The 250,148-nt window shown below is 38.8% G+C and overlaps 1 protein-coding gene, 2 non-coding genes and 1 pseudogene across 3 annotated transcripts; all 4 read right to left on the bottom strand.

Annotated features, from left to right (window-relative positions):
* Nucleotides 1–25,217: 25,217 nt before the first annotated feature.
* On the bottom strand, nucleotides 25,218–25,321 carry LOC114679173 (small nucleolar RNA U13). The gene has a single exon (XR_003730848.2). It is a non-coding gene; the product is annotated as a small nucleolar RNA U13 (small nucleolar RNA).
* A 26,382-nt stretch (nucleotides 25,322–51,703) lies between these two features.
* On the bottom strand, nucleotides 51,704–234,155 carry MEGF10 (multiple EGF like domains 10). The gene is made up of 25 exons (XM_015140681.3): nucleotides 233,895–234,155; nucleotides 192,564–192,698; nucleotides 184,808–184,909; nucleotides 183,401–183,501; nucleotides 141,484–141,576; nucleotides 115,374–115,620; nucleotides 113,351–113,471; nucleotides 109,467–109,603; nucleotides 101,227–101,439; nucleotides 94,051–94,225; nucleotides 92,620–92,740; nucleotides 91,614–91,777; nucleotides 89,015–89,117; nucleotides 78,295–78,441; nucleotides 76,651–76,785; nucleotides 75,993–76,121; nucleotides 72,861–72,989; nucleotides 70,458–70,586; nucleotides 67,897–68,025; nucleotides 65,334–65,570; nucleotides 63,354–63,481; nucleotides 61,820–61,943; nucleotides 55,762–55,806; nucleotides 54,767–54,973; nucleotides 51,704–53,258 (listed from the first exon to the last, which is right to left on the bottom strand). The coding sequence occupies exons 2-25, from the start codon at nucleotides 192,677–192,679 to the stop codon at nucleotides 53,077–53,079; spliced, it is 3,414 nt and encodes a 1,137-aa protein (XP_014996167.3). The 5' UTR covers nucleotides 192,680–192,698; nucleotides 233,895–234,155; the 3' UTR covers nucleotides 51,704–53,076.
* On the bottom strand, nucleotides 168,118–168,224 carry LOC114679223 (U6 spliceosomal RNA). Its single transcript, XR_003730883.1, has one exon. It is a non-coding gene; the product is annotated as a U6 spliceosomal RNA (small nuclear RNA).
* On the bottom strand, nucleotides 222,452–223,314 carry LOC707090 (small ribosomal subunit protein uS5 pseudogene; annotated as a pseudogene).
* Nucleotides 234,156–250,148: the final 15,993 nt, after the last annotated feature.

Raw genomic sequence — 250,148 nt, 5'->3', positions numbered from 1 at the left:
AGAATTCTGATTGGCAGCAAGTTTTATTAATCAGAATAACACTTGGTTATGGAAGTGACTGATGCTGAAAAAAATTGATATTTTTATTAGATAATTTCTCAATTATAAACTGTCAACTTGCTCTAGTGTCTTATTACATTTTGTAAAATAGATATATATATACTTGTTTTTCCATTGTATGTAAATTGAAAGAAAAAGATGTACCATTTCTCTGTTGTATATTGGATTATGTAGGAAATGTTTGTGTACAATTCAAAAAAAGATGAAAAAAGTTCCTGTGGATGTTTTGTGTAGTATATTAACATTTGTAACGATTAAAATTCACTTGCAAATAAATAAAACACTCACGATGCTAGATTTGATATGTGCCCAATTTGAACAAGTGTTGATTGACACCTGTAAAATTTGTTGAAACGTTTCTCTTACAAGGAAATACAGTAATATTAAATTGTAAAAAAAAAAAAAGAAAAAAAAAGAGCAAACTTAATTATTTTTCTCAAATACATATTTATAAAAACATCTATGACTCCTTCTTGCTCACATGGTAAAATCTTAAAAACTCAACTTACTCTTGCTTTCCAGACTCTTCTCCTTTTCCTACATCCTGCTCCGTATTTCCCAGGCACGTATTTCCTTGCAGTGGCAAGAATCTGCCCTACCCAAGCCTGAAGCCATGCACCTTTGCCCCATCAGTCCTTTTACCTGAAGCATGTTTTTCTCTTTCCACCTTCTACTAATAGGTATTCTTCAGTTTTCAAGGACTTGCTCAAAGTTTTCTTCTACCATAAAATCTTTTTACATTGTAGTATTATTGGCTGTACATGCTTATATTCTCTATTCATTTGAGTTCCTTGATGGTAGTAACTTGGGGTTTAGAATACCACTACATTCAAATTTTTACATGAGTGAATACTACAAACATGTTTTGAATTGAGGTGAATTTTCTATTAAGATTCATGTGCAGTACACACATTGCAAAACATCCTCATAATCATCTTTTTTCTTCTCCAAATATGAGTTCACTAAAAATATTCTTGTAGGAGACAGAACAAATGTTTCTTTTGGAAAATTTGAAATTTCCTTTGAATAAGAAACCATGCCACTAAAATTAGTTCTCTGGCCAAGGAATCCCTGTTAATATGCAATAACATATTACAAAGTATTCTAATTATTTTCTAGAATTTTGTGTTTTTACAAAATTAAAAGTTGGCATAACTTCAAGCAATAACTCTAAATGCATGATAACTCCTAAATATTAATATCTGTAGTAGTGTTTCTCAAGACTTTTAATTTACAGAACATTCCACTTTTCCCTTTTAATTTTTATGATAGTTTAGAAAGGGAAACATAACACAATTGTTCCTACAGGCACCTTCATTTTCAAGCAATATTTAAAGCTCAGGGCCATGTGCTTTTTCTTTTGGCAATTCAGCATTTCTTTAACGCTTAGAAGTGAAATTTTGGCAAGAGAACCTGTGAGGTGAATGAGTCCAATTTATGTAACTCACCAATCAAACCAACTGCATGGGAACAGCCATTTGGTGTCCTTCTGCTTCCTATCTCATAGACCTGCTTCTAAGCAGGTCAGCAGGGTCAGGTGGAAAATATACTAGATTAGGAATCTAGCACAGCTTCTGCCACTAATTAACAAAGCAACTCTTGTCTGAGGGTTACCTTCTCTGAGCTTTAATTTCCTCCCCTGATGAGTGAGGGATAGTTAAATGATTTCTGTAGTGAGCGTTCATTATGGTTAGCTTCCTAACTAGACAAAAGAAAATAAGACATTCTTCCTTGTCAACATAGATTAAAAGGCTGACTCTGGGCACACTACCTCAGAGCTAGCCCTGCAAACAAAAAGAAAAGAAAAGAAAAGAAAAGAAAAGAAAAGAAAAATTCTAGATGAAATGTTAGAAAACTGAATTGGGGGATAGATGATAATGGTGATGACAATGATGACTGATGACACACATTGTGACTAAGTAGCGTTGTTTTCCCCCCAAGAATAGAAGGGTGGTCCCACTTCAGAAAAATGTATTGGTGATTTAACAAATTTATAAAGAAAAGGAATCTGATAATACTAGTAGATGCAGGTAAAAAATTTGATAAAATTGAACTCTTATTCATAACTCTTGTTAAACTAGGAATAGAAGCAATCATTAACCTGATAATGGACATGTAAAAAATAACATAGCCAACACACTTAAGTAGTGAGATAGAAGCCTTTCATTTGAAGTAACAATGTAAAAAGAGCTAAAAAAAATTTAAACATGGAAAAAACACAACTATCCTTATTTGTAGTAAAAATTCCTGTTGAAATGATCCAGTAGGTAGTACTTGTACTCCTTTTCAAGCTCCCAGTGATCTTCACCAGTCCACAGCCTTAAACAACACCTGTATGCTAATGACTTGCGTCTCTATATGTCCAACCATAACTTCTCTCCTAAACTCTGTAACTGTTTAATAGCTTCACTTTGGTGTCTAAGCAGAAGACTAATTAAAACTCTCAGTGTTTCCCCAAACTATCCTGCCCCTCTTGTACTCTTCCTACTCAGTAAATGGCAACTATACTTTTCCAGTTGCTCTGATAAAAAATACCTTGGCTCAAGTCCAACACCACCAGTAATAAGTCACGTTGAGAGAATGTTTCATTACTTTTGATAAAAAGTAATGAAAATGACACTTTTCCTCGGTGGTCTTCCTCCTTCAAAACCATAATCCCAGTGTAATCATGAGAATAGAGGGATTTTCTTTTTTTTTTTACTTAGTAAATTAACTTTCTTTTTTTTTTAAATTTATTTATTATTATTATACTTTAAGTTGTAGGGTACATGTGCATAACGTGCAGGTTTGTTACATATGTATACTTGTGCCATGTTGCTGTGCTGCACCCATCAACTCGTCATTTACATCAGGTATAACTCCCAATGCAATCCCTCCCCCCTCCCCCCTCCCCATGATGGGCCCCGGTGTGTGATGTTCCCCTTCCTGAGTCCGAGTGATCTCATTGTTCAGTTCCCACCTATGAGTGAGAACATGCGGTGTTTGGTTTTCTGTTCTTGTGATAGTTTGCTAAGAATGATGGATTCCAGCTGCATCCAAGTCCTATAGTATATCTGACCAGTATTCCTCAAAACTGTCATGGTCATCAAAAACAAGAGAAGCCTGAGAAACTCTCATAGCCAAGAGGAGCCTAAGGAGACAATGACAGCTAAATGTACTGTGCCATGGAAAGAAACAAAGAGTACCCAAATTAGAGCTAGAAGAGGCTATTTGGAGCTTGCTATGGCAGAGGAGTAGCCACCATCACTTGCATTTGGTGGAAACCCAAAGGCAGAGACTTAGAGCAGTGGAAAAGCTTCAGAGTGGGAAAAAGAGAAGCTTCAGATTGGAGGCTTTTATCATGGGGAAGCTGTAGGTGGGCCAAACGGAAGCAGGGTTAGGGATACATTCATTCATTCAACAGAGATTGGTCGACCACTCAAGTGCCTCCTAAGTACCTGGGACTTAAATGACTTTCTTTAGTTTTTCCTCGGTTGGAAGCTGCAGCAAAAATTAGGGAAGCTGTTTATTATTAGGTTCTGGCCATGTGGGGCCAATTGCTATAGGGCTTGTTGTTTAGCTTCCTAGACCGGTTGCTACAGGTTTTGGGTAAGAGCTCTGTTTTTATATATGGTCTGTCATTACCCACTGGATATTCAGTCTCTCTATGGTATCCTGCATGAGATCCTGGAACAGAAAAAGGCATTAGGTAAAAACTAAGGAAACTGAATACAAGTATGGGCTTTAGTTAATAGAAATATAGCAACATTGGCTCATTACTTGTAACAAATGTGCCATACTTATGTAAGATGTTATTAATAATAAGCAAACTGGGTATGGGGTATATGGGAACTCTGTACTATCCTTTCAATTCTTCTGTGAATCTGAAACTGTTCCAAACACAATTTTATTTTAAACACACACACACACACACCCCTCGGAGACCTCCTTGACTCCTCACTTTCTCTCTCACTCCACATCCAGTACTTTAATAAATTCTGTCAGTTCTACAGAGGAAACAGTGTTTGACCACTGCCCCCGCCATGCTCCTGCTCCCACCTAGCCCCAACTTCACCCACTGTCACTTGGAAATCTCACTAGCATTGTAATGGCCCACTTGCTCCACGTCTGCCTGTCTATGGTGCTTTTCTGCAGAGCTTTACCGTGGCCTGCAAGGCCCACATGACCCAATCCCTGGCCCCCACTCTGCCCTCACTTCCCACTGCCCTTTCCCTCACTCCCTCTATTCCATTGCCCTGGCCTAGTGCCGTTTCCAGCCCCTCACACCTTGGGCTCATTGCAGTTGCTCCCTCTTGCTGAATTGAGTTCTGTTTCCTCATATCAACCCTGCTTCATTTTTCTTCATAACACTGAGCACTTCCTGATATACAATATAAATCTATTTGTTTACTGTCCATCTTCCATAAATATAAGTTTATTAACTCAAGGGCAAGTTTGTCCGTTTCATTCACCACTGTATCCCCAATGTTAGCCCCAAGTACTTAGTAGGCACTCAGCCAATCTTTGTTAAATGAATAAATAAATGAATGCACCTAGAATCATAAAGTTTCATCAGTGCACTGCAGTTGCTGATGCTGCAGAGTGCTCTTACCATTCTTTTCCAAAAGGCTCATAATTTTGCTCCCATCATATCAAAAATATTATTCCAGAGATAATTTAGTTCTTCGTTTCCTTCACATACATAAAATTCATTTTACTTAGTGTGAGTCAATTAAACTTGACCTCCAAATATGATCTAAGATAGGAGCTAAGATTCCTTCCGTAATTTATATGCATAGGCATGTGGCATTGCCCACAGCTTAAATTTCTAGAAGCTACAGTTCCTGGAAATATTTCTAAGTGTTCACACAACCAACATTTATTGAGTAAAACACTATGCTAGAAGCCATAGACCAGAAATAACAGGACCTAATTCCTTCCCTAAAGGAGATTACAGGCAGCAGGAAATATATGTATCAAAACACAAAAAATGCAAGAATAAAAAATGCCAGATACTATACCAGAAGTACACAGAAAATGATGGGGAGAACACAAACTGTATGGCATAACTATACAGTGTTGTATGAAAAGAGAAGGGTAATTGGGAGAAGAGTCATTGTAGCTGGCAGTCAGGAAACAGATCTGTGTCGGTTTGTTCATACCGACATATATTTGTTCATACACTATTACTTTTTTTTGAGAAGGAGTCTCACTCTGTTACTCAGGCTGGAGTGCAGTAGCATGATCTCGGCTCACTGCAACCTCCGCCTCCTGGGTTCAAGGGATTCTCCTGCCTCAGCTTCCAGAGTAGCTGGGATTATAGATGCCTGTCACCACGCCTGGCTACTTTTTTGTATTTTTAGTAGAGACGGGGTTTCACCATGTTGGCCAGGCTAGTCTCAAACTCCTGACCTCAGGTGATCCACCCACCTCGGCCTCCCAAAGTGCTAGGATTACAGGGGTGAATCACCGCACCTGGCCTGGCTATTACTTTTATGGAAAAAAAGGCCATTCCTTTTCAAGACTCTCTCTTCCCCTGGGTTCTTGATGCTGCATTAATCTGTTCTCCAACTTCCTTTTAACTTCTGCTTATCTCTTCCAAAATTTATTTTATTTTAGGACTCCCTACTTTCTAATTTGAGAAATACTTATTTCACGTGGGTATCAGGCACTGGAATCATTTAACAAGGGATGGCTGTGTCACATTTTATTTCTGCTGTCCCCAGACGCACACTTATGAGAGCTAACACCAGGGCTTAACCCATGTTCCTCCGCACCAGTCTAGAATGGCAGGAACCAGTACATAGTCAACTAACTTTTAGCATTTGGCTCGCAAGAGATTATCACTAGCCACTACCACACTGCCCCCATCTATCTCCCTTCACCCCACCATTACATTAGACAGAAAGGGTCTGTATTCGTCAGTTTTCATGCCGCTGATAAAGACATACCTGAGACTGGGCAATTTACAAAAGAAAGAGGTTTAATGGACTCACAGTTCCATGTGCCTGGGGAGGCCTCACAGTCATGGCAGAAGGCAAAGGGCACATCTCACATGGCGGCAGACAAGAGAAGAGAATGAGAGCCAAGCAAAAAAAGGTTTCCTCTTATAAAACCATTAGATCTCATAAGACTTTTTCACTACCATGAGAACAGTATGGGGGAAACTGCCCCCCATGATTCAATTATCTCCCACTGGGTCCCTCCCACAACATGAGGGAACTATGGGAGCTACAATTCAAGATGAGATTTAGGTGGGGACACAGCCAAACCATATCACGGTCATACTCCTGGTATATCTCTTTACAAGATGGCAAAGCCAATTGTACATTCTCTGCTTATACACAAGAGAAAGAATCTACATTCAAAGCCTTAACAGAAACACTTGATTCTACATCTCCCTCTCTAATCTTTCTCTAGAATGCCAGTTCCAGTTTCTAACCACATAGAAAGCTCACTATCTTCTCAAATGCAATCAGCTGACAGATAAATTAATTACCTTATCCATGAAACTATTTTCAGATTTTGCCCTTTTAATTTTATTAATACTGTTATTATTATGCAGTAATTAGAAATAATACTCCACAGCTCTCCCTCCTCCACCAGCTACAGTCATCAAAATTCTGAAACTGTGAAGCTTTCTATGGCCTCGTGCATCCGTGGCTTTACTATCCTTACAGCTCTGGTGCCAATTTAAGGCCTGTGCTGGAACTCTTAACCCCAACTCAGATTTCTGCATACCACCACCAGGCTGACCACATGATACTTTCTTGAAAACTTTGATTTCCCTCACTTGACTACCGGATAAAGTCCAAATCCTTTAGCTTAGATTTCAGATTGTACTAACATGGTCCCATTCAACTTTCAACTCTACTACCTCTTTACCTAAACCTTCCATGGATAGAGTAGATTGCCAATTATTTAACTTGTATTAATTCTGAATATTTAGTTCATTTTAATCTTTTGCTAATCCCAGAAATGCTATATTGACTCTACTTAGATATGTCTCACTTTACACATGTGCAAGTATTATCTGTAGAATAAGTTCTTAAAAGTAGAGTTGTTTGATCAAATGATATGTGTCTTTGGAATTTCAGTGGATATTGCCAAATCATTCTGCATTCATGTCATACCAGTTTATACTCTCACCAGTGAAGTATGAGTGCCTGCTTCCCTACTTCTTCTCCAACTATAGTTTGTTATCAAAGATTTGAATCTTTGCTAATTTACAGGTGTATTTATCATATTAAGAGTAAAATTATTTGATGTGTTTAAGGTTATTTGTGCTTCTTTTTCTGTGATCTCCATCTTACATTATCTTATTGATTTTTAAAAATTAGTTTATGGGAGATCTTCACACCATAAGAAAATTAGACCTATATATGCAATGCATGTTGCAAATATTTTGCCTTCTTTGAGATATGAATTCTGTCTTTGTGTGTGTGTGGGCCTTCTTCATTTATGAATATCAGAACCCTTCTACCTGAATATAGGCAAGGTAAAGCTCTATATAACTAGAAACATCTATCAGAAAGAACAATAGACAGGAGTGGTGTGCTCACTGGAACGTATATAGATTAAACATGAATAAGGTGTTAGGACTGATTACCATTCCACTGCAGAGAGGAACAGTGCTTGAGGGAAGTAAAAAACAAATTTCTTACATTACTCACCAACAACTGGTTTTGGCTGGAAAAACACATCAAGCAGCCAAAGATGTAAGAATATGAAACTACAATATTAAGGGTAATTGTTCTGGTTTTCAGACATAAAAAGATCTTGGCAACTGTTGTAACTGCTCCTGCCAGACACTCCAATAGTCTGATTTTGCCATGAGATTTTATTCCTCCTTAAAGAATTAACTAAAAATCAGTAAAAAAAAAAAAAAAAAAAAAAAAAAAAAATCCTACTTGTACAAAATTCTAACATAAAACCTTGACTGTGTAAGCATTTTTAAAAGTCAAAACAAATTTAAAAAATGAAATTTTGCATCCATGTTATCTTTGGAAGAATAATGATCAAATCAAAACTTCAACTGTACCACCATGTTATTGTGATCATCAAATCCAAATTTGACAAAACGTTAAGCAATGTGAATTTAATTTCAGCAGTAGAAAATAGAAATTTTTTTCCTCAAAATGAAAAAAGTATTGACTGTTTCATGAGACTCCATATGCAGGTTCAATTCCTGTGTGCTTGGATGGTTGAGGGTGAGATTAGGTTGAAGGTTAGTAGGAAATTAACAAAGTGGGATTGGGCTGGCCCAGGGAAACCTGGAAACTTTATTATGAACACATGGTGTTGGGTTTTCTAGGAACCCCAGAAACAAAGCACAACCACTGCTGAAGCTACAGTTTTGTAAATTGTTAGTGCCTGAAGTATTGCTCCTTCCACTTTGCTTGTTCTTTTTTTTTAAATTACAGCTATAAGATGTACAGTTTGGGAGGCTGAGGCAGGAGAATGGCGTAAACCCGGGAGGCGGAGCTTGCAGTGAGCTGAGATCCGGCCACTGCACTCCAGCCTGGGTGACAGAGCGAGACTCCGTCTCAAAAAAAAAAAAAAAAAAAGATGTACAGTTGACATACAACTCATCCATTTAAAGTATACAATCCAATGGCTTTAGTATATTCAGAGTTGTGCATCCATCACTGTAATCAATTTTAGAACATTTTCACCACCCATAAAACGAATCCCTATTCCCCTTAGTCATCATTTGCCCATACCCCTAGCAGACCTCACCCCTAGTTCTAGGCAACTATTAATCTGCTTTCCATTGCTACAGATTTGCCTTTCCAATTTACCTATTTCAAATGAATGGAATCAGACAATACGGGGCCCTTTATGACTGGCATCTATCACTTAACATATTTTCAAAATTTATTCGTGTATCGGTACTTTATTTCTTATTATTGATGAAAAATATCCTATTGTATGAATGACACACATTTTACATATCCATTCATCAACTGATGGGCATTTGCGTTGTTTCTACTTTTTGGTTATTATGAATAAGGGTGTTGTGAACATTCATATACAAGTTTTTATGTGGACATGTGTTTTCATTTCTCTTGTGTATACACTTCAGAGTCTAATTGCTGGATCATAGAGTAACTCAATGTCAAATCTTTTTAGCAACTGTCGGTCTGTTTTCATAAATGGCTACAACGTTTTATGTTTCCACCAGCAATATGAGAGTTCCAATTACTCCAAATCCTTGTTAACACTTGTTATTATCTGTTCATAGTATTCCTTCATAATCCTTTTTATTTATGTAAGGTAATGTCCTCTGTTTCATTTCTGATTTTAGTAAGTTAAGTCTCCTCTTTTTTTCTTTGGTGAGTTTAGCTAAAGGTTTGTCAATGTTGTCTATTCTTTCAAAAAACAAAGTTCTGGTTTTGTTGATTTTCTTCATTGTTTTTCTGGGCCCTGTTTCATTAATTTCTGCTCTAATCCTAATTTTCTTCCATGTTTGCATTGCATTTAGTTTTCTTTTCTACTGTCTTAGGTGAAATGTTAAGTTGTTGATTTGAGGCCTTTCTTCTTTCTTAATATAAGTATTTACAGCTATACATTTCCTTCTAAGCACTGCTTTAGCTACATCCTGTGAGTTTCATTATGTTATGTCCTCATTTTCTTTCATGTCAAGTTATTTTCTGATTTTCCTTTCTATGTGCTTATCATTTTTTTGAAGACTGTCTAAACTGTCCAGTTTGACAGCTACCAGCCCCATATGACTACTTAAATTTAAATTAAAACATAATACAATAAAATAAATTTGTTATTCAGTCATACTAGCCACATTTCAAGTGCTAATTAGCTATGTTTGGTGAATGCCTGCTATATTGGACAGTGGACAAAAACCTTTCCACCATTTTACAACATTATGTTGGGCAGCACTACATAAGTATGCTCAGAGAGGGGAATATTCAAAGATGAAGTGTCAGTTCACAATGTACCTGCCTGCTGTTTTTCAAATGCCACATAGTGTATAAATGTCAATGCAGTTCAATGCCTCATTTGCTCAATATATTCTCTTGTTCACAGTAGTCTCTCGACAGGAATGTTTTTTGTGTTATGCAGCCCCAAGAGTTGATCTTGTTAGATCATCTCCGACATCTTCAACTACACTTTTGCTTCTGCTACTGCTCCTGGCGATTTCTTGCTCATCTTCTCCTACATTGTTTAGTAACTATCAAGCACTAATGTTCATAAAGAAAGGGAAAGCTGGAAGAGTTAATAAATGCTGAGTGTCTACCGTGTACCAGGCTCTCTCGGGAGCTTCTCATGTATTAGCTCACTCAAATCCAGAATAATTCTAGGAGGTAAATATTTTGATCTTTATTTTTTGATGAGAAAAAAAATCAATGTCTAAAATGTAAGGGCAGAAGCCCACACAAATTATAAATGACAGAATCAGGATTTGAATCTTTGTTAGGCTCCAAAACCCTCTCTCTCTTGCTTATTTAATTAATCATTTTTTTCAGACCCGTTTTAGGTTTACAGAAAAAATAGTCAGAAGATACAGAGGGTTTCTGTTTATCACCCCAATCACAGTTTCTCATATTATTAACATCTTGCATTAGTGTAGTAAATTTGTTACAATTAATGAACTAATGTTGATGCATTATTATTAACTAAAATACATAGTTTACATTAAGGTTCCCTCTGTGTGTTGTACAATTCTATGGGTTTTTGCAAAGATATGATTCATATATCCACCATTATAATATGGTACAAAATAGTTTCACTGCCCCCAAATTTCCCTATATTTCAACCATTCATTCCTCCTTCCCTCACCCTGAATGCCTGGAAACCACTGGTCTTTTTATTGTCTCCATAGTTTCGCCTTTTCCAGAATGTCGTATACTTGGCATTATACACTATGTAGTCTTTTCAGGCTGGTTTCCTTCACTTGGTAATATGCATTTCATGTTCCTCTATGTCTTTTCATGACATGATGGCTCGTTTTTTATATCACTGGAAAATAGTCCATTGCATAACTCTGTAACAGTTTGCTTATGCATTAGCCTATTGAAGGACATCTTGGTTGCTTCCAAGTTTTAACAATTATGAATAAAGCTGCTGTAAACATTAATTTACACGTTTTTGTGTATATAGAAGTATTCAGTTCCTCTGGGCAAATATCAAAGAGCATGACTGTTGGATTGAAAGGTAAGAGCATGTTTAGCTTTGGAAGAAACTACCCAACTGTCTTCCAAAGCAGTTGTGCCATTTTGCATTCTCACCAACTTTGAATGAGGGTTCCTGTTGCCCCCACATCCTTGCTGGCATTTGGTGTTGTCAATGTCGTGGATTTTAGCCATTCTGTAGGTGGTAGTGATATCTCAATATTGTTTTAGTTTGCAATTCCCTAATAACATATGATATTGAGCATCTTTTCAGATGTTTATTTGCCATCTATATATTTTCTTTGATGATGTGTCTGTTCAGACCTTTTGCCTATTTTTTAATTTGATTGTGTATTTTCTCATTGTTGAATCCTAAGAGTTACACTTTTAAGAAGTAGACTGTGTCTTTCAAGGAACTGGTCCATTTCATCTAGGTTATCCAATTTGTGGTCATAGAGTTGTTCCTAATATTCCTTTATTATCTTTTAATGCCCATGAAATCAGGAATGATGCCCTATCTTTCATTTCTGTATTAGTAATTTGTATCTTCTCTCATTTTTCCTTAGTTAGCCTGGCTAGAGCTTTATCATTCTATTGATCTTTTCAAAAAACAAGCTTTTAATTTCATCATTTTTCTTTATTGATTTCCCATTTTGAATTCCATTAATTTCTGCTCTTATGTTTATGATTTCTTTTCTTCTGCTTAATTTGGATTAAATTTGCCCTTCTTTTGCTACTTTCTTAAGGTGGAAGCCTTATATTGATTTTAGATCTTTCTTCTTTTCTGATGTTTGCATTCAATGCTACAAATTTCCTTTGAGCACTTCCTTTGCTGCATTCCCCAAATTTTTATAAGTTGTATTTTTATTTTATTTAGTTCAAAATATTTTCAGTATTCCTTAGGACTTCTGTGACCCTCATATTATTTAGAAGTATATTGTTTAATCTCAAGCATTTTGGGATTTTCTCAGTATTTTTCTGTTATTAATTTCTAATTTAATTCTATTGTGGTCTGAGAGTATACTTTTAATAACTTCTATTCTTCTAAATTTGTTAAGGTGTATTTTATGGCCCAGAATGTGGGTTTTCTTGGTAAACGTTCCATGTGAGCTTGAGAAGAATCTGTATTCTGCTGTTGCTGAAATATTCTATAAATGTCAATTTAGATTCAGTTGATTGATGGTGCTGTTCCATTCAACTATGTCCTTAATGATTTTCTGCTTGCTGGATCTGCCAATTACTAATAGAGGGACGTTGAAGTCTCTAATTGCAATAGTAGACTCATTTATTTCTCCTTGCAGTTCTGTCAGTTTTTGGCTCACACATTTTGATGTTGCGTTGTTAGGTGCATATACATTAAGAATTGTTATGTCTTCTTGGACATATGACCCCTTTATCATTATGTAATATATCTCTTTATCCCTGACAACATTTCTTGCTCTTAAAAATCTGCTTTGAATGACATTAATATAGCTACTTCGGCTTTCTTATGATTAGTATTAGCATGGTTATCTTTCCCGATTTCTTTATTTTTAATCTATCTGTGTCTTTAAGTAGGTTTCTTGTAGACAACATATAGTTGGGTCTTGTTTTTAATCTGTTGTGATACTCTGTAAATTAAATGGTTATTTATTTATTCATTCATTCATTTTTCCTCCCACATATTTTATTTGTTATTATTTGTGTGTGTGTGTGTGTGTGTGCGCGCGCGTGCAATAAGAACACTTAACATAATACAGTATTAACTATAGGCACTATATTATACAGTAGAAATCTAGGACTTAGTCATCTTGCATAACTGAAACTTGCATCCTTTAATGAATACCTCGCCAGACCCCAACCCCACCCCAAACCAGCCCCTGGCAACCATCATTCTACTTTTAGCTTCTATGAGTTGGACTATTTTAGATTCCTCATACAAGTAGGACCAAATGGTTTTTGTCTTTCTTCTTTCTTTCTTTTTCTGAGACGGAGTCTTGCTCTGTCGCCCAGGCTGGAGTGCAATGGTGCGATCTCGGCTCACTACAAGCTCCGCCTTCCGGGTTTATGCTATTCTCCTGCCTCAGCCTCCCGAGTAGCTGGTGCTATAGGCGCCTGCCACCGCACCTGACTAATTTTTTGTATTTTTAGTAGAGACGGAGTTTCACCATGGTCTTGATCTCCTGACCTTGTGATTCACCCGCCTCAGCCTCCCAAAGTGCTGGGATTACAGGCATGAGCCACCGCTCCCGGCCTGATTTTTGTGTTTCTAGCCAGCATATTTCTAAGTGATATATTTAGACAATGATGTTTCATATGGTTATTGGTATAATTGGATTAATATCTACCATAACAGTTACTGTTTTCTATTTGTTGCTCTTATTTTTTGTTAAGTGTTCTTATTTTTTGTTTCCTTTTTTTGTCTTCCACTCTTTTTCTGTCTTATGTGATTTTAGATAAACATTTTATACAATTCCATTTCTCTCCTGTCTTTGCAAATAAATTATGCTTTCTTTTTTATATTTTAGTGGTTGTCCTAGAGTTAACAATTTACAATTACAAGTAACCCATGTACACTTTCAAATAACACTACACCACTTCACAAGTAATGCAAATTCCCAATGTTTTCCTCCCATCCCTTACAACATTACTATTATTCATTTCCCTATCCCCAAACTGAGTACAATATTGCTGTTATTCTTTAGAATAAACTGTTATCTATTAAATCAACTAAGAAAATTAAAATATTTTATTTTGCTTTCATTTATTTCTTCTCTAATGCTCTTCCTTTCTTTATGTAAATTAGAGTTACTGACCTATATGATTTTCCTTCTTTCTGAAAGACTTTCAAAATATTTCGTGCTCAACAGGTCTACTGGATACAAATTCCCCATTTTTTAAATTTGTTGAGAAATTATTTATTTCTACTTCACTTTTGAAAGATAATTTTGCTGGGTACAGAATTCTAGGTTGGTTTTTCTTGTTTCAACACTTTAAATATTATGCACCACTGTCTTCTCACTTATGTGATTTCTCTTTCTTTCCTTCTTTCTTTCTTTATTTCTTTCTCCCTTCCCCCTCCCCTCCCCTCCCCTTCCCTCCCCCACTTCCTTCCATTCCTTTCCCTCTCCTCCCCTCCCCTCCCCTCCCTTCCCTTCTCCTTCCTTCCTTCCTTTCTTCCTTCCTTCTTCTCTTTCTCTCTCTCTCTTTTTCTCTCTCTTTCTTTCTTTCTTTCCTTCCTTCCTTCCTTCTTTCCTTCCTTCCTTCTTTCTTTCTTTCTTTCTTTCTTTCTTTCTTTCTTTCTTTCTTTCTTTCTGAAACAAGGTCTCCCTCTGTCACCCAGCTTGAAGTACAGTGACATGATCTCAGCTCGTTGCAACCTCTGCCTCCCAGGTTCAAGTGATTCTTGTGCTTCCCAGCTACCTGAGTAGCTGGGATTAAAGGTGTGTGCCACATCTGGCTAATTTTTGTATTTTCTGTAGAGATGGGGTTTCTCCATGTTGGCCAAGCTGGTCCTGAACTGAACTCAAGTGATCCTCTCATCTCAGCCTCCGAAAATGCTAGGATTACAGATGTGAGCCACCATGCTGGGCCCCACATGGTTTCTACCTAAAAGCCTGATGTAATTATCATTGTTCCTTCTCTATAAGTAAGGTGGGTTTCTTTTTCCTCTGGCTTCTTTTCCCTCTGGCTTATTTTTGTCTTTGCTTTTCTGTGGTTTAAATGTGATTTGCCTATGTGGAGATTTTGGGGGGATATTTATCCTGCTTTGTGTTCTCTGGGCTTCCTGAATCTGTGGTTACGTGTCTCTTATTAATTTGGAGAAAATTCTCTGTCATTATTGCTTCAAATGTTGCTTCTGTTTCTTTCTCTTTCTTCTCCTTCTGGTATTCTCATTATATGTATTTATACCTTTGGTAATTGTCCCACAATTTGGGGGTATTCTATTCTGTTTTTATTCATTATTTTTTCTCTTTGCTTTTCAGTTTGAGATGTTTTTACTGATATATTTTTAATTTTGCTGATTCTTTTCTCAGCCATGTCCATCTACTGATAAGTAATCAAAGGCATTCCTCCCTTCTATTGCAGGATTTTTAATTTGTGTAATAGCATTTCCTTTTGAGTCTTTCATAGAGTTTTCATGTTTGTATTTACACTACCCATCAATTTTTGCATGTTGTCCACTTTTTCCATTGGAACCCTTAGCATATCACTCAGAATTCTTTCAAATTCCCAGTCTGATAATTTTAAAATTTCTGCCATATATGAGTCTAGTTGCAAGGTCTGCTCTGTCTCTTCACACTGTGGTTTTCATCTTTTTTCATGCCTTGTAATTTTTTGATGAAAGCTAAGTATGAAGAACTGGGTAAAAAAAAAAAAACTGAGATAAACATGTCCTCAGTGTGAGGTTTTACGGTTTATATGTTTTATGTCTTTAGTGTGAGGTTTTATGTCTTTAGTGTGAGGTTTTATATGACTAGGAGTTTCACTGTGTTTCCTCTTTTCAGTAACTCTAAGTGTCAGAGGCTAAAGTTTCCTGTGGTGTCCTTGTTTTTGTCTCCTCTGTTGTCTTTGGATTTCCCTGGTGACTTCTTAAATCATTGCTGAGGTTTGCAGTTCTTTCCACTGTAATTCCTGTTGTTGTACGGAACCCTATTAAGGAGAAGGTAAGGTGTAGAGTGAAGGAAATTGTTCCATAGTCCTAAAATTTGCTTCAGTGTTTTGGTGAGCCTGTGCCCTGGACCGTGACACAGTCATAAGTTTGTTGTATTTCCTCTAGCACAAAATGACAGGTTAGACTAAATCATATCAGGAGCCTCAACAAGTGCTATCTAAATTCTCTGATTGCAATAATTTAATCTCTTAGTTTGGAAATATCTTTGTGTCATTTTTGTAAACATCCACCAGGTGGAGAGAAAATGAGTCTCTCGTCAGTAACAGGGTAACAGGTAGACAGGAAAGGACATTCCCACAGCAACATTTGGATATGCTCAGTTTTTCCCCACAATGAATGCTCTACTTAAAGTGAAACAGCAATCTCAACATTTCGAAGATGTTCTTAAAACATCTTTATTGGAGATTTATTACTTAATTGAAGTTGTCTTATTGCTTCTGGGAATTTTACCAGAGGCCATTAGAGGGAGCTCAAAGCTTTTAAAATAATATATATTTTTCTTTCTCTGCTTTCAGCACTTGATAGTTATTGCTAGCACTTTATTCTTAAGACCCTGAATTTTCCTCATTTTTTTTAAAGATCAATTGAAATGCAGGAAATTTACCCTAATATGTGTACCTGAGAATAAAAAGAGAATAAATTGCTTTTAATGAATTACTTACTTTAGTAATATAAATACGTCATTGCAGTATCGCAGTATTGGAGAATAGTCTGTTTTCATTTTAACCATGCGAAGAATAAGAAATTACTTTAGAGATCCTCATAAATTAAAATTTTTTAAAAGGAATGAATTGCTTTCTAAAAAGACACAAAGAATATACATGATCTAATACAACAAAATCTATAAGCAACATCTTACTGGCATTTAGGAAAGATTAAATCCTTACTCTATATAGGTAATTTTTTCCCTAACATATGTATTTATATTTTCCTTTAAATTAAATTTTAGGTCACAACTTTTGATCCATAGGGATTTTTTGGTAATTCTGTTCTAATTATTTTCTAATTTCCATTATCTTCTTTGATTTATGACTTATTTAAAACTGTTTTAAACTTCCAATTGCATGAGGATTTTATCCTTTTTTTGATTTCTAATTTTGTTACATTGAGATACAAGAATGGGTCTACATTATGTTGGGTTTTTTTAAGGTTCAAATTTTGGGTACAGGGGCGTGTATGTGTGCATGTGTGAGAGAAAGATACAAGATTTTAGCTGTGACTTTTTTGTTATCTCGATGTTTCAGCTAAATTCTCAGCTTGTCAATGTGCATTTTTGCTTGGCATTCTAAGATAATGTGAGACTGGGTTTACAAAACTTAAATCATCCTTCACTTCAAATGCTGTATGAAACCAGCCTAAAGAACTAGTTATGGGATGATAAAGAAGCAGAAAAGAAGTACAGTATTTCTTTAAAGAGAAAGTTGGAGAATCATGATGTTTCTTATCTCCATCTAGATGTGGTGCTAATGCTACTCTCACAGCCAGGGACACATATTGGCAGAAACAATCAAAGAGCAAGACAGATGCTCCCTGGAATTTGAGGACACAGTAATGGGTACGGGGTTCATGAATAAATACATTCTAAAAGTGAGAGCCAAAGTGATCTGCCTAGAAATGGACTGCACTTTCATAGTCTGTTAGGGCAAAAGTGAATGCATATTTCTCTCAAGATTTTATGGCTACTGAGGAGGAATGTACCACCCAAGAGTATTACTTAGGAGAATAGGTAGCCACAACAGTAAGGTGCGCTGCTAGAAGCTAGTATCTAAGCTTAGGATTTGTAAGCCGTATGCATAAGCAATACTACGGGCTCTTTCACAGTTTTTCACAAAACTGCCTTTAAAAGAAAGAGCACTGGAATACAAAGCAAAGCTTCATACCAGATTGTGACCCTGTGAGCCTGGAAAAATTGTTTTCTCCTTAACATCCCTTTTATATCCTTCCTTCTCTCCCCATTGACCAAAAGCACATCCAGGAAGTGAGAAGGGAGTGTACCAAAAAGGAGGAAAGAAGCCAACCACGTCCTGCTTTCTCATTGTAAGTTTTTGAGCACATATGAACTGAGCTGGGGATGGAGAATCATCTAAAATTGGGTGAGAATGTAGGGTTTATATTTGACTATGCTGTATTTTATTACATGAAAATGATTAGAAGAGCTATAAAACTTGTCAATATTTCATTCAGGAGCAAAGTCTTTAAAAGTTGAAAGATTACTTAGTTTCTCCTTGCACTTTGCAACAAGCTTGATAGTTCAATATACTATGTATAAAGATACAAACAAATAAATCCATATTCTTATCCATATCTATTCCTATATCTATGCTATGTACACACACACACACACACACACACACGTCCAAGATGGTTAATTATATTTTTTAAATGTGTTACATGTTTCCCAACATTTGACATTTTCTACTTTTTGTGGAAATCTTCAAATTTTCTTTACATAGTTTGAAGCTATCTTGTTCACATGGATTCAGAATTATGGCTTACAGGTAAACTGTTTATTTAGTCACATGTTAGAATTCAGTTATCCCTCATAAATCTTTTCCCTTATAGTCTATTTTGTTTGAAATTAATGTAATAGCAACAAACTTCTTTTGGTTAGTGTTTGCTTTTCCATCTTTGAAATTTCTATTATTCTGTGTCATTATGTTTAAGTATGTCTTTTTTTTTTTTTTTTTTTTTTTAAGATGGAGTCTTGCTCTGTCACCCAGGCTGGAGTGCAGTGGCACTATCTCAACTCACTGTAACCTCTGTCTCCTGGCATTTAGTAAAGGTTAAATCCTTACTCTATATAGGCAATTTTTTCCCTAACATATGTATTTATATTTTCCTTTCAATTAAATTTTATGTATGCAATTTTTGCATTTTTAGTAGAGACAGGGTTGCGCTTTATTGGCCAGGCTGGTCTCAAACTCCTGGCCTCAGGTGATCTGCCCGCCTCAGCCTCCCAAAGTGCTGGGATTACAGGTGTGAGCCATTGCACCTGGCCCTTTTAAGTACGTCTTTTAAATAGCACAGAGCTGGATTTTATTATTTTATACAATATAAAGCTCTTTGTCTTTTTTCTGGCAAGTTTAATTCATTTTATTATTATTTTTGTTTTAGATTTATTTCTATAATCTTATTTTGTGCTTTTGTCTCTACCAGTTTTCTATGCTTCTTTTTCCTTCTTTCTCATTCTCAATTGAATTAATCAAACTTTCTATATTTTCTTTTTGCACCTTCACTAATTCCACTCCACATTGATTTTATTTCTATATTTTATAGGTATACTTCACTGAATAAGTTAATTTTCATAAAGTCATACAAGAAGCTTAAAAATCAAAGCTTTCATGTGTAGGCTTATGAGGAAAAGAGGCAAGCCTAGCCTTTCTATTCTTAAATCCCACTCCCCAGAAGCAATCAGTTTAAATACCTTAGTTCTTTCTTCTAATAATTATCTTTATTGTCTCTAAATAATATTTTTTTCTGCTGCTTTTTGAATTTTTTATTTTAGACACTGTCTGTCGACTTGCTCCTATGGTTATTGTCCTGGGACTTTCTTTAATATTTTCCTGATATTTCTATATTGGATCCCGTGCTTCCTAGACCCCATGGCTTCTTGTTTCCTAGTCCACCAGCTCGTTTTGGCAAAACACATCCTTCTGTAGATTACTAAAAGTAGATGCCTGGTGGAGAATTCTTCTCAGAACTTACATATCTGAAAATATATTTATCCTACTCTCACACTTGATTATTAGTGAGGTATGAAGACATGAAATTTTAAATCAACAATCATTATCCCTTAGAATCTTAAAAGCATTTTTCTATTGCTTTATCCCTTCCAATATTCTGTTGACAAGCGCAATGTCATTCTCTATCTGGCTTTATTATTTCTCTGGGAAACTTTCAAGTTTATCTTTTAATTGCTCATGTTCTGATATTTCACAGTGATGTGCTTTGATAAGAGGCTTTCTTTTCCTTCATTGATTATGCTTTACACTCAGTGGAGCATCTCCAGTCTATAGTCTCATATCTTTAGGCCCTCAAATGGTTTGTACTGTGTTTTTGATACTTTCCTGTTCTGAGTTTTCTTTTTTTTCTTTCATTTATAAATTACCCAGTCTCGTGTATTTCTTCATAGCACCACAAACAAACACAAAACAAATTAGCAGATGAACAAGAAAGTAATGTAACTCCCCCATCTGTTAGGCCAGGAGTCCCCAATCCCAATCCCTAGATCGTAGATCTGTACTGGCCTGTGGCCTGTTAGGAACCAGGCTGCATAGCAAGAGGTAAGCAGTGGGCGGACAAGCCCTACCATCTGGGCTCCACCTCCTGTCAGATCAGCAGGCATTAGATTCTCATAGGAGTCAGAACCCTATTGTGAACTGCACATGGAAGGGATCTAGGCCATGCACTCCTTAAGAGAATCTAATGCCTGATGATCTGAGGTGGAACAGTTTAATCCCCAAACCATCCCCCATCCCCGTCCATGGTAAAATTGTCTTCCCTGAAACCAGTTCCTGGTGCTAAAAGGGTTGGGGACCGCTGTGTTGACTTATTAGATATCACTGGTCAAGCAAGTTTTTTCTTCTCCCCTTCAGCATTTTGGTCATGCTATCTGTGAAAGTACTCAATGAAATCAGTCAGTTGTATAAAATTAATATTTTTGAGAATGCATACCTTAGTGGTTAGGAACACAGGATCTGGAGTCAGACTGCCTGAACGTAAAGGCTGACTTCTCCACTTCCTAGTTTATGACCTTGGACAAATCTTTAGCCTCTGTTTTGTCACTTGTAAAATGAGGATAATAATAGTTCTTACCATTAATTCTCCTTGTTGTGAATATTCAATCAGTGAATCATGTAGAGCTTAGAACATTGACTGGCATGTATGCTGGTAGTTACGCAGCTATGCATAAACTACTGGCAAGGCGCTCGGTGAGGTATGGGGAATACCAAGCTGAACAGGGTTTTTATAGCAGGAAGACAGGAAATTGATCTTGAGCTAAATATTTGTCAGAAAGTATAGATTAATGATTGAGTGGGAACAGAAACCAAATAAACTTGGAAAAAACCTTGATATAAACCACTACCTTTGATTTACTTAAGGAAAAGTAGATTTAGCTCTTATTACCTGTATTAATGGGAAGAGCACTGGTGCCAATAATCACAAACAGAAGATGATCTGAAATTCATTTCCATTTGGCTTTGAAAAGCCTAACATTATTATTCAGGGGCCATTTGTCTTAGTATGTCTTACTGAAGTCAATATTAAAATGATTTTTCATTTTATGAAGACAACAGTCCATGGTAGAAGGAAATAGCACACATCTTGGCAGGGAAAAGCCAATTTGGATCATTAATCGGTTGCAGAGAATTCACAAGTTATATAAATACAGATAGAGAAAAATAAGCATTAGTAAAATCTCTCTAGTGAAACAGTAATTCAATATGAGTGTAAAATCATTTCAGTTGAAAAAGGGATTAAAATCTAAGAATTTATTATATCATTGTATTAAACTAAATTCTTAATGTGAATGAATTTAAAGTTTATCTTTGTTTCACACAGCTTAGATTACAATCTTTGCACTGTCATAATATATGCTCTCAGGAGGTAGTTGAAATTAAGATAAAATAATATTGCAACAATTTGATTTTTTTTAACATCATCTAAACTCTATCTGCTATGGAATACAGAAAAAGGTATAGTTTCATATTGAAATAGCTTTCTAATATTATGATAGGATGAAAGATCAATGACAGAACTAAACTATAGAATTTAAAAATTGTAAGTTATGATTTATCCTTTTTGTAACCTTCATTTAGGTGAAAATATTTTTGGAAATATAGAATGTAATGTTGATATAATTGTGATTTCCACTCAGAAGACTTGTGTATCTCTATTTATCCCAGCTATTTCATTTTAGTTTTGAGATGGAGTCTCACTCTGTCACCCAGGCTGGAGTGCAGTGGCACGATCTTGGCTCACTGAAAACTCTGCCTCCTGGGTTCAAGCAATTCTCTGCCTCAGCCTCCCGAGTAGCTGGGATTACAAGCGCCCACCACCACGCCCAGCTAATTTTTGTATTTTTAGTAGAGACGGGGTTTCACCATCTTGGCTAGGCTGGTCTTGAACTCCTGACCTTGTGATCCACCTGCCTCAGCCTCCCAACGTGCTGGGATTACAGGCGTGAGCCACCGCGCCTGGCCATATTTCTTTTTTCTTAGGCTTTTGTTGAAAATAGTGAAACATGATATGAATTTCCTGTTGTAGATATTTTCCACTTTTACCAAATAGAAATTTAAAGGGCCCACTGGAGAACTTGTCTAATAGATTTTTCTAATGGTTTTTTTCCTATTCATTTTGACTATATTAATTCATAGAATTATCTTTAGTAACAATAAACTCTAAATATAGATAGTAAATCCGTTTAAAATATTTATTGGTGATACTAAGTGGTAGACTGCAAGGAAAAAAGAGTAATGAGACGTGTAGTGCAAAATTCAATCAAGCATCTGTTTGTGATAGTGCAGGAATGCAATGATGTGGGAGTTGAAATGCATTTTATCATTAAAGGCATCAAATTCAACATGAGAGTTCTGAAACTTTTGAGGGAAATCCTGTCAAATGGGGGCCTGCTAACACAATACTTTCACCCTTAGAATAAGCTATTATGTTTCATACACTTAAACATTCCATTATTTTTTTCTGCCAGAAGCGTGGAATTCTGAACTCTAGCAGACAATGCACAGAAACCCAAAGATCAATGTGTTTCTAAAGGATTATATCGCTGTCAGTGCTTCCCAGGCTGTTTATTTATTGTGAGAAACTTAACTCCTTCAAGCTTTTCAGTAATTCACCCCTTTTGTCCATGTCAAGATGAAGTGATCTCTTGTTTCTAACAATGGACTATTTGATGATCACATCATCAAAGCCACTGGAAGTGCACAAAGCAAGGAGGCATGTCACACTGTGCAAATGGCCTTCAGCTTGACTGCCATGGCACCGCCACCATTGCACCATTGTGTCACCTAAGTGGCAAAGCCAGTGCCACAGAGGACACAGAGCCATCAGGACAGATCATCACCCAGGACAGGAGAATTCACTTAAAATACAGAGTCCATGACCATACTCATGGAACATATTTTACGTTCATTATTGATAGCAGCAAACCATGAACAGAATTTTCAACACTGCCTGAAAGATGACTCAAAATGAAAGGAGAGAATGGGAAAATATAATCAGAGAAGACTGTATTAAAGAACGATTCTTCCCCACAGGGAGAAGGCATATTTCATTTAGTAACAATTCCTCTTGGATTTTGCTTGCATTTGCTTCCTTTGTTCATGAGAATCTAGCAGTTCTAGGCACCATTGAATCCCATGTTTCAAGTTGGTAAATGAGGCCTGTTTTCTTAGAAAGTCGTATGCTAACAGTAAAAAAAGAAGGGTGGGGGGGGGCATTGTACAATACTTTCCCTCTCTTTTGTAAGAAAATCCCTATTACAATTAGGCATTTCCTCTGCACTTAATCTGTACAAAATCTATTTTATTTCTCATATTGTATTGTCATTTTCATGTAAATGTTTGTATCCTCCATTATCCTGTAAGTGCCTCGTGGGCACGTACAGTGTCTCTCTTATTGCTTGTTTACTTAAAAAAAATTTTGCAAATTTAATATTGGGACATGGTTAACAAAAATTAGTACAAAAGTATATACAATAAAGAGCAACTTTCCTTCCAACTACAGAATGACTGTCCTTTCGCCAGGAGCAACTACCATTGGTTTTCATGTGCATGTTCTTTGAGAAATGTTCTGTACATATACAAATGTTTGTAACATGGTGGTATGTTACATGATCTTTCCTGAACATTGTTTATTTCCCTTTAACAGTAATTTTTGCCTAACTTTTCACATGAGCCTATGATCTATGGATATGACATATTTATTTTACAAGTTTCTTGTGAATAAACATTTGGATGGTTTCCAGTTGCTTTTATTACAAACAAGACCTCAATAAACATACTAATTACATTTTTATGTACATACATGAGTATAACTGGATGTGAAATTTCTAAAATACAATTTCTATGTTAAAAAAGGCTATCACTTAAATTTTGTAAGATATTTCTGAACCTCACTAAATTTTACTTCTATCAACAGTGTATGATAGTCTCTTTTCCCCATGACTTTGACAATGCTGTATATCACCAAACATGATGACCTTTTCCAATCATGTAAGTGAAACATGACATCTTATCTAAATTTGTATGTTTTTTAAAGTAATGAATGAATTTGAGCATTTAAAAGCGTGTATATGTACTAGTTATATTTTATAAGGTATTTTGCAGTATAATGTGGTTAGTTTTAGAAAACATTACAAGGGTAGAATGCAAGGCGTATCCTCTGCCTTCAGAGTATAAAGTTCAATTCATCTAATTAAATTACTTTAAGTCCTTTCTATTCTCTTCTTTTCTGATCTGTTTGTCTACTTTGTCATGAACTGACTTTAGGAGTTAGAGTCTCTTACTATTATTACGTTTATCTTTTTTTCTTGTATTTCTTATTATTTTGATTTATAAATTCTGATGTTATTGAACCACTTATTGATATAAGTTGTCTTTTTGGTCTTATTTAATATTATCTACCTGAGTTTAGCAGTCTGATATTAACATTAAATTCCTGATTTTTGTAATATTTTCCAGGTATATTTTACTCACACCTTCACTTGTAACATTTCAAACACTTTATTGTTCATATGTATTTTGTATATCCAACATGGTTGTTTTATTTTTTATCTGTATGTTGTTTATATTACTTGTATACTATTTATACTGACATATTAATGTTTAAACTATTTACATTTATATGTGACATATGTATTTGATCATTTTTTTGCCATTTTGTTTTATGCCTTCTGTTTTCAATACTTTTTTAGATTTTAATATTTTGCTCTATGGATGTGTTTTGTTTACTTTTGTGTGTCCATGCTTTTCCTACCAATTTGGAAGTTTGATTTTTTTTCTCAGTGAATTTATAACTCGATGTAATTTACTTAAATTTTTATTCCTTTATCAACTTTAGACAGCATCTATAAGAATGTAAATTTCTACTGTAAAAATGAATAATTAATATACTGTTTCACATTTCCCACTGAGATGAGGAATTCACCAAACTGTACCATTGGAATTTTGGTGGCTATATTATTATTTGTAGTTATTCTCAATTATATCTTTAACTAATATATCATCTTCTCTTTCTTGAGCTATTCCCTTGAAATAATGTTTTATAACACCCACTATGAAAGATGTATCAACCAATAAACTTAAGATTGTTATATTTCACCTTTTCCTCCTCATTCCATCTATCTGTTTTGTTGCTGCTGTTGTTTATTTTTTTCTTGTCAGAAAGGTAATGTGCCAAAGTCATAACAAGATATGAGGGTGGCACATCTCACACTTGAGCATGAACACCCAATCATCATACTTACAGACTACAAAAGGATTGTGTTGTTGTTGATTTTGAGACAGGGTCTCCCTCTACTGCCCAGACTGAAGTACAGTGCCACAATCGTAGCTCACTGTAGCCTTGACCTTCCTGGGCTCAAGTGATTCTCCCATCTCAGCCTTCCGAGTAGCTGGAACTACAGGTGTGTGCCAACATTCTTGGCTAATATTTGTATTTTTTCTTTTTTTTTTTGGTAGAGATAGAGTCTCACTATGTTTCCTAGGCTGATCTCGAACTCCTGACTTCAAGTGATCCTCCTGCTTTGGCCTCCCAAAGTGCTGAGATTACAGGCATGAACCACTGCCTCTGATCATTAATCTCTTTTTGTCGGTCATCTAGTTACTTCTGTGTTGTTGTGGTTTATAACATTTATATTCTATTCAAAAACTTTAATTGCAACTTTTATTTAGTCTTTATTTTATTCTGAAGTCATTTTAATAATAATCAACTGTTTTTATCTTCATATTGAGTGGCTATATTTTGTTAAGTGCATTTTTCAAAAGAGTTTTTAGATATTATGAAATATCTTCTTAATATCTTCCTGAATTGTTGCATATTTGAGCATGTTTTAATTTTTATGTGATTAATTGATCTAGGTTATCTTCTTCAGAGCTGGAGGCTCACCTGCTTCTTGCAAACATAGCGTGTCTGAATGTGGCCACCTCACCTGCCCTTCAATTGTGTGAGTTGGATCCAGGATGCTCTGGCAGTTTCCATATACATTTAAATTAGTTGTGCTTTTCCAAACAACGGATTATGAATAGACTTCTTAGGAAGTTCAACCTATCTTTGGAGAACTCCAAGTTTTAGAGAACTCACTGCCTGAGATGATTAGAAGAAAAAAATACATCTTCTCGTGGCTTCCTCCCTTGACCATGTCCAATTTGCTCTGCCCTCAGCAACACTTCTCCATGGATAGAAGATCTGGGTTATGGCTGCTGTCTAAGTTCATCAAAAGTAATGAAGCACAAGGGATCAAATATAGCTTACCAAGTCAATTTATTTAAACTAGTCAATTTATTTGTCTACTCTTGGTGGCTAAAACAAAGTTAATTCTTAGTTCATATTTGTTAAATTAAGAACAAAAGACTTATCTGTAGAGATTCTGGAGCATATCCATACTGTAATGTATACTTTGCCAGTAAGTAATTCCTATACTTCCTTTTTTATTTTTATAGTAAATGTCAGTTACCTTGTACCTATGCTTCACAATGTTGTTTCTGAAATTATATATCATTCTTATATCTTTAAGATCAGAGTCAAAATTTGTGACAAATGAAATACTGTGGATTTGATAAAGAAGAGGGCTTCTCTTTGGTTAAGAAAGAAAGGAATAGGCTGGGCGCGGTGGCTCACGTCTGTAATCCCAGCACTTTGGGAGGCTGAGGTGGGCGGATCGCGAGATCAGGAGATATGAGACCATCCTGGCTAACACAGTGAAATCCCACCTCTACTAAAAATACAAAAAATTAGCCGGGTGTGGTGGCAGACGCCTGTAGTCCCAGTTACTCAGGAGGCTGAGGCAGGAGAATGGCTTGAACCTGGGAGGCGGAGCTGGCAGTGAACCAAGATAGTGCCACTGCACTCCAGCCTGGGAGACAGAGCGAGACTGTCAAAAAAAGAAAAGAGGAAGGAATAAATATAAGGAAATACATTTTTAAAAATAAATTACCTTTCACATTTGACCTTAGTCATCAACTAATATCATGGTTTATAACATCACAGTAATTCATGTTAACAACATTCACTTCTAAAATTGCAATAACATAGTTGCTATGGTTTGAATGTGTCCCCCAAAAAGCGTGTGTTGGAAACCTAATCCCCAGTGCAACAGTGTTGGGAGGTGTTTAGGTTATGAGGGCTCCGCCTTCATGAGGGAATTAATGCTGATTATAAAAAGGCTGGAGGTAGGGGGAACCAGGGGACAGAGAGAGATTTGTTAAAGGATACAATATTATCGGGAGGTAGGAGTAATCAGCTCTAGTGTTCCAGAGCACTATAGGATGACTATAGTTAACAGTAGTATACCTTGGCAAATAGCTAGAATAGAGGATATTGAAAGTTCCCAACCCAAAGAAGTGATACATGTTTGAGATTCTTTATTCCTTGATCAGATCAATACACATTGTATGTATCAAAACATCACTGTGTACCTTATAAATATGTACAATTAGTATGTGTCAATTAAACATTTAAAAAAATCTTTTGGGGGCAGGGATGGGGAGGTAGCTTATTAAAAATGCAGGTACTGGCACCATCCCTAGTGAGTCTGAGAGATTTCGTCGCTGGAGGACAGAGGAAATGGGCTGGAATAGTAGAACTGAGAGCAGAGGTGATTCTGGTTGTGAAAACAGGATTCACAGACTAGTGCCTAGGCCATAAAGGCATTGAAGAAGAAGGCAGGAAACAGAGAGGAGATAGGTTCTACACTCACATTAAGGAAGGAGGAATGTTAAGGAGGGTAGGTTTTTGTTTCTGGAGGAGTTTGCAGAACTAGGCATCCCTAAGTTATGTGAATATTTTTTCTACTCATACCTTTGAGGTAATATTTAATAAACTTAAACATTTCAATCTATAGGGTAGACCTAAGGTGACTTTGATCATGACACTCAAGAAATGAGATAGTTTTCACTCCAGATTTGTGGAGAAGTGATAGTTGTTACCCTCAAGCTCTAGTGCTGCTCCTGCAGCCAGTTATGATACTATGTGAGCCCCAGGTGTCAGAGCATCCTTCACCATATACTACAGCTTGGCCTCAGTTTTTACAATGAGAAAATGGGTATGTTAATTCGTTCCACTATAGTAACCATATATATGTATTTATGGATATACACATATATATGTAAGATTAATAAGATGAATGCACTCTGATATATATAAACACATATGTATGTATCTTATAATATCATCTTGTATATCTTAAATATACACAATAAAATTTATTTTTAAACAATGTTAATATAAACCAAAAATAAACTTCTAAAGCCCCCCAACCATCTGAATGGACTCCCTCCTTGGCCAGGCACTGTAAAATGCAACCTGAAAGACTGGTTCAGGCCGTGATAAAAAGCAGGGGTCGGATATGCCTCATTATACACCTCTAGCATTAGCATCAAACAGACTTAAGTCTGATAAGAAACATATACAGTCTATTCTCTCTGAAGCCTGATACCTGGAGGTAGCATGATAAAAGTTTTATCTCAAGGCTAAAACTTTGGTCACCACAACCTCTTTCAAATAATTGAAAATAGAAAAATTTTAAATCCACATATAACCTGGAAGTCCTCCCCACCTTTGAGTTGTCCCACCTCTTGGACTGACCCAATGTGTATCTTGTGTATTTTATTGATGTTTCATGTCTCCCTAAGTTGTATAAAATCAAGCTGTGCCTCGACCACCTTGGGCACATGTTCTCAGAGTCTCCTGAAGGCTGTATCATGGGCCAGGGTCACTCATATTTGGCTCAGAATAAATCTCTTAAAATATATTACAGAGTTTTACTCTTTTCATTGACATTAAATAAATTAATCAAATTGAAGGCTTAAGGCTGTGGCTGTGAATTTGATCTCTTGCTCTCTCTCGCCCTTTCTGCTTTTCTGCCAAGTTATGATGCGGCAAGATGGTCCTCACCAGATGCCAGTGCCTTGATTTTGGGCTCCCCAGCATCCAGAAGTGCGAGAAATCAAGTTCTATTATTTATGAGTTACCCAGTCTGGTGTGTTCTGTTATAGCAGCACAAAATGGACTAAGGCAACAGGGAACTCATTTAAAATATTTCTATCTGTTTTGTTGTTTTACAATTTAAACACAAAATGTTCACACTTCACACAACAATCTTCCACCCTCACCCTCCTATACACACATATACATACACACACACACACACACACACACATTTGTCTCTAATTATTTCTTTTCTTAATGCACTCAGTGTTTTAACCACAGGGATCTTCACAAAAGTAGGCTAGCAAAAGGGTCTGTGAGTCTGAAGGGCTTTATTGTTATTTTCCCAGTAGTTATTTTTACAATATATTTAACTAATAATCAAATAGAGGAGTCAAAGATAAGCAAAGTAGTCTCTTAAATCCTCTTTTCCAATGTTGGTCTTTCTGCCTGATGAAAGGGCCATATGTGAGTGCCCACTGTAATATGCAACCACTCTAATTTTCCTGCCCTAAACCTTGAATCAAATGCTTTTTTATTATTATTCTCCTTTTTGCCAATTAACACTCTCCCCCATCATGCCCCCATTAATTTCTTATGCTCATAGGCACCAACAAAATGCTTTGTAGGAGATTTTGCCTTAGGTATATTTGTCCCTCTAGTAAGAGAACCTGTCCTTATTCTGGGGACAGAGGATGGAGGGGAGAGACAGAAAAAAAGAAACATAAGAAAGAGAAAGAAACACATGAAAGATAAATTTTAAAAACTTTTTATTAAATGCATTGCCTACATGTTGATGTCTATTACCAGACATTTAAGTCTTCTCCACTCCATCTTGTATCAACTTCTGAAACTTTCAAACAAGAAAACTAGACCTTTGTTCATTGTATGGAATGGGAATCTACTAACAACTTGCTCCTCCTTCTTTTCTTTTTTCTTTTCTTTTCTTTCTTTTTTTTTTTTAAGAAGGTATTTCACTCTTGTTACCCAGGCTGGAGTGCCATGGTGCTATCTCGGCTCACTGCCAACTCTACCTCCTGGGTTTCAGTGATTTTTCTGCCTCAGCCTCCTGAGTAGCTGGGATTACAGGCACCCACCACTGTGCCTAGCTAATTTTTATATTTTTAGATGAGAAGGGGTTTCATCATGTTGGCCAGGTTGGTCTCAAACTCCTGATCCCCCCACCTTGGCCTCCCAAAGTGCTGGGATTACAGGCGTGAGCCATCTCACCCGTCCTGCTCTTTTCCTTTAAGATGAAAACATTTATAGATAGATTGGCACTAAATATTTCAGATAGTAATTTGGCTACAAGCGTCAGATACTTTAGACTTTTGTATGTTCCTTGAGCCATAAATGCCACTTTTAAACATTTTTCCTAAGGAGATAATTAAAGCTAAACAAATATGTTATGTATTGTCTTATTAGTACTGAAAAATTAGAAGCAACATAAACATCCAAAGAGACATCACTAAATAAATTATATGGTGAATATATAGAAGAGACTAATAAAAGCTATTACAAATATAGAATAATATTTAATAACATTTAATGATAAAGAAAAATGTTCAATGAGAAAAGATTTCAAGACAGAACACACAGTATGATCTTTGTGTTGTTTCTTTAAGGAGAACAAAATGTTATTTGTTGCTGTCTCTGGAAGGCAATTTTATTTTCCTTTATCTGGATTAAAATAATTCACCATGGACATGTACTCAATTGGTAAATAAAAATAATTATAAATAGTCATTGAAAAAAATAGCGAATAAGATGAATGCATTTGGGTTTATAACATATTCTAAGCACAGGTAAATAATTTTCTCTTATGTTTTAACCAGTTTGTCACCCCCAACAAATGTTTACTAGTCTTACAATTGATTTGACAGTACAGACTATCCCGTACTTACGATGGCTTGACTTAAGATTTTTCAACTTTTACGATGGTGCAAAAGCAACACACATTCAGTAGTAACTGTACTTTGAGTACTAATACAACCATTCTGTTTTTCACTTTCAGTACAATATTCAATGAATTACATGAGATATTCAACATTTTGTTATAAAAGCAACTTTGTGTTAGATTATTTTGCCCAACTCTAGGCTAATGTAAGTGTTCTGAGCACATTTAACGTAGGCAAGGCTATGCTATGATGTTTGGTAGGTTAGATGTATTAAAATGCATTTGTAACTTCTTATGATATTTTCAGCTTCCAATGCATTTATCAGGATGTAACTCCACCATAAGTTGGGGAGCATCTTTATGTGCTCTAAATCATGAGTCCTATTAAGCCTTATCAGTCATAATGCTATCGGGATACAGAATCACTTTTATATAAATTCTTGGAAGCTGTTACCTCTCTCTCTCAATGACCTAGGGTTCCATGTCCATTCTTGACCCTGTAATTGCCTTCTTGAGCATTTAATTAAAATCTTTGTCAAGTCCATAAAATGAATATCCCTGAAACCCTTTTAGAGAACCTCCATTGAGGCCTACTGGGTTATTTCCCTGATGATGAGAATAGTTTAGTAGGTTTAAAGATAAACGTTAGCTTTTATATTCCCAATGACATACAATAAGACCAAAATTTGCACATCCAAATTTTGACCCTTGCTACTACAAAAGTAAGTATTTGAACCTTTTGATTGCCATTTATTAAGTTTGCAAAGATCACAATGCAAGACATCTAAGAACCTCTTCAAATTCAAGCATTTCTATACAAAGCATTCCACTTTAGGCATACATGCTTATAGCCAAGCCAAAAATCAAACTGTGCTCTTGGTATGAGGGCTAAGGCTCAACTCAAACGGCTGTTTCCCTCTCTGAGTGTTTTCTAACCTGGACATCCCCCAGATGGATCTCTGCTGGGTCAGAGAGCGCTCACCAGATGTTCATGGGATTCCTTTGCAAATAGTTATTAATCTCTACTGTTTTTCTGCTGATTGGACATAAGTCCATGGCAGGAGCTTAGGTTTTTCATTCCAGCCTTGAAGGATGTCTACTTCTTACTGAGTTTGTATTGAGGTAGAATTCCACTTTTGCATAACCCTTTTGGTTTCTGAGTGAAGCTTTGATATAGAAGAATTCAAAGCCCTGCAATGGAAAGTGCCAAGTTATCATGAGATTGGACTTTCTGCATTTCATATTGCTGTTTCACAAAACTTTTGTGATGCTAAGAAAAAAATAGCAGATACTTGGGGCATTATATCTGTGTGGACATGATAATGAATTACACTCTAATGTAAGCTTTTAGCTGTGGACTAACTAAAAAAAGTCTAGCCCCAACTGATTGATGCGCTAAAGGATTGTGAAAGAACCTTTAGCTTTCAAAAGTGATAAATGACCATACTCTGTTTTAATTTAAGCCATGGAAATACATTTTTTAAAAACTCAGTATAGATTACATGTGATTCTGAATTTGTCCAACACATTCTTTGATAGCAGAAGCAAAGATGATACCCTGTATTGAAAAGTAATAAGACCATTGAACAAGGTATCTGAAAATAATTGCAAAGAAATAAAAGGTTAACAGAGGTATCCAACCCTTGCTTCTCTTGGATTTGTCTTACTAATTTAAGCAACTATTCTGATGCCTTGATCAGAGATAAATGAAATCACATTGCTTAAAATAGAAGTGATTTATTGCCCAGCAGTGTCTTGACATAAAAGGATTCAGCCATTATTTCATATGTGTTTGGATGAGAAAAACAAGAAAAGATAGTATAGAATCACGCAGTTTGTATGCGTTTTAGACTCTTTCAAGAAAATAAAGCAGCCGTCTGACTTAAGCAGTATAAGAACATCTACTTACATTTATTTTAATGACAATTTTAATAAATATTGTGAACCTTATTCTTAGGCTGCATATTTTGCATTTTAATATTTTAGAACTTTTATTATATTGTATTCTGAGACCCGCAGGTACTGAGAAAAGATGAAGAACATTAACATTTTTCTCTTGGCTTTGCCGTCATACCCTAGGAAAAATGGCTGCTGTATAAAAGGAAGATAATTCACTTTAGACTGGAAGCTCCCAAAGGGTAAGGATAATTTTTTTACATACAATATGTCATATGGCACCATAAATATATATAATATATAAATATATTTACATATATTTATATATCAATATATTTACATATAATATATTTATATATTTATATGTTTATATTTTATATATTTATATAAAAATATATTTATATTTATATAAATCATTACATAAAATAATAAAAATTAAACTTTTCGATATGCAAATTTCTTCTATTATTAAAACAAAAGGAACAGCTGAAATGTTAATCACTACAAATTCCCAGTAATACAAAATGAGTTCTTTTAATTCTAGTATTGAACTAAGGAGCAAGGACTTTTGGCATATTCAAGAAAAAAGAGTGAATCCAGCATTTATTCTGCAAGGCAATTTCACATCCATGATTTGAGGAAGGCATAAAAGTCATTAGACATAGAATTTCTACTTTAGGCTCCCAGTTTCTGGTCTGGCACATAAGGAGCTTGTAAATCACCATTCCATCCTTAAAAGGGTAAAAAGCTAAACAAACTGAAAAACAACAACTGTTCTCAGATCTGTCAGAGAAGTGAGGCCACAGGGCAAACCACTGCTCCCAAAACTGGAGAGACAGACGGGGGATGCAGAGAATTACGATTTACTGAAGCAGAAACCCAGGAATAGAAACCTCTACAGGAACCAGTGTCAGGGTGGGAAAGCCTAAACTGTAACTGACAAATTGCTGGCGGCTCAGTGTGGACAAGTTTGAGAGCTGGAAACTCCAGGGCGGGGAGCCAGTCATGGGGATTCTCGGTGCTTCTGAGAGTTTTACCTGCAGGAGTTGGACCTGGTCCTCACAGTGAATATTACAGAAAAAAAAAAAAAAATCCATTTTTGCCAGAAGGAGAAAATATGGCCATTTTGAAATCTTCCAGAGCATTCTGTTCTGCTTTACAAGTCCTGCCTACAGGACAAACTATTTTATCAGAGCCTAACCTGCTGGAGTTTTATCACAGCTAAACTAATCTGGGGAAAGGAAATATCCAACTCCCGCCCCCTGTAGCCAGGATCCTGTCTCACCTAAGAGGGATGGGTATACTAAATAGCACCTGTGAAGTTCATAGCTCAAGGGTACAGGCTTACCAAAGGATGGAGACTAATACACACCAGGACTATAGAATGCTTCCCCTCCCCCCACACCTTACTACCACTTTACTAAAAGTTTATTTATTACATTTTCTTTACCCAGTACATCATGCCCACCTTTCAGTAAAAAATTACAAGGCATTTAAAAAGGAAAAATACAGTTTGAAGAGACTCAACAAGGACCAGAGCCAGAGCCAAATATGTAAGGAATGTTGGAATTATTAGACCAGGAACTTTTGAAAAACCTAATTAATATGCTAAAGCTTTTAGTGGAAAAAGTAGGTAACATGCATGAACAACTGGTTGATGTAAGCATTTGCTGCTGTTAACAATGCAAAATGGTGCAGCCACTTTGGAAGACAGTTTGACAGTTCTTACAAAACTAAACATACTCTTACCATATGATCCAACAATCATCCTAGTTGGTATTTACCCAAATGAGATGAAAACTCATGTCCATACAAAGACCTACACATGGATGTTTACAGCAGCTTTATTTATCATTACCAAAACTTGGAAATAATCAAGATGTCCTTTGCAGGTAAATGGATAAATAAACTGAGTACATGTAGACAATACAATATTATTCAACACTAAAAAGCAATGAGCTATCAAGTCATGAAAAACTTGGAAAAAACATAAATACACATTAGTAAGTGAATGAAGTCAATCTAAAGTGGATATATACTGTATGATTGCAACTACAAGACATTCTGGAAAAGGCAAAACTATGGAACCAGAGAAATGGTCAGTGGTTATCGGATGTGTGGGAGGAGGAAAAATACAGAGAATTTTTAGGCAGTAAAACTAGTCTGTGTGATACTACAGTTGTGGGCACATTTTATTTATACATTTGTCCAAACCTATAGAATGCACAACACCAAGAGTGAACCTTAATATAAATTATGGAATTTGAATAATGAAGGTGTGTCAATGTAGGTTCATTGATTGTAGCATGTGTACCATTGTGACAGGAAATATGGATAGCGGGGAAAGTTGTGCATGTATAGGGAGAGAAGGTAAATGGGAACTCCCTGTACTTTCCACTCAATTTTGCTGTGATCCTAAAACCTCTCAAAAATAAAGTTTATTATTATATTTAAATATGATATTTCACTTATATAACATCATCTCTGTATGAAAAATAACATTTATTGTTTTTATAGCAACATTTTCCAAAAAAGGTTGGAACCTTTCCAGAAATTATCTGATGGACAGTAAACTTTTCCATCCTTATTTCTTTAATGTGGTCAGCTTCTAGAAATGCCAGATGACACCCATAAGATGGAAGGTAAAGTTATTTAAACAGTGCTCCCCAGAAAGTTCATCTTAGAGCTGCATAGGTTAAATCAGGATTTGGGACTACTAATCTCAGCCTTTCCATGTTTACACCCATGACCCTATTCTGTAAGAATCTATTGCATGACATGTCAGCACAGCAATGTATTTTATTACATTTCGCTTTTTCTAGGGAATCACATTTATGTCTCTTCTTTCTTGATCCATCAAGAAAGATAAGTTTGGTAAATTCTAGCTTCAACAGATTATCTCAGTTATTCTTAAGCTATTTTATGTTATTTTCCAGCAGGTAGCACATTCACTTGGAGTTTCAAAACATTGTACACTGTACGTGCTATGACAATTCTATGAGGAAAAATCAAGTCAATATCTTTCCTTTTCAGGTCAATAAACTAGACTCACTGAGATGAATTACCTTGATCAAGATCACACAAGGTATCAAAACTGGAAATCTGTCAATAGTCAAGCCACTTTCACATTGCCTCTTGTTTCTATGTCGTTCTCAAACTGATTTACCAATTTAGAGTGCATTCCTTTCAATCCTGGAAAGAATTTGAGGTAGCCACAATAAAAGCCACTTCCACAGCACTGCAAACATAGACAATAAAGATAGTAAGGTACAGAGAGAAGGTAAGATAAATAAATATGGAGACTTAAATAATGACTGTGACTAACCATTAAGTTGAGATGAGAGTTCCTTAAACATAATGGCAAAATCTTCTGCGCATTATAAAGCAATGCTACTTGGAAGAGGTAGCATGGTTTGTGCATGGTGGGATGAGAGGAAAAGGAGAGCAGTTCAAGAGAGGATGGAGTGATCCTCTATATCCTAGGAGAGATAAGTCAAATCAACATCTTCAAGTTCTACTTAAGAATGAAGCAGGCTGCCTGTTCTAATCAGCAAAGAAGTGGTGATGTATAAGCATCCTTCTCCACTTCTACATGCTTCAAGTGGCAAGATGCTGAGAACAACTGTGAGTAAAAACATCAAGAAGAAATCCACCGCAGCCAGAGGATTTGGATACTGGCTGATCACACTCAAAAGGGCTGGGTTCACCAGCCAGCTCTGTCACTGGGTAAGGGGTCACTACATTTACTGCCTTTCTGAGTAGTTACTGATTGTCTCGGATTCCTCCGAGGTTTCCCTCGAATAACTTGCTTTCCCTCTGCCTCTGAACTGATTTCTAACAACGTAGAGCTCTGACTATAGAAGTGGTGAGTCTGGTTTTTAAAAATGAACAGCGAAGCAAATGTTTTCCTGGAAGGCATCACCTTGTGTAGTAACACCGTTATTCTAAGAGATGCTGTCTTGGCTTAAATCAGTCTGCCTTTAGAACCAGTAACAGCCACAAAGGAAATTTGTATTGCATTATGTAATATAGTAATACTTCATGTACGTTGCTTTATTGAGCTTCTCAGATACTGCATTGTTGTCGTTGTTTTATCTAACCGAAGGTCTGTGGTAATTCTGCATTGGGCAAGTCTATTGGTGCCATTTTCCAACAGCATGTACTCACTTTATAACTGTGTCACATTTTGGAAATTCTTGCAATATTTCAAATTTTTTATATAATTGTATCTATTATGGTGATCTGTGATCAGTGATCTTTGATATTATTATTGCAATTGTTTTGGGGCATCACAAACTATGCGGATAGATGATGAACTTATCAACGAATGTTACATGTGTTCAAACTGCTCTACCAACTGGCAGTTCCCTTGACTTCCTCCCTCTCCCTGAAACAATATCTAAATTAGGCCAATTAATAATCCCACAATGCTTGTAAGTGTTCAAGTGAAAGGAGGAGTTGCATATCTCTTGCTTTAAATTAAAAGCTAGAAATGATTAACCTTAGTGAGGAAGGTGTGTCAAAAGCCAAAATAGGCTGAAAGCTAGGCCTCTTATGACAAACAGTTAGCCAAGTTGGGAATGCAAAGGAAAATTCTTGAAGGAAATTAAACGTGCTACTCCAGTGAACACGAGTGACTGACAAAGCGAAAGAGTCTTATTGCTAGGAGAGAGAAAGTTTGAGTGGTCTGGGTAGAAAATCAAACCAGCTACAACATTCCTTTAAGCCAAAGCCTAATCCAGAGCAAGTCCCTAACTCTCTTCAGTTCTGTGAAGGCTGAGAGAGGCGAGAAAGCTGCAGACCAAAAAATGAAGCTAACAGCGGTCCGTTCATGAGGCTTAGAGGAAAGAAGCCTTCTCCATAACATATAAGGGCAGGGTGAAGCAAGAAGTGCTGATGTAGAAACTGCAGCAAGTTATCCAGAAGCTCTAGCTAAGATCACTAATGAAGGTGACCACACTAAACAACAGATTTTCAGGGTCCATGAAACAGACTTGTATTGAAAGAAGATGTATCTAGGACTTTTATAGCTAGAAAGGGAACATCAGTGTCTGGCTTCAAGTTTTCAAAGGACAGGCTGACTCTCTGGTTAGGGGCTAACGCAGCTGGTGACTTTAAGTTAAAGCCAATGCTCATCTACTGTTCTGCAAACCCTAGTACCTTTAAGAATTCTGCTAAATCTAGTCTTCCTGTGCTCTATAAATGTAACAGCAAAACCTGGATGATGGCATAGCTGTTTATAGTATGGTTTACTGAATATTTTAATTCCACCATTAAGACCTACTGCTCATAAAAAAAATATTCCTTTTAAAATATTACTGCTCACTGACAACGTACATAGTCACTCAAGAGTTCGGACAGAGATGTACAAGGATATTAATGTTGTTTTCATGTCTGCTAGCATAATAACCATTCTGTAGTCTATGGGTCAATGATCAAGTCCAACTTCAAGTCTTTTTATTTAAAAAATACATATTGTAGGGCTATAGCTGCCTGGAAAATATTCATCATTCTAGATGCCATGAAGAACAATTGTGATTCATGGGAGGAGGTCAAAATACTGACATTAATAGGAGTTTGGATGAAGTTGATTTCAGTCCTCATGGATGACTTTGAGAGGTTTCAGACTTCAGTGAAGGAAGTAGCTACAGATGTCACAGATTTAGCAAGAGAACTAGAATTAGAACTGAAGATGTCACTGAATTGCTGCAGTCTAATGATATAGCATATAAGGAGTTACTTTTTATGAATGAGCAAAGAATGTGATTTCTTGAGATGAAATGTACTCATAAAGATGCTGTGAACATTGTTGAAATGACAATAAAGGGTTTAGAATATTATATAAACTTATTCATAAAGAAGTGGAAGAGTTAGAGAGGATTGACTCCAATTTTTGAAACAAGTTCTACTATGGGTAAAATGTTATCAAGCAGCATCACATGCTACAGAGAAATCTTTCATGAAAGGAAGAGTTAATCAATGCAACAAATTTCATTGTTGTCTTATATTTAGAAATCACCTCAGCCACTTCAACCTTCAAAAACGAACACCTTGATAAGTCAGCTACCATCCACATTAAGGTAAGATCTTCCACTAGTGAAAAGATCATGATTTGTTGAAGGCTCAGCAGTTTTTAGCAATGAAGTACTTTTAATTATGTTCATTTTTAGATATAATGCTATAATGCACATAATGCACACTTAATAGACTATAGTATTGTATAAACATAACTTTAATATGCACTGGAAAATCAAAACATTTCTGTGACTCACTTTATTGTGATAGTATCTTCATTGCAGTGATCTGGGACCTGCAATATATGTGAAGTATACACATCACATACATTGTTTTTGCATGACAGTTGTTTGCATGACAGTGTTTTGCATGACAGTGTTTTGATAGATTGCATGACAGTGTTTTGATAGACTGCATGACAGTGTTGCATGACAGTGTTTTGATAGATTATGCCTAGTCTTTAAGCTTTCACTTAATGGCAATGTGGCTTCTTTTTTTAATATTTATGATACAAAATATTTATGATATTTAATACTGATTTTTGTCTTAAAAGTATCTACAACATGTAGTGAGTTACATTATGTTTTTATATTGGTTCACTCCATCAAAAACATTCAGTGAGAACCTATCTTATATGTACCATGAGCTGATCTCAAAGAAAAATCAGTTTCCTCACCGAAGGAAAAATGCTCTTTTAATAACAAAAAGACATTTTTCTATTAATTAATATACCTGGTTTCTCACTCTAGGTTTAAGGGTATTCATTGGCAATCATCTTATACTTTTCTCTAAGAGGGAAAAGAGCAATATTGTAAGCCTCTGTCTCTTTTTTTTCTTGCACTGTTTTCTCCCTTTCTCCACTTTATAAATAATGCATTGTTTCTGAAGTCCAACATTTCAGAGCCTGTCAAGGGTCTCTCTCAATATCTCAGGCAAGTAAGAAAAATCAAGCCTTCCATTCTGGTGTTTTAAGATTACCTTTTTTGAATGACTTAACTCTAGTTTGTTTTCTGCCAGAAATAAAATCTACCTGCAATACAAATAAAATATTCAGTACACTTTATTTTTACTTAATTTGCAGCTGAAACCAAGGTTAAAGGCCAAGCATTGCTATTTATCAATGCCCAGCTAATTAGTGAGTAAAAAGATGAAAGTGAATCTTTTAAAAACTAGTCTAATATGAAGAAAACAACAGTTCACTAAGCCCTTATAATGTAGTCGTCTATTTTTAATGGCCTCTATTAATTAAGCATGCATCCTGGGAAAAGTCTCCAGTGGGCTCTAATAAATTTAAGGAACACTGTCTGTGTATACTTATAAACAATGATGTGATTAAATAGCTTTGTGCATGAGTGCATTATTTTTCTGAATGGCAATTCATAAATAAATCCTCATGCAAAGAGTTTATATATTAAAGGGAATCTGGGACCTCTTAGTAAAGCATCCTCCAACTCAGTGTTTGACAGGAAAGCCAACAGAGAGGAGAACTCCTCCAGGGCCAAATAACTCATTGGAGGATCTATTCACAAAAGAGGAAACCCAATTTCCATCATCTATTTCTGGTAAAATGAGTATATCTGAAACACATACACTTGAGACCCAGTTCATGGCATTTTCCTTACTTGAATGGATAAACTTTGTGGACATCAATGTTCCTAGACATAAAATGAACAAGTAGGAGAAAATCTTGCTCTCAGCTCCCTTCCAGCGCCTTCATTGTATAAAGTTAGTATCAGTGGCTTGGGAAGAGACCATGTTCCCCCTGCTTGGACAATCAGAAATCTGGGCTGTGGTAACCTAGTAATGTGCTGAGGCAGCTCATACAGACTTGTGAGAGCCAATTGTTAAATTTTCCAGAATTTCATGAGCCACTTGTTAAACACAGCCATTATTATTAAAATTATTATAGTTAGGTGTGGTGGCTCACACCTATAATCCTAGCACTTTGGGAGGCTGAGGCTGGTGAATCACTTGAGCCCAGGAGTTTGAGACCAGCGTGGGCAACATAGTGAAACCCTGTCTCTACAAAAAAAAAAAAAAAAAAAAAAAAAAGAAAAATTAGCTGGGCTTGGTGGGGCACACCAGTAATCCCAGCTATGCGGGAGGATCGCTGGAGCCCAGGATGTTCAGGTCACAGTGAGCTGTGATCACACCACTGCACTCCAACCTACTGACTGAGACCTTGTCTCAAAAAAAAAAAAAAAGGAAAAGAAAAAAGAAGTAAAGTATGTAACTTACAATTCAATACATTATATCTTAAAAGGGAAAAAATACTCAAAATTCTTCAATTTTAATTATTTGCTACCTTTTACTATTAGCTATGTCCTTGAGGTTAGTTGCATCTATTGTATCTGTAGTGTGAAAATGCTGTATAATGGTGAGCTACTGAGCATCTCTTCCTTACTCTGCATTCAGGGATGTCACGCTGGAAGTTTGAAATCACCCACAGTGGGAGGCTTTACACTATAGGAACAGTTAGGTGCTACATATCAGTGCCTTCTAATTTAATTTAATTTAATTTTTGAGATGGAGTCTCTCTCTGTCGCCCAGGCTGGAGTGCAGTGGCGCCGTCTCGGCTCACAGCAGCCTCCACCTCCTGGGTTCAAGCGATTCTCCTGTGCCAGCCTCCCGAGTAGCTGGGATTACATGCGCCACCACACCCAGCTAATTTCTGCATTTTTAGTAGAGACAGAGTTTCACCACGTTGGCCAGGCTGGTCTTGAATTTCTGACATCAAGTGATCCACCTGCCTTGGCCTCCCAGAGTGCTGGGATTATAGGCGTGAGCCACCCCACCTGGCTTCTTTACATTTTTTAGAGAGCTGGTTGTTCAACATTTACCAGCATACCACTGAAGTCACTAGGCTGAGACCAAGGAGAGGGAGCAGTGGATTTACGTAAGGGAATCAGAGTCCCACCATAAAGCAGACTACACAGATGTCTCTATAGGGTGAATTTTGCATGAAATATTTTTGCCTGGGTAGATGGGCTCCTATATTCTCTTTAGCCTGACGCAAGTCTGGCCCTGTAAAGAGAGATAGAAGGAAGGAGAGTTGGATAAGCAGAATCTTAGACTGAAAAAGCAGTTCTAAGGTAGTTTAGGTCAGGCCAATGTGGAGTCTTTTAGCCAAAGTCACCCATCAGAGGGGTCCTGCACCTGACAAAAATAGGCCTTCCTTAATTTTCCCCTGTGCTCAATCATTGCCTGAGAGCAGCCTGTTGAAAGTGTAGTCCCGGTGCAGATTGGTGTAGGGAGCCACAAAGGCAAAGGATGAGATGAGAGAAGTACAGGGAAGAAGATGGTGGGGGCTGAAGGGAGAATGAAGACCAGCAAATAGTCCAACTTGGCTGTGATGGAGGACTCATAGAAGCAAAGAAGGGAAATGTTGAATGTAACATTTCTCATTAAAATGCACTGCTTAGTGTCACCTATTGACACATATAATGAAAATGCTCTTGACACTCAAAACCTCTAAAGCTGGGGCTCTCAGATTTGTGGATAAGCATCAAAGACCTGACTTGGGCCTTGAAGTAAAAGAAAACATTTTGCTAAACAGACAGGCTCTTTTTATCCTATATCCCATTAGGTTACCAGCTTCCTGAATTTGCCGCTCTCATTCTGAATTATTGCAATTGTAGGATGTGAAAGGAGCAATATTTCCCAGTCACCTGAGGTGAATGCTGAGGAAGAACAAAGCCAAATTTGGCTTTGACAAAGTAAGAAGAAGCCATTATTCATTTATTCAATCAATCAATATTTATTGAGCCCTTGCCATGTACCAAACAGCAGTAAACCATACAGAAAAGATCTTACCCTCATGGAGCTTACATTCTAGTTAGAAAGGCAAACAATAAATGAATAAACAAAATAATAATACATCTTCAGATACTAAGCCTCACTAAGTCAATCAAGCAGGGTAATAGGATATAGAATGATAGTTCTATACCACACAGGTGATCAAGAAAGGCCTTCCTCCAGAAGTGATGACTAAGCAGCAGGCAACATTAGAGTTTTTCCCTTTCCTGTTGAAAACTATAATTTGACTCTTACTATTCTGGTTTCCTTTGCTAAGAAAAATTGCATATCTCACCTAACACAGCCTCCACTTTATATTGACTCCATTCTCTGTTTACCACCTGCTCGAAAGCTAATATGTATTATAGATACACACATTGAAGCAGAATAGCCTGTACTAGTTTCTTAGTACCAAAAGCCTTTGTTAAAAAGAATCCTCCTAATATTTTTTGGGATGACAAAAAGTAATTTTTAAATGGTAATAACAAGAATCTTACAAATGTGTAAACAAGACCATGCAGACTTTTTTTCAAGTTTTACTTTTTTATTTAAAAACAATAGTGTCTTTTACGTTTTCCCCTCAAAGCGTAAGTGTAAAAAATAAACAAGTTCTTATACCTTTAGATATATATGACTTAAGCATTATTTTCTTGAATTGTTAAATTCTATTCAGTTTTGGAAAATTTGTTAATATACAAAATATTGGGGCCAGAAACACTAAAAACTCTTTTCTTTATTGTTACACTGAACATTAGATAACTATCTAATATTTAGATATTTAATTTGAGGCAAAATAAGTATTTTGGCTTGCCTCTACATTCACATGTTGATATACTAATTAAATTATTATTCTCAGTCTTATTGTCAAGCCAGGTTTACCAACCATCCATACAGACTAGGTAATAAGAAAGATGATCTCCTTCCCATTAACTATAAAATCAATCCTATGACATGACTTTAAACATTGGAATGTGATAACAAATGCTAGCTCTGTAATTCATAATCCTTTGTGACATGATGGAAAGAATTCAAGCATTGAAACCAGTGTTGAGCCTCCAGAAGTGCATGTGATATGTAATGGCTGCTGTGTCAGTACAATTTGACTTTCTACAGTCTCTCAATTCCTCACCTTAATTTCAGTATGTATGGAATATGCAGTTCCCTTCCAAACACTTGGGAAGCAATGTCTCAAGCTGCTGATCATGACTGGACCTCTAGAGAAGACTCTTTTTATTTGTTCTTCTAATTGTCCCTAATGTCCAAGATGCAGCTAAAGCAAAGCTGGTCTGTATAGTTAGAAGCCTAGAAAATCGAAAAGCTCAAATGTTATTTCAGCAGTCTATTCTTTGTTTTGTGGCATGTTCAGCAGAGGTTACAAGAAATCAATGGACTTCAAGTTCTGGTCTTAGGTGTTTAAAGATTATCTGTTCCATAAACCTCTCCATATTATATTCTAATCATCGAGTATACTATGGCAAATTGGCCACAGTGTGGCATATTTGGATTTTTCTATTTCTTCATCTTCAGTATAAAAAAGTCCAGGTCATCAACACAGAAGGAAGTACAACATGCCATAGACCAAGGGTTCCAAAATTTTCAGGTTGAATTGTTTTTTTCTGATTCTTTAATAGCAATTCAATTAAACCTGATAAACAGGAACATCTGTCTCACCAGTCCATCCTGGCCAGATTATCCAGTGCCAGTCCATCATGTAGGTTCCTTCTCTTCTTCCTGTTGCCACTCTCTCTGTCTGGTCTAAACTAGTTGGGGTCAGAGATTTGAAGCAGAATGAAATGCGAGCTATTTAACAATCTGCTGTCAAGTAGCCGTTTCTGGCCTGGGAAGAGGGCGAGCTGATGCTACTGCAGGAGAATAGCAGGCAGGTGCACAACCCACTTTGCCAGGCAGTCACCTGCCCTGACCTATGTGGCTTTCTCCCTATTCCTGCTCCCACCTTACACTTTTCCTATTTGATGCAATTATCTTTCCTGTGTAAGCCATACGGTAATTCTGCTTGAACAAATTTAAGTTTGTTTTTCTATCCTTAGAGTTCAGAAATTTGACTAGGATATATTTCCCTCCATAGTTCTTTATTAATTCTGTTTCATTAACCTGGTAAATCCTTTTATATCTGAAATAAAGATCTGAAGATCTGAGATTCATATTATGGAAAGGCATAGTTTATGGAAGATTTTTTCTATTATTTCTTTGATTTCTACTTCTCCATGGTTCCTTATTTCTTCTTCTGGATTAGCAACTACTTAAATATTGGGTCTCTTGGACCAGTCTTTTCTGTTTTCTCAACTATGATTTCATTTTTTGAAAATTTACTCTTCTGAAACATGAATGCAGTCTCAGCAGTTAACATACAAAATCCTTGTGCAGAAATCACTAACTCCTATACACAAACAACAGTCAAGCTGACAGCCAAATCAGAAACCCAATCCCATTCACAATTGCCACAAAAAGAATAAAATATTGATGAATACAGCTAACTAGGAAGGTGAAAAATCTCTTCAAGGAGAACTACAGGACACTGCTCAAAGAAATCACAGGTGACACAAACAAATAAAAAAAGTTCCATGCTCATGGATAGGAAGAATCAATATCATGAAAATAGCCATACTACACAAAGCAACTTATAGATTCAATGCTATTCCTATTAAACTACCATTGACATTCTTCACAGAACTAGAAAAACCTTTTTTAAAATTCATATGGAGCCAAAAAAAGGGCCCAAATAGCTAAGGTATTCCTAAGCAGAAAGAACAAAGCTGGAGGCATCATACTACCTGATTTCTAACTATACTACAGGGCTACAGTAACCAAAACAGCATGGTGGTGGTACAAAAACAGACACATAGACCAATGGAGTAGAATAGAGAACCCAGAAATAAGGCCACACACCTACAACTATCTGATCTTCTACATGCCTGACAAAAATAAGCAATGGGGGAGAGATTCCCTATTTAGTAAATGCTGCTGGGATAACTGGCTAGTCATATGCAGGAGATTGGAATTGGACCCCTTCCTTACACCATATTAAAAAATCAACTCAAGATGGATTGAAGACTTAAATGTAAAACCCAAAACTATAAAAACCCTGGAAGACAACCTGGGCAATACCATCCTGGACATAGCAACAGGCAAAGATTTCGTGACAAGGATGCCAAAAGCAATTGCAACAAAAGCAAAAATTGACAAATGGGATCTAATTAAACTGAAGAACTTCTGCACAATAAAGGAAACTATCAACATAGTGAACAGACAACAGAATGAGGGAAAATTTTTGCAAACTGCATCTGACAAATGTCTAACGTCCAGCATCTTTAAGGAACTTAAACTTACAGGAAAAAAAAAAAAAAAAAAAAAAAATTAAAAAGTGGGCAAAGAACATGAACAGACACTTTTCAAAAGAAGACATATATGCAGCCAACAATCACATGAAAAAAAGCTCAACATCACTGATCATTAGAGAAATGCAAATCAAAACCACAATGAGATACTATCTTACACCAGTCAGAATGGCTATTACTAAAACGTCAAAAGATCCTGGCAAGGCTGCAGAAAAAAAGGATCATTTATACACTGTTGATGGGAGTGTAAATTAGTTCAACAATTGTGAAAGACAGTGTAATAATTCCTCAAAGATCTAAACACAGAAATACCATTTGACCCAGTAATCCCATTACTGGGTATATACCCACAGGAGTATAAATTCTTCTATTATTAAAGACACATGCACACATATGTTCTTTGTAGCACTATTCGCAACAGCAAAGACATAGAATCCACCTAAATGCCCATCAATGGCAGATTGGATAAGGAAAATGTGGTACACATGGAATACTCTGCAGTCATAAAAAAGAACAAAATCATGTCCTTTTCAGGAACATGGATGGAGCTAGAGGCCATTATCCTTAGCAAACTAAGGCAGAAACAGAAAACCAAATACCACATGTTCTCACTTATAAGTGGGAGCTAAATGATGATAACACGTGGACACACGGAGGGGAACAACACACACTGGGGCTTATTGGTGGGAGGAGGGAGAGGATCAGGAAAAATAACTAATGGGTACCAGGCTTAATAACTAGGTGACAAAATAATCTATACCAAAAAACCCCATGACACAAGTTTTCCTATGTAACAAACCTGTACATGTACCCCTGAACTTAAAATAAAAGGTAAAAAGAAAAAGAAATAAAACATATTACTTTTGTTTTTACATCCTTCTATTGAATTTTTAAATTAGGAAATCATTATTTCTAGTTCCAGGGGCTTCTCTCTGGTCCTATGCTTGTAACCCTTCAAGAGTTTTAATCATATTTTATCTAGGTTTCCTTCTATTTTCTACTTTAGCTCCACCTCCATAGTAAAGGCTTATTGCAGTTTTTCAGTTTAATCTCTTCTAACTGAGCTGCCATGTTCCTGAGTGGGTTGTGATCTTTCTTTGTCTATTTATACTGAGAGGGTGCAGGTTTGCATTGCCTCTGATTTGACAGTTGGGGTAGGCATTTTTCCTTTAGTGACTAGCTGGTGATTAGCGTAGTCCCTTTGTTATTTCTTTTTCTGAGACAAAGTCTCACTCTGTGGCTTAGGCTGGAGTGCAGCAGTGCAATCATGGTTCACTGCAGCCTTAAACCTTTGGGCTCAAGCAATCCTCCTATCTCAGCCTATCGAGTAGCTGGGACTACAGGTTCATATCACCAGGCCCAGATAATTTTTTGTATTTTTCGTAGATACTGGGTTTTGGCATATTGCCCACGCTGATCTCAAACTCCTGGGCTCAAACAGTTCTCCTGCCTCAGCCTCCCAAAGAGCTGGGATTACAGACATGAGCCACCACACCCAGCCTTATCCCCTTTGTTGATGTAAGTGGCAGAAGGCTTCAGTTCACAAGTCCAAGTAGAGACAGGTTGACCTCAGCCCAATGTGGAAACTGCCTCTCCTAAGTGCCATCACCCGAGGAACAGTGTGCCTCTTTCATTGCTGCATGATGCAAACAGCAGAAACATTTCTCCCTTCCTCTTTGTGTATCCACATAAGACAGCTGACTCTCATCATGCACCCTCTCCACCTCGCATTAACTCTCATTTACATCTTTAGCACCAACTGGCACCTTCTTTCAAGGTCTCGATAGCTCCCTGTATGCGGAACCCCTTCTGGTTGCCAAAACCAGCCCTTGACTTTTTCTGGATGGTTGTATTCTCTAGAATGTTCCCAGGTCACCATTTTCCTCAGAAACTCACATCCAAATGTTTTAAAAGCACTCCTAATTCCAATTAGATAAAATGTTACTTGAAAATATAAACATATTATTGCTTTCCTAAATTACATCTCTAGAAATAAAATATGTATGGAATTTTATGCTAGTATAAAAATAGATCAGGATATGGTCATTCAAATGTATAGCTTCTATAATATTCATTAAATACTCACTTCTGATCTATTAGCCTCATCATTCATCTGGTTATTGTAAACTGGCTCATATTATTAGCTAATTTTTCATAATAGTAATGTTAGCTAACATTTACTAGGTGCCTAGTGTATGCCAGGCACTGAAGTGTTTTGTATGTATAAAGTTATTAAATTCTCACAAACCCTATGAAATTTATTGTACTCTTACTTCCAATGTATTGCAATATAGAAACCAAGGCCTTAAGAGGCTAACTTAACCCACAGAACCACAGTCACACAGCTAGCCAGATGCTTTATTTCCCTAACTAAATAATAAAGGACTCGAAAACAGCTCATGCCTTACACGTCTCTGCATCCCCAACTGTGCTTGGCATTCAGAGCCCCAGTAAAGAAGCAGCTATTGAAAGAAGAAACAATGTTTTATTCATGTTTGATCCCTACTCTGCAGTGCTATAATACAAATGTTTCAAAGATGTTTTAATCATAAATGAAAGCATGAGATTTAGAAAGCAAATCCACATACTATAACCTAAAGCTAGTTACAGAAGACTTGACTCTCAGCCACTAACCTGAGTTCCAGGGATCCAAATATGAATAAAATGTTGCCTCTGTCTGTCAAGAACAAGTAGTCTGAAAGGACAGCCTATACACATGCAATGAAATATAATAAAATGGTATATATTGCTTTTTAATTGTGTCTGTAAAGTGTTATGGGGCCACATATGAAAAAAATATATTATTTTTTCCATAGGAACACAAGGTTTTTTCTCTCATTAATCAACAGTAGAATCGGATATAGAAAGAAACACTAGAGTTTTTTATTAGAAAGTTTATTGCATTAATCTATAAACTCATTTGGTGATATAAATGACAATGTAGACTAATAATGATGAAAGTTTATCATCTTTGGAAAATAGAGATATTTCAACACCGAAAGCATTGTTTGTTTGTTTGCCACAACCACGTAAATCCTAATGCATTTTGATTTTTTCTTTTTAAAAATATAGATTGCAATTCAGTCATACCAAAATGAAGCCTAGACTACATACTGAACTAGCAGACCCAGTGTTAGGACATCAATATTAACAGGACTCTAAAAGGGCAGTTTGCTGTACATCTTTAGTTAATAAACAAGCAACCATCCATACCATGTGATTCACACTTGCATATGCATGTACACTTTCATGACGTGAAGCCTTGAAGACCAAAATCTCTCTTAAACATTCAGCTTGAATAATAAAGACATGTTGCCCAGAGATAGAAAATTCATTATTTTAAAAAATATAACCTTAAAACTTAACTTTGTATGATTTTGTTTAAGCATAAAGTGGACTACCAATATTGACATTTATTATAAATGATATCATGATACCCTTGTTTAACTTTTGCAATATTTACCATTTAAAATCTCAATAATTGACGGCTACTGTGGCTCTGTGGGGGTCAAGATGACCACACTTTCATAAAGTTTTTGCATTTCTCACAACACACAGTCATTATGCTGATGGATTTGGTTCAGTCAGGTTACAGCTGTCCTACTGTAAAGTTCTATGGCTGGTTTTCCTGAAATTGGTGAATATAAATTCCATAAAGATAATGCTAAACATATTAAACTCTCTATTGACATTACTACTATATCATAGGACAGCGATTAATGTCAAACACTGTAAATAATTATAAAATGTTCCTTATTATCATATAATTAACCTCAAATAACATATTCTCCTTATTAAAGCAAACATGAGTTATCATTTGGGCAAGTTCTGATGTACTTATATATAAACACAAATAATTTATAAATTTTCTGATACATCAACTTCTAAGGAAGGAATAATAGTTTGGCTAACAATACTATATGACTGGCATTGGCTAAGTATCTCTAAACTCCTTTACTGCTTTGACCACCATGGGATTTAGAAAGGAAATTAGTTATAGGGTCCAAAATTAACATGGGTTCAAAGGTCATGAGAATAGATTCACTTGGTATGAAGAGTGACATCACTGTAAAATTAAATTCGATACATCTGGAAAAGTTCCTAAAGTTTGTAATTTCAGAGGGAAAATTTTGCCAAAGTTCTTTTGTTTTCTCTTTAATTCTCATTCTAACAAAAGTTTTCCTTTACCCAAATTGATATCAAAATATTTAGAACATTTTGCCTTCTCAACCAGACCTCTCGAAATGTAACACGAAATGTAACACGTAGTTTTACAACATTCAAATTGCTACATGTGTCCTGATGTTTGAAAAGTCCTGAGTAAGCTCTAATAAGAATTGCCTCGGCCGGGCGCGGTGGCTCACGCCTGTAATCCCAGCACTTTGGGAGGCCGAGATGGGCGGATCATGAGGTCAGGAGATCAAGACAATCCCGGCTAACAAGGTGAAACCCCGTCTCTACTAAAAATACAAAAAAAAAAAATAGCCGGGTGTAGTGGCGGGCGCCTGTAGTCCCAGCTACTCGGGAGGCTGAGGCAGGAGAATGGCGTGAACCCGGGAGGCGGAGCTTGCAGTGAGCAGAGATCGTGCCACTGCACTCCAGCCTGGGTGACTGAGCAAGACTCCGTCTCAAAAAAAAAAAAAAAAAAAGAATTGCCTCAATTCAGAACACAAACGTCATTTCAGGACATCAGCTAACTGGAGTGATTTACTTGTCAAAAAGAGCACACAGGAAGGGATAGCAGTGGCCCTTTGGAGTCCACATCTATTGCCCAGATTTTAAGTTGCTGTTGCCTTTGTACAGCAAGCTTTTAATTTATTAACAGTGGAATGAGAAAAGAAACAGTTGTTTTTTTGACCTATCTCTAGAGAATAATGGGGAAATTCAAATTTACCATGGAGCTCAGAAGAGATGATCTTTAAAAGGGGGAAAATGTCTAATTTTTTCTTACCAATAAGGACCCCTGATGGCTCCTGACTCACACGTGTCTCAATTAGATGCCTATCACCTAGAGTTGGGAGCCAGCCGGTGGCTAACTATTGGAATAAATCAATTGTTTCTAAGGTGTGTTCCAGGTCACTCCCTATTTCCTTGAATTGACTTTGGAGTTCCTCAAAATGAGCAGCCATGAATGCAGTGAGTCTGTTGTATTATCCATCTGATCAAACTACCATCATATGTGCCGATGTGTGACATGAAATAACTGGATATTCCAACTCCATAACCAGCAGGGACAATGACTTACGTGCACTACTAGCAGAAGGGATGCACATACATATTTGTTAACTGACTCACTGAGACAGAATGCCATGTAGGATTTCATGTCTTTAAAAGATTGAAGACCACTGTTTCTCTTATAAAGTTGCTTCCTTATTCAGTTTTTCAGCCCCTTTGCTTGGTCAAACAGATCAATGGAAGGGAAACTGGCTTTCTTGCATCATGTCAGCATTCTCATATTGCAAGATAAGTCTGGTTTGCCTGGAACAGTCCAGATTTAAGCTCATTACAAGATAATTATTAACAATGCCCTCCATTTACTCTCAAGAGTGTCCCAGTTTGGATGGTCAATTCTATGATCACCATAATGAGAGTTTTTTGTAAGATGAGTCTGTGGTACTCATGCAGTAACGTTTCCTTTCTGCTCCCCTTCTCCCTGGTTTAACCAAGGCTCAGAACCAACAGATCAAAAGGAACTCTATTTTGGAATATTGAAAAGCATCTCTCTTTCAATCATAAGCCAATCACCTGTGGTTACCTATTTTAGTAATGGCCAATTTTAATCAATTCAAATTATATATTTTTATCTTGTGCCTCCAAAAGAAAAAAGAACAATGCATTTTTATCAAGCAAAAGATAAGCGGCAATAATACAAGGAACAATGAACATATAATATAATAATTTTTCATTAACAATCCAAACACTACAAAACATAGAATATGCAACTTAAAAATGGAAATACAAATTAATGAAAAGTGGGGTACATGTCACATTAGCGATGCAAAAGACCAGCTTAAGCATAGTTTCTCTAAACTGACAATTAATAAAAGGAAAGTGCCCTTTCTCAAATATGTATGCACAAAAATATTTCAGTCACTTCTAGGGAAAGATTAATCAAAATGTTCCGCTAATTCTATATTACAGCACGTATTACTAATGGTTTACAAAACGTAGGCATCATCTTGCACTTAAAATTTACAACCTTTATCAATCATTACACACTCATTCCATCCAGTCTGTCAAAAATAAAATTATTTCATTTCTATATTTATGAAATAACTATTGATATGTTATGAATCTCAAGTGGTGAATATGTATGATGGAGCCAGTGATCAGAATAATGTCATAGATCTGAAGCTGGTTGAGGGTCAGAGAGCAAACCACCTCTGCCTGGCATATTTGTGTATTGACTTCTGCAATACTTCCTACTATTTCTAAAATAATTCTAATTGTATGTTTTCTCATTCTAAACAAAACCTAAGATTTTCATATTTAAATTGTCTGTCCACTTTTAGAGTATATTCAAAGTCTATCCAGTTATACCACCTGACAGAATGTTTCCTCCTGCATTCATATTATCCCTACAATTCTGAGTCCAGTTGAATAAAGTTAAGAATAAGGACTTAACAATATGTACCTTTTCTTCTACACGTTCAGTGATTCCCACTTTCATGAAGTAAATTTTATGGTAAACTGTACAATCCTAGGTACAGCTGTATAATGCAAATGAAAAAGAAAATATTCAAAGTTTAATTGTTCAAGCAACAATGCCAATGTCCACTGCAACCTGCGTCTCCGAGGGAGTTCTGCAAGTTCATGCTTTCAGCAAACATCTTACAATAAGTCATGCTTCACGGTTATAGTTCAAAAACTAACAGCAATGGCAAATCACATCTCTAACTCCTTCAAATCCACCTGAACAAAAAGCACCTATAGTCAGTGTCAGCCTCAGCTTTGAGCTTTCCAGTTCATATCCAACAATTGCAGCCTCAGCTTTCAGCTTTCTGGTTCATGTCCAACAATTGCCTACCGAGTTGATTAACATTCACATGAAAGTGGCAAAATTGAGGATGGAGAAGAACCAAACAGCAGTTCTGGAAAGGTTTCCAGTGGCTACCAAGCAGTCCTTTGGTGTCATTCACTGCTGCTGCTGCTGCTACCGCCACTGTCCTCTTGCTTGGGAGAAGATGAACTGTCTCGGACTGGCAGCAGGTCATAATGACAAGGGATGTGACTGTTCTTTGGGAGGTCATATGGATCCTGGGTGAGATGCCCATTATTGCTGAATACTCCTTGGACAACACTCACTGTAGGTTCTGTGATAACCAAGGACACATTAATTTATCAGCAATGGAAACATTTTTAAAAAGAATATGGCATTTCTTGCAAATTTCAAACATACCAATGGGACTTTTAAGAAAATATAAGGAAACACTGGTTTTAAAAACATGATTTTAAAAATCATCACATACAGGTGGCAACTCTGTATAGCTGGATCAACTGGCAAAACACAAATAGTGTTCAGAACAAAAGGATGACCACGTAATCAGGATGAAGACATTAAGGGAATATACAGAATCCTGGATATGAATCATGGTCTGAAAAACCCCTTGGGGATAATGTAGGCCAAGCCCCTTATTCCACAGGTGAGAAGACTGAGGTTCTCAAACGTTAATTCGGTTCATGAAAACACTCAACAAGTTCACAACTTTGGGACTCAAGACTCAGGCTCTCAGTTGAGTTCCCATCCTACTGTGGTGGGTTTGTGGGACAGTTTAAAGGAGAATTGCTACTGACTTTCCAAAAATAAATTTAGTTCACTTTGACTTCCACTTTAAAAAGCTGTCTTAATACTTTAAAAAGAAATTCTTTTGTGTATTTTTTCCTGGGGACATACCTGGCATAAAATAAAATACTAGTAGTAAAGTAGGCACTTCATTTACAAGTAGTAGAGAATATTTTAAAGTTAAAATCACAAATACTCACAGAGATATAGAAATAGAGAGAGAGAAAAAAAAATGAAAATATATAGCCCTATTGTTTAGCCAACGGTAGTGGTGGTATGTTTTATCATTTCCCAAGTGGTATTTGCAAAAGACAATCAAAATAACCTCAATTTTAAACTGAATTCATATTAATTTGCATCACATTCACGTCAGAGAATATCACAACTATATTGGACAAGTTTAAAAGTAAAATGTTTCAATCTTGCTAAATGCATTATATTAATATAATGAACCAGGAAATGGAATCACCTGTTTAATCCACTTGAACTATTTGTTTTGGCTAACTAGATATATTAGCTAATAGGATACATATGCTATCCACATGTGTGCCAAAATATTCACTATGGTTACAAAACAAAAGATGGATGATTAGGTGAAAAATAAAGAAAATTTACCTTAAATTTTTCTAAATGATATTGTCCCTGGAAAATTCCTTTGGCATCAATTAATATGATCACTAAAAACACAGGTTGCATCTATTAATAAAATATGGTGACAAAACCCCGTCTCTACCCAAAATACAAAAAATTAGCTGGGTGTGGTGGTGCTTGCCTGTGGTCCCAGCTACTTGGGAGGCTGAAGTGGGAGGCTGGCTTGAGCCTGGTAGGTGGAGGTTGCAGTGAGCCAAGATTGTGCCACTGCACACCACCTGGGTGACAGAGAGAGACCCCATCTCAAAAAAATACAAAATAAAATAAAATACGGACCATTATTTTCAAAAAGATTTCTATGACCTGCAACTATTAAATTCATAAAGACTTTAAAATTGTTTTTAAAAACTTATGCACTCGGTTCTTTCTATGGTTAAGAGATCTTACCAACTTCATAGACATTCTTGTTGGCTGAAGTTGAGTTGTTGATCTCTGCATATGGGGAATCTCTTCGTGCCGGCGATTTCATCTCCACATAACCACACTCTGAGCTTTTAGGGATAAGTACAGGTGGGTCTTTAATAGTGGCATATGGGTTCTCAGAACTGCTTAGAGAGCAGTTACTTGAATTATACTCAGAATTCTTTCCCAGGTCTGTGAAGAGAAATGGGAAGAGAAAGCTAATGCTGTGTCACTGGCAACATCATTTCTTGGTAATAATTTACTTTTTTTCTTTATAGCTAGGTTTCCATAATTCTACACACTGAAAATAATACTACACCTTTTCCACTTGTTTTGGAGAGAATTTGCTATAAAATTACCCATTCGTAAAGCAGCTTTAGTTCCTCTCCAAGATGAGTACTGACATCAATAACATCAATATCATTATCTGATTTCATTTTTATGATCACAGTCAAACATAATCAATTACATTCTATTTTATTAATAGAAGATTTACTGAAGTTCAATCAAGAAACCAGCTGTTGATGGCCCCAGGGGCACCAAGAGTGCTGGGTTATCATGACAAGAAGGCATTGGTGCTGGGAGGACTCCTGGTAAAACTCTGTACTGGGCACCTAATCACTCACACCCATCCTAAAAAGCAGACCTTGGTCAACATGTAACCATGCGGATCTTTTCTTATTGTCTCTGCTATTTCCCCTTATATGTTTCTGTCTCCCCATAAGCCATATTTCTTTCATATGAGTGTTTCCTCAGCAAACTGAATCTTTTGTTCCCCAAAGACTTAAGCTCTACCAAGGTCCACCTCTGGTCAGTTTCTTGATGTCAGTCACACGTTTGTGTGTTTGCTGTAGTAACTGACCACACTAAAAATTCTACATTTTCTCTTGTCACTCTATCTTGTTTAAAAAATATTTCAGTCTTTGAGGTTAAAAAAATTTAATTGTGCTTCTGATTTCTTCTTCAAATTTACACTATACCTTTTAAGGATTTTCCCATATAGCTTCTGTCAAGTCCAAAAGCACCTGTAATAAAGGAAGAATAAAACACCCAGTGAGAATTTAAAGGAAGAAAAACCCCATCCAATATTCCAAGGTCCTGGAAGAGGATCTCCCACTGCAGCAAACAACCAGGCTGCTGCTTTTCAAGTCTTTACACTGGATCAGTTGTCCCAGATGTCCCCAGTGCTTAGAATTAAACACACACACATTTGGTCATTCACCCAGTCATTTACAGTGATTCAGGAAAAGCTAGTCAAAACAGGACAGAAACTGAGGCCTAGAGATAAATCAGTATACTGATTCAAGGTTGCACAGTGAAAAGACACAGCCAAGACCAGAGGTGACATTTGACACCTATGTGCAGCTCTTTCAAGGAAGGCTCTGATGGTTTTCAAATCGTTTTCCCAATAATCATTATTCGGTTCGGTTATATTATTGTCTTCACTATAAGCATGTTTTCTGGAGACTGGAAGCTTCAAACACTGTTGACTAACACTTTACAGGTGATACTAGCTCTTGCCCTTCTTTATTCAGCTTTTATTTTAACAATCTGACTTTTCCAGGTATGGGGACATAATTGTGTATGAGCCTAGATACATACAAAAAAACCACTTTCTCATTGGAAAATGGCCAGCCTTTATTTCGTGGGTGTGGGGAGGGAAATAGGAGCATTCCTGCTCATGCTGGAAAAAATTGAGCATGTAGGCAAGACAGAACGTGCAACCTCTTGCAGAAATCAATCAGGTCATAAGCATGTTGTATAAAATACAAGCATTTAATCACAAATTCACACTATTAAAAACAAAATAAGAGGATATTACCTAGCCCATTTTATACTATCTGGTGTATACATGCAAAATTGCATTGTTAATACTGCATGGGAATCAAGTATTCTACTGGAGCTGTGACAAAGAGGAAAAAACTATAGATTAGGAGACAAAGGAATTACATATCATCACTTATTGGCCATACGATTTTGGGCAAGATGTTCCACTCTCTGAGTGTCAATTTTCTCATCTCTAAAATGGGGAAAACAAAATTTGCCTTCCTGGCTTCCAGGGTTTTTGTCATCATTAAGTGAAACAGAGCATATGGAAAGGCTTTGTAAACTCTGAAGCAGCATACAAATGAAGTGTGTCAATTACTCTAACACTCAGTGCATTATACTACCCTCTGCTTCAGTCTTTGCTTAAGCACTCCAAGCCTTTTTCAATTGTCTTTTAAAAGACTATTACAGGCCAGGTGTGGTGGCTCATGCCTGTAATCCCAGGACTTTGGGAGGCCAGGGTGGGTGGATTCCTTGAGCTCAGGAGTTTGAGACCAGCCTGGGCAATACGGCAAAACCTCGTCACTATAGCTCAGGAGCTCGAGACCAGCCTGGGCAATACAGCAAAACCTCATCACTAATCTTTTGAAATACAATACAATACAATACAATACAATACAATACAATACGAATGTTACAGACTTAGGTTAAAAGTAGAGAGTAAAGTAACGACTAGCAATGAACATTCCAGGGAAGTATTTGCGAATGTTAAGGAAATGATACCCTTGCCACTGTGCATGCATCTCTTAGAGTGATGTGAAGCTCAAGTTGTGATGTTGGTGCCCTATGGGGATCACTGAGTAAGCACACACTGTTGTGGAGGAGGAAGCAGCCTCTCCTAAAGGGAGAGGGTCTGTCAGATATCCATCATGTGGGACAGGAAACAGGAATATTTTCCTCTCTCAGGCACACTCTCTTGCATCTGGGATGTGAAGAGTCTAACCAAGCCTACAGCTGGAGGGAAAGGCACAGGGTTACGCAGGGAGGCAGCATAAATGGGTGTGTAGTGAAGAATTAACCTTATCAAAGAAAGGGGGGGCCTTTGCCCTCAGCTCCTGGGTGGTGATCTTGAAGTCCTTGGACTGTCCTGCCCAATAGGAGTGCTTTTGTTCACCTGGAGGCCCAGGGCTACACTGGATAGTGTAACCAAGTGATTTATGATGGGGGTTTTGGGCCATATGGTATCGCCTCCACCTCTGGAAGGAGAAAGGCTAAAGGTCAATTATGTCTACATGCTGGGAGTCAATCATGTCCATATGACTGAGTCCCCGCCTAAACTGTAACCATGAGAATGCCCATTCAATGAGTTCAGTGAGTCCTTGTAGCAAAATGTTGATCCTGAGGGTAGTCTTGGTGATCCTCGTACTTGGAGCTGATGTCAGAAGTCAGGGTGGTCTTGGGAATTCCCAGACTTTATAATGAGGACCCATGAAGATGGGGCACAGTCTGTGGCCCCTGAGAACAGCTTTATCAAGGAGCTCTGTCTACACTCCTCTTTGCCAAATACTCTTGGTCATCTCCAGACTGTAGCAAAGTCTTGTTAAATGTCCGTTTTAATCTTAGCTGTGCAGTGGCTAGCCTTCTACCAAGATGTGAAAGACAGAACCAGCATGGAGCAGATAGTAAGTTAGGGAATGAGAGCTGGGGCTGTGAGGCCAGACACCCCTGCCAGATTCTCTCTTCATTGCCTTGGAGGATCAGGGAGCTGTTTTAAGGAGGGAGCAGTCAGGATTCCCTGTAAACTCCTATATATACCAATTCCTGGGGCAGGGCTTTCAAATGCTTGGTTTAATTTAATTCACACAATGATCCAGTACACGGTTATTACTCCCATTTTACAAATGAACAAATCAACTCTGAGAGGGTAAGTGATTGGCCCAGTGCCATATCTCAGGGCCTTTTGTGTGTAATTCAAGGCTCTTTCAGATACCATGAAGACAACTATTCCATCATTTAAAGCACCTGTACACTTTATCATACACAACATGCCTGACTCTGTCCTTTGTGAAGAACTTTTTCTGTGCAACAACTTTAAAGGGATGTTAATGCAGAATTAAATAAACCAAGACGATCCAGAATTTCCAATGAAGATTCTATGTTCCTAACACTCAGTCCCTTGGGTCTCATTGAGCCAGAAAGCAGAGACGTTTACATATGACCAATGTAGTGATGTTGTATTTTCTTTTTTTTTTTTTTTTTTTTTTTCTTTTTTTCTTTTTGAGACGGAGTCTCGCTCTGTCGCCCAGGCTGGAGTGCAGTGGCCAGATCTCAGCTCACTGCAAGCTCCGCCTCCCGGGTTCACGCCATTCTCCGGCCTCAGCCTCCCGAGTAGCTGGGACTACAGGCGCCCGCCACCGCGCCCGGCTAGTTTTTTTTTTTTTTTTTTGTATTTCTTAATAGAGACGGGGTTTCACCGTGTTAGCCAGGATGGTTTCGATCTCCTGACCTCGTGATCCGCCTGTCTCGGCCTCCCAAAGTGCTGGGATTACAGGCTTGAGCCACCGCGCCCGGCCAGGACTTTTCTTTCAGTAGTGCTGGTTGGTATTTTGCTGAATATCAATTCATACATTCCTTTGAGCTAAATTATAAACGTAATTAAGACTCCTAAAAAGTCTCCTTCAATGTTAGATGATGTTACCAATAAGCATATTGTGAGTCTTGTAAGTAAATAATTTTACTATGGTTGGAAATACACATTCTATTGATAAAAATGGTATAGAATGCAGATAAAAGTTAGGAATTTGTACAGCAAGCATGATAACCACAACACTAGGGAAACGACTAAGAATTTGTATTCACCACTTAAACATTTTTATTTCCATAGAAACAGGCATTCCCGGAGGGATCAGTTCCTATGACTGGCTCAGAAAACCTGACACTGCTTACAGAAGAAGCAGTGTTTAAGGGGAGCAGTCAGAAGACCAACTTGGAAATCTGGCTTTACCCCTTTCCTCCTTTGAAATTTCAGACAAGAGGGTTAACCTCTCTGTGCCTCCCAGTTTATTCCTCTATTATACAAGATTCACGGGACAGGGTCCACCAGGGAGGATTGTCCAATTTAGCAAATAGGCCAAGTGCGGTTAGCTCATGCCTGTAATCCCAGCACTTTGGAAGGCCGAGGCAAGTGGATCACTTGAGGTCAGGAGTTTGAGAATGGCCTGGCCAACATGGAGAAACCCAGTATCTACTGAAAATGCAAAAATTAGCCAGGCATGGTGGTGCACATCTGTAATCCCAGCTGGTTGGGAGGCTAAGGCAGGAGAATCGCTTGAATCCAGAAGGCAGATCTTGCAGTGAGCCGAGATCATGCCACTGTACTACAGCCTAGGCGACAGAGCGAGACTCTGTCTCAAAAACAAAAACAAAACAAAACATTAACAAATAAAAATATACAAAAATCAGCTATATTAAAATTTTAAAGAAACAACAAATAATCTTTAGTGTACATCCCATGTAATACCTGTGATATATTTATACAAAAAATATTTATTGTTCATCTATCTGAAATTCAAATTTAACTGGGATTTCTGGCACCTACCTCCAAATAAATGTACGTGAAAGGACTTGTTATCCATAAGACACTGCGCACCTGTAAGTTACTATATCATCAAACTCCTCCCTGCAAATATGGGGTACAGGCTTGGAAACTGCACTGCATAATTAATGGTATATCACAGAAGTTCTTTAAGTGTGGACCAAGCATTCCTGTCCCCTTTTCAGGAGGCCTATGAGATCAAAACTATATATACACATATATATTTTAAGAGGTGGGGTCTTGCTATGTCATCCAGATCAGATTCAAACTCCTGGGCTCAAGCAATCCTCCTGCCTCAGCCTCCCAAGTAGCTGGGGCTATAGGCCTGTGCCATTGTGCCCAGCTGCAAAACTATTTCCATAACAATACAACATTATTTGCCATTTTCACTCTAATTCTCTTTCAAGCATACAGTGGAGTTTTTCAGAAGCTACAGAAAGTATGAGATCAAAACCAACTGAATGCAAAAGCAAACATGATAATCTAGCTATCTTCTATTAAGCCAGACATTAAAGAGAGTTTTTATAAAAAGGGTGTAAAATAGTGTTGTTCTTCTCACTAATTTTGGGTAGTTTTGGAAAATGTAGTTATTTTTCATAAAAACAAAATTTATGTCACCGTGAAATGTGATGATTATTGTTAATTTAAATAAATTACTCTTTTTTAAACTTTTATTTACATATCAAATTTCATTACCACATTAAATTTCATTTAATATGGTAAATATAAATAGATATAGCCCCTACCAACAGAAGTTCTTTGGGGTCCTCAATAAATTTTAAGAGTGTAAAGGAGTCCTGATTTCAAAAAGTTGAATCACTGATCCACCACTGTATTCCTGTTGGTATCTCTATTTCCTCACCTGAAAGGGAAAGGGATCTCAAGTACGGATACCCTATATCAAAAGAGAACAAAGAGGAACGCACATCTGGGAGCCAACCTGACAGGGTGCAATACTAGCTCTGACATTTAATAGGCGATGAGGCGCTGTGCAAGTAATTTGTTATGACTCAGTTTTTCAACTGTAACATGGAGATGGTGATAACAATAGTACCTACCTATTAGAGTACTTGTGAGAATTAAGTTAATAGGCATAGAGCTAGAATGTAAGCTATGAGCAGGCAGAGATCCCAAATTCTTTCTTTTTTATTTTATTTTTTTTGAGACAGTATCTCACTCTGTCACCCAGGCTGGCGTGCAGTGGCGTGATCTCAGCTCACTGCAAGCTCTGCCTCCCGGGTTCACGCCATTTTCCTGCCTCAGCCTCCCAAGTAGCTGGGACTACAGGTGCCCGTCACCACGCCCAGCTAATTTTTTGTATTTTTAGTAGAGACGGGGTTTCACTGTGTTAGCCAGGATGGTCTCGATCTCCTGACCTCGTGATCCGCCCGCCTCAGCCTCCCAAAGTGCTGGGATTACAGGCGTGAGGCACCACACCCGGCCTCCAATTTCTTTTGATCAATTCCTGGAACACAGTCGGAACTCAATAAATGTTTGTTGAATAGATAATGCCCTTAGGACAGTAGTTAGCCCTGTACAGGTGTTAGGCATAATTCTGTAAATGTGCTTTTTGATACAAGTTTTCAATAGAACACCTTGGCACAGACAGAGATTTGTGACTGTTTCAGGGACTCATAGGTCAAGGCGTGCTGGGGACGTGCACTGGGAGAACTCACCAAGCTCATTGAGGTAGCCACCATGTTTCCAGTCAGCTGGCAATGTCCCAGTGCAGTCCCCCACAGGGCCTCTCTTCCCAGGGTTCACATTTTTAAGATTCACAAACAGTTGATTGTTTTTTGACTGTTAAAAATATAAACAATGAAAGATTAAAAACAAAATACAATGTGGCACAGCACAGCATTATGGACCTGGGGAAAAGTCCAGGGTACATATTGAGGACCAGTCCTTAGAGGGGGCTAAGCTCAGGGGCTGAGGTGACTGCTTGTAACCTGGTGGGACTTGGAAGCTGGCAGGAGTTCATGTCCTTCAGTCCCAGCTATTCCCTCCACCACCTCAAGATCTTCATTTCACTCTGTCATCCTGTGCCAATTAGACCTTATCTGTATTTATACACATGTAACTTTGAATTGAAAAAAAAAAAAAGAATTCTTGGTCTAAGCCCTCCCATCAAAAATTGTGTTTGTGTAAGTCACAGGTGACTCTTAGCAGTCATCCTAGGCATAAACATGAGGATAACATTATCTGCTTTGCCCTCTTCCCTGAATTTGTATGAGAACAAATAAATTGATGAATGTGAAAGTCTCTGGAGAACATGGAGTGGTATTTAACCATGAGGCACTATAATTAAAATCTATAGCTGCAATAATTAAATTACAACTGGATTAGTTTAATTAACTTGATTTTTTTTCTCTAACAGAGCACTGGAATTAGACAATGGAGATTAGAAATATAATTTGGGTATGATTGGAAGAAAGAAATGTTTGAGATTTCAGAGCATCGTGGGGAAGACCCAGGGGTGACTTGGGTGCTATTAGAGGAACAGCTCTGGGTTCCAGACAGCTCTGTCTCCACCCTCTCTGTGACTCACTTTCCTCATCTGTAAAATCGGCATAATAATCGCTCCATTTATAGGTTTGGTGTGAAGATTAAATGAGTTTATATTTTTTAAGTGATTAGAAATGCTTGGCACATAATATTAGGTTGTTGCTATGTGACCATTGTTGACCTACAAAAATAGCAATTTCATGTGGTTCAACCCAAGTCAGTGCATATTACTGTTGTTGTTACTAAAGCGCAGTTGGCCAGGAAAGGGTACCAGAGAATGGGCAGTCAGAAGAGATGCACTTGGAGATTTTGCCCACGGCTGATTCTGCTATAGGTCTTTATGCTTTTGTTAATGTCATTATGAGTTATTATTTTAAAATCTCATGTAAAATTAGAAACATTTTTCTAAAGCAGTGTAATGGAAACAGTAGATTGTAGAGACAGAGACTTTGACTCACACAGCAGCTGCCACACTCATTATTGGGCAGCTACGTCTGCAAGTAACTTAAACTCCCCACTACTCAGGTTTTCATCAGGAAACTTGAGATTCCCAAGGCACACCCAGAGGACTGTTTAGAGGAATAAATTAGATAATGTATGTAAAGTACCTAGAACAGCCTCTGGTAAACAGCGACCCTCAATACATTCTGATTCCCTTCCTCTCTCCCCGGCCCACTTTCAAAGACTTGAGCCAATTCCTCTCACCTTCGTGACGGTCATCCTATCCCTGTTGTTGACGTGAGGGGATGTGGCACACTGGGTGAGCGTGTGGTAGCTGGGATTGGTAAAGTAGTGGCTATTAGCGTTTCCACCATTGCTGTGAGGAAGGGTTCCTGCAAGAAGGAAGGAAACGGTTAAGGCAGCAGGCTCCCATAAATATGTGTGAAAAAAGGGAATCAAAATAACAGAACAGGCCGGGCGAGGTGGCTCACGCCTGTAATCCCCGCACTTTGGGAGGCCAAGGCGGACAGATGACGAGGTCAGGAGACCGAGACCATCCTGGCTAACACAGTGAAACTCCATCTCTACTAAAAATACAAAAACAAATTAGCCTGGCATGGTGGCGGGCGCCTGAAGTCCCAGCTACTTGGGAGGCTGAGGCAAGAGAATCGCTTGAACCCCGGAGGCGGATGTTATAGTGAGCCGAGATCGCGCCACTGCACTCCAGCCTGGCGACAGAGCGAGACTCGTCTTTAAATAAATAAATAAATAACAGAACAAACGTCTGGACTGCTTCCATATCACAAGCTGGGCAGAATCTCCTCCTGCCTAGCCTACTCAGCAAAGCTTCTTTCTAGAAGCAACAGGCCTCTGCCTTCCTAACTGCCTCCTTGGAAAAGTATGAAAGCTTGTGAACAAATGTGAAACTGAAAAAAACAATCCTTTAAGATCCATAGGAGTGGCTAACTAGGCCTAAATTTAAAATACAGTCAAGCACGCCTTTGCTGACTAAGTGTCACACCTGTATTCTGAGTTCTCGGAAAACCCAGCCCTTTATCTTTGGGTCTTTCAGAGCTCAGCTGAACCAACCAATCAGAGCTTACCTGCCTTGCTAATCAGGGCTCAGCTTTATCAAACGATCAGGGTTCAGCTGTATCAACCAACCAGAACTCAGTTGCACTGACCAATTAGAATTAAACCAGTTTCAATCCTTCACTTGCATAAAAGGGCCTGATTGGAAGCTGGGTGGGGACTTTTGCTATAAAACACAAGCTTTCCCTTTGTTCTCTGAACTGCACCTTCATTTTACACTGGCTGCAACTCCTGGGTTTGCAGACTGTTCACTGGAATAAAATCTCTTTCCTCCAAATTCCTTTTCAGAGAACTTTTGTTCACAGTATCCACCAACAACTGCTCTTTGCTTTGGGGCTTGTAGAGCTGGGAAGGCATCATTTGAAGCTACTCTGCAACTTTCCTTTTTTTAAACACTTGAGTTCTTGACACAATAATTCTGCACTGAAAATGCACTACTATGTAAATCAGCTACTTCTCATATTTCCACAGAATTTTGCAGTTTTAAACATGTAACCAACCAGAAAGCCTTCAATGATCACCCAAAAAGTAATAAAGATTTTAAGCTTTTAAATTCCTCCATGTAAGTGGTTGCTTCCACTGATGATTGATTATAATTCTTTTTTCTTTTATGAGGCATTGTGACAGAACAGAAAAAATCAAGAATTTTCTTAAAGGGCTGCCTTGGTTCTTGCTAATACCAAAAAGCTGTTTCTCGTATAACTTGGTTCCCTCCAGTTAATGATTCGGGTAGGCCTAGGGAGAGGCTGGGAAGCATATAGAAAGTACCCCATTCAGAGACAGGAAAACTGGTCCAGCTCCATAATCTGATCCATGACCTTGGTAAATTCATCATCCTCTCTTCCTCCCCACCCCCCTCACATATGACAAAAGCTTGAGGCTGGATACAAAGCTCCTTATGGATTGAAATTCCATAAATCTAAAGCACAAACAACACAGTGAGCTCAATTTTAAAACCCTCATAGCAAACCACAGAATGACAATTTACTATTGTTGAAATAAAAAACTCATCTCTAGCAATGTATACCTTTTCCACAGAATTATCTCAATGAGAATTGACAGAAACAATGGACTGCACAGCCAAACACCCAGTTTTAAGGAAACAGGGTGAAATTTAACTTTTCAAGAAGCAAAATGCCTCTCCGCTCTTACCTGAAATGGTATAATCTGCATTGATGACCCTCATAGCAGGGGTGTAGGTAACTGCTGGCATGCTTGATTCCTTTCCCTTCTGCTTGTGTCTATAAATAATGAACAATGCCAGTAGGAAGAGAACAACTAGGACAAGAATGATGATGCCCGCAATGGCCCCGATCTGGTAGGAATCAGCAGGGAGAGCAGTACTGGTTCGGCTTAAGCTATTCAGATTTCCAACTATGATAACACCAGCTAGAAAAAGAAAAGAGAGACTTGAGAAAGGATGACAATGTGCTGGATAAATGTTTGATCTCTACTTACAAAAACCTCCTTCTGTGCTAATGCCTCCATATTTTCAGTTCATAAAACATTAATTTGGAAACAGAGCAGGAAGAAAAAGCAAACATTCCTCATTGTCAGATGTTGTCAGCCTATCCATGCCCAGAGAAAGGCTGCTGTAAGCCTCAAAAAGAGACAGAAGCTGGGCACAGTGATGCGTGCCCAGAGTTCCAGCTACTCAGGAGGCTGAGGTGGGAAAACTGATCTAGCCTAGCAGTTAGAGATCAGCCTGGCCAACAAGCAAGACCCTGTCTCTAAAAAAATGTAAAGAAAGAAACAGGATTTTCTAAACGCAAAGAGATTCAACAGTAGGGTTTGAGAGCTTCTTATATATTTCCGATTAAATACTTAGACTGGCAATTAATTTGGGGTAACAATTTATCTAATTTTTATTTTGCTTCATTATTCAATAATAAATAAAGTTTATGCAGAGTTAAATGCTAAATGTCCCAACTGCTTAACCAAATTTTATGTCTATCCTTAGCATTTCTAAGAGTAATCTTCCTTCTAAGCAAGCATAACACCATTATAAATCTAGTCTAAAAACAGGATCTGCCTTTTGCTAATTACAATGGGTCTTTTACCTCAGAAGATATTGTTCTGTTGAAAGTTATTTTCCATGACAGAAAGATTTGTCCTGATAATACCTGATAGCATTACCCTAATACCTTACTCATTAAATTCAAAATTCGGCATTACATAGTTCTTCCTTATGGTCCATCAAGTGAGGACGCTAAAGGCATGGGTTGAGAGTCAAGAAATCTGGCATCTAAAAAAATTGACCTAGATATTCTGAACTTTCCCTTAAGCTTTCAGGCTGCAGTTTTATCATCTATAAATGAGAAAAGAGGCCTCCATGTCACTGCTTCCAGCTCACGTAAACGTTCCTATGATTTTATGATTCTAAATGCTGGAGGACCTTCTTACAAAACAATATGACCTGAAACACAGACCACCAAGGACAATGTAGTGAGATTACAGCGTATTTGTAATTATGATGTGATCATGAAAGATTGCATTCTATTGTTATGACAGTCAAATGTAAATCATAAGCATGTAAAAGTTATTTTACCACAAAAATTAAATGTTGTAAATATTTACATGGTCTGCAGTTTAAGATGACACCATCTACAACAGTGTATCAATTTTCTAAAGGCTTTTATAGCCCATCTGCTTATTGCCTACCAGGGAGTACCACAAGCAGTAAGAGCTGTGGCTGTCTGCAGGGCACGCTTCAGAACCATCAGAAGCACTTTCTCAAAGTCCCCAACCCCAGAATCAGAATTTCCCAAATGGGACCGTGTACATGACAACTATTCCCAGGTCATTATGACACACTCCTCAATTAAAAACCAGGGGCACAAGTTTTACAAAAAGTTAAACATATGCCTACCATATAACCCAGTTATTCTACTCCTAGGTATTTACCCAAGAGAAATGAAAGCACACGTCCGTGCAAAAACTTGATTCACTCTTGTTCATAGCGGCTTTATCTGTAATACCCCCAAACTGGAAACAATCCACGTGTCCATCAGCACATGAATAGGGAAATAAATTATAGTATATCCATACAATGGAACACTATTCAGCAATGAAAAGAACTGAACTGTTGATATGTGCTACAACATGGTTCCATTTCAAAATAATTATGCTGAGTAAACAAAGCCAGACCCAAAAGAGTACAATATGATTTCATTTATATAAAATTCTAGAAAATAAAAACTAATCTATATTGACAGAAAAGACATGAGTGATTACCTGGGGCATAACGGGTGGTAGAAGTAGGGAGGGGCATGAGGAAACACATGGTGATGGATATTTCATTTATTATGGTGATGGTTTCATAGGTATATAGACAGTCCAAATTTTATTAAATTGTACACATTAAATAGGTTTTTTTGTGTGTGTATCAATTACACCTCAATAAAGCTGAAAAGAAATTATAGACCCAGTAGGAAGTTCACGAGTTTTGGAATAACAAAAATCTGGCACAAAAGCTATGACATATTCTAGATATTAGCTATGTGACCTTGGGAAAATTACTCGGCCTCTCTAAGCTTTTGCTTCCTTATCCACAGGAGAGCAACAATAAGGCATTCATCTGGAAATTAAATAAGTAACCAATTATGCCATTTAGAGTTGTGGTGAAGATTATGCTGGATAACACAAGTGAAAATACTTCGCATAGACGGGTACATGCTGCTCACACAGTACTACAAACATTTGTTAGTATCTTTACCTTGATCACATCTCGCTCCCTTCCATCCGGGGCTGCAGTAACAGGTTCCGGTGATGTGGTCGCAGGTGGAGTTGTTCAGACAGTCACATATCTGGCGACAGCCATAACCATACGTTCCTGCAGGGCACTCTAGAGAAGGAAAGTCAAATGTAGCTTTCCAGCCTTGGGAATTTGGAGCAAGGCTGTCTCTGACTGCAAGCCCTGAACATCTAGAGCAAAATCCTTTCAGGGGATTCCTATTGAGGCTGACTTGTACCCCCAAGAGTGTCCCAGAACTGGACAGCATTCCCGGAATCATGGTGGCACTCACAGTCCAGACTGCACATGGCTAGAGCCAGGGCTGCTCAACATTACAGCTCCTGACACTTTCAGCTGCTACATACCCACCTCTATGATGCGTGTATGGAGAGTCTGTGGAATTCCCATGGAACAGATGAAGATAATCACTAAGGGCAATTTGAGACAAGTCTACCAGGCAAAACTGTGGGCTGAAAGGGGCCTAGACTGAAGAGCATAAACTAAAGATGCTTTCTTGAGAACACATATATTTTACTGTAGGCTCAGGGATCTTCATAAACACACATTCTCAATTGAATTAGCCAGGAATAGGAGAAGAGGCAGACAACAAGTTTTGTTGATTTTCTAGGTAAGAACTTCATTTGCTATGGAGTGGTTCAAACTCTGGATTTTGCTGAAGTCTCGAAGACAAAAATAATGGGATTCTTACAATGTGGTGGTAATAAGAGTTAGGCATGAATTTCAAAGGATAGTGTAAGCATGTTAAATCTAAAAATCTTCGTGACAAAATATTGTTGTTTTTCATAAAGTTAACAGCAGGGGGCAATGTGCTAGTATTATTAGAATTCTCTGTCAAACACAGGGTTTCTGTTTACAAATAAGCATTGGGAGAAGTCTCCAAAAATAGGGACACTTTAATTTGCTGTTGAGAGTAATCACGGAAGCACTTAAGAGGTTTTCTTATTTAATAAGCCCTTAACCAGTCATCTGGCATTCGAGTAAAATTTTGAACCTATTCTGGTTTCCATGAATATGTTTAGACATTTATACACAGACATACAATATTTATATGCACAAAAGAGGTGTGCATGCAACTGTGTCACTCAGTCAGGATCTGTTTCATGACTCAATGAAACAGTGATGCAAAACTAAAATTGGGCTGTCTGTCTTGAGCTGATTCCTGGATGTCACTTCTGTATATTTGCTAGAAAGAGGATATGCAAAAATACCCTAGGGTTTAGCACATAAGATTGAGGCAACCAGGTTCAAAGTGGCTCTGTGAGGCGCCAGTGGAGTGGAGTGGGGAGGGATGCTTTATTTCCAGAGTCCTGCTATCCTGATCAACCTTTCCAGGCCACACTGCTCCTATGGCCATAATCTTGGCAGATCCTTCCCAAGAGTACAACCTCTGATAAACAGGAATTGTTCTTCACCTTTTCCTGCCTAAAAGGTTTTATCATAAGAAAGTGGGTCCGATACAGCTCTAAGCCCTTATTTATTGTGAATACTGAATGAAAGTCACAGAGGAAAAGAATAATAAACTAATTTGCAATATTCAATTTTCTTAAGACTAATTTTTTTTTTTTTTGAGACGGAGTCTCGCACTGTTGCCCCGGCTGCTATGCAGTGGTACGATCTCAGCTCGCTGCAACCTCCGCCTCCCGTGTTCAAGCGATTCTCCTGTCTCAGCCTCCTGAGTAGCTAGGATTGCAGGTGACTGCCACCATGTCCAGCTAGTTTTTTGTATTTTTAGTAGAGACGGGGTTTCACTATGTTGGCCAGGCTGTTCTCGAACTCTTGACCTCGTGGTCCACCTGTCTCGGCCTCCCTAAGTGCTGGGATTACAGGCGTGAACCACTGCGCCCAGCCAAGACTAATGTTCTTATAACTCCATGAGTGGATGCATAGATAGTGGGATGGAAATAAAAAATAAGGAGGAGTAATTCCAACAGCATATTCCCCCCTAGTGGGACTTAAAAAATTTTTTAAGGCAGTATGTTGTCTTGAAGGTTGTTAAGACTAAGATGAGAAGTTGTTAATGGAAACAGTATAAAAGTACTATCTAGAGAAGGTTGTTGAAAGGGTGGCAATGTTTGCATGGATTTGTTCCCTCACCAGCAACAGGGGTTGGCCCTGGGCCACCAGCCCTCCTCCCCATCGAATGTACTGTCCTCCAATGTGAGACCCGGGTCCCGCCTCTGCCATGAAGAAAGCTCGACTGGCTCTTTTAAAGCTCTGAGCAGCCACATTCCAAAAATAAGAAAGAGAGGAAAGGAGAGCCCAAAAGAACAGAATGGAAAACTTGAATTCTGTCTTCATTCTTGTAGTCGCACCTCCTCCACCCAGAGCACTGAGTAACCAGCAATGATCCCAGGGAGGCCTGACCTCTGGGAGGGGAAGTCAGTCATGCTGAGAAGTAACCAGCCATCAGCTCAAACAACCTAAGAGTGGTGAATTCTGCCTTAATATTTCCCGGCATCTAGGAAATGTGATCCTAGAGGAAAAAAACATACCACCCAGTGATGCCACACTCTCATACTTACTCTGCTCACAGTGCCGTCCCATAAATCCAGTGCGGCAAGTACACTGCCCGGAGATGTGGTCGCAGTCAGCTCCGTTTTGACATTGGCATATCAGTGCACAGTCTTTTCCATAAAACCCTAGAGGACATCCTGTGGGAGGAGGGAGGACAGCAGGAGTCAAGAGGCTGCTGAAGAGAAACATTTGGAGGCTCGTGCCTCCAACATATTTGTGTTTAAACTTGAATGACACTGAGCCATCAGAGAATACAGTGAATAGTACATATCTCAGCTTGCCACAAGAGCTTCTTTGAAGTCCCAAGACAGGGCTCTTGCAAGGAGGTTGTAATTCATAAGCAGGAGGCAGAAGAGTTTCATTCCTGTCAGTGTAACCATCTGAGGCAAGACTAGTGCCTTCTAAAAAAACATCCCTTCGATCCTGGAAGAATAGGACATTTCCTTTCATTCTTTCACATTTCTACTAGAATCCTAGACTCAAATTCCAACGGACTGAGATGGGTACTTTATATTAAAATTATCTGTATGCTTTTACTTGTAGTACAGAACATCTCTCTATTGTTGCTACTAGCCTTGTCCACTGTATCTGTTATTAACTTAGATAATATCAACTTCCCTGAAGAGGTGTACTAGGATGCTTACCTTAAAAAACAATTATACTTCACAGGTGCTTTGTAAAAAGCAATAAGCCTTCACACTGCTGCATAATTTTCAATGCTGAGACTGGCGACTCTCTTGAGCTAAAGACACCCCCAAATTCTGTTGGCTTACGTGCGCTGGCAGCTGCCCTGCAAGAGTGTCTTGGGGATCTCTGGCGTGATGAAAGATTCAATGCAGGCTGATTCAATGGTTGTTTCCAAATATTACATATGCTTTTCATTTTCTCATTTTCTTAAGGAACTTTCAAGAAGCAGAGGCAGTGCCCAGATGCCAGGATGCACTGATGACCCCCTGCTGTCATGCATTTATTTAGCACCTACTCTATGCCAGATTCTTTTCATGCATTCTCTTGTTTAATCTTTATAGCAGGCCAGAAATGCAGGGATGGATATTCCCATCCTGTAGACAGGAACTAAGCCCCAAGTACCCTAAGTCACACAGCTGGCAACTGGCAGGGCCATGATTCAAACGCAGGGAGGTCTGGCTCCGGACCCCATGTTGCTCCCACTATATCATGTTACTTGCACTTGAAAAAGGGTTCTCTGTTTGAAGCACGTTCTAATTTTAGAATTATAAATAATATCTTACAAGTACCTTTCTCTAAGAAGTTAAACAATATTTATAGATATACGAGCTCTGAAGAATATGCTTGGGCCAGTCACCTTCCTTGCCAATTATCCTTTTCAAATCTTGGTTCAAGGTCTACATTCTCTTCTAGAAAGTTTCTAAAGACTTTTTCAGCCATTCTTTAATTACGTACTCTAATTAGTATTAAATAGGAATTGCTTAATTTCAGACCCATCTTTCCTCCTCAGCTTCTTGCTATTATTTTAAAATATATGCTATTATTAGTACTTAATCATAACACATGCCTTCCTGTCTTGTCTCCTTTATTCAACCGAAGGTAAGAAGGCAGAGAATAATCTTCCTTCCCCACCGATGCTCAGCTTTGGAGTAAGTACTTTGCACATTATATCCTATCATGCTAAAAGCCTTATGGAAGAAAAAATGGTTAGGATGCTATGAAATACAAAATGGGGAAAAGAACTAGAGCAGTGGCTCTCAAAGCATGGTCCCAGGCTGGCATTACTACCAGTTGATAAAAATGGCAATTCTCAGGTGCCAGTCCAGACCCACTGCTCCGGCTCTCTGGGATGGGACCAGCTTCTGTGTTTGTTGTGTACTCCAGGTGATTCTGAAGCTTGCTACAGTATAAAAACCATGGAACTCCACCTTTTCCAGGAGCACACATTAAATCAGGCAGTCAGGCTTGTTGTCTTCACTACCTTTCTAATCTTTATATCCTAACTTTTTTTTTTTTTTTTTTTGAGACGGAGTCTCGCTGTGTCGCCCAGGCTGGAGTGCAGTGGCCGGATCTCAGCTCACTGCAAGCTCTGCCTCCCGGGTTTTTACGCCATTCTCCTGCCTAACTTTTGTGCTGTTAGAATAAAGAATTGAGAATTTTATCCATGTAAATATGGTTTGGTTAAAGGAGAGAAGAGAAATAACTCGCACACCATCACACAGCATTGCTCCACCTCAGTGTCCTGATAGAACCTAGAGAGAATACTTGGAATGTAGTAGCTCTTAATCACTTAGAGAAATTTAGATGTCTACAGGTCGTTAGGAGAGGGAAGTACTCCAACCTCAGGGACCTTTTTCGAGTTCCAGTCACGCATGAGGAGGGTGAGGCTGTTTCCTCCTCGGACGAGGCTCCCCTTGGTGAGCCTCAGAAGGCTTGTCACTTACTCTGAGTGCAGTAGAGCCCTGTCCAGCCAGGAGTGCATTTACATTCCCCATCGTAGGCACTGCAGAAAGCTCCATTGTGGCAGTTGCAGGTGTGGATGCAGTTTGGGCCCCAGTGGGCAGGTGGACATGCTGAAATTACAGGTGTGGAGAAGTCCATCAGAGCTCTGAGGCCAATACCAAGTAGGGAGAATTCCATCCACCCCTACACATCTCCCTGCATGTGAGAGGTTAGCAGTGTACATTAGGACTAAGAAAGCACGCTGCTCTGAATTCTGCATCAAATCCCAGATGGCCATGCCGACTTCAACAATGACTGTCATTACTGACATATGTATTCATTTACAACTGCAGAGTGAGGTGGCTGGGGCAAAAATCACCTCAAGTTTACAGATTCATTTATTAAACAGACACACATTCAACACCTATTATGTACCCAACACTCTTCCAGGCACAAGGAAGATAGCAGAGGACAAGACAAAGTCCAAACCATCCTCTGGAAGCTTGTATTTTGGTAAGGGAGGCAGGCAAACCAACCAACCAACCAAACAACCAACCAACCAACCAAGTGAAAAATCAATGGCGGTAAGTATTATGAAAAAAACATAAAGAGGACAAGGAAGACAATAATTTTGGGAGCTAGTTCTCTGAGGAAGGCCTCTGTGAGGAGAGGACATTTGAGCAGAGATAAGGTGTGGAAAATGACTTGACTCAAGAGAGGTTAAAGGACCGAAGGCCATGTAGCTCATGTTCACAATTTCTAAATCCTGTACTCTTCAGTCTACTCTAGAGTTGCCACTTTAGGCTTCTTTTAAATATTGAGGTTCCCAGCGGTATGTAAAAATTGGTTTCCTTGTAAAAACTCTTAATTGGAAGACGCAGAAAATCATACAATTAAATCATTAGGGGTCACTGCCGATTGAAGAGACATCAGAAAGTCAGATAAAGTATCTGTGAAATAATAACGTGAGATCAGGGGGTAAAATAATTTCATTGACCAAAAATACTTTTTATTCATATTAATACTTCAGGAACATAATTGCATAAAAGGAGGACCGCCTGTAATTTCTATATGGCTACCCCGTAGGGAATGTGGACCAATAAAGACAATCAATAATACATATGAAGTAACTTTATAAATGAAAAAAAATTCTTCCATAATTGTGTGCACTGTTTTTGTCCAAGAGCAAGGGGAAAATACTAGCTGACACTTGAGGTCTCGAGTGAGCATTAGAACAAATTTTCTAAGTACAACACCCTCATTTTACAGCTGAAGAAACTGAGGCCACAAAAGGTTAATAGTGACTCGTACAAGGTCACACAGATTAATAACAATATTTGCTATTTGTTAGACAAATACAGCTTCCCTCTTTTAAAGCCACAGTGAGACTCAGTGAAAACTATTGCAGTGTCTAGCCCGTCTGATGCTCAGGGAAGCACTCTTTACCTAAAGCAACCTATTCCTTAGATGATATTTAATCAGCTTTTGTAAACCCATTTATGTTCACGATATAGTTTTCTGAAGTAACCCACTGCCATTAGGTTTTTCTCCCTATATTTGTTATGATCAGAGAATGGGAATAAGCATTACTCAGCTTCATATTCCCAAAAGGTAAATGTAGAGATAGTGCTTTAAAAAATCATTTTCCCAAAGACACCTGCCCCTTTAAATGTACCCCTTTAAGTTTTCAAAGTCTGTGTTTTCACTGTGAAGGACTTTGCTCTCTTTAGACAGGCTCACAATCAGCCAGAAGAAATATGAAGATGGTTCCATAGAGTCCATAAGGGAATCAATGAAATCAATGATCCCCAGGAGAAGCAAAGGCTTTTGCCAAATAAATCAGCTTCCTGTGGAGTGATTATCGGGGCAGGCAACACTATAGTCTCCATTCATAGTTGTGTTTCTATTTTTGTTCCTTTCAGCACATTCCTCCTCCAAATGAGGAAGGGACGAATTTCCAAAATAAAGACTGCTTTTCAAAGGAGCAATATAAATCAATCATTTTATGACAATGATATTGGACCTTTTACTCTTCCCAAATCCTGTTTTTCAGTATCTATTTATCAATCTGTCCATATCCCCAGCTATCCGTCACAGCCCTTGCAACACATGTAGATTTAAACAGACTGATTTCTTCTGAAGTGATGCCCCCAGAATGCAGTGAAATCACATCGCATAACACTTCCTTCACCAAAGAGCTACACTTCTGAGATTTATTAGCTCTGTTCTCTTATTCCTAAAAAATGGGGTACAGCCTGGACTACTAACGGAAAAAATTAACATTCAGAAAAAAGTCTTCCAGCAAAAAACATATTGCTCATCAATTAGTATTTGCAGGTTGCTTGTAACTGTGAGGTTTGAATTAAATTATCAATAAAGCACCATGTAAAATGACTGCACACAGTAATTCTTTGATTTCTCTTATGTGCATGATGGGGGAATTCAATATAAACTGAGAGTGTTTCATAAAATTTATAATGAATGAAACCAGATTACCCCATACATATGCTATTCCTTGGTCAAAAGTTGAATACTTTTAGACATTGCCCTGACCCTTTCAAAACATTCATGAATGACTTATAGTCAATGTCATTTTTTTCATGACATGGGTGCTCTAAGAGTCATCTATATAGTCCCTCATAGGGTCACACAATTCCTGTCTGAAATCCAATGGTGTGGAAGGCACTTGGGTGATGCCAACGTGAAGGTAAGTATATTAGGTGAGCAGTTCACTCTGGTTCCCAATAGGTTTCTAAGGCTCACATCATTTAATTCCATTTTTTCTTTCTCTGTAATTAACTCTCCAGATAAACACAAAATGAAGAGATAAACTTCTAAATACGGCTGTTTTGCTTTATATCAATGGACGATGAATCACTGAAAAGTGGATAAGCAAAATGTTACATATTTAGGTTCTTTCCAAGACATTATTTGGATTAAACACAGGACCATTGCATAGAGGTCTTAATGGGAAAAAAAAAAGAATTAAAAAAAAGGAATTTAAAGTAGAATGTGTCTTTTAATTAGTCATATATTCTTTCTTGATTATATAAAAACACTCATACTTCAATCCTAAAGAATCTGAAAACAAACAAATAAGAACAGTTGATTAATTGTTCTCAAACAAGACTTACGTTGAGAGCAGTCACTGCCGATCCAACCGGGATAACACTGACAAGATCTGTCAATGGGGTTACAGGTTCCGTTGTTGGTGCAGGTACAAATGCCTGCACAGTTTTTCCCAAATCTGCCACTGGGACACACTGTGAATAAGCTATAGGTCAGTAACTCACAATCACAACCCCTCTCACAGAACCCTAGAATCTTAGCACCGGAAATGACTTTAAAGGTCACAGGCCCAGCTGCTCATTGGTAGCTATCTCTGCTCAACAGCATCCCTCGTCTTGAATGGGCTCATTTTTACAAATCCATGAAGCCAAAGATTCTCATTACGGCATCACAAACCAGGGGACATCATTGTACTTCTAGAAATCTGACTTCACGACTTCTTGTTCTGGGAGTCAAACATCCTTTCTCATATTGATTGTTTATGGGACGATGTGTCCAGCTAAAACTGAAGAGTAGCACAACTCAAGAATAAAAACGTTTTGCTGGAGTGGCAAGCCAGTTTTTCCAAAGCTCAAAGTCCTATCTGAGAAGCTGCAGACACAGCACAGCAGAAGACATTCCCAGCAGACAGCTGAAAACATGGCCTTCAGGAAGGCCAAGGGGAGGCCTGAGGACAGGGCGTGCTCATCACCACCCAGCTGTCCGGGATGCTTCGTGCCTTACCTTCGTTGCAGAGGGCACCTGTGAAGCCAGGCAAGCAGTCACACAGGCCGGTGATGTGGTGGCAGGGCCCGCTGCTATGAACACACTGTGGGCATGTCTGGCTGCAGCGATGCCCATAAAAACCAGGGGAGCAGACTGAAAATAGAAGGGAAATCAGCAGTTATCCTTCTGAGATGCGTCTCTCTTGCATTCCAGATTGGGATCTAGTTAAAGTTTTAGAGGTTAAAAAGCAAAACCTTAAAAAAAAAGTAAGAACGATACGGAGAATTTTCCAAGTAGAAAACAAGAACAACGAAGGAACAAAGGAACTCTTTTTTTTTTTTTTTTTTTGACGGAGTCTCACTCTGCCACCCAGGCTGGGGTGCAGTGGCCGGATCTCAGCTCACTGCAAGCTCCGCCTCCCGGGTTCACGCCATTCTCCTGCCTCAGCCTCCCAAGTAGCTGGAACTACAGGCGCCCGCCACCTCGCCCGGCTAGTTTTTTGTATTTTTTAGTAGAGACAGGGTTTCACCGTGTTAGCCAGGATGGTCTCGATCTCCTGACCTCGTGATCCGCCCGTCTCGGCCTCCCAAAGTGCTGGGATTACAGGCTTGAGCCACCGCGCCCGGCCTAAAGGAACTCTTTAATAAGGAAAAGAAGTCACTAAACTCTGAGTTTCTTGCGAGCAAGCAAATGTCTTAATCTTCTTTATTTTCCCACTTAAGGCCCCAATTAGCTTAAGGTTTGGCATAAAGCAGGGGCTCCAGAAATTTTCATTGAATAAAGAGATTAAAAAATTGTAATACTAATAAGTCTCAAATAAGCACTCTCAAACTATTTATTGATCCTTTATTCTTTAAGAGTCATTACTGGCAATAAAAATAGATCGACAGTCAAAATTTGAAAGTTTTTCCTCCTCAAAATGGTCCAGGTTAATGACTGTAGTCGAAAAGTGATGAAGCAAAATGCTGTATACTTAAGTTGTTGCCAATATATTATTCAGTTTTAAATATAGGATAACTGCATAGAATTCTTATGGGGGAAAAGGCAATTTTAAAAATTAGAATAGTGTAACTTATAATTAGTCACATATTCTTTTTTGATTGCATTCACTAAAAGATTAAGTAAACTCTTATGGATCCTTCTCTAACTCAGAAGTCTTAAGGACCAATGTCAACAGTCTCCTTTTTCAACTTTGCAATTCCATTTTCCCCATAGCACTGATTTTAAGACTACTAGCAGGATGAATGATTTGCCTCAAGGTTTGGCTGATGTTGACGTCTGGTAATTGAGGTAAGGCCAATGCCAAATTGCTAAATAAAATATTTACAGGTCAATGAATTTCTAGAACACCATTTGCAAGCTTTCAGGAAGGATGAAGAAATATATCCTGATGGTTGTGCCAATGAGGCAATGAAGTAATTATTGAGAAGAAATGGTTAAATCCCCATCTGTTAGGTTAGTTCTGAAGGCTGGAAAGAATGAAGCTCTTGGGGAAGTGCTCTCAACACAGTTCTGCAAAGGACAAGTGAACCATTACACTCTCTTTTGCCTTCAAGTGCAACAGGATATCACTATAAACTGAGAGGTAGGACAGAGATCATTATTCTGTACATGGTGCCCAGGGAAGGGAAGGTGGAAATTACTGCCTAATGAGACACTTACTCCTCTGACAAGTGGTGCCGCGGAAGCCTGGTGCACACTCGCAGATGCCATCGTCAGGGGAGCACGAAGCCCCATTTTTACAGTAGCAGGGCAGGGAGCAGTTGGGGCCCCAGCGTCCCTCAGCACACACGCTGTCACAGTGGACACCTGTAATAATGCACATGGGGCAAGGCTGAGTGAGAGGCAGTGTGGAACTTCCGCAGATACTAATTCAAAGATGAGGACTAAGCTCACAGTACTAAACCTGAGGATCACGAGCAGCAATAAATGGCGAGTTATCACCTTATACACATCAGTACACAGTATCATCATAACATTTAAATAATACCCAGAACAATTTTCTATGGAGTCACGAAGAAGGAATAGCACACTTTTGTTATACTGATTTTTATTCTTCAGGAGGAGGGAGCAAAGTGGAAGCCCAAGGGCTCTGTCTATTGCAAGTAAAATTTATCAACAATACAATATATTTTAGCCTTGGTGACTTCCTCCTCCTCCTTCCATTCTTTGTTTTCATAGAGAAATAAAGTGTAAAAGGATAAGGCAATGCACAGTTCCATAAAATGTTTTACATAAAGAAAACCCTCCCCTGGATTAAACAAATAAACATAATCTTAAAATAACTTGATGGTGCATTGTGCAGAACAGAAAGATGTACTGACACGTGCCACCAAATTCCTCCTTAAAAATCTTATCTGACATTGGAGAGATATTGGCAGAATATCACAACTGACATTATTTGTAGCTGTTGTCTATGCTATCAATTATTATGAAACTGTATGCAGGTGTTTAACTCTCATTTTAAGTATTGAGAAACTTTAGAATTAACAACAACAACAAAAAAAATGCCAAAAGGAAACAGAGAGGAAAGCCAAGCTTGCAAAAATATATCTAAAACCAGGTTTTATTTGAGATAAATAAAAGTCTCTTCTGTATATTCATATTGGAAATACAATAGGAGCCTCTTTCTTGCCAGAATTCTTCACAACTCAAAGAAATCCTCTTCACATTGAAAGGCAATAAGTAATAATTAGTAGTGAACTGGCAGTTGCTGGCCTCAGAGCAAATGAAAACACATTAAGAGCAAGCACACACACCCTCCCGGATTCCAGAATACTAACAACCACCCAGCACCACGATGCTGAGACGGTCATGTCTTGTGTTACAGTTCTGACTTCTAAAGTAATCAGGCAAAAAGTCACCACAGTCTGAACCTTAATATGGAAGCAGTCCCAAACTATAACATGAATGTTGCTAATTGGTATGCCATTTCTGGTGAACACCGGAATAGCAGAATAGCAAGAAGATCCACTGTTTACTCTTTCTGTTTTTTCCTTCTGAAAGTCTCCCACACGGTAAAGGCCATTAAGCAGCAAGAAAGCACGCAGACCTCATTGTGTCTAGCTTGACTTTGATTTCATTTGGACCGTGGGCTGAAGAAAGGAAACCAGGTCTGTTCATAAACCAATTGGAGTTTACATATTTCCCACGGAATAAAATATGAAATCTGGGCCTACTACGTTGATTTTTTTCTTGCAATCATGAATATATTATCTTTTTTTTTTTTTCAAATCTCTTTTGAAAAACTGAGATGAAATTGCAAACTCTACCCTCCCCAAACGTGATACATCAGCCACAGAATCTTACCTGGAATTTATATCCACACCTATACTAGGCAGAAGCATCAAACATATTAAGCAGTAAACTACTTCAAATTAAGTCTGCAAACCTAAACTTTGTTTTGTGAATTTAAAGAAAGTACCAACAAGGGTAACCTGCTAAATGCTTCACTCTCAATTCAAATTCAGGTCCTAGACTCTGACCGTGAGCCAAGACTCCTGCTTAACAACAGCTAAGATGGGGACACCTGTTTATCACAGAGACTTAGACAACCAATCCAGGGCATTTTGGTCTGGAGCCATCAAGGCAAATCCCAGTGAAGATTTCGAAGAAGTGGAAGCTGAGTAATTATCTGGTTAATCTGACTGATCATCATCCTGAAAAATTAGTCCTGATTTTTTATGCTTTTTTGTTAGGGTGGAGACTTGGGGGAGACATAAGATTTAGCCATTTATGATGACTTAGTTTATCAACTATTTGCCAAATCACTACTTCAAATTACACTTAATAAATTCAGTTAAGATGGAATGGAGTACACTTTAAGTCAAAAGTATATGCTGCTTTTTTATAACATAGGTTATCATGATTTACGTATAGCTTAGCCCATTCTCAATCTGAGCATGTTAAGAAAAACGACTACAGGCCAGATAGGCAAATCTGAGTAAAGAGATCCTTTCTTTCATAATTGATTCCTCTTCCCTTAAGAGGTTTGTTTAGCTGATTAGCCTAGCCATCAGTCATAATCAACTATATCCTGGTAATGTTTGTATAAGTAACAAGGCCCACCCTATAGCAAGAAGATCAACTGCAGACATAAGCTTGTTTCATATGGTTTACCCATCATTTCATTTCCAGAGAATCATAGCAAAGTCTATAGATCATTGATCAAACCTTCTGTGTCCAATCATATAAGCATCTTTCAACTGTCTCAAGCTTACTTGAAAATAACTTTTATCTTAGAATTGCAAAGAAATGTTTCCTTTGAATATAAATTATAAAAATTCTATTACCAACCCCCTCCTAAAAAATTCAAGTCCTTTTATTTTACTCTATCATCAGTAAAAAATGAGTCAGCATTTTGCAGATACTAATGCCTAATCTATGTGAAGATAAATATCAAATATGTCTCAGTTAGGGGGCAATTCCAGGGAAAGGTGTGGAGTTCTCTTTCCTCCTCTTGCTGCACCCTCTTCTCCTATTGCTGCTTCTGCCCTTCTGGTCCTCTGTGCCCTCCTGGTTATTTTTCCCTTCATCTTACAGTCAGAAAAGGACAAGATACATTTATTATTGGTGAGTAGTACCTTCTCTGGAGAATATTGATATTCTAAGACAGCATGCATTCTAAAAGCCTAAGAAATAAATATCTAATTGTGGAATTTCGGGCAGTAAGTATCACGAAGAGAGTGTTGGGTAACTGTTTCTCTAAGTCGCACCAGGTATATGACTGCTGATGTGACTTCCATGTAAGGATAATCCTGAAATGAAATATTCTCCAGGATGAAGAGTTGTAAATTTTGCTTTAACCATTATTTCTGTCTCTCTGTGTGTACATGTGTATTATTTATATTTATCTCCACTTATTTTCTGCCAACTTTGCTAGAGTCCTACAAAACATCTTTTTGTTTCCTTGTTTATCAAAGGCAGAAAAGGAAACCCAACTCAGCAAACATTCAAGGGATCTGGCCAGCTACTGGCTTGCTGGTGAGAAGTTTTCTTAAAAATGTAACTCCAGGGTGATAATGACTACAGAACAGGCACACCCCGCTCTGCCTGGGGAGCATGATCAGGAACAGAGGTAGCTTGTGAAGGGAGAAGAGGACTGTAGGCTAAAGGAACACTGGCTGCAAGGCTCAGAAGCCCAAAGAAGTGTCTGTCCTTTGGGAATTGCAAGTGTTGGGTACAGCTGAAACTCAGGGGCTGGGGAGAGCAGGTGAGGTATCTGGGCAGCCAAGCGGTGGCCACATTGAGTTGAGCCAACAGTGCCATGCTATAGAGTGTGAACCTCCCGCTGGTGTTAACAGGGACCAAATGAACAATTTTAAGAAGGAAGGAGCATAACTAAATTTGCGCTTTATAGGAGGAGAGAAGATGGCCTGAAGATGTTGAGCCTGGGAGGAAAGAAAACCTGTCAGGTGCTCTTTTACCTGGGGAACCCCAAATGGGGGTAAAAAAATATGATCAAAGTGACAAGGCATGAACCTAAGTCAATGTCAGCACAGATGCAGGGGAAGATGAATTCTGGAGAGATATAGAAGAAAATGCAGATGACGACTCCCCTCCAATTCTCCACCAAAGGTAATTAATTCCAGCAGCTCCCTGAGGGAGAGACAATGCCTGTTTTTGCTCACCATAGCACCTAGCACATGGGAGGTGTTAAATAAATATTTGTTGAATGAATCAATAAGCATAATTCCTCTTTCCTATATGATATTCAGGACCACTTTCCAATGGGATGGAGCAACCACATCATTCTTTGCTTTCCTGAATAAGTCTTCACTCAAACCAGGAAGCCCAACATATTTATAGGTTGTGACCCTTCCCTGCTAAGGAGGTGGAGATGTCTGCCTTGCTTATTTTTGAGCAAATATGCATTTGGGGGCTCAGGTCTGTGTTTTTACATGTAAGCCCAGATTATTAGGCCATAAAAGAATTATATGACATCTTACGGAAATTCCTTCAGAAGTTTTAGCAAAAAATAGATAAAAACTTGAATAGTTCAGGAAACAACTTCCTAAAATATTGGGAAGAAGGGGCAAAATGGGAAGGGGGTAGGTTTAAATCTGCAGCCATCTCTGGTTCAATGGGAGCATTTCTTTTCTGATAAATGTACTAATGCTGATAAGGAGATCTGTAAGGGACTGTTTTTGCCAGGACTGAGGACAAAGAGCTCTTTGATAGCCTTCACAAGTTGCTAGGCAATGGCTGAATGATCGTGATAAACTTCAGCTAAGCAGCTCTAAAGAAATGTTCGTGCAATTAATGCCTGATGCATTATGCCAGCGGCCTCAATGTGAAATCAGCATTCACTGGGCATTTGTGATTGCATGAATGCAGTAAATAAATCATCTGGGGTGTCATTCTTTCCCCTCTCATAGATATAACCCCAAATCCCTGTCTTACTTAATTGCTTATATTCCTTATGCCAGTATTCCAATATTTGGAGCAATAGTGAATGAAGAAAATTATTTTGATTCAATGTCTAACTCCTAGGCAACAAGCTATTAAACGTATATTAGAGCAAAGAGAGATATTTGTTAATAATAATTGGGCTTGGTAATTATAAGATGGAAGAAATACAGTATTTAGTCACAACACATTTTCTGCTTTTCTAATCCTTTGACCAACAAAGCAGTGATGTAGTGTAGTGTAGTGTAGTGCAGTGTAGTGTAGTGTAGTGCAGTGCGGTGTGGTGTAGTATAGAGAAGTTATTCACTGGTATATCCATCTCTGCCGATACAGTGTCTGTCTTGATGCAATGTGAGCTTCTGCAGGATGGGAGTTGGCATCACTTCCTCTCCATGTTTCCAGCACCCAAGCATTGTGGTTGCATAGAACCTGGAGACACTCAACAAATGGTTGTTACACCAAATCTTTCTATTTGGGTACTATGGATTTTAAAGATCCAGTAAAAAAGGAATCTCCTTAATATAGTTCAACAAAGTTGAAAAATGTCTTGATAAGTCATATAAATCAGAGATGTTAGCCTTTGCAGTTACAAGACAAAACAAATTACCAGACACCATGGCCTGCCTGAGTCTGGACCCAGATAAAAGCAAGCAGAAAGGATTGCTAGGCAGATAGTGGAGCTTTGGCTTTTTCTGTGGCCTTTTTTGGGGGGGGAAATGAGCCCCTCCCTTCACTCTCACAGCAGGGGCCCAGGCTTCTGCTTTTATATGATCCCCTCCCCCAGACAGACAGACATATACATATGAACCTGCAGACACACTCTCCACCCCTCAATACCCAAAAGGGTCAGATAGTGAGTCATTTGTACTTGTGGCTGATTGGCAGGCATGTAAATTAAACTCATTTGACTAAAGTTATTATCTCCAACTTGGATTTGCACTTATATGTCACTGGACAAAGGAAGGTAGGTCTCCCCTTATTTTAACAATTCGGGCATCCCTTAGCTGCATGAGACATCACCTCAGGACAGATTAGTCCCTGAAGTAGCAGCTCACTCACTCAGCTGATCAAACTTGGTGTTTGTTAAAACATGGAGAGGAGAACTTTCCTTGTGGAGAAAGGCTGAGGCCACTGTAGGCCTAGTTCTGCTTGCTGGGAAGAGTGGAAAAGTGGGCTCTTCTCATCAACTTGCCCACAGGACTCCTCCTTCCAATTCCACCCCTCCTGGCTGGGCTCAGATGAGCCCCCAACCTCTCCTTTTATTCTCCTTCCCCTCCCCTTACAATTATACCACACCTTGCTAGTCTCTTCTCTCTTTCTCAAGACGCCTAGAGTTTGATTAGGTGTCCTATTATCCTTTTTATCTGTTTAGCATTTAACTTTTTTATTCTGGTATAAACACATCCTTAAATCTCCTCTTCTCATTTGCCATTGATTATGTGGTTTCTGTCAAAGAAATGCACCCCAGACCCCAAGCTCTTCAATAACTGGAGTAATACAACACAGCAGATGCCAGTATGCAGACCATAATTGCCACTGCCTGCCTGGGTCACCAGGGCAGACAAGGCCACCAAGTAAGGTTTTGCAAGTTGTGCACTATGCAAGAGCCCCTGGCCAAGGGGCTAACTTGGGGCAGAAATCCAGCTTGCACTTCATGTGCCAAGGAGTACATCCTGAGGGATTTCCAAATCTTTTCCAAATTTGTATCAAATGTGTCTTATGGATGGGCAGAGGCTCCATAATCTTCCTCCTCCTAAGCCACTTTCCAAATTCTCATTTAGTAGGTGTGAGGTGGGGACTGGGAATATGCAAGTTCGAAGAGTTCCCAGGTGACAGTGATCTTAGCCAGGGCTGGGAATGAGGCCGGACACCGCACATGTTCCCAGTCAGCTGGAATGAAATCTTGATTAGCTGTAATGCTCAGCAAATGGGTGTTCTGGCTGACTGAAGTCAGAGCAGAAAAGAAGACATAAACTTCAGTCTGTTTCTGTAATTTTGGGAAAATACTTTATAAAAGCATATCACTCAACTGCTCTGGAAATATACATACGTAAGTATACACACACACTCATAATTATATTTCATTGACATCTGAAATTTCAGTATAATCATTTTGAAAAGCCAGCCTCATTTTATAGCAGAGAGAGAGAGAAAGAGTGTACCAGAGGTCCAGAGGCATAGGAGAAGCAGCATAGGATACGGCCTAAATCCTGAATGGTATTTCATCTTCCCCATTCTTCTACTGCAATCTGCCTCTTTTTGATAAAATAGTCTATTGGCTAAAAATGACAATAAATTAAGGTTTCAAATAACCACATACTACAATAAAATGGTACTTTATTTGGAAATAGGATCTAAAATGTCAAACGCAACTTTTATTTTGTTTACTTTTCATAGCAGTATATTTTGAGGACTTATTTTATGACTAGGTAAAATAGGACTATCAATTATAATAGAAATAAAAAAGCCTCAGTTCCTCTAAGAGAACAGACAGTCAAATACTAGATATGGGTTGAAATTATAAGGAATGGTGGATGTGAGTACACAGTAAGAGAGCAAGCCAACTTCCTTGGCATCTCACCTTAGGGCGAGACTTCCTCAATTTAGTCATGTTAATTCCTTTGTAAAGAGGAACAAGACCCTTCTGACTCTTATCTCTGGCTCCAAATCCAACTGATCAGCCTCTCCCCACAGTGTCTGCAGTTGACGGAGCACTTAAGACCATCTTGTTGATTTGGTCAGGGGAAGAGCCCTGGCTTCTGTGTCAGATTTCACTGATTTGTTCATAAAAGCCTCACTACACACAAGCCTCCTACCCTACATACTGCTGCCCCGTCCAGGGATACTTAATAGTTCACCTACAGCAATCTCAGCAACAGGGATGAGAGGAAATAGAATTGCTTGCTTCCCTGGGCTTATGGTTTATTTTTTGACCTCAAACCTGGTGTCTTAAATGAAAAGCGAAACCTTCTTTATGTTCACAAAAGTCCTAACAAGGTACTAACCCAAAACACTTTTATGGGTAAAAAATTATCAGTCTGTCCGGTGCAGACAATAAAATGATGTCCTTTGTAAATAATATACAGAAGTTGCTCTTTCCTTTAAAAAAAAATAAGCCAATTCTTGGTCCAATCGTAGGTGTTTTTTGGAACTTCAGTAATTTTCTTTTCCTCTACATGTTTTTTTTTTTATACCAAGTGTATTCTGTAAGTGTGAGGGATGACCTCACAGCAGGCTTAGATACTGACAGATGCTTACAGACAAACAGCCCACACAGAAGACCCAGAAATGAGACACTGAGGCAACTTAGCTGGTCTAGAAGCAATAATGACTGACAGGCCATGAGGCAGAGATAGTGGGCAACAAGCAATAGAGCAGCATGAAGCGGTAGTCTTCCCATTTAGAGAAGCAGGCCGGCCACAGATGGACAGAGGATTACAAGATTACATTGTGTGACAAAGCCACTGCATTCCCGTAGGAGCTTGATAGGTCTAAGGCCAGATGGGATAATTTGTCTTACCCCATGACCCAGACTGTGGAATGCAACTAACACATTTTCCGGCTGGCTTCTTGCTCTTCTCACGTACACTAGAGTGTGCCTTTCATAGGCTGGTTCTAAATCATCAAAGTAGGTGGACACTTGAGCAGTGACTGGTGTGTTCAGGAACACCTCACATTCTTTATATCTTCGCAAGACAAAAGTAGATTTGGTGGAGTGTTGTATAAAACAAATGATGTGGTCTCTCTGTTAGAAAAGTTCTGAATTTGCCAGAAGGTTAAAAATGTTATTTGGCTTCACTGTGGTCATTGAGAAATTAGTATCGATCTCTCCATTTGAGAACTTCAAGAACCCTAGCGAAGTCACAAAATCTGGTTTAATCCCTAGTGTGATGCAGTTTTAACATTTGGGGATAAAGAGCCAAGCCGAAACATTGGAAGGCAGAATTTCCTATTGTGAAGTCAAAGTTATCCCAGGTTTTGCAAGTCAAGATGGAACTACAGGGTTGGGGAGGCCTTGTGTCTGGGGGTAGCTCCTATTGGTAGAAAATAAAGTCCATTGCACCAGCCTTGGTCTGTTTCCCAAGGTAGCTCTCAGATACTAGAAATCAAGCACATGACAGTTCATCTCAGTTTACTCCTTTAAAAACCAAAGAAGCTCTCAACATGTTCCAAGGGGCTAACAGACACAACCTGAAGAGGTTGCTGGTGACATCCCATGTTTATGAATCTGAAGACTTCATATTGTTAAGTGGACAGTATTCCCCAAATTAATCTATAGATTCAATCTCCATTAAATCTCCACCTTGCTTCTTTGTGGAAATTAACATATTGATTTTACCATTCATATGGAAATTCAAGGACCCAGAATAGTCAAAACAATACTGAAAAAGAAAAACCAACTAAGAGGACTCAAATTTCTCAGTTTTAATACTTCCTACAAAGCTGTAATAATTAAAACAGTATGGTGCTGGCATAAGGAGAGACATACAGACTAATGAAATGAAATAGAGAGTCCAGAAATAAATCCTCTCACATTTATGGAACATTGACTTTTAAAAAGAGTATCAAGACAATTTAGTGGGGGAAAGAATAGTCTTTTCACAAATGGTGGTGGGACAACTGGATAGCCACATGCAAAAGAATAAAGTTGGATTGTATCGTATTTATTGTATATACAATATTGCATATAAAAATTACCTCGAAATAGATCAAATATCTAAATACACAGCTAAAACTATAAAATTTTTAGGAGAAACACGGACATAAATCTTGTGACCTTGGATCAGGCAATGTTTTTTTTTAGATTTAACACCAAAAGCACAAGCAATGAAATAAAAAAGATAAACTAGACTTCATCAAAATAAAAACTTTTCTGCTGCAAAAGTCATAATGAAGAAAGAAAAAAATAACTCAAAGAATGGAAGAAAATATTTGTAAATTATATATCTGATAAGGGACATACATCTAAAAAATATAAAGAACTATTATAACACCATAATAAAAAGAAAATCCAGTTAAAAAATGAACAAAGAGTCTGAATAGGGATTTATATAAAGAAGATAATACAGATGACCAATAAATGCACAGAAAGATGTTCAATATCATCAGCCATCATGGAAATGGAAAGCAAAACTACCCACAGTGAGATACCACCGCACACTGACTAGGATGGCTAGGATGAAAAAGTCAGATAATAACTAGTGTTGGTGAGGAAATGAAAAAAATGGAACCCTAACACATTACTCATAGGAATGTAAAGTAGTCCTAGAAGAACAATGTTTTTGCTCATGATACTTGGAAGGTGGCATTAAATATCTTAGCAAGTCTGTATACCATGAGCAGAAACTACTTCTTCTTTCAGGATCACTTTTAGCTTGATAAACTTCTTGGCTGAAACCATGAAGTGATATAAATAAGGAGAAACTCCCACCCTGTGGTTAGATAATTTGTACTCAATCATATTATGAATTTGTCATGACCCGAACGTTATCAAAAAAAAAAAGAAAGTTTTAAAACTTTTACTTCCAGCAATGAACATTCTAATATTTGCATATTAATCATTCAATAATATGCATATGCATATTCGCCATATTAATATCAGTATTTTTTTGCCTCACTAAGGTGGCCCTTGTTATATTTTTAGGGTTTATTTCAATCATTCTTTCCTCAGTGCTCAAAATATACCACAGCGGTCTTGCTGGACTCTTCAAAGCAATTCACATTTTCCCCATCTTGCTGGCCTGAATTTTGACAGCTGGACCTTACATGTAGCTCAAGAGAACTGCCCCTGCACAAATCAACAAAAAATCAGCCCTGGATTATAGATTAAAGGTTTCAGTTTTCTGGAAACTTTATCGAATTTTCATTTCTTTTGAAAAGTTGACTTGTGTATGTTTCTGTGAAGTGACAAGGAACAGCGCTAGGTGTGAAGTTGTTGGGTTTCACCTTTCAATTAGTGGTCCTTGGCTCTCACCTGACCATCCAGGGAGGCAGCGGCAATGGCCCGTGGTAGGGTGGCAGCCATCTGCGTGGCTGCAGTCACAGCGCTCAGCACAGTTCAGCCCGTACGTGCCATCCTGCATGGAAAACAGCATCAAAGGCAACAATGAGGGCCTGGGAAATCCCACAACAGGAGAGGAAAAGGCCACTGTCAGCCATTTCACATACAGTCTGCTGTCCCAAACACTTCTTAGAGGGATGCATCTTTTTTTTTTCTTTCTTTTTTTTTTTTGAGATGGAGTCTTGCTCTGTTGCCCAGGCTGGAGTGCAGTGGTGTGATCTCAGCTCACCGCAACCTCGGCCTCCTGGGTTAAAGCAATTCTCAGCCTCCCCAGTAGCTGGGACTTCAGGCACCTGCCACCATGCCCAGCTAATTTTTGTATTTTTAGTGGAGACAGGGTTTCACCTTGTTGGTTGGGCTGGTCTCAAACTCCTGACCTCAGGTGACCCACCCGCCTCGGCCTCCCAAAGTATTGGGATTACAGGTGGGAGCCACCGCACTCAGCCAGAGGGATGCATCTTAATCACCTCTTTCTATGTCTTCTTAGTCCCCAAAATAGATGCTCCAGGAAGTCAGTGTTTTAAAGTCACTCAAACCCTAGTTTATGCCTGACACAATGGTTGGGACATAAAAATGGTGAAGCCAATCATGCCAATACACTGATATCCATATATGCAAATATATGTAAAAATGCCAAGTATTTAAAAGAGGTTTATCCTATAAGCTACAACTCGTAAAAATATTTTCTTTTGTCCCTAAAGATTTTTTACAAAATAGATCAGTGTCCCCTATAATGCATTCTATTATTTAGTGAAAAGAGAGAATGACTCACACAAAAATAACCCTTACCCACACAAAAAGCTCTAAAATTATAGTTTTGAAACTATAATTTTATAATTTAAAAAATGTTTAATTATAAACTAATTTTTAAAATTATAGTTTTAATTGAATTGAGTTCATTGCCATAAGTGGCCAACGAGATACATGGTATTATAAAGAAAAATGAAGAACTTTTGTTACTTTTCTCTAATTATTATCCTGCTTTTCAGGAGGAAGTCTAAGCCACACAAAATACTCTGACTCACAATCCTAAGCATGAGTCGACACACCTCCTCACCCCCCCTTTCCAGATCTTTTCTATTTTCACATGCATGTCAGTTTGGATGGTCTGATGAAGACAACACTCCTCATGGACATGATCATTTTGTTTGTGGAGAAAGAATGGAAAGTTCAGCTCTTTCACCCCAGATCCTGAGAATTGAGGGCGGCACTACACGCCTTCCCAACACCACCCAAGCACTAAGAGAAACGGGGGTACAGAATTACCACGGAGGAGGAACATGGCAACCAGCATAGACAGGTAGTGGGTGTTATAGATGAATAATTATTTGTCTAGAACTAGTTAAAATAAGAAAAAGAAAACAATCATTTTGTAGACCCCACCAATGTTTGATAGAGCTACACAGGATTTAGCTTTGTCATGATATGAACCACTAAACTCTCAGCCTTCACTGATTTACTAACTCCTCTAAGGTATGAAAAAGGACGAGATTGTGCTAGGGGCTTTGCTTTGTCTACAATCAGACAGGGAGTAAAACATGATCTTCAAGCTCATCTCCAAGTACTGATAATTTGTCCACTAGTCTGATGAGAGGCAGCAAAGCTGACAACTCTGTCCATGGGATATCCATGAGTGGGATCCTTTCTACTTTGGGAAGTGGGTTGTACTTAACGAGGAGGAAGCCCAGAGAGAGAAGAGCATTGTGGAAGGCCCTTCTTGAGGGGCCCAGTTCAGGGGGTCACATTGTTATCTCGCCATCAGATGATGTCCTGGAGGCAGAGAACACACACCACAGAAAGAATGCCTAATGGCTCAGGAGAAAAGAATTGCTATAGGAAGACAGAGTGATGGAAAAGAAATCAGCAGCTTACTCCAGAATGCACTTCCCATCTGCACTCCCTGACAGCCTGAGCTAGATGCAGTATGAGATTTCTAATGACCTGTATCTCCAAAGTAGGTCAAGGGAATAGAGTGAGCTATAGGGACATCTTAAGATATTCTTGTGGCTCCAGAGATACTTATGCTAAAAGACACTGTTTCCAAACCTTCTTTTAACACTTCCAGGAGCATTTCTGTGACATCAATCACCACCCTCCTTTCAAATCCCAGCCACTTTCCACTTAAAGGCAGGGGGATTTCCATGATAATGGAAACAAAATGTTTGGAGAGTTGATAGGCATACACTGGGTGTTTGACCGGTGCTGTTCACTGGCTACCACCAAGAGATGGGTGTATAAGAAACAGAAAATAAAGGATGGGGGTTGAGGAAACTGAATAAGATGAAGGAAAAGAAGGAAGAAATTCTCACAGAGCCTATCTAACCAGTTTCCATGTTGATCCCTTTTCCAATCCTATGTCCAGTTTGAATCCAAACACCTAGATTCTTCCGATAGTCACCGAAGTTGGGTTCACACTGAGCCACTTGAAGTCAGGAAAACTGCAAAAAGAAGCCCACTCTACGGCATCAGCTCTTCATAGGCACTTTCCGTCAGGGCGCTGATTCGTGCATACCTGGCAGGGAAGTTCGCATTTCTCCCCGCGCCATCCAGGCGCACACGTGCAGGTCCCGTCCAGGGTGTTGCAGGCTCCCCCGTTGAGGCACTGGCATGTTAAGTTACAGCCAAAGCCCCATGTGCCACTGGGACATCTGATGGAGCAGTCCACCCCGTGCCAGCCTGTGCGACAAGAACACCAGAGCATGTGAGCGAACAAAGGCAGCAGGGAGCCTTGCTGAGCCTTTCCAAAACATGTTTCTCTTTAGAAACACCTTGGAGATGCACACAGTGCCTCCCAGCCCCAGCCACAGCAGCAGAGAGCACTGGTTCTGCCAAGTGAGGCCTCCATCACAAATGAACAGAAGGCACCCCTGAGGACCCAAACAGCCATGTGTGCTGTGTGATCTGTCGAGGATGCCAACACTGCAAAATACTAGTGGGCTAATGAGGAAGAGATATAGAGTCAAAGCACCTTCAATGGGCAGTGATGCACACTGTGGAGTGCTGAGTTTTGTTCAGATCAGGAAAGTGAAATAATTTATATGGAAGGGAGACAAAGGATTCTGCTTGAAAACACAATCCCATCTTTAAAGCAGGGCCCCATTAACCAGTAACTGTGTATATACAGGATCCTGGCTGCACCTATGGATGGACATATATCCAGGATCCTGACTGCACCTATGATGCTCATATAAAATTGGTGCTTGGCTGCATTTCTTGTCATAACTCCAAGCCAGTCAATTTAGGGGCATGAACACATGTCTGCTTGTTTACTCTTCGCAAAATGCACAGACACACAGACTTTTGGAGCTGGCAGTGACTTCAGAGATCATCTAATGTGAACCTCTTCCCTTGACTCAGGAAAGCATTCCAGCCCACACTGGATGAGGGACTTGCAGAGGTCAGACACTGAATTTTGGTGCAACTGGAGCTAGAACCCTGGTTAAGGTTTCTTTCTTTTTATGTCTTTAGGAGATAAAGTGACAGGATCAAATTAAAGACTTATTTACCCCCACTCTTACCTGCCTTGCAAGTACAAGACCCGTCCACAGGAGAGCAGACTGCATCATTTTTACAGCCACAGCGAGAGGAACAGTTTATCCCATAGGTTCCCAGACGGCATGGGGTAGAGCAGTCAATTCCCTAGATAGGCACAAGTAGCAAAAATGCACTCAGTTTTGCCAGCTGAAATAAGGCCAACACAAATAAACAAAAATATATCTTGGCAATGCTAATTATACTTCCCCGCTAATTTTAACACACTGTATTTTTAAAATTTTGTCATAATGTCACCACTATACAAATTTTAGAAATGTAAGGGCAACACTAGCTGGTCTATGTTTAGGATATATTATTAAATGGGATCCAAAAAAGTTTGCACCTACCTTAGCTTCGCCTTCATAGCAGAACCAAAACAAAACAACAATAAAAACCCTATGTCCTTGCTCAGACAAGTAGACATATAAAAATAAATTGTATCTGTAAAATTACTGTCAATAAATAAACATCAGTATGAACTATACATTAGATCTTAACCCTTCCTAGACATCCTTGTATAATAATATGTAATATTTTTAGTGGGTAAAAGCAAAGCAACAACAGAACACATTCAGCAACATGATTCACTTTATCCGACAGGGAGCATTAAACATAGAATTAAGCTACCAAAGGCAACTGGAGGTCATCTCCTTTCAAAACAGAAGGGACTCTTAAGACAAAGCTAATTCAAGGGCTGAACCAAAGAGTTATGACAGGGTTAGAAAACCCTTTAAAGATCCTCTCAGCTCTGTGACTTTATGATCCACCAGTTCTACATTATGTGCTCTGGAATAATCATCAACATTCTTCATAGTTCAATGTGCTCTTTACAATGGGAAGGAATAATTCAAGAACAACACATTCTCCTTTAAAGCAAAGATTCCTAGCCTATCACGATGAAATCTTAGAAACTGTAAGCAAAATTCTGCTCTATTGCGCGTGGAATATAGACGTAGTTATAGGGTCTGGATTTTCAAAGGGACCTAAAAACTTATGTACTACCAACTACAGAATGTAAATCCATTACAAATGCTAACTCGATGTGCCTTCAAATTTCATGGACTTAAAAACAAAAGCTGTCAACGATACAGTAATCTACTTGGAAAAGTAACTTCTTTGTCACCTATAAAACACAATAAAATAAATTACTTAAGGAATAATTATAATATACTTTCTGACATATGCTTATATTAAAAATTAATGCCACATTTATAGTTTTACAGCTTTCCCAGTCATCATACTAAGGTAATTCCTTATATCTCTATTAGCATTTTTCTCCTCATTTTCTCTCTCATTAATGATATGGATGACTTTAGCACATTCCCTGTATTTCACTGGAAGTCATATAAACCATGGTGTTGAGATGCTTTACACTGCACCCCTCTTCTCCTTCCTCCAGAACCCTAGTCACTCACTTTGAATCCTGGGGCACAGGTGCACTTTCCAGTCACACTGTCACAGTCTGCCCCATTTTGGCAGCTGCAAATCTGCTGGCAAGCTTCCCCGTAGAATCCAGGAGAACATGTCTCATTACAGTAGAGTCCTGACCAGCCTGGCTTGCAGGCACACTCTCCAGACATGGGATGACAGCTGAGAGACACGGATGAAAGGAATAAGTCACTTTGGGGTAAACATGACACCCAACTTCTGTGCAAATGTTGCTTTAGCAATGATCACTAAATGTATGGGTAATTCCATGCCCAATAATTCAAACTTCATTCCCAGGCTGGGTATGATTTAATTAATTGGCTGAAACCTGATGGGTAATACAGAAATGTTGTATGAAATCAGCATCATGTCTAGCAGGATGTATTACAACCACATTCTTTTGTCTGAAATTCTTTTTAATTTTCTTAAATTGAACGCACTAATTTTGTAAGAGGTCAACTCTGTGACAGGAGCTAAAAAAACTCCATCCAATGGACAATACCAAACCAGTTAACTAGTATGATGTCCCAGGAACACCAAAGGCAGTGACCTCGTCAGCCTGTTTCTCCCTCAGTTCCCTATACCTGGTAGCAGGCAGCTGTCTCCACCTGAAACAGCAGCCGGATTGACCCACCAGGCAACCAGCTGTTGCTCCATAGCAAATGGACATTTCAGCTGCGCTGAGATGCACGCGTGAGTTGACACAATAGGGCCCTCTGTGACATGCTGACTGAAAGCACATATGCTTCTCACCACGAGAAAATCTTAACAATCAAACTAGTTCTGCTGACAACTGGAAGACTGTTTAAAGATGGTCTTCCTTGCCTAATGTAGCTAAAACCCTGCCCTTAATTAGGGCCTACAACAAACACCTCTGTCATATCCAGACATTTGCTAAATGACTTCCCATCAGAGGACTGTTCATAGATTTTCTACTCTTGGAAAGAATGACAACCTGGGAGGGATGAAGACTGAGGATGCAACCCCAGTTCTCCCACTACCTGAGTAGCCTCAGTGAAATCATACAACTTCCCTGGGTCTGATGTCCTAGTCTGTCAAGTGAGGGTCTCAGCCATGTCTCATAATCTCATATCCTATATTTCTCCTCCTCCTTGTTCAGAAAATTCCTGTGGGTTGAATGGTTTGGTGCTCAGTTTTGGAGGTTTATTTAAATATACTTTTCGACCCCTTCTGTACCTTAGTGTTCACAGGCAAAGGCCTAAAAATTCATCGAACACTCAGAAAACATGGCATGAAGAATACCTAAATACAGTTCTACATATGAGGTGGTTTCTTGAGTGTAGGTTTAGATTCACAGGACCAGGGCGTGAGTCTCAGATCTACTCAAGTCTGCTTATCTTCTATTATCCTTGGGCCAATCGCTTATCCTTGAGCAGTCACATGGCATCTCCATGGCATCTCAAACTTAACATGTCAAAAAACTGAGCCCTTGGGCCAGGCACGGTGGCTCAAACTTGTAATTCCAGCACTTTGGGATGCTAAGGCGGGCAGATCATGAGGTCAGGAGATCGAGACCATCCTGGCTAACTCCGTGAAACCCCGTCTCTACTAGAAATACCAAAAAAATTAGCCAGGCGTGGTGGCAGGTGCCTGTAGTCCCAGCTACTCAGGAGGCTGAGGAAGGAGAATGGTGTGAATCCAGGAGGCAGAGCTTGCAGTGAGCCGAGATGATGCCACTGCACTCCAGTCTGGGCGACAGAGCGAGACTTTGTCTCAGAAAAAATAAAAAAACTGAGCCCTTGTTCTTTCCCTCAGTATCTACCCCTAATTGTCCAAATTTCTGTAAATAGCACCATCAGTCACTTAGTTTATCTAGGAGTTTTTTTTTTTTTTTTTTTTTTTTTTTTTTTGAGATGGAGTCTCTCTCTGTCACCCAGGCTGGACTGCAGTGGTGCAATCTCGGCTCACTACAACCTCCACCGCTCAAGTGATTCTTCTGCTTCAGACTCCCGAGTAGCTGGGATTATAGGCATGTGCCCCATGCCCAGTTAATTTTTGTATTTTTAGTAGAGACAGAATTCCACCATTTTGGCCAGGCTGATCTCGAACTCCTGACCTCAAGTGATCTGCCCGCCTTGGCCTCCCAAAGTGCTGGGATTATAAGTGTGAGCCACCATGCCTGGCCTAGGAGTTATTCTTGATAACTCCTTCTGCCTCATCACTAGAATTTAACCATTCTAACTCCAAAATATATTTTGAATCCACCCACATCCCTTCATCTTCACTGTCCTCATTCTGCTCCAACTGATGCCATCTATCTCCTCACCTTCTGAACAACCTTCCAACTGTGCACCCACATCCACTCATGCCTTATTACCTAAAGAGTAAATCATATCATTCTCCTCCTTAAAACTCTGCAAAGGCTCCCCACTACCCTTGGAACAAAATCCAGACTGTTTAATATAACTACAGAGACTCTACAATTTATTGTCTAAACCAGGGCATTTTTAAGAGTGAAGAGAGAGTTGCTAATAATTATACTAGGACAACAGGCCTAAACCAGACTGTCCTTGTGAAACCTGATACACAGTCACCCTAAATACAGCCCGTGGGGCCTCGTCATCTGGCCACTGCCTACTCCTCAACCTCTTCTTTCATCTTTATTCTCTCTTTATTGCTGTGCTTGACCACCCTGGATTTCTTCTAGTTTGTAAAAGCATCATATTTTTTCAACTTAACGACCTCCACATGGGCTATTCCATATTCTTAGGATGCAGTTCTTACTCTCTGCCTATCTCCCTCCAGATTGTCTTTCCAGTCTCTTCCTCAAAGAGAGCTTCCCTGTCCACCCAAATTGAAGGTAGGTCTCTCCACTTACACTCTTCCTTGGTGCCCTGATCCTTCTTCTCATCTCATTTTCACAGTCTATAATTCAGTTTATTTTTCCAGTCCTTTAATGTCTTCCTCCTCTCCTACACTGTGAGTTCCAGGAGGGCAAGAATTAAATCTGTTTTTCCACCTTTCACTGGCCCATAGTAGGCCCACAGTGAATGTAGATTGAATGAATAAGTGAAAATGCCACAGGTGAAACAGAGTGGATGTGACTCCGGGGACCTAGCTCTCCCACATTAATCTGCTTCTCCCTGACATCTCAGAGTCACTGAACAATGTTAAATTATACTCAGTATATATGTATACAAAGGGGAAGATTTCCTCTAAAATTAGTTTTTAAAATGTCAAAGTCTTGGCTTAAAGGAAATAGCCATTAATCACAGAGAACAACTCATGAATGTCACCATGTTTGTGATGATATTGTAAGTGAATGCGCAGACCAGGAGACAGCATTTACTGGACCCTGTGTAAGTCTCAGCAATGTGCTGAGCACTATTTAGTTCAATCCTCACAACCATCCTAGATGGTATGATCCCATTTTATAAATGAGAAAATAGAGAACTAGAAAGGGTAAATTATTTATTCAAAGTCTCACACAGGTAGTGGGGCAGAATCAAACTTGAACCCAGGTTTGTTTTTATACCAAAGAAAAAGGAGGCTTGCTAACAGCCTGCTAAGGGGACCAGACATGAAGGAAAATTGCTAAGATTTAGAATTTGGCACATATAAAGGGGTCAACAGGATCAGTAAAAGCAAATATTGTACAAAAAAACAGGGAAAAATTTAAGTCTGCTTCAGTAAGTCCTTACATTTGATAAAGGGAAAAGAAACATTTCAAGTGATGGATTAGTTAAAGTAGCCTACCTTATCTTAACATATTGTAAAAGAAATGATATTTTTGGTAGAAAATATTACTTTACATTGAAAAGTATAGAAAATAGTATTCATGGTATAGACATAATGTTAAAGAAAATAGACAATTTGGATGACAATGAATTCAACAAAGCAAAAGGCAGGCTGAGAAATTGATATTCAATGCCCCCCAGTGAGTGTTAGTGCTGCACACTGGTTTTCAGATTGATTGACACCAAAATTAGTATTCTGCAATTTGTAATTAGATGTAGGAAGCTAGAGCACTTTGGAGGCATTTGATGGGTTCTCATGCAGGCAGCTTAATTGATAATGAGATTTACGTGTTGTTATAGGAGCAGCAGATTGGAGGTTGAAGGGTAATATACTCATTACCTGTTTTCTGTCTAAAGAACAGATTGCTTTGTGTATATGAAAATAGGATTATACACATATGGGAATAGTTGTCATTTTATAAACACATACAACTATATACATATATTCTAAGAAACTGTTTGATTTAATAGTTGAATTATGACAAAACTCCAATACTATATAATATTGGCTGAAACAGCATCATTGAACTTCCTTTTATTCATTTCCTTAGATGTTATTAATGCTCAAATGTACTGACAATTATGTGACATTTGCAAATAGGTACATCCGGATTGTCCACAGCTATTAAATATCTTTATTACCAAAACCAGTTAATCTATCTCTCTATGTTGCATGTGGAATATTATTAAATCTCAAATTTTATTTTCTTGTTCAAAATCATTTCCATCATAACAGTTAGTTTTCAGTTGAAAAGTCCAGGTCACAGTGAATGTCTTTAGGCTCAATAATGGTGCTAAAGTTTAAAATACTAGTATTACTTATAAATATATTTAAATTCCTTTCAGCCCTATGATAGACTGCAAAATAAAATGGCTACAAATTCTTTGCAACACCTCCCATCGAGAGGTGGGGTATATTGAATCTGGACTTGGTTAGATGACTTGCCTTATCTAAAGGGATATTAGCAAACTTGACATAACCAAAGGCTTAAAAAGTGTATGTTGGGGGTCTGTACTGTCTTCTGTTACTTTTAGAAGCCAGTCAACATGTGAAAAAGCCCAGGCTAGCCTGCTAGATACTGGAGATGTGTAGCTCAGTCACCCCCATCACCCAGCCAAATGCCAGACATGTGAGTGAGGATATCCAGGACCAATCAGCCTACAGTTGATCTGCCAGCTGAACACAAGGAGACCAGCAGAACCACCACCAAGCTGAGCCTAGCCCACATAGTCAAGGCTCAGTCAAGGCAAAAAATCATCAGTTAGTAAATAATTGTTATTTTATGTCATTAGGTTTGGAATAGTTTTTTGTTGTTGTTTGTTTTTTAATGCAGCAAAAGCTACCTGATACAAACCTTTACTCAACTATATGGCTAAAATATATGTCAATGTGTATATCCATAGAACTCAATATGTACCTAAAGACAATGCACATTATTAATTTACATTGTATTTGTTATCTCATTAATTATAGCGGAAGGTTTTAGTACATCATAAATTATGTAACAGCAAAGCTCCACTTGCTTGATAAATGATAATGTGAACAAACTAGACTTTCAATTAATACAAAGATTCTATGCCTTTTGATTTGAAGGGACCTTGGGCTTCCAGGAATTTTACAAATAGAAGTTTAAGATACAAGAACTAGATAGCTGGCTCCAGTGATGAATTCAACAATATAGAGTCATATAATCAATATTAAACTTGTTTTAATAGAAATTTGTAAAAGCTAATCTTTAAAAATGCCATCCATGATTTACAAAATCATGAAAAGACTGATTTTTAAAAATATTTGGATTATTCGGTATATATTATTAGACAGATTTTAGTGTTATTGATCTATGTAATTGTCAAAAAATGTCATGTACTGCTTTGTTAACACATACATGCTTAGGTACATATGACCTATGTCAAAATTACCACAGTATTGCCATCAATTAACTAATTCTCCACTCTGCACCTTGCCACTACTAATAGGGCATCCAATTCCAACAAAATCAACATGCTCTTTTTTTCTCCAGTTCTTTTCATAGCAGAGCTCTTTCTTTGCATAGATTTATTATTCTATTTGATTTCAGTTGTCTCTACATACAACGAAACAACACACCGGCGTAATGTTCTTAGTTGTCACTACATGAGGCTTACTTTCTGCTGCAACAAGACTTATACTGTAGGAAAGTACCCAAAATCATAACTTGTCCCGAATCCTGCCAGCTCCTTAAATATTAGGGAGTTGAAAAACAAAACCCTGTGGAGATTATTCATTTTTATTCCCCTAAATATTTACGTAAATGTGTCAAGTAAAGAAAGGCAATATTTTCCAATGAAGAAAACCAAAGTTGACTAATGTGGCTTACAAAGTTACTTGAATCATATTTTGAGAATACATTTCTTTCATATGTCCCACTAAAATGTATTCCAGCACACATACACATGTGCACACGCACACACACAGAGTGCAAACTCTATGTTTTTGTTACTAACAATGGTTTACAGAAGAGACCAACCACATGGTTTTGTTTACTTTTAACTTCTGTGCATTTGGGATTTGATGTGGCTACGAATTATCTTTCAGAAGTATAAATGAAGTAACAGCTGTACTGAATGCAAATAAAAGTAATTCTAGTAAGATCTGAACTGCTATATAACGCACTACATTTTTGTCAAACTCAGCTTTTCCAGCAGTCTGCAAAGGAGGCCCAGAATTCTGAGTTATGTGTATCTGGTCCCTGGGGGAGGGAAAGAAGAAACAGGGGTAAGAAGATATTTTCAGGGCAGACGAGGTACAGTAGGGTGGGTGGGATCGGGGTTTCCTGTTCTCAAATTCTTCGAGAGGTTTTTGAGCTAAAAGTCTCTTGTGAGTTCTATGTCAGAGTAATCAGTTCGAAAAAGATATTTCACATGTGACAGCCACATGTGAAGCACTTTCACAAAACTTCCACCAGTACACTTCCTCTCTCTAGCCTTTTTTTTTTCTTCCACAGATGTGCTGTCAAATAAAAGATGCTGCAGTAAGAATCATTTTATGATATTTTTGCATACTAAACTTGGCTGAACTCCTTGTCTCTCATTGCTTCTTTGCTTCTAAGGGAATGTCACAGAATCCCTTGCTTAAGGGAAAGTTCTACTAACCTCAGCAAATTTTGTTTTTATCAGTGGTCACTAATAGAGAATAGAATTTGCTATCCACCAGTAACCATTGAACAATTTTGGCACCTTGGATGTGGACCATCACACATTAAGTTAAAAAGACTTCCTTTTACTTGGCAATTCCTGCCCAGAGTAGCCTAGAGGCAAGAGGGGGCTTGGGGTGAGAATCACTCTATCAATCCCTCCTTCCAAATCCTGAAAACCGAGGTTAAAATTTTCACAGGACACATCCTTCCAGGGGAAGCTGACACTCACCTATGAGTGTTGTCCAAGTGGCAGGGGCACTGTTTGTCACATTTGATGCCGTAGAGCCCCTCAGGACACAGGCGTGCTTCGCAGCGCTCACCAGCAAAGCCTGCTTCGCAGAGGCACGCACCACTCACATGGTAACACTTCCCTCCATTGACACACTGGCAGGTCTCAGCACAGAGAACGCCATAGGTCCCAACAGGACACTCATCCTGGCACCTACCAAGCAAGAGGCGGGAGCAAGAAGAAAGATTAGTTAGTGCCATGTGAAAATAAATGGTTGATCCAGAATGGCTTTGTTATGCATGAATTGAAGCTGCTTTTTGCTGTTGCAATTATTTAGTGATTGTCCCATTACAGGGATGAAAAGCGTTAAGATACATTACTCTGGCTAAGTATACTCTGGCTACATATTGTAGTAACAGCAGCATGACCTGTAGAAAACAAAAACAAAACAACAACAAAATGAAACCAAAACAAAAATACAAGCTTAGGACATGAGGCATGTTTACACTTAGTGCTTGCCAAAGTTATACAGCACTTTAGTAGATACTAAGAAAACGAGAAAAGAAATTTTCAAATGTTAGTCCATAATGATGAAATTTCAAAACATACTTTCCCAATTCCAAAGAGAAAATTTTGCGTCAAATTTGAAACTAAATTTTAATTCTCTTGGCTTTCATGTGGACATTAATTTTTAATCTTAGCCATGTTTCTACTTTTATTAAAAGCTGAATGGTAATCATTGCTCCTCAGTTAGAAAGTTCTTTAACTAATAAGCCAAGTCCTCTTTAGATCTGGGAAACTCCGAGCTACCAAAATCTGACGTCCTTAATTCCAACATGGGAAGTGCCTGCCAGTAGGAAGGCTTGGAGTTTTCTAACACAAAATGTTTGGCTAGTGGGGTATTGCCCTCTGTTGGGAAGAAGGGCTGCCAAATGGCAAGGAGTAAAGATCAGCCCTCAAACATTCACTTTATTGTCTTTTTAAAAATGGCATTGGAGCTCTGTCCAAGAGAAAGGATATGCTCTAGGTAAGGTGAATGAGGTGGGAAGCCGAGTTGCTAGAGGGAATCATGATAGAAAAGAGAAAATGATCTCTCTTGCTCCATGGAAAGCACAAATAGTTCTCAGACTAGCCAAGTTTCTTTTTGACTAGGCCAGGTGACTGGCTCTCTGCAGCAGAAGGAGAGCTTTCTGCCAAGGGAGGGAGACAGGGCTTTGCCCAGCCGAGCATTCGCCACAAGAAGGGTACACTTTGTCTCGGCAGCCACTTCCCATGTGGCTCTCAAGTCAGGCCAGAACCAGAGTCAAAAATGTAGGTCAGCCTTGCATTTTTTAGATCTGTATAATGTGAGCAGCAAGGCATAATGACAAATTCAAGCACACTTAAAAGAAACAGAAAAGAAACATATTTCAAAGAAACAGTGTTTCCACAACTTTGCATATTTTTAATGATAGGGTACAACAAGTAACAATACCAGGGTGGGAGGAATTCTATTTTAGTGTAGAGGACAAATCTTGATTTTTTTTTTTTTTTTTTTGAGACAGGGTCTGCCTCTGTCACCCAGACTGGAGTGCAGTGGTGCCATCATAGCTCACTGTAACCTCAAACTCCTGGGCTCAAGTGACCCTCCCACCTCTGCCTCCTGAGTAGCTAGGACCACAGGTACTCACCACCATGTCAGGCTAATTTCTAAATTTTTTGTAAAGATGAGGTCTTGCTATGTTACCCAGGCTGGTTTCAAACTCCTAGACTCAAGTGATCCTCCCGCCTCAGCCTCCCAAAGTGTTGGGATTATAGGAACGAGCCACTTGGACCAGCCCCTTTGATGCTTTTCTGGTTACCTCTGGCTCTAGCATATATTTAATGTGATGGAGACAAGGAAAAGAATCTCATGTAAATTTAGTTTCACAGCTTCTAGACGTCTTCAGGTGTATTTGTCAACAGGTAGAACCTTCAATTGCTCAACAAACCATTAGGAAAGTTATGGAGTCATTGAACTAATACTCAGCATAAAATAAAATGTGTGCCTAAAAGTTATACATGGATATACCTATTTTTGGACCGGAGTGTATTTTTAAAAGGTGCTCTTTATTTTTAACCTGTAAGAAGCTTCAATAAGCCAAGTCATCGAGTTTATTCCTTAAAGATGTAAACTTTAAAGAAAGAAATGCTTAGGCACAATAATTTGGCCTCATCATGGCTCCTACTGAAGGCTGTCAAGACAACTTTTCAACCTGTTAGATTTTCTCGCAAGTCAGTATCAAAAGGAAAAAAGGTAAAGATAAATAATATAACTTTCCGTCTCCCAAAAGGATTTGAAAACAAACCCTAACGTTAAATTTTAAACTATCTTCATGATTTCAACTTGGTAAAAAGCACTGCTTAAAAGTGGTTGAAAGTGGTATAGATTGGAAGCCTGGGAAAGTATCTGTTACCAAATTACAGGGAACCAGTGTGTTTATTTTATCATATCTTGGCAGAGACTTCCTTTCTCAGGAAAAATAAAATCTATAATAGCTGGCCTTGACCCACATTTACCTTTTTAACCTACAATTAAACACACTACTAGTTTGTATTATAAATATAAAACAAAAAGTCCTATTTGAATGTTACTTACTAAAGCAGCCATTATTTAAGCTGGATTCATATTCCCATTTTATTTTTTGTCAGTGTTGTACTTGTAGGGCAATCCTGTTAATAATAGTTATGTCTGCTTCTATCCACCAAAGGAAAATGGTAGGATATCTTTCTAGAAGTATATATTTTCCATCTTGAAAATAAACATAATCATGAAATAGCTGATGCCTTTCTGATTGACTGCATTAAAAGTCTTTATCAAGCAGTCTTATCTTCTTTTTGGTCCCTTTACTTCAAGAAGCACCATTTCCCAACAAATTTTATGACCTTAATGCTGTTTCTGTGGTCCCAAATGGAACAGGAAAAGCTCTCAAAAATCGATAAAAGAGAAAACGCGTTTTCTTAAGACAGTAGAAAAGTAATAAAGATACAGTAATAAATAGCCACAGTAGAAATATGGAAATTTGGGGTTTCTAACTTTTTTACATTTCAAGTAATGTCCTAGAATTGGTAAGAATGGATAAACATTAAGTAAAGTATTAACACATCAATTCCCAAAACCAATGAGGGTCATAGACTTGTTTTAATACCATTTCTATTATTATGTTGCATGTCATTGTGAACTTAAGGAAAGAAGGAAGTGAGTTAACATGTAAAGGGTGACAGGTACCGCTTTCATGCCTGTCCTAAGCATGTCCTTCCCTAGAGTGATTGGAATAGTCAGGCCAAACTATGATTTAGTGTGAAAGAATCGCATTCCTCATTAAAACTGGGATCCATGAATCAGCTGCCTACCTTTCTAACATCTGGAACTGCTGCTCTGGGGGAAATGTAAAAAGCACTGGGAAAGAGCCAAGGTTTCCATGCTCCTAGACCCAGGAAAGAGTTCCTCCATTGATGACCAATGCTGCATTCCCCAATTCCTATCTATAATTTTTGACTTCACCTCCTTTCACCCACATTTATCTTCACCTTCAGGGTACTATCGAACACAGGCTTGGCAGAGCTGTTTTGGGCTTCACCTTAACACAGTTCATCACTGAGTCATGCATCCTTTCATCCAACTAACACTCACTGGCACCAATCATGTGCGTGGGCCCCTACTAGGCTATTGCAGGACCCAGAGTGATCCTATGGCAGCACCATCAGCATGTGAAACTCTTTTAACCCCTTCAGAAGAAGTTTTTTGAGGATCTGGAAGCCATCATCTCTTCACTCTTACTTGACTGTGTCATGTTACATTTACTCACCACAATATCCTCTCAACCTTTCCACAAACCTCAAAGCCTTTTATTTGGGCATCCCATGCACTGCTCTGCCAGCCTACGGGGTGCCTGTTTGGATTTTTCTTATTTCCCTCTGGCCGGGAGGACTGTCCCCACATCCTGGGAATGCTGTGCAGGCTCCTAGGACCGGCAGCCCTCTGCCCTAACCTCACTGATCAAATTTCGCTGACTTCTCAACACAAGGGAAATGGCAAGTTAAGACCCCAGCCTGTCAAGGCCTTTCTCCCCACACCTCCCGTCACGGACTGCCTCATAGACGTTCACTGTTGTCCTTTCATAGTGACAAATGTGTTTGCTGTCTTTGTCTGTGTGTGTATGTGTGAACTCCAGAGCCTAGACAGGGATGACAGCTGAAAACAGGAATCATTTCACTGGCTCATCAGAAAAACAATAGTTATAAGAGCAGCAGGTCCAGAAGCAAGTTCTCTCTTTACTTGCTTTCTCTTTCTCTGGCCCCTGGCCTACCTTGGCTCAAATGTAAAATGTATCTGAAAATTAACTGTTGTTCCCTTTCCCTGTATTCCAGATGAAATATGTATAAGCTCATTTGCCTTGTATGTTTATTGTTCTTGTGCTGCCTCTAATTTGAAACTTAAATCCCTAGAGGGCAAGAAAATAATTATATTGCCATTTTAGTGCCCTAAAATATGAAACTATTATTAAGATTGTGTTTGGTCTTGTGCCTCCCTTATCCCAACTCATTTTTCTATAATAGGATATTAAATGGATCCAGAAATTATCTAACAGCCTAATCTATCCAAAATACAACCTAAAACTAGGATGTCAGTTACAAAATCTGAGTAGTCCAATTACATGTTATAAAAACTGTGTACTAAGGATGTCAACAATTCATTGCATGAAAAATTAAAGGAAAAATATGTAATTATATTAGCAAAAGACAAAAAGTCATTTAATGAAATTAAGCAGCTACTATTAACAAAAGATTTTAATTAAAAAAAGGAATTTAAAAAACTACTTAAGAATGAAGAAAATAATTTACCAAATACCAATAGCAAACATGAAACCATGCTGAAGCCATTTCCAATAAATTCAGGAATAAGACAGGGATTTTTACTTTTACTGCTGTTTGTCAACATTAATTTGGAGGCTCAAATTTATGCAATAATTCAAGGAAATGAAATAATCATTATACATATGGAAAAGAAAAGACTAACTTATGTTTATTTGTAGATGATATGATAGTATAACTAAATAACTCCAGAGTTTGCTAAAAACAACATTAAAATTACCTTAAAAGTTTGGTATTATGAATAAATTAAAAAGTAACTAGTCAAAAGCAAGTTTTTCTCCAACCTGAAATATCCAATTAGATGCAGAAATGAAATTTTAAAAAATTACATAATACTCAGAAATAAATTTAATAAGAAAGTACAGGGTCTAAGTTGGAGGGAGGAGGGAACAAACCTGACAGTATCTTATTAATAGTCATAAAATTATACCAGGATTTTAGAAAGAGAAAAAATAAGGGGAAAAAAGTTGAAGGAATTCTTAATTCAAAGACATCATAAAAAATAATGATAGCTAATATTTATACAGCTCATAAACATCACTCAAACTGATAATCACTAGTATTTACACAGTTCATAGAAATCGTTCTGGAATAATAATATCTAATATTGATAAGTTCCAGGACTGTTTTAAATGTGTTAACACACTAACTTATTTAATCCTTACAACAACCCTAGAGAAAAGTACAATTATTATTAGGATGTTACAGACAAAGGTGTTTCCAACGCCTATAATCCTAGCACTTAGGGAAGCCGAGGCGGGCAGATTGCCTGAGCTCACGAGTTCGATACCAGCCTGGGCAACACAGTGAAATCCTGTCTCTACTAAAATACAAAAAATTAGCCTGACGTGGCAGCATGTGCCTGTAATCCCAGCTACTAGGGAGGCTGAGGCAGGAGAATTGCTTGAACCCGGGAGATGGAAGTTGCGGTGAGCCGAGATCGTGCCACAAGACTCCAGCCTGGGGGAAAAACGAGACTCCGTCTCAAAAAAAAAAAAAAAAAAGGTGTTTCCAGGGACACATTGACCTAAACCTAGATTCCAAATGGTTGTTTTTAATCACTATGCCCTTCTGCCTCTCAAGTCTCTTCTCAAATCCTACACACACATCCAGTGAGCTTGGCTACCTAGTCTTGCAGGACATGAGAGATTCACGAGCATTGAAAGAAGGATGCATACATCAAGTTAAAAAACTTCTGCACAGCAAAGAAATCAATCAACAAAGTGAAGAGACAACCCACAGAATGGGATAAAGTATTTCCAAACTATCCATCTGACAAGGGGTTATAGGTTGGTGCAAAAGTAATTGCAGTCTTCACCATTACTTTCAATGGCAAAAACCGCAATTACTTTTGCACCAACCTAATAACCAGACTATACAAGGAGCTCAAACAATTCTGTAGGAAAAAGTCTAATACTCCAATCAAAAATAGGCGAAAGATTTGAATAGACATTTCTCAAAAGAAGACATACAAATGGCAAACAGGCATATAAAAATGTGCTCAACACCATTGATCATCAGAGAAATGCAAATCGAAACTACAATGAGATATAATCTCAAACCAGTTAAAAATGGCTTATATCCAAAAGACAGGCAACAACAAATGCTGGTGAGGATGCAGAAAAAAGGGAACCCTTATACACTATTAGTGGGAATGTAACTTAGTACAACCACTATGGAGAACAGTTTGGAGGTTCCTCAAAAAACTAAAAATTGAGCTACCTTATGATCCAGCAATCCCACTGCTGGGTGTATACCCAAAGAAAGAAAATCAGTATATGGAAGCATATCTGCACTCCTAGGTTTGTTGCAGCACTGTTTACAATAGCTAAGATTTGGAAGCAACCTACATGTCTATCAACAGACGAATGGATAAAGAAAATGTGGTACATATACACAGTGGAGTACTATTCAGCCATAAGAAGAATGAGATCCAGTAATTTGCAACAACATAGATAGAACTGGAGATCATTATGTTAAATGAAATAAACCAGACACAGAAAGACAAACATCACATGTTCTCACTTATGTGTGGGATCTAAAAATCAAAACAATGGAATTCATGGACATAGAGAGTAGAAGAATGGTTACCAGAGGCTGGGAAGAATAGTGGGAGGGTGTGGGGGAAATGGGGATGGTTAATGGGTACAAAAAAAATTAGAAACGGCTGGGTGTGGTGGCTCATGCCTGTAATCCCAGCACTTTGGGAGGCCGAGGTGGGTGGATCACGAGGTCAGGAGATCGAGACCATCCTGGCTAACACAGTGAAACCCCGTCTCTACTAAAAATACAAAAAAAAAAAAATTAGCTGGGCGTGGTGGCGGGCACCTGTAGTCCCAGCAACTCGGGAGGCTGAGGAAGGAGAATGGCATGAACCTGGGAGGTGGAGGTTGCAGTGAACCGAGATCGCACCACTGCACTCCAGCCTGGGTGACAGAGCGAGACTCTGTCTCAAAAAAAAAAAAAAAAAAAAAAATTAGAAAGAACGATTAAGACCTACTATTTGATAGCATAATAGGGTGACTATGGTCAATAGTAACTTAATTGTACTTTCTGAAATAATTTGAAGAGTGCAATTGAATTGCTTGTAACTCAAAGGATAAATGCTTGAGGGGATGGATACCCCATTCCGCATGATGTGTTTAGTTCACATTGCATGTCTGTATCAAAACATCTCATGTACTCCATAAATAGATACATCTACTATGTCCCACAAAAAAAAAAAAAAGAAAAAAATTGAAGAAAAAGAAGTAGGGTATGCAAAGCACTCTGAGATAACAGTTTACCATTTAATACAGAGGATGATGAACAGGGGCAGGAAGACCCACACAAGCACAGCCAGTTTTTCCTGTTTCGTGTGGGACCAGAGGGCCCTATAAGTCCCAGCAGATCTGACTCTGTCACCACCACACAATCTAATGATTGACATTCTCAACAGAACACTGAATCATAAGAAAGTCACTTCATACTTTTGAAAGGTACCTAAGTACACATCCCATTTAAAAATAAATCTATCCCCAAGCACTTAAAGTGTAAGTGGCAGTCCTAAACACTCAACTCTCTAGAATGACATTTTCATCATGGGTTCTGAATAGCTGATATTTTATGGTTTTTTGTGTTTTTTTAGTGCTTTTTCTGTTATTTTCAATTTACCATTGCTATTTATAATTCAGTTTCTATACACTGAATTAGGATAGAATCTGTCAAACACATTGAGGCTGTATAGCTACTTCTGAAATATTATGGAAGAGTCATGGACACGTGGTATTGAAGATGCTCCCTGGACCCTACAAACTTTCCTTTCACATCATTATGAACAGTCAGAGAAATACAAGGGCATCCCTTACCGTTCCCCTGTGTATCCTGGACTGCAATGACATTGGCCTGTGGCAGCATCACACGTCCCTCCATTATGGCACTGGCATTCTTGGGAACAGTTCTTTCCGAAGCGACCCTCGGGGCAAGGCTGACCACATACTGTGCCCTGCATTCAAAGAGACTTGGAAAATTAGATGGGCCTCCAGCCAGGGAAAGACGACTGATGGATGAAGAAGAAAAGAGAGGAAATAGAAAGGAGGGATAAGGGAACAGGGCTGCAAGAAAATTAGATTGGGGAATTTTAGAGCACATAAACTGTTCATCATCTTTAAAACGTTAGAAACATTAAATTGACTTCATTACTCAGTAAGCCCAAATCTCAAGATACATTCAAAGATGGCTGAATAGTAATATTAAGCAAAATCCATATTAAAAACTGAAGTTTAAGACAAAGTTACATCAAACAATTATGGCAACCTAAGGAATGTATAAATCCTCCTGATGTTTTTCTTTTTGTCTTACATGCACAATAAGTCAACAATACTTATTGAGCATCCGTTACATAAATGGCAACATCTGCCGCACACGGAATATCCAAATGCTTTACCATATGTTCTAGAGAAAATACACATTTTATCATTGACGTTATTTCTTAAAATGTAGCATAACACAAGATTGAAATTTTGTGTACCTGAATTAACAATCACATTGCCAAAGAAAGACTTTTACAGGAATGAACCTAGACATTTATTTCAGAAAAAAAACATTTTATTTTCAGCAGATTCAACAAGCATTGCTGAGCCAAGATCAATAGGAAACTTATTTCCTGGAGAGAAAAACCAAGAGAGTAACTTGGATATTTCTCCTCACCCTAGAGGCTGTCCATCTTGTCAAGCAGTCGTTATATTTACTCCAATCCTGCGTGGATAAGAATAAGATACTGTACCATTAACTCAATGAAATACTCTGTTTTCTTCTTCACTTGGCGGTAACATTTGGGCTCACAGCTTCTCATCTATTTATTGGACTTATAATTAGACAAACAACATATCCCAAATAACAGGGATTTTTCTAATGTTTTTAACTATTGGAAGCTGTTGTTCTGTCCTCCCTCTCTCTAAAAAAAGGCAGACTGTGGGCACTCTGAAATTGGAGGCAAGTGAACACCAGATGGTTTCCTAAATGTTTATTCTGGACAGCATAAGCAAATACATTTCCTCTAACTCCTGGCTACCCACAAAGGCAGTTGGTGTGCTAATTAAGTCTCCTCTGGTGGTTTCTAGCTATCTACAAACGGGAAATTTCTTCCACAGACTCTTGGAATGGAAAAGGCCTTTGAGAGATGATTCGAATCAGCACTTAACTGAGAATCATCTACGTGCCAGGCATTGAGCTAAGCACTGAGAATCAAAGATAAGGTAACAATCCTCAATTAGCTCACAATATGGGGAAGGGGACAGATGTAAAAATCACTCTAGTCTCTCCACTCCAGTCTGACATGGTATACTTAGTGTGAGGTAAAAGCATGACTGCAGGAATAATGTACTGAAGGTCGGTCTGTGGTAAGCAGGGGTGAAAATTCTCCCTCTCTCAGGGCCTGACTTAACTACCCATAATGGTCCCACACAAGCTTCAGAAATGCACTGAAATATTTTCGTGCATAAGGATTAACATTCACAAGCAGCCTTAAAGAGGACATGATTTCTCTTAGTTGAAATACGAAGGTATGTGTGTATAATAGGAATATATATTCAACTTTGAAAAGCACATAGGATGACAGCACAAATAACATGTTGTAAAGGAGAAGTATAAGTTGAAAGCTCAGCTACACCGGAGAAAAAAACAAGCTGAAGGATTTTTGAAGCAGAAGTAAGGTAAGGGGCCCAGGATACAGAGAAAGAGGTGAGGGGAGGCTCCATTGGGCCGCTAGAGAGGGGTCCATCTGTCTACATACTGGGACTCATAACCCAAGCCTGCAGTTACCATTTACTCACATCCTGACCACCCCAACTGAGAAGAGCTTCAGCCTCAAGGCAAGGCAAGGCAACTCCACAGACAATATCTACACAGAAGTCCTAGGAGTAAAAGGCCCGCAGTTCCTTATCCAGAGAGCATGGGGTTCTCAACACTCTGCTGCTCCAGCAAAACACTTTCATCGCAGAAGACCAACGCTGGCCAAAGGCTGAGTATAGGAAATGAAAGAATAGAAGGAGTCAAAAATAACCCAGCATCTTTACCTCAGACAACTAAGAGAGAAGTGTTAGTTTTAACCAAGACAAAAAAGGTAGAGGAGGAGTAGCCTTACAAAAGGCTTGGGTATACAAGTTTGGATTTATTAAATTTATTAACATCAACTCTGCCAGGCCTGCTCAAACCTGCTCAGCACTCCTTAAACAGCTTCTCTTTCACCTTGTCCTTATCCTCAGGCACTCAATTAAAGTTCTCCTCTCTCTCAAACTCCGTTGCCTCATGCTGTGTCTCCATGCTTTGCCTCTAAAATGAACTTTGTCTGGGCTACTCATCATTTCTGACCCTCTCAGATCTGATTTTTATTGTATACTTGCCCCAGTGGCCTTGACATCTTAAACTCTCTCTTACTTCCCAAGACCCTCATTGAAAAATGAACTCCAGTTCTCCTTTGTTCCACAGCCACAAGAAAGGGCAATACCAGACCAATTCTCCGCCTAGGTCTGGCTGTGGAGACTCTAGCTTGGACATTGCCCAAACAGATGGTGGCTTTGTGTCTATAGGTTATCAAGGTTGGGGTGACAAATATAAATCTAAGCTCAAGGCAGGCAGGTAAGATCAACATCTAGGAAAACCATCAAGTGCTTCTTAAAGCTATGGGTCTGGATGAGATTGCCAGAGTGGATTTATGGTGAGAAAAGAGAAGGACAAAATCCTGTAATGAAGTAGTACGTAGAAGAAGGGGAATTAGAAAAAGAGATCTTTAGTATGAAAGGTAAGAGAGGGGATGATTAGAAAAATAGAAGGCAAAGGAATTAAGGAACGGAGGTTGGTGATCAACAGAAAGAAAAGCTTTGGAGAAGTAAAGCTGAATGAGAACAGAAGAGTCTTGGCAATTCAGTCCCTTGTAACCTCTGAAAGAACAGCTTCAGCACTGCTCATGGAAATAGAAGGTGATAAAAAAAAAAAAAAGTCAATTGCTCTGTTAAATAGTTTGCTAATGAAGGAAACAGATATTGGTTGCTCACTCATCTGCCTTCAAGCAGACATAGGCCTACAAACCAACTCAGAGAGATGACATCAATATTATTCTATTTCCTGATTTCAGATGTCTAATTTGAAGCTAATTGTTACTGTGTATTCTACGTAACTCTAAGCATGTGAAATTGCTACATGAAGAAAGGGTACCCTGGTCAAAGTTTGGAGAATATGTTGAATAGCCTCTTCTTGGATTATCACACCCAAGGCTCTGAGAAGTCCTGCAATATTTGGTAAATGTGGTTTACCTCAATGTATCCCCAGATTTATATGATTTTTTTTCACATGACACTTATACTGTTGAGAATAATGTTCCCAAAGAACAACAGCAACTCCTGGAACAAAATTATGAAAATAATTATTAAATAAATCCAGTGTTTATCAGCACTGACTGTCATGTGAGACTAGATATTTGTCTCTCTTTTTGTATCTTTAAGGGAAATGCAGGACAGATGGCCACTATCCTTTACATGACAACCTTTAATGCACTTCAAGTCTAGGACTAAATCACCTTCTTCTGTTTCCTCAGAACTGAAGAGCTTCGGCTTTAAAATGGCTTGAGTCTTTCCAATTTTCAACCATCATGGTAACTTTCTTTTGTGCTAAAGTCTCCTGCATGTGTATTCACTGAGTATCCTGGAATGGGTGACTTTGGGGCGGGGGCAGAGGAGGTGGGAAGGAAGCTTACCATCCAGCCAGAAGGGCAAGAGCATTCTCCAGTGACGTGATGACACACTCCTCCATTTTGACAAGGGCATCTCTGCTCACACTGTGGACCATGTTTACCAGGAGGACAAAGATCCTCACAGCTGAGGGATTAACATGTGACAAAGGACACTGTTATTTCCCAGACACATGATCCTCAGGTTCACAGGCACAACAGCGCCCAGGGTCCCCAAAATAGACAAGCTTTCTGTGTTCAATAATCGCTTCATTTAATTAATTGACATCAAGAACATTAATCATATTGCCTGGAAGTGTCTTTGAGGAGTCAACCAGTCCTTGCCTTTGTTTTGGGGTACTTTCTAATAAAGCCATTTCAGTTGGAAGAGAAGCTGTCCTGTCTGAGAACACTGAGGAAGAAAACTGGCCAAACACTCATTGGTGACAGGAACTTTTCATGTAACTCTTATAAAGCGCTTGTGCTCCAATTTAAGTCTACCTTTGTTTATGTGTTTGTTCTATTCCCAAAGAAAATTGAGATGTTGCACATCACACCCTTTGTGCACATATTCATCATTCATTTTTTTCATTTTGAAAATTGTACTTTAAGTTCCAGGATACATGTGCAGAATGTGCAGGTTTGTTATGCAGGTGTACATGTGCCATGGCGGTTTGCTGCATCTATCAACCTGTCATCTAGGTTTTAAGCCCCGCATGCATTAGGTATTTGTGCTAATGCTCTCCCTCCCCTTTTCCCCCATCCCCAGACAGACTCCGGTGTGTGATGTTCCCCTCCCTGTGTCCATGTGTTCTCATTGTTCAACTCCCATTTATGAGTGAGGACATGCAGTATTTAGTTTTCTGTTCCTGTGTTAGTTTGCTGAGAATGATGGCTTCCAGTTTCATCCATGTCCCTACAAAAGACATGAACTCCTTCTCATCATCCATTTTTGGCGTTCTCTCCTCCTGACTGACAAGTTTCCCTTCTCTCACCCACCCACGTGTCGCATGGCCCTTCTTCTCTAAGCCTTTGTCTTTCCTGGTCTCCTGGGAATTCGCTCCAAGTTTCCCAGAGCCCAGTTCAATTGTGGCCTTGATGAAAACCCATAAAAGCAATATTAACCATTAAACAGTTTGAGATAATCTTCAATTCTGAAAATCAGGGCTTTCTAGGGTAATGCAATTTTTTTCTTTAGCTCCACTCTACAGACATTTAACACTGTTGGCAGGAAGTGTTTACCTAATCAGCCATATTTTGTTTTTTCAAGTTTTAGTTCTGTGATTTATAAATGTAATTTTCTCGGTAAGAGAATAGCTTTTTCTATCTCTTACTTTTTTTTAGCAACTTCTGCCTCTTAATTCTGTTGGTAAATAGAAGTGAACTGAAGCATGCCCTTCCCACAAAATAAAGACAGTGGAGGTTAAGTAGTTGCTTGAATGTTCCTCAGAAAGAATTAAACTGTGTGTGCACATAATCTACATAGATGTAATACATATATCTTTACATTCACAAAGCAATATGTATAAATGGGCATTAAATAACGTATGTATCCCTAAGAGTTAATCTTTTATTATGGACTATTTTTAACACCTTCCTCCTTTTCTCTTCTAATGCACTGAACCCACCCAGCTTTCCCCAGCTATTTAATTGCCACAAAGAGCAAAAAGACATGGACCACTAACACCCAGCAGTATAAATGAACGTAATCTCGGGAGATCCAAACAGAACCCCAAATATGCCCCAACAACCCCCAAATAGTGCCATTCAACACAACATCCTGACTGACCCTCTTTCTCTTTGCCTTGCTAAAAGGAAAGCACGGAAGCTGGCCCTTAGATTCCGGCTGGACTCTGATGTCCAAGAGCCAGCAGCAGCAGCACCTAGTGGCCATCACTGCTGACCTCTGCATCTATGCCTGCAGCCTAGACCCATCAGTAACTCTTCAGGCAGCAATGCAAACTGAAGCTCAAGAAATATGATGGCAGCAGTAGCATGAATGGAGAGGGTGGGTGGGCTCCGCTCTGCTGCTGGGCAGCATGTGACTTACAAGGCTCCGGTGTATCCTGGTGGGCAGCGGCATTCCCCCGTGACGTGGTCGCAGGTGGCTCCATTCTGGCACTGGCATCTCTGATGACAGTCGTTACCATAAGTGCCCTGCTCACAGCGGTCCTCACAGCGCCAGCCCCGGAAGCCCGCAGCACAGTGGCAAGCCCCGGTGATGGGGTTGCACAGAGCCCCATTTTTGCACTGGCACCGGCTGGTGCAGTGGGGACCCCAGTGATCACCATCACAGGCTGAGGTTGGGGAGAGAAACAATGGATATCAGAGCATGGGTGTGGGTAAGGGAGAACCAGATTTCTTCTCCTCTTGGGGAGAATGGCTTGGTGCCCTCTCATCGCCATTCATTAGCTGGACATCAGGGTCCTGGCCCCAACCCATGGCAATGCTTCACAAACTGGTGCTCAGCACCAACTGGGCCACCTCCTATCACTCCATTGCTTAACTTCATTGCAATCATGTCAATAAAAAAATAAAAAGTGCCCATGCGTTTACTCAGACTGTGTTCTGAATCCAGAGTGTGGGGTCTGATGTGGCTGGAGAAATGGGCTAGGGGAAGAGCTCAAGGGTTCTACAAGGAGAGCAGGCTGGCTAGGCAGATGGGAATGATCAGCTCATGCAGGGACTTTTTTTGCATATGAAGGGGTTTGGATTGCATCTTGTGAACAAGGGATTGGTAGTGAAAGATTTTAAGCAAGAAGGGAGAGCACAGATTTGCCTCCTCCTAGGTGTGTGGAAGGAGTTGATGATGAGAGGCAGAGAGATGGAGCAGGAAAAATGGCAACAGTCCAGATCACCGTCACAGGCAGTGACCATGAAAAGGGAGAGGGGACCCAGAGGCAGAGGTACTGGGGAGTGGACTGACCCTGCTACAGGTCTGGGCCAGAGTCCCAAGTCCTCTAAGAAGGAAACTACTGATTTGCTTTTAAGATATCAGTCAAAACATCTGTGATTGGAAGGTAATCAGAATTACCGATCAAAAAATAATAATAATAATAATGGGCAGAAAAAAATGGACAAATATGCTTAAATACATTGACATATTTAAAAAAATAAGACATGCCTGAAGCTGAAGAATGCACATTAAATAAAAAGATAATAGAGAAACAAAACTGGGTAAAAGACAAAGGAAGAAAATAGCATTTGAGAGACCTATTTAAAGTGCAGTTTCAAAGAAAAGAAAGAGAGGCTTCAATATAAAAGTCAGTGAGTAGAAAAGGGGAGCAGGGAAGGAAAAAAACTTCAATTCCAAACATTCTAAAAAATTAGAGATGGTGATGATAAACAAAATGTGTACTCTTAATATGTATTGCCAAGCCAGCAGCATATTTATTTATTAGATGCTATAAAAATCACTTGAAGAAGAAGCACCCTGCCTAGAGCTCTTAGAATAAACTGCTTTTATGATTAAAAAACAGTTTCATTTCGTAAAAATTTTGTAACCTCAACAGACCTGGAATAAATTGTTCAAAAGAAAAAAACTCTAGGTACACAGCAAACAACTCATCAGAAGTACTGAAACTGTCTTCCAATATTAGAATCTACCTTTGATTTCATAATATCAAAAGGTTTAAATGAATAATTCTGTTTTTAATCAGTATGACTTTGGTCTCATTAGTACTTTAATAAACACACTCTAATACAATTAAAAACAATGAGAGAGAATTATGGAACCTAAAGCAGATCAAGAAAGCAATTACCTAAGAACTCACAATCTTCTTTCACAAAATAAGATTAGGTGGTAGTTCCAAAATGAGACTGAAGCCTAATTGTTATTCATATGAGTTGTTTCTTTTATTGCCTATGGATATGGACAATGAGTCTTTTTTCCATTGTAATTCTTTTAATCTAGGATCTTAAAAGAAAAAAAAATCTTTAAGAAAATTGCATGGTATGTTCCTTTTGATCCTCTCAGCTACCCCAGGTAGAGAAGACTCCGTCCTGTTTTGAAGGGCCTCCGAAATAAATTACACATGCCTTTGTAACTTGTTACTTGATTCATCAATCCTCAAGAGTAAGAAAAATCATTCCACATGAGCCAAATTCGTTATCTTATCATTGAATCCTTTTCTTCTCCTGACTTTTTCACAGTATAGTAAACCAGTTCACCACTGTCCTCTATATTAAAAATGACCTTATTCACAAACATGAATGCAGCTTGGCCTGCTCTTCTCTAAATACTACAACTCTAATACTTTTACTTAGTTTCAAAAAGTTTATTTGGTTTCATTTATCCTTTTACTGAACGCTCTCCAAAATTTCCATGTCCCTCTTAACTTCTAGGAGCCTCAGATATTGAATTAAATATCTGTCAACTCCTTATGTTCAGTGGAGAATTGTTGACTGACAAAAAATAAATTTTACCTAATAAAATTACCTTGATACAAACAGCAAGATCATGTCAAAAGCACTTTAAAAAATCATGGTGGGTTATTACAGAGTTTTCCCCCATGTGACACTGTGGTCTTGGTGGCCCCAAGCACACATGCTTTACAGAACATGTTTTATAAAACAAGAGAGTGGTAGGGAGAAGTACAGGAACTAAGGGGACAGGACTAATTTCTCCTTTTCTTCACAACCGTGTTCTACACCTCATTCAACAACTTATCTCCCAGTGGAACAGTCAGGCAGACACCAGCTCTGTTTTCTTAGGATTAGAACAGAAAAAGAACAACAACAACAAAAAACTTTGAAGATATCTTATCATGATAGAAATGAGTTTATAGCAGAAATTGATAACTATCAGCATAGAAAAATGGGTTTCAGGCTTTTCAAGAAATATTATCATGTTGACATGGTTAATTTCCTGGCTATATCCAAGCACAGTGACATGTTTTCAAGTGATAACTTCCCCGCTTTGGCCTGTATTTTCCTAAACTGCCACTAATACATGGACCTCACAATATGAATACTGTTCATTAACATGGTCTATTCAGGGAAAAAATTCACATACAGATCTTTACAGACAAATAGGAATTAGAACAAGTAGGACACAGAAACCTGGGTTGAATTCAGACATTACTGTGACTTCCTTTCCTTTCTTCATTTGTCATATTTAACCATTTCAACGTATCCATTTTTAAATGTATCCCAGTGAGTTATACAGGCTACAGCACATAAGCCAGCTTTCATCCCTGATAACTACAAGGGTAAACTGACTTTGTCTAGACTGGAGGCAGAATTCATTCCTTATGTTTAGTGCAGAATTTGACCAGTTATTCTGAATTGAAGTACCATGTTTGGAGAGACAGCTTGGAGAGAGTCTGAACTCAAACCATCTGACAACTTTTCCTTAACACTTCACTCCAGTCTCACAGGGCAAGAGTTTCTTTCGCTCCACAAGAGAAAGTGACTGGTTGGCTATTCCCACTAACAACTTAAAAAATACATAGTTAACATGAAAATAGCTTGAGTATTCTATTTTTTAAAAAGAGGTAAGGGAACAAAATTTTATTTCAGATTAAACTGAAAGTGACCTAAATGCTATGAGCAAGTGCCAACTCATTTTCAGCCTCTGGTTTCAGTTCTTACTGTACTAACCGCCGGAAATGGGCTCTCAGATGCAAGATGCCCAGATTCCTGCAGATATTTCATGGAATGGCTTAATGAGAGTCTCAGACAGGCACAGACAGCTTGCTCTAATCAGCTCTCATAATAAGTTGGAAGTTTAAACTGCTGGTTTAGTACTACTAGGATTACATATAATTGAAGCTCCAATCCTTAAGTAAAAACTAGTAGAGAACTGGATCTTCTCAAAACAATAGACTCACATTGGAACCCTTATGGCTATAACTTTCAATACCCCAGTAACCCCAGGTTACATTCATGGGCTGGGTACTGAAGTTCATTCAAATGATATTTTTTAAGTACCTGCCATGCGTCAGACATGGTGCTAGACTGGAATTCAAAGGAAAATAAAGAGCACAGGCTTCTACAGCTTACCATTTAATGACAGAGACATCAAGTCTGAGGTGATACAATACTGAATATAAGTAATAAGGTCAGGGGATGGATGAGGTACAATGGAAAACATAAGGAGGTGATACTTAAGCAACCAGTGTTGGTGTATCAGAAAAGGCTTCCCAGCTAAACTGTTGCCTAAACTGAGACCAAAAGGCAGGGTGTGCCACATTTAGGTACGGGGTAGAGGATTGTTAAGTAGGAAGTCTGGGTGTGAGGGGTGCAGGGGCTGCAGGGAATGATACACGCCAACAGCCAAAAGACTATGAACACTAACTTGATTCTCTCTGCTATTGTACTATGGCCATTAACGTTTTTACAGCTCTGTACACAACAAAAAGAAGTAGGAATAACTATGGAGAGATAGTACACCTGTCCTCTCACTCCCTCAGTACTCCCCAGCCTTCCAAATGCAGCTCAGGAAACTCTGTCCTTAGGCACGCTTTTGAGAACCGATCCAAGATACTCTCTGTAAATAGTATTATCTACTTTCCATGTCATTCACTTTGCACTCAAATGATAATTTTTCTTTATTTTACTTTTTGTAGAGATGGGGTCTCCTATGTTTCCCAGGCTGATCTTGAACCCAAGGCCTCAAGAGATCCTCCATCCTTGGCCTCCCAAAGTTCTAGGATTACAGGTGTGAGCCACTGTGCCCAGCAACTAGTTCATAATCTTTATATTTGCTGGCCTAGTTCTGTAATTTCCAAATGAAACTGAATTTCATAGATGTTAGGATGCAATGACACCCTTTCTTCATTTCAGCAGAGTCAATAGGTTTTGCACAGCCATGTATGACAGTCATCTGTTTGACAATGATGATTAGATGCATTCTGATTTCAGAGGTGAAAATCTGTGCACCCTGAGTCACAATAATAATGATGTTGAGACTGATGCTTACAGTGATAATGGTAACCTCCCCCGTGAGTGCAAATCCGCATTTTTTTTAAGACAGGGTCTCACTCTATCACCCAGACTGGAGTGCAGTGGTGCGATCTTGGCTCACTGCAGCCTTAACCTGCCCTGGGCTGAAGTGATCCTCTCACCTGAGTAGCTTGGACTACAGACGCCCACCACCACGATCAGCTACTTTTTTGTATTTTTGGTAGAGATGAGATTTCATCATGTTACCCAGGCTGGTCTTGAACTCTTGAGCTCAAGCTATCTGGGCACTTTGGCATCCCAAAGTGCTGGGATTACAGGAAGGAGCTGCTGCAGCCAGCTGGAAACCAGCACTCTTATATAGTACTACAGGACAGTAAATTACCACATCCTTATCAGAAAGTAGCCTGGCAAAGTCTAATAAAGCCCCTTTACCATAAATTCTTCTTTTGGGAGTTTTTCCCAAAGAAATAAGCATATGTGTGTGTGTGTGTGTGTGTGTGTGTGTGTGTGTGTGTGTGTGTATAGATACACATAAAGACAATAACCATTCATAAAAGATAAATAGCTAACTCATTAATAATAACTTAGCATGCCCACAGACACTGTTCCAAGCACTCACGATAGATTAACTCTCATAGTGACCCTATGAAATAGGTGCTATTGTTGTCCCTATTATGTAGATAAAGAAATTAAGATCCAAGTGACTTGCTCAAAGTTACACAGGTAGCAAGGGGTGAAGCACAGACCTCCTGCCTCCAGAGTCTGTGTTCTAAACCACTATATTTCACTCTCTCCAAAGCTGTAAGGACATTTATCCTAGCACTGATTATAACAATAAATTGAAAACAACCTAGTTTTCCAGGAATAGGCAACTGGTCAAAAAAATTTGGTACAGTCATACAATGGAATACTATCCATTAATTAAATGATTTTATAGAAGATGATTGTATCAACTGGAACAATATTTATGATATCATAAAAAGTAGATTTTAAAAAGGCCAGACACAGTGGCTCATGCCTATGATCCCAGCACTTGCAAAGCTGAGACAGGAAGATCATTTGAGGTCAGGAGTTAGAGACCAGCCTGGGAAACATAGCAAGACCCCACATCTACGAAAACATACAAAAATTAGCCCAGCGTGGTGGCTTGCACTGGTAGTTTCAGCTACTCAGGAGGCTAAGGTGGCAGGATCACTTGAGCCCAGGAGGTTGAGGCTGCAGCGAGTCATGATTGCTCTACTGAACTCCAACCTGGATGACAGAGTGGGACTCTGTCTCAAAAAAAAAAAAAAAAAAAAAAAAAAAAAAATCTCAAAAAACAATGCACCACATAATCCAATTTTAGCAATATATCAGAATGAACCCAATGAAACTGTCATTAATTTAGGTAAAGATAGCCAAATATCAGCAATTGCATATGGTTGAAACTGCTATCTGGGGAAAAGAGGAAAAAGGGTGAAAATGAGAAAGAGAGACAGAGAAATGGCATCAATGGGTATCTCTGGGTCTTGAGATTATGTACGATTATTCTTTTACTCCTTTGGTTTAACCAGGTTTTCTAAATGTTTTACAGTAAATGTGTATCCTTTTGGCAGTAAAAGAAAAGCAAGCGGTAAGATTTTTTAAATGGTTCTATCTGCTGAGCATTTACATCATGCCAGGTTCCGTGCTTTATGTTTTACCTATCTCTTTCTTTTTAAAAAGGAAGTACATGTGCAGGTTTGCTATGCAGGTAAACTCGTGTCATGGGGGTTTGTTATATGGATTATTTCATCACCCAGGTACTAAGCCTAGCATCTAATAGTTATTTTTTTCTGATCCTCTCCCTCCTCCCACCCTCCACTTGCCAACAGGCCCCAGTGTCCGTTGTTCCTCTTTATGTGTCCATGTGTTCTCAATATTTAGCTCCCACTTATAATTGAGAACATGCAATATTTGGTTTTCTGTTCCCACATTAGTTTGCTAAGGATAATGGCCTCCAGTTCCATTCATGCCCCTGCAAAGAACATGATCTCATTCTTTTATATGGCTGCACAGTATTCCATGGTGTATTTGTAGCACCTTTTCTTTATCCAGTCTGCCACTGATGGCCATTTAGGTTGATTCCATGTCTTTGCTATTGTGAACAGGGCTGCAGTGAACATTGACGTGCATGTATCTTTATGTTAGAACAATTTATACACATCTGGATATATACCCAATAATGGGATTGCTGGATCGAATGGTAGTTCTGCTTTCAGCTCTTTGAAGAATCACCACACTGTCTTCCACAATAATTGAACTAATTTACACTCCAACCAACAGGGTATTCCCTTTTCTCCACAACCTCGCCAGCATCTGTTATTTTTTGACTTTTTAATAGTAACCATTCTGACTGGATTATACCTATTTCTACTCCTCATGACAATTATGACAAGCACATAGAGGATATTTAGGATTAGAACATTTAGGTAAAACGTCCCAAAACTAATCAGTGGGGCCATCAGTACTCAAACCCAAGGCTTTCTGCACACAAAAAGTCAAGGGCTTTACATGAGGCCATTCTGCTCCTGAAGTACTGAAATTATGTCTCAGTTAAGTATAATATTCCACCATTATATTTCTCATCTAATATGAAACCAGCACTCTTTCTAAGGCAGAGCAACAAATGATTAATGATTCACTGAGTAAGGCTTTGGGGTCAGCCAATTACTCAGTATTTAGGGACACTGAGAAAGAAATTACCCCAGTAGTGAGAACATAAGACATTTCTCAAAGAGAAAATAAAATTAAAGAGATAGCCAGATTTGAAGAGCTTCTAGAAGTTGATAATAATGCTATGTAGGTTGGGCATGGTGGCTTACACTTGTAATTCCAGCACTTTGGAAGGCTGAGGTGGGCGGATTGCTTGAGCTCAAGAGTTCAAGACCAGCCTGGGTAACCCATGGGTGAAAACCCATCTCTACAAAAGATACAAAAATTAGCTGGATGTGATGGCATGCACCTGTAGTCCCAGCTACTCAGGAGGCTGAGGAGGAAGGATTGTTTGAGTCCAGGAGGTCGAGGCTGCAGTGAACTGAGATGGTGCCACTGCACTCCAGCCTGGGTGACAGAGTGAGAGCCTGTCTCAAAATAATAATTATGATAATTCTATACAAATAAAAAAGCTGGAAAACTTGCTATGAACATAGTATCAATGTCATTAGCTTTAAGAGTATATAGATCTGAAAACCAGACCCATGTAGTACCTGGCACATGGCTGGCACTCAGAAAATATCTGGTGAATAAATGAGAGTGATTGTGAATGTAGAGAGCCATAACTTTCACAAGCAGAGAAATCCATAAAATTATCATCAAAATTCTACGTAGATTCTTCTCTCCTAACATGCTGCAAACCCTCGGCCCAATTTTCCATGCAAAGGACATGAAATAGAGAGTGGAAGGGGAGGCTTTATAAGATATATTGAGTTTCTAACATGTGCCAGGCATTATTACATTATGAGGGACATTATGTAGCTATTTAATTTAAACCTCACAATAACTCAATGAGTTAGGTATAATTATTCCAATATTTCCATTTGCAAAATGAACTCAGATGGCCATTTGTTCAAAGCCACTTGGCGTTCGAGTGGCAAAAGCAAGGGTTCAACCCAAGTCCATCAATGCAATGTCTCCAAAGCTGCAATCATCCCTTATACCACACTGACCACCCCAAAGAAGTGATGGTCATCAATTACATACAAAACCGGAATCAGCGCAGATTAACTGCTTCTGCCTGGTTTTCAAAGGGGAACATTCTAGAACAAATGTCTCACAACGGTTTATCTGAGAAATAATAGTTGTTTGCTTAAAATGACAGTTCCCAGGCTTCAAGGTGTAGCAGCAGGTTCATCAGAATAGTTTTGATAAGGAATATCCTATCATGCCCATAATCACACATGTATTGACAAAAAACAAGGCATTAAAAAAAATCTTTGAACACATGTAAAGAATATAGTAAATCTCCTTTTTTCATGTAGGACAAGAAAGGGGACATCATTAGAGATAAACAGAAATGTTAAATGGAGAGGTGCTCTGGAGGAAGGAATAAGGATACATTAATACTCGTCTCATCTAAAGGACTCCATCAGCAACCAACCAAGCAATTGATAAAAATAGATGAACTCATTTTGCCCTTTAAGAAAGAAGTGATGTTTACCATCATGTTCACCTTGTTACAAAATTCCTCAATCACTAGCTGGCTCAAGGAGGGACTGTAGCCTCTTTACATTGGCTAGACCTGGGCCCTAGCTGGCCCACGGCCAATTCAGTGCTACAAAACCTTGGGGTAGTCCCCAACTTTTATTTTTTTGTAAAATGAAGATGGCAGAACACACTAATTACACAAAAAGTACTTTTTGTTATATGTGACACTGCACAGATCTAGTAACAGCAGAAATTTTATTCCATGATTTGCACATTGGGATGTCCCAGCCCAGCAAAAAGAATGTCCTAGAAAAACATCCTCCAGCTATGTATGAAGCTGCACTAACGTGTCTGACCTTCGTTTGAATTATTTGTTTGTCTTGCGTGAGTCATTCATGCCGGAAAGGACAACTTAGTTCTCACAATGTGAAAATTCAGAAACGAAATTGCCCAGTAACTCTATAAAGAAAAAAAAGAAGCCTCAAACCTTTCATTCTTTTTTACAAAGACAACTGGAGTGAGTTCAGGCCTGCAAGGAAACCCAGAACTACTTTACATTTAGTCTTCATTGCCAATTAAAAACTGGGGTTTAGACATTTCCTACTTGCTGGTGACTGTATGTCAAGAAGTGTAGGCTTGTATATAGGGTTCAGAAACATAAAAGGAGAAATAAACAAAAACATGACTTTCTTAGTAATCCCCACTTTAGCATAAAAAGATGTCATAAATAAAATCTGGAGAATATTGCCAAATTGACAGGTGCCACAGAATCTCACTGCCTTGATTTTTCTTCAGTTTATCTACGCCCATGGTTCACCAACTAAGACAACAGAAGCAACCTTGAAATGCAGTTTGAACTGTAAGATACTTTTTAAAGGAACTGATTCTAAATGACAGATAGCAACAGAAATGCCGAGTTCTGTGTACCTGTACTAGGTATAAACCCTAGATGAACTGAGCAGGTCAGGTGTTTTTTATAGTTTGTTTTGTTTGTTTGTTTTTAGAGACGGTCTCGCTGTGCTACCTAGACTGGAGTGCAGTGGCACAAACATAGCTCACTGTAACCTCTCACTCCTGGGCTTGATTGATCCTCCCACCTCAGCCTCTAGAGTAGCTGGAAATACAAGCACATGCTACCATGCCCAGCTAATTTTTAAAAAATATTTTGTAGAGACAAGGTCTCACTATGATGCCCAGGCTGGTCTTGAATTCCTGGCCTCAAGCAGTGCTCCTGCCTGGGCCTCCCAAAGTGCAGGGATTATAGTCATGAGCCACCACACACAGCAGGTTGTTGTCCCAAAGTGCAGGGATTATAGTCATGAGCCACCACACACAGCAGGTTGTTGTTGCTGTTGTTGTTTTAAAGTCTTGGTTTAATAGCCTTAGGATCTAATTGTTGAATTGCATAGGGGTCAAGAACTTTAAGATACATCTCTACCAGATACTTACAGTGGGATAACATATCAAATCTTAGAACTCAAGCTTATGATAGGGAAAGAGATGTCCGCTTATAATACATAACTAACCCCACTGGTGTTACTGTTTGTAATAACGAACACTACATGTGCCTTCAGTATTATAAATGTCGGTCTGGCGCAGGGGCTCACACCTGTAATTCCAGCACTTTGGGAGGTTGAGTCAGGCAGAACACCTCAGGTCAGGAGTTGGAGACCAACCTCGCCAACACAGCGAAACCCCGTCACTACTAAAAATACGAAAATTAGCCATGCATGGTGGTGCACGCCTGTAATCCCAGTACTCAGGAGGCTGAGGCAGGAGAATCACTTAAGCCAAGATCACACCACTGCACTCCAGCCTAGGCAACAGTGAGACTCTGTTTCAAAAACAAAAAAAAAAATGATAAATATCAAGTATTTATTAGGATGCATCAAAATCGGTATACTGACTTGACAATATATATTTACATGAAGTTTGGCTATAATGTTCCCCATGGACTTTAAATATAGGAAAATCCATGACTATGGGATAAATTAATAGAGAAGAAAATTTAATACTTTATAGTCTAAAACATAAAGTACAAATAAGTCACTTTCAAGAAAATCTCTCTACAGAGTGCCTTTTAGAGGAGACCAAAATAATTTTCCACTGTCTCAAAGGATAGAAAAACATGGGTCTTCCTGAAACATACACCCTTTCTTCTTAAGCCCCAGTTCCCTCAGGGTCTTTTATCTCCCTGTGACTTCATTCCTTGTGCTTCAGGCTAACAAGGCTGTGGTGTGTCATTCCCTTTGTTAATGGCAGAAGAAAAGATCCTCATTCAAAACATCAAGCACTTTAAAAATAAAACAACTTTATAAAGCTTTTCCATCCATGAAGAAGAACAATAAAAATGTATTTTCCAGATACTCTGAAAGCATTAAAACCCCATGTCCTTCACATGTCAAAAACCCCTCTGGAGAGCTGACAGAGTGCCAACGATCACCGTGGACAACCACCCATTGCTGTTTATATTAATTTTATTCAGTGACTGAGACAGAACCTTTATTCTTCTTTTAAAATGTTTGTGAAATGAATTTTCAAAGCATGAACTGTCATTTTATAACTTCAATGTAAGCTTATCTCAAATTATTAACCAGAAAAAGAGGTGTGAAATATTTATTCTCTATTGTGTTGAAGTGTAAATGTTGATGTATCTCTATGACAACATATTGATGATGCTATTCACGGTGCAGAAAAATCTCAAAGATATAACTTGTCAGCTAAAATTACATTTGGGAGGATTACATTCATTCACTGACATCAAAAGAATAACAATCTCAGGAGCCCTTATAAGATATCTTGCTGTTAAAAGTCTTGTCATAGTTTTATTCTTTTGATCATTTATTCTTTCGTTAAAATTTTGTTAAGCATCTTCCTTGGCTATGAAGTTCTATTTATTGAGCACTTACTACTTGCTCCTTACCAAGACACGTACCATAGCTAAGATTTATTTATCTATTACAAGATACTGGCCCACAGTGAGATTTATCACAAAAGAATGTGCTAGGTGTTACAAGACACAGGATTGCGCACATTGCTGAGGAACACAGAGGACTTATGTCCATGCACCTTTGGGCAGAGGAGAGAAAGGAGAGGGAGAGAAGGTTTCCCAGAAGAAGAAGTAGGATTTGAGATGAATATTAAAGGATAAACATTCAGGACCGCCGTTGTGAAAATGTTTATTATCTTCCTTCTGGACATGTGAGGATAAAGGATAGAGGCTTTCAATGACTTCCCTAAAATCTCAGAGTAAGAAAACTAGAATCCTCAATGCTAATTGGATGGTCTGAAAGATTTAATATAGTTTTCTTGAGAAAAAAGTTTAAATGATGGGACTATGAGAGACTACAAATAATGCTATAACAAAGGCTCATGTACCCACAGCAGAGACTTAACTGTTTATGAACATTGTATAACGTTTGTTTCATCATTGAATTCAAGAAATGAAACACAGCAGATAAAGTCCTATTTGACTCCTTTGTGCCTGGTTCTCAGCTCTTTCCCTACCCTTTACCCCAAAGGTAAACACTGTGATAGTTTTAATATATGTCCTTCCAGTCTGTGTGTGTGGGGGGGGGGATGTATTTAGGAATAAGATATAGAATTATTTTATATATTTATTAGTTTTATATAAAATGTTTATGTTGCGGTGAATCTTTTGTTATCACCCAATATTATGATATTGAGATTTACTTTTTATTCTTATTTATTTATTTTTGAGACAGGATCTCACTCTGTCTCTGAGGCTGGAGTGCAGTGGCGTGAGCCTAGCTCACTGCAGCCTTGAACTCCTGGGCTCAAGCAATACCCCCACCTCAGCCTCCTCGATAGCTAGGACTATAAGCTGATTAATAATGATACATCTGCTAATATAATGAAATGCTATATACAAGTTTATAGTAATGGAGTTCATTATTATACTATAAACTGTTATGTAACATTTCACCATATTAACAGCCTCCAAAAAATTTACCTTTTCCCACATACACAGACATTTTTAGTTGTTTCCAAAATTTCTCTGTTAAAAAGATGCAAATAATATATCTCCTAATACATGTTTCCCCAAAATACATAAACAAATTATAAAGAAGTAGAAATAAAATTGCTGGATTACATGGTCCACACATTAAAATTCTACTCTAGACATAGTCAAATTGATCTCTAAAGTTACTCTACCAATTTACCTTCATGGAAGTGGTATGTGGAAGCTTCCTTTCACATCCTTGGCAAAGCTTAACTTTTGAACCATTGCCAGACTTCTTAACCATTGCCAATCTGATGGTGAGAAATGACATCTTGTTTCTTTATTATGTACTTTCCCATTATTACAAGGATTAGAATATTGTCATGTCTATTGGTCAATCAGCTTTCTCACCTCTGAATTACCTTATCCTACCCTTTGCCTATTTTAAAGTTCAGAGGTTCTTTTACTTATTGATTTGTGGGGGTTCTTTACATATTTTATATAATAATCATTTGTCTGTCTAATTGTGTTGCAAAAATATTTTCCTAATCTCTCACTTCTCCTTTAACTTTGCTTATAGTATCTTCTGTCTTAAAAGTGTTTTAAATTCTGATCTGGTCTAAATATTCTAAAAACTAATTTAAAGCATGGATAAATCTGCTTATATAATACTGATTTTACCACATAAGTTTCTTTTTTTAAGTGGCTGCTTTTCTTTAATGTATGAACAAAAATTTCCAATTATATACTAACGTCAAGTTGAAATCAATTCCATTAAAATTTAGACTTTCTTTACAAGCTACCTACCTCCACTAGTTTTATGCAAAAATAGTGAGTAGTAAAACCATTTGGTTTTCACTGAATTTTAAGATGACACCGTTTATTTATGGACCAAGAGCTATGTTCTTATAACCTCTACTATTTATCCTACTGGAATAGTCTATATAACTAGGAAAAATATTATTGTCTTTTTACTTCTGAGTTTTATCCATCTGAAGAACACTTAATTTTCTTCAGACTATAGGCACAAATGTTCAAACTCATTAAAATTAACTAGGTTGTGTATGAATTTTAAAAAGACTTTGATTAAAGAAGGAAAAAGAGTGATTAGCTTTTGGGGGGAAATTCTGACCTTAGGAAATTTTCAAGTGTTTTAAAAAGTTATTTAACACGGTCACAAAAAATAGATATCAGATATAGCCAAGAAAGAAGCTGAATTATAAAAATAAACCAGAACAGGCTGGGCACGGTGGCTCATGCCTGTAATCTCAGCACGTTGGGAGACCGAGGTGGGTGGATCATTTGAGGTCAGGAGTTTGAGACCAGCCTGGCCCACATGGTGAAACCCCTCGTCTACTAAAAATACAAAAATCAGCCGAGCACGGTGGTGGGCTCCTGTAGTCCCAGCTACTCAGGAGGCTGAGGCAGGAGAATCGCTTGAACCCAGGACGTAGAAGTTGCAGTCTGTCAAGATCGCGCCACTGCACTCCAGCCTGAGTGACAGAACGAGACTCTTGTCTCAAAAAAATAAATAAACAAATAAATAAAATAAACCAGAACACCTAGTTTCAGCCAATGGACAATGGACAGTATAACCCCCTGAGACAAGATACACGTGGCTCTATTAGGATTGGGCAGTAGTCCAAGACAATAGGAGAGGGAAACAAACAAACAAGGTATGTACAGCACCATCCTGTACATATCATCACTTCACTCTGAGCACAGCAGCCAGCAAGCACATAGGTACAGTCAGAAAATGGTTTGTATATGTTTCATGTATATGTTTATATGAAAGAAATTATAAAGATTTATGATCTAATATTTCTACTCCCTGTACAAACATTCTTTTAAACCGGGCTGTTATTTCCTGCTGTTTATTTGATTAAAGAGGAGTCTAAAAAGATTAATGAAATATGACTCATCGCTATGTGATTAGAAATAATTTGTAGTCTACATTTCTTTGCCTAATCTCTTACTGTTCATTTGCACTTTGTATGCATTTGTACACCATTTGGGTACAAATTTAACAACTAAGTTCTACGTCCTCACATAGAGTTTCCACCTTGAGAAGTAATATGAGAAAGTTTAGATAGCAAAATTGTTAAACATTCTCCACTCATACAAGGGCTGATTTTCAAACACCTTGCTTAGTCATGGGGCCACCATTTCAGAAGTCACTCCTCCATCTCAGTAATAACCTTGATGTTTACACTATAATCTATTCTCTCTTGAGGGTGAGGAACTCCCAGATCCACATTTTCCTCAAAGTTCACAGAAACCACACCCAGTACATCTTGCCTGGCTTCTACAATTTCATTGCAGCTACCAGTCTATGGCCAGAGGATCTTCTGCCAAGTCATTAAGAATGAATGTGTCAGCTGGGTACAGTAGCTCACACCTGTAATCCCAGCACTTTGGGAGGCCAAGGTGGGTGAATCATGAGGTCAGGAGTTCGAGACCAGACTGGCCAACATGGTGAAACCCTGCCTCTACTAAAAACATAAAAAATTAGCTGGGCATGGTGGCAGGCGCCTGTAATCCCAGCTACTTGGGAGGCTGAGGCAGGAGAATCGCTTGAACCCAGGAGGCAGGGGTTGCAGTGAGCCAAGATCGCGCCACTGCACTCCAGCCCGGGTGACAGTGTGAGACTCCATCTCAAAAAAAAAGAATGTGTCTACACTGCACACAGCCAAGGTGCGTCCCGTAGCCTGAGCAACCTTAGGCGACTGAAGGAAAGACTTCGCGTCATGCCCTCTCTGTCGAAGACCTTTGGTCCGTTCCTCCCTGGATGCTCCAGATGCTTTGACGATCTGTTTGTTTATATACTTCAGCTCCTCTATCAACCTAAGAGCCCCTTGAAAGAAGAGGCAGTGTCTTACTCATCTCTCATATCTCATTTTTATATCTGTCACTGCTCCTGGCACATTTATGCCATCATTCCTTCCATCCACAAATACTTGTTAAGCATAACTGTGTGCCCAGGACTGTGCTAGACATTCAGTGACAGCTAGACAGCAGAGATAAAACAGACAAAATCCATGTTTTCATGGGGCTTACATCCTGGAGGGGAGACAGATAAGAAAAAAAAAAGTAAACAAATCACGTATTTTTAGAAAGTGCCTATTTAAAAACGTTAAAAAGGGGATGTGATACAGAGTAATAGGGTCCTAGTCTTTGCATATGGAGGTCAGAGATAGTGTCTCTATGGTGGTGGCACTTAGGCTGACTAATTGACCTACAGAAGCCAGCCGTGTGGCCAGGCGTGGTACTTCACACTCGTAATTTCAGCACTTTGGAAAGATGCTGAGGTGGGCAGATCTCTTGAGGTCAGGAGTTCGAGACCAGCCTGGCCAATATGGTGAAATCCCATCTCTACTAAAAATACAAAAATTAGCCAGGCATGATGGTAGGCGCCTGTAATCCCAGCTACTCAGGATGCTGAGACAGGAGAATTACTTGAACCCAGGAGGCAGAGGTTGCAGTGAGTCGAGATTGTGCCGCTGCACTCCAGCCTGAGTAACACAGTAAGACTCCGTCTCAAAAAAAAAAAAAAAAAGAAGCCAGCCATATAAAGAACCAGGGAGAAGAGTATTATTCTGAGCAGAGGAAATAGCGAGTGCAAAGGCAAAAATAAAAATAGTGTGCTCCATAAATGAAAGGCAGAGGCTGAGCACTGTGATGTCCTGAAAGGTAGAAGAATGAGAAGGCATCGGGGAAACAGGAAGAAATAGATCAAGCATGACTGGATGGATCGTGCTCAGAGCTTTGGAGTTTATTCTAACTGCAAGGGGAAATTCCGGCTGGTTTTGGGAAGGAGAGCAGCATGCTTTAAAGTACATTTTTACAAGATCACGCTGGTCTCACTCTGGTCATAGAGAATTGACTCGGTGGCATCTGAGGAAGAAGCAGGAAGACCAGCAAGGAGACTATTGCGATCACCAGTTTAGAGAGAATGTGGCACGGACTGGAGTGGCAGCAGTACAGATAATGAGAAGGGTTATAATTGGGTTATATTTTGGAGTTGAACCAACGAGATTTGCTGAAAAATGAATATTGCACCAAGTATCAAAAAAAAGGAAAATCAATGAATGATATGAAGTGGAGTTAAACAACATGACAGCCCAGTCTTATCTTTAAAGCCACTGCATAAACTCACTAGCACAAGTAATTTAAACATCATCGGTATTCTTACTATGCCAGAAGCAATATACACTGGACTTGATTTCATCTGGTAAGGACATCTGTGATCAGATGGAAATAATGAACCACATAAATAAATAAATAAATAAATAAATAAATAAATAAATAAATAAATATAAAATAAAACTTTACCAGGTCTTCTGTCTGAGGAATCTCATGGCAAGGAACTGTGGACAAAGAGAGGCTCCATTTAAAGCAGAGTAGGGGGCCAGGCATGGTGGCCCATGCCTGTAATTCCCAACACTTTAGGAGGCTGAGGCAGGAGGATCACTTGAGCCCCAGAGTAGGGACCTGCATGAGAGACATGGGGAGACCCTGCCTTTACAAAATATTGGAAAATTAGCTGGGTTTGCTGGTGTATGCCTGTTGTCCCAGCTACTCGGGAGGCTGAGGTGGGAAGATGGCATGATCCTGGGAGGTCGAGGCTGCAGTGAGCTATGGTCATACCCCTGTACTTCAGCTTGGGTGACAGAGCGAGACCCAGTCTCAAAAATAAATAAGTAAATAAAGAAGGGTGTGGCCTGTGAGACAAGAAGAAACGTCACAAAGGGCTGCCCCCTCCTCTGTTCGGTCAAAAGACTGGGCCATGTGTGAAGAAGTGTGATGTAAGCTATGTTTGTCACACAAGGAATCGTAAGTAGCATTTACTTGTCATTATATACTGCCAGGCACAGCACTGGAGAATACCTGTTAAGTCCTCATTTAATCCCCACAAGCCTATGAGTATAATAGATATTCTTATCTTTGTTCAAAGCATGAGGAAAGGGAGGACAGAGACATCACAGAAAGAAGAGCAGCTAGGAGGATGGCGATTCCATTCCAGGATGGGTGACGGAGGGTGGTGTTAGTAGTTCTTTGCCCCTCCTGAAAGTGGCAAAGAACAGCCCAAATTTTGGACTCCTTAGGAAAGGCAAAATCAGCAGTTTCTGTCTGTGACCTCTATCAAACTATTTGGATGGTCCATCAGTGAAACTACCTTTGGGACAATTCTGATGAACTGTTCAGAACCCAATCCTTCCCAGTTATCATCATCATCCTGCCTCCAACACCAGTGAACCCAACTGATCTACTCTTATTCTTGCTGCTCCATCAACCTGATTTCTAAAGTAATTCTGACAGCGCGACAGGCCTGTTAAGGACTTGCAGTGAGGACTGGGCTCCCAGCGTCTGCTCTCTGCAGACAGCATCGATCCCACCATTGTTGCCAGTCAATAGATCTTTATGGCAGACTTTGCTAGGAAGTATGTCAGCTTTTTGAGCCTTACGTTTCTGGCTGGTAATATCTTTCAAATGGATTCCCCCATTCGAATATCCTGCAGGCAAAATCTTACTACTTTCTCCATGCTGTACATCATGCCTGCTTTACACAAAAGGTTATCAGTGTTCCTTACACTGCACCTGAAAATGTTTAAGCTAGTCTTGCCTCCTAGGCATATTTTCACTACTGCCAAGTATATTTAACCAAGAATGCTATTAGTGACTCAATAAAACCCAAGTCTGAAGTTTCTAGACCAAAGTTAATTTCTATTTTTGCCTCTATGTGGTACTAATGTCAAAAGCAAAGAGCCCGAGGGACAAGCATTTGAAAACCATATGCTGGCTGATTTAGGACTCTATCATTTGTGCCCTATAGCTGTAGGTGAAATAGATTTCTCTATAGATGTTTGGGAAATTATAAATAGGATTATATGGCTTAAGAAAACAAATGTGTTATTGCTATTCATACAAAAGGTTTAAAGGGCTTCCATCACAAAAAAGATCTCAGGAGTTGCATATACATATTGATTAAAGTAAGTCATACATAAAATCACAGACTTGAAAAGGATCGTAAATAGAATCTGCCCCAACATTCACAAAATTATGAGTGAGGAAAGTCTAGATGGGTGCCATTATGAATTCATCATTTCTAATATTAATGGGCCCTCAACATCTCTCAGAGGGTTTGTTTTCATAATCGTCTGGTGTTGTCTGCCCCTGTCTCCTGCTCTCATTCTCCTCACTGTTTTTGACTCTTGCTACTTTCAGTAAACCTGTTTTCCAACTTCCAGAGGCCCCATACCACAGTAATTAAAGTTACTGGCTCTGAATGAGATGCAAGTTTGGCTCCATCACTTACTAGATATATAAATTCAGGCAAGTCACCTAAATGTTCTGCACCTCCGTTTCCTCATCTGTAAATTAGGAACAATAACTGCAACCATTTCATAGTATGTTGTGGCCATTAAGAGAGCAATTCCTGTAAAGCTCTTATAATGATGCTTGCATACCAAGTGCTCAATAAAGATGAACTATTACTATCATCATCACCAATGTAACCGCCCTTCTGCCCCCTTTTATGTCAGCAGATTCTCTCCTGCCAGTTTATCAAGAGAAGGAAGGTCATCTGATATAGACTTCTTCAGATTCTCCTCCCCATTGCCCACCAGCACCCCTGACACCTAGAAACCCGTTTACACCTATTCTAGCCATGCTTTTCTTCCTAATTCTGTTGGGAATGGGAAGTACTCCTTGCTAATCTCTCAGTCAGTGCCCAGGATCCCATCACATCTCCCAGCTGTCTTCTCAGGAGGCTTATTGCCTCTATTCCACAATCCACTCTCTCAACCCGGTCTCTAGCCTCTCCCTCTTTTCTTTCACCATCTTCTCAGGTTCTGAGTCTTTTTCACCTTAAAACATAGACAAAGGCTTAAAAAAAAAAATTTCTTGACCCTACACTTACTTCTTACTAACTCTCTATTTCTTTGCTTCCTCTCCTTGGCTTCTCAGGGAAGTTTCTGGAAGAGTAGTCTATAGCAATCTGTTTTCTGTTCCCATCTGAAAGTGAAGGGCTGTATACTCTTAGCCCTTCTCTCCCTCATCCACTCAGAAAATCTCTCACAATCTTATCTGACTCCATCCAGTTTCCCTCAATCTACCTCTTCTACAGAGACAGTTCTCTTTCTTTCACTTTATCTTTCTCCTAAGCTATGAGTTCTGTCAGAGCAGCAACCATTCCTCATTTGTTCCTTTATCCCAAGCATTCAGTGCAGTCCCCTGCACACAGTAATCATTCAATGAAAGTTCACAAAATGAACACATGAATGACCTTCTCAGAATCATATAGAATCATATGATTCCTTCAATCTAATTAAATGGAAGCTTTACTGTGCTCCAACCACATGCCAGGCACAATGGAGGCTTACAGAGATTAATAACACATGGCCTTTGCCCTCCAGGAGTTGTTTATCATCCAGTGAGAGGAGAAGAGCAATGGAGAATTGATGCATGAGCAGATAAATGATGTAGGGAAGAACAGAGCTAGAGCAGGAAAGAGGGGAGGGGAGAAGGAGATGACATAAAATAGATTAATGTCATTCACTCATAAAAGCTAGGATATGCATTAAGATGCCAATAAAGGTAAAATACGTGTGCTTTTTTAAAATAATAATTTTAATCCAATTTAAAAAGAAGGAATATGTCTAGTCAAATAAATCATGATTTCATTCTGGGAGAACAAACTTTTTACAATTCTCTGACATGCCTGGTTTTTTATACAGAGAATACATTGAGACCTAGGAAAGCCAGGAACACTGACTGTTTGTCACAGGCAGGAACTTTTCCCTCAGCTGCCAAGGTAAACAGACATATCAAATCTCAAAGAGAAGCCTCTGTGGAACTGGACATTTGAAGGTATTTGGCAGTCCCCTAATCACCCATGTATTTTAGAAAGGAAAAAAAAAAGATAGCTATGTATGACGGTTATCAATTGGTTACCATCTGACCATTTTAGACTCCTAATGTCAATAAAAGGAGTTAATATTCTGGTTGGAGTGATTGATCCAGATTGGGAAATCTGGGTTTCAAGGGAAAATTGGGTTGCTGCTGCACAGGGAGGGAAGAACTATGGCTGGAACCCAAGGATCCTGTGGATTACCTCTTAATACTCCCATGCCAGTAATAAAAACGCTGATGAGAAATGTCAACAATCAAAAAAAGGCAGGACAAGTAGGAATGCAGATCTTTCAGTAATGGAGGTTTCAGCCACTCCACCAGGTAAATAACCCCAAGTAACTGAAGTTTGGGCTGAGAGTGGGGGAAATATGGGATGGGAAGTAGAAGAGAGAAGCCATAAATATCAGTTATCATCTCGTGACCAATTACATGAAAGGAGTTTGTAATAGCTCTTAATGTTTGTTACTTGTTTGTTATATGTATATGCTTATTTTTATTTGCTATTTTCTTTTTTTCCTTTTTGTTTTATATGCTAGTTGTTGCAAGTTAACTTTAGTATCTAGGAAACAGAATATTCAGCAGAACTGTGACTTAATTTGAAAAAAATTTAATATAACCAGCAATGAATCCAGTTGGGACTTGCATCTCCTCATTTTAGGAAGAGAGTATGAGCATGTTCACTTCTAAGATGAATTGCTGTGTACTAGGTGGAAATACAGGGTTTTTTAATGTATAGGAATGCCAACGTGTGTGGAGGGTGCATATAGGAGTTGGATAACCAAAGGAGTGTACATCAACAGTTATCAACTTATTGCCTTTCAGCTCTAAATTTATCCTTCATTGCCTGCTCTACATAAACGGATATGTGCCCTCCAAATATTTTTCTATTGCCAGTTGGCCAACTGTTACGTATTTTCAATCAGGGGCGCTAGAAAGACATTGCAAAAGGAGTTTTCCATTCTAGTTCCAGTGCACTCAGAGCACGTAGTGCGCTAGCTCCTAAAGCACCAAGCTTCTGCAATGTAAGCACAGTGCCAATGGCTGCGCCAGTACCTGGCTCCTGGAGCACCTATGGCTTTTCCAATGCCTGGTTTCTGTAGCACAAATTGCTTATCCAGAACCAAGTTCTTGCAGCATGGACAGCTTCTCTAGCATCTAGCTCCCGTAGTACACTGTGGCTAGCAGCACCCATCAGCCAACAACTTCCCCTTTTTTGTAGCAGAGTGCTTCTGGTGAGACTTTTCCATGAAGAATTTTTTTCAAAAGTCCTATAAAAGGTCTAGAGGGCATATTTCCAGCAAGTTCTGCTAGAATAGTACCACAGCAGCCTCTCTGGATCTGACTGAGCTGTGGCTGTGCCCTTTCCAGCAGTTCTGGATCACACCCTTAGTGGTGTTTCTTCTTTGGACATTCTATCTCCACCCTAGGGGTAGTGGTTCCTTCTTATAGCTGCTATTCCTATATTCTCTAGAGATCTATCTACTTCTTACGAGCCCATCCCCCATTACTCCAATCTCCTGTTATAGTTAGTTAATAATTCTTTATATTTAACTTTCTCCTTTGAAGTTACTTTGTGTCCTAGTAGCAATGACCACACCAGCACCTAGATCTTGGTTTATATATACCACTCTACAATAAAAGGTACCAAGGTTCCTTTGAAAAATCGTTCATTTTAGGGCTGCAGCAGGAAAAATAAAAAATGAGCCTGGAATATCTTCTAGCACCAGAAAGTAAGAAAGCACTCAAAATCAAAAAGATGAGTCACGTCAAAGGGACACAATGGGTTGGGCGCAGTGGCTCACACCTGTACTTCCAGCATTTTTGGAGGCCGAGGTGGGTGGATCACCTGAGGTCAGGACTTCGAGACCAGCCTGGGCAACACGGTGAAACCCCATCTCTGCTAAAACTACAAAAATTAGCCAGGTATGGCAGCACAGGCCTGTAAGCCCAGCTACTAGGGAGGCTGAAGCATGAGAATTGCTTGAACCCAGGAGGCAGAGGTTGCAGTGAGCCAAAATCGTGCCATTGCACTCCAGCCTAGGCGACAGAGTGAGACTCCGTCTAAAAACAACAAAAAAGCACACAATGGCCAAAGCTGGAATGACCTGGGCAACAAAATACATTATGTAATACTGTTTTATAATCCAAAATGTCAAATCAATACACATGAGTCCTTACTGATATAAATAAATGTTTGAATAAATGCAGGAGAAGAAACAAATCTTCCTTACAGAAAAACTCCAAATAATATAGGCAGATATTCCTTCCTCAAAGACATGGAGCTTGAGTCCTGCCCTTCATCCCTAAAGGTAGGATAGACTTAGTTACTTGCTTCTACGGAGTAGAGTACAGAAAGGGGAGAATTTAACTTTATGTGGAGAAGCCTAGCACACTACCTCAACCAACTGATGAAGGTTAACCAAGTGATGACATCAGTGATGTCACATGGATATCATGATATGATGTGAAGAGAAAGAGCACTTCAACTCCGGTATTCTCTTCAAAACTCATAACCCATGTCTGATCATGAGAAAAACACCAGACAAACACAGATTGGGGAACATTCTACAGGATACCTGGCCAGTTCTCCTCTAGACTATCAATTTCACGGTCATGAAAACAAGGAAAGACTGAGAAACTGTCACAGATCAGAAAAGACAGGGCAGACATGACAGTGAAATGTAGTGTGTTGGTCTGAGCTGGAATCTGGAAGAGAAAGAGGACATTAGTGCAAAAACTGATAAAATTCAAATAACATCTGCAGTTGATTTAATAGTAATATACTACTGTCAGTTTCCCAGTTTTGACAAACTAATAATAATTTAAGAAGTTAACAATGGGGGAGGCTGGGTTTGAGCGCACAGGAGCTCTGTACTATCTTTGCAACTTTTCTATAAGTCTAAAAGGGTTCCAAAATAAAACAAATTTATACTTAAAAAATTTAAAAATTACTGTGGTTTCTGTCTCCTGATTGTACCATAAGTGATACAAGAAGCCAATCTAATTATCAAAGGAATTATTTTATGGATCCAATGTACACCATCAAATTGATACATAACAATAACCAAAGAGGAGGGGAGATGGAAATAGAATCCTTTGAAATTAGGCCATTTAAACTCTGCTAAGTAGCACGTTACTAGACAATAGATTTTGGTTCCAGAATTATCTGGTCAAGAATAAACAAAATGATACATTTCCTGATATTAGGCTGATTGCCACAGACAAAACCCAGATAGCAAGACCCATATTCTGGGTTCAGCTCAGAATATCATTTTTTACCTGCTTAAAAAGGCATCAGAAATGTTTTTCTCAGAACACCTTTAAACATTTCAGACATCTGTTCATGTTTATTTATGCTTTTGTTCATCATAAAGTCAAACATGAGTTGTAAAAATAAACTAAAAGTTGCCTCAGTATCATATTTCAGTGTTACAAGAACATCTGTTCTCAGAATTCTAGAGTCTCCATTAAACTCCAAAATAAAGCAACAGTTTATTTTCTAGAAGGTCCTAATCAGTTCTAGAGAGTCTGAAACCCATGTAGGCTTTTGTTTTGCTTACACAAACACTCTTCCTTCTGAGCCCTCAGCTCAAGGTAGTCTGCAGTTCTTAGGAGACAAAGTATGAATACAACTGAAGTTATTCTGTAGCTTTTTTGTCCTGGAATTAGTGGCAAACCACATAGTTTCAAATGACGAATATGCCCACTCTTCCCTATCCCACTAGTTTATAATAATGTTATTTTTCTTCAAGATGTCTAGGCACAACTGATTTTTAAACTGGAAAAGTTAATGAAAGCAACATCACATTTGAGGTCAGTCGGCCAGAAACATGGACATGAGCCAAATCCCACATCCCAAACATTTTGCCTCAATGGCGTGTGAACAAAATGCCCACTCTCCTCCTGATTTCCAACAGAAGCAAAACAAAACCCTGCAAGACAGTTTTTCCCTGGAATTGAGAAGCCTGTCAGGGGCAGAAAGACACACACACACACACACACACACACACACACACACACACACACACACTCCCAGTCACTGTTTAAGGTACAGTAAAAAGGCTCTTTCACACCAAGCGTTCTGTGCACAGACGGCACAAGGGCTTCCCCTGGAGATGCTGCTTCAAGGAGAGCCAAGAGATCACAAGTCCGAAACAAGTAGTCCTAGCAAGATAAATAATCTCCCCAATTCCAAAGTAAGCAAGTAAAAATTTTTAAAATCAGCTTATTGAAATAAGTCCATTCAGACTAATTTCAAAAAATTCCTTGATGGCAACGAAGAGAAATTTGTGCTGTCATGCGAACTTGCTAACTTTTTAAAACGATTGTTTCCTTTTTCTAAATGTAATGTTTCACGCATTACAATTTAGTTGCACTTTAATTCCTTCTCACGTTTCTCAAGGGGAAAAAAGAAGTATAAAGGAAAAGGAAGTGGATGCAATTACGTGCACAGCAACAAGTTAGCCAGAAGATTTTGGTTTAAACTGTGAAATTTAGAAAAGGAACTGTATTACATGACATTCCATGATATAATCTTTACGATAATGAATATGAAATGTTAGGTGTACACTGCTTTGAGTCCAAAATGCCATCATTTTAGAATTATAATTCTAACACAATGGAGACAAATGATACACTACGTTAGGAATTGATTTAACAAGTACCAAAATGTTCATGAATTTTCATTTATTACAGATAAGTCTCCCGAAAGTTATCTGAACAAGTACTCATTATTTGCATCTCAGAATTCAGAGACAAAAAAATATGTTAGCATCAATAATACCAATTTCACTTCTGAGTTAAAAACCAACAGGTGGTAAATTTTAACCACCAAGAAATTTTCTTGGAGAAATCAACAGGTAAAAACAGAAGTTAGGATACAATAGCTATGTTACCACAACTGCCTTACTGAAGTAAGGAGCCTAAATTGTGGACCCTACTCTAGAAAATGCATTCACATCCGCAGAAGTATGAGCTGTTGTATGATTGCGGAAATTTCCTTCTTTCCAAGAACTTTTCATTATACTTAATTAACAAATAATGTATATGTACATGTACAGATTTAAAAGAAACTGTATGACTGAGATGGACGTGGCATTCACACTACGCTCTGTGTAGGGATGAAGTGGGAAAGCATGACCCAGGGTCATCTGCAGACAAGGAGGCCCCTACAGCAAAAACATCCCGAGACGGACAACAGCAGGTGGAAACTTACCACTGGAGCAGTTGGTCCCTCCCCAGCCAGGCTCACACTGACAGGTGTTTGGAGCAATACAGCGACCGTGGACACATTTATCAGCACAGTGGGCTGTCAGAGAGAAAATCAATCAAATAAAGAAAGTTGGCACAAGAAAAAAAAAGCCAACAACACAGCTGTTGCACATCCAAGTCTCAAGTATCACTTAAAAACAACATGCATGCTTGATAATTTTCTTCAATCCATTCCTCAGCCCTCTTACAGTCTGCTGTAGGACCAAACAATTCCCCTTCTTATTTTAGTATCGCCAAATAAATCCCATCATTTCTACTATTCTATTCTACTTCATGCTAAATTAGAAAAGACGTTTCAAGGAAAATTGCCTAATTCACTCTTTAAAAAAATTATCAGTGAGTATCAAATATATCCTTTTTGTGTCAGAAGGAGGCCATGTGGAGAAACAAACCACAAAGCAGAATATCAGGGCCTCAGAGTGACAGAGTGGATGGGGAGTATTATGATTATGTATTATGATTTTTTTTACTAATACATTCACCAGAAACTGTAGTCACACTTCTTTGTGAACACGTTGTTCACAACTATGACACAGCAGAATTGCTTGCTCTTTTTCTGTTGAGGAGGATATTTGAAAAATGCCACCCAGGTCTTTGGAAAACAGTAAATCTCAATGCTCTTTCATTAGTAAATATCTCAGGTGTACTCTACCCTTGCAGACAAAGGGGCATCACTGCAAATGTGAGTGAATGGACAGTCTGATGATTTCCAAAATAGGCATTAAAATATGCTGTGCCAAATCTTAGCATTATCAACAACCTTAGTACCATGCACATTGGTTAAACATTATTTAAAATATCTGGATATATGCATAATTGTGAGAACAACTTAAAGGGTTTGGGGTTCAGATATTCTAAAATTTTATTTAAGGGTGGTATGAGGTGCTATGTACTTTAGAGATGCATTTTATCAGTGCATGTCTTATTACAAAAGACTTACTGCCCAAATATATAAAACACCAATAAGTAAAATAAGTCTTATCTCCAGTAGCTCAAACTGGTAACATTTTTGTGGATGTAGAACCTTCAGGAATTTTTTCCTACATATTTTTCTCCTCAAAAAAATAGAACCATATTTTTCAATATGCTTTTCCACTTAATATAATGACAATAATATTTCCATGTCATTAGTATTAATATATGTGATTCATGCACTAAGGTGTATGTTTAATATGTGTGTATATATATGTATATATACACATGTGCACACACACACAGTGCATAAATATTGCTGAACCATAAATGACTACTTCTAAGGTCTTGATCATAAGATTGAGACACGAAGATATATAAGAGTGGGCATTTTAGGTGAAGAGAAAGCAAAAGCAACAGGTAAAAAGAAAAACAAATGAAATAAGTTATGTTGGGGGCAGTGTTTGGGGCAATATCTTTGCAAGATAGAGAGAGAGACTCTGAAAACCAAATTAAGGTATTGGGACTTTATTCTGAGAATTCGCTAGGAATAGTTTAATGAAAAGTATACATTTGTTATAAGAAACCAACAGGGAGATGACACCACAATGAAATAAAGTGGCCATAAATTTTGGAAAATACAAGCTCTCTTGCTCTCATCAGAATAACTCTTTAGCACCTAGGCGATTTAGTGAGGAATACCAGGACTGGTGAGCTTGGGACTCTGGTCGAGGGTAGAATTTTCTGATACTAGAGTTTGAAGGAAGTGCTTAGCAACTTCATAATATTTGAGTCAATTACATATTTCAATGTAATTAAAAGCAGAACTTGCCTGTAACATATGAACACACTGGCCCTGCATTATTTTGATTTTTGCTGCCAAGTTAAGTCAATATGTGCCAACTTCAGGGTTCAGTGTCTCCTTCCACCTCTAGGTTTGTGTTTGAACTTGTAGATGTCATTCATTTGTAAGCACAAGGTACTGTTCTTTTGTTAAAATTTAGGTATGTACATACCTAAAGCCAGCAAACTACGATACTTGAGTGTGCAAAGTTCAACTAAATGCCACAGTAGGCTTGGGTCTAGCAGTGCAGGGTATGCTCTGGATGCTATCTCACACTGTGTTCAATGGCAGCATGGGTACAGGGGACTCTTCCACCAGTGAGAGCTCTGGCACCCACTGTAAATATGTCAAAACAAGAGGGTTTGCCTCCCACTTGTCTTAGGTACTGATGGCATCTATGTTTGCAACTATTACAGTGAACAGCCTTCAGACCCAAGTTTACCAATTATCCTTCTTCAACATAGTAAAGCTACTAAAATTCTGTTTGAATATTTCCAGAAGTTTTAAAAATTAGATACTCTTTGCCTTTAATGTGAAACAAGACTTATTTGACACTGTGCATTTAAAACAAAACACAGAAATTGAATGTAGTGGCTGATGAAAGGAAGTATTCTCCATATTCTTGAATTTCAAACTTTTGTGTTTAACAGTGTAGTTCCCACGAATTAACTTCATACTAAAGAAATTTTATAAATGTTCATTTATATGGTAGATTTATATTAATACAACTTAAATTGTTTTTTATCTTGGGCATCTATGTAAGATTTTATTGGACAAAATAATTAATATTATCATTTGAGAATTTGAAAACTTCTGGGTACTCAAAAAGCTGGATTCCATCAGAGCAACCTAGAGTTTTGTATTCATCTGGCAAGGAGCTGGCTATGAGGGGAGAATGTTTCCGGTATTCTATGGACAGGTCTCAATTCGCTGCTCTCCCTTTCTCCTCTATCCTTTCATTTTTTTCACCTTTTATCTTCATTTTCACTTTTTACCACTCGACTCATCTTTCTCTCCCACACACTACTTATTTGATATACACCACAGAAGGTGGAAATTAAAATTTGGTTTTAATTGTAGTTGTGTTGACTCTTAACTCCAGGGTGACACCAAATGAGTTCCGCCTGAATCAACTGGTAAGAAAGGTAAGATTGAGCAAGCCAGCCTAGCACTTTGCTCTAATATCAAGCTAGCACTTATTAGAATGGGTAAATAAATGCATAAGTTACGCATATGTTCCAGAGAACTAAGAATCAGAATTGCATTTGGTTGGATCCCAATCCATTGTTTTTTTGTTGCTCTTATTTTGTTAACTCCAAAAAAGATAATAAGTAGATTTCTATGTGCAGAATCAAAGGAGACTTGCTTCAGAACACTTTGAGATTGCTCGATAATCACACAATGTTCTCATGTGTGATTCTCGATAGTGCAAACTTTGTGTTTTATGAAATGAATTCCAAGAAGTTCAGTCAATTATAATAATTTTTTAAAAAATCCGTGATGGTAATTTTAAAATATGGATTACATTTATGAAAACCTTGAGCTAACATTTGGCCAAAGTCTGAAACAAAATGTGGATGTGTCATTAGCAGAAAACAAATTTGCCTGTAAGTTAATTAGGAATTGGAAGAGGGAATCTGCTTCCCTAATGATTTATTTTTTCTTAATTAAAGCTAAAGCCAATGGAATCACCTCTGCACATTGATGCCTAAAGACAAATAATGATCTAAATGATGAGAAATATTGTTGGGATGGAGTCTAAAAGGAAAGAACACAAAATCCTACTTCTATGATGGAGAATCTTCACACATTAGACTCCATTATACAAGTGCCATCTCTGCTCCATGCCCTTTTCCACCATCTCTGGGCTCTCCACATCCAGCAACAAACCTCATCAAAGATGGAAAAGAGCAAAGGGAAGCAACAGAGGAGGACAGAGTAAGCTATAGACCTCTCTATATTCTCTAATGTGCTAACTCACCAAGGTGCAGAAACACTGACTATGGCACATGCATGACACAGACGCCCACTCCACCACCAAGAGATTAGCTGAGCTCAATTACTACCTTGGTCTTACCTCCCCCATTCAGCTTCAGATGTCACCTACTCTGGGTGTTGCTTCTATAACTAACATGCTCCACATGAAAAACCAATGTAGGCTAAAGACATTAATTGTTCATGTAGAAAACCCCAAAGTGAACTAGAAAAGAAAAAAAGGAACAGAGGTCCACTTAGCAAATGTTCAGTAGCTGAGATACAAAGAATAGGTACAAAGGAACCATTATAAGTGCGGCTGCCCCATGAATGGAAATAGATATTTTATTCCCTACCCATGTCCTTTCTTCTTACTTTTAAAAGGGCAATTAAAACCAGAATAACCCAAGCAAAGATAATCTATCTAATATGATTTCTTTTCTGCCCCCATCTTTAAGAAAATCATTAAATATCATATTCTGAGTCTGAATCTTTTTTAGAGGCCAGACATAAGCTGAATCTCAGCCTGCATTCAGTATGCTCCTTCAGACACAGCAAGCTGCACGGGGCAGCCAAGATATCTTTTCCCTCAAGAACTAGGAGGCAAGAGACACTGATGAGAAGAACAGGCCATGTCTTTGAAGCAAAAGCTGTGGACACTCTGTCTGCCTGATGGACAGGTGGGCACTGACATGATGACCCTGGAATCTTCTCTAATTAGGCTCCTGTTTCAGTCTTAGTTCCTAAATCCATTTAAATCCCATTACCAATGACATGGACCTCATTCCTTTTACTTGTAAATACTTGGCTTTAATACTGACAACCATTAACTATACTCAATAGTTTTTCTTCTGCCACATACAATTCCCTTTGGATTTTCACCTAGGGATGCCAAAAAAGTAAAAGGAGGAGTAGACAGACTAAAGACTTCTTTATAAACCAATTATATCTCTAAAGACAGTATATACCATTGTCTTAAAGAATATAATATATTTATTTAAATTAATATGGAAAATGTTTCCAGAATCAACATAGTTCTTGAAAACAACTCTCCAATAGAGACACAAACCTTCCAGCTAACCTATCTGTCCCCAGAAATTCCTTTTATGCTGATGTTATGAGCAAAGAGTGGAAGTCATAAATCTTATTTTCTCTCATTTATTCTGTGAGTTGCTACAGAGAAATATAGAGTTTTAGAGTTAAACGTGCCTTTACTGAGCATCATTCCTGCATTTTTCAGATGAGAAAATAGATCAGGAAAATGGGTACTTTCCCCAATATTCATAGTTGGTATTAAACCCAGGTCCCTGACTCCCAGTGGACCAAAATGTAAGATGGATTTTAATGGAAGTGAGAGGGAGCAGGGGTGAAAAGGATGATAGAGGGTGTTCTGGATCAGATACCAGGGCAGGTATACTAGATGGCCTGGAGTCAGAAGTCAAAAGATTCAAAGGAGGAAGAAGGAGAAAGAAGCAGAGAGTTGACTTCCAAGATAAACTTTATCTTCCCCACACTTTTGTCTGAGGACAATTACATGCAAAGTCCTTACAAAATCTAATTGCTACTACAAGTGCACAGGAACCATTTTGCTTTCATATTTCCAAACATTATATTGCAGCCTACCCTATTATGTTTGTTTATAAAAAGGAAAGGTAATTCTCTTTTTCTTCTGTTTAGTATTTACTGATGCATTAGGTACATTGATAGGCAGTACTGTGTATACAAAGATGGCAGACTGGGAACTCTTAGTCTTCAAAGGAAATCTGATGTAGATCCATCAAACTCAATAAATGCAGAGTAGAATCCAGGGATAATAAGAGAAGTTTCAGAAAAATACTGTGAGAGCATACTGAATAATTCAATTTATTTGAAATATCCAAATGGACAGCACCATATGGATAGACAGGGTATCAGTTGTTTGTCTAGGGCTGTGGGTTAATATGGATTGATGGCTAATAGGTATAAGGGTTGTATTGAGATGATAAAAATATTCAAAACTTGATTGTGTGATGGCTGTACAACTTTGTGAATATACTAAAAATGGGTGAATTGTATACTCTAAATGGTTTAATTGTATGGTATGTGAATTACATCTCAATAAAACTGTTATAACAATACTGTGGAGACTGTGGAAGTAGTTAATTCTAACTGGGGTGAGATCAAGAGCATCTCATGAAAGAGAAAACATCTAAGCTGAAAAAGTGGGTATCTTTGAAATAATGTTGCAGGGAGGAGTGCCCCAAAACAGCTGCCTCACACATCTTTTTCCTTGCATCCCATCCCCAAAGTTGCATAACTTTTTGCTTAGGGTCAGGGGTTCTTACCCCACAGCCACCAGTGGTCCATATGTGTGATATCCATAGATGGCTATCAGTGGTGGAAAGAGCTTGAGAACGCTAGGAACCTAGACATTTGCACTTAGTAAATGTAATAATAATAATAATAATACAAAAACTCTGTATCTATAAGTCTTTTCTCTCCATTTCTTATAGGGTTTTCATGTCATTTCAGGGCAAGTACAAAGAGCTACTACTGGCAGTGTCTTTGGCAGACATTGCCAATTGTATACCCAATGTCTACTCTTCCTTCTATCCTTAACAGAATCTTACTTGTACCACAGCCAGCAGTGATGTCAGCAATAAACTACATTTATTGGCCCTCTTTCTAGATTGAAATGCCCATGTGGAAAACAGTGCCAAAAGACAGATTCAGTTGGTAAATGCAACTCCCCTTCTCTTTCTTCTTCCTGCTGCCTGGTGTGTGGACATCGCTGAATCTGCAAAGAGCACCAGGCAACTCTGAGGGAAGGACCAAGAGAATCATGGAACCCTTCACTCTGAATTCTTGGCATGGATAAATAAGTGCCATAAACCACCCACTTCCAGAATTATCATGACATGATGATCCTTATTATGTATATGTTTCTATTTTTCAGATCTCTATTTATTGCAGCAAAACATTATTTGTAACTAATACACTGCTTTTTTGAATGATCTTTCAGGTGAGTCGGTTACTAAATTAAATAAAAATAAACATTAGCAGAAAAATGGAAGACCCATCTATATAAGGAGGAGATACAAGAACTCAGAACTTGTGTCATAACATTTTAAGTAAAGGTGTCACGACCTAGTCCAAGTGGGATGGCCAAAAGATATGAGGGGAATTAGAAATCTGGCCATTAGATACATACCTCATTCTCTCCCTGAAGCATCATTTTGACTCAAATTACAATGTGAGAAGAGTTAACTGTGGATACTATAAACCCCAAAACAACCACAAAAACAATACAACTAAGATTTATAGCTAGTAAGCCAACAAAGAAGATAAAATAGAATTATAAAAAATATTCAACTTAAAATGAAAGTATAAAAGAGAAAAATGAGAACAAAAAACAGATGGGACAAGCAGAAATCAAATATAACTATATCAATAATCATATTAACCATAAGTGGTCTAATACGTAAATTAAAAGACAGAGATTAACAGATTGGATTAAAAGTGTAAGACCTAACTATATGCTGCTTACAAGTACAAGAAACACACATGATAAAAATGCAAATATTTTTAAAGTAAAGGTATGTTAAAAAACAACAACATACTAATGCTAATCAAAAGAAAGCTGGAGTAGCTATATTAATATCAAATGAAGATTTCAGAACAAAGACTATTTTTAGAGATAATGAATGTCACTTTATAATGACAATATGTTCAATCCATTATTAACGAAATAATAATCCCAACAATAATCCCAAACATTAAACATTATGCATGCAGTTTCAGAAACTGCAATGAGAAATAGATACAACTAAAGCAGGAGATTTGAATAACTAGTCTTAATAATTGATAGAACAATTAAAAAGAAAATAAGATATAGTAGATTTGAAACTAAAACCAACTTGATCTAATTAATATTTATAGTACACTCCACCCAATAACAGCAGAATATATTTCCTTTTCAAGAACATACAGAACAATAATCAAGTTAGATCATATTCTATGAAATAAAACAAATCTCAGCCAATTTTAAAAGATTCAGCGCATACAAAGCAGTTTTCTAATCATAAGGAAATTTAGTTAGAAATCGGTAACAGCAAGATATCTGGAAAATCCTTCCAAATATTTGGAACTAAATAACACACTTCTAAATAACTCAAAGTCAATAAAGAAATCAAAAGATATATTAATCAGAAGGTATTTTAAAGTAAATGAAAACAAAATGACAACGTGTCAAAATTATGAAATGCTGTTAAAGCAGCACATAGAGGAAATTTTGTAGCACCAAATGCCTGCATTATGAAAGAAGAAAAGTCTGAAATTATTTCAGTTTCCACCTTAAGAAACTAGAAAATAAAGATCAAATAAAACCCCCATGAAAGGGAGAGTAAAAGAAATAATAAAAATCAAAGCTAAAATCAATAAAATAAAAAACAGAAAAGCAAAAGAGAAAATTAACAAAAGTAAAACCTAATTCTGTGAGAAGATCAGCAAAATGGATCAACTTCTAACCATACTTATCAGGGAAAAAAAGAGAAGAGACACAAATTACCAGTATTAGAAATGAGAGAAGTGATACCACTATAAAATCTATAGATTTTTTAAAGGTAAATGTTAATAAAAACTTTATGCCAACAAATTTGATAACCTAGATGAAATGAAGAAACTACTAAATCTTATTCAAGTAGAAATAAATAACCTGAATGGACTTATATATTTTGAAGCAATTAAATTATAGTTAAAAGCTTTCCTATTTTAAAAAACCTCCAATTCCAGATGGTTTCAATGATGAATTATACCAACCATTAAAAGAAGAAAAAATACCAATTCTAAAAAAACTTCTTCCAGAAAATTGAAGGCCAGAGACTACTTCCCAACTTCCCAACTGTGAGGTCAAAATTACCTTAACACTAAAACCAGAGACATTTGCAGTTAAAAAGAAACAAACAAACTACAAACGAATATCATGCACATAGGTGCAAAAATTCTAAACAAAATTTTAGTGAATTAAATGCAACAATATGCAAAAGGATTAAACTTTATGACCAGGTGAGTAGAGGTTTATTCTTTCATATATACATATATATATAACTTAAGTAGACCTGAATGATAAAATAATCATATATATATATGAGATTATTTCAAAAGATGTCTGCATTTAGCAAACATTTAGAAAAGTATATTTATTCCTAACAAAAAATTTCTGCAAACTAGAAACAGAAGGGCAAATATGAAAAACCTACTACTAACATAGTCAATGGTAAAAGAATGAAATGCTTTCCTCTAAGATTAACAACAGAACAAGGATTCTTGCTCTTACCATTTCTATTCAGCATTATACTGGGGGTTCCAGCAAGTATAATAAGGCAAGGAAAAGAAATAAAGCTTATATAGATTGGGAAGGAAGAATTAAAACTGCCTTAATTTATAGACTATGTAAATATATGTATTTATTTAGAAAATCTAATGGAATCTACAGAAAAACTACTTTAAAAAAGAGCATTAACAAGATTACAGATAAAAGTCAATATGCAAAACCTCAATTATATTTCTATATATTAGCAACAATCAGAAATTGAATAGCCATTTACAATAACATCAAAAAATATGAAATACTTAAGGACAAATCAAGTCAAAGATGTGAAGGACCTGTACACTAAAAACCAACAACATTGTTGAGAGAAAGTAAAGAAGAATTGAACAAAACTGTCAACCAATTTGATCTATTTGACATTTGTAGAACACTCTACCCAAGAACAGCACAATATACATATTATCTTGAATAGTGAGACAGCACTTGTTTGTGAGTCAGATGACTCTATTAATAAGATATCGATTCTCCTCCAATAGTTGTATAGATTCAAAGCAATACCAGACAAAATTTCCAGATTTTGACTATTTCAAATAAAGTATCTCTGACCACTTGTGTACAACTACCAAGTGGTTCAGCCATTCAACTCCAGGTATTACCCAAGAGAAATGAAAGCGTATGTATGCCCATACAAAGATGTGTACATAAGTTTTCAGAGAAGTTTTATGTGTAATTGTCAAAAACTGGAAAAAATCCAAATGTGCTAAGTACATGAAAGTATAAATTGTGGTATAGCCATACAATAGAATCCTACTCAGCAATAAAAAGGAATGAGCTAACAGTTCACAGGGCAATATGATAAATCTCAAAATGATTATGATGAGTGAAAGAAATCAGATATAAAATCAAGCATACTCTATGAGTCCACTTATATAAAGTCCACTTATATAAAGCTCTAGAAAATACAAAGTAATCTAGAGTGACAGAAAGCTGATCAATGGTTGCCTGAGCAGGGAGGGATGGATGGGAGAAATTAGAAAAGGGTATGAGGAAACATTAGTATGTGATGTATAGGTTCACTATCACGATTGAGGTGAGGGTTTAAGGATTGTGTACATATGTCAATATTTATCAAATTGTACACTTTAAAATGTGTAGCTTATTGTATGTCAATTTTACCTCCATAAAGCTGTTTAAACAACAACAACAAAAACACCCTAGAGTATGAGGAGAACTTTTAGAGAGAGGCAAAGAGCCCTCTCTCCATAGAGAAAAAAAAATCTGAGCTAACACTCAAATCCTCTGTGTACATACTATTCCATTTTACTAAGAGTCTGTCATCACTGGTGGGTAGAGCTCTTTAAATGCCTATGAAGGTATTAGCTTTAGACCCTCCCAGTAAATATTTATTTGGGGAACTGCTAATACTAAAAAATGACAATGCGATGTTCTACTAAGCTTTTCCTCTACAAAGTAATTGACTTCTACAGAAAAAAAAATACAGCTTCTGTTGAAATAGTCTATTGTAATGGATCCCACACAAGGGATTGAAATACCATCTATGGAGCACATAATCCTATTCATTTATTTGAAAACAGAAAGAGTTTTTAGCTTAATTCCACACTTAGATAGGCATTATCTATTCTGGCCACAACTCTCACAGTGTGTCTCTATAGGTTGAATCAGATTTAAGTAACGTAAGTAACATGATCTTAATGGACTATAGCATCAAAATGTTAACCAGCACTGGAATAAATTCTAGTTTTCCTGAGTACAAATTCCTAACAACTGAACCTGCAACAGGTCTGATGATACAACTGCAAAATGATTCAATTTGAGAAGGATTTCAAAATCGTCAGCATATTGTTTAGGGAAGAAACCAGAAGGAAGGTACCTTCATTTGGGACAAATTATTTACCAGCTGGTCCTGCCGTGTCTATGTCTATGAGGAAAGCATGACAATTCTATGCACAGGAAGTGCCACCCCAGGCTCTTCTGTTTTTAGAATGGCATTTCTCTTGGCCTGACCACTCTCTATGGAGCCATGAAATTCTTTTACAAATATTCTTTCCCACAGCATGTTTTCCACCACATGGCATTTCCCCTGGTCTGCCCTATTTCATCTTGCTGTCACTTTGCTTCCGGTTATCCAATACATCTGAATCACATGTGAATAATAAAGGCCAGCCCTAGAGAAAGTTAAGAGGGCAATGGAAGTCATAATTAGAGTACCACTTTTCCCACTCAGTTTCTTTTGCCCCTTCTTCCTCCTTGGTGGTAGTCCCTGGACATTTCCTCTAGAACTCTGGTGCCCTCGTGTTCTTCCACTCTCTTTCCCTGTCTACACCAGCTTGAGAATAAAGGAAGTCCTCATGCCCACGGGTCAATGACTAATAACAACAGCGGAGATCATTTCCCTTGTCAGGAACCTTTGCATTTCGGTATGAAAGTCTTAATTCAAATGTATAAATCAAGCAGTTATAATTTATTCAACAGGAAAAGGGTAGCAGTTTCAAGAGAAAGCTGGCAGCAGAACCTTTGCTATGAGAATGCCCCAAAACCAGGGAACACAAACTCAAATGCCTTCAGAGGCCACACGGATAAATTAGAGAACTATTACAAGTCAGGTCAGACCTGGGGAAACTCAGGGAGCACTTGCTCATCGAAACGGGGAGGCTTCTCTTCAGTTTCCTGTCTGTTGCCACATAGGAATATCAAGCCAGTGTTACCAACTGCCTGATTTTTCCATGGAAGATGTAAGTCTCAAGTTTTAAGTTAAAATTTTTTAAAATATAAAACTGCATGGGCCCTAAAACCCCTACCATTATGCATCAGATCATCCAGCCCCTGCTAAGTGATGGTCCTAAAAGAATACAAAATAAAGGGATTTTAAGTTCTTAGATGGGTCCCTTTTTTTTTTTTTTTTTTTTTTTTTTTTTTTTTTTGAGGCAGGGTCTTGCTCTGTCACCTAGCCTGGAGTGCAGTGGCACAATCTCAGCTCACTGTAACCTCTACCTCCCAGGCTGAAGTGATCCTCCCACCTCTGTCTCCCTTTTGTCTTCATTTCACTTTTTTGACTCTGTATCAGCTGCCAAATCTATCATTTATATAGCTATTTTGATTATTTTCTTTCTTTCTACCCTATTAACTGATCATATAGCTATTCTGAATTTCACATCAGGAGCCACTTTTGGTGAACAACTGTTTGCCATAAAATACCTCTGCTGAGTTCAAAATTGGGGGGAGAGGTCCAGAAGAAGTTGTCCCCATCAATGAGGCAGTAAAATACGCATCTCCTCCATGCCATAGCAAAGGTAAGGAAGTATCTATTATAGCCTTACAGACTCAACTAAAACTTTCCCTTTCTTGAGTTGTTAAAACAGATTATACAATTGTCCTTAAAAGAAATTAAAGGTCCAAAGAGTCTCAAACAAATTATAAATATTTAAAATTACCCAGTCTATGTTTACAGAAAACAAAATCCCTCAAAGCAGTGTTTTCCAAGTAAGTAGATTCTGAGAACTATTTCTTCCATCACGTTCTTGGGGAAAGAAAAGGGAAGAGGGCAGAGGGAGTAAGAAATTCCATGGTCAAAGAAATTTAAGACACGTCTTTACTGCAGGCATTCCCAGAGCCTTTAATAGGCTGAAGCAAATCTTCAAGAAAGGGGATCCAACATACTACATTTCCCAAACTAATTGGATAATGCAGCAGTGAATTCTACAGGATGAGTGTTCCATAGTTCACCCTAGAGGGATTCAACTACAGATAATGCCCAGGATCCAAGTTTCTGGAAACCTATTCTCCTCCCTGGATCAACAAGTAGGTTTCATTCATGGTGGCATGTTTCCTTTTATGTCCCTCAATTTCGTGCTAAGTACAATAAATTAACTTAGCTATTGTTTCTTAGCTTAAATCTCCATTACTTTGATGGCCATATCTTTAAACTTGTCATAACCACTTTTGTTCTTCCAACGTGGCCAGCTGGCCAGAGAGGCCCACCTTGAGCTAATGCTGCCTTCTGACACTTGAATCAAGAAGTCTGAGTTTCTCTGTCTTAACTCTCTTGGAGCTCTCTGATTTTCCTCTGGCCTTTTTTAGAATTAGTTATCAATTAAAAAAAAATAGGTCTGGACCTTGGGATATTACTACAACTGAAGGAAAGAAGAATGTCAGTGCAGCACTGATTCTACCAGTGCATCAATCTCTCCCTCCTTTAGCATCGCTGTGTGTGGCCCAGATGGATGCACTAGGTTTACCACTGGATTATCTGTAAAAGCGCTGGCAGTCGCGATCCCAGACTAAAAACATGCAAGTTCTGTCACCACCTGGTCACGTCAATGTTTTGTGGTTGGTCACTTAGATCAAACTGTGTTTTTTCCATTATTTTTAAATTACTTCGCCCTGAAAAGATTTGAACTGTAGTACAATAAAAATTGCTTCTCAGTTCTTGGCTTTTATTTTAGCCATTTTCTATCCCTGCAAGGCGATTGCATAAATTATTAGGCTTGTAAAAATTCTACTTGTCCTACAAAGACTGCAATTTCAGGAACTAATTTTCTAGAGATAAGGCAAGGATTTTTTCATTGTTTCCTTTTGACCCTATCTCCATAGGACTCTAAAGTCAGGCTTTCTCAAGCAAAAAAAAAAAAAAAAAAAAGGCAGCAGACATGATCTCCTTCTGTTTAGATTGAGGCTATCTTGAATTTGTAGTGGGTTTTTAAAAAATTAAATTCTTAGTTTCTATTTATAAAATCCTAAACACTGAGCAAGCATTGTCAATCAGTGAAGCAACAAAGGTTTCTTGTGTTATTTATTAGATTTTCTATCTTCCCTACTAGCAGGGACCAACTACCCAAACTGGAAAGCAGAAGTTTAGGTTCCGATAGATGTGTGGGAAAATTGGAATTTCTGCTGGCACAGTATGTGGACAAAAGGCCTTCCCCTGTATTTACTGGTAGGTTCCTCTGAACCACGTCGGACTCCATAGCAACAGAGTACAGGGTCCCTATGGAAACAGGAAAAAATCCACTGCCAGTAGCAGGGAGGGCATCATGGGTGGGTATATTTGGGCACATACCATCTGATTGTTGTCAGTCAGGCTCTCTTTGACTAGCTTAACAGGATTGTCTCACTTTTATCTCTACTCAAAAGGATCTGCTTAAATGAATCAAAAGACTAAGGTTTTTTTGTTTTGTCTTGTTTTTAATATTTGACAAGATCACAACTTTATCATTAAACAAGCCTGCGAGAATCAAACAAGTCCAAAACCAAAGGGTCTGTCTGCCTCGAACTTCAATAAGAGGTACTCCTCCTTTCCTGAAGCTCTCCTTTTGCTTCCCTAAATCCACCCAAGGAGCCTAGCTCCCCCTAAACAGACCTCTGCCAAAGGCTAACTCTTCCCACCCCAAAACAAGGCATCTTCCCTGCACTGCAGCTCCTCTCAGCCTGAAGAATCTGGGCCCTAAACTTTTCAACAGGAAAAGACCAAAATGATACAAAGCCAGGATAAATAATTAAACGTGTCCTCACATAATTATAAGGTAGGGAAAGAAACTATCTTCAGTTCAGCTCTTCCCAGAAGCCGTGCCCAATTTGCTCAAGCCTGCCAATCCCTCTCCTACTCAGACCCCCCTGTGGCTGACACTGAGGTAAAACATAGCCATCGAAAATCCTTTCCCATCCCCAACACAAAACTGTTGACAATATGATCCCGACTTAAGCATGTCAAATATTCCAGCTCACAAAGGAAGCTAATTTTTTTCTGGGGACAATAGCAAGAACAGTAAATATAACTTCCCACTTAAATGACAGAGGTAGGTACAACAGGAGCCTTTGGCCAGGCGTATGATTCAGGAGCCTCAGTTGATATCTCCATGATTCCAGAATGCCACAGGGTACTCTGCAGTCAAATACAGGGATGGCAAATGAGGCGCACTCGGGCCACCCACTGCCACTCCAATCCCGTGGCAGAAATCACTAGTGAGTCACTCTGCTCTTTCTCTCTTAGCCCAGACACAGCCTCAGAATCCTTCTAAACACAATGTTCCAGGCAGCCACTTTCAAGAGATGGCACTCCCTTTCCCAGAAGAAAGCTTTTTGTTAATTCCAGTCTAAAATAACATAATATTCCAATATTTAAAAAGAAGAAATAAAGAAAAACATATTAAATGGCAAACAGTTAATGTGACCGACTCACAAAGTGCCACCTGTGTGGCATATCTGTCTCCTGGAAGGAAAAGTGTCCTAGGTTAGTGAGCTGCAGGTGTTTTTAAGCCCTCGCCTCAAAATTGGGGTTAAAACCCATTGTTTTCTGAAGCATGACATTTAAACAAGAGTAAAGTTCATCTACAGAACTATTTTTCATATAAACACCAACTACAGTTCCAGCTCCTTATTTGCCCACAGCCAGTTCAGTTTTACATAAAGTTGGCCAAGTTAAAAATCAGCTGTGAATATTCATTCACTGCTCTGGTAATCAATTGTCACACTCCTTTCTGTTAAGAACAGGAAATCATATACAGTTCAGTGTGTGGGAGTTAAGGCTTCTTATTTACGGTTCCGAAGTTCTCTTAACCAGTGCCAACAACAGGCAGGACACATCCATGGGAACTGATCTCTCACCATCAGAGCTGGTCTGCCAGGCAGTAAAGTGGGTTACCCAGTCCCCAGACCTCTTCCTTCTGTCCTTCTTACAAGCCACACTTGCCTGGACGCCCCCATTAGAACTTGAACTTGGAGTTAGCATTTGACCTTCTCCATCTAACAAAAACAGAGCTAGCAGACTTAAGTCTACACCAAAGAAAACAATCATCAGAACAGTCCCTTCCTTTACAGCAGCATCCAGCAGGAGAAGACAAGACATGTGGGGCAAAGAGAATGGGAGCTGGACTGGAGAAGGGACCCCTGGCCATCTCCTTTGTCCATTCATGATTCTGCTGTAAGCGGCCCTGCTTACAATGATCCGCTTTCTCTGCCATCAGTGGAGATGAAGCCAAGAACATCCGATTGAGAATGTATGGCCAGCCTTCTCTCTGGATTAACCAATCCTTCCCACAGAGGGTAGCTGCCAACTTCCCACTCTGCTTCTCTCTTTTGCTGCTTTTCCAAGTCCCATGTCACCAAATCTATAAGCAGTCCCCAACGTGCTAAGAGGTCGGGTTTCAAAGATGTGTTTGGAAACCAGTTGTGTGAATTTTCTTGGAGTTATAATGTTGCAAATAATGGTTAGGACCCTAGGGCAACCTCAACCTCGATAGTTGTTCATTTATTCCAGCATGTTCCTGAATGAACTACAGTACTGTGGGGATCACAAGTCTCTCTCCTTTCCATAGGTCAAGTCATTCGCATATCAGTTTCGGCTGCCAAGAGCCTACCTCACTGCCAGAAATCTGAGATTGTTCCTCTATCCACAATGCTCATGGGAGAAGTAGGTAGTAGAAGAAGACAAGAAACTGCCCTGGCTCTAGATCATCCCTGCAAATAGCAAACAGTTGAGGTCTTGGGAAAGGAGGCCTAATGGAACTGTGGGATGAGGAGAGAACGAGCATCCGTGATGTTGATGAGGGCAAGAGCTAAGAAGGGCCTGGGTCTCCTGCTGCTGCTGGGCACATCCATGGGAACTGATCTCTCTGGGGCATGTTTTAAAGTCTCTCTCTCAAATTGTCTTCTTTAGCACCCCCAAATCAGTCTGTTTCTCTTTCATTTGCCACTGTCCCCTATTGCTTCTATTCAGTGTTCTTAAGGTTCTCTGCAGAACAAGGCAGTCTCACTGTATCTCCCTGGTCCTGGCCCTAAAGCCAAACACAAATGGTAAATAAACACTTTTTTTTTGAGACAGAGTCTCACTCTGTCACCTAGGCTGGAGTGCAATGGCACGATCTCGGCTCCGGCTCACTGCAACCTCCACCTCCTGGGTTCAAGCGATTCTCCTATGTCAGCCTCCCAAATAACTGAGATTACAGATGTGCGGCCCAGCTAATTTTTGTATTTTTAGTAAAGATGAGGTTTCGTCATGTTGGCCAGGCTGGTCTCGAACTCCTGACCTCAGGTGATCTGCCTGCCTTGGCCTCCCAAAATGCTAGGATTACAGGAGTGAGCCACCATGCCCGGCCATAAACATAAGTTTTTAAAGTGAACAGCATTATTAATAATTAGGAAATGCAAAATAAAGCTAGGTACGTTTTTTTCACCCAAAAGGTTGAAAGCAATAATAATACCTAGGTCAGCAGAAATGTAAGGAAATGGGCACCTTCACACACTACCGGTGGGCATGTAAGTTGTTACAACCTGTCTGGACAGCAATTTGGCAATGTGCCTCAAACTGCATTACAATGTGGCTTATCCCTGTCTCCCAATATCCATTTTCCCCTTCCCACAGAAATAAATATATATTTACATATATTTTTACTGGGCCTTTGCCCACACAGGCTAGAGATGCATTTGCAGCTCGGTGAGACCAAGTGACCAGTGGGATGTAAAAGGAACATGATCACTTCTAGGAATCCTCCTTGGGAAACAGTTGACATTGCCATTTGCCTCTTTCTCCCACCTATTCTGTCTGTTGATGATGTGTGGAGGTCAATAATGGTACATGGAAATGAAGACCATACCTTTGTAAATGTTAAAACAATATCCCACTGCACTTTGCAAGTCTCATGGCTCTGTTTGGAAGTGAAATCACGACCTCTAAGGCATCTTGTTCACTCTCTTCCACCTTGCCTTTGGGCTCATTCCACGAGTAGTTACAGGAGTGGCAGAATAAAGATGCCCTTGTAGCTTGGTGAGAGCATGTGACAAAGAGATGGTGGAGCAGAAAGGTAAAACCTGCTTGGGTCCCCTGCTGGCTTGCCTACTTCTCACCCCATAGCCAAATCTAATTCTAAATGATACAGGATGCATACCTCTCATTCCAGAAATTCCACTTAAAATAATTTATTGTACGAATTACTCACACATGCAAAGGGATAAATAAAATGATGCTCCCTGTAGCTGCAAAATTATGTGTGCCTAACATTAGTATATATTAATATGGTAAAATTCAATTATAACATTATTATTTAGATGTAATTTTATAGACTAGAAAATATGTCTACAATATAATACAAATGAACAATACAGCTTACAAAAAATATGCATGGCATAACCTACAAATTTGTATTGAATTCAAAGTAATGGAAATATATCTGAAAAGACACAAACCAAAAATGGCAGGACTATGCATGATTTATTTTCTCTTTTTGCTTATCTGTTTTCCAGTTTTTTACACAGATTTAAAAAAATAGCTTCACTATGAAAAATAATTTTAGGTAATTAAAAATATATACAACAAAAAACCCAATTTTACTCTTTTAGTTATTTTTTAAAGTACAATTAAATGATTGCTGACTATAATCACCATATTGTGCTATCAAACACTAGATCTTACTCATTCTATTTTTTCTACCCATTAACCATCCCCATTTTCCCCCTACCCCCCACCTCCACTATCCTTCCCAGCCTCTGATAATCGTCATTCTACTCTCTACCTCCATGAGTATAATTGAATTGTTTGTAACACAAAGAATAAGTGCTTGAGGTGATAGATACCCCATTCACCCTGATGTGATTATTACATATTGTATGCCTGTATCAAAATTTCCCATACACTCCATAAATATATACACCTACTATGTATCCACAAAAACTACAACTTCAAATTTTTTTAAAAAAATCAATGAAAAAATATATATATACCCAACAAATTTATGTCTTTTCTGAAGTGGCCTAGGTCTTTTACTTCTGATAAACAGAGTAGCACAGTTGAGAAGAGAAGGGCCCAAGGGTCTTTCCCTTCCTTCTGCAGTCTATTTCATTCCTACTCTTTAGCACAGACTGAGCCCTGAAGAACATCAAGAGTGGTTTACTCATCCTTCAGTCTTCGGTGTGCCGATGCTTAGAAAGGAGGAGAGAAGAAGGGGAAAAAATGGAGAGACAAAAGGAGGAAGAGAACCAAAGGAGGAAGGAAAAAGGAATGGAGGGCAGGAAGAGGCAGGGAGAACAGAAGGAAGAAAGTGAAGTGGCGGAGCAAGATGGCCGAATAGGAACAGCTCCAGTCTCCAACTCCCAGCACGAGCGACACAGAAGACCGGTGATTTCTGCATTTTCAACTGAGGTACTGGGTTCATCTCACTGGGGAGTGCCGGACGATCGGTGCTGGTCAGCTGCTGCAGCCCGACCAGCGAGAGCTGAAGCAGGGCGAGGCATTGCCTCACCTGAGAAGCGCAAGGGGGAAGGGAATCCCTTTTCCTAGCCAGGGGAACTGAGACACACAACACCTGGAAAATCGGGTAACTCCCACCCCAATACTGCGCTTTAAGCAAACAGGCACACCAGGAGATCATATCCCACACCTGGCCGGGAGGGTCCCACACCCACGGAGCCTCCCTCATTGCTAGCACAGCAGTCTGTGATCTACCTGCAAGGCAGCAGCGAGGCTGGGGGAGGGGCGCCCGCCATTGCTGAGGCTTAAGTAGGTAAACAAAGCTGCTGGGAAGCTCGAACTGGGTGGAGCTCACAGCAGCTCAAGGAAACCTGCCTGTCTCTGTAGACTCCACCTCTGGGGACAGGGCACAGTAAACAATAACAAACTCAGCCGAAACCTCTGCAGACGCAAACGACTCTGTCTGACAGCTTTGAAGAGAGCAGTGGATCTCCCAACACGGAGGTTGAGATCTGAGAAGGGACAGACTCCCTGCTCAAGTGGGTCCCTGACCCCTGAGTGGCCTAACTGGGAGACATCCCCAACTAGGGGCAGTCTGACACACCACACCTCACAGGGTGGAGTACACCCCTGAGAGGAAGCTTCCAAATCAAGAATCAGACAGGTACACTCGCTGTTCAGAAATATTCTATCTTCTGCAGCCTCTGCTGCTGATACCCAGGCAAACAGGGTCTGGAGTGGACCTCAAGCAATCTCCAACAGACCTACAGCTGAGGGTCCTGACTGTTAGAAGGAAAACTATCAAACAGGAAGGACACCTACACCAAAACCCCATCAGTACATCACCATCATCAAAGACCAGAGGCAGATAAAACCACAAAGATGGGGAAAAAGCAGGGCAGAAAAGCTGGAAATTCAAAAAATAAGAGCGCATCTCCCCCGGCAAAGGAGCGCAGCTCATCGCCAGCAACGGATCAAAGCTGGACGGAGAATGACTTTGACGAGATGAGAGAAGAAGGCTTCAGTCCATCAAATTTCTCAGAGCTAAAGGAGGAATTACGTACCCAGCGCAAAGAAACTAAAAATCTTGAAAAAAAAGTGGAAGAATTGATGGCTAGAGTAATTAATGCAGAGAAGTTCATAAACGAAATGAAAGAGATGAAAACCATGACACGAGAAATACATGACAAATGCACAAGCTTCAGTAACCGACTCGATCAACTGGAAGAAAGAGTATCAGCGATTGAGGATCAAATGAATGAAATGAAGCGAGAAGAGAAACCAAAAGAAGAAAAAGAAATGAACAAAGCCTGCAAGAAGTATGGGATTATGTAAAAAGACCAAATCTACGTCTGATTGGGGTGCCTGAAAGTGAGGGGGAAAATGGAACCAAGTTGGAAAACACTCTTCAGGATATCATCCAGGAGAACTTCCCCAACCTAGTAGGGCAGGCCAACATTCAAATCCAGGAAATACAGAGAACGCCACAAAGATACTCCTCGAGAAGAGCAACTCCAAGACACATAATTGCCAGATTCACCAAAGTTGAAATGAAGGAAAAAATCTTAAGGGCAGCCAGAGAGAAAGGTCGGGTTACCCACAAAGGGAAGCCCATCAGACTAACAGCAGATCTCTCGGCAGAAACTCTACAAGCCAGAAGAGAGTGGGGGCCAATAGTCAACATTCTTAAAGAAAAGAATTTTAAACCCAGAATTTCATATCCAGCCAAACTAAGTTTCATAAGTGAAGGAGAAATAAAATCCTTTACAGATAAGCAAATGCTTAGAGATTTTGTCACCACTAGGCCTGCCTTACAAGAGACCCTGAAGGAAGCACTCAACATGGAAAGGAACAACCGGTACCAGCCATTGCAAAAACATGCCAAAATGTAAAGACCATCGAGGCTAGGAAGAAACTGCATCAACTAACGAGCAAAATAACCAGTTAATATCATAATGGCAGGATCAAGTTCACACATAACAATCTTAACCTTAAATGTAAATGGACTAAATGCTCCAATTAAAAGACACAGACTGGCAAACTGGATGAAGAGTCAAGACCCATCAGTCTGCTGTCTTCAGGAGACCCATCTCACACGCAGAGACATACATAGGCTCAAAATAAAGGGATGGAGGAAGATTTACCAAGCAAATGGAGAACAAAAAAAAGCGGGGGTTGCAATACTAGTCTCTGATAAAACAGACTTTAAACCATCAAAGATCAAAAGAGACAAAGAAGGCCATTACATAATGGTAAAGGGATCAATTCAACAGGAAGAGCTAACTATCCTAAATATATATGCACCCAATACAGGAGCACTCAGATTCATAAAGCAAGTCCTTAGAGACTTACAAAGAGACTTAGACTCCCATACAATAATAATGGGAGACTTCAACACTCCACTGTCAACATTAGACAGATCAACGAGACAGAAAGTTAACAAGGATATCCAGGAATTGAACTCATCTCTGCAGCAAGAAGACCTAATAGACATCTATAGAACTCTCCACCCCAAATCAACAGAATATACATTCTTCTCAGCACCACATCGTACTTACTCCAAAATTGACCACGTAATTGGAAGTAAAGCACTCCTCGGCAAATGTACAAGAACAGAAATTATAACAAACTGTCTCTCAGACCACAGTGCAATCAAACTACAACTCAGGACTAAGAAACTCAATCAAAACCGCTCAACTACATGGAAACTGAACAACCTGCTCCTGAATGACTACTGGGTACATCACGAAATGAAGGCAGAAATAAAGATGTTCTTTGAAACCAATGAGAACAAAGATACAACATACCAGAATCTCTGGGACACATTTAAAGCAGTGTGTAGAGGGAAATTTATAGCACTAAATGCCCACAAGAGAAAGCAGGAAAGATCTAAAATTGACACTCTAACATCGCAATTAAAAGAACTAGAGAAGCAAGAGCAAACACATTCGAAAGCTAGCAGAAGGCAAGAAATAACTAAGATCAGAGCAGAACTGAAGGAGATAGAGACACAAAAAACCCTCCAAAAAATCAATGAATCCAGGAGTTGGTTTTTTGAAAAGATCAACAAAATTGACAGACCACTAGCAAGACTAATAAAGAAGAAAAGAGAGAAGAATCAAATCGACGCCATTAAAAATGATAAAGGGGATATCACCACCGACCCCACAGAAATACAAACTACCATCAGAGAATACTATAAACACCTCTATGCAAATAAACTGGAAAATCCAGAAGAAATGGATAATTTCCTGGACACTTACACTCTTCCAAGACTAAACCAGGAAGAAGTTGAATCCCTGAATAGACCAATTGCAGGCTCTGAAATTGAGGCAATAATTAATAGCCTACCAACCAAAAAAAGTCCAGGACCAGATGGATTCACAGCTGAATTCTACCAGAGGTACAAGGAGGAGTTGCTACCATTCCTTCTGAAACTATTCCAATCAATAGAAAAAGAGGGAATCCTCCCTAACTCATTTTATGAGGCCAACATCATCCTGATACCAAAGCCTGGCAGAGACACAACAAAAAAAGAGAATTTTAGACCAATATCCCTGATGAACATCGATGCAAAAATCCTCAATAAAATACTAGCAAACCGGATTCAGCAACACATCAAAAAGCTTATCCACCATGATCAAGTGGGCTTCATCCCTGGGATGCAAGGCTGGTTCAACATTCGCAAATCAATAAACATAATCCAGCATATAAACAGAACCAAAGACAAGAACCACATGATTATCTCAATAGATGCAGAAAAGGCTTTTGACAAAATTCAACAGCCCTTCATGCTAAAAACGCTCAATAAATTCGGTATTGATGGAACGTACCTCAAAATAATAACAGCTATTTATGACAAACCCACAGCCAATATCGTACTGAATGGGCAAAAACTAGAAAAATTCCCTTTGAAAACTGGCACAAGACAGGGATGCCCTCTCTCACCACTCCTATTCAACATAGTGTTGGAAGTTCTGGCTAGGGCAATTAGGCAAGAGAAAGAAATCAAGGGTATTCAGTTAGGAAAAGAAGAAGTCAAATTGTCCCTGTTTGCAGATGACATGATTGTATATTTAAAAAACCCTATTGTCTCAGCCCAAAATCTCCTTAAGCTGATAAGCAACTTCAGCAAAGTCTCAGGATACAAAATTAATGTGCAAAAATCACAAGCATTCTTATACACCAGTAACAGACAAACAGAGAGCCAAATCAGGAATGAACTTCCATTCACAATTGCTTCAAAGAGAATAAAATACCTAGGAATCCAACTTACAAAGGATGTAAAGGACCTCTTCAAGGAGAACTACAAACCACTGCTCAGTGAAATCAAAGAGGACACAAACAAATGGAAGAACATACCATGCTCATGGATAGGAAGAATCAATATCGTGAAAATGGCCATACTGCCCAAGGTAATTTATAGATTCAATGCCATCCCCATCAAGCTACCAATGAGTTTCTTCACAGAATTGGAAAAAACTGCTTTAAAGTTCATATGGAACCAAAAAAGAGCCCGCATCTCCAAGACAATCCTAAGTCAAAAGAACAAAGCTGGAGGCATCACGCTACCTGACTTCAAACTATACTACAAGGCTACAGTAACCAAAACAGCATGGTACTGGTACCAAAACAGAGATATAGATCAATGGAACAGAACAGAGTCCTCAGAAATAATACCACACATCTACAGCCATCTGATCTTTGACAAACCTGAGAGAAACAAGAAATGGGGAAAGGATTCCCTATTTAATAAATGGTGCTGGGAAAATTGGCTAGCCATAAGTAGAAAGCTGAAACTGGATCTTTCCTTACTCCTTATACGAAAATTAATTCAAGATGGATTAGAGACTTAAATGTGAGACCTAATACCATAAAAATCCTAGAGGAAAACCTAGGTAGTACCATTCAGGACATAGGCATGGGCAAAGACTTCATGTCTAAAACACCAAAAGCAACGGCAGCAAAAGCCAAAATTGACAAATGGGATCTCATTAAACTAAAGAGCTTCTGCACAGCAAAAGACACTACCATCAGAGTGAACAGGCAACCTACAGAATGGGAGAAAATTTTTGCAATCTACTCATCTGACAAAGGGCTAATATCCAGAACCTACAAAGAACTCAAACAAATTTACAAGAAAAAAACAAACAACCCCATCAAAAAGTGGGCAAAGGACATGAACAGACATTTCTCAAAAGAAGACATTCATACAGCCAACAGACACATGAAAAAATGCTCATCATCACTGGCCATCAGAGAAATGCAAATCAAAACCACAATGAGATACCATCTCACACCAGTTAGAATGGCGATCATTAAAAAGTCAGGAAACAACAGGTGCTGGAGAGGATGTGGAGAAATAGGAACACTTTTACACTGTTGGTGGGATTGTAAACTAGTTCAACCATTATGGAAAACAGTATGGCGATTCCTCAAGGATCTAGAACTAGATGTACCATATGACCCAGCCATCCCATTACTGGGTATATACCCAAAGGATTATAAATTATGCTGCTATAAAGACACATGCACACGTATGTTTATTGCAGCACTATTCACAATAGCAAAGACTTGGAATCAACCCAAATGTCCATCAGTGACAGATTGGATTAAGAAAATGTGGCACATATACACCATGGAATACTATGCAGCCATAAAAAAGGATGAGTTTGAGTCCTTTGTAGGGACTTGGATGCAGCTGGAATCCATCATTCTTAGCAAACTATCACAAGAACAGAAAACCAAACACCGCATGTTCTCACTCATAGGTGGGAACTGAACAATGAGATCACTCGGACTCAGGAAGGGGAACATCACACACCGGGGCCTATCATGGGGAGGGGGGAGGGGGGAGGGATTGCATTGGGAGTTATACCTGATGTAAATGACGAGTTGATGGGTGCAGCACAGCAACATGGCACAAGTATACATATGTAACAAACCTGCACGTTATGCACATGTACCCTACAACTTAAAGTATAATAATAATAAATAAATAAATAAATAAATAAATAAATAAATAAACAAACAACCCCATCAAAAAGTGGGCAAAGGATATGAACAGACAGTTCTCAAAAGAAGACATTCATACAGCCAACAGACACATGAAAAAATGTCATCATCACTGGCCATCAGAGAAATGCAAATCAAAACCACAATGAGATACCATCTCACACCAGTTAGAATGGCAATCATTAAAAAGTCAGGAAACAACAGGTTCTGGAGAGGATGTGGAGAAATAGGAACACTTTTACACTGTTGGTGGGATTGTAAACTAGTTCAACCATTATGGAAAACAGTATGGCGATTCCTCAAGGATCTAGAACTAGATGTACCATATGACCCAGCCATCCCATTACTGGGTATATACCCAAAGGATTATAAATTATGCTGCTATAAAGACACATGCACACGTATGTTTATTGCAGCACTATTCACAATAGCAAAGACTTGGAATCAACCCAAATGTCCATCAGTGACAGACTGGATTAAGAAATGTGGCACATATACACCATGGAATACTATGCAGCCATAAAAAAGGATGAGTTTGTGTCCTTTGTAGGGACATGGATGCAGCTGGAAACCATCATTCTTAGCAAACTATCACAAGAACAGAAAACCAAACACCGCATGTTCTCACTCATAGGTGGGAACTGAACAATGAGATCACTTGGACTCGGGAAGGGGAACATCACACACCGGGGCCTATCATGGGGAGGGGGGAGGAGGGAGGGATTGCACTGGGAGTTATACCTGATGTAAATGACGAGTTGATGGGTGCAGCACACCAACATGGCACAAGTGTACATATGTAACAAACCTGCACGTTATGCACATGTACCCTACAACTTAAAGTATAATAATAATAAATAAATTAAAAAAAAAAAAAAAGAAAGTGAAGCAAGACAGGCACAGCAATTGGGAGGGAATAGACGCTAACAGACAAGCTTGGGACACACAATATTCAAGACAATTTGAGTTATACATATTTTCATCTTAGGAACAAGATCAAACTTCTAAATTAGAGAACTACCTGGAGCCTTAGGCAGGCTGAAAGGTGGCGACAAAGAAATGGGAAGTGTCTAGAGATTGCTGATATTGCAGATGAAATTAACACCCTGGAGAAAGAGCTACACCAGTGTCGCCAGAGTAACTTCAGACTATATGTGAGATGAGTCCAACGGCAAAGTGGAAGAGAGCGAACAAGATGACCTTAGAGGTTGTGATTTCACTTCCAAACATAGTCATGAAATTTGGAAAATGCAATGGGATATCATTTTAACATTTACAAGAAATAAAGGACCACACATCTTATAAGATTTTCTTTTTTTTTTTTTTTTTAAATATGGAACGCTTCACGAATTTGCGTGTCATCCTTGCGCAGGGGCCATGCTAATCTTCTCTGTATCGTTCCAATTTTAGTATATGTGCTGCCGAAGCGAGCACAAGATTTTCATATAAGAATTATATGAAAAGAATACATAATTCTGTCAATTATCATGGTAGTTAGGCCAAAAATATTTGCATATCTCAATGACCAAGATATGCACAAAAATTTAATCAACCGGAGTAGCCAACTGGATTGAGTTCTAATCTAATTTGAAACTAGCACTAGGAAATAATATGTGTTACACTGAAGTAATACAGGTACACCATCTGGAACAGGGGGTAGGTTCAGTATGCTCCACTGAGGTAGTAGTCAAGGACCACGTTCTCTGATATTTAAAAACTTCAGAAAAGATATTGTGTAGCCTTAAAAAAAAATAAAGATAAAAATAAAATAATAAAAGGAAGTCCTGTCCCATGCTACTACGATATGGCTGGACCTCAAGGGCATTATGGTTATGGTAAGTGAAATAAGCCAGTCACGAAAGGACAAATACTGTCTGATTCCACTTACATGAAGGATTTAAAGTAGTCAAAATCATAAAAACATAAAGTAGAAAGGTGGCTGCCACGGGCTGGAGGTGGGTAGGGGTAGTTAGGGTTTAATGAGTCTAGAGTTTCTGTTTTGCAAGACAAAAATGTTCTAGAGATATGTCGCACAAAAACGTGACTATATTTAATACTGCTGAAGGGTACACTTAAAAATAGTTAAAATGGTAAATGTAATGCCATGTGTTTTTACCATAATAAAAATAAATATCAAGAAATTAAATGAATTGAAGAGACTACCAAACTTATATTAAAAATTAAACCAAAAATCATGAGATAATGCTTAGAAAGTAATTATCTTTCAACCTGGTGAAGATTTTCAGTTAAGCACAGAATTGTGAGAGAGAATCAAAATCTATAGCGTGCATATTTTTAGTTTTAAGAAGACATTTATAATATTTAAGAGCATGTGGTCCGTAGAATAAAAGGTCAGCTTTCTAATTTTATTCTTTAAATGTGTAATGGAATAATTGATTTTAAAATGTTATTTTAAAGTTGAATCTTACTAATACAATTTTTTTTTTTTCTTTTGAGATGGAGTCTCGCTCTTGTCACCTTTCAAAGCACTGGAATTACAGGCGTGAGCCACTGCGTCCAGACTGTATTTTAACGTTTTAAAGTACACAAGATTTCACCCTATTTGTAAGTTGGGCTATTTAGATTTACAAAAATTATTTAAGTATATGGGAAGGTTTGTCAGCCTGGACGCTGAATTATTTAAAATGAAAATCAAATCTATTAAATGTACGAATTCCATTTTAAAAACTTGAAGGTGTTTAAGTTTATAAAACATTAGTCAAAGGCTTCTTAATGTGTTTGTTAAATTCGTTAGACTGATGAATGAAACATCTGTAAGCTGAATTTTGCTTAAGAAGCAACTATGTTTTTGGATTTATAACTATAGTAAATCAAATATTAATTATTAAAAACAAAGTAAACCTCTGAATAGGCTTTTTTATATTGCATATACATGTATGCACATACGCACCCACCCACACATACAGAAGAACACACACTTCACATTTAACAAATACTAAATAGCAGTTAGCATATTTGGGGGATCTGGTTTATTGTACGAAAAATTCATTGCTTTTGTAGTTTGAGATAAAAAAATCAAAAAAGTATTTTGATATAAAAATAATTCCACATTTAAATTTGATTGCATTTCCATTTTTAAATAGCTACATGTATTACAAAACTAGAATCAGAAAAAGAAGGCAGGCTTTTTCATTTCAGGGACACTCTTCTGCTGAGAGAAAAGCAAAAGACAATACATTTTATATGACTAGAAAGGAAGATTTGATCCTATTAATTATCTCTAATCACAGTAGTCATAAGCACATGGATATAAGTAAATGGATCATGATGCAGAGTTTAGCAAGTCAGTTTGATATTTGTGATAAAGAATTGCCATGAGAATTACTTTAAACTTCATGAAAATCATATGGTTTAATATCTACTCAACTTTAGAGCTACAGCAGAAGAATTCTTATCTTCTAATTGAAATCCAAACATCACAAATAATACTAAAATCAAGTCCAGAACCATCACTTTCAGTTAGTTAATACTGTACACGCAAGTCTTTTGCATTTTTCAAAACACTTTCATATATCTTATTAGATCCTAACAGCAACCCTACATGATTAATAGGCATTAGAACCCATCTTACAGATTAAGAAGTGAGGTTCACAGAAATCAAGGATGTTGTGGCCCAGGGACATTATACATGCAGGGTAGCTTTGGGATTTGAACCTAGGTTTAATTCATGTGTTTTCTCCATTCTGTGTTAACAATCTGAACTGAACTTTTTTTTTTTCTTGGAGGCCAAAAGGGAGAGATAATAAATATAACAGTTTTCCTTGGAAAACTATACACTGGCCATGTGCACTACACTTAGGATGTCCATATTTGCATTTACAGTCAAATGATGGGTATATGTTGAAAGCAGAGAATAGTATCCAGTGATTTCTCAACCATAAATGTTTAAACTAATCACACTTCTTGCTTCTCTATCTTCCTAACTATAGTTCCTATATATGCATTAGGATTAATGTATATAACAAAAAAGTGTTGGTTAACTCTAAGCTATTCCATGAAGAACCACAGAAATCTCTAGAATACATAAATGTTTATTATAAAAACTGATATGTGTTAATGAAAATATATAGGAATGTGTTTGGATCAATATTTATTTAGGTACAAGAATTGAGATTTAAATCAATAGCAATTTTATAAGAGGTTAGTTATGTGACATTAAAAAACATACTATATATGTATATACACAATACAAATACATCTATACAAGCACACACATATATATGTACACACACATATATTACAAGTATTTCATTCCTCTGGACATTTCTCCATTTCATTTCTCTGAGGATTTCTTTATTAATGCAGGTGGAGCATCCCTAACGCAAAAACCCAAAAGCCAAAGTGCTCCAAAATCTGAAAATATTTTGAGTACTGACATGAAGCCACAAGTGGAAAATTTCCCTCCTGAGCTCCTGTCATAGTCAAAACACAGTCAAAATCTTGTTCCATACACAAAATTATTTAAAATGTTGTATAAAAATATGTTTAAGCTATATGTATAAGATGTATATAAAATATAAATTAATTTCATGTTCAGACTTGAGTTCCATACACAGAGTATCTCATTATGGATGTGAAAATATTCCTAAACCCAAAAAATCCAAAATCTGAAACACTTCTGCTCCCAAGCGTTTTGGATACTCAGCCTGTACTTAAAATTCGCCAAATTATTATGACCAAGAACCCAAAAGCAAATGCAACAAAAACAAAGATAAATAGATGGGACTTAATTAAACTAAAAAGCTTCTGCACAGCAAAAGAAATAATCATCAGAGTAAACAGACAACCCACAGAGTGGGAGAAAATCTTCACAATCTATACATCTGACAAAGAACTAATATCCAGAATCTACAAAGAACTCAAACAAATCAGCAAGAAAAAAAATCCCATCAAAAAGTGGGCTAAGGACACGAATAGAAAATTCTCAAAAGAAGATATACAAATGGCCAACAAACATATGAAAAAGTGTTCAACAGCACTAATGATCAGGGAAATGCAAACCAAAACCATAATATAACACCACCTTACTCCTGCAAAAATGGCCATAATCAAAAACTTCAAAAATAATAGATGTCGGTGTGGATGTGCTGAAAAGGGAGTGCTTCTACACTGTTGGTAGGAACATAAACTAGTACAACCACTAGGGAAAATGGTGTGGAGATTCCTTAAAAAACTAAAAGTAGATCTACCATTTGATTCAGTAATCTCACTCTTGGGTATCTACCAGAGGAAAAGAAGTCATTGTACGAAAAAGATACTCGCACATGCATGTTTATAGCAACACAATTCACAATTGCAAAAATATGGAACAAGCCCAAATGCCCATCAATCAACAAGTAAAGAAAATGTGATAGATAGATAAAGAATAGATAAATAGATAGATAGATAGATAGATAGATAGATAGATAGATAGATAGATACATACATACATACATACATATATACATACAAAAGTACATACATACATATATACCATGGAATGCTACTCACCCATAAAAAGGAATTAAATAATGACATTTGCAGCAACCTGGACGGAATTGGGGACCATTATTCTAAGTGAAGTAACTCAAGAATGGAAAACCAAACATTGTATATTCTTTCTTACAAGTAGGAGCTAAGCCATGAGGATGCAAAGGCATATGAATGATACAATAGGCTTTGGGGACTTAAGGGAAAGCGTGGGAGGGGGTAAAGGATAAAAGACTGGACATTGGGTACAGTGTACATTACTTGGGTGATGGGTGCACCAAAATCTCAGAATTCACCACTAAATACCTTATTCATATAACCAAACACTAGGTGTTCCTTAAAAAACACTTGAAATAAAAGAAAAATCTCCAAATTAAAAATAATGAAACGCGTCTAAATTCTTAACACAGATTAGAGGCAAGAATATTAATCTTGAAGGATGAACAAATTTAGAGTTTAATTAAATTTATAAACAGAGTAAAACCACATCAAGGAATCACAGATTTCTTCCTGTCCTAGTAATATTTTTTTTTTCTCATAATGTTTTTTTTTTTTAATTCAAAACTTAAATATGTATTTCTTTTTTTTTTTAATTTATTTATTATTATTATACTTTAAGTTGTAGGGTACATGTGCATAACGTGCAGGTTTGTTACATATGTATACTTGTGCCATGTTGGTGTGCTGCACCCATCAACTCATCATTTACATCAGGTATAACTCCCAATGCAAACCCTCCCCCCTCCCCACTCTGCATGACAGGCCCCTGTGTGTGATGTTCCCCTTCCTGAGTCCAACTGATCTCATTGTTCAGTTCCCACCTATGAGTGAGAACATGCGGTGTTTGGTTTTCTGTTCTTGTGATAGATTGCTAAGAATGATGGTTTCCAGCTGCATCCATGTCCCTACAAAGGACGCAAACTCATCCTTTTTGATGGCTGCATAGTATTCCATGGTGTATATGTGCCACATTTTCTTAATCCAATCTGTCACTGATGGACATTTGGGTTGATTCCAAGTCTTTGCTATTGTGAATAGTGCTGCAATAAACATACGTGTGCATGTGTCTTTATAGCAGCATAATTTATAATCCTTTGGGTATATACCCAGTAATGGGATGGCTGGGTCATATGGTACATCTAGTTCTAGATCCTTGAGGAATCGCCATACTGTTTTCCATAATGGTTGAACTAGTTTACAATCCCACCAACAGTGTAAAAGTGTTCCTATTTCTCCACATCCTCTCCAGCACCTGTTGTTTCCTGACTTTTTAATGATCGCCATTCTAACTGGTGTGAGATGGTATCTCATTGTGGTTTTGATTTGCATTTCTCTGATGGCCAGTGATGATGAGCATTTTTTCATATGTCTGTTGGCTGTATGAATGTCTTCTTTTGAGAAATGTCTGTTCATATCCTTTGCCCACTTTTTGATGGGGTTGTTTGTTTTTTTCTTGTAAATTTGTTTGAGTTCTTTGTAGGTTCTGGATATTAGCCCTTTGTCAGATGAGTAGATTGCAAAAATTTTCTCCCATTCTGTAGGTTGCCTGTTCACTCTGATGGTAGTTTCTTTTGCTGTGCAGAAGCTCTTTAGTTTAATGAGATCCCATTTGTCAATTTTGGCTTTTGCTGCCATTGCTTTTGGTGTTTTAGACATGAAGTCTTTGCCCATGCCTATGTCCTGAATGGTACTACCTAGGTTTTCCTCTAGGATTTTTATGGTATTAGGTCTCACATTTAAGTCTCTAATCCATCCTGAATTAATTTTCGTATAAGGAGTAAGGAAAGGATCCAGTTTCAGCTTTCTACTTATGGCTAGCCAATTTTCCCAGCACCATTTATTAAATAGGGAATCCTTTCCCCATTTCTTGTTTCTCTCAGGTTTGTCAAAGATCAGATGGCTGTAGATGTGTGGTATTATTTCTGAGGACTCTGTTCTGTTCCATTGATCTATATCTCTGTTTTGGTACCAGTACCATGCTGTTTTGGTTACTGTAGCCTTGTAGTATAGTTTGAAGTCAGGTAGCGTGATGCCTCCAGCTTTGTTCTTTTGACTTAGGATTGTCTTGGAGATGCGGGCTCTTTTTTGGTTCCATATGAACTTTAAAGCAGTTTTTTCCAATTCTGTGAAGAAACTCATTGGTAGCTTGATGGGGATGGCATTGAACCTATAAATTACCTTGGGCAGTATGGCCATTTTCACGATATTGATTCTTCCTATCCATGAGCATGGTATGTTCTTCCATTTGTTTGTGTCCTCTTTGATTTCACTGAGCAGTGGTTTGTAGTTCTCCTTGAAGAGGTCCTTTACATCCTTTGTCAGTTGGATTCCTAGGTATTTGATTCTCTTTGAAGCAATTGTGAATGGAAGTTCATTCCTGGTTTGGCTCTCTGTTTGTCTGTTACTGGTGTATAAGAATGCTTGTGATTTTTGCACATTAATTTTGTATCCTGAGACTTTGCTGAAGTTGCTTATCAGCTTAAGGAGATTTTGGGCTGAGACAATGGGGTTTTCTAAATATACAATCATGTCATCTGCAAACAGGGACAGTTTGACTTCTTCTTTTCCTAACTGAATACCCTTGATTTCTTTCTCTTGCCTAATTGCCCTAGCCAGAACTTCCAACACTATGTTGAATAGGAGTGGTGAGAGAGGGCATCCCTGTCTTGTGCCAGTTTTCAAAGGGAATTTTTCCAGTTTTTGCCCATTCAGTATGATATTGGCTGTGGGTTTGTCATAAATAGCTGTTATTATTTTGAGGTACGTTCCATCAATACCGAATTTATTGAGCGTTTTTAGCATGAAGGGCTGTTGAATTTTGTCAAAAGCCTTTTCTGCATCTATTGAGATAATCATGTGGTTCTTGTCTTTGGTTCTGTTTATATGCTGGATTATGTTTATTGATTTGCGAATGTTGAACCAGCCTTGCATCCCAGGGATGAAGCCCACTTGATCATGGTGGATAACCTTTTTGATGTGCTGCTGAATCCGGTTTGCTAGTATTTTATTGAGGATTTTTGCATCGATGTTCATCAGGGATATTGGTCTAAAATTCTCTTTTTTTGTTGTGTCTCTGCCAGGCTTTGGTATCAGGATGATGTTGGCCTCATAAAATGAGTTAGGGAGGATTCCCTCTTTTTCTATTGATTGGAATAGTTTCAGAAGGAATGGTAGCAACTCCTCCTTGTACCTCTGGTAGAATTCAGCTGTGAATCCATCTGGTCCTGGACTTTTTTTGGTTGGTAGGCTATTAATTATTGCCTCAATTTCAGAGCCTGCTATTGGTCTATTCAGGGATTCAACTTCTTCCTGGTTTAGTCTTGGAAGAGTGTAAGTGTCCAGGAAATTATCCATTTCTTCTAGATTTTCCAGTTTATTTGCGTAGAGGTGTTTATAGTATTCTCTGATGGTAGTTTGTATTTCTGTGGGGTCGGTGGTGATATCCCCTTTATCATTTTTAATTGCGTCGATTTGATTCTTCTCTCTTTTCTTCTTTATTAGTCTTGCTAGTGGTCTGTCAATTTTGTTGATCTTTTCAAAAAACCAACTCCTGGATTCATTGATTTTTTGGAGAGTTTTTTGTGTCTCTATCTCCTTCAGTTCTGCTCTGATCTTAGTTATTTCTAGCCTTCTGCTAGCTTTCGAATGTGTTTGCTCTTGCTTCTCTAGTTCTTTTAATTGCGATGTTAGAGTGTCAATTTTAGATCTTTCCTGCTTTCTCTTGTGGGCATTTAGTGCTATAAATTTCCCTCTACACACTGTTTTAAATGTGTCCCAGAGATTCTGGTATGTTGTATCTTTGTTCTCATTGGTTTCAAAGAACATCTTTATTTCTGCCTTCATTTCGTGATGTACCCAGTAGTCATTCAGGAGCAGGTTGTTCAGTTTCCATGTAGTTGAGCGGTTTTGATTGAGTTTCTTAGTCCTGAGTTGTAGTTTGATTGCACTGTGGTCTGAGAGACAGTTTGTTATAATTTCTGTTCTTGTACATTTGCCGAGGAGTGCTTTACTTCCAATTACGTGGTCAATTTTGGAGTAAGTACGATGTGGTGCTGAGAAGAATGTATATTCTGTTGATTTGGGGTGGAGAGTTCTATAGATGTCTATTAGGTCTTCTTGCTGCAGAGATGAGTTCAATTCCTGGATATCCTTGTTAACTTTCTGTCTCGTTGATCTGTCTAATGTTGACAGTGGAGTGTTGAAGTCTCCCATTATTATTGTATGGGAGTCTAAGTCTCTTTTTAAGTCTCTAAGGACTTGCTTTATGAATCTGGGTGCTCCTGTATTGGGTGCATATATATTTAGGATAGTTAGCTCTTCCTGTTGAATTGATCCCTTTACCATTATGTAATGGCCTTCTTTGTCTCTTTTGATCTTTGATGGTTTAAAGTCTGTTTTATCAGAGACTAGTATTGCAACCCCCGCTTTTTTTTGTTCTCCATTTGCTTGGTAAATCTTCCTCCATCCCTTTATTTTGAGCCTATGTATGTCTCTGCGTGTGAGATGGGTCTCCTGAATACAGCAGACTGATGGGTCTTGACTCTTTATCCAGTTTGCCAGTCTGTGTCTTTTAATTGGAGCATTTAGTCCATTTACATTTAAGGTTAAGATTGTTATGTGTGAACTTGATCCTGCCATTATGATATTAACTGGTTATTTTGCTCGTTAGTTGATGCAGTTTCTTCCTAGCCTCGATGGTCTTTACATTTTGGCATGTTTTTGCAATGGCTGGTACCGGTTGTTCCTTTCCATGTTGAGTGCTTCCTTCAGGGTCTCTTGTAAGGCAGGCCTAGTGGTGACAAAATCTCTAAGCATTTGCTTATCTGTAAAGGATTTTATTTCTCCTTCACTTATGAAACTTAGTTTGGCTGGATATGAAATTCTGGGTTTAAAATTCTTTTCTTTAAGAATGTTGACTATTGGCCCCCACTCTCTTCTGGCTTGGAGAGCTTCTGCCGAGAGATCTGCTGTTAGTCTGATGGGCTTCCCTTTGTGGGTAACCTGACCTTTCTCTCTGGCTGCCCTTAAGAATTTTTCCTTCATTTCAACTTTGGTGAATCTGGCAATTATGTGTCTTGGAGTTGCTCTTCTCGAGGAGTATCTTTGTGGCGTTCTCTGTATTTCCTGGATTTGAATGTTGGCCTGCCCTACTAGGTTGGGGAAGTTCTCCTGGATGATATCCTGAAGAGTGTTTTCCAACTTGGTTCCATTTTCCCCCTCACTTTCAGGCACCCCAATCAGACGTAGATTTGGTCTTTTTACATAATCCCATACTTCTTGCAGGCTTTGTTCATTTCTTTTTCTTCTTTTTTCTTTTGGTTTCTCTTCTCGCTTCATTTCATTCATTTGATCCTCAATCGCAGATACTCTTTCTTCCAGTTGATCGAGTCGGTTACTGAAGCTTGTGCATTTGTCACGTATTTCTCGTGTCATGGTTTTCATCTCTTTCATTTCGTTTATGACCTTCTCTGCATTAATTACTCTAGCCATCAATTCTTCCACTTTTTTTTCAAGATTTTTAGTTTCTTTGCGCTGGGTACGTAATTCCTCCTTTAGCTCTGAGAAATTTGATGGACTGAAGCCTTCTTCTCTCATCTCGTCAAAGTCATTCTCCGTCCAGCTTTGATCCATTGCTGGCGATGAGCTGCGCTCCTTTGCCGGGGGAGATGCGCTCTTATTTTTTGAATTTCCAGCTTTTCTGCCCTGCTTTTTCCCCATCTTTGTGGTTTTATCTGCCTCTGGTCTTTGATGATGGTGATGTACTGATGGGGTTTTGGTGTAGGTGTCCTTCCTGTTTGATAGTTTTCCTTCTAACAGTCAGGACCCTCAGCTGTAGGTCTGTTGGAGATTGCTTGAGGTCCACTCCAGACCCTGTTTGCCTGGGTATCAGCAGCAGAGGCTGCAGAAGATAGAATATTTCTGAACAGCGAGTGTACCTGTCTGATTCTTGATTTGGAAGCTTCCTCTCAGGGGTGTACTCCACCCTGTGAGGTGTGGTGTGTCAGACTGCCCCTAGTGGGGGATGTCTCCCAGTTAGGCTACTCAGGGGTCAGGGACCCACTTGAGCAGGGAGTCTGTCCCTTCTCAGATCTCAACCTCCGTGTTGGGAGATCCACTGCTCTCTTCAAAGCTGTCAGACAGAGTCGTTTGCCCCTAGTAATATTTTAATTTAAAAATGTCCAATCCTTTCTTTTTTTCTAAACACATTCTAAGAAAAGGCTCCTAACCACACTGTTGCCCACACTGTCTACCGTGGTCTTTCCTGCCTGATGACATGCATTGGTCTTTCGGACAGACAGCCTTGTTACTCAAAGTCTGCTCTGTGGACCAGCAGCTTCCACACAGCCTGAGGGTTCAGTAGAAATGTGTACCTTTGGGCCCCACTCTGGACCCATGGAATCAGAATCTGTATTTTAACAGCCTCTCCAAAAGTTTTGTGTGCTCATTCCAATCAGAAGCAGAGCCAGTCTCTTCATCATGCTCTATACACAAGAAAACTAGGGGTTTTTTTCTCTAAGAATCTCCACAGCTGACAGAATGAAGAGCCATTCAGTGACCACCTGCTGCTTCTATTGCACATAAACATGAAATGAGAGCCTCATCCTGGAACAGTTTCCATGTGAATTTACATGAAGGACTAACTCCAGGATGCCACCCATGTATTCATGTGAAACTTAAAATCTTCAGGATCTTTCTGAGCTACTGTCCTTTTCCCTGGAACCTTGACAGTACAGAGAAGGCAGGAGCACCTGACTAGGCTGCCTTCTATATTTCCCAAAAGTGAAGAAACTGCAGCAGTAACAACAATCTTGAATATCCACCAACGATGCCTGTAAGTTCAGCGATCAGTCCTCTGGTTGATGTAGACAGAATCACCGCATTTGTAAGATCTATTTACTTAATTTCTCCAAAGTTCTTTGTTTTCAAGAACCTTTTAAAAATCCAATTTCAAAAGAAAAAAGATTGTTATTGATTTTAGTCACCTTAAAAAGAGAGAGAGAATTGAACATAGAGAACAGAGAATATTCTTGACTTTTTTTTTCAAGGCAAAATTATTTAACACATTTTTTTTTTAATCTTTGAAGTCATGTAATGAGATGCAGCTGAGAATTTCTTGACATGTGGCATGGACAGGAGTTGGATAGTCCTTGGTTCATAAGCTACTCTGCCAATTTCATTTCTTTTATTTAGGTAAAGTATCTTATTCTCTATTTATCAGAAATATCTGCATCATCCTCTACCATCCACCACCAATTGATCAGACTAAAAATGTTATTGAATTTGTCAAAGCCTCATTTTCCTCATCTTTAACAGTGGTATGATTATATCTGCCTCATAATGTTTTAGAAATTTTATAAGATAATGTATGTGCCTGGTACATAGTAAGCACACAATAAAGTTAACTATGACTTTGTTGTTGTCTGAAATCCATTAAAAACGATACTTAAACTGCAAAACTCTTTGATGGTAGAAAGTATGTCTGGCTCATATATATTATATATATACACACACATAATATATATATTATACACATATATATACATATATACACATATATATACACACATACACATAATCTTTAGAGTCTAGCCCACCGGTTTTTACACTGTAGGTCAATCAATGCATGTTTTATTCAATTGAATTGAATCCACTGTGTTGAGTCTGATTTCTCCTGTGAAAGAGGAAATGACTACGATAAAGGAACAATGACTTCCTTTATATGGACAAGTAGAATAGAAACCTGCTTTCCTCCCAAAACAAGTTAAACTAAGCTGTATGGTCCTACCATCATCCTGGTGACATCTACAAGCTATCCTTATGGTTCTGAGACAGACACTATTCCATGGACTCCTTCACAAGGTGAGCCTGGCTCCTGGAGGCCACTCAGCTCCCCTTCCTCAACCACAGCTGACTCTGAACTGGCAGCCCACTCTCCAGCAAACTCTCTGGAGCCTAGAGAAGATGACTTTTTTTTTTTTTTTTTTTAAGAGACGGAGTCTCCCTATGTTGCCCATGCTGGTCTCAAATGCCTGGGCTCAACGGATCCTCCCACCTTAGCTTCCCAAAGTGCTAGGATTACAGGCATGAGCCACCATGCCCGGCCCTGAGAAGATGACTCTTTAGCATACATATCCCTGACAATTTTCTAATGAAGAGCTACTTCATTGTGAAGTATTCTGATCTCTGAAAGTGGGAGGGGTGGGTGAGGGGAAGATGAGAACCAAAAGGACATGGCACTAACACATGATAGTGAAGACAGCTGGCCAGGTCCCCACAGGAAACCTCAGAAAGCTGTGGAAAGAGGGTGGGGCAGCTGGCCGTTCCATGTCAAGCCTCCAGAGTGACCGTCTACAGTGGGATCTATCATGGAGGAGAGGGTGAGGCAGGATGAAACAGAGGTGAGGAGGGAGGGGAAGACAGGATTTGCTCTCCTGAAGGTGCTACTTGAGTACATAAAAGAAACTTGTTTCAAATACAGGTATTTGTATTAAATCATCCTGTTTGCCTTCTAGGTAAAGTACCAAGAATTAACTTAAAATTATGACTGATTCCTGTGTTTATTTTGGTAACTGGAAACAGTTAAAAAAGGTGACCGTGTTACCTGCCTGGCAGCAAAACTTGGTAGAAAAAGAGACTATGAAAACACAACCAAGAATATTGTATTCTTTGTTCCCTTATCCACAAGGTTGCCTCACTTGTGCCAGCTGTGAAGAGTACAGAAAAGTCACTGGGAGGCACCCCCAAGAACAAGAAAGCGTTAACAATTGTTAGGCGGGGTGAAGCAATGAAATCAAGACGTCAGAGTGGAGAGACACAAAATATTTTAGAGACCAGAGACCAACAGCTCCCAGGCCAGTGAGACTAGACTGTAAATTGATTAAATATATTAGCATATCTAAAGGAAAAAATGCTGCAGTCTCAGGGGTAGTTGGTCAACAAGAGGCCTAGAAAAAAGGAGAATTTTTGAGGCAAATGCTAGAGGTGTCCATTCAAGCAATTTGGGGAATGCTTTGCAAGCTGTCTAGCAGGAAAGAAAACTTACTTTTACCCATGTAATTTCGGGCATGATAGTGCTAGTGGAATTGCCTAACTTTCTAAGAAGGACTGTACTACTGAGTTAAGAAACAGAGGTGTTGAATTATGCGGCTGATGCCAGGAAACACTGAAGCTGTCTCTCTAACTGAGCTTGCTTGGATCTACACTCACCCACCAGCTTGCCAGTAAAGTCTAGCATCCCACATGCCAGGTCTTCAAGGAGAGAAGGGATGGCCAGAAGACAGGCACAAGGACCTTTCCAAGTTCTGTATGACTTAGGAAAATAGCATCCTGGCTTCATATACAAATTCTATGACCTGGGTTAATAGAAATGTGTGCTGGGAGACAGAAGTACTCTCTCGGTATGTCGATGGTTGTGCTTGCTTGTAAGGTTGAACCCAGGAAAAGGCATCAAGATAATGTCACTGAAGGCCTCTGGGCAGTGGCCAGCCTGAGTGGCCAGGCCTTCCCAATACCCACCACTGTGTGCACTCCACGCTGCTTTCTTTTGAAAATTTCCTATCAGCCTGGGCCACTGAGATCTGCTCATGATTATTCTCTAAGATGTTTGATTATAAACACATAATTTTTCTTATTCAGCATCATTATCAATCAAAGACATGCAAATTAAGAAAAAATTAGTGAAAGGAAAATTGGCGCAGGGTATAAGCAAAAATACATTCTCGTTTACCGCTGGTGGGTATTTAAATTAGAAATATACCAAAAGTTTTAAAATATGTACACTTCTAATCCAGCAATACTACTGCTAGGAATTTATCTTTACTTAATGAAGGATATGAACAATTATTTAACCACAATGATGTCCTTTAGAGTAGTTTACTATAGGTAAAACTTGGAAATTGTGTGAATATTCAACAGCTAAGATTGATTGAACAAATATTTATGATACAATAATATACTGACATTTGCAATATGTTACAGAAGTATAATTACTGACCAGGAAAGATAATCACAATGTATTTTTATTTTCTTCTTTTTTTCTTAGTTACATATTCTAATTTTTCTTTCTATGAACATGTATTATTAAATATAGCCCTGACTCTGAATCCAAGCTAAGGAGCTGCCCCTGTCTGCATACAGAATAGAATCCAGGGGTTGGAAGGAAGGTGAGACATGTACTATCCCAAGCACTATCTCTGAGACAGCAAAGGAAACTCAAAGAGGTATAAATGGTTTATCTGAGGCCACCCAGCCAAGTGATGGTAGAACCAGTGATATCACTAGGCTCTCCAGATTCTTAAGCTGAGATCTATCCAGTCACTCCTGGTGCCTCCAAATTACAGCAGAACCTTGTCTCTATGCTACTCAACATCAGTGTCTCAACTCAGAAAGCAGAGTTGTCCCTCTAGCCGTGTGTTGAGCCAGAATAGTCGAATAAAATAGTCTTTAATGATCTCTCTTCTAAGTGACCTATACACAATAGTAGGAAATCTCAATTGCAAACTGCATCTCACATGCATCTCATATTCTAGGATTCTCTGAAGTGTGTCATAAGATACCAAACTTCTCTCAAGACATCTCAGAATGAATTGGTGAAGTGAGGAGGGGAGAGAAGAGGGAAAATGACAATGAAAAGAAGTTCTATTTTGTGATGCAGACTTACTGTCATTTTTTAATATGAAAACTCCTCTACATTTAATAAGACTCATCATTCTATGCACCAGAAAAGAATATGCTGGCCTCTCGGAAGTTGACTTGGGTCAGCTGCAGGAAAGTTAGGTCTCTGTTCTCTTCTGTGACCCAAGTCCAGTGAGTCCTGACCAATTTCCAATGAGACATTCATTGAAGAATTGTAATTTACATCACCACCTCCAGCCTTGAATCAGCTTTCTGTAACAGCTCTTTTCTCCTTAAGCAATATTCATTTGGAGACTTTGGATAGGACAGGAGGACAGAGTTAACGCTTCCTTCATTACACAAGCCAAGGAAAAGTAGCAACCAGAGAAAAAACGAATGTTCCAAGACACCCACCTCCCCAGGCCTCCGTCTCAGCTGCCATTAACGGAACCAAACCAGCACTGGGAAAAACAAGCGAATCTCAAAGGGGTGAAAGTCTTACTTACGGACACACATTTCCCCGCTTTCATAAAATCCAGGACAACATTGAGACTTGCGCCTATACATAGTCTTCTCCCCATGTCGATAGGCTGTCCGATAACTGACTCTATAGAGAGGGAAATATTAGCTATTAAACATAATAAAGATCTGAAAAGCAAAGTCTTTCAAACTAGTTATGAAGAAATATGGAATACACGTCTAGACCAATATAATACTAACTCATCAATTTGCTAAGAAGATATTAAGATGCCCAATTGAAGCTAATCTATGCTTTATTTGAAGGGGTCAGTAGGTTCATGATTTCCCTCTTTCACTTATCCTAAAATATGTTGAAAAGTATTGATTAATTCATATATGATACCCACCTAAGCATCATTCACTTATGTATGTTTTAAAGGAAGAATTCAGAGAATTCTCTTAAAAACCTTAGGGCAGTCTCATCCCACTATAATATAGAAGGCTAAGAGACATAAGATCTCTCCATTTAACTAAAGTGCCATTTATTCACAGATTCATTTACACAGCATGTGTTTGTTGAGCACTTACTATATCCTGGGCACTGTTCTAGACATTGGGAAAGAGCAGAGAGCAAAACAATACAAATCCCTTGCTCTCAAGGAACTTACATTTTACTGGGGAAGACAGATCTGGCTGAATTTGTTAAAGTAAGGACATGCATTAAACAAATGATTAGATCATATAATGGCAGGTAATGATTACATGCTGTGAAGAAAAATAAAGCCTCAGTCAGGGAATAGAATGGGACAGGTGGGAAATGCTAATTTACACAGCGTGGCCAAGGCCAGCTTGTGTGAAGAAATGACATTGAGCATAACATCATTTAGTGCAGTACAAATCAGCAGATGCTACACTCAACACATAACTCATACACTATAAATGTTAGTATACTACTAATAAAATTAGGGCATCCGAGTTCCATTCTATATTAACATTAATATTTAATTATATTTTAGTTTTGTTTCTGTGTTCACGTTTATAGAAAAAAAATGTCTTGTTTTACTTAAGGGTCAAATTTAAGTTAGCCTAAATTGAGTCAGATGTTTAATTGGAAACATATGCTAAGATACGAATTGCTTGACATCTGCTGCTGTCCATAGGTAACAGTGTCTCCCCCAGTTATGTGCAACACGGAGGCTAGATGAATTCTTGTTAACAAATGATGATAAACAGCAGACACTTTCTCTTCAGTTAGGCTGTAAGCTCCTTTAGGGCATGGGCTACCTTTCTGCTTTTCTATATCCCCTGTGATTTGGCACAAAGATAAGACAGTAGCAAGCCCTCAATACCTATTCACTGAATTAATGGATGCACTTTCTGCTGTCATTAGTATCTCTGTACTAGAATCTATTCCTAGTTAGCCAAACTCATAAACATGTCTGAGCTTCTATTACCTGTGCCGCGTGCATTTAAACCAGTTTAGAATGTCAGTGCAGCTCGTGTAGTAAATTTGATCAAAGGGATGTGGGTATGACTCTTGCACAGTCACTGAGTAGCTGAAAAGAAATGGAAAAATAAGAAATCAGTATTTCTCTTTTTTAAATTAATAATATACTATGTATTTAAAAGTTTGTAAGCTAAATTATCTCCATTTGCAACTCCATAATGACTTTTAACAGAGAATTTCCATGCTTTTATGGGTTTTTATTTAAACTAGAACCCCAAAAGGATCAATTTTAACAATATATTTAAAAGACAATGATTCATGCTGTAAATTTTAAAGAAAATCCTATTTTACTATTCACTATAAACCCTAATATTCCCAAATTTAAAAACACCACTCTGTTTTTCTGCCTTTAATTCCTCCTTTTATCCCAGGGCTCAAAGGATAACAAAGATCATTCACAGAAGGTTATGTTACTCAGCAAAGAAACAATTCAAGTAAAGTAATAAGGTACATTTTGCTACTGATTCTTAAAATATCAGAAAGAACATATTTTTCTCTAGTTGGAACTCAGAATAATTTGCTTTCAGGCAATGGAAGACCATACAGTACATAACAACTGAATAAATACTATAAAGTAGTCTTTAAACTTGGTTCTAAACATATGGCTGAGACAATTAGCCTAAAATAATCATACCAACAGTTTGCTACTACTTAAATAGTCTGTTTTCCAATACATTTTCACTAACAGGTTCCTGTTAGAGTGAAAACATACAAGCCTACGGGCCTAAGAACGTGGGTGGAAAACATCCATGAAATATGAAGAATTCTCACTGTTCAACTGCAGACTTCTTCGTTTTAAACAGTCTATTACATGCTAAAGAGCTTAGCGTCTGCCTATAAGAAAATGTGGATAATCTTCTCCAAACAATTTATTCTCTTAAAGATTTTCACTAAAATCTTTAATTCACACAAACAAACAAAATGGGCCATAATCACCGATTCACTTGCTGCAAATCAACAGCCCAAGTTCAGTAATAGGAAGGAAGGAAGTTAAAATGTCAGCATGAAGAATTCAGGTTAGACAGAACCTTCTGATTTGAAAAGCTGTGTGGTGCTAGCCTCACAAACAATGGGTTTTCTTTCTGCAGCTGGTCTCTGGTAGTCATTATATATTAGGCTTCAATAGGACAGTCATGAAGTAATCGTACTATTCATAGTTTTGTATATTTCATTCTTTGCGATATTGCAATTTATTTCTAGGTAAATTTAGTGACCCTCCATAAATGTTGGGCAAAAAAAACAGGCTCTATTGAAAAGAGCACTGGACTAGAAGAAGGCAGGGTTATAACTCTGTACTGACACTGAGTACAGAAACTGGGAGATGTTCAGCGGATAGCCTCACTTCCCCGGGTCCTCATGATCACATTTTAAAATAAAAGGAGTCAGAGAAGGTGTTGAAGATCCCCTCTTATTTAGCATCCTGAATTTCTAACATATACTTCGATGACTGTTTCTTTCTCCCTCCAACAGATGTTACCCATTGCTACCTGCAAAAATAAGTTCAGATGAGGATACAGTGTGGTGTGCAAATGCCTGCATGCTATGATGTAACTCCTTTTGGGTAAAGCAAGAGGCCCCTGCTAAAATATTAATATTCTTGGAATGACATATCACATTAAACTATCAGTATTTTCTTCAGACCCCTAGCAGTGTCCTGAGGTTCTAAGACTTCCTTACCAATATTTCTTCCTCCTGTGAAATTAAATAATTCAAATTTAAAGCTGTTGGAACTTTAAATTTTAATTTTGAGCCTTGAGAGGAATATAACTATGTGGCCTGAGTCATGCAGCAAGTAGCTGCAACTTCTTTTTCCTATAAATGATTAGAAATAACCAAATGGCATCAGCGATAGACCCCCTCAGATCATTACCCTTCCTCATGAAATGTTAAAGCAATCTTCCTTGAAATGTAGCAAACTGTAATCAATCAAATCACTGTAACATATGTACTGGCTTTCTATGGAAAATGTTGAACCTTATTAAACTTCTCTGTTTCTGCCTATATAGGTGAAACTTTAACTTCCCCACTTGGGAAAACTGAGCCCATTCCTTTGAAGTCTGTTTTCTGTATGGCTGTCCTCAAATTGTGTGCTGAATAAACTCAATACTTAATCCTATTTTCTAACTCTCATTGTTTAAAGTTGACACTTTCAATCCAGCTGCTTGTAAAGAGCTGAATCTTAAGGCCTACAGCATTATATCTCTGTTCCATTTCTAGTGGAGAACAAAGTGAATGAATGTCCTTTGTGTATACAACTGGTGTATAGGTACAGTCCTACATCACCTATGAGCAAAATAGAGCAACTTCCCACATGTGCTGTAAGAACAAAAAAGAAACCACTCTAAATTAATGCCAGTTGGGAGAAAACACTTATTCAACCAGTCTCTACAGTACTAATTTAGCTGAACTAAATTCATTTGTTGGAACTAGAGCTGATACAGAGTTTCCAGAAAATTTCAAAGGCCATGTTATGATATTCAAGTCTGTGTGCCTCGGAGTGCAAAAGTTATCAATAAATGCATCCTGGCCAGTTCTATTTGATGTGGAGGGAAGAACCAATTCCATAAGCCAACATGTAAAATGTTTTCACTGATTTCTAGGAACCAAAAAGAGTTTTTAAATGACAGGGAATGTTGGAGTACATGAATTTCCTCTTCTTGTCACTTGCTGCTCACCAATAGCTCTTTTATTAAAAGGACAATCAAAGTATTTAGGGTTCCAATTCAACAAACATTTATTGAGCAATTCCTGCCCTCAAGGAGCTCTCAGCCTAATGAGAGGCCAATATTTAAATGCTGAATGTAATACGATATAGCTTTCCATGGAGAAATATATATAGCTTGGGGGAAATAGGAGTATAAAATTTTGAGTATTTGTCCTCAATCTTGGCTCTACTCATTAAAATTATTTTGACACTCAAACCCAACACAGAACTGACTGCATATAAATTATTTTGAACTATATTAAACTATAGTTCTACTAATTTAACTATTTTAAACTACAGTTCAACTAATTTAACTATAGTTAAATTACTATATAAACTTAAGTGGAAGCTTCTTTCTGACCAGTAATAATTACCTGCCTAATTATCATCAGTCAGAAACTGAAGCTTCCACTTAAGCTTATAGGAGAAAGGTACCAAGCCTTTTCAACATGAATTTCTTTTCTGTTGTTTCTTACACACTATTTTTCCTTCTATATACTTTTTCATTTTTTTCATTTGTAAAGGTATTATAATCACACTATGGAATATGGAAAACACATTTTTAAAAAAGAGAGCAGGAGAGAGAATTCCACAGCTCTCACATAACCACCAATAGCATGTTGTTGTGCTTCTTTACAATTTCCAGGAGGTTTTAGTTTTTGGTTGAAGGTATTTCTAAATTCTTACATTACAATAATCACGCCATGCACATATTTCTAAAACATTCTTTTTTAACTTGAGTATATCATAAGCATTTTTCCATGTTAGTACAGTCTTCAAATTATGACTGCCAAATACTTTTAAGTGACTACACCTAATTTGCTCAACACCCACCAATCATTAGGCAATTAAGTTGTCACTCTTCAAGGGGTCCATTTTCTGGAAGCGATGTGTTTGAATCATGAAGGCAAGTGTCTGCAAGAATGGGCCTGCCTCCTCTGGTCTTTATCACCGCCGCTTTGGCCAGTGCTTAGGCTGCTGCTGGAACTTAATTAGCTTCTCTGCTAACACTCCATACTGCCATATTCACTAGCAGCTGCTCCTGAAGTCACAGAGTATGAGGGTACCTCCTCTATTATCTGGTCCAATCCCACTTTAATTGACAAGGAGCAACACTGAGCTTCCACATAGAGTCAGCAGTAACACCGAGACCCTCAGACACTGTCCTGCCCCATCGTCTCTCAAACATCACTATAGAACATTTAAAGCTTCTAAAACAGACAAAGAGTGGGAAAGTGGAATTTTAACAATCTGATCCTAATTCTACACAACTTTCAGCCTTCAGAAGCAAAACTCTTTATTTCCTGTTTGTTTGTTTAATCTTCTCAAACATACTGAAAACATATCATTGCCGTGATTTTAATCTATTAAGTGTTATCTGGGGAAAACCCCAGCAAGATTTAATTTAAGGTCAAAGAACCAGGGAGTGGGGGAGGAGATGGAGAATAAGGGGAGGAAGCCATTATCACTTGGGCACATTCCAAAGTGGTTAATTACATTTTACCTGCCTAAATTATCTTGTTACTTTAATCAGATATGGTAATAATCTTCATTTCTTATCTCTGCTTGCTTCAGGACTGCTGATTCAATTACTCTCCCTTCTGTGTTAGTAATTGAAGGTTTGGGCAAAGTGTGGTTTCTCTTCACTTGTACCTTCTTTAGAAGAAACCCCACTGAATGGAAAAGCTCAAATTCACAGACTACAGAAAGAAGGTTAGGAGAAGGAATAGATGATTTCTAGAGTAATTCATTTTCCAAAAAGATGCTGTACAGAGTTCCTTTAATCATAAACACCCCTTGAGTATTTAAATGATTTCATTTTCTCTCATTTCATTTTATGTACAATTTCTTAGAATCACAATTGCTGCATTAAAACAAGGCACATCTCTATTTCAAAATATTCAGATATCAATTGGGATGCAGCTAAAAGGCATTGATGGAAGTATTTTTGTTTAATGCTTCTCAAACTTGAATATGCAGAGAAATCTCCCTGGGATCTTGTTAAAATGCAGATTTCGATTTAGTAGGTCTGGGGTGGGACCTGAGAGTCTGCATTTCTAACAAGTTCATGCCTCAGCTCTGCAAACCACACTCAGAGGTAACCTCCAGGTGATTGCATGATTCTGAGCCATTGGGTACAAGTGGTTTTTAGCATAAGAAGAGCTTAAAATGATCCCTACTACCAGAATTATGCCCTTGGAACTCACCTTCCTCTCCCCATTTCAGTTCAAGCCCATTTCCATTTTTGAAAATACTAGACAAACCTGTCACTTGTGCCTTTATTTGATCATTTTAATTTATCTTCTACACCAGTCCCAATTCTTGCCAAAACAATTCTACTTTCTTTTACCTTTCTTCTAGAAATCATTATCTAGTCTTACAACAGAAAATGTATCAAAAAGAAGATTACAGCTGTCAACCCTTCTTCCTGGTAGTACATTTTTAAAAAACTGGAAAATTTGTTCATCATTTTCCTGTTTGTTCACATTCAATTTCCCTCCCCCTTAGTGAGCATTTTAGAGTTTGCACTAATCACTTGTATAGTTGTTGGGTTCTATTAGGTTTAGAGATTAATGTGCCCCTTGTCTATCTGTCTTTCTCACTCTCCATGCCCCTCCCACATTGTTGTACATATTTAGTCATTTCATTTCCTATCAGAAGATGAACTCACTCATTCAAGAATTATTTATTGAACACATGCCACATGCAAGGCAGTGTTTTAGACAGTGGGAATTATCAGTGGTGAGCCAAACAATGAAATTATGCATTGGCAGCTCTGATCAACTGCTGACCAAGGAAGCAGGACAAAATGTGTATTTATAAGTGGGTGCTGGATTATTTGAAGCCTTGAAATTGTTTTCTCTCTCTCTCTTTTTTTTGGGGGGGGATGGGGGAGACAGGGTCTTGCTCTGTCACCCAGGCTGGAGTGCAGTGGCATGATCTCAGCTCACTACAGCCTCCACCTCCTGAGTTCAAGTGACTCTTGTGCCTCAGCCTCTCTAGTAGCTGGGATTACAGGCATGCACCACCACGCTCGGCTTTTTGTATTTTTAGTAGAGACGGGGCTTTGCCATGTTGGCCAGGCTGGTCTCGAAATCCTGGCCTCAAGTGATCTACCTACCTCGGCCTCGCAAGGTCCTGGGATTACAGGTGTGAGCCACCACACACCCAGCCTTTTTTTCTCTTATAGTATTTCCCTCAGAGAGTTCATCTGTTCACATCTCACATGAGTTCATCTATTCACATCTCCCATCTCATCATGCTGGATAGTCCCAAATCTATATTCCCAAATACTTCTAGGCCCATATTTTACATTGATTTTATAAACCCAACATGGCAAACCCACACTAACCCCTTCCCTTTCAAATCAGCTCTCTCTTTTATTTTTCCATATGCGCAATGACATCTGGATTACTTCACACAGCAAGTGCTAAATCCTAGTCTTCTCTGCTTCCTTCACTTCCTCAATGTATTATCAAGATCTGTTGATTCTTGTTTCACAGCATCTCACAAATTTGACTTTTCCTCCCATCCCAAATCTATCATCCCTCCAAGAAGTTCAACCACCAATGGTCTCTTCCTTTACTAAATTTGACATGTACCCATTCATGTAGCCGCTGATTCATTTTTATGACTTTAATAAGTATTTATTATATATTTTCTTGATGAAATGGTTTATGGGAAGTGCTGTAAATCTTATAAAGAGAACTAATAGGAAGTCCTTCTGCTTAAATTCTGTATAATGTAGTTAATACCACAAATATATAGAACTTTATTATATACATATATTCTCTGTACAGCTTAAAGTTTCATAATAATATATATCTCCATTGACTAATCAGGTAATTATGTTTTAATTACCCTGCTTGTAACACTGCCAATGGAGGTAGGGATAAGCCCTCACCAAAAATAATGCTGAGTGAGAAACCAGCGTGTCCCCAGAATAATACCACTGCTGTGCTTGAGAGGCTCTGGGCTTTGTGCGTCCTAACAGTGGGGGACAAAGGTGATTAGAATGTGTACTCTGTGGTTTGCTAATCATGGTGCTGAAGATCAAGAGTCTGATATAATTGTACTTATAGCTATTAAAAATACATATTACCCTCAAGTACTTAACATCTTCTCTTTGTTTAAAACACTTGCATTTACTTTTTGGATAAAGATAATTTCTGGGAAAGTCAAGTAGCACATTAGAGCAGAGCCCACTGGACTTGATTGTACTGCAATATCGTTGGATGGGTTTGTACTATTTTTGTGTTCCAAAAGGGACTATAAGGTCCTGGAGGATGACCTACTGTTTTGTACTTTTTACTGCAAATTGCTCATATCTGGACATTACATCATCTGCCTTCATATAATCATACCCTCCTGAAATACAGTTCTAACTCTGTTCTGGTTGTGCACAGTTCTCGGTGGTCCACATGGCACTGATTTCAAACGGCCTCCCTTTCCGAGATCCCCTTCCAACCACTGCAACCCACTCATCTTATTCAGTTCTTCAAGAGCATCTCAGGGGACACTACCTCTATGCAGCCTTGCCAGTTTACCCCAAAATCAGGTCTCCCTTTTCAAGCCATCTACAGCAAAATTCTTTTAAATCCCATACATTTCAATACTTTAGTACATTATCTCATGCTGCTTTCCACTTCTTACTCATGGGTTCCCATGCATAAGTCCAGCTCCCCCAAATTAATGCAAATTCAAATCAGAAACAAGACCTTAGGAAGATCTTTTAATTGCTCTATTAATGCTTTCCCTGAATCTTACAATTGCACTTGCATTAGAATTAGATATGTCAAGATTTTTTTCACATAATATATACACTGTAAGACTAAGGGGACTAACACTACCTAATTTGCTAGCTATGACTAATGATTTTTACATAAAAGTAATTTCACAATCTCTTCGCAAATTCTAATTTTATACATCTGACTGATAATTATAGTATATAAGGGAACTTCTCAGCAATTTTTTGTCAGGCTCCTTTCAGAACCATTACCTTTCCCAGTGGCTACACACATTAGGGTCTTCGAGATTCAGAGGTGATGCTGTCCCAATCCACTGGCATAATAATAAACAAATAAAGCTCAGGCATGATTTCAAAGAAATAACCATTTTTTTTCTGCAGAACAACCTACAAGAAAAAAAAAATCCGAATTAGAAATGCATTGAAATGACTCACACAGAATTCTTTTCAGTACAGCAACCACCAGGTACCAGTTGTCACTGGGGCTCATAACAAGCCATATATTTCAATAGCCAGGTCACCAAATTCCATGATCCCAGAGAGAGGGGTGTTTCTTATGTTGTGCAGGGTGGCTACTGTTTTGCAAATTACTAAAATATGCAAATCATCATCAATTGCCACAAGAACAAAAGCCCTTCTCATTTATGTCAGCCAATATTAAAGAAATCTACCAGAACAATTCAGAGCAATACAGGCCTCCACATTCTCTCACCCGGCATATTTCCCTTCTAGAAGAGGAGGGCACACAGAGATAGCTGGCCTCATTTGTCCTAGAAAATAAATGATGAAACAGAAGCTCCATCGAATCAAGAGAGAGGTACCTCAGGCTCAAACTGAGATTCATTTGATAAGCCATTCAATGCACTGAATGCCTGCTCCATCCTAGGCACCATGCAAAGGCTGGATATAAAGTACAGAGCCAGTCCCTATCACTGCCTGTTAAGACGTTTATAATTTAGTAATCATGACATAAGTTTCTTAAACATAATGCTTCAATTTCTCCATCTGCTGAAAAGAAATGAAACCAACCATCTCACAGCGGTTTCTAAAAACTAGACTATGCATAGAAAAAAATGTAAGGCTGTTTGCAGGTCAATGTTTGAGAAAATGAACCTAAAAACCGTAAAGTAACATATTTAAAAGCTCGGAAAATAGATAGGCTGGCAAAGGAGATAGAAGAGGGTGAATGTTCCAGGCAGAGGGATCCACAGGTAAGGGATGGCCAGGTGCATTTAGGGAGTTCAAGTTAATTCATGGTAAGAGAAAGGGGACAGCTGGAGAAAGAGACAGAGGGTGAGTCGTGATGGGTTTCATAAGCCATTGTGTAGTAGGGAACTTCATCCAAGGATAACATGGAGCTAGTAAATGATGCAGAGTGGCATTAAAAGAATGACTCTAGCTGCAAGGGGAGGCTCTTGGAGGGAGGCCAGGGGAGACGCGACTGTGAACAGATCAAGGCAGCAGCAATGGGGTTGTAAGAAGTGGAGTGGCTCTGGGAGATTTTTAGGAGGTGGAATCAACAGGATTTGGCTATTGAACATGGATTAAGGGAGGGGAGGAGCTTCTGGTTTAGCCCCTTATGGGGATTGTTAGCCCTTCACTGAGATGGGACTCACAGAAGCCCTCCTCTGGGGAGGGGAAGCTTTGAGTTCAGTTTTAGATATGTCAGGTTGAAGGTTCCTCTGATATCATCAAGCGAAGCCACCTACAGGCATTTATTGAACACATGCGATGTGCTAGGACCTGCGCCAGGCCCAGGTGTGTAACACCTGTAATGGTTTGCACCTGAGAATCACATGCACTCCTGCAGCCTCTGGAATTTAGTAAGAAGGAGAAGTTTAATTGTCATACTATGTCATCTAATCATTATAAAAATGGACACAAAATTAGAAATCACTGATCCATTTCTTAATTACAAACAAAATAAGCACCAACCTGCTTGTTGGTAAACTAGTGAAATTAGTAATAATAAGCCAGATTATTTGAGCAAAGCAGTGATTTTCTGGGTGGGAGCTGACATTTTAAGAAGTTATACTCATTTTCCATACCAAGAAATTTTCAATATTTGGGAACCAAATGTATTGAATAATAACTTTATGGTTTGAAAAGACAAATTTATCTTAAAACAAACAAAAAAACAATAACAGCAAAAAAACAACTTTAGGAAATAGTTTATCATTCAAATTCAGGACAGATCAAATGAGGAAATATTAAATTCTTCAAAATCAAGATTGTTTAAGTATACTATGACAAGTCACCTATTGCTGACTCAACAAAGGCTAAAAGAAAATGTTTGACTTGGAATAAGGAAAAAAAATCATGAATTTGTAGTATAATTAAAAGATATTGTGTAAGCCATTAAAGAAGCTGTAAAATCTTAAAAAGGATATTTCAATGGTCACTAAATAATTCCAATAGATAAAGCATAAATAGATAGCGAAAATTAACTAATAGATTAATTTAAATTCTTGACATTTCTCACATGCTAACCATCATGAAATTGTAAAATCTGAAGCTTAACATTATATAAAGAAGCTATTTCATTTAACAGGAATGAATAAAAAATGATGGTGATAATAATAATAAACAATAACAGCTAACATTTCCTGACCAATTACTGTATGCCAGACACAGTACTGAGCCATTTATGTGAATTATCTATGTAATCCTTACAGCAACTTAACTAAGAAGTAGTAGTTTTTATTGTCCCTGTTTTACAGCTGAAGCCATGTAATATACAGCTAGTGTTTTCCTGATCCATCAAAAACATCTTTAATATATTTGGCTGTAACAAATAAGCATGGCAATTATTTCCTTGTCTCATTGCTTTGTCTATGTGAGAAGTATTTCCTTTCAATGAAGTGTGAAATGTGTTTAGCTTTCATTCTTTCCTCAAAGACATGAAGGCTGGTAAGCAGTAACCTGCCATCTACTCATAAACAGTTACCCCAAATTGGAAAGTTTATTTCCTGAGTCATCTCAGACTCAAACCATCCATTTACCAATTAGAAATGTTTAGTCTGTAAAGTTAGAAATTGCCACAAGCCATGAATCAAGGTCCAAGAACAAGAAAGAGGTTGTGAGTTTTCTTTTAGTGTAAAAATATTGACACTAATCTTCTGGTTTCTCTTCTTGCTTTGAACCTGATGCATTGCCCTGTGAAGAGGAGGTGACACAGAAAAAGCAGAATTTGGCCACCTTCTCATTGCTTTGGAAGTTCAGTATACAGAAATATCAAACTGCATTGAGAAGTCGCAGGTACCATTTTTGAAAGATAAAATATCAGTCCATTAAAAAATATGTGTGTGTGTGTGTGTATTACTTGGTCTCTTTGTCCCAATGCATTTTCCTCATTAAAATTAGAAAATTAACTGAGCTCTAGAGTAATCTGCAAAACCAAAAAGAATTGTTTGATCAAGAGGCAAGGATCATGCAAATTCACATAAGCTGGTTAAAAGTGTTTGAGAAAATAACACAGATGTTATAGAGGATGAGGAGAGAAGACATCTCACAAATATGCCAATAAGCTGTAGAGAACTAAGAAACACAGCATTTCTCTAAATTAGGAAACATGGATTGTCCTTTCATTCTATCTTGTTTAGTAAAGGCACTGAGATGCAATCAAAATCAGAAGTTGATAGGACATTTAGGCCAGGCGTGGTGGCTCATGCCTGTAATCCCAGCACTTTGGGAGGCCAAGGTGGGTGGATCATCTGAGGTCAGGAGTTCAAAACCCCCTGGCCAACAGAGTGAAATCCTGTCTCTACTAAAAAATATAAGAAATTAGCCAGGCATGCTGGCAGGTGCCTATAATCCCAGCTACTTGGGAGGCTGAGGCAGAAGAATTACTTGAACCTGGGAGGCAGAGGCTGCAATGAGCCAAGATCGTGCCACTGTACTCCAGCCTGGGCAACAGGAGCGAAACTCTATCTCAAAAAAAGAAAGAGAGAGAGAGAGAGACAGAAAGAAAGAAAGAAAGAAAGAAAGAAAGAAAGAAAGAAAGAAAGAAAGAAAGAAAGAAAGAAAGAAAGAAAGAAAGAAAGAAAGAAAGAAAGAAAGAGAGAGAGAAAGAAAGAAAGAGAAAGAGAGAGGAAGGAAGGAAGGAAGGAAGGAAGGAAGGAAGGAAGGAAGGAAGGAAGGAAGGAAGGAAGGAAGGAAGGGAGGGAGGGAGGGAGGGAGGGAGGGAGAAAGGAAGGAAAGAGAGAGAGAGAGAAAGAAGGAAGGAAGACAGGGCATTCATTTACTTTTTCCCTGTCTTGTTTTCTTCTATAGGTTTTGGTGAGTAAACGTGGTGAGTACCCTTTTTCCACTATGTCCACTCTGAAGAAGGAAAGTCCAGTACATTTATTCTTCCTCATTTCTCTCTTCTATGCTGTGGCATCCTGTCTTATAATTTTCCATTTTGGAATGCAAATGAAAACAAAATGAAATTTTTTAAAAATAGTATTATTTCAATTGAAAACAAAGGCAATGCAGTGGTGATTTGCTTCATTAAGACAGACATTTTGAATATATTCAAATCTCTAAATTGGGTGTTGGCTACCCTCACCCACTCAGACTTCCTCTTCAAATAACTTTCCTATGATTCCATTTAACACAATTTAAAATGTAAAAAAATGAAGAGTCATTTGCATGAACCCCCTAGTGCCAAACTTGATTGCATTTCAGATCATTCACTTAATTATTATGGAAAAATCAAAACAAAATCAGTACAACTGATTAGCATTGCTAAAGTGCTCCTATTAGAAAGGGAAACAGCCCACAGAGTTAACTCTTGCTGCCTGTGTTTTGCAGCTCCACTTGGAAGGCAAGCTTTGCTTATTCTACCACAAAAGCCTCAGTAAATGATTAGGATGAATAAAATCCTTACAATGGATGAGACTTAGTTCTGATGATAAGCAGTAGTTTCTTCATCATTGAGTTAAAAGGAAATAAATAATGGGGTATTGACTTATTAATTTATTTTTGAAACAACAGAGGGGGAAATTATTCCAGATGATTCCTTTTGGCTCCAAAATCTATTTTCTTCCTAGAATCAATTAAGTGCACACATAGAAATAACTTGGGTACCCTCAACCAGTTTTTTCTCAAGCTCATTTTCTGCTACTAAGATTCTCTCACATATCTCTAAGTTAAATTAAAACAAATTTCTTGATTAAGAATAGCCACTTTTCAACAAGAGCCATCCATTTCACCTGACCACTCCATCGTGTTATCTGTAAAGGATGTACTCACTCTTCCTCAAACTACTCAGAAAGACCGGCAGAGGCAGTGTGCTAAGTTCTTCCTGGAGCTTTGAGGCCATGAACAGAGAAGCAATGGTCCAGCTTCAGCGCATTAAAGATGTAGAATGAGTAATGCTTGCTGGTTGCCCTGAGAACAATCTCAGATGAGGACTTCCATAGACATATTAGTTTGCTGATGAAAGGAATTCTTAAGGCATTAGCATGACTTCTCTGTTCACTGAGCAAGGTTAGTTATTCTAATAACATATTACATTATCCAGGTATGACTATTCATTTCAAACAGTACAAGTGCTATATTTACTTTGTTTTGAGGGCCTCATGTCATTTTGCTAACATCAAACCCACAACAAACATATTCTAAATCAAATTACATTATGTAATGGCAGGAACAGAGTATTCCTGGGAAGTTTTTAAGTTAAATGAGTGTGTCTACCAGCATTAATAAAAGAAAGGCCAGGTGTGGTGGCTCCCATAATCCCAATACTTTGGGAAACCAAGGTGAGAGGATTACTTGAGCCCAGGAGTTTGCGACTAGCCTCAGCAACATAGCAAGACCCTAGCCCTATTAAAAAAAAAAAAAAAATTAGCCAGGCTTGGTGGCATGCACCTGTAGTCCCAGTTACTGAGAGGGGTGGAGTATAGGGTGAGGTAGGAGGATCGCTTGAGCCTCGGAGGTCAAGGCTGCAGTGAGCTGTGATTGTGGCACTGCATTCCAGCTGGGTGGTGGAGCAAGTCTCTGTCTTAAAAAAAAAAAATACTCTCAAAATCTATTTTATAATGGCTTTATATAATGGCATTTTATAATGGTTTTATAAACATGCCCCCTCCCGCCCACACACACACACACACACACAAAATCCCTAAACATTAGCATGAAATGAATGTTTACTAATGGTTCTAATTCTTTGGGCACTTCACATTAAACAAAAACTGGGCAAGGCACTGACAATGTCCAGTGCTGACTATCCCGAAGGAGCTCATAGCCCCATGTGGAAAATGGCCACAAACTGATCTATTCAGTACAGCATGATGCACACTATGGTTAAGACCAGAATAAGCTACATGGGAACAGAGATGTTGCCCTGCCTACCTAACCAGCCAGCCCCACCGTCATTATATAGGTGGTGTTAAGGGATAATTTGGGGAAGACCCTGGTAACTCACTCATCATCAACTTTGTAAAATCCTCTACAATGTCTCTGTGAAATCATCATCCACAACACATGTGGGAAAATATCTACAAACAATACTCATTAAAGATCTAAGTGCAAGAAACCATGGCAACTACTGTGACTTGTAAAGCACAGTCTCTGCCCATAACAGCTTAAAATCTACTAGGGAAAAATTATAAACAAAATATGATTATTTGCCAATGAGTCCATTTAGAGATGACTTGCCAGAGTTTTAAGAGGAGGGGAAGCCAAAAAGAGCAATGAAGGCACACGAAAAAAGTCAAACTTGAGCAGGGACTTGAAAAAGAAAAGAAACTAGAAATCACTGAGTAGCATGTCACACTAGCAATGAAATCTCACTGAGTCCACGGGACAGGGTCTATTATCCCCATACAGGGAATACTGAGATTAAACGTCTCCCTGGAAGGCAGACAATCAGGTAAGAGCAGATATACGAACAGGCCTGGCTGATGGCTACAATGCCTGTGACCTGCATCACACCTGGATAAAAGGAATCTTCTGAGTAAACAAAAACTCAAGGAGGGGCCACAAGGCAAAGAGAAAGGTAAGAGCCACGCCTTAGGGGTGGAAAGCAGAAGGTTTTGTAACAGATTATGAGAAGTAATGCTAGAAAGGAGGGTGGTGCTTGGTGGTGATAAAGGGCCTTCAGCACCAGGCTAAAGAGTTGGGTCTATCCTGTCTGCAGTAGAATTCACTTGAAGTCTTTGAGCAAGGGCATTATTTGATGAAAGAGGTGCTTGGGGAATTAACAGAGAAGGTCTGCAAAAACCAACCAAGGGACCAAATCCTTTGGGGGCAAAGACAGAGTGTGGAGGTTACTGCACTCACGTGTGAAGTGGAACGACCTTCCTCGGGTGGTAGCCTAGGAATCGGAAGTGTGCAAGAAAACCAATGAGAGAAAGAATCAGCAGGCCTGGCAGAAATAATAGAAATTATGGTAGAGATCAAGGAGAGCTGTTTTGGGTTTAAAACATTCTGAATCCCCTGGTTATATCTTCTGGGTTCAATCTATTTATTTCTACTGAGAAAACAAGTTACATCTCTTTTTTATTAGAAAAAGAAACTTCAAACACCACTTCTTGTTCCAAACTTTGATGAATAAAATCATATTTATTTTTCCAAATTTGTCATAATTTGATACACTTCAATAACATTCCTACTCATTCTTCTCAACCTTAAGAGTCTTAATTTTCCTGGCCTGTCAACAAAAATAAAAAGCCCTCTTAGCATGTTTATAAAGTTCACTCTTTTTTTCTTCTTTTTTTCAATGCTGCTACAGCCAACCATAATGATACCCTATTATTGTAGCTGGCCTCCAGGATGGCCTCCAATGATCCCTGCCTGTGTAAGCCCCTCTCACAATGAATAAGTGGGCTTGTATAACCAATAGAATATTACAAAAATGATAAACTTCCAAACTAGGTCATAAAAGGCACTGAAATTCCCATCTCACTTCTTTGAACACCATTTCACGGGAAGCCAGCTGCTATGATATTCGGATGCTCAAGCAGCCATATGGAGAGACCAACATAGTAAGGAACTGAGGCCTCCTGCTAACAGCCATGTGAGTGATCCATCTTGGGAGTGGATCCTCTAGCTCCTGCTAAACCTTTAGATGACTGCGGCCCTTGCTTACATACTTATTATAAACTCATGAGACCCTGAGCTAGAACCACCAGCTAAGCTACTCTCAAATTCCTAGCCCACGGAAACTGTGAGTAATAAATGTTCGTTGTTTTAGGCTGCTAATTTTTGAGTTCATGTGAAGAAACAATATATAACCAATATGCCTATATTTAAGTATGTCATACCAAAATTACTTTTACTTCCAAAACACCTCCTAATAACGTCCATCATTTCATTGGCATCTTTAGTAGCATTGACATACAGAAGTAACCACCTGCAATGCTTCTGAAATCTTTTCTCTACATTGTAACTCCTGGCAAGAGCCCATCACCTTCTAATAACGGCTTGAGTTATTTTGTGCCTAGAGGCATAACCTCACAATGCCTGTACTTTGAGGTACATCTGCTATTCTTCCACACAGGGCACCGTCCCAGATTATCCAGCCATTTATGCATAGTCATTTAGCATGTGACTTTCCAGAATAATTGACCTACCTCATCATAACTTAGAGAATTCATCATGTGCTGTGTGCAGGTCATTTATAAAATATTAAATAAATGAATTTCAGACTGTTCGCTGGGTTACTTTTTCATCTACAAATAAATGTTTCTTTTATTTTTCCGCATTTGGGCTACTTTTCTATGATTATCCCTGATCAGGTAATATATAACAATTTAATTTTTTAAACTTTTTATTTTAAAATAGTTTCAAATTTACTTGAAAGTTACAAAAATATCACAAAGAATGTCCAGGCATATATATATATATATATATATATATATATGTGCAACATGTGTGTGTGTTTGTGTGTGTGTATATATGTTTTTTGTAATCATTTAAGAGTAATTTGTGCACATCAGTCTCCTTTACTTCTAAATACTTCAATGTGCATGTCCTAAGAATAAGGATATTTACTTGTATAATTATCGTACAATGATACACAAAAAATTTAACATTAATGCAATACTACCATCTAATCTGTAGACCTAACTGAAATTTCATCAGCTGTTGTAATCATGTGATTACTTTAAGAATTTTTCACATGGATGCCTTTCAAATGCTTTGCCGATGAACAAACATTTGTTATTTCAATCAGCAAACACTAGTGAAGGCCATGTTTGCCCTCAAAGAATTAACAATCTAATGTGAGAGTAGTACCATGCAGATGCTAATGACAGGGCAATGTAAAACGTGATTACGGTCAAAGGAGGATTACAAAACATGTATGGGCATTCAGAAAGTACTTACAACTGGTGAATGGGGAAAACAGATAGCATTATTGAAGACTCCACAAAAAAAGGTCTTTAAGAAACTTTTTGCTGGGTAGATGGAGCAGTATAGGCAGAGGAATCAGTAAAAACGAAGGCAGGAGAAAGTGAGAGCTCAGAAGAAAGGCAAAGAGGCAGGATTGTTTGAAGCACAGTGTGAAAGTGAGTGGGAAAGGAAGTTTAGGAGCCAGATCAGGAATGACACTGAATATGATGGCTTGAGATTAACTCAAGGTGAAACATCCAAACACCTCATGAGACCTCAGGCAGTCCAACAGTGAAGGAATCTGAGAAAAATGACTCAAAAAATGGAACATGATCAACCCAGGAGGAAAGGGAGACTTAGGGCTTTTTTTCTCTTTCAACCAAAAACACTATTTTTTTTATTTTTATTTATTTATTTATTTATTTTACAAAAGTGCTAATTAAAGAAGCTGAAAGATTTCCAGTTTGACCAATCCTCTGATGAGACAAGCAGGGGAAAAAATCCAATCACAACAGAATAAATGACAAAAGAAGGCAATTTCCTTGAGAAAAGACAAGTCAAACTTTAAGGAGAAAGAGGAGCAAATATAATTCTCTGACATGTAGCAGGGTACTTGAGCATCATCAGAATCTTCAGTCTTTCCTTTTTCATGGTACGGGGAGGACAGGGAGGGACACTGAGAGGAAGCCTGAGTACAGGCAAGGTCCCTCTCTTGAGAAGATCCTTTTCAAGGGTGCCTGGAGCAACAGTCAGAAGGATGCTAACAGATATTCTGCCCCCATCACTGGCATGACAAGGGGCACCTACATGTCATCTGCTCTCCTATCTCTGGGTCATTAACCTAGCCTTAAATTACTGCAACACTCACTATTAGGGCATAGATGAGCAATCCAAGTTAAGTCTTGCTTTCCTCAAAGGTCAAAAGAAAACCCCATAGAGGAACAAAGACCTTATGAGGAAAAGAATTTCTATAAAACCAAAATCTTAGAAAATGTTCCTGTCAACTGAACCTATTCAGATTCCATTAAGCCAAGCATGAGCACACACATGCATGAACACACACACACACACACACACACACACACACCCTGAGCATTCCTCTAACAGGATACAGAAATTTGAGTTTTTAACATTTACTTGGCTCCCAAGAGTTTCTAGAGCAATACATATGTCCAGAATCCACAGAGCTCTTGTGTAAGAAATAATAGAACAGAATGTTAGCATTGAAGGCCTTCATGGCGTCCAATCAAAATCCTTTCATTGTATGGATGAAATAATAGAAGGTCAAGTTAAGATGACTTGGCCATGATCACAGAGCTCATTTGTAAGTGGCCCAACACTGGAACCCAGAACTCAGTTCTCTTAACTTACAGTCAAATCACCTCTCCATCAGGTAAAAACAGTCACAGTCCTTCTAAAATAACACTTCACCTGTGTATTGTAGCAATAAATGCTTCTTGAAATGCAAATTCACTAAAAGTTAGATACCGTAAGAGACTAAGCTACTTTCTGGTCAAAACTGAATATGTGAATTGGAAAGTACAAAAGATATTTCCACATTTACACTGTACAGATGTTTTGAATAATCAGTGACATTTGTGACTCAACTGCCATTCTTCCCAGTGGACTCAGTTCTGAACCACTAACCCAGACCAGGAAGCAGAGTGACCACAGGTATCTCACAGCAGGCATTGCCACAAAAGAATCTGAACACATTTATCCTCATGGTTTTAAGCCCACATCGTCAAAAGCTTTGAAGATTTGAGGCAAAATGCGAGGAAACTGCTGAGGAAGTATAAGTAGGTGAAAGAATGTCATTATTCAAAGCTGCATTTGGTCAGGATATTCAGGAGAAAATGCTTGGGCAGCCTCACCTCCCACTTCCACTTCCTCACCAATCGCATATGTATGCAAATATACGAAGCCACAACCCAAACCCCAACTTTATGACTCTTAAAGCGGGGCTTTGTTTTAGTAGATAAATTGCCACATGCTGAATTAGCAACACCACTTCCTGTGGTATCTAGACTGATCTTTCACTCAATAAATGACCCTGTCTGACCCTAATGGTTGGAGAACAATCTCATATTGTTAGGAAAATCAAGCGTCATTCTCCATATTACTTCCTTCATTCACATCATCCATAATTATCTCTTCTAATTTCCCTGTGTCTTCTGGTTTGTCCTTCCCTGCCATTTTTAGTGAAATTCAGGACCTGATGCCATGGGGACAGGTGGAGACAGTGACAGGGGTAAATTCTAGTCTAATGCAGCATCAAACTGATCACTGGCAGGACATGGCTCCCTCTCTTATTTCCTTTTCAGAAACATCAGTCAGGAAAGCAGCTTTCATGGCAAGCAAACTTATAATGAGAGTGATTTTTCTCTTTGCTTTTCTTATAAACCTCCAGAATGCCTAAGATTCTTCGACTTTTGTGTGAACATAGCCTTTACCCGAAAGCTGGTCCAATACTCTAATTTTACAGATGATGATGCTGTGGTCTGGAGAAATTAAAAGTGTGCCCAAGGTCACAAAGCTATTTTCTAAATGGCTTCTCCTTAGGCCACTATTGGGCCAAAATTCAAGATCCTATCAGTTTGTCTTGCCCAATAATATGAATTGCTACACACAAAGATAATAAAGATGCAATTACTTTCTTTCTGTGGCTGATGCCACTGTTAATAGAGTACAAATATAGAGATAATTGGCCCTAGGGTGCTTATAAAAGTTTAACAGTAAAAAATTGATTAGTTGGCCAAAGACTTTAATAAGGCAACTTGTGAATGCTCCTTTTCATTCCCAGGAGGAAGAGCTCGCAGTGAATTATGTCTATTCAATCTATGCATCAAAGGAGCAGATCAGATACAAGCATGGTAGAAGCTTTGCCAATGGCCATGTGAAAGAGCTGATGGAAGGTAAACTGATATCTCCTAATTTCCTCAGTGCAATGATGCCTTCTTGGTTGTCTGCAGTATCCTCAGTACCTAAAACAGCATCTGGCACAACAAATGAATGAATGAATCTAAACAACAAAGACATAGAAACGCATCCACTATGCAAATCTGAACAAAACATTTAAGAAAAGAAAAACTAGTTTAAAGAAGAAAAGCAAGGCCAGGCACAGTGGCTCATGCCTGTAATCCTAATACCTTGGGAGGCCTAGGCAGGTGGATCTCTTGAGGTCAGGAGTTCAAGACCAGCCTGGCCAACATGGTAAAACCCTGTCTCTACTAAAAATACAAACATTAGCCAGGCATGGTGGCAGTTGCCTGTAATCCCAGCTATTCAGGAGGCTGAAGCAGGAGAATCACTTGAACCCAGGAAGTGGAGGTTGCAGTGAGCCGAGATCACACCAGTGCACTCCAGCCTGGGCAACAGAGTGAGACTCCATCAAGAAAGAAAGAGAGAAAGGAAGGGAGGGAAGAAGGAAGGAAGGAGGGAAGGAAGGAATGAAAGAAGAAAGGGAGGGAGGGAGGGAGAGAAAGAAAGAAAGAAGGAAAGAAAAGGGTTTGGAACAAGATTTGGAATTGGTGAGTTTGACAAATAAAAGTTTATTGAAAAATGTTTATTTCAAGTCACAGGTTTTTCAGGAATTAGCAATTTTTATATACCATTGGGCAATTGTGCATTGCTTGTGTGTCTTAAAAATATTCTCTTTTGTTATTTTTTAAAAGTTTTGGGAGAAGAGTTTGAGTTTGCTTGTTTGTTTGTTTGCAATCGGGCATACATAGTTTTACAACTTTTATAGGCTTAGCAGCATTTTAGTTTTTCCTCCCCTCATTCTCAGTCAATTATGTTTGATCTGCTTATTGGCAGTGTTTTTCATTAACTTTTTTTTTTATGTTTAAGTCAATTTTTCAATGGCAAGATGGTTGGAGAGTTCTCATCTCTTACTTCATGCATTTTTAAGCTTTGTATATTCTAGGATGATTTTACAAGTTTTTAAAGCATATCATTTGGCTACTTCATCTGCTTTTCAAAGTTCTTTTAGATTCATTTTCAGCTAATGATGCCAACCATGGCTACTTGGTATGGTCCCATGATTTAAAAGTGTTTATCATTTTTTATCTTAGCAAAAACTTCTATCAGGGATGAGGAAATGGCCACTTTTTTGTTTGGGTATTCTTAAAAACGTCATCAAGTTTTTATCCCTCAGTTTGACTTTTTACTGTAAAGATAAAAAGGTGTGTCAGTCAGGTCACTCTGCTATAACCAAGTGCCATAAACCGGGTGCCTTAAAAACAGCAGAAACTTATTTCTCCCAGTTCTGGAGGCTGGAAGTCCAGAATCAAGGCGCTGGCAGATTCAGTGTCTGGTGAGGGGCCGCTTCCTGATTCACAGATGGTGCCCTCTCCTTGTGTTCTCACATGGTGCAAGGGGCAAGGCAGCACTCTGTGCTCTCTTTTATAAGAGCACTAATCATACTTACTGATCACGTTACTGAGAGCAAAATTTCAAAACCAATGTCAAGAAACGCTAACTTTGACTAGTTTTTCAGTTTGATCAGTTCATCCTTTTTACCAATCAACTCAATTCCTCCTCCACAGTGTCACCAATGCTTTAAAAACACAAGTCAGGACATCACACTCCCCCCCCCCCGCCCCATTTTTTAATTATACTTTAAGTTCTAGGGGGTACATGTGCACAACATGCAGGTTTGTTACACAGGTATACATGTGCCATGTTGGTTTGCTGCAGCCATCAACTCGTCATTTACATTAGGTATTTCTCCTAATGCTATCCCTCCTCCTGCCCCCCACCCCATGACAGGCCCCCATGTTTGATGTTCCCCACCCTGTGTACAAGTGTTCTCATTGTTCAGTTCCCATCTATGAATGAGAACACAGGGTGTTTGGTTTTCTGTTCTTGTCTTAGTTTGCTCAGAATGATGGTTTCCAGCTTCATCCATGTCCATGCAAAGGACGTGAACTCATCCTTTTTATGGCTGCATAGTATTCCGTGGTGTGTATGTGCCACATTTTCTATGTAGAAAGCTGAAACTGGATCCCTTCCTTACACCTTATACAAAAATTAATTCAAGATGGATTAAAGACTTAAATGTTAGACCTAAAACCATAAAAACCCTACAAGAAAACCTAGACAATATCATTCAAGACATAGGCATGGGCAAGGACTTCATGACTAAAACACCAAAAGCAATGAAAACAAAAGCCAAAATAGACAAATGGGATCTAATTAAACTAAAGGGCTTCTGCACAGCAAAAGAAACTACCATCAGAGTAAACAGGCAACCTACAAAATGGGAGAAATTTTTTGCAATCTACCCATCTGACAAAGGGCTAATATCCAGAATCTAAAAAGAACTGAAACACATTTACAAGAAGAAAACAAACAACCCCATACTCCCCTTCTTAAAAGCTTTTGAGACCTTGCCTTTGAGGTAAAATTCAAACTGGCATTTAAGACTCAAGATATCTGAGTCCAACCTCATCACTCAGCAAACTCATACATATGTCACCTGAACAATTCTCAGGTACTTGAATTTCCCCAAACATTAGAAGTTTTCACTCCTCTGTCTTCGCCCATGCTGCTCCTTCTTGGAATGCCCTTAACTATCTGGTCAGCTTTAATTCTTACTCATTCTTTAAGAATCAACTGTCATTTCCTCTTAGAAGAGTTCCCTGGCTAACTTTGTTATTCTTCTTCCTTGCTCCTGTAACACCCTGAAACATCCCAAGAGTAGCTGATGTGTTCTTTGTCAGAGTAGTAACACAAACCACACCGCTCATCTCTCCACTAGCTACCAAACTCCTTAATGTCAGAATGGTACACTGTTCATCTCTACATGTTCTTGGCATTCTTGAATGAATGCATGGCCCATAGGAAAAATAAAGCTCAGAATATGCAAATCAGTTGTTCTGGAATCCTGAAATCATTATTCTTAATATCTAAAAGGCAGAAATGGAAGGTCAAGATTATCTCATTTAATTGCTAAACTATACAACTGCAGTGGAAAATTCTAGAGTTGAAACAAAATGATTGCAATACTAGTGATTATAAATATGTAAAAAACATTGAAAGTTTTGTTTGGGGGATATTTGTTTTAATTAGAAATAAAAAAAAGGATGTAGTCTCTGAAGAGAACGTATGGGAACTTTCAAGGGCTTAATTAATAGTTAATCATTCTGTAAATTCATTTAAAAGCTTAAGGCTTTCTACTCATTAGCCTTCCTGTATTCTCAATAACTGGATCTGGTCAAACATGGCTGTGTTGGTCATGATTCTTGCGGGCCTGGTATTCATCTCAGCTGTGGACAAGGTGAGGCGACTATGAGCATACATTTGAGAGCAGCAAAGGGAGCATCCAGAGGGGGTTAGGAGCCAGGCAGCAGAAGCCAGCAGGAAGTAACAAAGGCAAGATAAGGAGGCAGAGCAAAGGCACAATGGCACCTAACTTATATGGCAGCCTTTCGCTGCACTAAAGCCTCTTTTGAAGTGTTGCATCTCCATTGATAAAAAGCGCAATTCCTGGGGCCTGCCTGTGTGGGCTGGTACAGGGACCCATTTCAGCAAGCTTCACCAGAAAGAACAATGTGTGGGAATACCCTAGAATGAACCTTCAGTAATTAGCAGATTGCTATGGTCTACAGCAACTGAAAGACTGCTCTGCTTCAACATGTTCTTGAAGTGTTAGATTAGTACGGTTTAGAAAAGAAAAAGATTTTTGTTATAAAGTGATTCAAAATATATGCTTGAAATATAGACAGAAAGAAAAAGGGTTATTTTGTTTTGGTTTTTTTTTTTAAGACAGGGTCTCACTCTGTCGCCCAAGCTGGAGTGCAGTGACACAATCACAGCTCACCGCAGCCTCAACCTCCCAAACTGAATGGATCCTCTCACCTCAGCCTCCTGAGTAGCTGGGACTACACACACGTCAACGCACCTGGCTAATTTTTGTATTTTTGTAGAGATGGGTCTCATCACATTGCCCATGCTGGTCTTGAACTACTGGGCTCAAGCAATTCACTTCTATCAGCCTCTGAAAGTGCTGGGATTACAGCCATGGGCCACCACCCCCGGCAAGATTCATATATTTTTAAGTTTTAATTTTGAGAGGTAATTAAGGTCTGTGATGGTCTTTGATGAAGGTCACATTGTAACCATAAATTTTAAAATATTTTCATGGGCCCCAAATGTACATAAGTGTTATACATTACCCAAATAAGGCAAAAATTTCCTTTATGCACAGGTGAGCATAAATGCACACCACATATAGTGTTAAGAATATATACATAAATAAACTGGAACATTAATATCAAGATAATTACAGTTTTCTGGGGAAAAAACCTTTAATTTTAAGCAGGTTCTGATAACTCTTTAAGGGCAATTTGAACTAAGGAAGCTAAGGTATTTGAACTAACACTGTGAGTTCTGAACTCAGCAGGGCCACAAGCTTTGCAACCTCTGACATTTTCCTTAATCTTTAATCTCTTCTGCTCTTGTCCTCATCAAATGTCATTCCCCTGTTTCCTTTATTATAAATTCTCTCCCTCAACTCCTATTTTTTTAAGATTCAAAGTCTTTAATAGCAGTACCTTCATGTTACTGCAAATATTAGAAACAACAGCAGCCAAAAGCACTCAAAATTAAGTGCACCCCATCACAATGAATACAATCATTTCCTTCTTATAAAGAAACAGTTTCCATAAACTATAATACTGTCATTTGTTCAAGATTTTAAACTTCCTAATCATTTAATTTAAACAGGAAAAATAAAATATAATGAATTTAAACTATACATGAAGAATATCTCAATTGAAGAATCTATGAAGGGTAGAAATAGTTCCTGCCTGGAATATATTTTTCCTATCCTGCTAATTTGAAAGAGCCTATGATTCATTTCTAAAATTCCCATGTAAGCCTCCCTAATTGTCTGAAATTCAAACCATTACATAAGCTTTCTGTCAACTTACTTCTCTCTTTGAAATAATTTATTTTCTCATCCAAGATCTACTTAACAGTGTGTTCAGGACATAAGTAAAAATTCTCTAGTCTTTTCACTGGAAATTGCATAGAAATCTCTAATGGAACCAACTCTCCCCATCCTTCATCTGATATTTCTCTGTTGCCTTGGGCTGCTGGTCACCTTTTGATGTAACCAGCCCCACTTCTTCAACTAGACTGTTGGGTCCCTAAAAGCAGAACCCATGGTTTTATCTTGTCTCCTATTCTACTTCTCCCTGACTTCTACTTCTCTCCCCATCTGCAAGAATATAATAGAGGATCAATATACGGTTGCTAAGTAAGATCAAAACCAGGATCTATAAAGTCATGAAACATTAAAGTATTTTGAGCACTTGAGGAGAGTCAAGGGATCATATCCTGTGAATCCCAGACAACCGATCCAGAGGGGTGAGGTGGGAGAGAAATAACAGAGTGGGATCCATAACTGGGGAGAACAGATGCCTCACCAGGCAGCCTGGGTAACTGAGAAACAATCCCTGGAGTGAACTATTCCCCCAGGAGGTGGCGCTTCAGCTCAGGGCCACCCTTGGTTGGCCAATTTTCCACTTCATCTTCAAGTCATCTCCCCCAACTTACAGAAATATCTCCCTACCAGCAACGGAACCGGAACTAAAAGGCGAGGTGTATCATCCCAGAAAATCTTGCCCTTCTTAGGAAAAGATATAAGGAAATTATTCTGAATCTTATTTAAAGAAAAGCTTTACTTTTCCAGCAACTGCATAATCCTGAGGGAGGTGTCTGCCTGACCACAAGTCTTCCTCAATGTATCTATCTGGGAGTTCTCACTTTTAGATACAAGGTGTATATAGGGGTGGTTTCTTAAAACATATATTAACGTGGCAAAATCTGAGTCTGCACATTGCTGATTTTACATTTAGCAAGAAACATGTTTGACATCAACGGAGGAAAAGGTTGTCTGAATGGACAAAGGTAGTAAAAAGTGAATTGTAAATATTAAGTTTCAGACGAGAAAACAAAATGAAGTGCCATAAAGCTTAGTACTGTTTTTATATGTGTCCGTGCATATAAGTGTGTACAAATGTTAAATACACACAAATTACTTTTTTAGGCTAATCGGATGAATAGGTTAAGTTTATGCTTTATTAACACAAGAATTGAAATTATAATTAAATCTTGATTCTTCTCCATAAATCATATGCTTCATGGGTCAGGTTAAGAGAGATAAATTTAAGAATCTAGTCAACTACATATTCTGTTGGAGGTACCCTGAAAACTCAGAAGTAGGCATTTGGAGAGAAGATAATAAAGCAATAATCTTACAAAGTGGATCTATGGCTACATGAAATTAGAAACAAACAAAAATAATAATATCCAGGATATAAATGTGGCTTCCAAATCTACACTATCCCGTAGAGCCATGTCAGAAAGACAGCCATGCTGTCTTTCCCAAGAGCCCCAGGGTCACAGAGAACCACACAATCCAGGAAGAGCTAAAGAGAAAGTTTTCAGCCATATATTCTTACTGTTGAGAACATATACTTTTTCTACCTGTCCCAAGTCATTAAATTCTTAGATTAATTTCCTTTAATGATGAGCCAGATTCATGTTCATCATTTAAAAAGAAAGAAAAACAACCTTAATGAAGACATTTGCCTTAGAAACTGCCACAATCAAAGACAGACCTTTTCAGATGTAATTAAATTTTTTTCAAGATAATTTACCTTATTAAAATATGGTAATTTACCATGGTTTCAGGTTATCTGAAACCTTTCTAAGATTGAAAGCTATAGTTAATTTCTTGCTATAAGCAGTATAATTGAACCTAAGAGAGTCAGAGAACATTTTATATTTACAAAGGCACATAAAAGCTAAAACTGTTTTATTTATATCCAAGGTACTTATAAGAAACTGGGTGTTCCCCAAGATTCTGCATATGGTTTGGTATTGGAGTGCAAGGGGCAACCCAGAAAGAACATAATTGTCCTGGCTAAAAGGATCCAACCTTCCCTCTGAGGCATCCTGCTGATAAGAACTTCAGAAGGAAGTCCTTACAGAGATGTAAGTTTTTACCACATCAGTATGCCCGATTCAAAATTCTGTGCGATTGGAGGTTTAATGAAGCACTTTGTTATTCTCTGAAATAAAAATGAAAAAATAGAGACAGTTCTTCAGGCTTAATTACCACATCTGTTATTAGGCCCTTTACTGTGATTGACTGGAGTGTATGTTGGACATGGTGCCAAAAAGCTCCCCATAAAAGCAGCTTCCTGCTCACTGCCTGAATGGCATTGGTCTCTGTTACGACCAGGATTTCTATGGCAAACAAGCAAAGCCTGGTGCCCACAAGCCACTGTGCCAGCTGAAGGCACTTTTTCTTGGTGCCAGTTAAGATAGAAGTGGGGCCTGGGCTGCTTGCTCTGACTTCCGTCCTTCTCTGCCTTCTCTCCTTCCTTCAAACCTGACCATGCTTCCCTGGAGACCATGAAAAGGAGGCACGGTGAGAGAGGAAGGAGTAAGGCGAGTCAAGTTGGGGGCTGAGCTGTGGTTTTGTTAGGATGCCTACTTGCAGACATTAAAATTAGGAGTTGTGATGGGATGCTGCCGATTAAAAGCATTTCCTAGCTCCTGTGGTAAATATGACTTTTTAAAGTGCATGCAACACTGAGAAGCTGGCTTCTCTGGATATCTAGTCCCTTATGATTGAGGCCCTATGAATAAAAATGATTCTTTTTGAAAACCAATACCAAATGAGATTTCAGAAATTTAACGTTGCATTCTGAAACATGCATATTAGAGAAACTTATTGCCAGCCTTCCTTGACATCAGTAAAACTGTTCTCCAACTTCTGCAAGTCTACACATAGGCAAGTGACGGATCTACTAATTAAACTACAGTTCATTTGAAAAGAGTTGTCTTTATGAAGTATGTCATCATTCAACTTCTTAAAACTGCAAATTCCAGACACAGCTCTCTGTATTCCCGAGTCAAGTTACTGTGCAGGCGGCAGCACAGGGACAATTATTGGCACACAAAACCGTTCTTCATACCAGATGTACAAGCATAAAAGCAAACACCTCACATCTGAACACATGCTGGGTAGGAAAATACTCAAATACTCACCTAACTCAAAACTGGCTGTCTAAAGGAAACAGCAGCCCCATGGCTCAGAAGTCCACAGCTGTGACATAAGTAATGACAAAAGACTAAAACTTATGTAACATTTAAATACTTTCTTCTGGAACCACCAAGTGTAAAGAAGAATGTCCTTCAGGCTGTCTCTGTATTTAGTTTGCTCTTCAAGATGAGATTGTATGAATTTGTGATGTACTCCCCAGTTGCTTTTTTATACTAAGCAATATCTATAGTGTTTTGGATGTGTAGTTACTATTAAATGGTGATTTTGTACACAGAATATAATCCAGAAATAATAATGTGTAAAGTATGAGAAATTGGCAAGGAGGAAAAGGATTTTCAATTAGAAGGGTTTTACCAACACTTAATAAAAATAAGAGGAATATATTGTTTTCTAAAAAAGAATGAACATTTATAAAAAGTCACTGTCTATACACTTGGAGAAGTTTCAGGTATGGAATATTATGTCCTTGGGAGGGGGACTGAGGTTCCTTAGAGGTTCACCTAGGGGCCAGCTCACTTTTCAGCAATCTTTCCAGCCTGAGGACAAAAGGAGGGTGCTTTAGGAAGTAGATCTCAGCCTTCTTAGACAAAGGGCAGTCCAGTTTGGTGTCACAGACTCCTTGCAAGTCATAATTGCTAAAGAACCCACTCATATGCCCCAGACGTTCTGAAACCTGCCCTTTCTCTCCTTAGCCCCTATAGTACAAATGATTGAGGCTATTTTCACACTAAGCCTTTCCCTCACTCCCTCTTTTCTTTTTATCCATAAATGAGCCTTTGGGATCTCCCTGAGAAGAAGAGAAGAGAATGATAGAGCATGGTGAAAGTGGAATCAACCAATTCCCAAGTAATATAAAGACCACTCTCCAAACAAGTAAAAAAGAGACATCTCAGGGCAAAATCCCTTCAAAGATAAATTTCTACAAGTAATGGTTTTTGTGGTATTACAGAGAAAGGAGCTATCCTTAGAAATATATATATCTAAAAGCAATTTGGCAATGATTGTTGCATATGATACTAAAAGCACAAGCAATAAAAGAAAAACAGATAAACTGGACTTCATCGAAATTTAAAAATTTTTGCAACAAAGGACACCATCAACAGAGTGAAAACACAACCCACAGAATGAGAGAAAATATTTGTAATACACGATGAAGGATCAATATCAACAATATAAAAGGAACTCCAACAACACAACAATAACAAAACAGACAGGCTAATTAAAATATGGGCAAAGAACTTGCATAGACATTTTTAAAAACAAGATATACCAATGGGCAATATGCACATTTAAAAAAGGTCAATATCACTAATCATTAGGGAAATGCAAATGAAACCATATGAGATAACTTCACACTGATCAGGATTGCTATTATCAACCCCTTCTCCAAAAAAAAAAAAAAAAAAAGGAAGAAAAAGAAAGAACAAGTGTTGGCAAGGATGTGGAAAAATTGGAACTTCTGTGCACTGCTAGTGGAAATGCAAAATGGAGCAGCCACTGTAGAAAAACAGTATGGTGATTCCTCAAAAATCATAGAATTACCATATGTTGCAGCAATTCCCCTTCTGGGTATATATACCCAAAAAAGAATTGAGAGCAGAGAATTGAATAGATATTTGTACACCAATGTTCATAGCAGCACTATTCACAATACTCAAAAGGTGAAAATGACACAAATGTCCATTAATGAATGAATGGATAAACAAAATGTGGTATATACTACAATGGAATATTATTTAGCCTCAAAAAGCAATGACCCTGGCACACGCTACAACTTGGATGAACCTTGAGGACATTATTCTAAGTAAAATCAGCCAGTTACAAAAGAACAAATACTGTCCAATTCCATTTATATGAAGTACGTAGAATAGTCAAATTCGTAAAGACAGAGAGTAGAACGGTTGTTGCCAGGGGCTCTAGTAAGAGGAAAATGGGGAGTTGCTATTTAATGGGTACAGAGTTTCAATTTGGGATCATGAAAAAGTTCTGGAGATGGACGGTGGTAATGGTTTCACAACAGTGTGAACGTACTTAAAATGCCACAGAACCATACATTAAAAATGCTGAATTTTATGGTATGTTATGTGCATTTTACCACAATATTTCACAAAGTCTAAAAGTAAGCTAGTATTAAGGAGTAAGTAACAGATGTCTGCCCAAAAGGGTGAGAACCCTTGTTTACTTCTTTTCACTACTCATCTGCATGATTAAGACAGATATTCATGAATTCTTTCACGGATCACAAGGACCACACATGGACTGGTAATAGAGTTGCTAGGACTTGAAAGTGGAAGGAGGAAAAACATAATAACAACAGTGTGATCCTGTGTCAGCCTGGTCTCATCACCCCCTTCTCCTCGGGCCGGTGTCCCAGAATTTTACCTCTCGGTTCTGCAGAGCTCTAAAACAGATGGCAAGCCCTCCAGAACCCACACACAGAAACCAACATCGAGCAATTTAACTTTCTCTTAACTTTAAGTACACGGAAACCAAAAGGGCGTCAAGCATTTTGAAGCCACTGTGCAATGTCAGAACTCCAGCTCTCGACGACAGCCTGCCTGAATTCAAACTTTGATTTGCTTGTTGAACTTGGAATATCTTAGGGATCTGGACCTGTTTGTGTTCCTTACTTTCTCAGAAAAGTTCTAAGGAATTTGAGGTTTTAAAGGAGCTTGTCTTTCTCAATTTCAATTCTTATTTCCCCAATTTGGATTTTCTGGGTCATAACAAAGTCACTTTGCTTTTGGGTTTTATTTTTCTCCTCTCTCGTAATTGCTAATGAAGTTAAGATTACAAAAAACAATGCTTTTTGAGTACAGAATGCAGATCTCAAGCCCTCCTGGCAGGTACTCCCACAGACCAGTTGTTATTTATAATACCTATCGGGAGAAAAGAGCTTAAAAGATCAAGTCATGCTGCACTTTCCAACAAAGCAGGCCACAGCTGTACAACGGACTGTGAGCAACTGCTCCATGAGGAGACAGCGAGGCTTCTGTTTTCCTACAGGGTCTGCTCAGGTCATCGCATGTGGCATGGATTAGAGTCCCGGGGCTCTACTACCCCATGGAGAAGGACCGGGGTTTACACACCACACTCCTGAACCGAAGCTCTGTGCCATCAGAGTCTCTTGGCAAACAGAAAACAGACTTTACAAAATTTTTTAAAGCCAACAATTTCCTTTTTTTTCAATTTGTAAGTTCAAAATAAGACAGCAACATTAATTTTTATACATGTTCACAAAGATCTATCGTGGTGGGGTGGAAGAAAATATCTCCATCATGGATAGAAGAAGGTTTGGATTTGGTCTGAAGTTAGTGAAATTTTGAGACTATGCTGAAGATGTATTTGAAGAGACATATCTGCAGAGTTCTTGAGGCTGTGCCCTCACCATGAGCCAAGGTAGAGGAAGAGCACCCAGGGAAACAGCTGCCCCACAGATATTAGATATTAGTACTCATCCTCCAAATAAACACTTTCAGTCACACAGTCTTATAACTTCCATTTGGTGTGCAGCTCCGTGACCAGGTGAAACGGCTAGCCCAGGCAAAGCTGGGGCTCTGCTGTAGCTTCTGCCAGTGATGAACCCTTGCCCACTCCATTCCCATTACTCAGCTGCCACCCCAACACCCCAGAGATGCCCCTAGAGGCTCCCTAGTCAAGTTCACAGGGTTGGGAAGGGCCTTTTTGATCTCTTTGTCTTGTGAAGAAAGAAACTGAGGCACATAAGAGTTTTCTCAGGTGTCTAACATCAAATGGTGTGGCAAAGCTACAACTCAAGGCAAGATCTTTAGGTCCCAGAGCCAGTATTTTTTTTTTTTACAATTCTGGGTTATCTAACAGAACTCTAGGGGAAAAGTGTTCTTCTCTCATCCTGGAAGCATTTTTTTTATTGTTGTTTCGTCCAAGGCCATGCCAAAGCAAAACAAAACAAACATTTTCATAGATGAGTGACACTAGCCTTGAAATCTGCATCACTGTCAATGCTTTTCATTTGCTCCAGGATTAGAAAACATTAAAAAAAATTACCTCAAGTTGATGCAATTCTAAAAGCAGGCAGCTAAGCTTGGCTCATGAGTAATGCTGGAATCTCAAACTCGACTGATTCCACCACCCCCCACAACCCAGCATAAAGTATCTTTAAGATAAAACTTGAACTGAGTCAATGAAGCGAAACCTCCTAAAAGCAAGTCTCTCCTTAAGTAGCTCCGCTTCGCCTGGACTTCTTTCCTCTAACCATGGGTTCCCCATTGGGCCTTCAACAAGGAATCTGAGGCCCAGCGCTAACCACCCGCGAGCATCTTCGCTTAGCTGCCAACAATGCTGGGCCACAGTGAATGGATGGGACGGCCACTGCACATGGCTCTTTCTTCTGGGGCACAGCAGTCACAGCCAAGCCGTGAGGCCCAGTCCCCTTCTCATTTCTGTAAGTGCACCATGGAAGAAGGGCAGGGTGGTTCCCAGCATACGCTAAAAGAGTTTTGCTCTACCTGGGGTTTGACTTATGCTGGATCCAAATCCTAGACAGATTGGGAAGCTGCTTGTTTTTTTTTTAAGAACTGTTCCTTAGAACTCAGTGACAAACCTTCCCTGGCTTCCACAGACCTTTCTTCACTCACTAACACTTTGTTCTGAAAATCTGCCTGTCAGGATTTGGTTGCCATCCTTCTCAGCAGTGACATATTTACCATTAAAGGAAACGGGGCACAGTCAGCCACTAACCCATGAAAACACTGTAGTCTCTCTTCTGTGCCAGTGAGTGAATCCACACACCACCGGGGCCCTAATTACATGGCCTCATTTTCGTAAATAGCACAACCTGGTCAAGAAATGAAAAACCGTCTTCCAAATTCTCCAGCTAAGCAGAAAACCCCTTAGGTTAAGCTATAAGAAACCCTCCTTGGGTGAAGAATTAATGTCTCAGTTAATGCCTGCCACACCTAAACTCTAGAAAAAGCCAGAAAGATCAAAGTCCTGTCCTTTAGGGACAGAGCTACACGTAAGCACATGCTTGAACTTCCATAAGCAGATTTAGGTGATCACTTTCCGAAGATATTTGGCTTCCATAACAATTCAATATAATTCAATATCTTCAACCAAAGATGATTGTGCAGGGAGATGACAACTGGACCTAGACAGCTTATACGATATTCATAATCATAAAAATCAGATTCTATAGCAGCCATGGACTTCAGTGAGGCACTCTAAACCATCCCCAGTGGCTGCACAAACAAAACTACAAAGCATCATTTACATACTGCCTTGGAAGGAAAGCAAAGGACTTTTTTTTCCAGCCCTAGCTTGGCAGAGCTCCACATCACAAGCTTTTTTGTTTCTGTTTTTGCTTTGTTGTTTTTTTTAATGGCGGAAGAAAAGTGCCTTTGCTTCAGGTTGGCCTTCACCAAAATAAAAGTGGACCATCTGGCTTAGCTATAGTGAGGAATTCTCCACACCTGAATCCTTGGCTGGGCTCAGGCACCGTCGTCATTCTTCTGGAAGCAGGATCTCTTCTCCTGGGTGCAAGGAACCACCTCACATGTCTACTAGCCCAGGTGAAGTGTTTCCTCACTGGCAGGCCTCTGCTGCTCAGCCTCCCCTCACACTTTCACCCCCTCCAATCTGGGTGCGTCCTATGATAACACAGCTATGAGGCCAATTGTTCAAAAACTAAAAGTCTGAAGTACAAACTGTCCAGGCTCTTTCTTTACCTCATATTCTCCGACAATGGTTCTCCCTAACTTTTGATCTATTTCACTGCTCATTAGCACCTCCTCTAGAGGAAAACTGGGTCTTGGGGGAATTTTAACCAACCAATTTTGTAACCTTTTGGCCTCACTAATATATGGTAGGAGATGAAGTCAACATTATCCATTTAAATGAGTATTAGGACTGTGGGTTAGGTTCAGTTTATCATGTTATTCTTATGTCATCACAATTCTGAATAATCTTGAAATTAGGTCCACAAATATTCTTTTAATGCCTTGGTCTGCTCAGGCTGTTAACAAAATACCATAGACAGGGTGGCTTAGCCAATAGAAATTTATTTCTTACAGTTCTGGAGGCAGGAAGTCCAAGATCAAGTTCCTAGCCAATTTGGTTTCTGGTGAGGGCTCTCTTTCTAAATAGAAGACAGCCGCCTTCTCACTGTGTCATCACATGGCAGAGAGACAGCAATCAGTCTCTTCCTCTTCTTTTAAGGGGACCAACTCCATCAAATTAGGACCTCACCCAACAACTTCATTTCACCTTAATAACCTCCTAAAAGCTCTCCTCACATAGTCACATTGAAGGTGAGGACTTCAATAAATGGATTTAGGGGGTGGGAAAGGACACAATTCAGTCCACAGCTCTATGCTTAACCATTTAGGAGTAGAAAGGAAAATAAAATTGATTCTATCTGCTCAAGGAGCTTACATTCTACAATCAATTTATGGTACAGATTGAAGGGCCCTCAAAGCTTATGCAATCTCTTTACACAAGCTCCAAGGCATCCTTCTTAATACACTCATAAGAACACACCTCCAGGCCAGTTGCAGTGGCTCACCCCTGTAATTCCAGAACTTTGGGAGGCCTAGGCGGGTGGATCACTTGAGGTCATGAGTTCAAGACCAGCTGGGCCAACATGGCAAAACCCCGTCTCTACCAAAAAATACAAAAATTAGCAGAGAGTGGTGGCAGGCGCCTGTAGTTCCAGCTACCTGGGAGACTGAGGTGGGAGAATCACTTGAACCCAGGAGGCAGAGGTTACAGTGAGCTGAGACCATGCCACTGCCCTCCAGCCTGGGCGACAGAGGGATACTTTGTCTCAAAAAATTAATAATAATAAACAAAAAAAGACATACGTCCTGATAGTTGTTCTAGTTGGTTATTTCATCCCAGCTCATGGAAAGAGGCATAGAGGTACAGAGAGCTGAGGAGGCCCATGGCCCTTATGATGTGGTAACACAAAGAAATTAAATTCAAACTCTGGCTTTCTCCAGAGGGAGACTAGATGTGCTAAGGTCTGGTCCCCTGTCAGGTTCTCTCAGGTCAGGATGCTTCAAAAGACTTCTTGATTCAGGGTCTAGAAGGAGCATTATCTAGAAGTTTCTGCCCAAACCAAGACCAGGACTGTGATCTGTTGGAAAGAATTTTGCAGCTTGCCTGAATTAGGAAGGCAGAGTTTGTATGCTAATTAATTCAACAAGTTCAATGTCCCAAATCATACAGCATATTAAAAAGAGCTCAGACCTGAGATACAATAAGCCAAGATTCTGAAATAGACTCACTCCATTAAAAACAGAAGTGACCGAGACCAATCCTTGAGTAGAAATTAAAAACTCAGATACAAAAAACAAGAAAGCCCTGCTGAGCATTTGCCACATGCCAGGTACTATCCTAAGTCCTTTTCATTTATTTTCTCAATTAAACTTCATAACAGCTCTGTGAAAGAGCTACCATAATTATCCCCTCTTAAATTATAAGGAAACTGAAGCATAGAGTAAATGGCTCATGGCCATACATTCAGTTAACAACAATCAGAAGCCAGGATTCAAAGCCAAGAAATCTGATTCTAGGACCCATGCCCCACTACATTCTAACACATCCACCCCTTAACTTTTCAACTACATTTGTCCACTGGACATAGAAGTCAATGCTTGAAATGTGTACTAGAATGCAACTCCAGGAGGACAGGAAATGTGTTTGATCTTAGATATTGCCCTGTCCCTAGCATAGAAGATTGCATGGAGTATAATGAGGGCTTAATCAATATTTACCAAATAAATAATGATGGGTTGTGTTACAATTAGTGAAATTACTGCAATAGTCTCCTTATTGTCTTCCCCATTTTATTTCATTTTCTATTCTTATCATCAATGATAAGCCTTTGCTATCTACTGCCTGGTGAATTTAAGCACTGGCAGCCAGCTTTCCACGACTTCCCTGCTTGGCTCCAACCTATACTTCCAACCTTATTACTTTTTTTTTTGAGACAGAGTCTCGCTCTGTTGTCCAGACTGGAGTGCAGTAATGCAATCTTGGCTCACTGCAACCTCTGCCTCCTGGGTTCAAGCAATTCTCTTGTCTCAGCCTCCCGAGTAGATGGGATTATAGGCACACACTACCATGCCCAGTTAATTTTTGAATTTTAGTAGAGACTAGGTTTCACCATATTGGCCAGGCTTGTCTCAAACTCTTGACTTCAAGTGATCCACCCACCTTGGCCTCCCAAAGTGCTGGGCTTACAGGCATGAACCACCACGCCCGACCCCAATCTTATCTCTTGATATTCCATTATACAAATCCTTTAGTCTGGCCATCCCTGCTTGTCCTTGCCCATACTCCTCTCCCTCCCCAGGGTTGTTCATTTCTGCCACTGGGCTACTCTCTCCTCTTCTGTGATTACATGAAGCTCACTCATCTTTCAAGGTCCCATCTCTTCCAAGAAGCCTTCTCTGGTCACCAAATCTGGTGCTCTCTCCTTCTGAGATGGATTCACTTGGAACGGATTACCTGCTTCCTCCTCCTTTCCTTTCCTCATAAACAGACTGGCAAGGTGCTGAAGGCTGCATCTTGCCATTTTTGGTATTCTCCTCAGCATGCAACAAAGGCTTGTCTCATAGCACACACATGACTAGGGGTCAACTGATCTATGCAGATACATCTCACCTAAATGCAAACATCTGCTGATTTTTTGAAATAATTTTTTTAACCTTTAAAAAATTCACATAACCAAACATTCATCATTTTAACCCTGTTGTGCAACCATCATCACTACCTAGTTCTGGAACCTGTCCATTGCCCTAAAAGAAAAAGCCATTCCCATCAAACAGTTACTCCTCCTTTCTTCCTTCCCCCAGACCCTGGAAACCACTAATCTACTTTCTGTCTCTGTGGAGTAGCCTCTTCCAGATATTTTATATAAATGAAACCATACAATATATGGTCTTTTGTCTTTTTTCACTTAGTATAATGTTGCTAAGCTTCATCCATGTTGTAGCATGTATACTTCATTTCTTTCCATGACTAAATAATATTCCATTATGTAAATATATCACATTTTGTTTATCCACTTATCAGTTGATGGACATTTGGGTTGTTTCCACCCAAAATAATAGTTTTGGCTGTTGTGAATAATGCTGCTAGGAGCATTTGTACATGAGACATTGTTTGAACACCTGTTTTCAATTCTGCTGACATCTTACCAAGGAAAAACAAATTCATTCACTAGCAGCCTCATCCTAATTCTACAGTTAAGATAAATAACTTTTTGTTTAGTAACATACTATCTTAAAAGACATTTATGCTTATAAGTAAATTTAGCTGTTTTGTATTCCAAAATATCGTAAATTCCTTATAGTTTATGCCTTCTATCAGAGACTGCATTTTCTAACATCTGCATTTAATTAATAGAATCTTATTTAAGCATCTGAATGATTCTTTCATAAGAAGCAGACCTGATTCCTAGATGTGTTAATTATTCTTCCCTATTTTAACATTATTTGGTGTTAATAACTAATATATATTGAGCATTTACTATGTGCCTACCACTATGCTAAATGCAACCATCTTTGAAGTATATGCTATTATCTTTTCACATTTGATGAAAAGAGGCTTTAGAGAGCTTGAGTAGCCTGCCCAAAGTCACCAAGATTTCAATGATAGAGAAGGGATCCCAGCGCAGGTTGTCATACCTCATACAGTAAATGACAAGGTCAGCAATAGACCCAGAACATCAGAATCTTGTCTGTGAACCCACAACTTTTTTTTTTTTCAGGCTTAATTCACTTTATTTTTCTTGTATAAAAACCCTATGTTGTAGCCACAGCTGGAGCCTGGGTCCGCCGCACAGAGACCCTGGTGTGGGTCTTGACAAGGTGGTCAGTGAATTCCTGATAGGGAGACTTGGTAAATACAGTCTCCTTCCAGAGGTCGGGGATCAGGTAGCTGTAGATCTTAGAGACGGCATCAAAGGTGGCCTTGGCGAAGTTGCCCAGGATGGCAGTGCAGCCCCGGGCTGAGGTATAGCAGTCATCGATACCAGCCATCATGAGCAGCTTCTTGGGCACAGGCGCTGAGACGATGCCAGTGCCCCTGGGTGCAGGGATGAGGTGCACCAGCACAGAGCCGCAGCGGCCTGTCACCTTGCAAGGGACGGTGTGGGGCTTGCCGATCTTGTTCCCCCAGTAGCCTCTGCGCACGGGGACAATAGAGAGTTTGGCCAGGATGATGGCCCCACGGATGGCGGTAGCCACCTCCTTGGAGCACTTAACACCCAGGCCGACGTGGCCATTGTAGTCCCCTATAGCAACAAACGCCTTGAACCTGGTGCGCTGGCCAGCACGGGTCTGCTTCTGCACTGGCATAATCTTCAAAACCTCGTCTTTGAGAGAGGCCCCCAAGAAAAAGTCAATGATCTCAGATTCCTTAATGGGCAGGGAGAAGAGGTAGATCTCCTCCAGGGACTTGATCTTCATGTCCTTGACTAAGCGGCTCAGCTTGGTGACGGGCATCCACTCCTTCTCCTCCGCCTTGCCTCCGCGAGCTCCGCGACCTCGGCCCTGGCCCCGTCCACGGCCGCGACCCCGGCACCGGATGCCACTGCCAAAACCTCCGCGGAAGGCACCGCGGTTCCCCACCCCAGGGCCACCAGGGCCTCCGGCCCCCGCCCCCCGCGCCCGCCCCCACCCCACCCCCCGCCACTGCACCAGCGTCATCCGCCATTTGGTGTTTTCTCGAAGAAGAAGCTAACCCACAACTTTAATCACATGAGTTTGTGTAAATCAACATCCAACTTGTAAGTCCAATGACCAAAATGAAGGGTACACATTGAGTACTCAGACCTCTCATAGATGTGCTGCACCCATTTCAAAGCGAAAGGCCCAAATTTTCTTTCGGAGAAAAAAAAAATGCTCCTATTTTCTCCATTTGAGTCTACCAGCTCCATATTATAAAAGCAAGCTGGAATGTTCTATCAGTACAATGACTCATGACTCACTTTGGTGTAATGTATGCAGCGCCACATTGGATGGATGGCACATGGATGGCAAGGGTCTTCTTAAGAGGAAAAGGACAACAGGTTGTTCTGGGACTGGAAGCATGGGCTTGCAGGTATTGCTCCTGTGGCTCACTGAGGAGTCAGGAAGTGTCAGTGGAAATGAGTGACGGAGATAAGCCAAAGACTTCACCCCCCCATATCAACTCATCCCAGTTACAGAAATTGGAGGGAAACAAAGCATTCTACTATTAGACTATAACAGAGATGTCATCCAAAGGTTCAGGAAAACATCCATAATCTGTAGAGTCTTCTTCTGATTTCTCCTGACAGATTAAAATGAATGGGAGGAGGGTGGAAAGTGGGAATGAAAAGATTTGCTGCTTGGCCAACTCAGAGGGGTGCATTTGTTTTAAATTCTAAAGAGTGGGGCTCTGCTAACACTATTGATCTCTTAGGCACTGGATTCGCTGCCTAGAGAAGTAAAGCAATCACCTATGATGGTACTAATGCATTGCGTTCTGACACACAGCTCTCTGGCTATAGAAGTTAGGGTGAATTGATGGGTATTTAAAGCTCTAGGCCCTCCCAGCTGCACCAGGATTCAAATTATGTGAGAGTTTCCAGCTTCCCATCATGATAGATTCTTAATTCTACATTAAACATGGGGCTTTAATTTTTGAATTTTTTATCGAAGTGTAAAATGCAGTCAGAAAGAAAAGCCATAAATCAAAATTGAACAAGTCAATAAGTTTTCACAAACTGAATATACACATACAACCAGTACTCAGATTAAATGTAATGTCAGCATCCCAGAAGCCCTCGTTGGGCAGGGCCCTTATTCTGACACAAAACTAAGTCCCATTAAGCATATTATGCCTACAAAATCATTTAGTATTATATGTACTACTTGGGACACAAACAAAAACAATAAAAGGGACCATTTAACTTTCCTATTTTTTTCAAAAAGTGCTGCACCTACACAGAACTTCAAGGATAGCACAGTATTCAGGCCTTGAAGCACTGAGGGCAAGCCACTCTATATCACACAAATGGGGAGCCAAATGAACAGGCCTAATGGCAACAAATTGAAAATTAATGAACTAATCAGGAGAGTGTTTAGCACAATCCTTTTCCCACCCACGAAGTCTCCTCTTCCCATTCTCCACTTCAAAGTCATCTATATCATTGGCAAAACCATTTAGTAAAGAAGAAACAAAATGTAAGGCGGGGGGGAATGAAAACCTAATGAAGAAAATAAAGCCACTTGCCTCTCTGAAATCCACTTGCTCCTCCTTCTTTAATGGATTTGCAATGATAATCTATAATCAAGGTACAATGACAGACTTAATTACTAGGAGCTCTAAGTGACCTCAAGCAAATCACATATTGCCCTCTCCTGGATACAAACCTCTTATCTCAGAGACAAAAGGATTCCTACTGGCCAGTGAACACCAGCTGCCTAACACTTGGCGTAAATGGGCTCTCCAGAACCCATCACATCCAGAAAAGGCTTTCCCTGTTCTGCCTCATTCGTGTCTGTATTCTGTGCCTAACTTAAAAAAAAAAAAGAAAAGAAAAGAAAAGAAAAGCCACCTACGAGTATCCACAGGAACTAGGAACTAAGTCTCCCTTTGAAAGAAACCCAGAGGCAAAGGCTGAATGAATGACATACTTTTTCATAAAGGGAGTAATCAGGCTAAAAGAACAATCCTGTGGAAAAAGTCTGCGACCTTTGCAAAGGCTGTGACCTTGAATTTGAATCTTCTTCTGACACAAAGAATGTAAGCAATTGTCGGGCTCGGGATTAGATCTTTACAGGAAGTTTGCAACCCTTTCCCTCCAGGGCTAGAATCCAATTTGAAAGTTAGGGATGAGGGAGGGTATCTAAACAGCATCTGGAGAGTCCCCCAGCCTCATAACTGTCCAAACTTACCAATAACTTTCTAATGGTGCTCATTGTATTTCATACTCAAAAAATTCTTAGCTTCAAAACAGCTATCTTGATGTGGAAGGGAATTATTAATATATCATATACACAGTGACCATTTCCAGGAACACAGAATTGTTCTCTGAAGTCATAGACCTTGGTTTAGGCAGGCTTTCAGATCAGGTACCTTTGATGAGCCTGGAGATTCAGGGAGCCCTTTTTATTTTTAAAATCAGTAATAAAATCTTGCAATCAGATAAGTTCTGCAATCAGTGTGACGCAGTAGAAAATAATTCTTCCTTGGCCAAAGATCCACTGGCTTTCTGACAGACTTGTGTTCCCCCAACGCCATGTCTGCAGCTCCAAAACCAGAGGATTTATGATGCTTCCTCGGAATTACTTTTTTCCTTCCCAAATCCTACCTCTGACACATTGCTGCAAGTAGTTTAACTGTGGAAGGCCTTGACCTCCTTTCTTTGTCTCTCTGATTTAAGTGTGTCTGTTTCCTTGGGGCTACCAAGCTCAGTTGGACGGCTGGCCGCAGCAGAATGGCACATCAGCCAACCCCTGAACAATGGGTCCCTTTCTCCGGCTGTCACATGAACAGCGTTGTGTTACAGCCATTGTCCCTTCAAGTAGAGAGGAGAGGCACGGGTTCTCACAGACCCACTATTCTCTGTGACCCCCTCTGGCCAAGTCACTAAAATTTAAAAACACACAAAAAAGGCATGCCTTTTGAATGGGGCACTATAAGTCTAACAAGGAGTATCATGCATATATGGGCCACCTGCACCAGTACACCTTGTTAAAAATATACATCCTGGGACCCCACTATGCACCTACTGAATCAAAATCTAGGGAGGAGACAGTATCTGCAGGTGATTCTCGTGCCTCTAAAGTCAGAGCACAGGGTAAACACGCCTCAAGCATTTCTAACTTCACTCATGGTCTGATTTTGCACATCTGTTTAAGGAACCAACTGAAAGCAGGGAGGATACTGGAAGGACAAATAATTTACACTGTCAAATCTTGGTGTTGGGGGAAGAAACACCTGGGAAGAAGACAGGTGAGAATGATGAGGGCTTCAGACGACAATAGGAATATGGGGGCGGGTCATCAATGAGCAAGAGAGGAGGAATGCAGGGACAGCAGGACAGCACTGAAGCCACCTGATGGAGGTGGTAGTCTTCAGAAAAAGATGGGCGGTAAGAAAGTGGCAATGGTAGATGAACTGTTAGAAAGCAAGGATGTTTCATGTTTAGTTTTAAGTGTTAAGATATGAACTCTTTCCATAGTCCCAAACCTTAAAATTCTACTACTCAAGTCACACATTTGGTGGCATTTTATGAAGTGAAGGTTATTCATGGTTGGGTGGGTGGCTTCGGATCATCTTTAAACTTTTTAAGGGAAAATATGAATTCAGATCCAGGTGACACTAGAAGAAATATGAGCCTTGTCTCCATCTCTGGCCCCAAGAATCCCATAGTGGTTGAAAGAAAGAACGGTTTTCTCATTTTACACCTTCTCATGGAATAGGAAGGAAGATTTCTAGCCAACTTTTACTTGAATCTCAATAGGTCTCCCTAATCTCATCTAGTTTCTATAAAATAACTGCAGTATAATGGGAAGGGTTCCTTTAACGCAGATAGTACTATGGGGATGGGCAGGTCCCGTAAGTGCCTATCATAAAATGATTCTCAAATGTAAGCTCACCACTACTGTGGAATGGTTTAATCACTATTGCTTGACGATGCCTTGTAAATTCCTGCCACCACATGTTTGCTGAGCCCATTCCCCCACCTAAGATGCCCCATCCATTCAAATCTCTCCGTCAAGGTCCCACACTGCCAGGAAGCCTCCAGTGAGCTCTTGTGGCAGGTCTCAAAACTGCCACTTGGCTCTTACTATGCCCAGGCTTACCTGCTTAGTTGTATTTTTTTTTAATTGTTGAAGGTACATAGTAGATGTATATATTTATGGGTTACATGAGATATTTTATATAGGCATGCAATGTGTACTTTTTTAATCTGTTTTTTACTTGAAGGCAAGAGCTTCTTGGTAATTACACATGGTATTTATCCCTACGCCCTACACTGCTAATAAATATCTGATAAACGACCAGGTACAGTGGCTCATGCCTGTAATTCCAGTACTTTGAGAGGCTGAGGCGGGCGGATCAATTGAGGTCAGGAGTTCGAGACCAGCCTGGCCAATATGGTAAAACCTCATCTCTACTAAAAATACAAAACTTAGGTATGTTGACATGCACCTGTAATCCCAGCTACTTGGGATGCTGAGGCAGGAGGATCGCTTGAACCCCAGAGGCAGAGGTTGCAGTAAGCTGAGATTACGCCATTGCACTCCAGCCTGGGCAACAAGAATGAAACTCCATTTCAAAAAAAAAAAAAAAAAAAACTGGTGGAACAAAAAGTATATCTCCAACCTATTACTTTTTCAAAGAACCAAGTCACATCTTTTTATCAATTCTTCATCCAAACTCAAGTACTTTTCTCAAGATGTCAATAGGGGTGGATCTTTAAATTTTTTTGTTTTGATTGTACAACTAGTATTCTGTGCCACTAAGCAAAAATTTCATAGTTCTATTTCACTCTGTGAGGAACAAGTTAAATTTGTGTGATTTGGTTTTCAATTTGCCATCAAAAAATTATTTCTTAAAAAAAGACAAAATTCTTCAGCAGAAGGTATTCAAAAGATCCATCTTGGGAACCACCACCTGTGGCTATGTTGAGAACCAGCCAAATCTGTACAGCTCATCTGGGTCAGACGAGACGTTAATGACAAGGTACTTAGTCATCCTCTAGGATGTTCCCAAAGATAAGATGTTTTTAACAGATGCTAATATCCTGCACATGTACCTATCAAGATGAAGTTTTCCATACTGAAATACTGTTTTCTTTGTCTTAGAAGTGGGAAGGGGTACAATTTATTGCCCTCTGAGTAGGAAATTGAGGTGGTTAAATGCTGTACATAGTTTCTTTATCTAGGAGGATAAATTACTAGAAATGAAATGAGAGGAAATTGCTAAAAATGAACAACCATAACAACAGGATGCATTATCACATTCACACTTTCCAGATTGGCTAATGCCACAGTTTGTATTATCAAATAACATCCACACAGTGACTTGCCGTTCCACAAATAAAGTTCTGTAAAGTCAAATATAACATTGGTTTGTACCTTCTTTTTTCCCTCATAGTATGAGAAATCCTTTTATTAAATGCTCTAAATTAGTCCTCTGCAATAACTATATTTAAAAAGAGTTAGAATGATCATGGTGAACAATAATCTAAAATGGTAAAGAGAGACAAAAGATAAATTAAAATTTCAGGACATTCAGATATGAAGAATGAATGAATAACTGAATAAAGAGATTAGGAGGCCAGTTAAAAGACTTCCAAAGGTTGGCAGAAAATGATACAGGCTTATACTAAGCTAGAAAAAGTTCATTTCAGAAACAAAATTTTAAAAGAAGACAAATCAACAGAACCCAGTGAATCTTACATTAATTCTTAAAACTAAACTATTGAAACCAGATACTGGGTACAGTACACACGCTTGAGAAAAGTGAGAGCATAGGCAGTCCTCAATATTGCTTCGTTTGAAGTCCATCAATGTGGATATTTGTACTACATCTATTGATGCTACTACCTCCCTGCCCTGTGTTGACACTCAGATGCCAGCCAATGAATGAACTTTTTTTGTTTTTATTTTATGGTGCAGCTGCCCATAAGCCAATAGTTCAATTTTTGCAGAATCACCATCTTTGTCATTACCCGGAGAATTATTCATACACTTATTCAAATGTTATTGCATATTTTCATTATTACAAAAAAGTGAATGGGAAATGGGAAAATTAAAAGCCTAATAGTAATTATGAGAAGTGTTTGTCTCATAAACTCAAGTAAGACAAAGGTAGAAGTTATTAGATATGCCAAAAATGGCAAATCTTTTCATCTGAATCAGACATTTATTGAACTTGAACTGGTCAACTGTTGTTGAAATAAGGAGAAAATAACCAAAATTGTGGAAAGTTTAAAGAAAGAAAAATTAGAAAAAGGAGTATACACTGAATGCTGTGTCTAAATAGCAAGGCATAATTAGAGATTTCATAATATATTTGGCTCTCTAGGGCCAGAATCCCTTATAATATGTAGGCTTTTATACAATCTTCAGACCTATTTTCAGGAATGTGTCCTTTCAGGAAAGAAGGAAAGACAGTATTGAACCAGTCACCATGTTTCTAATCAAAAACAGAGGCAGAAGTGTTTTATAAACGGAAAAGCACAGAGCAAAGTTGGTTATTTTTATTGGCATTGGCACTTCCATTCCAGTGCTCTGACACTGTCATTCCAAAAACCAAACCAAAACCATCCTAAAGGATAAGCTCAGTTCTTCATTATACGTCCTGCAATAATGTTCAACATGTAACATTAATTCAGTTGCATTTGGTGTTTCATAAGTCCTCCTTGGATATTTTGTCTTGTCCTTTTCCAATCCAAGTTATTATTTATTATTATTATTATTTGAGACAGAGTCTCACTCTGTCACCCAGACTGGAGTGCAGTGTCATGATCTCAGCTCACTGCAACCTCTGCCTCCCAAGCTCAAGTGATTCTTGTGCCTCAGCCTCCCAAGGAGTTGGGATTACAGACATGTGCTACCACTCCCGGCTAATTTTGGTATTTTTAGTAGAGACAGGGTGTTGCCATGTTGGCCAGGATGGTCTAGGACCCCTGGCCTCAAGTAATCTTCCCACCTCAGCCTCACAAAGTGTTGGGATTACAGGTGTGAGCCACCATGCCCAGCCCCACTCGAAGTTATTAACTCCCTAGTCTATGTCCAGCCAAATTGGAAATTCTCAACTGGCTTTTCCACACCCTTCATATGTATACAATACTGTCCCAACCACTTTATGTGCTAACAAAATGTGCTAAGAAAATGTTGACTATCATTCATCCATTTACTTTTCTCCAACATTCTTTAGGCATTTATTACATAATTATGTAATGGGTCAGTCACTTGTATAAGAGCTTACAATAAGGAATGATGAACTCACCAATCCATTCAGCATAAACATTCAGGTAATAAACATAGCTGATACAATGTGAGAAATGCTATATTAAAGCTATCCACAAGAATGGGAACTCACATGACATATCGCTAAGTTTATGAGAGAATTGAGAGAAGCTTCAGAGGGAAAGTCTTCAAAGGGATTTGAATAGTGTCTTAAACGATGAATGGGTGGTAAGTAGTTGGTTAGACAGGAAAGAGGGTCAAAGGCATTGTCAGCGGAAGGAGCAGCACACACAGCTGGGTCATGGAAGAGTGAGAGTGCACAACGTATTCTTGAGACAGTAACAAGATCAAGATCAGTGCGGGCTGGAGAGCTGGGGACCAGAGAAGCAGAAAATAACCCTAAGAAGTGCTGCAAAGGTGGTCTTGTGTATCATGGTAAGGAGGTGAGACTTACAAGTCAGTGTTTTTCCAAATGTGATCTGAGGTCACCTCTACCAGGTTCACTTGGAGATCTCAAAATGCAGACTACTGGCCCTTACATCTGGGGTGAAGCCCTGGAATTTATATTTTCAACATGCACCCAGGTAACACTGACATTCACCATCCAGAGAGCTGCCAAAGATTTTTAAACAAGGGAGTAACATGATCAGATTTGCATTTTAGAAATACACTATTAGACCAAGCAGACAATCCCAAAGAAGGTAAATTCACTGCTGCTAAATGAGCATGTGACTTGCGTTTTGCATTAGAATCACCTGGGGAACTTGTAAAAATGCAGAGTTCTCACAACTCACAGAAGACTTACTACATCTAAATCAAGGCAGAAGGGGTTAAGGTTTATATAGTTTGAACCATACAAAATTGCCATTTATTTAGGTCAAAAATGGTCAAATATCAACAATTCCTCATAGTTCACTCTAATATTTTAACAAATCTCCCCACTTCATGCTTCTGGTATAAACCAAAGTCTGAGAATAGTTAGTGAAATACAGACAGAGATAAATGCTTTTCCCTTTTCATTAATTATCGATGTTATTACTCACTCTGATTAATATGCAAAGATGGAAGTAACATAATTTATGTACCTAAAACAAAAGCTAAAGAGAAAAGAGGGGGTTCAAAAACAGCCAACAATGAAGTAAGGCAGCTAATTTAAGGATTTTGGAGCCAGAAGGAACACTGGAGATTATTCCACTCTTTCCCCACCTCTCAATACAAGTTTCTACATAATAAAACTGATGCCTAAATGGAGAAAAGCAATCTGTTTGAGGTCATAGGGAATATTTTGTTCAATTTCTCAATGATATGCACTTTTAATGTGCTCTTACATGCATTTTAACGGGTATGGAAATTGTGTGGCTAAAAATACTTGGGATTTAATCTATAGAGTGCTAGGTCACACACTGGAAATGGCGGAGGCACATAAAGCCAATACTCATACATAGCCATTTTTAAAATATAAAACCTAAAACAGTGTTTGACATGTAATAGATGTTTAATAAATACTTACTGAACAAGTAAGTGACCCCTAAAAAATAGGTTAAAGAAAGTATACTAATGCAAAGGATTTCCAAGGAGGTATACAGGCTGTGAACTGAGTGTAGAATTCCCACCTCCTCACCTGTTCCAAGTATCCATGACCCACCACCCTATAAATTCCAGCTCTGCCACATGCACCTTTATTTTTCCTACTGAAAGTGCCACAACAAAAGAGCAATACAAAGATCATGTCTGAGCTAAGTTTGACAATAGGTGGTAGTGAAGCTTACAGATGAGCACAGCCTTCAAAGTCCATCCAAATGGGAATAATAGCTAACACTTACTGACAGCTAATAGAAGCTATACTAGAGGGATACAACAATAGTTAATGCTAGCTATACAATAATAATAATAGCTAATTCATGCCTACTATGTGTCAGGCTTGTTAGTCCTTCACATGCATTAACTTATTTAATCCCTTTAACAGTCCTCTGATGTAAGTGTTATTATTATCATTTTGATTTTACATATGTGGATAAACAGGTTAAGTAACTTACCCCAAAAATCACACAACTGGAAAGTGGCAGAGTTGTGAGCTGAACCCAGGCTGGCGCGTGCCCAGAGTTTACCAACTGAACTCTTTGACCTCTCAGTGGTAAAATTAAAAGTTCCCAGCAAGCTGACCTCTTGGAGCACTCATGTTAGGAAGATGACATTTCTGGATAATATAAGTTGACTCCAGTCTTTTTGTCCATAAGGAATGAAGCATTTTTATTTGGGAAACCTATACACAAAGGGAGTCCCAGGATATAAAGGAGTAAGGCAAGAACCAAGAAGAAATGTCATTCTCTTCTGCCTTGGCACAGCCTGGTTATCACTGACTAAGAACAATAATAATGGCTAATTTTGGCTAATAAAATCTCCAGCTTTGACTTTCTCCTAAAGAATGTGGATCCTTGCACGAGCATATTTTCTAAAGCAGCAGCAAGATATTGCCATCATTCATTTACTCAGTAGTGTCACAAAGGAAAATACTTCCAGAAAGAAATATAAGGACAAAACACTTCCCTAAACCAGGCGTAAAAGTCCTCTAACAAAGGAATTTAAGAGAAAAAGATAACACCGGATTTATCTTTCTTAACTATTACTTGAAAAACCGTCCCTCCCAGCACTCCCTAAGGAGCCAAGCATACTGACAAGGCCCCTTTGGTCTAAGACTGCGACCTCACACCCCTACTGATCGTTGAGAACTCAGGAAGGGGGAGCATCCCGCAAGCCTAGAGCGTTATCTGCACAATCTGAATACCAAGGACTGGAGAAAGAGAAGTTTAGAAAAGAGTGAAGATCCCAGAGAGGAAGTTCAACTGACCTGGAAAAAAGGGCCCAGCTGAAACTGCCTTTCAACCTCAGTCCGATTCCCCACAAATCTCCCTACAACCAGCTATATCCCTCGGCAAAAGGAAACAAACACGGGCAAGGCAATACAAGAGCAGGAATTATGCAAAATAAAATAAGTAATGAGGATGTCTCTCCATCAAAAATACTCCAAGATTTTCCTACACAATCCCATGTAACAAAACCAAATGCAAACAACAATAAACCCTTGAGAAGCCCATGACAAACGCAGACTGAGCCCATCTCCTCCCACCTCACGTCGCACCCCGGTATCTTGGCTAAGGAAAATGTGCCCCCCGCCCATGAGAAGCCTTCCGGCGTCCGGCCAAGGTCCAGCAGCCGCCCGGGTTGAGTTTGCCCAACTCTTACCCAAGTCCAGAGATCTTGAGAATCGCAGCGCAGCCTTTTCTCCCCGGTCTTCACCCAAAGCCAGCCAAGACACAAAATCTGTTCCAATCAGCGCGGTTAGCGTCCAAGCAGTGTCCCAGAAGAAAGCGATCTTTGGGAGTCTTCTTTCAGGCGTAAAGGTGGAGACGCGGGAAAGAGGAACGTCTCAGCGCGTTCCCAGTCCCCCAGTTTTGCGCACGGGGAAAGTACTTGCTGCAAACTTGAACAAGGTTTTCTCTGTCTGGCCCGAGATGCTGGGGGGGCAGGGGGGGCGGGTAACCCGAGCCGGGGCCGGGATTCGAGCAGTTGCCGCTGCTGCAGCTGCTGCTGACGGGACAGTGGCCGCTGGGGGGTTGTCGCTTGGCGCCGCGCTCTGTCCCTAGCGCAACACGCAGGATCTTCCCTCACCTCGATCGTGAGTCGCCCCTGCCTGAGCGGCTTCCACCGCCTGGTGGGTGACCCGGCCAAAGGCCTGGTCGCGAAGTTAGCAAATGTTGGGGTCACCGCAGGAGGTGACCGAAGGGGTGTCAGAGTGGGTGCCCGCCTGATTCCCAACCCACGTTGGATGCGAGTCCCTCGTCAAAGTCCCTGGGAGGTGTTCTAGACCCTCTGTAAGGATTTGTGGGATGGTGGCCGCGCCCGAGCGGCCAACTGGAGCAGACGGCGGGTACTCAGTGGTGTCAGGGGAGAAAGCGCAAAGGTGGGATCCAGAAAGGATGGTGATTAAGCCGTGCCAGAGAATGTGATGCGGCAGCAAAGTACATGGAAAGGTGGGGCGGGGAGGTGAAGGCAGGGGGTGGAGGGTGGGATAGTCTGCTTTATCAAGGCGGGGCGGAGAGAAAACTCCCGGGACGCGCAGGAAAATCCCCCCAGGTCCTCCGAGGCCTCGCGCGGCGATTTATTGGGGAATGGCTCCCTCTGCCGACTCGCCGAGGAGGCCCCGGGAGGCCCAGTGATGGAATGTTCAAACCATGAACGGGCTCTTCCATTTGTGGGTTGGACAGGACGTGAATTCTGGAATCTGCTTCTCTGTCTGTCCATCTTCCTCTTCCAGACTAAAGAGTTTTCCAGCTTTTACAGGACCCCAAAAGGTACAAATCTGATTGTTGCAAAGTTCTTTCTTATGTCGTTGAATTCTATCCCCCTCTCCCCACAAAAAACAAAAACAGGCTGCGCCCCATAACCACTCCAGATAATCGTCTCCTACCAGGCTTCTCTTCCTCCCATTAATAAGAACTCTTTTTTTTTAGAGAGACTTCAAGAGCATTCGCGTCCCTACTCAATAACCCTCCTGGAAAATAGTACAGACTCCATATTATGTTTGAGTGAATAAATGAATGGAATGAATGAACATAGATATGTTTGAAGCCCCTCACCATCCTCTTTACTCTCCCTGGGAACACGCAGGGGAAGACTATTTTGGTGTTTGTTTGTTTGTTTGTTTAGCAGTCATCATTGCCCCTTCTCTGGTAACAGTACCTCCATTTACCTATGAGATACCACCCCTGCCACAAGGACAGCAGTCTGGGCAGGAAGTTCAGTCAAGATGGTCCACCTTTTCCCTGTCCAGAAGAGAGCACCTGACCTAAGCTAAGCCCCTCAGACCCTCTCTGCCAGGAATTGGAACTTTGATCTGGGCAGCATAGGCACAAATAATTCTAGAGGTGATTAATCCATTTGGCTGTTTTCTAAGGAAATTGGCCGTTAGTTCATGCCACTTATTACCCAAAGACATTTTGCTTTATGAAACTTGGTTGCCCCACTTTCCTTTTAATTTTTAAATCAATTTTATTGGGGCATAAGTTACAAATACATTACACTCATATTAATTGTACAGCTTCATGAGTTTTGAATAATGTACACACATGTAACCACTGCTTCAATCAAGATAATGAACAATTCCATCACCCCAGAGGGTTGTCTTGCACCCCTTTAAAGTCAACCTCTATCCCACCCCATATTTGGCCCACTTAGCTGTTTTCTGTAACTACAGATTAGATTTGTCTTTTCTAGCATTTCATATGAATGGAATCACTTACATATTCCTTTGTGTCTGACTTCCTTCACTCTACACAATGTTTTTGAAACTCATTAATGTTGTGCCTGTATCTGATGTTTGTTCCTTTTTATTGCTGAGTAGTATTCCATTGTATGGATATACCACAATTTGTTTGCCAGTTTACCAAATGATGGACATTGGGGATGTTTTCAATATGGGGTTATTATGAATAAAGCTGCTAGGAACAATCTTGAACAAGTCCTTTTATGGACATACATTATTATTTTTCTTATCTTACAGTAGTAAAATTATTAATACAGTAACTGTGTGTTTAACTATATATAGAGATGAACTGCTTTCCAAAGTGAAAACATTTTACATTCTCACCAGCAAGATATTTGTTTCACATCCTCATCAAAACTGGGTAGTTTCTGTCTTCTTATTTTTACCATTCTAGTGAGTATATAGTGGTATCACATCATGGTTTTAATTTGCATTTCCCTACTGACTAATGATGGTGACAATAAAAGATGTTTACCAGCTTTTCATGTGCTCTCATGCCAGCTGTTCTTTGATAAAGTGTCTGAATTTATTGCCCAATTTTTAATCAAGTATTTGGATTCTTATTATTGAGTTGTAGGAGTTCTTTATATACCAGGCATTTGTCAGATATATATATATAACAAATATACACTCCCAGTCTGTTTCTTGTCTTTCAATTTCTTAATAGTGTCTTTCAAACAGCAGTTTTTAATTTTGATGAAGTCCAATTTATCAAGTGTGGGGTTTTTTTTTGTGGTTATACTTGTTAGGTTTTACATAAGCAATCTTTGCTTACCCCAAGGTCATGAAGATTTTCTATGGTTTCTTATAGAAGCTTATGGTTTTAGCTGTTATATTTAGGTCTATGATCTATTTGCTGTTAACTTTTGTGTATGGTATGAAGTAAGGGCTGAAGTTCATTATTGTCCACATGGATATCCAGTTGTTTTGTCACCATTTGTTGAGAAGATTACCTTTTTTCCCATTGAGTAACTGGATACCTTTATCAAAAATCAATTGGCCATGGATGAGTGAGTCTATTTCAGGATTCACTCATTATTCCTTTCATTTGATCTATATTTCTATTCCTATGCCAAAACTATACTGCTCTGATTACTCTAACTTTACAGTAGGACTCCAACTTAGGTGTAATAAGTCTTCCAGTTGTGCTGCTTTTATTTTTTTTTCAAAATATGTTTAACTCTTCTGCTTTTGTTTTTATTTGGTTTTCATCTTCCATGTAAATTTCAGAATTCGCTTGTCAATGTTATAAAAATTCACTTTTCTAATTAAGAGTGCCTTGAATCCACTGATCAATTTAAGGAGAACTGACATAACAATATTGCTTCCTCTAATCTATGAACATGTTATATTTCTCCATTAATTTAGGTATTCTTTAATTCTTCTCAGCAATATTTTGTAGCTTTCAACATAGCAGCATTATACATAATTTAAAAAATGAATCCCGTAGTATTTTATTTTTGATATTTCATAAATGGAATAATTTTTGAGTTCTTGTCTCCAGTTGCTCATTGCTAGTATGGAGAAATACAGTGGAATTTTGTGCAGTACCCTCACATTTTGCAACATGGCTAAATTTACTGATTCGTTCTAGTAGTTTTTCTTTTTCAGTTTCCTTAGGATTTTCTACATGCTCTGCTTCTTTTATTTGTCTTGCCTTATTGCACTGGATAGGATGCCCAGTACAACATTGAATACAAATGCTAAAATTTAGTATCCCATCCTTGTTGTTCATCATAAACCAAAGCAATCAGTCTTGTACCTTTAAGTAGGATGTTAGTTGTTTCATTAAACTCCCTTTATTAATTGAGAAATTCCTTCTATTTTTAGTTCATTCGAAATTGTTTATTTTACCATGAGTGACTATTGAATTTTGTCAAATGTTTTTCTGTATCAGTTGAAATTATTATATGGTTTTTCTCCTTTTTTCTGTTAGTTAATTGAACTATTTATTAAACTTGCCTTGCATTCTTGGGTTAAAGCTTACTTGGTCCATGTAGTGTATTATACATTTGATATACTGTTGGATTTGATTTGCCAAAATTTGTTCAGGATATTTGTGTCTATACTCATTAATATTATTGGTCTACATTTTTATTTTCTTGTTATCTCTTTGTCTGGTTAGAGGTTCATCAATTTTTAAAAATCAATTCAAAGGATCAGACTTTAGTTTCACTGATTTTTTTCTATTACTTACACATTTTCTACTTTGTTGATTTTAGCTCTTACCTTTACTGTTTCCTTCCTTCTATATACATTAGATTTATTTTTCTCTTCTTTTTTCTTTAATTTCTTAAAGTCAAATTTTTACTCATTGATTTTTAGATTTCTTTTTTCTTATATAAGCATTTAAAATTATAAACTCCTCTCTAATAACTACTGTAACCATGTTCCACAAATTTTGATAACCTGTTTACATAGTTCAAAATATTTTTTCTTTAACCCATAGGTTGTATGGAACATTGTTATTTAATTTCCAAATTTCAAGGAATTTTTTAGGTATTTGTTTTATTGATACATAATGTTTTACATATTTGCAGAATACATGTGAATATTTGTTACATGCATAGAGTATGTTACGAAGGGAGCATCTTGGGTATTCATCACCTTGAGCATTTATCATTACTATGTGTTAGGAACATTTCTAGTCCTCTCTTCTAGCTCCTTTGAAATGTACAACACATCACCCTTCTCTGCTAACAACAGTCACCCTTCTCTGCTATTGAACATTAAAAGCTATAACTTCTATCTAACTGAATGTTTTCACTTATTAACCAACCTCTCTTCATGTCTCCCTCTCACTCACACACTCTTCCCAACATTTGGTATCCATTATTTCACTTTCTACCTTCAAAAGATCAACTTCCTGAGCTCCCACATATGAGTGAAAACATGTAACATTCCTCTTTCTGTACTTGGCTTATTTCATGTAATGTCCTCCAGTTCCATTCATGTTGCTGCAAATAACACTATTCCATTTTTTTTATGGCCGAATAGTATTCCACTTTGTGTATATACCACATTTTTTAATCCATTCATCAGCTGATGGATGCTTACATGAATTCCATATCTTTTCTATTATGAATAGTGCTGCAATAAGCATGGGGCACAAGTATCCTTCTGATACATTGATTTCACTTCCTTTGATTAAATACCCAGTAATGGGATTCAGATATATTATTATTTGTTTTAATTTTATTGCAGCCAGAGAGAAGGTTCATCTTATTTCAAGGCTTTTAAATGTACTGAGACTTGCTTTATGGCAAAAATATGGTCCTTCTTGGTGAATGGTTCATGTGCACCTGAAAAGAATGTACAACTGCTGCTGCCATTGGGTAGATTGTTCTAAAAATGTCAACTGGGTCTCATTAGTTGACACTGTTGGTCAAGTCTTCTGTTTCCTTACTAATTTTTACTACCTTTATTCTGAACACTATAACATTACCAATACAATCTTAGATTAAGTAGATTTCTTTGTTGGTGGTAACTATATCACTCTGTTGTAACACAGAATTTATAATCTACTAAAATTCCAATTATTTCTCATATTTGTTATTAGTCTTGACTTCTTAAAATATTATTTGTATTTTTAGTTGAGAATTTCATAGTAATTTTATAAGACTGTTCATTTAGCTCTATTGAATTCCATTTTTGTATATGCAGTCCATCTTTAGAACCTGTCAAGGGCTTAGTGGAGCTAATTCTTTTCCTAGTATATTAGCTAGCCAGCTTGAAATCATGATATTTGGAATTGATCAGAAAGCCATGATGCTCTTAGGCAAATAATTATTAGACATGTAGAAGCAGATAGAAATAAAATGCATTTTCTAACAGACTTTCCTCTCCATTTATATTTATTCACATCGTGTAGTGTAGTCATTCAACTGCTGGTAAATTCTACAATTCTATTATTACATCCAGTCTACTTTCTTCATCTGATCCACAAGGATTTCATGGGATATTTTTTCAATTACCTTATAAATCCAGATATATTCTCATTTGTTCCATTTACCTGTCTGCTAATATTTTGAATAAAGAAAACTAAGTCAACCTACCAGTTCTACCTCTTAGCAAACAAGATTGGCTTCTTATACCCATAATTTCCTTCAGTAGTGCTCTCAAATTATGCTTCTAAATCTATGATTTAAAAGCTTGCTTAGTTACAGCAATAGACTAGAGTTCACAGAGTTTACCTTCTTCCCACTTAAAAAAATAGAAGTGGGGGTTTCTGCAGAGTGTAAAGTCATAAGTATGGCAGAAGGTTATCATTTTTTTTACTTCATTCAATTCTAACAACAAGAGGCATGTATAATTACTCCTGCTTTACAGGTAACGAAACAAAGGCTCAGAGAGATCAATTATCTTGCCCATGATCCCATATCTAGTGAGTGGCAGAGGGAGGACTGACCCTGGGTCTGACTTCAAAGCTTATGCTCTACCACTTCACCTGCCTCAGAACTACATCTGTTTATTCTGGTCTTCTGATTGCTCACTGTGGTTCCTCAAATCTCACAATTGTGCTATGTTTAAACACTTTTTCCCCATAGTCACTGAAAATCTGCACTGAAAAAAAAAAAATGCTCAGGAGCCTTAAAGCTCTTGTGTGTACACAACTTTATCTCTCCCCACAACACAAATGCGGGCAAGACTGGAAGAGGTCGTGTCTTTAGCCATAGGTCTCAGCCAAGGGACGTAGAGGATTAGAAAGGTGGGGTTCTTGGCCCATGAGTCTCCTCCCAGATGCTTTCATTTCAGTCTTCTTCTTCTAGTCCTAGACATTTTTTTAAGCTCCCTTCTCCAGTATGACTTTTGTCCAAGTTTTTGAAAAGATCACTGTCTTTTAAAGGTAGTGGAGGAAGAAAGGGAAGAGCAGAACAATGGATGAGGAAATTGTATTTGCAGCCTTGGACCCTGTATCAGGAGTTAGGAGTACTTTTCTGTCTACTTCATGTAATATGTCTTCACAGATGTAAGGCAATCCTGGTATTCTTAGTTTGAAAAGGGCAACAATGGGATTCCAAATTCATCCGTTTATTTCCCCTAGCTTAGTGTTTTCCCCCAAAAAAGTTTTAATATGATCCACAGTAAGAAGGACATTTTTCATTATGACCAAATTCTTATCTTTGTAAGTATATAATTAGAACAAGTTTCAACACTTACTCTTACCATATGTAATGCCCTCTCATGTTTTAACAATGCTTCTCGACCTTTCATGTGCAAGTTCATCAGCTAGAGATTTTGTTAAATGTGAGGTTCTGATTCAGTATCCAGGGTGGAGACTGCATTTTAACAAACTCCTACGTGGATGCTTCCGTTTCTTGGATTGCACTTTAAGTAGCAAAGTTCTATTCTGTATTGTTTTAGTTAAATGTTAAATTACTTTTAGGACTCCCAAATGTGTCTGGACTGGCAGTTTGTAAAAGCTTTGCTGGTGTATTGGGGCAGCATGCCTATCTAGGATATTCTTGTAAACGTAGACTTACTGTGGAGTGGGATCATGCTTGGAAGTAGTTCAGCAAGAAACCGGATTTATCTTCCATATACCAAGACCAGAGAATCACAGAAGTAAAGACATGAATATCTTCCTGAAATTGCTTTGTTTTTTAATTTCAACATTTGATGCAGTGAATACATCTATTATAATTTGGAATAAATAAATCTAAGTATTCTGCATAATGATGACTTATGAATGTGTGTGAAAAGAAAGTTGCAAAAGTTGACTGAAGGTGAATATGGCAATGATGTAAGTATCAGGGGGAAAAAACATTTCCTGTAGTGTGATCTTCTTTTGTCTGCAGTATGAATGCATACTGTATCAGTCAGGGTTCTTTTTTTCAAGTAACAGAAACCAACTCCAACTAACTTAATAAAAACAACACTGAAGGATTCCAGAAGAGTGGGCAACTGGGAGGACCAAAGTTAAAAACGAGCAAGAACCCCTTTAGAGGACTGGGAAGAAAAGAATCAAAGCCATGGTCTCAGAACTGAACCAATCTGGTCAGGCTGTCCCTGCTGAGATTAATGAACTTGAACCATTTCTTTCCTTAGTTTTCACATCATGCTCTCAAGATCAAAGTCACAGGAGAGAGCATTCATTTGGCTTAACTTAGGTTTTGCACTCCCTCCTGACTATTCTAAGAAAACAGGAAAGATTTGGCCCTTCAAACTTCCACAGTGGGACAGGTGCCTGATACACCATCCTTCCAGGAGCATAGAAAAGTGGGGAGAGGAGATATTGTCCCAAAAAGAAAACAGGATGCCACTGGGAAAAGAAACTATTAGATTGGTGCAAAAGTAATTCCAGGTTTTGCCATTAAAAGTAATTAGAAGTAATGGCAAAGCCTGCAATTACTTTTGCACCAATGTAATAGATTCTAAGTCATCAATAAACTATACTGGACACAGTGTCATGAATTAGTCAGACCCTTATTACAAGTATAGCAGGAAAGTAAATGGGATTTCAATTTTGGGGAACCATGGGTATAGTCTCAGAGAGTAAATCATAATTGGTGCATATTCTAATGTGTATCCAAATCCACTCCTTGAAGGACTTAATAAAAGGCATCAGAAAACCAACTTCAACACCACCAGCAACCACTGCCGCAGCCACCTCAACCCCTACCCCTTTTCCCCTATAGGAAAAAACTAAGAAACTCAAGAGGAGTCATCAGAATTCCTTCCATGTGGGAGTCATCAACCCAACTGGTGACTTTTTATTCTGCTCCACATATAAGAGGTAAGAGGAATATTTCTTCCCTCCTATGACAAGTTAAGTAAAAATGGAGGGGGAAGCAAGAGAAATAATCACAGTGATGAAGAATGCTAGCGAGAGGTAGAAGCCAGTCATCTCCAACCTTGGTCAGACTTCCGTGAGGTGGGCCAGGCAGATTTACTCTCCCCACACATTTCAACAGAAGGAAAGGAATTGGCAGCTTCTGTTCCCACCGTTGGGTGAGGCAAGAATGCCTGAGTTTCCTTAGGGCCAAATCAATACCACAAGAGGTATCTGGGCTTAAGCAGTCTTGTCCTGACCTTACCTAAGAGGGCTGCCTGCTAGTGGAGGAGCACAGCCAAGGAGTGGGAGCTGAAGGAGGAGGGGGCAGAAGAACTTGGGTTGGGGTCATCACCCACATCAGATGCCTGTGCAACTGGGGCCCCTGCTAGGCCTACTGAAGAGCCTGCCCATGCCCTGCCCTTCAGCAGTGTCCAGACATCTGCCACAGGCATAGTTGGCCATCCTATGTACACCACAGCAGCAGCAGCTAAGCAGATGCCTGTCCTTTCCTTTATCCCTGCTCCAAGACCCCAACACTCCAGGAGATACAGGAAAGATGAAGGAAGAGCAGAAAGTAGAGGAGCAGGAGAGAAACACTGTACACACAATTGCCCCAGGGCAGGGCCACTGGCCCCTGGTCACACCTAGACTGACAGGAAGAGTGAAAAAGTGGATATAAGGTGAGACTTGAGCTATAAACTTTTTAAACCTGAAAATGTCTGAAATGCTACACACACTTCCTGAGACGTTGTGAAGGGACACAAAAGTCTCATCAAAGCATGCCTGAAAACAATGTAGGAGAAATCAAATAAAAGGGCTTCATGTTAGTATCCCACTGACTCCCCAATAAACTGGTTACACGGCAAAAGAAACTGACTTCCAGTAGTTTAAGCAGAAAAGGAATTTATCGAGAAGCTGCTGGGTGCTGAGTATAACACCCAGAGGGCTGGAAAACTAGGTTAGGAAGATGGTGCAGGGACAGAATGAAGTTCTGCTCCCAGAGTTAAAATCATTCCTCGGAACTGGTCTGGGAAAGCCCTGTCACTGGATGCCAGATGCTGGAGTTCTCACCATCAATGCCTCCAGCCCTGGACACTGACTCTGAGGCAACCACTGCCTCTGGGAATAGGAGGTTGCTGACATCCCTGAGCTGCCAAAAGAATTCTCCATTATCCCAGGTTCCAATTCAAAGCCCAGAACTGATGCACCTGATTGGCTGAGCCCCAGATGCATGCCCAAGGCCCCTTTGGAAAGGAGTCCTAAGAAGCAAGTATATGCCCTTTGTTGTTTCTCTCCTGCGAAGAAAGCTCTTCCTCTCAGCAAGTCTCATAAGCAGGGTTGCTATAAGCCCATACGGTGTTTTCTGCAAAATGAGGAAAATGCATGCCTCTAGTTGGGAAAATAAGCAGGAATCTTTCCTTTCTCTGGTGGCTACAGAACACTGTCAGGAATCAGAGATCACGGCATGCCTGAATTTCAGCCTCACATGCTGTCTCTGCTGGGAGCCTTTGTGCAGTGCACGAACTGCACATGTGTATGTAGTAGCCCTGCTAATAAGGTGAGTGTTTCTCAAATGCAAATGGGAATGCAACTGAGGTAATGAATACATATTACAGGAAGACATCAGACTTAGGGATAAACACAGTTAACAGACTATGAGCACACAACCTGATGGGGACCACTGGAGAAATGCTATTATGAAACCAAGACAAGTGAACAAAAGCCAGGCAAACATTGGACTTTGCTGAGCACACACTTCATGTATTAATAAAACCGAACCAGCATCATGAAGAGCATCTCTTTGCATCTTGTATGGATTTTGTCCTCCAATGAATGCAGGTACCAAGTAATATTGACAGAGAGAAAGCACATCTGAATCATCACGCAGAATTACTTAGAAGCAGCAAATGTTTAATCAGTGCAAATGTTATGATTTACAACACCACCCCTCCTGAATGACAGGATCATTTTCTCATATTTAACAAAGAAGATTTATAAAAAATTGTGTATGTTTTCATGTTAAAATTAATATTCGTTTGTTCACAAGTACTACAATAATTTAGCCAAGTGTTTTTGAAAGAAAACAGTGGATATTATTTTAATAAAATATAATAATATATAAACTCTTTTGCCCACATATTCATGATCGAATTAAAAGTAAACACTAGTAAGTTATTGCTATTTTCATCCTTAAAGTAATAGAAATAGAAAAGACAAACAGATTGATCAGATCATTTGATATCAACTAGTCAGGAGGGAAAATGCAGATTTGATTCAATTAAGTGATTTGTCTATACCATCATCCTGCATCAGATCAATTGTACTGTGCATGTATTACTCCGTCAAGTTTCTAGGTTGGTTGATTTTATAGATGCTATGTCTGGAGTCTCTTTCTATAGTGGAGTGCTGGGTTGAAAGTCTATTTGGGGAGGGTTCAAATTAGAATGGAAGGAGAAGTATTTGACGCAGAGTATTGTCTTTCAAGTTTTATTCTAAACTGCAGCAAAAAAATGAGGCAGTAATTAGACAGGGATATAAGATCACAGGAGAGTTTTCTGAGGTGGGAGGAATTGCTGTTTTCGCATGCTGTTGGAAATGACCCATGGAGATCCGGTGTGGCTGAGGGGTGGCTCGCTATCACTCCAACACTATTTCTGAGAATTCTTGGCTATTTTAGTATTCTCTGTGGATGACCTTTTCAACAATCCTGGGCTCTCAGTTCCAGGATCACCTTTCCTCCAGTGAACATGTTCTCCATCCTACCTCAGCCACTCACTACTATTGCCATAACTTAGACTTTGTCATGATCAGTAATTGCAGCCTCTCCATAATCCCAATTTCAAGCACCTCACTCATCCATAATTATTTTTCTAACTCTCTTGTTCACTCAGTCTGGACCGTCAACTCAAATAATTCTCCTAATATATCAGTATCCAAATCCATTGATCCTAACCTTTTCGTGTTCCTCAACATTTTAAGTCTTTGCCTCCCTCCTTACTTGGTCTGAATACCATGGTTGGTTAGTCATCATGGTAATGTCTTCCATACACTCAACTCATTTGCTCCTCTCTTGCTGCATTGTACTCACTTGGCAAAATCCCAATGCTGGTTCAGTCCAACTCTCCACAAACTCCATGGTGGCACTGGTGCAATTTAATGTGTTGGAGAAAAGTAGAAATTAAAGCATTAGCAAACATTAATGAGCATCACTCTAAATTCATGACTACTAGTACTAAGTGGATTCTTGGCACTACCCAGCAACCTAATTATATCTCCTTAGTTCACTTGCTCTTCCATTCTTCTAGATGATGACCTTCTCTCTTTTCAAACATCCAATATCTCTTCTTTCATCTTCACTGTCAGTTGAAGACCCTGCTTCTCATTTCCCTATTTCACTGAGAAAACTGAAGCAATTAAAGGAGAATCTCCACAAACTTCTGCAACTACAGCTGGTCATCCACCTTCATGTCTGGTCATGTGCTTTGCCTCCCCTCCTGATGGGTTGACCACACTCTTATTTAAGGCCATCCTCCTCACTTATGCACTAAATTCATTCCCTTGGGCCTCCCAAATGACATGGATTTCTCCCTCTCTCTCCTGCATTATTAATTCTCTCCTCTCAACAAGAGTACTCCCATCAGCATTCACAAATATTATTTCTTCCACTTAAAAAAGAACTTTGTTTGGTCCTCCTCCTACAGCTATTCTCTTCACTGTAAACTCCTTGAATTAAATTTCTAAACTTAGTATCTTCACATTTTTTCCTTCTATTCTCTCTTAAATCTCCTCTAATCAGGGTTTTGGCTCCCAACCCTCAAATTAATACTGCTCTCTTATTTTTCAAGGTAATCAAATGAGATCCAAGTTGCTGAAACCAATTGTCAGAAACATTTTCTTCCCTTCATTGAACATCTTGCTTGACTTGACATCCGGGATACCAGACTTTTATAGTTTTCCTTTTTTCTCTCTGGTGGCTCCTTCTGTGTTACCTTTGTTGGTTTCTTCACATCTTTCCAACCTCTAAATTTTGAACCACCCAGGTCTCAGTCATTGGATCACTTTTCTTTTCCAGCTACAATAACTTTGTAGACTATCTCATTCAGGCTCAGAGCCATAAATACCATTCCTTTACTGACCACTGCTAAATATAGATCTTCAGCCTTGACCTCTGCCCAACTGCCTCCTGGACATCACCACTTGGTTCACAGATGGGCATCTCAAAATTAATACGTTCAAAACCTAACTCCTCATTTCCCTCCAAAAGTCTGCTCTTCCCAAATTCATCCCTTTCATCCCCATCTCAGCAAATGGCATCTTTACCCTTTCATTTGCTTATATCAAAAACGTTGGTGTCATCCTTGAGTTGCTCTTTCTCTCACACCCTCCATTCAAACTATAAGCAAATTCTATAGGTTCTACCTTCAAAATACATTCACCAACCTATCCAGACCTTCATCGTTACCCCTGAATTAATGCAGTGGTCTCTTTATTGTTCTCCCTTTTTCTGACCTTAACTCTCCACCAATCACTCCAAGTGCCACAGCTAAAGTTATCTTGTTAAAACATAAGTTAGATCATGTTTCTCTCTTACTGTAGCCCCCATGTTCTCCCATCTTAGAGTCAAAGTGTTCACACTGCCTCTGTTTCAAGTCTTGTTCTCCAGAAAACAGCCTCTGAGATGGAGATTTGTAGGCAGGAGGTTTCTTGGGTTTGCTCTCAGGAGTAACACTTATAAGGAAATGAGGAAAGCAGAATTGGGCAGAAGGACCAGTGGACTGTGATATAGTTATGACAGGCCCACAGAGCTGGCCTGAATTGAGGCAAGGGCACTCAACTCTTATAATCCCTCAAGGACAGTCTTTGGATGTGGTCTGCTCCTGGGAGACAGCATAACCTTGGGAATGAAATTCTTTTCTGTTGAAGGCAATTCCAGATGAGGAACTGAGCTAGGAGCCATCTACAGCCAACACCTGGGGAAATGAGTGCCTTGGTCCTGAAGTGCACATGGTATCCACTACACTCTCTCGGTGCCTCTTGGTTTTATCTTCTGCTCTCCTCTTGCTCTATACTTCAGGTACTTTGGTCCCCTTGCTTTTCTTCAAATACACCAGACTGACTTCTACCTTAGAGCCCTTGCAGTTCCCTCTCCCTGGAATGTGTGGCTTGCTCCCTGATCTCCTGCACATCTTACTCAAATTTCATCTTCTCAATGAGCCTTCTTATTCAGTATTGTAGCCCACCACCTCTTCCCCAACACACCTGATCCCCTTAACCATGCTTTACCTTTTCTTCTTTAATACCACTTTTCACCTTCTAATATCCTATGTAATTTACTTATTCATTATGTTTATTGTTTGATATGTCTTTCTCCCACTAGAATATGAACTTCTTAATCTTTGCCTATTTTGTTTACTGATATATCTCAAGCATGAAGAGGTATCCTCATGCATAGTAATTCTCAAATATAATGAATATATTTTAAACAAAGGTTTTATAACTCAGTAGAGGATTTTTGTTTTCCACTTGGAAATTATCTTTCCTAAGCAGGAAATTCTTTTTAACATCAGAGTCTTCTGAATATGAATTTAAGTCACTTAATACATTTGCCCAAACCACAGAGTTGCCCAAACACAGCTCTCAGTTGAAGCAGGCTTATCTCTCACATTATAATAATTATCTCACTCCTGCTATAAAAGCAAAGGAAGGGAGGAGAAGCTGCACATAACAAATTAATTAATAAAGGCTTTAATTTTTCTTTAAACCCAGGGAATTCATATCAGCCTGCCCTGTTATTTACCTGACTACCCTCTGGGATATTAATATTATATCCTGCGATTTACGGCCTTAAATGGTCATGACGTGTTTACACAGGTGAAGAGCAAGTGCTCTGGCAGAGCCTTTCCTTACATTTCTTGTACATTAATTTACCTTGGAGTCTTCACACTCTGGAATGTCACTGACATGAAAACAACAGAAGGTTATTTCACTAAGTGCAGTGCTTTGACTACATTAAGAAAAAGATAGTTATGTTTATATGGTATAACACGGTAAACAAGGGAATTGGAGCCCTTGGCAAGACTTTTCTGGTTACCCAGACCTGCTCAGCCACCCCTACTGCTCTTTGGGCTGGCTGACCCATCAGTTGGGGAAGCTCTGCTAGATTAGGTGATGTCATAGGAAGTGAATTCTAACCAATTGGTGAGTGAGACCAATCCTCTATGACAAATATGATTTACAACTTCAAATTGCTTTCTTCACCAAATAGTCTCACAAATATCTTTTCCTATAACAAAAACAGACTACTCTTGGTGTCAAGTCAACAATCCCTTGAATTTTAAATAAACATTTAAATATGTAGGAGAGTTCTTCACCCCTTCTATTGGATTTGTCTATTAACATTCAGCCCACCTTATAAACTTTTCCATCCCTCCTTACAGTGCAGAGACCGGAAGCCTGAGAAATATATTTCTGTGACATCCTAGCCAGCAGTTCTGGATGTATTTTTAGTCTCCGTATTAAAGATAAATTCACATAATCTTTGAAAGGCAGCAGCGAGGCAGAAATCATTTCTCTTCTTTCTCCAGCAGCAGTAGAAGGCATAGCATGGACCTCCTAAATGTGAGTTTCTGTGGTAGTGTCTATGTCCCCTGCCAGTTCACCCATCTTGGGGCTACAAAGTCCCATGAGATAAGCAGGAGCTTCCTGCAAGCTCCTGACTCCGGTAGACAGAGACTCTCTAACTTTCTGTGGTGCTGCACCTAGACGTTAGTGGCAGACCTCTGACTCACTGTTCTTCAGCCCTTGATTACTTAAGCACCTGATGCATTGTAGTAAATCCTCTACTTGAAACACTTGGAATGCTTTTCATATTATTGTCTGATCCCTTCTTATAAAACATGCATAGAAACTTTCCTTTTTGATGTAAGACAGGCAATAAACATATACTTTAACTTTCATTTTATGGTAACAGATATGTTAGTACTGTCTAAGCTTTTTCCTATCTATTTAACAGGGTGTAATGATGGCTAGCGCAGGGCTTGTCTGCTGGTGCCTCAACAGACTTTCATTCTTTCAATTTCCTATTAAACTACCAATAAGCACTATGATTTTTTCCTTCAGTTATTTCTTAGCCAAGGGTAAATTAAAGAATATGAGGCTTATAATTTTCTATTACTGTTATTACCCAAAACACATGACCAAAAAATGACAGGGATATGGATCCCCAAAGAAAAAGCAAGGGCTTTTCTAGAAAAAAATGGTAAATAAATTTAGAGAATCAAACAAAATATTCACTACCATCTAGCTACCTGAACATAAAAGTCATCTTTATCTCATATATCACGTCAAAACAAATTTCAGAGAGATAAAAGATTTAAGTATTAAAGTAAATGACCCATAA

This window comes from Macaca mulatta, chromosome 6 (genome assembly GCF_049350105.2).
Source record: "Macaca mulatta isolate MMU2019108-1 chromosome 6, T2T-MMU8v2.0, whole genome shotgun sequence".
NCBI classification, from domain to species: Eukaryota; Metazoa; Chordata; class Mammalia; order Primates; family Cercopithecidae; genus Macaca; species Macaca mulatta.
The sequence above is the reverse complement of the archived record's forward strand: the minus strand, read 5'-3'. Positions and strand labels throughout refer to the sequence as shown.

Excerpts from the sequence above, each read along its gene's own strand:
- MEGF10 (XM_015140681.3), bottom strand. The coding sequence starts at position 192,679 with ATGGTTATTTCTTTGAAATCATGCCTGAGCTTTATTTGTTTATTATTA. Across the intron at positions 94,226-101,226 it reads CACTTGGACAACACTCATAG|CTGTCATCCCATGTCTGGAG; the intron begins GTGAGTGTCAGC and ends CGTGTCTCTCAG. Across the intron at positions 55,807-61,819 it reads TGGCTACCTCAATGAGCTTG|GTGCTTTTGGACTTGACAGA; the intron begins GTGAGTTCTCCC and ends CCTTTATTACAG.